Source organism: Drosophila serrata, unplaced genomic scaffold, assembly GCF_035046125.1.
Source record: "Drosophila serrata isolate PLE 108 unplaced genomic scaffold, ASM3504612v1 contig_293, whole genome shotgun sequence".
Taxonomy (NCBI): domain Eukaryota; kingdom Metazoa; phylum Arthropoda; class Insecta; order Diptera; family Drosophilidae; genus Drosophila; species Drosophila serrata.
Genome location: NW_028257191.1, coordinates 1,602,893 through 1,866,675, shown reverse-complemented (window position 1 = coordinate 1,866,675; position 263,783 = coordinate 1,602,893). Strand labels below are relative to the sequence as shown.

General features: G+C 38.0%; 34 protein-coding genes and 3 long non-coding RNA genes across 56 annotated transcripts; 17 read left to right on the top strand and 20 right to left on the bottom strand.

Moving 5' to 3' along the window:
* The first annotated feature begins 8,494 nt into the window (after positions 1–8,494).
* LOC110176099 (uncharacterized) lies at positions 8,495–8,921 on the top strand. The gene has a single exon (XM_020942338.2). The coding sequence runs from the start codon at positions 8,529–8,531 to the stop codon at positions 8,802–8,804; it is 276 nt and encodes a 91-aa protein (XP_020797997.1). The 5' UTR covers positions 8,495–8,528; the 3' UTR covers positions 8,805–8,921.
* A 1,323-nt stretch (positions 8,922–10,244) lies between these two features.
* On the bottom strand, positions 10,245–19,003 carry Dsp1 (Dorsal switch protein 1). Of its 3 annotated transcripts, none has more exons than XM_020942146.2 (6): positions 17,077–19,003; positions 13,808–14,260; positions 13,558–13,716; positions 13,338–13,501; positions 13,057–13,231; positions 10,245–12,989 (listed from the first exon to the last, which is right to left on the bottom strand). In XM_020942146.2, the coding sequence occupies exons 1-6, from the start codon at positions 17,098–17,100 to the stop codon at positions 12,807–12,809; spliced, it is 1,158 nt and encodes a 385-aa protein (XP_020797805.1). In that variant the 5' UTR covers positions 17,101–19,003; the 3' UTR covers positions 10,245–12,806. The 3 variants fall into 3 exon arrangements, with proteins under 3 accessions (XP_020797805.1, XP_020797804.1, XP_020797806.1); XM_020942145.2 differs by having other exon boundaries at positions 13,808–14,281; positions 17,077–17,879; XM_020942147.2 differs by having other exon boundaries at positions 13,808–14,257; positions 17,077–17,873.
* A 429-nt stretch (positions 19,004–19,432) lies between these two features.
* Positions 19,433–20,080, top strand: LOC110176042 (HIG1 domain family member 2A, mitochondrial). The gene is made up of 2 exons (XM_020942253.2): positions 19,433–19,589; positions 19,693–20,080. Exons 1-2 carry the CDS (start codon positions 19,445–19,447, stop codon positions 19,854–19,856), a joined length of 309 nt encoding a protein of 102 aa, XP_020797912.1. The 5' UTR covers positions 19,433–19,444; the 3' UTR covers positions 19,857–20,080.
* A 986-nt stretch (positions 20,081–21,066) lies between these two features.
* Positions 21,067–23,912, top strand: LOC110191983 (uncharacterized). The gene is made up of 4 exons (XM_020963010.2): positions 21,067–21,180; positions 21,690–22,035; positions 22,088–22,400; positions 22,894–23,912. Exons 2-4 carry the CDS (start codon positions 21,698–21,700, stop codon positions 23,212–23,214), a joined length of 972 nt encoding a protein of 323 aa, XP_020818669.2. The 5' UTR covers positions 21,067–21,180; positions 21,690–21,697; the 3' UTR covers positions 23,215–23,912.
* CalpC (calpain C) lies at positions 23,823–26,629 on the bottom strand. The gene is made up of 2 exons (XM_020963009.2): positions 25,615–26,629; positions 23,823–25,547 (listed from the first exon to the last, which is right to left on the bottom strand). Exons 1-2 carry the CDS (start codon positions 26,346–26,348, stop codon positions 24,239–24,241), a joined length of 2,043 nt encoding a protein of 680 aa, XP_020818668.1. The 5' UTR covers positions 26,349–26,629; the 3' UTR covers positions 23,823–24,238.
* A 758-nt stretch (positions 26,630–27,387) lies between these two features.
* On the bottom strand, positions 27,388–29,047 carry LOC110176009 (XK-related protein 6). The gene is made up of 5 exons (XM_020942214.2): positions 28,655–29,047; positions 28,441–28,596; positions 28,213–28,343; positions 27,997–28,149; positions 27,388–27,940 (listed from the first exon to the last, which is right to left on the bottom strand). Exons 1-5 carry the CDS (start codon positions 28,942–28,944, stop codon positions 27,552–27,554), a joined length of 1,119 nt encoding a protein of 372 aa, XP_020797873.1. The 5' UTR covers positions 28,945–29,047; the 3' UTR covers positions 27,388–27,551.
* Positions 29,048–29,513: 466 nt separating this feature from the next.
* Positions 29,514–30,855, bottom strand: LOC110175939 (27 kDa hemolymph protein). The gene has a single exon (XM_020942120.2). It carries the CDS (start codon positions 30,853–30,855, stop codon positions 29,944–29,946), a length of 912 nt encoding a protein of 303 aa, XP_020797779.2. The 3' UTR covers positions 29,514–29,943.
* A 922-nt stretch (positions 30,856–31,777) lies between these two features.
* On the top strand, positions 31,778–34,951 carry LOC110191960 (uncharacterized). The gene is made up of 6 exons (XM_020962978.2): positions 31,778–32,301; positions 32,360–33,514; positions 33,583–33,721; positions 33,779–34,145; positions 34,227–34,634; positions 34,714–34,951. Exons 1-6 carry the CDS (start codon positions 32,280–32,282, stop codon positions 34,834–34,836), a joined length of 2,214 nt encoding a protein of 737 aa, XP_020818637.2. The 5' UTR covers positions 31,778–32,279; the 3' UTR covers positions 34,837–34,951.
* Positions 34,952–35,154: 203 nt separating this feature from the next.
* Had1 (beta Hydroxy acid dehydrogenase 1) lies at positions 35,155–39,106 on the top strand. The gene is made up of 3 exons (XM_020962977.2): positions 35,155–37,023; positions 37,094–37,472; positions 38,335–39,106. The coding sequence occupies exons 1-3, from the start codon at positions 36,980–36,982 to the stop codon at positions 38,866–38,868; spliced, it is 957 nt and encodes a 318-aa protein (XP_020818636.1). The 5' UTR covers positions 35,155–36,979; the 3' UTR covers positions 38,869–39,106.
* Positions 39,074–41,535, bottom strand: LOC110191958 (uncharacterized). Its single transcript, XM_020962976.2, has 3 exons — positions 41,260–41,535; positions 40,501–41,178; positions 39,074–40,441 (listed from the first exon to the last, which is right to left on the bottom strand). The coding sequence occupies exons 1-3, from the start codon at positions 41,416–41,418 to the stop codon at positions 39,422–39,424; spliced, it is 1,857 nt and encodes a 618-aa protein (XP_020818635.2). The 5' UTR covers positions 41,419–41,535; the 3' UTR covers positions 39,074–39,421.
* A 604-nt stretch (positions 41,536–42,139) lies between these two features.
* mxc (multi sex combs) lies at positions 42,140–50,320 on the top strand. Of its 2 annotated transcripts, XM_020942152.2 has the most exons (7): positions 42,140–42,517; positions 42,577–42,744; positions 42,809–43,004; positions 43,070–43,367; positions 43,430–44,491; positions 44,567–48,090; positions 49,612–50,320. In XM_020942152.2, the coding sequence occupies exons 1-7, from the start codon at positions 42,472–42,474 to the stop codon at positions 49,751–49,753; spliced, it is 5,436 nt and encodes a 1,811-aa protein (XP_020797811.2). In that variant the 5' UTR covers positions 42,140–42,471; the 3' UTR covers positions 49,754–50,320. The 2 variants fall into 2 exon arrangements, with proteins under 2 accessions (XP_020797811.2, XP_020797809.2); XM_020942150.2 differs by having other exon boundaries at positions 43,430–48,090.
* A 125-nt stretch (positions 50,321–50,445) lies between these two features.
* Positions 50,446–54,060, top strand: Ir8a (Ionotropic receptor 8a). The gene is made up of 5 exons (XM_020942337.2): positions 50,446–50,607; positions 50,667–50,816; positions 51,016–51,401; positions 51,462–51,641; positions 51,704–54,060. The coding sequence occupies exons 1-5, from the start codon at positions 50,526–50,528 to the stop codon at positions 53,750–53,752; spliced, it is 2,847 nt and encodes a 948-aa protein (XP_020797996.2). The 5' UTR covers positions 50,446–50,525; the 3' UTR covers positions 53,753–54,060.
* A 973-nt stretch (positions 54,061–55,033) lies between these two features.
* Positions 55,034–58,103, top strand: LOC110175915 (late secretory pathway protein AVL9 homolog). Its single transcript, XM_020942091.2, has 4 exons — positions 55,034–56,435; positions 56,655–57,056; positions 57,151–57,331; positions 57,398–58,103. The coding sequence occupies exons 1-4, from the start codon at positions 55,370–55,372 to the stop codon at positions 57,933–57,935; spliced, it is 2,187 nt and encodes a 728-aa protein (XP_020797750.2). The 5' UTR covers positions 55,034–55,369; the 3' UTR covers positions 57,936–58,103.
* Positions 58,104–59,702: 1,599 nt separating this feature from the next.
* Positions 59,703–95,982, bottom strand: LOC110191984 (solute carrier family 41 member 2). Of its 12 annotated transcripts, none has more exons than XM_086836692.1 (10): positions 95,770–95,951; positions 93,626–93,693; positions 67,575–68,921; positions 65,590–65,945; positions 62,901–63,225; positions 62,687–62,833; positions 62,480–62,627; positions 61,622–61,827; positions 61,405–61,553; positions 59,703–61,165 (listed from the first exon to the last, which is right to left on the bottom strand). In XM_086836692.1, the coding sequence occupies exons 3-10, from the start codon at positions 68,080–68,082 to the stop codon at positions 60,962–60,964; spliced, it is 2,043 nt and encodes a 680-aa protein (XP_086692818.1). In that variant the 5' UTR covers positions 68,083–68,921; positions 93,626–93,693; positions 95,770–95,951; the 3' UTR covers positions 59,703–60,961. The 12 variants fall into 12 exon arrangements, with proteins under 12 accessions (XP_086692818.1, XP_086692820.1, XP_086692816.1 ...); XM_086836694.1 differs by lacking the exon at positions 95,770–95,951 and adding an exon at positions 94,257–94,286; XM_086836690.1 differs by lacking the exon at positions 93,626–93,693 and having other exon boundaries at positions 95,770–95,982.
* On the bottom strand, positions 82,462–83,436 carry LOC147643108 (uncharacterized). The gene is made up of 2 exons (XR_015272558.1): positions 83,120–83,436; positions 82,462–83,062 (listed from the first exon to the last, which is right to left on the bottom strand). It is a non-coding gene; the product is annotated as an uncharacterized LOC147643108 (long non-coding RNA).
* Positions 95,983–98,204: 2,222 nt separating the features above from the next.
* Positions 98,205–103,882, top strand: otu (ovarian tumor). 3 transcript variants are annotated; one of them, XR_015272557.1, is made up of 10 exons: positions 98,205–98,585; positions 99,425–99,662; positions 99,871–99,968; positions 100,092–100,246; positions 100,310–100,714; positions 100,776–100,912; positions 101,076–101,201; positions 101,353–102,654; positions 102,768–102,909; positions 103,192–103,326. XR_015272557.1 is itself a non-coding variant. In XM_020942153.2 (9 exons), exons 2-9 carry the CDS (start codon positions 99,435–99,437, stop codon positions 103,369–103,371), a joined length of 2,631 nt encoding a protein of 876 aa, XP_020797812.2. In that variant the 5' UTR covers positions 98,450–98,585; positions 99,425–99,434; the 3' UTR covers positions 103,372–103,882. The 3 variants fall into 3 exon arrangements, 2 of the variants coding, with proteins under 2 accessions (XP_020797812.2, XP_020797813.2); XM_020942153.2 differs by lacking the exon at positions 102,768–102,909 and having other exon boundaries at positions 98,450–98,585; positions 103,192–103,882; XM_020942154.2 differs by lacking the exons at positions 101,076–101,201; positions 102,768–102,909 and having other exon boundaries at positions 98,450–98,585; positions 103,192–103,882.
* A 3,943-nt stretch (positions 103,883–107,825) lies between these two features.
* On the bottom strand, positions 107,826–109,450 carry Cp38 (Chorion protein 38). Its single transcript, XM_020942105.2, has 2 exons — positions 109,314–109,450; positions 107,826–109,029 (listed from the first exon to the last, which is right to left on the bottom strand). The coding sequence occupies exons 1-2, from the start codon at positions 109,356–109,358 to the stop codon at positions 108,127–108,129; spliced, it is 948 nt and encodes a 315-aa protein (XP_020797764.2). The 5' UTR covers positions 109,359–109,450; the 3' UTR covers positions 107,826–108,126.
* Positions 109,451–111,490: 2,040 nt separating this feature from the next.
* Cp36 (Chorion protein 36) lies at positions 111,491–112,648 on the bottom strand. Its single transcript, XM_020942156.2, has 2 exons — positions 112,548–112,648; positions 111,491–112,421 (listed from the first exon to the last, which is right to left on the bottom strand). The coding sequence occupies exons 1-2, from the start codon at positions 112,593–112,595 to the stop codon at positions 111,624–111,626; spliced, it is 846 nt and encodes a 281-aa protein (XP_020797815.1). The 5' UTR covers positions 112,596–112,648; the 3' UTR covers positions 111,491–111,623.
* Positions 112,649–114,117: 1,469 nt separating this feature from the next.
* On the bottom strand, positions 114,118–115,563 carry Cp7Fc (Chorion protein c at 7F). Its single transcript, XM_020942245.2, has 2 exons — positions 115,494–115,563; positions 114,118–115,426 (listed from the first exon to the last, which is right to left on the bottom strand). Exons 1-2 carry the CDS (start codon positions 115,560–115,562, stop codon positions 114,407–114,409), a joined length of 1,089 nt encoding a protein of 362 aa, XP_020797904.2. The 5' UTR covers position 115,563; the 3' UTR covers positions 114,118–114,406.
* A 2,662-nt stretch (positions 115,564–118,225) lies between these two features.
* Cp7Fb (Chorion protein b at 7F) lies at positions 118,226–120,007 on the bottom strand. Its single transcript, XM_020942192.2, has 2 exons — positions 119,602–120,007; positions 118,226–119,534 (listed from the first exon to the last, which is right to left on the bottom strand). The coding sequence occupies exons 1-2, from the start codon at positions 119,951–119,953 to the stop codon at positions 118,303–118,305; spliced, it is 1,584 nt and encodes a 527-aa protein (XP_020797851.2). The 5' UTR covers positions 119,954–120,007; the 3' UTR covers positions 118,226–118,302.
* Positions 120,008–121,553: 1,546 nt separating this feature from the next.
* Positions 121,554–124,701, bottom strand: Cp7Fa (Chorion protein a at 7F). Its single transcript, XM_020942190.2, has 4 exons — positions 123,793–124,701; positions 123,469–123,657; positions 122,266–122,360; positions 121,554–122,205 (listed from the first exon to the last, which is right to left on the bottom strand). Exons 1-4 carry the CDS (start codon positions 123,847–123,849, stop codon positions 121,668–121,670), a joined length of 879 nt encoding a protein of 292 aa, XP_020797849.1. The 5' UTR covers positions 123,850–124,701; the 3' UTR covers positions 121,554–121,667.
* A 998-nt stretch (positions 124,702–125,699) lies between these two features.
* On the top strand, positions 125,700–126,966 carry LOC110175996 (sepiapterin reductase). Its single transcript, XM_020942191.2, has one exon. The coding sequence runs from the start codon at positions 125,973–125,975 to the stop codon at positions 126,774–126,776; it is 804 nt and encodes a 267-aa protein (XP_020797850.2). The 5' UTR covers positions 125,700–125,972; the 3' UTR covers positions 126,777–126,966.
* A 2,575-nt stretch (positions 126,967–129,541) lies between these two features.
* Positions 129,542–130,121, top strand: LOC147643107 (uncharacterized). The gene is made up of 2 exons (XR_015272586.1): positions 129,542–129,642; positions 129,754–130,121. It is a non-coding gene; the product is annotated as an uncharacterized LOC147643107 (long non-coding RNA).
* Positions 130,122–130,291: 170 nt separating this feature from the next.
* Positions 130,292–131,300, top strand: Sptr (Sepiapterin reductase). The gene has a single exon (XM_020942094.2). It carries the CDS (start codon positions 130,440–130,442, stop codon positions 131,226–131,228), a length of 789 nt encoding a protein of 262 aa, XP_020797753.1. The 5' UTR covers positions 130,292–130,439; the 3' UTR covers positions 131,229–131,300.
* A 366-nt stretch (positions 131,301–131,666) lies between these two features.
* On the bottom strand, positions 131,667–133,472 carry Es2 (ess-2 splicing factor homolog). Its single transcript, XM_020942092.2, has 2 exons — positions 132,989–133,472; positions 131,667–132,919 (listed from the first exon to the last, which is right to left on the bottom strand). The coding sequence occupies exons 1-2, from the start codon at positions 133,347–133,349 to the stop codon at positions 131,775–131,777; spliced, it is 1,506 nt and encodes a 501-aa protein (XP_020797751.2). The 5' UTR covers positions 133,350–133,472; the 3' UTR covers positions 131,667–131,774.
* Positions 133,473–134,292: 820 nt separating this feature from the next.
* Positions 134,293–136,991, top strand: LOC110176007 (uncharacterized). Of its 2 annotated transcripts, none has more exons than XM_020942212.2 (3): positions 134,293–134,551; positions 136,155–136,268; positions 136,329–136,991. In XM_020942212.2, exons 1-3 carry the CDS (start codon positions 134,494–134,496, stop codon positions 136,799–136,801), a joined length of 645 nt encoding a protein of 214 aa, XP_020797871.1. In that variant the 5' UTR covers positions 134,293–134,493; the 3' UTR covers positions 136,802–136,991. The 2 variants fall into 2 exon arrangements, with proteins under 2 accessions (XP_020797871.1, XP_086692815.1); XM_086836689.1 differs by having other exon boundaries at positions 134,367–134,551; positions 136,110–136,268.
* Positions 136,992–139,058: 2,067 nt separating this feature from the next.
* LOC110176040 (uncharacterized) lies at positions 139,059–140,249 on the bottom strand. The gene has a single exon (XM_020942250.2). The coding sequence runs from the start codon at positions 140,057–140,059 to the stop codon at positions 139,211–139,213; it is 849 nt and encodes a 282-aa protein (XP_020797909.2). The 5' UTR covers positions 140,060–140,249; the 3' UTR covers positions 139,059–139,210.
* Positions 140,250–145,296: 5,047 nt separating this feature from the next.
* Positions 145,297–157,684, top strand: org-1 (T-box transcription factor 1). The gene is made up of 7 exons (XM_020942231.2): positions 145,297–146,217; positions 150,892–151,283; positions 151,413–151,645; positions 152,425–152,581; positions 152,707–152,868; positions 154,339–154,406; positions 156,144–157,684. Exons 1-7 carry the CDS (start codon positions 146,046–146,048, stop codon positions 157,033–157,035), a joined length of 2,076 nt encoding a protein of 691 aa, XP_020797890.2. The 5' UTR covers positions 145,297–146,045; the 3' UTR covers positions 157,036–157,684.
* A 10,820-nt stretch (positions 157,685–168,504) lies between these two features.
* LOC110175946 (uncharacterized protein F58A4.6) lies at positions 168,505–170,362 on the top strand. Its single transcript, XM_020942133.2, has 3 exons — positions 168,505–169,074; positions 169,138–169,524; positions 169,592–170,362. Exons 2-3 carry the CDS (start codon positions 169,138–169,140, stop codon positions 169,862–169,864), a joined length of 660 nt encoding a protein of 219 aa, XP_020797792.2. The 5' UTR covers positions 168,505–169,074; the 3' UTR covers positions 169,865–170,362.
* On the bottom strand, positions 170,026–176,436 carry LOC110175945 (bleomycin hydrolase). Of its 2 annotated transcripts, none has more exons than XM_020942131.2 (5): positions 176,152–176,436; positions 172,957–173,585; positions 172,404–172,879; positions 170,611–170,731; positions 170,026–170,547 (listed from the first exon to the last, which is right to left on the bottom strand). In XM_020942131.2, the coding sequence occupies exons 1-5, from the start codon at positions 176,153–176,155 to the stop codon at positions 170,332–170,334; spliced, it is 1,446 nt and encodes a 481-aa protein (XP_020797790.2). In that variant the 5' UTR covers positions 176,156–176,436; the 3' UTR covers positions 170,026–170,331. The 2 variants fall into 2 exon arrangements, with proteins under 2 accessions (XP_020797790.2, XP_086692814.1); XM_086836688.1 differs by having other exon boundaries at positions 172,957–173,798; positions 176,152–176,422.
* Positions 176,437–177,265: 829 nt separating this feature from the next.
* Lint-1 (l(3)mbt interacting protein 1) lies at positions 177,266–181,644 on the top strand. The gene is made up of 4 exons (XM_020942121.2): positions 177,266–177,752; positions 177,883–177,918; positions 179,331–180,816; positions 181,132–181,644. The coding sequence occupies exons 1-4, from the start codon at positions 177,624–177,626 to the stop codon at positions 181,284–181,286; spliced, it is 1,806 nt and encodes a 601-aa protein (XP_020797780.2). The 5' UTR covers positions 177,266–177,623; the 3' UTR covers positions 181,287–181,644.
* A 285-nt stretch (positions 181,645–181,929) lies between these two features.
* rtv (QVR superfamily protein rtv) lies at positions 181,930–184,426 on the bottom strand. Its single transcript, XM_020942294.2, has 2 exons — positions 183,392–184,426; positions 181,930–182,717 (listed from the first exon to the last, which is right to left on the bottom strand). Exons 1-2 carry the CDS (start codon positions 183,450–183,452, stop codon positions 182,332–182,334), a joined length of 447 nt encoding a protein of 148 aa, XP_020797953.1. The 5' UTR covers positions 183,453–184,426; the 3' UTR covers positions 181,930–182,331.
* Positions 184,147–196,866, top strand: Dlic (dynein light intermediate chain). 2 transcript variants are annotated; one of them, XM_020942248.2, is made up of 8 exons: positions 184,147–184,397; positions 184,746–184,922; positions 193,115–193,305; positions 193,366–193,766; positions 193,835–194,064; positions 194,128–194,239; positions 194,299–194,493; positions 194,558–196,866. In XM_020942248.2, exons 2-8 carry the CDS (start codon positions 184,831–184,833, stop codon positions 194,825–194,827), a joined length of 1,491 nt encoding a protein of 496 aa, XP_020797907.2. In that variant the 5' UTR covers positions 184,147–184,397; positions 184,746–184,830; the 3' UTR covers positions 194,828–196,866. The 2 variants fall into 2 exon arrangements, with proteins under 2 accessions (XP_020797907.2, XP_086692813.1); XM_086836687.1 differs by having other exon boundaries at positions 184,169–184,397; positions 184,743–184,922.
* LOC110176035 (armadillo repeat-containing protein 2) lies at positions 186,883–192,319 on the bottom strand. The gene is made up of 7 exons (XM_020942247.2): positions 189,570–192,319; positions 189,304–189,502; positions 189,111–189,248; positions 188,422–189,047; positions 188,188–188,368; positions 187,899–188,129; positions 186,883–187,826 (listed from the first exon to the last, which is right to left on the bottom strand). The coding sequence occupies exons 1-7, from the start codon at positions 189,965–189,967 to the stop codon at positions 186,993–186,995; spliced, it is 2,607 nt and encodes an 868-aa protein (XP_020797906.2). The 5' UTR covers positions 189,968–192,319; the 3' UTR covers positions 186,883–186,992.
* Positions 196,867–204,365: 7,499 nt separating the features above from the next.
* Antdh (Antennal dehydrogenase) lies at positions 204,366–205,442 on the bottom strand. Its single transcript, XM_020942252.2, has 2 exons — positions 204,834–205,442; positions 204,366–204,755 (listed from the first exon to the last, which is right to left on the bottom strand). The coding sequence occupies exons 1-2, from the start codon at positions 205,407–205,409 to the stop codon at positions 204,579–204,581; spliced, it is 753 nt and encodes a 250-aa protein (XP_020797911.1). The 5' UTR covers positions 205,410–205,442; the 3' UTR covers positions 204,366–204,578.
* A 1,170-nt stretch (positions 205,443–206,612) lies between these two features.
* LOC110176088 (uncharacterized) lies at positions 206,613–208,258 on the bottom strand. The gene is made up of 2 exons (XM_020942330.2): positions 208,130–208,258; positions 206,613–208,005 (listed from the first exon to the last, which is right to left on the bottom strand). The coding sequence occupies exon 2, from the start codon at positions 208,001–208,003 to the stop codon at positions 207,494–207,496; it is 510 nt and encodes a 169-aa protein (XP_020797989.1). The 5' UTR covers positions 208,004–208,005; positions 208,130–208,258; the 3' UTR covers positions 206,613–207,493.
* An 18,821-nt stretch (positions 208,259–227,079) lies between these two features.
* Positions 227,080–227,570, bottom strand: LOC110176087 (uncharacterized). Its single transcript, XR_002319249.2, has 2 exons — positions 227,489–227,570; positions 227,080–227,427 (listed from the first exon to the last, which is right to left on the bottom strand). It is a non-coding gene; the product is annotated as an uncharacterized LOC110176087 (long non-coding RNA).
* Positions 227,571–263,783: the final 36,213 nt, after the last annotated feature.

Here is a 263,783-nt window from a genome sequence, read left to right as displayed (position 1 = left end):
CAGCGGCACGCCTTGCCAACGATATCGCTCCCTCGTCACTCCGAACCCACTCCAAAAGCCAACCCATCTTCAGGCCCCAAAAAACCCAACCGCACTCCTCATCGTATTCGGGGATTCCCCCCCATCGAGCGCAGGCAGCACTTGCTTCCATTCCATTTTGACACTTGCCACACGACTTTCAATCAAATCAACCGCGCCAACAATTACCCACACACGAGCCACGCCCACCACCTACACCTCCATCGACTGCCCCCAAAATGCCGCCCCAATGAACGCATTTAGCCAAAGCAAATGAAGGTTAAACCGGAAAAGGGACCAGGGCTGATGGATCTCTTAAACATTGGTGTTAAGGTGAAGGAAAATCCTTAAAAAACAGTGGCCAAAACAATGTTACAAAAAAAGATCAAGGTTACACTGTATTTGGTTCTAAAAACATTTTATTGAGATTTTAAAACTCCTAACTATTTTCAAGTGTTTAAGATTTCGTATACTGCACATAAATAGTTTAAAAATTTAGAAAATAGCTGCTTTATACAATCGTTAATATTATTACTGCTTAAGACTTGGCTTGATTGTTTTCAATAGTAAAGAAAGGGGAAAATATGTTAAAGTTGTTAAACTGCTTGTCTAAAAGCAATATAAAGGCAGAAATAAATTAATTAGTTACCTTATTTTTAAAAAAGGAGCTGCCAACTTGCTTGACGATTCAATTCCAGTGGTCTCAAATAATTCATTTATTCTTATTTATCTTTTTTTTCATTTATAAAATTGTATTAAATAGCATTATTAATTAAAACAGAATTGAACCGGCCTTTTACAATATGAGTGTCTTTATTTTGCATTATAAAAGTATTTAAAGCCGAATATGTCTTAGTGATTCGTTTCGCCAAAATTCTGGCAACCTTAGCCGTCGAGACGGCCAAATCTAAGTTTTTTAAATATAAGATATAACAAATTATTCATAAAAAAATGACTGTTCAGATGGGTTGGGATAAAAAACAATAGACCAATGATTAACTTTTTTCCCCCTTTTGCTAAAATGATCTGATTTGATGTAGCAAAAAGACAATTTACTTTTCATTTCGGCAAGACACTGTGGCACGTTTTTCAAATCGAAAGAATTATGGGAAAATAAAAACGGGGCCACCAATTTTAATTTACAATAATAAAAGAGGTAGATTTTTGTGAAAGTGAAAACAGGTGCTGGACTGAATATAAGGAGTAAGATGCGTAACGCCATAGAAGTTATTTCTACTTGAATTTATTGCTTTTCTCATTATTTGAAACATAGGTGCTTCTTTTTTTGATCACGACACTCCATCCCTGAGTAAGAAAATTCCTCAATTTGTGTCAAAATTTTTTTGGTGTTTTTCCTTTTGTGTTTTTAGCACTCGCCGGGTAAAGCGAGAGTGGTGATAACAGTCAGGGAATCCCCCATGGGGCGACCGACCATCGTGGTGGGTGTGAACATTTTAAATGAATTTTACGCTTGATTTTGGTTTCAATTTCGATGCCGTGAGCTGTCGCCGTCGCACCACTCAGGTGCTGCATTTTCATTTTCATTTTGAGAGAAAGGGGGGGGGGGGTGATTTCAATGGGCAGCAACGAAAAGTTGCAGCAAATAAAAGTTGCAAGTGTTTGCCAGCAGGAACAGGAAGGCAGTTTCCATGGAAGCTGGATGGCAAAGTCAAGTAAGTCAGGCATTCAGGTAGCCAGCTATCCAGGATATAAATGTGTGACAGGAGCGAGGACTCCGAGGGGGGACAGGACAGGACGGAACAGGACAGGACTCGGTTAGTGGCAAGTTTAAATTGAGTGACATTTTGCCGCAATTGACTGTGCCGAAAGTTTTGTGACTCCCCCGCGCGTTTTCCCATTTCCCATCTCAGCTCGATTGTTGGAGGAACTCAGGGAACCGGGGACTGGGACCACCATCCATCATGGCCGCAATTTGTAAGGAGGATTGGACGGCGCAGATAAGGACGAGAGCGATGGGAAGCCCTGTTGCATGCCCCTCCTTAGGAACTGTCACACGACCGAATGTTGCACATTATGTCTAAGGGGGAGGGAAGGATGTGTTGCCTCTTCTCAGCCACTGGATATCAATTACCTGCTCCTGCTCCTGCTTCTGCTCCTGCTTCTGTTTCTGCTTTTGCTTTTACTCCTGCAAACATGCACCAAAGTTCTATTGAAACAAGGACCAAAACCTCACATGGAACCAAAAGAAGGGTAATTTAGACGACGAGGACGATTAAAGCAAATATATCAAATTAAATGACTGCAAAAGCAAGAAGTTTTGATGAACTTGTACGAAAACTAAACCAATTTGGAATGAGGAATATTATCTTAACAATGATACCTTAATTTGAGATTCAGTGGGGTTTAATTTAAGGTTATTAGGAGTATAAGTTGATCAAATTTGTAACTATGCGAAATTGATTAAAGTATTTTATCATACTAGTATTATTTATTAAAGTAATCGAAATGTTTTAAAAATACTCCAACAAAATACACACAGATTGTTATAGAGCTTAAACGCCTTATAACGCACATCTTTTATTTTCTCCAGTTCAATGCAGAGAAGCATACAACTTTAGGAAGATTTCCCTGTCCTGGAATCCAGGAATCATAAGCACATGGGATCCATCCAAGATAATGACCATATCCTTGGCCGTCAGAGATCTCCAGAGTAACTTTTGATTTCACCAACAAATCACCAAATATGACTAACATAAAAATCGCTATTTGGAGCCAGAAGATGTTCTTACTAATCGGACGAACAACGTTTGGGCAGCTGTTGGCAAGAAGGACTTACTACTTGGAATTTAAAATTATTTTCTATCTTACTTTATACAAATTGTTAAGAATAGATATAGCTTAAAATATAAAGAGTCATTACCTATACATGAATTCTAGAAAGAAAATAAAACTAATATATATTTTTATTGGTGAAATTCCTAAAAGTACTACGTATTTTGTGATAAGTCCTTTTTTATCCTTCTAATATTGCATACTTTTAGATGCTATTTCAATACATATATATTAAATCATATGTAATATTAGTAAAAACACACATTACAATAAGCTTTAACCTTGATTTATCAAGTTACAAAAATAATATTAATTTTGGTTGTAGTAAATTTCTAGTTTTTATGTTACATATTGTTTGATAAATCCTTGTTTTATATGTCGAATATTGCATACTTTTAGTTGCTATATTAAATATATAAAATTCTCAGCAATATATGTGAAAACAACCATTACAACATGGTTTAACCATGGATTTTCAGGTTTTAACTTTAAGATATGACTTCTTTTAGCATGATCGTGACCTTGTATCATATCCTTTATCATATCCTTGGGATTTGAGGCCAGATTCCTTATAAGATTTTTCAGCTTTCTCATGTGTACGCACATTCTGGGTCTCTATCTCTATCTCTCTCTCTCTCTTTCCGGATCCTTGTGTCCGTATGTTGTGGTGTCCTAAGGTCTGCAAACCGTATTCGCGTCCTTGTCCGTGGCGCGGCCTGCACTTTTGCTGCTCCATTTCCTTTTCGGGGTTTTTTTTGTTGGTGTTGTTGTTGTTGGTTTTTTTGAGTCACCAACAATTATTGATTGGTTTTTTTCTGGTTTTTCTTGGGTCCAGTTTGGTTTAGTTTTAGGTTTTTTTGGGTTGGTCTGGTCTGCTTGGGTTCGCTTTGGTTTCAACTCGATTTCCTTGGCTGCCCTTGACTTTTGCCTGGCTCGCACTTTGCGAACACTTTTTGGCAGCCTCATTGCCATCGACCCCCAGCTGCCCTGTTATTGTTGGCTGACCAAGTTGTGTGAGAGTTTGAAAATAGTTTCTTTCTTTTGCCTTCTTTATGTGTGTGTGTTTTTTTTTTGTATTTTTGGTAGCACGTTTTGGCCGAGTGACTTCTCTTTGTGTGTTTCACTCGGAAGGTGGGGCATTTCCAGCTTTAAGGCAATTTTTGGCTTTGTTTCGCCAGCAGTAAACATTTCTCCTACTTATTTTTTTGTTGATTGTTTGAGGGGGGGGGTCGTTGTCTATTTTGGAAACATTCGCCGAAACTGTAAACTGTAAAGGAAAATTTCAGGGCAAGTTCAGCGGCAAAGTAAAATGCCAAACTGCTCCGCACCGCACAGTCTGAGGCAAAAGTCAGCGCTCTCTGGGTGGTAAACTGGGGGGAAATAAACAAGAACATCTTCTTACTATAATTGCCAATACAATAAACATTGATTTCTAATTCTTAGCCCTGCCTTTTTTATGGCTACCAAAAATTACTTTGATCATATTCTTTATTGCCACAAAGACCTCTTTATTACCCCTTTTTTTCTCTGTTTGCCATTTTAAAGCTATTGTAATTCGTTTAATTTATTATTTAATGAGAAAAAGGGAGAATGAGAACATGTTAGGGACTTTTAAATATTGTAGGTTAAATTTAAATTTAATTAAATCAATTAAATAACCGAAATTAGTTACAAAATTAAAAGGAAATTTAAGTTTAAACCAGATATTTCCTTTAAAAAACAAAAGAAAGAAAATAAATAGAGATCGCCGCAATAAATACTTAACATTTGGCTCAAAAAAACAAATAATATTTAACTGTACTACACTAAGCATGCATATTTACTTTAAAATTTGTTGTTTTTATAATTATTCACTGTACACTTACTTTTCGGTATAGGTGTACCATAAACAATGTGCATACTTTTAGCCAATACTGTTCTCTTACACTTTGTGAGCTCCTCTGACTTGCAACTTTGTTCGCCATTTTTTTCGCTCCCCTCGGTTTTTTTTTTGTCCGTCTGTTTTGATATTTTATATTCTCAAAGACATATGCCGCTGCTGCAGAACTTGCAGATAATTTTTTTCATTGGTTTTCGGTTGCGTTCTTTCTATTTTTTATTTGCTTCTCTCTTTTTTCTGCTAAAAGAAAATGTTTCCCTAACGGGAATACGTTCAACAGCGTGTGTGTGTGTGTGTGCTGTAACCTTATGAATACACATACATACATATATACTAAGCCGCATTTATGCATGCTTCTGCCCTTTCGCATTTTGTATTAAAAATTTAGCAAAAAAAAAAATAAGCGAAAAGTTTTGCAAAAGTTGCCCAGGACACACACGTGTGTGTCGTCTCTCTTTGCCCCAGGCCCCTTTCTTGGTGGCTGCTGACCTGCTGGTCCTTTTATTATTATTTATTTCATTATATATTTGCTCATTTTGTGTGCGAGATTACTATTTGGTCTCTCCTTCTCTCACTCTCACTTTGCTAATTATTTAGCTCATTTCGCAGCCTTTCTATATGCACACGCGTGTGCGTGCAGTGCTGTGTGTGTGTGTGTGTGTGTGTGTGTGTGAGTATAGAGTTCGTAAAAGTATGCAACGTTTGGAGAATGGGAGAGTGTGGGAGAGGGATGGCTGTCTCATAAATCTGCCTGCGCATGTGGACAAACAAATTTATTTGCCACCCAAATAAGCACATGTGGGCGTGCCAGAGATGTGAGGTGATGCTGGGGGCGTGGCCTTCCCGCAGGCATCATTTGTATTGCATAATTACTTATTTACATAGGGAATGAATAAGCTTTAACGCGGACCCTAGAAAAAAAGGAAAGAGAAAGAAATAGAAAGAAAGTCCGGGATAGTAGGATTCTTGAGGGCAACAGTTACAGGAGCAGCACAAAGTTGGGGGGGGCGGGGGTGAAAGAGCTATATTGCTTAATTGCTTAATAGTCGAGACATCAATAAATCAAAGAAAAATGCGCGTAAGCATAAAGCAAAAAGCGGCGACGACAACAAAGCAATGCGCAAGAGAAATGGTGGGTGGTGAGGGGGTGAAGTGTTGCGGCTGCCTGCGCAAATGCAAACAGACTGATTGATGGCGGCAAGTGATTTATTTATGTTAATGCGAAGCCAGCGAGCGTGCGAGCGGGAGAGTGGGAGAGTGGGAGCGACGCGGCATCAAGACAAATGAGTGCTGCCAGAATTTCCAAATAAAAAGTAAGACAGAAAACAAAGCCAAAGTTAACATGTAAGATCATAGTAATTTTATAGCACGCTTGGTTTATTACGATAAACAAAGGTCAACTAACTTAAACTAATAGGATTACGAGGCGGTAACCAGATAAACTTCTAAAGCAAATTGATTGTCTGCTGTCTTATAATTTATCCAAACAGAAATAACTAAAACAGTGTTGTTAAAGACTAGCACAAATTTTACTGTTTAGCGACAATCTTGTCCTTCAATAAAGTGAAGTAGCGGATAAAATGCCAAGTTCGCAGCACTGTGATGAGGCGGCAGGACCAAAGCGAGGCTTATTGTAGCCCCCCCCCCCACTCCGCGGGCACTTTGGTATTTTCACCTGCGACTTTTGTCGTTGTACGTGATTCGAGCGACGATTAATCAACTGTGCTGCGTAGGCGCCATGAAAGGAGGAGTGGCGCAAGAGGTGGAGGGAGAGATGAACTCGGGCACTCTGGGCGATAACAAAGGCGATTCCGATTGCGATGCCGATGACAATGGCGCCGGATAAGCGATCGGATCCCTGAGCGGCAGCTTCGATTCGATTCGTTTATTTATTTATGCTGCAGCCAAAACTTGTCCGAATGTCTGAAATATGCGATGTCAACAGTCGTCGTCGTCGTCGTCGTCCCCATCCCCCGCTCTCGCGACCTCACGTAGCTGGCCAGGCGACAAGAAACACATCAAATGAATTTTAATACGCACCAGGGGAGCTGTCAATAATTAATCAGGCAAATGGGCAGCGGGTCGACTGCTCGGGCTTGGGCGCCGTCTTGTTCTTTTATTGGCGGCGCTTCAATAATTGATTATTGCGAAATGGACTGCGGAAATGGCACAAGTTCATTCAATAATAATTCCAGCCCAATGGATGCGAATCCGACAACTTTGTCGCCGGTGAGAGAGAGAGTAATCGCTCTCAGTGACTCGTTTATTTCTTTCTTTCTGTTTGTGTGTGTGTGTGTGTTTGCTGGTGGCGCCTCTTTGACTGCCTCGAAAATCGTTGCCAAAAGTATGGGAGGCGGGGAAAACGCAAAGCAGAGGTGGAGATAGTACAGAAGCAGCATGAATAAACATCAATAGGAATTTTATTGTAAAAATATTTGTCGCTAACGGTGCGGTAGGTTGACAACAAAAAAAATACAGCTACATATTCCGTCCGCAGACGTTCGCAACGACCGCAAATAGAAGGAGATAGAGATAGTGGCAGAGAGGGAGAAGGATAATTGGCGAAAGTAAACGAAAGTCATGATAAGTTATTGCTGTGTGCAAAAAAAGGGAGCTATGTATAAATGTATGTACATGTACGATCAGAGGTGAACACAAAATATATCAACCATTCCATTTAAGCCTACATTCGCTTACGAAAAGGGAATTAATTACTTGCTTTTACTTTTTAGTCAATACAGAACCAGTCGCAAGTCCCGTTACTCCCTTGCATTTTGCTTTCACGACGATCTTCCTCACACACTTTATTTTTGAATACTTTCGAGGGCTGACAGATGGAATTGCTGTACCCAAATTATAAATAGATAATAAAAAATGAAGTTTGAGTTTCATTTTTTGAATCACATTTAACAAGTCCTTTGATTATTTTGTCAGCGACGCCGGAAAGTATGCAAGGGTCAGGTATTCGGCTGTCGAAACACTCGAGTTACATACAGCTTTATCCCTTGTCCATTTTGCCTTTTGCGTGACCTTCTGCGGCGCGACGCGTGAACGATGACGTCGCCGCTGGCTCATCTTTCTGGCTTTTCTCGCCGGCAATAAAATTGATGTCACGTTTTTATGACGCCGTTGATGAGTCGTTATCTTTGATTTCAACACGCAGGCTCGGTCTCCATTTCCGTCTCATTTTTTTTTTTTGCTCTCCTCGCCGCGTCTCCTTTTTTGTTCTTTCTTTTTCCTACGAATGCTTTGTGTCCTGGACACAAGTTTACAAGCACCGCATCATACCACCATACAAGCCCAGGCGACCCTCCTCCACCCACAACAACACCCACAAACGCGTACACACACATGCACACACACAATTGCGTCAGGTGGTCGCGGTCTTGCGGTCATTATTCTTCTCCTTCGTCTCTTCTTCTTCTTCTCTCTTGATCTGGCCTGGCTTCGCTTTTGTTTTTTATTATTTTGCGCCCAGTTCAATTTGCGCTTTTTGTTTTATCTTTCGCTTATAATTGATTGTTTCTTTATTTTTTTTTTTTTGTTTTTGTCTTTTCCCTTCCCCTTGGGTTTCGCTGGCATTTGCAAATTGAAATCACACACAACAACGACAACAATAAAACAGAACAGATGCGCGGCCCTTTGTTGCAGAGCCACAGCAACAACTGCTACCGCCTTTTGGTAATGTAACTGTTGTTGCCCACCATTATTGAATCCAAGCTTCTGTTGTCGCTGTTGTTGTTATTGCTGCTGTTGCCCGTGTACACAACTATAAAACGCATCCCCAGCAGCATCAGCAACAGAGCCAGAGAGAAACCGCGAAAGAGCGTACAAAAAGATGGTCGTCGTTTACCGTTACCCCCTGCTCCTCGCTACAGTTATTCTGCTGGTATCGCTGCCAGCTTACACACAGATCCTGGGCGGCGGCCATTGCAGGATGACCCTTACTCATGTCACGGTGGGCGGGTCGGTGTGCGAGCGCCTCTGCTACCAGCGGGGCTATCGCGGCCCCCCGTTCCTCTGTCGTCGCACCATCCGCTCGGGAGCTGTGCCCGTGTGTGGGAACGGCTGTTGCCGTAGCGGTCCGAATTGCTTGCAACTGCTGCGCACCTAACGGTACTGCGAAACTGCTTCACTGCACGATGTTAGTAAAATATTAGTTTAAAATTGTCGAAAATAAACAAAAATAAATAGAATAAATGTAAATAAATATAATACAATTAAAAAATAATACATTTGAAAAACCTTACTGGAGGTGTTTATGCGAACGTTTGCTGAGATATTCCCTTTTTTTAATGTATAAAATGTAGTTTTTGTTATTTGATTAGTGTTTTGCTACCTTATTGTGGTAACTTTAAACTAATAGGTGCATAACATTTTAGTTTACAATAGGTTCAAAATAGTGTTAGGGAGCATTATTTTGATTTGGCGGGTAAAATTCTTCAAACAAAAAATCATAAATAAATAAATCAATCTGAACATTTAAAGAGCAGAACTTATAATTTATTCTTTATATTTCGATTTTATATTTATGAAGAAAATTGAAAGCAATAGATTGATTTGCGTTGCTTTTTGTTTTATTTATTTTTTCAGAAACATCTCTTACTTCAGTAGTTAGTGGTGCTAGTTGAGAACGATAAGACATCGATAGGTAGAACCGAAATAAATCGAATACAAAACAATCGAGAAACATGAATATTTTTAAAAACCCTTCGATCCCACTGCGCTTATATACCATTTCCACTGGATATTTGCACATTTTGTTCAATTTGCACAATTTGGCGATAAAACATATTGTTAAACAACTGGTCTGAAAAGTAAAAGAGATAGACTTTATTATAAATAGAAGAAATTAAGAACTTCCCTAATTAAATTAGGGAGACTTGGGAAGCGCAGGTGCCACTGTACCCCAAGGAGGTACTGGAACCCCAAATATTTTTCAAGACTGGAGCCGCAGATCTTTTTTTCAATACCAAAACAAAAATTTGTTTATTTACTTACCTTTTCCTTTTTATTTGAATTTAAAAATAAGAAAAAGAATTTCCGATCGAAAAACGGACAAATTTCTGGTTTCTTTTAGAACTTGTTGTTCTTGGTGTCAATTTTGGTTACAGGGCTTCGACCTTTACATTCGCTGCCCAACCATGCTCTAAATCTCGAAACGGAATCAAACAAATTTCTGGTAATTGTTGGTATTGTATTTGGAAAGTGTCGTCTACTACAAGTCTACAAAATAAACAGGCCAAGTGCAGGTGGTTATTTTTTAATAACCTTCTACTAATTTGACCCTTTAGCAATATATAGTGATGAATGAATGAATGAATGAGGACTTCTACGGAAGGGAAACTACTTGATCCGAGGGGGGGAAACACCATTTTAGGTGCACAATTTGCACGGACGGAAAATCTAGCCAAGTGTCTTCTTGAATTGTGTCGAGTGTCAACAACATCACACGATTGTCTAAAATGTTTTAGGTTTCCCGTGGAGCCAGTTTTCTTTTTTGTTTTTTTGGCACAATTTGTATTACAAAGACGCAAAACAACTCGGTAACGAATTTTCTCAGATTTTGCCTTTATAAGCGTACATCTAGCTAAATTAAATTTATTTCCAACTATTTTTACAGTATTGTGTAAATTCTTAGGAAAAAAAAACAAATTCTTAATGGCTACTATAGTATTGCTAACGTAATTCACACATTTAAGTTCAGGAACTCGGCTGGGATACTTCCTCCTTTCTTATCATTTCATTACTTTTTCCGAGTGTTTCTTTTTTCTATCAAATATATATATTTATATAGAATAGATAAAGCGGTTTTGGAGAGAATAGAATGTAACATAAAAGCTCGTCGTAATCGTATACCGTATATACCGGGTATTACATTAAAAAATAATAAAGACAAATGGATTTGGAGAACACATCATCATAGTTCCATCTACAAAGAATCTCATTTCTAAAAGTTTATTTCGTATGGTTTACTTTAGTTTAGTTTTACTTATAAGAAGCGCACATGGGGGAATATGGATTTATTTTTCTCTTTAATTGGTTGAAAAAAGAAATGAAAAGGGGGATGGACGCTTTAATAAAATATATAATCTCGGTGGCGAGTTATTCTCTCTAGCAAAAATCATGCTAACAATATATATACATACATTCATCGAGTGTGGAGGGCCGAAACTAAACGAAATACCAACTCTATATAGACACCAACAATGCGTTGGAGCAGACCCCCCTCTGAGCCTACTATTACTTAGATTTTAAACTTGCAGAAGATGGTCTGGCAATCGCTGATCAGCAATTGTCAAAGCTCCTTCTCCAGTACATTTCAGTATTCAGTATTTTGTATCTGTGAAACTAAGTGTTATCACCTATATGTTATTATGTTGAGAATACGTTCCTCTACTCTCTACGTCATTCATGCGCTGCTATCTTCAAGTCCCAGCATAAGGTATTTATTAGGCATTCCTATAAATTAAGCTTACGCTTCTGCTTCTTATTAATTTCTACATAGTCTCGTCTAAATAATACTTCAGATTGTATGTATGTACATGGCCAAGTCAATGTCCTATATATCGTTATGCGTTGACCAACAACCTTATCCATTTTTATTCCTTTATCCATTTTCCATTATGCTTTTATCCATTATACACCCCCGAGGTTATCTTAACTGATTTTGATCTCTCGCGGCTATTTTAGAATTGATGTCTATATATATGTACAAATAAACAATAAACCAAATTCTAATAGCTAAATGAACTCCGGAAAATCAAGGATTTTATAGTTATTCAATTTAATTTTAGTCTTTCTTACTTTGAAGATGCAAAAAAAAAATGTTCAAAAATGGTTAGAGAAGATATCACCCCGCCACTGAGTGAAGTATTTAAAATTATCACGTCTCATTGAGAGTTTTTCGTTTCTTTTTCTGCTTTTTTTTTTTTTGGGTTAGGTACAAAGAAAATATAAAGAATAAGATGCGCAACGCTAGGCTCTTTCTAGAGGGGAAAAAGAGACAATGCACATTAGCACTCTAGATCTGGCTGCCTGTTTACGTTAGGCATCTTTCTCTTTAAATGTTCTTAGCCACACTGGTGATCGAAAACTCAAAAAGAGTGAGAACAACGCATTATTTGTAGGTTTCAAATATGGAGAATCTAACTTTAATAAATGGGAAATATGTACCAATATTTATAAATGTGGGTAGTGGTAACCTTTCATACTTTTTTTTTTTTTGTTGCTGAGACAATGAATGACATCGATGATGATGCATTTTAAAATAATTCTCATAGTATTTTTTTCATGTTTGTTTTTGTTTGTTAGGAGAAACTCAGCACTGAAGCACAGAAATAAGGTTTTGCAGAAAGATTAATGTACGTTTTCTTGTTGTTTTTTTTTTAATCTAACCATACTTAATCGTATTTATTCTTAACATAGAACTTATAAAAGTTTTTCTTTGTGATTTCTCTTTCTTTCTTTCATAATTCATGGAAATTTGATTACTTATTGTTAAAAAAAAAAAACTATATATTATTTATATATATGCATACATATATATACATAAAGGGTACCTTTTTTGTTATCGAGCTTCCACATTCCGATAACGATTTCAATGCTCACAAAAGAGAAACAAAAAAATATATATACTCAAAAGTCAAGGTTCATTTTTGGGAATGTTTGTCCAGTTTACGATCGTGCGGTAGTTGGGTTTAAGAGATTCCACAAGATTACACCGAGGCACCAAGTTGCATCTTCATCAAAATAAAAAAATATAAAAAAAAATTTCATGCGCATATAAAAACTAACCAAAGAGAGCACTGTTTTTCCACTTATGCAAAACTAAAATTATAAAAATCTTACATGTGACCATCGAATCGTTATTAAAACGTGGAAACTTGAAAGAACAACATAAAAAAAAGAGAGAACACCCTTAATACATATATATATTCAAAACACACATTGGCCAACCTGATAATAGATCAACCAACGATATCATCATGTTCACTTTCGCCTCGTTTGTGATGACCAACAACGACACATTGTTTTGTGTCTTTCTCTGTGTGTGGGTGTGGGTGTGTGTGTGTGGTGTGTATAAATAGTTGAAGAGTATTATTTACTGCTAAACCTATTGGTTCTCGTCATCATCGCCATCACCATCATCGTCGTCATGCTGCTCATCCAGCTGCTGATGCTGCTGCTGGGCAGCGGCGGCAAGTAACGCGGCTTTCTGTGCCTGCGCCTGCATCGACGCCTGCATTGACGGTGCGGACATGGCTATTTTCCCGCTTGTCTTGTACTCAGTCATCTCCTGCAATCACATTGAGCACCTTTGTTGAGCAAAAAAGAAAAGCAGTATAAGCTTAAGCCCAACTTACCCGTTCATATCGAGCCTTGTCCCGCTCGGCCATCGACTCGTACTTTTGCTTGACCTCCGGATCCACGTCGGACCACTTTCGTCCCAGCTCCTTGGCAATATCGCCGACTCCGAACTCGGGATTGAGGGCCTTCACCTTATTTCTCTCGTCATTGCAGAACCAGAAGAACGCAGACCTATAAAACGGAAGCGTCTCATTTAGCATTGTTTGCATATTTCATTAGTTGAATGTGATATTAATTTGTTTGTTTAATTTGTTAATTGACTTTTCTACGAACTCACAATGAACGTTTCGGAGCATTGGGGTCCTTGATCTGTTTCCTCTTCTTGCCACGCCCCACAACCGCTCCCTTGGGCGGCACATAGTTCTGCATTTCCGCCTCATAACGCTGCTTATCCTTCTCGGCCATCTCATGGAATCGCTTCTTCTCCTTGTCCACCATTGTCTGCAAAGGATTGTCATCAATATGGGCTTATGGAGAGAGCTAAGACCAAGACTTACCTTCCACCGCTCGGCGCACTTTCGTGAGAACTCTGCGAATATCACAGTCTCATCGGGATGCTTCTTTTTGTGCTCCTCTCTGCAAGTTTGTACAAAGTATGCGTAGGCGGTCATTCGGCCTCTGGGTTTGGCATCTGCCTTGCCTCTGATCATTGGACTCTGCGGGCGCGAATGGAAGAGTAGAATAATCCGTGTGTTAGGAGACATTATTTCAATTATAAAAAATACAATGCAATTTTTAGACACTTACACCGGCCGAGTTGATGACATTCTGTTGCTGCTGCTGCTGTTGGATCTGTTGTTGCTGCTGGTGCTGTTGCTGCTGCTGTTGCTGTTGCTGCTGCTGCTGTTGCTGCTGCAGTTGCGCCGCTGTGTTGGCATCAACCTGACCCTGATTGGCAGCCGAATACCACCATTGGGAGCCGGGAACGGCGGCAGCTGCGGCCGCTTGGGCCATATTGAGACGGTAATCGTAGCCCGTGGTGCCGGCAGCGTTCGATGTGGCCACCACTTGGGCCATCGTTGTGGCCGGATTAGGAAAACTGCTGGCCATTTTGTATGTGAACAGCTGTTGGGTGCCCACGCCGGCTGTGGTATTGGAGCTGTTTTGATGCGCCTGCTGCTGATTCTGCTGCACCACCACCTGGTGCTGTTGCAACTGTTGCTGTTGTACTTGTTGCTGTTGCTGCGCAGCCAGTTGCTGCTGATAGTGTTGAATGGTTTGCTGATCAATAGTTTGTTGGTAATGTTTCCGATTATATGTGGTTACGAGTGCAATGTCAATCGTCTCTGATCGATTCACATTGCACTCACTAACCACAATATGGTTTGGTTTGGTTTATTAGCATGATGATGGATGAATCTGACAATACGCCCCAAAGAAGCCACACAGAGCAGATCATAGAATAGAGAGTGCGCACCTTTTCATTGTAAAACTTTATTCCGAAATTATAAGCTTAATAGAAGTCAGGGAATCCAAAAATACTAAAACCTTCTGATCAACTCTATAAAGATTTATGCAAATAATTTATGGAATTTAAAGTGGGTTTTTCTCTGGATTATTATATGATATCACATATATTTCTAAAGAATACATGAATTGCAAGAAACTAAAACCTAAAGAAAGCCTGATTTAAAGCGAGCAGGATCTACTGCTGCACTGCTCTTTCCCAGTTTTACCACCCTTTTTCAAAAGTCAAAGGTCATTTCATTAAGTCTTAGTTGCATGTTCCTTAATACCCATACAAATTAGAAGCTATTATATTTTAAGAGAAAAAAAAAACAAAAAATTATACAAAACCTTTTAAAAAATATAATGTATAATATAAAAAAACCTACATTTTCTTTCATTAAAGCTGTTTCCCTTGTTTTATTCTCACAAAATGCATAACATAAATATTTTCATAAAAAAAAAACAAATAGAAAAACTAAGTAGTTTTTATTGTTTAGATTAAATGGCTTTAATTCAGATTTCAATTTATTTGTTTATAAAATCCAAGAGCCCCAATTAAAGTAGAATTTAAGCACTAAATCAAAATCTATTTAAAATCTAATATATATAAAACTTTTTTGCTTCCAAAATAAAGCTACTATAAGTTCCTTTGACTTAAAAAAATAATAATAACGAACTGCAAGTTAAATTAATTTATGTATTTTATGGATTTATTGATTTTAAAAATCAAAAACCTAATCGTTGCATTTCCAAATACCTCTGTAAAATGAAAATAAAAATCATGCCCGATACTTCATGCCTTGCCGATGTACATATGTATGTACATATTCCAGAGATGGAAAGCATCTACGCCTTGCCAATGAACTTGTGTTTGGTGAGAGGGAACTGCCGCCCGCCCACAACAAAAACAAGCCATAAACATCACAAATCAAAACAAAAGCGCGTTTTTTTCTCTCTTTTTTTTTGTTTACAATCTAAGCATCGGAGCGCCAGCTGTTAGCGCCGAGATAAAAGCCAACTACGCAGAGACTCTGGAATAGGTCATGGGAATGGAGGTGGAATATGTATGAATGGAAATGGAACTGGCACTGGCACTGGCACTGGTTCCGCGTGTCTTGGAAATCGGATTATCAACCGTTTTTATTTTGATTCCGTTCCAGGGACTGGAGCGCGGAACCAAAACCGAAACCAGGGCAGCAACGTTGTATCGTGAGTGTGCCCGTGAGAGTGGGCACGCTAGAGATTGAATCTTTCGATTTCTCTTTGGTTTTGCCTCCTTACTTTACATTATTCGAAAATAATAATTGAAATTTCCGTCCGATTATTTTGTATTTTGCAAATACTCGAAAGTTTTTGAAATTTCATTCTGATTGGGACGAAAACAGCTCTGCTACAAAAATGTACTACCAATATGAAGAAGGTATTTTTACAGGGTGTGCCATGTGTTTTTCTTTTAGCAAATGGTTAAAAAATGAACATGTTTTGAAACTAGTTCAATCCAATAAATCCGTTCACAAATATATAAAATATTTTATGTTTTGATATGCACATAAAAGTTGAAACACCCTGTAAATACAAACATATGCACGTACATCTGGATGTTCGTATTGCGCACACACTGCCGTCTTGCAAAAGCATACATACATAAGTATTTTCAGAGCCAAGTATTCGCACGTATTTATGTACATACATTTATGTATGTATGTATACATATTTATATATGTATTTACACATGGGGAAATATAGCCAATTTCAGATTACGCAAGCTGTGATTTTGTGTGCATATTCAAGTTTGCAAACATCTGCACAACGTGCGTTCATCGCGTATTTTTGTGGCGTGTGTATTTTAGGCATTTTAGCCAAATGCAATTAGGATTATGCTCAAAGGAATACATACATATGTAGGCTTCTGGCATAAATATATGTTTGTACATATGTATTTATACAAACTAATAAAAAAAATGGCGGCCTTAGATGCGCACGCAAAATAAAATTTCGCTGGTACAGCGTCGTTTTGTTTGTATGCATACGCACACACTCTCAGACACACACACGCGCGCACACAAACACGCATACACAGGCGTTCTTTCTCTTATTGCATTGCTTACTTTTTACATAAAACAAAGCAAAACGAAGAAAATACGTTAAAACATATGTACATACATACATATGTATGTATGGCTGCCTGTATATATGTATGTATTTGTGTATACATCATGTTAACGGCTATGCGAACAGGCAAACTCAAAAACTTTCCATCGAAACAAAGGAGCGAACATCAGGTGTCGGCGACGGAGAGCATCCCGTAGAAAGGCTTAAGGCTACATTTGCCCCCCAGTGCCACTGCCTCTGAGCATTGTTAATTATATTTTGGCTTTGGCGGGAAAATGATTAACTGGGAAGAAACGCTGGTGGCGCGGCAACCGTGGGCAACGCATACAAATGCAAATACAACAGAAATGAATATATGCGAATATGATCTGTGAGCGCGCGAGTGTGGGTGCGATTGGGAGTGTGTGAGTGTGTTGGGGCGCAAAGCAGCAACGTATACCTGCACACAAGCTTACCTGTATTTGATGAAAGTGCTCCATAACTGTGAGCGATCGGATCGGATCTGCTCCGACTGTTCGATTGCGGATTGGTGTATTACTTGATTATTTTTCGGTGTACTACACGGTGTCTCTTTCGAAGAATAGTTACTATACTAGCGGCTACTCCTCGTCTTCTCTTCTCCACGTCTTTCCACTTCTTGCACTACACGCACACACACAAACGCAAGCACTATGTCAATGGCTATGGAAGCGGAGTCTCAAGCCAGTAAAAACTGTTCTGCGCCGTTTGTTATACGATGTACGATGTAGGATGTACGCTGTACGCTGTACGTTGCTAGTTGATGGTTTTGTTGGTTGTATTGATTATTGCACGTATGTACGTATGTATATTTACACACGGACCAGAGCACACGTCAATTCAAAAATTAAAAAAAAAAACTTTCAAATTGAAAATTCATCGATTCTAACGACGACACAACGACGCACGGAACTCTACGAAACAACGCCAATGTAACGCGTGTGTGTGTAGTTTTGCAGCGAAATCAACGCGAAACGCGGCGACTTATTTGGTTTGTTTTGCCGTTTGCTTTTAGTTAGTAAAAAATAAACAAACAGCGCTGCATACGCTGCTTTATTGTAGTAGCGTATCGCTGTGTTTTGTTGGTATCAATGCGGAAAAGATGAGGTTCGTACGCGCGCCGCTCGCCTGATTGAAAACACACACAGAGAGTACCAACAACGAATGCAAAGGCTATTGAATTGAATTGCCGTCTCTGCCTTACTGTGCTTCATAACCCCAGCTAGCCAAACTTCTGTATGCGTTGAATGCGCAACTGTGTGCGTGTGTGTGTGCGAGAGAGAGCGAGCGCGAGAGCGGGCGGTTGTTTATGGACGCCTTTCGTGAGTAACTGCGAGAGGCGAGCGTGAGAGCGACCAATAGTGATAGGTCTGCCGGGGGTTGGGGCGGGATGGTTGCCGAGCCCTGAGTACAGTTTACTGGGCAGACCGCTCTCGCTGGCTCTCTCAGCGTATACCAAACATATGTACATACACGTGGTGGAGGGAAACAGGCCTTATACAATTTTTGGCTTGTTACTTTCGTGCAGATGTATGTACATACATACATATGTACATAAAAGTATGTACATAAGCGCTTCACACCCGCCCTATTATGGCACAGCGTCAAACGTACATTCTTGGTGGTGTATAGAAATATCGAATTTTGTGTTTATGACAATCAAACAGATGTAAAACCCATGAAATATGCGTCGTAAAATATGTATTCTTGTCTTTATTTCGGCAGTAAGCTGAAAGGGAAGCGGAAATGTATGTACGCTTAAAGCATGTGTTTTAACGATTTTATGTACATATGTTTGCGCCCTGCCTACATCCATATGTACATACCTTTTGTATGTACGCATGCTATACGAATTCTAAAAATCATTTACAGGCATACGACGTGCATTAATACAACCACATTGATACATACCCGACTTATGTACGTATGGCGACACACACATAGAAGCAACTGCTACATACACATGTTTCATTTTGTGTTCCCGTCTGACTGTACTTCCCAGCACGCTCTCTTTTTCTCTCTCGCTCTCTCTCATTTTGGAAAGAGAGGAATAGCGTTAAAATAATGCAGCAATGTATGGGTGTGTTAGTGAGGTCAGAAAAAATCCAACAACAACACTGGCGTTGCCTGACTGCGCTAGGAGAGGCGGGATTTTTAATAATTTTACGCTCTATCCCTAACTTTTTTGTGTATAAAAGATATTAAGCAGGGTGGACAGTATTCAGGCCGAACAGAAAAATGTATTTTTTTGCAGGAAAAACATTGAATAATGTTAAAGAAAGCTTAGAGAGACGATGGTGAGCCAGTGCTGCCACATTTTTATCCGAATTTTCAACCAATTTATAACAGATTATAGCTGAGACTGCTTTGTTTTTCACAAATTCATCACAATTTGTATTACAGCTTATAACAGTATAACTATGAATATGTTTTCGAGGAAGGAAAACGCAAATAAAAACGTTAATCCTTTTGTTTTTCTATAGAAATTCATAATTTTTAGTGGGATAGACAAAAAATATAACGATTTACAGTCTCTTATACAAAATTATCGATATATTGGGGTCGATCATTATAACAGCTTTCTTTATATTTTTTATGGACAAGACAATAAAACGGAAAGATGATTGATATTGAAACACACATTGTAAACATATACAAAATCGTTTATGTTTTGATTTCACCATGACAGATGAATATTAAAATAAGCTTTTTTTATAGCTATAGCTTTTCCATTTTCAAATATGATAGATATAGCCAATAAACTAAACTGGCCACACTGTTGCGAAACATCACAAAACGAAAATAATGTCGAACAAAATCCCAATAAACCTTCCCGAGGAGGAGCTGGATTGGATCCAGTTGCGCCAGGACCTGGGACCCGTTGTGGAGGTGGAAACCACCAAGGAGAAGCTGCAGCGCAAGATTAAGGAGAACCCTCTCGTTCCGTTGGGTGAGTTTGGTCGCCCGGCGATCCGGCACAGCCGCCGCCAGCCCGGGTTACGTAAAATGAAAACAAAACTAATGGATGAACTTAATGAATGAATCCCATTCAGGATGCTTGGCCACCACCGCCGCCCTGTCCATGGGTCTGTATAACTTCCGGACCGGGAATCGCAAGATGTCACAGCTGATGATGCGCACCAGGATCGCGGCCCAGGGCTTCACCGTCATGGCACTGATAGTCGGCGTCGTGATGACCTACACCGACAAGAAGTAACTCCTAACTAACTTGTTGTCGCCAGTCGCCCGGCACTTGAAATTGACCCGAAATGTGATATTGCTTGGGGTTAACTTTAAATTATTTACCCAAGAACGGTAGTGTACAAAAATAAACTAATATTAATATGGATGTCTCAAAGCTAAGGCTAATGACTTTTACATGTTAGATAAATGAATAAAAAAACGTGAACGTTTCCTAATAAATTATATATACATATAAAACACTTGACACTACATTCGGTCCGATATTTGTAATATTTGTTTATATTTAATAGTTGTTATTTTATTGAATGCCTTAACAATAATCTGACTTGGAGTATTTAAAAATCTTACTGATTTTGAAAAATTGTAAATACAAAAAATGTATTTTAAAACCCTTTTCAAAGTTATAATTAGCGGTTAATAATGTTATTTTCTGATAAGTTTTGTTGTTTGTCAATATTTTTGGATCTGTGGTATGACCACTTTTAATGATTTTAGAACTACGGTTTAGTTTTTATTAAAATCCAATAACTATATCATATATATCTACCATAAAAACAAATCAAAAGTAGTAGGAATATGATATAAAAATGTATAATTTTTTTTAAAACTTTAAAACTTCACACTTATACGGATGCTATAGAAAGCACTATAGTTTTGAAATCCTTAAAAAAAGCATGAAATAAAATTTTCAAGATGCCAAATTCTTCGATTATTATTTTCAAAGGTATTCAAACATCGGTTTTTGCAAAATTTGTTTCCTTTTTTGCTTGTATTACGATATAATACCATGTAGCATTTTTTGTAATTCATTTTTAAAGGGTTTTGAATTTAGTTGTTGCATTGGGATTTTTAGAATGTTTTGGTTTATTGAATAACTTTGAATAAAAGATATAATTGTGAATGAGATAATCTTGAGAATATACCAATAAAACCCAAGAGTATGTTCCTATATTCTTCGCCTCCAACAATTCAAATTTTTTAGCACACCTTTGGCCTTAATTAAAATTGATTTCGAATCACCAAACGATTCCTGTGGCACCCCTGAACATTATTTTTTTGGGAACTGTTTTGTAAACACGCACATACAGATGACCCACCCACACCTGGGTGTGGCCAAAGAGACTCGGAGGGGTGTACTGCATCCGTGTACTGGTTACCGATAGCTGGTTACTTTCAATGTTACCATGTATCCGCCTCTGGGGGAGATGCGCGCGCACCTCGTCATGTTTTTGTCGGCGGGGGGAAGTCCATGGATTTCGGGATAATAGTTTCTGTCACTCAGTTCGAGGCATAGGACATATTCTTAAACACATAGGAGTCAGGCATTGTGTTGAAAGGTTTGAAATTGTTGTTAATTTGTTATTTAATGTACGGTTTAAGTTAGTATTCTTAACTAATCTACTTTTTGGGGATATATATTCGAAAATCAGACCTTTTCTAGCAGCAGTTAAGTCCAGAATGTAGGGGAATTTTCAGAGAGACATTGTGTATTGTTTGCCTTTGTATATTCTTGGTTCCCTTGAGCATGGGAATTTCCCATATCCTTGTAAGGGATTCAATTATTAATTATTTAAAAATAAGTCTAGTATAAATTAAAGGAATTAATACGCAAAGAAATAAAAACAAATAATAGAATAAAGGAGTAGCAATTGTGGCTAGGAGTAGTGCAAAATCCACCCCCAAAAGGCAATGTTGTGAATCGCGGAGTAACACACAGATACACATGAATCCAGAGTCCGCGTACGAGTCTATTGATTAGTAGCACCTCAGGTGGCACATACACCTCATCCCAATGGTCAGCAGGAATACCTGGATTCCATATTTCATCTAATTTATTTTTTTTCAGCTTTTAGAATGAACATACTGCTCGGAAACTGTGTGGGCAGCTGCGATCAATTGGCCGGCCCGCCACCGGACTTTATCCTGTCGATGCCGCCGCCGCCGCTGCCATCGTTCCTTATCTCCAAGCCGGCAACAGTGGAGGCCCTGGTGCCCTCCAATGAGTCGCAGCCATGCTTCGCCGCCTTCATGTGTGGCCAGGGGCAGCAGCACAATGAGAGCGGCAACGCCCTTATGGAGCTGGTGCGTAGCGACTCCAAGAGCCTGGAGAATGTCTGGCTGTTTATCTCCTCGTGCATCGGGATCTTTGTGCTCGGCTGCTTCCTGGCCCTCATCGTCATCCGATGCAGGGAGTAAGTATGTGAGGTGTCTCCTTGTTCCCTCACTAATCGGTTTCGCCTGCAGCTCCTTCTTCTCGTACCAGGACGCCAACATAAAACAGACAGCCATCAGCGCCTTGGGTGAGGCCACCAAGTCCAATGCCTTTACCTCCGGCGGCATCCTTTATCCCTGCGCCACGGCCAATAGCCGGGATTTGCTGCAGAGCCAGCTGGTCAACGACAGCCGTTTGCTCTGGGCCACCCTGACGCCCCATGGCACCCGACACTTTATCATCGAGAACTCGCAGGATGGGCACTACGAGTCGGTGGACTATCGCGGCAAGTCCCACAGCCAGGTGTTCCGTGGCTATACAAAGCATTCGCAGTCTTTTGTCAAGGTAAGCAGGATTGAAAGCAGAAACTCCCTTTTTTTTGCTAGTACGCTGCAGGCAAAGCGAGAAATCAAGCAGCTTCAAGAAGGCAACAACTCACACGAAGCTAAATAAACTCTCTTTTGTTCACTACTGATTGTACACTACAGGTAAAGCATGGTAGTGGGAGCGGGAAAAAGATAAAAGGTCTTCACATTTAGTCAAGTAATCCTTCCTAAAAGTTCACATCCTCAAAAGAGCTAAAAATGCTCTCTCACTCTTAAGCTTAAAAACTTTTTCCTCCGCTTCTGCTTGTACATTGTAGGTAAAGCCTGGAAATAAGATTGAGAAAATATTTTTTATCGATTCTGCAAGCACTTTAAGTTCTAGTTTCGAAGTGACTAATAAGACCTAAAATAATGTTCATTAAGAGTTCTAATTTTAAGAATTATGAAACCTTTTTTTCAGTTGTATAGCGAGAGTCAGACATTATTTAATTTTCTTTATATTTCATTTGCAGTCTTTCGACAATAATGGTTTTGTCGACTATGACTATGAGGACCCTACACCGTTGATGGACTCGTACCACGATGATATGGACTCCGGCTATCAAGAGCCCCACGAGGTCACTGGCTCCCTGAAGCGATCACCGATGCGAACCTTGGACTCGGCGAATGGGACCCCGACCGGTGCTGGCTCAACCTACAACTCCAATGGTGGTGCTGGCGGCGGCTCTGGTCTCTCCTCGAACCAGAATGGCAACTCCATGTCCATTAGCCGCAAGACGACGCTCTCCCGCCGCATCAGCGACGCCTCCTCGCACAATGGCACCTCGATGTAATGTGGGAACCGAGGGACCGCTCAGAGTGGCGTCTTGTAAATTACACTTGGAGGCAGGGTCCGGGCCTAGTCGTCGTCCATAACTAACTACAGATTGCAGTATTTATACAATTATATATAATTATCATTTGGTTTTGTTTTTTGTTTTTTTTTTATACTTTAGACTCTATTTTAAGTCGGTGTGGGGGGCCCACGCACAGGCCACAACTATGTATGTTGATTAAGAATAGTGCACTATATATAGTGCACACATAATACTCGCATCGCCATTGACTTGCTTGTACACTCCTACGTTCGTACCGTACGTTAACTAAAAACAATACGTCAGATAATCTCAACTAGCCGCGCAATTCGATTCCGCTGTATTTGATCTACTGGGAGTTACCAGACATACATACCTTCTAATATAAAGAATAAGATAGGTAACGCCATACTGAATTAACCGATTAACTTGATGGAGAGCGAGAGAAAGCCGAGAGAGACAGTGATCTTTGGCTTTCTCTCTTGGAAGCCAGAGAGAGCAGTACCAGAAGATAACTCTCTTTGTATCTTATGCTTTATATTGTCATTGGTAGCATGTTGTATAATTAAAACGAACATTTTGGTAAATACTCTGAACACGTCTCGCCTTTAGCGCTCGTTTAATAGTAGGCATAAGAACAAATAAAAAATAAAATTCTCAGTAGTACTACACTATAACTATACATCTCTGCTAAAGCCGCCAATTTTGGAATCAGATTTCGCTTAAATTTGATGGAAACAAAATCAAGAATCAATAATGAATTAAATCAAAGTCATATCCTAAAATCTCAAGTTGAAAAGTTTACTTTTAAGGCAAAGGTTGGCATCAATTTCGATTTCCAGAACCCTATACAGACAGTCAAAAGAGCTTCTGGGATTTTAAACTTAAAACAGATAAATTTTTTAAATAATTTAAATAGTTTTTTCAATGAATTTCAAATACCATTGAATAATATCAATCCAAAAACAATCCAAAAATTTAAGCGAAACCAGACAGAGTACCATTAGCAGCTGAGTATGCTTTTGATCCAGTCATGCAGATGCACCTCTATGACATTCACCTGGCTGTAGTTCTTCAAATGGAACTGATTAAAGGCAATGGTCAGATGAATGACGGCCGACACAAAGTCGCTGAGGCGCAGGGTGCCGTCCTTGCGGATATATCGCTGGATCAGGCAGTTCATGATGTCCGTGCTAAGCTGAAAGCCAATGTCACAGAGAGCGTCGCGCAGACGCTCCGCACGCAGAATTCCGGCCTTCTCCTTGGTATACATCTTGAAGACGCCCTGCCAGGACTTGAGGTTCACCATGAAGGTCTTGAACTGTTGGAAGGTGATGCGCCCGCTGCCGGTCTTGTCCTGCAGGGCAATTACCTGGCGGCAAATGTCGATGTTCGCACAGCCCTTGATGTAGTCATTGGGCAGGCAGGCCTCCAGCAGTTCGTGCAGCTCGAAGCAATTGATGGTCTTGTTCTCATCGGCCAGCTGCATGTACACGGGCTCATACTGGCAGACGCTCTTCACCTTGGTCCCACCGCTCCGGTCGTCCTCGCTCTTGAGCGCCGGGAATGGCTCCAGCAGGATCATCGTCTGTGTCTCCAGGCATGAGAGACGGAAGATGGCCGTGCCCAGAATGCGAACGGTGAAGTGTGCCTCCTCCGCCGGCTCGTACGTGGTCGGTATGAGTACATAATGGCCCGCCTCCAGTTGCGTGTGGTAGCTGACGTGACGCGTATTGCCATAGTCCGAGTTGAGAAAGCTAACGTGGTTCTTAAAGAAGTCCTTTTGCAGGCATTCGGTGAGTCCGTAGTCACGGTCCCACGTGTACATCGTGAACCCGATCACCTTGGGCTCCACGGCTGTGTGCTGATTGAGAGCCACCACCACTTCTTGCCGCTCCTGCACGGAGATCAGCAGCTGTGGATTGATATGGAAGGATTCATGGTTCCGACATCCGCCGGCCGTAACACCCCGCTTCCATTGGCCCTGATACATTTTCATCTTCCAGTGTTTCGGTCGATTTTTGAGCATTTCCTCGTCGTTGGCCGTATCCGTATCCAGGTATACCACCTCCAGTGTGGTAAAGACCTGCACGAAGTCACAGAACGACATCCAGAACTCTCCCGGCGCCAGCTGGCTGACCAGACGCGCACGCTCCGCGGAGGATACTCGCTCCCATGTCTTGGACAGCGGTGACCAGTCGCCGGTGAAGTGCGTCTTGTCGCCAAAGGGTTTGCTCGAGAATGTGTCCCTCACGCAGACCAATTGCACCGAATCTCCCATCAATGTCTCCACCTTGTCCAAGCCGGAAAGTCTAAAGAGAGAGTGAAAAGGTTTAGGAGGCAATGTCAAGGAAGCTTTAAATGTTTTTTAGGACTTACCTGTAGTTAACCGTAACCATTATTCCGTTGGACAAACGCTCGGCAATGTTCTTCTTTGCCACCGAGGCGGCACTCTTGACCGCCAGGCAGGTGACAATGCATGTGGTGGCCAGCTGATCCTTGAGCGTCTGCGGCCGTAGGGTGTCCGGGTCAATGGGCATGCAGCGAACGACGCCGCCGAGAAGATCGGTGAGGCCATCGGAACGTGTGCCGTACTTGAGGGCCTCGTAGGAGCCGTGCAGCTTGGCAATGGCCTTCTCCAGCAGTGCGGCCCAGAAACAGTTTGAGGCCTGCGGCTGCATAAACGCCAGTCGCCCGTTGATGGTGGGCAGGCGATCGTCCACAAGCACCTCCACCCATTCGCCGCACCACCACAGGCGGAAACGAAAGACGCCCTGGGCCTTGGCCAGGCTCTGATCGGCGGGCACCACGCGATAGAAGAGATTGCGCAGCGAACAGAGCACGCCCAGGCAGGAGACCAGCCAGCGATCACCCATCTTACCGGGCACCACATCGAACTCGGCGGTCTCGTTGAGGAATACAGCCGGACTGGACGCCGTTGTCTGTGCCTGGCTTTGGGCGGTGCTCAGCTCCGCGATCCGCTTCCATTGGAAGGTGAAAGGGGGCGTCTGGTAGTAGAAGACGGATGACTGAACTGCGGGGAAATCGGGGTCTTCCCAGAGTATACTCTTCGCCCTGCAGTCACTCAAAATGCGCTCGTACTTGGTTGCCATTATGGTCACGTCGCTGTTCACATAACTCCCGATCTTGTATCCCTATCCCGATCCCTATACCGAATCCAATTGGATCCTGCTGCTGATTGTTGTGGCCGAAGTGAAAGTTAACGAACTGTGCATTAATATTGAGCTGAGCTTGGCCAAAAGAAACTAGAGCTGGCTCCGCGAACCAGTTCGGCTCCGGCTGCGTGAGCCTCGTAATTGGGCCCGAAACTGGTTCCAGCGACGCTCTTGGCCATTTTTGCAGCTTGATCTGCGCAAGCGTACATCATTGGTAGCTAGCTGTATGTATGCATATGTACATATGTTTGGTATGTAGGTATGAAATAGAGCTATTATAAATTTATTTTTGACTTGGGGGAGCTTTTTTAAAGGAAAAATTATGTTTCATTCCCTAGAACATAATAGCAGAACAGGTAATAAATGCCTCAAAATAAAATTAAGTAATTATAAGACGAAACAAGTAGCATCGAACGACTTTAAAATTAAAAGATAACAAACTACATATGTATAATACGCGCATTTTCAAGTCAATTTTATTTATTTGAATTATCATATTATATTATTATATTATCATTATTTAAAATTTTATTTTGAAAAATAACATAACCTCTCAAAATGATCGCAATATAATTTTTTTTTCTGTGTAAACTGAACACTGTGCATCACAACAAAGTTTTTATCTACATATGTATGAATGTATGCACATATGTATGCTTAGAGAAACAAAAAATGATGAAGGGTTTCTTTGCTAACCATGAGTAAGAGCGAGAAGGCTATACCTAAAAGCTTGTGATCCTTTCGCTCTGTTTCGTGGAAGATAAGAAAAGAGAAACACTGATAAGGGGTTTCTTTGCTAACCATGAGTTAAAGCGAGAAGGCCATATGCACCTTAAAGTTTGTGATCCTTTCGCTCTGTTTCATGATATACGAAAAAAATCGAAATGGTGAAATGTTGCTGGCGTTGCCACCTGGTAAGCAAGTGAAAGTAAGAAAGTCGCATGCGATCTAAAAATCTTTTTACGAGATACCAATATTAGTCTACAAAAAAGTATTCTTTATTGGCTTTAAATTTATAATAAAAAATATCTGAGTACATCTGGAGGAATGATTAAACACATTCAAAGCACCTTAATTATTTAAATTGCCACTTTGGATTAAGTATAAAATTAATACATATCAACTACGCTAAAAAGAATGTTACAAATACGTTGGCACAATACTAGGATGGCAGCTTGAATAGTAGAATATTAAGAGAACAATTCCGACAATATACAAGGCAGTTATGGCTATTGCAACATAGAGGGGAATATACAGAACACAGGCAATGACGTTTTGCAAAAGACAAAACGTTAGGTAAATGGCATACTTGTACTTGGTGGGACCATCCTTAAGGGGTGTATAAATAAACAAATAGACTACGCCGAAGCACAGACAGTACAGGTAGTTTATAAAGCGGGACATGGCAATCGTTGGCGAGTCCACCACAAATACAACAGAGCCGCACAAGCAGGCGTGGACAGCGCAGAAAGCTACGGTTTCCAAGGGAAATACGCTGGCCATATAAGCGATGCAGATCGTTCGGGATACTACAAATACATATACATATATATACTATATATACCCAAGAGTGACTACGACGCACCTGTAAAGCACAACAGGAAAATGAACTGGATGAAGCGTCCCCGGGCCGCAATGTCGTGCTTGTCCAGCTGGACGAGGCGGTTGGAGCGATTGTAGGCCTGAATGCACCACGCAATGCTCCCAAAGTACACAATGAATGCAAACAGGCGATAATCTGTAATAAAGAGAACCACTAAATGTGCAATTAATTAAATTTCGATTAGTTTATAAAAATTACATGTCAATTCCTTGGCCGATCGCAGCACTATCACGAGCTGCAACACTTTCTGTGGTGCAGATTCCAAAAACGAATCAAAGAGCCGAACAAAGCCCACATTGCATTCCTCCGTCATGAGTTTTTGATAATATCTGAAAGCGAAAAACAAAAAAAACCGAGTGAAACTCAAAATGACAGATATGGAAATGCATGGCCAGCGGGATTCACTTCCATTGGCATTGCACTCACCTGATTTCGGAGGGTTTGTCATCACGCTCCTTGGCCCTGGTATACTCCAGAGCATAGTTGAGGGCGTAAGCATCCCGGAACAGGTACGAAATGGCCGCATTGGTATACACTCCCCGACCCGTGATGCGTTTTTGACCAGAGTGGCTGGCAATCAGACTGCAAAATCAATAAAATTTTAATCTATATTTGTGGTTTTTTGATTCTAGCTTTTTACATGTGAATGTAGATAGCGGATGTGACAACCATGGGCACCAGAATCGATCCCACTGTCCAGGCGCAATAGGCATATGTCTCGTCCATCCAATATTCGTAGGCCAGGCTCCAGTTGATAAAGATGGAAATGAATCGCCAAACGATCGAGGCTCCGGTTAGCACCAAAGTTGCTGTGGAGATCGGCTCCATCACCGTGCTGCCGTCCACTTCCACGTTCCCCCGCACTTCGGTGGCGATCATCATTGTGACGCCTGGCGAACTGAAATCCCGAAGATTAGGGAGTTCCCACATCTACATATTTGCAATATAATTGGTGATGATTTACACTGCTGTAGCGCAGCTCAAAATATTTACACTTATCGATAGGCATCGATCGTTCTTTGAGAGCACTATCGATAGAGTTGAAAAAGGTTCTAATGCATTATGGGCATTAGTTATAGATTAAATTGTTATATACAAATAGTTTAAGTATTAATTATGCGATTTAACGATCGTGTTCAGCAGAACTATATAACCGGTAATTAATAATCAATGCTTATTTATTTAATTAACTATTTAATAACGCAAAAAATGTAACAGAAATCTATTAATCTGAAATTGGAAGCTACATTTTTAAACAAAGCTATAAATAATTTCACAATTATCGTCAATTACTTCAAACTGTTTAATTTTTATTTATTGTATACAAACCTTTTTGTTTAACACTTTAATTTTTAGCAGTTAAATGAGTGCATTTTTATGGGAGAAGCTGTTTTTAGCTGATTGATTATAAAAACATAAGGTTTAAATGCTTATATTTTGTGGTTAATTTATTAATTCTCTATTTTGCCTGTAATAACTCTCCCATTAAAATATCCATGTTTTCATTTGTTCGTAATAGCAAATATTCCCTTTATTTTTACATCAGTGATACTTATGTATATCCCTATAGAAAACAGATTCTCATTTACAATTCTTGTATAATATATGTATATAGAGTATTTAGCGTGCATTCATTCTGCCTAGGTGTACTCAAACCAGAACAACAACCCTTTAAACCGAAGGAATCGAAAAGTATATCGCGTGTCGTATAATTTGCCAATTAAAACTAATCAAAGCCTGCACTGCAAGCCAGAAGAAGAGAGTTTATAAACTGTCGCGCCGGAAATAATTGAAAAATGCTAATTCTATTCATTGAAAAATAATGATTGCCATTCTGCACTTTTTTTGCTTAAGCTAAGCTTTTACATTTTCAGAGATTCGAGGTAATAATATTTGATTCGATCAAGCTTTCACTGTTCCATCTTAAAACTAAGGAGATTTTTGGAAAGAAAAAATCATTGCGATAAGCAAGTATACCACTAAATATAACACATTTACAGCGTTCGATTGCAGTCCATGGCCACCGCTGGGAGCAGCTGCGACCAGAGGCGATTTCTGGTAATTTCGGCACAGTGTTTGATTCCTGATAAAGTTGAACATGGACTCGACGAGATTAGCCGGCGTTATGTCAGTGCACTGCTCCAGTTTGCTGACCACGCACGCCTGCAGATCCAGCATGTCGTCGCACTCCTTCTGGCCGACTGTCAACATGGGTATCGATTTAATCTGATTGTCCTGCAATCCGCCGGAGAAGTTCAGGTACGACCCAAAGGTATTGTTCACGCACTGCTCGATATTCTCCTTTTGCGAGGCGAGACACTCGGGGCCCTTTTCTGCAATGAAGAGGGCTATTTGGTCGCCGTCCTTGTGGCAAACGAAGTTGAGTAAGCTCTGGATGATGCGCTTAATCACCTCCTGGCCCTCCTGCTCGTCCTTGACCAGGCAGGGCGAGAGCTTCGCCGTGAACTGATCAAAACACTCCACTGCCTCCGACCGCCTCGTGCAGTACTTGTTGAAGACCACATCGAGCTCGCCCTTAGGACTCGCCTCCTGGATCTCCTGCTGCATGGCCGTGTAGTTTACAAGGTTATTCGCACAATCGGTGAGGAGCCCGAAGCCAGTCTCGATCTCGGTAAAGGCTTGACTGCCCGCCTCCTCGCCAGCCACTTGAATGCATTTATTGCGGATCGAATCTTTGACATCGGCATAGCTGAGGTTCGACTTGACAAGCTGCTCTGGAAGTTGGGTCTGGATTTGATCCAGGTCTAGCTGGGCGTGCACCCTAATACTGCTAAGGACAAGCAGGACGCCAGTTGCTTGTGATAAAAGTGTCCAGTTCATTTTGAGGTGAGTATTATTTCTCCCTTTCGATCCTTTAATATCACGACTGTAATCTGGGTTTACTCAAGAACTTTACTTAATCCGCTCTTCTGATTAAATATCCATCATTATTAGACGGTTAAATTTTATACAGCAAACATAATCAACAAGTGAAAAAATTAATTAAATTAGTTACTAATCACTTGTAGGTACCGCAGTTGTGATTGCCAATTTTTTTTTTTTTTTATCATACAATATCCATTTAGTCATGTTTATCATCGATGCATTCGATAGTTCGCGAAAATGGAACACGCCCCGTTCCTACTGGGGATGCATTTAGCAATTTGGCAATTTCGCAATTTTTTAATCTGTAAACCATATTTAAATATTCATACAGATACATATACAGATGAATGCAGATGAATTTTTAATAATAGGAGCCTTGCATGAAAAGAGAAGATATTTTCATTTCAAGATGTAAGCGAAGGCTTTAATGGAAACGCCGCATTAACGCCTTTCAACAAGTTATGATAATTCTCTTAAATACGGAATTGTGTAAATTTACTATATTTGATAATTATTCAAAATAGAATTTACTTAACTTAAAGTATTAAACGTATATTAATTAAACAAATATCAAGTTTAAAGTAATGTAGGAATTGGTTTAATTTCCACAGTTTCAAACCTTAAGGTACTAGGATACTCTTACATAAATTTAAAATTTGTATACTAATTATAATTACCAGCAATTTGAGTTTCACGCAGTTCACTTTTAAGATCAATTCTTTTTGGTCCCAGAAATCAGAATCAGATTATCATAATTTTTAAGAACAATTTGCTAAAATAAAAAAAGAGACATTTGATCACAATAAACTCATTCAATATTTTCGCTCAATCCATTTTCTTTATATATAAATTTAGCCTCTTAAAAATTCAATCTTTTTGCGATAAATGGAGTGTCGGAAAATGGCTTATGATTACTAAAAATGTATAAATAGTTAATTGATTATTTACAGGTCTTACAGTTTCCGGACCCCTCTTAAAATATTTAAACAGAAAATCATATGCAATCACAAATTAAATGTAAATATTTCATGCAACGTAAATTACTTATTTTTATAATAATATTTTAGATAAATCATTGTAATGACTAGTTCCCAAAAAGCATTTCGCGAACTAATCGATTATAACAATTTTGTAACATCCCTAACGTGTGTAACGGCCTTAAGCAACGTGCAGGCAAGTGTATGTGTGTACAATTAAATGTTGCCGTTCCACTTTCAATTCGTTCCGTCGGTCATCATAAATGCCGAGGCGTCGTACTTTTTTTGTTTCATATTTTTCGTACAAATAGTTTGACAAATCATTGCAAAATAACGGCCAAAGCCAAGTTGAGATATTAGCGGTGTTTCTTTTTTGTTATATTCTTATCCTACGCGGACGGCATGGAAGCATGCATGGATCAAGGTTGGTTGCAAAATGTATTTCCCGTTCGGTGCCGCCATAACACTATTTTATTTTCCAGAAATAAGTAGCAGCGATGACGCCGGTAACTCTCGCGATGCAACCGAAATAGCTCTCGAAATGGTCATACCCCCGGCACCCAGGTCAACTGACCCGGATGCCAGGTCATCGGATGCTCCCGAACCAGATTCGACATGTTCAGAGTCAGTATTGAATGCGCGTAGCCAGAGCCAATCACCACCCACCAACGAGCCACAAGAAGATGGAGATGGTGGTGCAGGTGGTGATGCTCGTGCCTCACGTTCCAGAAGTCGTAGTCACAGTAGGAATGGAAGCGAGCCGGCGCGCTCACGAAGCGGCTCCCGTCACAGTCGCTCTCGCTCCAGGTCCCGCAGCCGATCGGCCAGTGGATCCAGGCGCTCTCGCAGTGGCTCTGCGCGTTCTCGAAGTGGCTCTCGAAACTCCAATGCATCTCGACGTTCGCGCAGCGGTTCTAGACGTTCCCGTAGTGGGTCCCGACGCTCTCGCAGTGGGTCTAATCGTTCCCGCAGCGGATCTGGATCTAGGCGGTCTCGCAGCGGCTCCAGACGCTCCCGTAGCGGTTCCAGACGTTCTCGCAGTGGCTCCAGGCGCTCCCGTAGCGGTTCCAGACGTTCTCGCAGTGGCTCCAGGCGCTCCCGTAGTGGATCTAATCGTTCTCGCAGCGGATCCGGATCTAGGCGTTCTCGCAGCGGCTCCAGACGTTCACGCAGTGGTTCCAGGCGCTCTCGTAGCGGCTCTAGGCGTTCCCGCAGTGGGTCCAATCGTTCCCGCAGCGGATCTGGGTCTGGGCGTTCCCGCAGTGGCTCCAGGCGCTCACGCAGCGGTTCTAGACGATCTCGTAGCGGGTCAGCGCGTTCCCGCAGTGGCTCCAGACGCTCACGCAGTGGATCTGGGTCCAGGCGCTCTCGTAGTGGTTCGAGGCGCTCCCGCAGTGGCTCCCGTCGTTCTCGAAGTGGCTCCCGTCGTTCTCGAAGTGGCTCCCGTCGCTCTCGAAGCGGCTCCAGGCGCTCACGTAGCGGATCAGCGCGTTCACGTAGCGGTTCCAGGCGCTCTAGAAGTCGATCCAACAGTGCTGGCTCGCGCCATCGCGATGACCGCTCACGCTCGGGCAGTGCTGGATCCAAGGAGGGTGGGGCCGCCAGACGCAAACGTTTGGCCATCAGTGACTCTGAAGGTGGGTATTACTATGAACTACATGTAGAACTTTTACTTTATTTACTTTACTGATATACCTTTCTGCAGACGAAGCGCCAAAGGTGCAGAAGAAGCGAGTGAAAATCACGGACACAGATAACGAAGAGGAGGAGGAACGGAACAAGTCCCCAGAGAAGGCAGCAGAGAGTTCTGATGATGAGAACACACCGATTTCAAACGAGCCTGAGTAAGTTCTTCCACTATCCCACAATAGTTCTATTAACTAATATTTTCCTTTGCGTAGCAATAGCAACTTTATTTCGGACTTTGACAAAATGATGCTGCTGAAGAAGGAGGAGAAGCGCGTACGGCGCCGCCGCAAGGGAGATATTGATATAATCAACGATATGGACGATCTGATTGATCAGCTTATCGTGAATATGAAGAACGCCTCGGACGACGACCGGCAGTTGAACGTGATGGGAAAGCCGGCCACCAAGAAGATTGCCATGCTAAAGCAAGTGATGTCGCAGCTGATCAAGAAGGATCTGCAGAATGCTTTCTTGGAGCACAATATACTCAATGTCCTAACCGACTGGCTTGCGCCGCTGCCAAATAAAAGTCTGCCCTGTCTTCAGATACGCGAAAGTATTCTCAAGCTCTTGTCAGATGTGAGTATGTCCCCATGGGAATAAGCTGCGACTTAATTGATTGTTGTAATGATTGTATTATTCTCTCGCTCTGTCTTACAGTTTCCAACCATTGAAAAGGATTCATTGAAACAGTCTGGCATTGGCAAGGCTGTTATGTACTTGTATAAACATCCACAGGAGACCAAGCAGAATCGGGATCGTGCCGGCCGCTTGATTTCCGAATGGGCACGCCCCATATTCAACCTCAGCTGCAACTTCTCGGCGATGAGCAAGGAGGAGCGGCAGGAACGTGATTTGGCGCAGATGTCGCGCCATCGCCATAAGAGCCCAGATCCACAGCCAGCCTCTAGCAGCAATGCCCAGTCCCTGAATCAGACCTTATCCGGCGAAGAGAAGCCGCTTAGACCTGGTGATCCTGGTTGGGTGGCTCGCGCCCGTGTTCCTATGCCATCCAACAAGGACTACGTCATCCGCCCCAAGTCAACTGTCGAGGGTGAAATCTCCAAGGTGAGTGCTCCATCCTCCCCCTGCCTGCGCCGCGCCCCACCATTGCATATTTATGCGTTACTTTCTTTTCAAATTCCAGACAACTAAGCGTAAGCCAAACCGCTATGAGAAGCACATGAAGCGTTTCCTTGACTCGAAGCGTCTGAAGGAGAGCCGCCGCGCCGTGGAGATATCGATTGAGGGCCGCAAGATGGCACTGTAAGCAGCAAACATCTTAGCTAACTTTAATTAAGACATTATCCATTATCCCAAACAAATAAAAAACCAACAACACCATAGAACAAAATTAATAAATTATATTTTTGAATATAATTCCACTTGACCGATTTTTCATTCAAGTGCATAGTCATTGAGGGCCGGTCCCCAATGTGGAGCCATTTGTTTATATAAATATGTACATAGTAAACTAGACTAGATTGCATCGATAAAAGTGAAAAGTGTTTATTTTATTTCAAGTGTTCAATAAGAAAATTGTAAGGTTTTTTCTCATTTGCTATATTTTAAGAGATTTCATCAAGCATTTGTTTCCCTTCCATAAATTCCAACTGGGAACAATGGAAATCATTTATGTAAATATTAAAAAATAGTTCAATATATGTACATATGTATGTATGTATGCATTCACATGGGGTCTTTACTCTCAATAGCTTTTATCTGCGTCGGTGTACTCTCTAAATTCTAATCTGCAACCTTATCAACAAGCGGAAAACTTTTGTAAATAAGAATGCAGGTGAATTACTATAAAAATATATAGATTAATTTAGAGTAAACTTAATAAACGTCACCAACTCGATGTTACATTCTTACAAATGTACATATGCATTTGCATACATAATTGCATTTGAATGTATGTAAGTTTATGTACTTATGCATTTGCAGGAATAAGTAAGAAAATGAACAATTTACTTACTTATGTACATATAATCATACATATAGCATTTACCGTTATTTAAACCCATGCTGAAATTAAATTCTTACATATGATAATGCAAACAAATGATGTATGCATGAATGTATGTATGAATATGAGTCATTGGAAATTTATTAAGTATTCAAATTATGTATTTTAAAATATATAATCAAAATTTCGAAAAATTTGTTTACATGCAGAAGTGGTAAATGTGGTTTTCTGCTTTTAAATACAAGTCTTTTAAATTCATCTATTGAGTGTACTGTAATTTAATTTTATATTTTAAACTATGAATGTTTGTATGTATGTTATAAGCTATGTATGTGTATGTATGTATTTAATACTCGCCAAAACTATTTGTTTTTTAATATTTTAAAAATAAGATTATCTTATTGAGATATGTTTATAAATATGTAGGTACATATGTACATATGTATATTTATGTATATATGTATGTATCTTATTCAAATGCATTGTTCAACCAATTGTTTACACAATGTATAAATTTGCATAGTTAGATATGTAAATAGTGATGTAATCCTTGTTTTATATTTATGTTACATTTATGTGTATGTTATATGTACAAGTATGGTACATACATATATGTACATAATTCTTAAGTATTTCATTCATGTATGTACATTTTATGCACTGCACATCATTTAAATAATGTACCCATGCACGTATGTACATACAAACGTACATATTTAGGTACGCTTTCTATGTCAACGAAGAACGATAGAAAAAATTCCATTGGCCATCGGCTAAGGAAAATTCACGGTAGCATTTTTGATGCCAGTCCGGCCAACAGCAGACAAGAAAAATAAAGTGTGTGTTCAACAAATCACAAAGATACTGGTGGTCGGTCGGGTTGGCACACATTATAAAACGGCATTAATAATAAATGTCAAATTAAGGGCATTCCGTTTCGACACCGTTTGTTCCGCAGCCCCCCGGTAGGGAATTCGTTGTCTTATTATTATTTTTCTGTTTGAGCCACTAACGGATTTTGATGTGCGTCCCGTCTGCGTGGTAACTTTCCGCGCCAAACAACCGTCTCAAGGTGGATATAAATAGATCTTATCTCGGGACGTGAACGGGGGCGTGGCAGCTGGACCAGGCTCACCGGCTAACCGGCGGCGACCGATTGCCTAGCGGGCGTGTTCACGGGGTGCGCTCCGTGGAGAGCAGCCGCCGCAGCCACATTATCGCAGCGCCGCAGTGTGCTCCTATCTGCTCGGAAATCTCCAACACCATCGGCGGCACTTGGGTCGGGTTCACCTCTGGCGGAGCGGGCGTTATCGCGCCCAATATTAAACCAGTTGCGCTACCGTCAAATCGCTCAAACGCATGTAAGCCGTCCCAACTGGTGGTCGACAGCTCCGCAGATCCCCCAGCAGCAGGTAAACAGGTGAACGAACGCGAACACACAGACATGTCGCAGCTGAAGAAGACCGAGAAGGTGGGCATCGTTGGCAGGTAAGAATGGGACCATGAATCCTTCAACAACGGAGACTCTAAACCGATTTCGTGTGTTTCTGTATTCCAGTGGACTCATTGGCCGCTCCTGGTCGATGCTGTTCGCCTCGGTGGGCTACCAGGTGGTGTTGTACGACATCCTGCCCGAGCAGGTGTCCACCGCTCTGACCGCCACCCAGAAGGAGCTGCAGGATCTCGAATCCCAGGGCCTGCTCCGCGGCAAGCTGAATGCTGCCCAGCAGTTTAGCTGCATTTCGGGAACCAATGACCTTAAGGAGCTCGTCAAGGGCGCCATATTTGTCCAGGAGTGCATTCCAGAGCGTCTGGACATGAAGAAGGCGCTGTACAAGCAACTGGACGCCGTCGTGGGTCCCAACACCATTCTGTCCAGCTCCACCAGCACCTTCCTACCCTCCCTGTTCAGCGCGGACCTGAAGAACAAGGCCAATGTGAGTATAACAACCACTTGGAGGCACCCCCCATAAATCTGTCCAGAGATAACTCGAGGTTCTTATTTGTTTTTGAGAAAGACAGCTTTTTTATTTAATTTTGTTTCGAGTAAATAATTTTATTTAGAAGCACAAGGTTTAAATTGTTAGGTTTACAAACAAAGATATAGTGCGTTTATAACTTCATAAATATATGTACATATATAATTTTGATCTCGGCAAGTGCTTCAAATTCACCTGGTTTACTATTCCGACCTCGCTTGATGCTGTCTGTTTCGCGTCATCCGTCCTCGTCCTCAATTTCCACTTGCACTTAGTCATATCTGCAATCTAAGAGATCGGAGGTATACTAGATTCTAGAAAGGTAACCCCTTTTATAACTAATTAGCAATTGTGGAACCTTAAGATATAATCAAGGATATATGTATGCATTTAGTATATATAAACGTTCTTGTCAAATCGGTTTACTGTTCGAAAACCCATCATTTGAGAGCCTTTGATAATATATTTGGAAAGGAAATTTTAATATAATTCAAATATAATTATATATTAACGTAAATCGTTAAAACCTAGAGTATAAGGGTAAAATATATATCACTTTTCAATCGGTTTTTTCTGAGACAGTTTGCGATACTTCCAGAAAACATTTGACTGATTTATATAGTTTTGAAATGATCACACTCAGTTACATAGTTTTTAAAGTATAACATAATATAGATTAATTAGATTTGCATTAGAGGGGTATCACATGGTCGAGACTTGTTCCATTATAACCTGCATTCTGGTTTGTTTGTTTTCGATTTCGTTATTTTTTTTGAAGCTAACAATTAAAGCAAATTGCGTTTGATTTTGTGAACAACAGGTTTTGGTCTCGCATCCCGTCAACCCACCGTACTACGTGCCCCTGGTCGAGATCGTGCCAGCACCGTGGACCAAACCGGAGTGGGTGAAGAAGACGCGCGCCATAATGGAGGAGATTGGCCAGAAACCAGTTACGCTGTCCCGCGAGATTGAGGGCTTCGCTCTCAACCGCATCCAGTATGCCATTCTCAACGAGACCTGGCGCCTGGTCGAGGCCGGCATCCTCAATGTGAAGGACATCGACAGTGTGATGAGCAACGGCCTGGGACCGCGCTACGCCTTCCTGGGCCCCCTGGAGACGGCCCATCTCAATGCCGAGGGTATGGCCAATTATTTTGAGCGCTACTCCAACACCATTTTTGAGGTCAGTAAGACATTCGGACCAATCCCCAAGATGGAGGGCCCTGTGGCCGTCGACGTGGCCAAACAGCTGGGCGAGATGGTGCCCCTGGATCAGCTCGCCGCCCGCCGCAACTATCGTGACAATTGTCTCACCCAGCTGAGCATTCTCAAGAGCAAGCTCAACAAGCAATAGATTTCATAGTTGTTTTGTTTTTTTTTTGTTTTGAATTTAATTTCGATATAAACGACAGTGAGGAATGCTCTTGGAGCTAAAGGAGTGAGCATTAACAAGAAAAATGTAGGTGAGGAGTGGGGAATCTAATTTAACCGCGCAAATCACAAATTTAAAGATTATGTATCCTGTCGTAAAGGCGCTTGATAAATAATATATAATGCTATTAACTAAGAAATAAACAATTTCGATATTTTGATATGTCTTGTTTACATTTAAATGCCTATCACAATTAACTTAGTTAGTTTCAGATGAAACATATTTAGAAGAAGTAAAGAAGGAACTAACTTAAATGACTTAATCCGACTGACTTAACTGAGCGTGATAGTCTTATCTTACTTATTTTGAACAACTGGAAATATCGGCGGAGATAACCGCCAACCAACCTATTTTCAAACTGATGCCGCTTTGCGTTTATCTTCAAGGTTAAAAACTTGACCTCAGACATCATTGGTAGGTTGTTTGGGTTCACTTTCAGGCGACATTGCTTCACGGGACCAACTAGTGACGCACTCTAGCCGTTGCCCGGCTTCTTGGAGAAGCTCGGACGCCGGAAATTAGGCGTCGTGTATGAGGCATTGGCCAAGGTGTTTGATGATGGCTGGCCCACAGTTGGCTTTAATGATCGGCGTTGCTGCGACCGCATCTGCGGCAATGGCGTGCTTGTGGCGAAGACTTTTGGAGCGGGCTTGGAGCGCAAGGAGACGGGCGTCTCGGGCACCGTGACATTACGTGGCGCCGCCAATTGTCGTGGATTGAGGTAGGTGGTCTCGTTGGACGCAGCTGCGGGCTGCTTCACAAACGGAGCCACCCGCTTAGTGGGTATCATCGCTTTTGTGTTTCCACTAGACTTGGTCACCACCGCCGATTCGTTTATGGGTGGCGTCTTCATGCGGTCTAGGACAATGCGCCTGCTCTCTCCGATTTTGATGGGCGGATTGCTGGTCGTCGAAAAGGAGTTGCGTCTCTGGCGGAAAGATGCCAAATCGGCTGCTTTCTTTACATCCCTGGGCGGCACATTCTGTTGGTTTTCGTCGTGGCTATCGGCTTTCGTGATCTCCTTGCGCATCTTGGGCTTATCGTGGATGGATAGGGACGAAGATCGTCGTCGCATTGAGTCCGCATCATTGGAAACACCCAGCGGCACTGGGTTGGGCTGCACAATACAACTGGGCTGGGTTTTAGCCTGTCTGCTATAGTTGCTGGGATTCACCAGCAGGATGACTGTACGCGGATCGACGCCGTTTTGTTCGTGATCGCCGACCATCGATTGCCCGAGCTTATGCCTTTCCAGCAGCTCATTTATCTGCAGTGCTAGGGTATCATCAACTAGCTCGGTCATGAACTCCTTTCTATTCAGGGATGGCAGGGCTCCAGCGGGATCCAGGAGCCGAGGCTCCCCGTCAAATGTGGCCGCGGAGCAGGTCATGGCATCGGGAAAGTCCTGGACTTTGCTGCCCGGCACCAGTCCTTCTGCCTCTGTCGCGTCCTCCTGCCCCACTGCAGTACTGCCAGATCCCTTTGTCAAATTTTCCTTTTAAGAAATAAGTAATTAAAGCATTGATCCTTGGGGAGCCGAAAGTACACACTTACTTGAAGATCTAGATCGAATGTGGCTTGTCGGGTGTAGGGCAAAACAGGTACTTTGTCAGGTTCTCTGGCCTCCGGAGAATTGGCACTGGGACTGACATTTATTTCGGGGACCTGAGCAAAACCGGTACCAGGACCAATAAGGGCAGCAATAGGTTCTATTATGGCATCGAATAGATGCCAATTGGTCTTGTCAACCACTTGATGAACTAACGCTCTTAGGCGTTGCAAGAGTTGTGACACCTCGCCATCCTTTGTTGGCGGATCATCGGTCGTTGAAAGATTTGCCTCCGTTTCTGCGGTTATTTTGTGATCGTCCAGACTGGAAATTCGCAGCATTCGGAGATCCTGCTCGAATTTCAAACTGGAAGCCAGATCGTCGTCTTCGACGAGTTTCAGCGGCGACTCAGCCGACAGCATCTGTTGGTTTTCGTTGAGGATCGTCCGCTCAAACGGAGTGCTGCCATCGCAGATCTTGGATTTGGGCAGATTGGCCGCCGATCGAGAGGCATTCAGTTTCAGAAGCTGCTTTTGAAACGAGCTGCTGGTGCAGCGCTGGCGCGGTGTTTCGCCAAGCGACTCTTTGCGCATGCCCACAGGCGGGCTCTCGTTGCTCAAATCAGGATAGTGAGCTTCGGCGACCGACAGATCCTCCGTGATTTGCGCCTTCAGAGCAATGCCCTATATTGGGGAACACAGACAAGCACACATTTGTATAAATAGCGGTTACCGCAGCGCATACACATGCATTAGGTTGCTAACCTTGGCGCAAGCTTCCTTCTCGATCGAGTCGAAGGGATCGTAGGGGCCCTTGAAGCTGTTCGAGGCCACAATCGACTCTTCGGGCTCCTCGAACCATGTCTCCTCATTGCTAGCCTCCTCTCCCGGCGTTAAGTCAATCAGATTACCAACTTCACACATCTTCTCTTCGTGCGGATTAGCTTTAATATTGTATATGAACTAAGAAATTTTTACAACTCAACTTGAACAAATGCCGCTGAAATGCCCGATCCCTAGAGCCGGGAACCTATCGATAGGTATTGCATTTTTTCGCGCCCTGCTCTGGAAATACTAAAAGTGTGCCGTCGCGCCATCTGGCAGCGCCACTTAGCTTTCTAGTATTTTGTTCCCTCGTGCCCACACAACGTAATAAGACAGCAATAAAATAAATGCCGGTGACGTGACCGATTCCTAGAAGCATATACTTTTTTTCGCGCCTAACTCGGGAAATACTAAAAGTGCGCTTACGACCCATCTGGTAGCACAATTCAACTTATGTTCTCCTTTTCGTACAACTCCTGAAAACAGAAATTACGAAGAGTTATTATGAACTAATGCCAATGTCATGGCCGATTCTAAGAGCCGGAACACTTATAAATGTATCCAATATCTTCTTTTCAGCGCCCCTTTTGGCGCCATGCTTTGAAAATACTAAAAGACAGCCTTCTGGCAACGCCATTAAAATTCGTTATAAATTTTATGTTTTTTTTTTCGACAGTCGTTCTATACTATTTGCCTCTCGCTTATTCACTTATGATTTAAAACGCCGGTTGTCGTTTTCCATACCATACTTTACCGTTTTTAACGCACTATTCTTCAAGCCCAACATACCGATATTCGAACGAAACGGCAACCCTCTATCGTTGTTTTGGCGGGCGGCAAACAGATGCTAAAGGTGTGTGTGTTGCCCTGTACTGTACAGTGCTCTGCTTCATTCGGCAACAACAAACGAAAATAATAGGCAAATAGGCGAAAAAGTGTGTCTTTGCGTCCGAGTAGAAAGGCACAAAAAAAAGTATTAGTAACTAGTTAGAGATTACCACTGGTATCTTAAGCGCGGCGAACAGAACCAAGGAGTGGGGCTATAGGCAGCGGAATTAAAAATTAAATCAACGAGGAAGAGAGACAAGCGGCGTTCGCTTGCTGTTTGGATTTTCGGATGTTTGTGTGACGCTTATCCCTGGAAACGCAACCATGGACTCGATCGTTCTGCATTCTGATGTGGCCCGACTCGTTTTGGGTAAGAATCGTCCTTGGCAACCTTGTTTTTTGCTTGCTAATGCCTGTAATCGCTTACAGGCTACTTAGTTAATCAGAATCTACGGCGAGCGGCCCATACCCTTTGTCGCACTTCGCCGCACCTGCAGCATGAGTTTCTGGCCCTGAAGCAGGGCCTGCAGACGCACAACTTCCTCAATGGCGGCCTGGAGGAAATTATCTGCGAGCACGTCAAAATCACGGGCTTGGGTAAGGTTCCACATACACACACAGTCGATTTTCTCTAACCACTTCAAAATTCTTTATGCTACAGTTGCCAAAGCCGTGCAGAAACTGCCCCTGGAGACGCGCCAGCAGCTGCAGCAACTGAAGCTGTCCGAGCGGGTCAACGAACTGATGACCATGTCACCAGCGGTGGATAGTAGCGTCAGCTGCACCAACGAAAGTACCATTGCCGGAGGAGGCGGCGATGCCAGCACATCGCAGGCGCATCGCAAGCGGAGGCGTTTGTAATTATAGATTTTTTCCAATCAGTGTGAAAGCATGAAGCTAATATTTTCCTTATTGCTTTTAGATGCACTCCGGAAAACTACTTGTCGTCGCCTTCCTTCAGCAAACGTCCGCGCCTGCTTCCGCCTCATTTATATTGCAGCCTGAGTAGCCGCGGCAAGGCCAAAACGAGCTTTCTGGTTAGCCATGATGACGATGAGGACGCGGCGCAGGAGGAGACCAGCTCTACGGCCACAGAGGAATTTGAGGATTTGGTGGAGGAGCTGCCGCCAGTTAATGGTCCTGGTCCGCGAAATAATTCCACTCCGCGTCAGAGCCACTCCGAGGCGAAGCCACTGGCGCTAACACCGCAATCTATGCCGGTAAGTTGCGGATTTCACTGCTATTTCCATGAAAAGAGTTGTACTGAAATTGCTTTTTCTAGGAACTGGCCAGTGCGATAATTAATAACCAAGACTTCCAGAACACGCTGGTAAACAACATCAACATGGCGCTGAAAACAGTAAAGGTGAACAATCCAACGTTCAGCTGCGACGATGTGTTAGACGGCCTGGTGAAGAACATACTGGAGGCCACCGAGAAGGATCCCTCGTTCGATCGCGTCATCCAGGAGGTGGTGGCCGGCGACCCACCGCTGACGTCGACGGATGGCGCATCCCCACCTGCGTCGACAGAGGTGGCTGTATTGCAAGCGCAGACGGAGGCAAAGCCTCCGCCAACAACATTGGGAGCAGTCGTGGCCGCCAGCGTCACGGAAGCCCCAGTGCCTCCTCCTTCAGATCTGCAAGGTGCAGTGAACGCAGCGGAACCAGTAGATCCCGTCGATTCAGTAGATCCAGTGCCGCCCCAAACGCCGCTTATCATTCGCACCGCCAACAACATCGATCCCAACTTCTCCATCTCCAAGCTGATTGTGCTGAACTCGAACGAGAGCGTCCAGAAAATGTTGGCCGGCGGGGACTTGGCGAACGTGAGCTTCGCTAGCGATGGCCTGAATCTCAACTTTGGTGATCCGGCGGGCATGATAACGGAGGCGGAAGCGGCGGCAGCCGGCCAAGTGTGTGTGGACGCCGCCACCGGACAATTGACGTTCCCGATGTACCTCTCGAACGGCGGCCTGGTCTCGCATTTTCCGTTCCTGGTCAACAACGAGTGGGTGGCCCAGCAACTGGGCCCGGACGCCTTTGCCAACATGGACGACTCACATATTGAGATCTCTCTGCCAGAGCAAATAACGTTGTCCGCCAATCAGTTGCCGCCCAATTCCATAATCATCAACAGTGCCCTGAAGCAGCCGCCACCCCCTCCAACGGTGGAGCCGCCGGTTCAGCTGATAGCCGACCTTAAGAAGACGGTGGAAAAGGCGGCGCCATCGGCGCCGGCGGAGGAGGATGAAGAGGAACAGCGAAAGTTACCGCCCGCTTCACTGGACTCCTCGCGGCAGGTTCTGGAACGGGTGACGCCCTCCACGTCGGGTATAATCAATGTAAAGGCCTTTCGTAGCTTATCCACTCCTCGAAAGAGAACCTCGCATGTACGAACTTTAACCTTCTCCCCAAAGGTTCCTCCTGGTCGGGTCCTGCATCCCACGACGCCGCTCTCCACCCGGCGACATGGTTTGGTGGCCAAAGCCAAGGAGAAACCCATAATTAACCACGTGGAGATAATCCAGCCAGCCTGCGATCTCAGCTCGAATGACGGCCACGGCGGTGTACCGCCCTTGTTCGCCATGGAGGAGAGTAGCAATCAGACGGTGATCAAGGCCCATCCTCCAGCTGCAGCGGCAGCCGAGCCATTGGTTACGACACCCAAGCGAAAGCAGAAGCGCCAGGCGGCAGTGAAGGCCTGCAAGCGCATTGTCTCCCAGGCGGAAACCGAAAGGAAGCTGGAGAAGGAGAAGCAGGGACCCAAGAACACGTCGGCAAGTAGCGCCAACTCATCGGCGCACGATGACAGCGCCGAGGCCAGCAAAGAGAATCTCCAGGGGAAGCAGCAGCAGCAGCAGCAGCAGCAGCAGCATCTGGCGGAGGGTAATCCTGAGGGATCCTGCCCGGGATCCGCCGCGGAAGCAGCCGGTGAGGAGGACTTGATGGCCGCCTGGCAGCGCCAGTTACATGGCTCCAGTGTAGATTTAGAGTACCGACTCCGCGAGATCAATTCGAAGCGCGAAGAGACATTGAAGGTCAGCGGCCGCAATAGGCGGCCCAAGAAGAAGGATACCCCGACTACGGCCGCCTCCAAGGCTCGCAGAAGCGCGCTGGCCAAGAAGCCGTTCAAGAAGACAGTGCAGCGTGGCAGCGGCGATTCCCCGGAGAAAATCAGCATTAAGATCACAACGCCACAGAAGCCAAAGTCCCTGAAAAAGAAGTTGGTGCCGGTCGCAGAGGAAACCAAAGACGAGAACAAAGAAACGCCTCAAGTGGAGGAGAACGAGAATAAGAAAGAGAAGGCGAGTGGAGAGAAAGAGCCAGAGGAGAAGCAGAAGCAGAAGGAGAAGCAGGAAGAGCCCGTAGATCTGGCACCGCCCAACATGGCTCTGCTATTGGATACGCCGTTCAAGGCATCTCCCTTGGGATGTGGAACAGCCGGCGATGCTCCTGCCACGGGCAGTGGCGAACCAGAAGGAACCACAACGAGCGGATTTGTTGCCAATGTTCCGCCAACGCCAGGCATGGCCATTGCGCCGCTGGACACACCCTACGGCAAGATGCCGAGCAGCTCGTTTCTGTTCGGTTCGGATACCAAGAGTATTATGAATACGCCGCAGCTGAGCGCCATTACGCCGGGCTTCCGTTGCACACCCTTTGGCCATATCCCGGGCACCCCTGTGGGCAGTGCCGCCAAGACGGAATACTCCTCTGGCAGCTCCTACTACCGCCCCGATGAGGCGGAGCACACGGATGCGAATGCGCAGTGCGCGATCCAGCAGTGGGAGGAAATTCAGGAGAAGAAGCTGGACGAGCCGCACGAGCCAACTCCGGTTAAGATGAAGAAGGACAAGGACAGTCCCAAAGAGCAGAGTTTCAAACTGAAGAAGAGCGTTGAGAGAGAAGTGCCGTTGACGAGTCATCTCAGTGAGGAGCGCAAGGAGCAGGGACCCGTCGTTCTCGCCGTGGAGCCCACGGTCCTCCGGCGCGTTCGATCTTTTGGCAGCGAAGCCGTTGACAGTGCAGAGTCCGCTGCCGCTGGGAGCTGTCCCTCTGATCAGCACCATCCGCACTACAAGCTCCTGCCTGGTCTGCCCGAGGCTATCATCGAGGTATCTAACAGTTCCAGCTCCTCGACCACCAGCTCCTCGTCGTCCAGCTCCTCCAGTTCCTCCAGCAGCTCATCGTCCAGCTCCTCGTCGTCGCAATCCTCCCAGAGCGAGAAAGAACCGGAGGAAGGCGAGAACGATGTGGAGCCGAAACACCTAATCAACATAGACAATCTCTCGAATATCAGCAGCACCGAGGACGAAGAGTGGCTGAAGGCAGCCACTGGATCGCAAGATGCAGTGCTGCCCATGCTGGCCGTCGATAGCCAGCCGGGTCAGTTGCTTAGCCAGGATGGTGAGGTGCGCTATCCCATACGCAATTGGCTGACGCCGAGTAAGGAGCAAGTATGCGTCCCAGAGGCAAATACCAGCGGAGAATCAACTCAAGGAGCACCACCTCAACATCCTGCCCCATTGAACGCCCGAGTAACTCCGGCTTCACTTCCACCACCACCACCTCCTCTTCCTCTTCCTCCTCCTCTGCCGCCACAGGAATGTACTGCTGCTCCTCCGCCACCGCCGCCCACCTTACCTCTTGAAGAGACACCACCACCACCACCTCCAACGCCCGCGTCATCCGTGGTTCTGCAGGAGCAACGGCAGCGACAGCAGCTAGACGAGAAGCGTCAAAGGGTCATGGCTAAGGTCAAGTTGGCCCAGCCAGTTGTCAGGATACAAAGCAAGAAGACAGCCGTTAAGAAGCTCACCGCCATGCGGGAAACCGCCAAGTTGGCCAATCCCAGCAGCCAGAAGTCCCCCAAGAAGCGGGAGCACCTTGAGCCAAACAAGATCCAGGCAGCTTCAGCTCCACCACCACCACCACCACCACCAACAGCAGCGCAGAAGCCGCCAACAGAAGCTGTGGAGAAGGAGACAGGGGATCCAGATCGCTCAGTCATTCCCAATAAGGATCCACCGGCCAGCGAACGGGATCCAGCTCTGCTCATAGCGCTCAATCTATCGGCCAAAAAGCAGGAACCCGCAACGAATGCTGCCAAGTCCAAGGTCGGTCGTGCTGCGGTGCAAATTGAGGCGCAACCGGCGCCGGGTAAACGTGGACGCCCCAAGAAGACGGTCACAACGCCAAAAATATCCATGCGCCGCTCCTCGCGTCTGATTGACAATAAACCAGCTCAGGAGGAGCTGACCCTGACCAAAGCCGTCTCCGACAGCGAACTGACAAAGGCCACCGCGAAGGCGAGCACAAAGAAGCCTGCCAAGAAACGTGCCGAGGCCCGAGTGCCTGCCTCCAACTCCTCTTCCTCGGCTGTGACTCAGCCTCTGCCCATGGTGGCGGAAGCCGAATCTACACAATCCTCGTCCCCGGAGCAGCATCAGCAGATTCCCCAGCCCCAGGTGCAGCAGCCGAGCCCAGTTAAAGACCAGTCGAATCCTGCCCCTCCGGCGGGGGACAGCGACTACGAGCTGGACATGTGCCTGAGCAGCAGCCTGGAGTCCTGTACCTTCTCCTTTTCCTATGCGGACCACGGACCCAAGGCCAGCAATTCGATGATACGTCCATCGGCGTCCTACTTCAAGAACTACCAGATGCGACTGATGACAGAGGAGGACCAGCTGCACACGTTGCGCATGGCCAGTGCCCAGGTGCTGCAACTGGGGCAACCGCTGTCCAGTGTCATTCGCAACATACCCAAAAAGCGCATACGCCGTCTGACCAGCAATAGTGGAGCAGCGGCGACCGGGTCAAGTGCAAGTGGAGCGGGTGATCAGCCCTCGGCTACATCCACGCCGCTGGCGGATAAGCCGTTGCCAGCATTGAGCAAGGAACCATTGCCGCAGGATGACAATGATTTGGAAGTGGCTGCCATGTAAGTGAAAGTGATTACCCCATGAACTATTAATCCTTCTTTTCATCTTGAGTGGGGAATTATAATTATATATATTTTGAAAACCAAACGATATAAACTAAGAACGTGGAAGGAGTTAGCTTCGGGAATTCCATTTTGCAATTCCCAATTGTTTCAACAAAGGTCGATCCATTTCGGTCAAATTTAAATAACTTTTCTGAAGAAATGTTAAACATTTATATATTAAGAGCGCACTTTTCCTGACTTTGTTAGGATCTTGTAGTTATTAATTGATCTATCTAAATTTAGCAATTGTTTTAAACTAAAAGGTAACATATACGTTATGAGCATTAGTTTCTGAGCGACTGAGAAAGTCTTTATGATCTTTAGGTGTGATAGTGTAGAAAATTTATTGGCTTTGTGAAGAAACAAAGAAATTTTATTTGAGTTTCCAGTTGTTGCGTTAGATAGGAGTTGGTTAGGGTTTTTCGCAGGAAAGGAATATAGTTCTGGGTTGGAATGGTGCAGTACAGTTTATTGATATATTATGAATCTCTATTTCACCAGTATTGAAAAAAGAGCAGACTTTGGAGTGATATATATATTGTGAATTTTTATCCTATTAGACCATTATTATTAATTATTATTTTGTCTGTTAGGGATTATGTTTATTACAATTATTTACAATTATTTCTGTTTGAAGATGTAGTAAATCTTTAGGAGTTGTGCAATGTCTTTGGTTTTATAGTTCTCTGAGAAGATTGATGTGTTTTTGTGTGGTTTTCTAGCTGCTCTGGCCGTTGTCTTATTGCCTTTTATTCCGATGTGGCTCGGATTCAAATAAGTTTAACATTTGCAAAGAGTTTGCTTTCCAAGTTTCTTATTGTTGTTGCATTTGGTTTTGGATTTAATGGAGGAAGGGAATATAGCAAATTTGCTTGGGTTTTTTGACCACTTCATAAATAGCTGATGCGATGGATATATTTTACAATGCCATTAATTTATTTTTTACTAAATATTTTGCTTTATGCTATCCTATCTCGAATTGCCGTATCAATAGAAAACCAGCTTTCTTCATATTGGGAAAGAACCTTCATTTGTTATTCCTCTCCACATAGAGTTTATTTATTTTTATGTTTAATTAACATGCTCGTGACTGATACTCTTAAGAAATAATTCGAATTTAGAAATAATTAATCAAGTTTATGATTTGGGTATTCGTCTGCGTTTTAAATTACCAATATAATATAATAATATATTATAGTAAAAGCTTCGAATCAGTTCAAAGATCCTTTTACTTCTTGCTCTGCGCGAATCAAACTGAGATGGAAACAAAAGGTTAACGTTTTATTCTTGTAGATTTCAATTAATTTACATTTCTTAGCCAACCATAGAACTATGCCATGAATTGAATTCACCTATAACCCAATCCGTGGTTATTGAAATTAAGCTTAAAAGATAACACTAATTAAAAAATATCTGACAAAAAAGCTTATTATTATTGCCAAAGTATCTTAATATCGATTTCCTTTGTTCCCACAGCAACACAACTCCCAAAAAGGCGGACGGAGTCGATAATCGGCAGGAGGGTCAGCCAGACCTGTTAAGGGAGCCGCTGGGCGAGAACCACACGGTGGAGATTGAGGACATTGAGTCGATATTGTCGCACCTTCATGGCACCTGATTGGAGCAGCACATTGATCTTGGCAACCCGCTCCGCATGTCAGTCACAGAAATATTTCTTTCTTAGCTCTATAAGTTCCCCCTTAGATATAAGGCCTAGGCAATCAGTCCAAATTTCAAGTGAATTAACCATCGTTTATTGTTAAGCCATCATGTTACTCATGCAACCTGATACCTGGCAACCTTGGGGCCCAGTGTCTGGTCCCAGGGATCGCTGGAGAATCGATTACATTAATTTTGTATTTATTTATTTTCGTCGTAAGTCGAGACCGAGACGGAGGGAGCAGTACATCCTGTTCACACAACATTCTCAGAAGAATTTACCAGATGAAAGGTTAAGTTATGTTTCCATTATTCATACATTGCATTCATATATATTTCGAAATATATAAAGCTGTATATTGATTTAAATGTATATTGATTTATCCGTTAAGCGATGTTTTTTTTCCCCCCGTCCCCTGTTAACCTTAAGGCCTTCAGAACAAAAAACCGATGCACAAATGTTTCCCTTTTTATTTTATTTGCACTGTATTGGATGAACTGAATACAAGGAAATAACAGAAGCCAATATTTCAACGTGACTTTAACTTGGGTGGGGAATGGAGCTCCTCCAAGACGGCTGTCATTTCAAGTTGCTTAAAAATTCATAATGCCCAGTGATGGGCATAGCACGCGAATTATAATTGACATAATTGGCCAGCAAATTGAGCAACTCCTGTCTGGACGCCAAGACGCCAAATCCCGGAGAGAACTCGACGCAATCGGTTGCAGGCATGGAGCTGCTGGAACTACTGGTGCTGGTGCTTCTGCTCCTCTTTGGACAATCGACGGCCAATTTGGAGACTCTGAAAATAAGTGGGTGTTCTTGGAAATTCGCCTCGATTGAGAGTTAAATTTCTGATTACTCCTAACAGCATTTTGGATAGAGCCAGTGCAGCGAGCGGAGTTCGATGCAGATATGGCAGTGGTCCTCAAGGAGCTGGGATCCATGCCACTTGATTTGAAGGTGGAGGATATGTCCATGTCCTTGACACGCACCGAAGATGGCCAAGACATGCAGCGATGTAAGTTTATGATTAAAATCCGATTGAAACCCTGAACTCACAGTGCCCAGGGGTTCTTCCTTTTAAGATAAAATATTGGGGAACTAATCCCTTGAAATGATCATAAAATGTTTTAAGGACTTCCTGAGGATATTTGTGTCTTGGGATATCTCAACAAAGTTTCATATTTGAATTTAATTCATGTTATTCTTTGTTCTAGTCTGTGAGATTCTGTCCACAGTCGGGACCAACATTGTCATCGATCTCACTTACAAGCACTGGTCCGAAGGATACGACTTTGTACGCTCCTTGGGCATTCCCTATGTGCGCCTGGAACGCATCCTGCGACCATTTCTGGACATGTTTGGTGATTTCATGCGACAGAAGCGTGCCAACAATGTGGCCATGGTCTTCATGAATGCTCGGGATATGAGCGAAGCTATGCAGCAGATGCTCATTGGTTATCCCTTTCGTACGATCATCATGGATGCCAGTGTACCCGATCCTGGCCAGAATTTCGTAGATCGCATTCATGCTCTGCGTCCATCGCCCACCTACGTGGCGTTGTTTGCCCGCGGCGCCGCCATGAATGGTATCTTTGAAAAGGTGAGTCTTTGACTTTGGGGAGTAACTGCATCCATAATTTCAGTTTTTCTTTTATATTAGGTACAAAAAGCTGGACTTTTCCAGCGATCCCTAGAATGGCACTTTGTTTTCCTGGACACCCGGGATCGGGTGTTCAAGTACAAGCGTCAGGCGGAGCTGTGCACTAGATTCACCCTGAGTCCCCGTGCAATTTGCCGATCGATGCGCATGCCAGATCTATATTGTGGGAGTGGGTTCACTGTGAGTATGCCTTACACTCCCCTTCCTGGTCTTACTTGTCTTTTCTCGTAAATCCCCTCCAGATGCAGCGCGGGATGCTGTTGAATGTAATGCGCAGTCTGATTGAAACGGCCCAGGGAATACGTCCGGAGGTCGTGTACCACGACTGCAATGCCACAGACTCACAGGACTTTTCAGCGGAAAAGCGAGATCCCACAGCGGAAGCTGACTCCACCTGGCTGGACTATGTCCACTGGAGCAACTTTCTGACCTACGCCACGCCCGTTCAGCACTTGTCGGACAAGACGCAGAGCCCCGTTGCAGGTTTAAGCTATGCGGTTAACATCTCCGCTGGCTATTACAGTTCCGAGCACGAGGCTAAGACCGATCTGGCCGCCTGGTCATCTTCGGGTAGCCGGCTGCGGTTGCTCAACGAGACCATTAGTCCGGCGCGTCGCTTCTTCAGGATCGGAACGGCGGAGAGCGTGCCGTGGAGCTACCTGCGCCGCAACCCAAAGACTGGCGAATTGGTAAGGGATCGCAGTGGTTCACCCATTTGGGATGGTTACTGCATCGATTTTATCATGCGCCTGGCCCAGAAGCTCAACTTTGAGTACGTCATAGTGGCACCCGAGGTGGGTCACATGGGCGAGGTGAACGAGTCCGGCGAGTGGGATGGAGTGGTCGGAGATCTGGTACGCGGCGAAACGGACTTTGCCATCGCCGCCCTAAAGATGTACTCGGAGCGCGAGGAGGTGGTGGACTTCCTGCCGCCGTACTTCGAGCAGACGGGCATCTCGATAGCGATTAGGAAGCCAGTGCGTCGGACGTCGCTCTTCAAGTTCATGACCGTGCTGCGCGTGGAGGTCTGGCTGAGCATCGTGGCCGCCTTGGTGGGCACGGCCATCATGATTTGGTTCATGGACAAGTACTCGCCGTACAGCTCCAAGAACAATAGGACGGCCTATCCGTACGCCTGCCGGGACTTTACGCTGCGCGAGAGCTTCTGGTTTGCTCTGACCTCGTTCACGCCACAGGGAGGCGGCGAGGCACCGAAGGCCATCTCCGGCAGGATGCTGGTTGCCGCCTATTGGCTGTTTGTCGTCCTCATGCTGGCCACCTTCACCGCCAATTTGGCGGCCTTTCTTACCGTTGAGCGAATGCAGACGCCGGTTCAGTCACTGGAGCAGCTAGCCCGGCAATCAAGGATCAACTACACCGTGGTGAAGGACTCGGACACGCATCAGTATTTCGTGAACATGAAGTTCGCCGAAGACACGCTCTATAGAATGTGGAAGGAGCTGGCGCTGAATGCGTCCAAGGACTTTAAGAAGTTTCGCATTTGGGACTATCCCATCAAGGAGCAGTATGGCCACATATTGCTGGCCATCAATAGCTCACAGCCGGTGGCCGATGCCCGCGAGGGATTCGCCAATGTGGACGCCCATGAGAATGCCGACTATGCCTTTATCCATGACTCGGCGGAGATCAAGTACGAGATCACACGCAACTGCAATCTCACCGAGGTGGGCGAGGTCTTTGCGGAGCAACCATATGCGGTGGCCGTCCAGCAGGGCAGTCACCTGGGCGACGAACTGAGCTACGCCATCCTGGAGCTGCAGAAGGATCGCTTCTTCGAGGAGCTAAAGGCCAAGTACTGGAATCAATCGAATCTGCGCAATTGCCCGCTCTCCGAGGACCAGGAGGGCATCACCCTAGAGAGTCTTGGCGGCGTATTTATCGCCACACTCTTTGGCCTCATTCTGGCCATGATGACGCTTGGCATGGAGGTGCTCTACTACAAGAGGAAGACCAGCAAACTGGAACCTCCCATCACACTGGTTAAGCCAGTCGACGGGAAGGATGGAAAAGATGGCGGCGAGGACAACTCCTCGACGGGTCCTCCCAGTGCAGTGGCCACCATGAAGCAGGCCTGGCACATTCCTACGGTGGAGGAGGTGAAACATGTAAAGGTATCACCGCCGCCATCCTTCGAGTCTGCCACTTTTCGGGGCAAGAAGTTGCCAGCCAAGGTAACGCTGGGCGATGGTAAGTTCAAGCCGCGTCAGGGACTCTACTCTCGTCGGAATCTCGGTGGCACCACAGATTCGCAAATGGGATACATGGAATGATGACCCTCTCTTTGTTTGACATTCTTTTTGGCTCTCCTGCACCTAAAGTAGATCCGGTTTTCATAGGAAATCGTTGAACAACAAATACTGAAAACATCTTTTTATCTAAAAATTATACATATATAAGGCAAGATTTAGCCGTGCCACGCTGACGAAGGAGATAACAGAGTTGGGATTGATATTAAAATAAAGTTCTCACAAAATAAAGAAACCCCTTTTAACCGTACAATTCAAGATTACTAGGAAGTAATAAATTATTGTTAGAATCAAAGGCTTTACTGAAATCGTTAAATAGTCAGATTGTACTTTTAGTTGGGAATATAATTTAAATAAGTTTCAGAAGTTTTTATTGTTTTCGACTGAGTCATCATTAAAACGACCTGACAATGTCAAATGCTGTTCAGATAATTTTAAATTTAATTTATGTATAACAAAACTTTTTCAATATTGGAAATTGATAAGCTTGGGTTAAGTTAAGAAGAAAATTAATTTTTAAAAATGTGTACAATTTTTAGATTATGCTTTTAAACCGGTTCAGAGATTTACAAAAAAAAAAAAAAAAACAAAACAAGGTTAAAGGTTCAAGTTCTACATAAATATGCTCTGGTGTGTCGTTATAATAATGCGTGAATACTTTAAATAAATTAAAGTCGGATTAGCAAACCCCTTAGTTTTTTTGAAGTATTTCACAAAATTCAAAGATCAATAAATTGCTTTTAAAATAATAGTTTTTCTTTAAGCCGACCTTGAATTTTGCAAAAATATTGTAAAATTAAAATGTGAGCTATAAAATTTTTAATGAATTTAAATTTATTATATGGTTTACGTACGTAATTTTTAAATGTAGTAAAAAAAATGGTTCAGATTGCCATAATTAAAACTAATGACAAATTTGTATACGTCCTTAATGGCAAATAAGCCATTTTTGTCACTTTGTTGTATTAAAATAAGCAATTAAAACAACATACAAAGATTTTTAAACAGTAAAAACTATTTTATATTTCATAAACCAAAAGTTTCGAAAAATATAGCACCTAATTTACATTTTGTTTTAAAATACTAATCATGGTTACAGTGGATCCCAAGATCTCAAACAGATGAAAATGTTATTTTCGTAAAAACCGCTGGCCAAAAGCTGTTGGGATCAGGAAAGCATTTTAACGGTTCTGCTAAACCGTTATACAAATTTAATTTTATCATAAGCAAAAGTGTCATCGTCTCCTTTTTTAAATCGAATCGAGCCTATCGATAGACTTTGAAGCGCGAGTCAAGCAATCGAATAAGCCAACTATCGAGTGCACGGCTATGCTTATCGATAGTCCATTTACCATTACAAATACGATAAATTCCAATTCTAGTTCGCAAAACCAATTGGATTTATTTGTAGTTTCGGTAGATTAAATATTTCTGCAAACAATTTAACGAAAACTACGAGTAGAAACAACCGACCGAATTGAGTGCTGCTGCCGCCGGTGCAAGAGTACGAGAACCAACGCTGACGCAGGCAGGCGGAGGAGTCAGGGGAGAATTTGCGGAAAAAAGTGTGACAAAGGGAGGGGTATAAACAATAACAATTGCGTTGCGTCAACGACAGTGGAGGAGGACTTAGGAGCCAGGATGGAGCGTGCCAGCGAGCCGGAAAACAAGCCGCCCATCCTGCACATCCTGGTGGTGGGCTTCCACCACAAGCTGGGTTGCCAGGTGGAGTTTTCGCATCCGCCTCTAATTTCCGGCTCTACGGGCCGCCACGAGTGTCCCTCCGGCTGGAAGTACCTTCCCACGCTGGCTCTGCCCGACGGTTCGCACAACTTTGCCGAGGACACGGTCTTCTTCAATCTGCCCAGCCTATTCGAGCCTGCTGAAAGCATTTACGGTGTGTCCTGCTACCGCCAGATACCCGTGGAGCGGCTCAAGATCCGCACAGCCGACGTCACACGAAGCACGGTGCAGAAGTCCGTCTGCATATTGGCCCGCCTGCCCATCTATGGCTACATAGAGGTGAAGCTGTCGCTGATCGCCGACGCCTTCTTCGATCAGGGCGACTTCTCGGGCACGGATTTGCTGGTGAAGGCCTACCAGCAGCTGAACGCCTGCTTGCTGGACGACGAGTCGCGTCGTCCGCTACGCCATTTCCATGTCGGCCTGTCGCTGCGCGAGATAGTGCTCCACTGGCGCCATAAGACCCTAATGCTGTTTAAACTCCTCCTGCTGCAACGACGTGTGGTGTGCTTCGGTTCGCCAGTGCGCGGCATGTGCGTGCTTATCCTGGGCATGGCCTCGCTGGTGCCGCGCCTGCTTGAGAAGGGCTTTCAGGAGGTGGCCTGCGTGCGCACCTCCCGCCCCCTGTCGCCGATGCCAGACTTCACAGACTCACTGCAGCGGGAAGCTCAGGCGGAGGCTGAACTGGGCACCGTCATCGCAACGTCGTCGGCAGGCGTACCCCCTGCCACACTGGAGGAGCAGAAATTAACGCCGGACAGCGCGACAGCCGCTGAGGGTGAAGCGGACGAGCTTGCCCTCGTCTCATCCGCCGCCTCTGTGGGCGAGGAGCAGGGCAGCGGCGATGACACTTCGCCGCATTCCACGCCCAACTCACAGTCGCAGGACTCGTCTAACTTTACAGGCTCATCCAACGAGCGGAGCATATCGCTGACACGAGAGGCAAGCGTGGACACTCTGGCGTGTGAGTAACCAAGAATTGAACAAGGTTTAATATCTGTCAAGATATTGCGCCATATTAGTTGCGAATTATCCCAGAACTCCGTCTTTTGGACGGGTTTTCTTTGGGAAACCCCATATTATATTATTTTTTGTTTTCAGTAAAATAAAAATAAGCGTAGCATTACTTTAAGTATACATTTTTTTAAGTATAAAAGCTTGTAAACAATGTATTTCCATGCAGCTAACCTCGCCGCCTTGTGCTCGGTCAACCCGGATGAGTACCGCGCCCCGGTCAGCATCTTTGCCAGCGGCAATCTCTGCTTGCCGTATCTGTCGCTGCCGTACATGGACTTGTTGAGCGATCCAATGGTGCTATCCTATATCATCGGAACCTCCAACGTCCTCTTCCAGCAAAAGCGTCAGCTGGCTGACGTCCTGGTAGACATTGAGGCGGCCAATCTGGATGCCCACGACCCAGAGCTTCGACGTCAATTGGTGCTAAGTACCGAGGATCTGCGCTACATGGACTACATAATGAAGCACGTGCAAGCTCCCAAGGAGGATGCGGAGGGCAGCGAGTACTGGATACGGGAGCAGTTCCAAGGATACATTCTCGCCCTGCTACGAACTGCAGTGGCGCCGGGTAAGCTATCTATCTGTTCCTTTATCGATTGAACTGTATTCTTTTACGATCTTTCCAAGCAAACTAACTGAAAATGATATATATTCCTTTGTAGATGTTACACCAAAAGACAACGATCACTTTAACTGCCATTTCATGGGCGCCTTCAAGCGAACCCAATGCTTCCAGGAGTGGTATGATGTGCGGCCCGACCCGGACTTCTTCGACGCTCTGCCCGCAGGTCATCCCTTTGCCGGAACTTTGTCGGTCGCGGATATGAAACTAAAACTAGCACAGTGAGTAGCCGTCAGCGTAAAAATTATTAAGAACCAAACTCAATCTGTGTGCCACGTTTTCCATAGAACCATGCAGAACAGCGAGAGCGGCCGAAAGATAAACCAGGCGGTAAACAACACAAGTCGGGCGGTCGGTGGTGCCATCTCGCAGGCCAAGGGTGCCATTTCCAGCTGGTGGTCGTCGATAACGACGCAGCCGGCGAATGCTAATGCCACCACACCCACAGCAAACAATTTTAATGATCCAGAGGGAGGTGCTGGTGGCGATGCCAATGAGGGAGCAGCGGCAGCCCATGAAATCTCAGTGACATTCCAGAATCACAAGGATGGCGAGGACTTGGACGTGGCCGGGGTCAGCATACACCTGTCGGGTCAGGATGATGCTCCTGAATCGCATGAATCTCGTCATCTCGCCTGGAGGCAGCAGCCGCAGGGCATCGTTGAGATCGGGCACGAGGCGGAGCAGTTGGACAAGAACAAACCTCAGGTGGAATCCAAGATCTCGGTCCCATCGCAGCAGCCAGCAGCCGGTCGCCCCGGCTGTAGCGGCGATATGGCCACCTCCGCTGTGGAGCACAACAGTGGCGATGTCTTCATTGTCTGAGAACGCGACGATAGCGAAAGCGAAGGCAACAGCATTGTATAAAATCGATCTATAAGCTATTTCATAATTATTTATTACGCATCAAATTGTATCGGTCTCAGTGGCAATGTTGAATTTATATCTACCACTACACCTCTCTTTCTCTATTTCTCTCTCCTTACCCAAAAACAATCGGCCAAAAGTTAATATTATTTACAATTAATATATGTATCTATTTATGTATGTGAATGCCTCCTTGCCCCCACCACCACTCAGTGTATATGTATACCCATATCCATGTGAAACTAAACCGTTCCAAGTGCAATTTGTAATCCAAAAATTATAGCAAAGATGAGGCGTCATTCGAGTGGCAATAAGCAAACCTACAAAATTTGATATTTTGGGAGTTGTCATTGCCCAGCTTGTCGCCAACAAACTCCTTGAAAGATATTAAATACTGCTCCTGGCAGAGTCCCTTGGTCACCCGCTCTGTTTACCTTATCCAAATGTATAATCCAAACTAAATACATTTTAAATTGCAAATGAAAAAAACAGATAATTCGTTTTATTAGTAAATATATTTACACACTCATAGTATAGTAGATAATACTATGAATGGGGTGGTTTTTCAAAAGTTTGCAACGCAGTGAAGGAGTCACCTCCGACCATATAAAGTATATATATTCTTGATCAGCATCAACGACCGAGTCGATCTAGCCATGTCCGTCTGTCCGTTTCTACGCAAACTAGTCTCTCAGTTTTGAAGCTATCTGAATAAAACTTTGTAGTTAGCCTTCTATATACTCTCACTCGTATATATGTCGGAACGGGCCGGATCGGATCATATAGCTGCCATAGGAATGATCGGAAAATGTTTACAAAAAAATTTTAACTTTTTCAGTTTTCAATAGAATTGGATCAAATTTGAGATATAGCCATTTTACTATACTCTTCAATTTTGTACAAAATTTTATGAAAATCGGACTACTATATCATATAGCTCCCATAGGAACGATCGAGAAATTTGCGAGGAATGAGAATGGCGGTGGCTGTTGTCGGAAGACTGACAATCGCGGTGGCGGTAACATTTTTAGTTTTTAACAGAATTTAATCAAATTTGAAATATAGCCGTTTCATATTATTCTAAAATTTTGTGTAACATTTTATGAAAATCGGATTACTATATCATATAGCTCCCATAGGAACGACCGAGAAATTAATACAATTAAATTTATAACTTTTTTAGTTTTCAGCTGATTTTCATTTGAGGTATTCAAATTTGAGGTATAGCCATTTTATATAAATCTTAAATTTTGTGGCAAATTTCATGAAAATCGGACGACTATATCATATAGGTGCCATACAAACGATCGTTTGATGTGGAGGAAAAATTCAAATCAGTGAATGTAAAACTGCAAATAATATATATATATATATATATATATATATATATATGGTGAATGAAATGAAAGCAGGTATTACTTCATTGTTTTTTAACACAAATATATATAATTTATATTGTATGGATTCCTATTCATAGAAGTTCTATCTGCAAGGGTATATAAACTTCGGCGTCCCGAAGTTAGCTTCCTCTCTTGTTTTAAATATTAATTTATATATTGTATTAATTAATAATGACTGAATTGCAATCTGCAAGGGAATAGCTTTCCGTTCCCGTTTTTAAATTAAATAAATAAAATTTTTAAGAAATATGAATAAATATAAATTTTAAATAGATTCATACGCACCTTTTTCCTTGACGTGACACAAATAGAAAATGCTTTTGGCTTATGAACTGATTCGTTTTTCTTTTGTTTATTCCAACATATTTATTTAATTGGTATTATTGTTTCAAGTATTACACAATATTAATTCTATATTGTTTACTCGTTTTCTGTTCTTTAATTTATAATTAATATTAATAATTTTATTATTATGTCTAAATATCGATCACATTTCCTTTCAGAACGTCTCTCATTCTCATCGTTTTTATTCCCTGTTCACTTTTGTTACAGAACGTACAAACTCCTTTTGTCCTGCGGGCCCTACAATATTCCTCGCTTTAAGGAAAACTAAACACGGTGTTGAACTTAAAAAATATCTATACAACATACAAATAAAAGAGGAATACACATTTAATCATCATTTCCCATAATTATCATCAAGTGATTGCAATAATAAATAGAGTTCCTTTTTATTTTTTATTTGCATGTAATTATTGCTTCTCTTTACATTCGCGAGGAGGCCAAGTGGGATTCGGGGAAATGGAAATGGTAATGGAAAAGGACAACGAGACACCAAACAAATAATAATATTTATAAAAATACATTCACGAAATGGAAGCGAGACTTGCAAAAATCAAATCTTCGCTAATACTACATAATTGGTTTGTGTAAAGTGTAAATTAAGGAATTAAGTAGGTTCTATTTATGTTAATTAGTATTTTTGGCTGCTTATGGATTAAATAAAGCGAAAGAATATCAAGCAAGAACCGAGAGGGGGCGCCTACATTTTATAATAGGTTTTCTTCGTCTTCACTTCTCCCTATACAAGTACATATATATTGTATACATATATATATATATTTGTTTCAAATGTGTATAATATTGTCCTAAAAGCCTTAAAAAATATGACGCAGCAAGCCTGCAAATCGACATTTGTATGATATACATATATATTTATATATATTATATATATCATACATACGTTATCGGTAGAGCAAAAGGAACACAAGCAAAAGCCATGTGAAGAAGGACACAATGTAAAAGGATCTCCATCTCTCAATCAATATCGTTTGCCTTTAGAACATGCTTCATTAGAAATTAGTTGGTTTCCGGTTCCGGTTCGTTTGTGTGTGTGGGACAGGAAACTGGGAACCTAGGAGACTATATACGTTCTGTTTCTATGTTTCTATATATTTCTTTAAGGTACATAACAGTTCTTTATATTGTGTTTGTGGTTTGTGGCTGCCTTATTAGTTTATCGTTTTACGGGTGTTACGTATGCCCCATCAACTATTTCTGAGTGTTTTTCGCTAGCCAGGACTTTTAGTTGGGTGCATTGAGGGTCTCCATACCGGCGCCGTACTCCATGCCCACGGACATGGTAAAGAGCCACGCCACCGCCAATAAACTGCTGCCCAGCAGGTCACCCAAGGCCGTCAGATAGGGAATGGCCGAGTTATCCGGATCGATCTTCCACTTCCACATCGCGTGTACAATAATGTGGGCAATGTACAGCAGCAGCATTACCTGAAATGATGTGTGAACCATTAGAAGATGCTTATGCACTTCAATTCTCCTAATTATCCTTAATTAAATGCGAGAGTTTTGAGAAGTTATATCACAAGCATGAGCAGCGCTCAATGGGAGACAAGTGTCATTAAGACCTGAGAACCTACAGCGGAATTAGCAAATAACAAAGCTTTATCTTAATGATGATTAATAAAGCTACAACTTAATGACGCGCTATAATATTCTAGAAGACTCACCTGGACCAAGCTGGCGGTCAGATAGGACAACACAAAGACCCAGCTGACCGTCGAGGTGCTCATGTTGATATAATCAGCGGCAAAGATGAACAATATATTGCCCGGAATTGACATGGCGATAAGTATTCTCGCCGTCTTTGCATAGGGAACTATGGAATATAAGATAAACAACTTATTAGTCTGGTTTCCAGATCGATTGATTTAAGGTGTGCCTTACCGCCTTTGAAGAGCGCCCTCCAGGGCCACTCCCAAATCTTTGTGTGCGGTGGTATAATGCCAATAATTGAGCTCTGGTGCAGCATCGTCGATATCTTGCTGGCCTGCACCGACACCAGATTTCCGCCAATTCCATTGATGATGGGTTGGAATACCACAAAGCCCTTAAATACCTCAACGGCGGCGTCCAGAACCAGACCACCCAGCCTGCAAGGAAATAGGACATAAAACATTTATTAAAGATTATCATATTAACAACATTTTGTTAATCATGTTTTAAGAAAGATTAGATCCAAAGAAACTATCATTGTTTTAGATTTTCAAGGACTTAATTAAGTTAGATTATCTAAACACTAGACTCTTAAAAAGAAACCATATGCACTTCCACAGATTTAATCATGTTTTGAGATTGCTTACTCAAATAATAATAATATTTATTGCCAGTTTCCAAACTTCTTAAACAGATTTAAACCTTTTGATTTGATTGAAGTGAGCTCTTATCTTTTGTCTTTTTTGAGAGCAAATCCCCAAGTCATGGCAAATAATTGCGCTACAGAGTTCTAGTCCTACTTAAAATTCTAATTATACAACACTCTTGACCGACACGAGTCAGGGACAATTTGTGCGAATTTTTTCCCAGGCTACTTATACCACCAGATACACATGTTCATTTTGTATAAATAGCAGTTGGACATGATTTGGCACTAATAAAAATGGTCAGATATCTAAATATAGCAATCAATTGACTGATTGATTTCTGCCTCATCATTGCCCCGATTCTCGAGACTCCATCATCCGACCTGATCGCATGGATTGGTATTGGGATTGGGATTGGGAATGCGTAGTGCGCAGTACTTACCCACTTATGCAGAGGGCCGAGAGCACTGGCACCCATCCACTCTTTAGCACCGGACGTGTGTACTCGTTCCTTAGCACAATCATTACCCACATGGGCAGGAGGACCAGGTAGCAGCACACCACAATGAAGGTGATCCACAGGTGCGTTTCTATGAGAAAAACATTCATAAGTAAGATAATTTTTAGGAGTTTCTTTCATACAACTTACTGATATGCTCATACAGCAACGAAGCGATGAAGGAGAGCAGACTGATGGACACCACATCGCCAATGGAGGCGGCCAGCGGTGTGGCCAGGTTATCGGGATTAAGGCGATACTTTTGCGAGAACAGGATCACGGCCACCAAAACAAAGTCTGCAAATGAACACATATTATATTAAGTAATCAATGGAGATGGGAAAGGAATGTAATGGAATCTTACCCAGAACAAAGCATGACGATGTCGCCGTGAACATGGCCGAGGCTGTCAGGAGCATCATGTTCTCAAAGTAGAACTCTCCAGTCATGGCCGCACCCACGCTCACCGCGAACATGGCCACCAGGAAGGAGGCCACCGTCGCCTGGACCTGGACCAGTGCTATGTTGCCCACAATCATCCGGACTACGCCCTGTCTACTGGTCATGTTGCCCAAATTCACTTGCGTGGAAAGCCGGGAAGCCAGGCACATGTCCAGGTTACCCTTCAGTCCCAAAAGTGCCGGCACCAGGATAAACAATTCGCTGACATTCTTAAAGACATACCATTTCTAAAAGAAAAAAGGATATAAGAAATATTAATATTTGGCTTTTAATGAAAAAGGATCATACTAATAATATAATAAGTGCTGATAAAAACATTGATCTTAATCAATGTCTGAGATGATCAATAAAAACATCTTAAACCCTCCAGTTAGCTTCGGGTTTCTCATTTTTTTTGAGGCTTTGTTAATTCTTTACTTGATTAATTTTGGAGTACAACAAACCGAATATTTACAACCTTTGAAATGCCTTAAATTCATCAAGTGCAATTGCCTTTTATTGAGATTTCCTTAAAAACAACCACACCCACAGCTGAGTTGGTTTAAAGATTGCCAAAATAATATCGGTTAACTGCGGTCACTGGCCGCCTTTAACTGGCTTCATCTCCAGTTTGGCCCAGAACTTTTACCATCAATTAGCGGGAAAATTAGACATTTACTATCTGGCATTATCACTTCACGGCCATAAATAACATTCTGAAAGGAATTGTGCCAATTCACCGAGTAAACCCACAGTGAAGGGGTAGAAGTGTAAAAGTTTAAAAATAGCCAAGTCTCTGGCTCCGTCTGACTTTAAGTGAATGTTTGAGTGCTCTTCGAGTCCACCTAATGTTTTATTCACACGATTCGAATATTTGCTGGAATCTCAATCGAACCGATTATAGAAAGGCGAAATGCCTCTGACTCTTATCGTATTAGAAATAAATAATCATTTCTGAATAAATCATTTTGGGTTCGCACTAGAATATTTATAAGCATAATCGTTGGATTGTAAAGATTCGTTATCTGCTTAATTGCACTAATTTATTAAACTAAACGTGGTAATAGAGAGCTATTAATCAATGCAAAACATCTGCTAATATATTCAGCAATCATTGATAACAATCTGATAAGACATATAAGCATATGTTCTGCAATTATGTACATATATCATAGTTCCGAAAATTACCTGTAGAATATATCTTAATTATCAGTTCATTGGCTGGCAAGCTTAGTGCAAAAGTATTCAGTAATAATACTATATATTTCATATTCTTTTATAGCTTTCTGAGCGGAAAAGTTAAACACTAGATAAACTTGTTGTAAAGTTTAGTAAATAAGTTACTTGGGCAATTCTGAATTGAGTTTTCTATGATCTGCTCTTAAATCTTTCATTTTAAATAACAAAATATAAATAATAATATTTACAAAATATAAGAAAATTGACAATAAACACCTTTTGGTTTGTACCATAAGAGTCTGCTTAAGAAGAAACAAAAATTTAAGCACTCTTACTTAGCTAATTAAGGTTAAGATTACTTTAACTTCTTTATTACATTTATGGATTGTAAAATTTCCCATAAAAGCTAAGATTAATTACAAAACATTTACTGTGATTTTAATGATTTGCCTTTGACTTGGTGCCAATCTTTTTAAATAGACAATCCCACACTAAGGGCACTTGCAATTATAAAACTTAACAACTTAATTTGATGCAATTTACGCTGAATTTGTTGTTTCGTTATTTGTTAAGCTCATTGCAAAGACACCTTACAAAGTATGCAGATGAGCGAGGAAAATTACAGCACAGGGAAAACTTTACAAATCACTTTATAAAATAACCCCAATTGGTGGAGAGTAAAATTCATCATTTAAAATTACCTAATTGATTACAGAATTATTTTCTTTTAAGATCTACAATCCTAGTTGTCAACTCAACTGATTTAATTAACATAAATCGAGACTAAACCATACTTTAAATATTAGAATGTACATTGTTTCTGTCTTGATGAAGATTTTCATTCTTAGAGGTTCCTAAAGGTCCTTATACTTTTCTTATAAAATAGTTTAAAAATGTTATTATTAGAGATTAAGAGATTGTTATTTATTGGGGGTTCCTTAAGGTTCTTCTCAGTATTATTTTTCTTTATACTATTCTTGTTAAATAAGTTAAAAATGTTATTATAAAACTTAAGAGATTGTTATTTATAGGGATTCCCTAAGGTTCTTCTAAGTATTATATCTTTTTACCTTTGTTATTAAATTGTATAAAAATGTAATTGTTAAACTTAAGAGATTGTTATTTATTAGGGGTTCCTTAAGAATCTTCTCAGTATTATTTTTCTTTATACTATTCTTGTTAAATAAGTTAAAAATGTGATTATAAAACTTAAGAAATTGTTATTTATTGGGGTTTCCTTAAGGGTCTTCTCAGTATTATTTGTCTTTATACTTTTCTTATTAAATAGTTTAAAAATGTTATTATTAGAGATTGTTAGTAAGAGATTGTTATTTATTGGGATTCCTTAAGGGTCTTCCCAGTATTATATATTTTTACCTTTGTTATTATTATTAAATTGTATAAATATGTTATTGTTCAACTTGAAAACTCACCTCAACGCGTCCGAGCACAATGCCAGCTCCGATTGTTCCAATGCCGGCCAGGAAGAATGGTATGGAAACCTGCAGCAGTATCGTTGTCCACTTTTCCTGCTTGATTCCTGGCCTATTGAGGGCCAGCTTCTCCTCGGAACTGCCATTGATACCGGCGATACTGGAGGCATCTGCTGCCACAAGGGCACCCGATCCGGTGCCAGGACCTCCTCCACCGCCTCCGCCTCCTCCACTGCCGCCGCCGCCACTCGCCGCTCCAGGATCCGGTTCGGAGGATGCTATGGACGTCGTGATGATTGAGCTTAGTGAACCAGTTGTCGAATGTGGTAGGCCCGACAATTTCTCATTGTCGGGATCTGGGATTTTGCGATGGGATTTGTGGGTACAAATTGGAAGAAACGAAACGAGAAAAGGGGTTGCAAGATGCGGGTTAGTTTGGTATTTTTTGGGGATCGGGCACAAGATTAAGAGTCGTGGGGGGATCCTCCAGATTGGATTAGGTGCTCGGATCTCTCTCTCTTACATACTAAATAGTCTCCAAGTGCTGGAGTGTGTGCTTGTGTGTGTGGCATGCATCTAAATTTAGCAGCATTATGCAATTAGCAGAGCCATTAATCAACATCACTATAAATTAACCATACATACATATGCATAAAAACGTGTATATATGTCTTTAATTTTGTTGTATTTCATTTATTTCAATTCGCACTGTTTTTACGTAGTGTTTTTTGTTAATTTTTTACAGTCTCCAGGCAAAGTCGTCTTCGGGTTAAAACAAAAAACGAACAAAAACTCGTTTCAATAGAATTCTCGTATATTTTGTTTGCCTTTTCGGTTTCTGTGTCGACCAAGTTAATAAACCACGAATCGTTCGTCCATAAACAAATTCGCCAAACGTCGAGACATCGACAGCAACAATTAAACATTGCAAAAATAACAATTAAGAAATAAATAAAGGTTGTGAGAATAAGAACATTTGGTTACTCTTTCAGCGGTTTATAAGGTTTTTGAAAATGACTTGTAATTTTTGTAAATTATTTTTTTAAATAATATAATCTGTAGAGAATCTAGATTCGGATTAAGTCGATGTATTTATTTAACCTTTTTAGTTTGTTCTTTGTTTTCAAAGGGTTTTTATAAATAGGTAGTTTTTGTTTAATTTAAAAAGTTAAAAATATGCTTATAACAGTGCTCTTCCCCTTAGAAGAGCACTCCAATTATTAATTATTAATTATAAAGAGAAGCAGAAGCCTTAAACCGAGACTTGGTTAGTTAAAGGAGCATGCAAGATAATAATTAACTACGATTTTTTATACGTTTAAGTCGCAAATCGTTCAGACAAATACAAGCCAGGGTGAATATAGCATGGGATTAATGTAATATAAAAAGGTATATAACGAATATGCATATATGGATGGGTACGAAATTAAATAAAGTTAAAAAAAATAAATCAAGATACTCAGAAAGAGAGAGAGAATAAAAGGAAGGACATAGAGAGCAAACGAAATGGATCAACATCTCACTTAAATGTGTTTCAGTGTGACCAAAACTGTATAAAAGTCACCGAAAAAGACCTATGTACACGAGAGTATCTTCTCTGATTGCTGCTCATTCTTTTTTTTTTTCATTTGAATTCTGGCACCATCCCCGTTGAATTGCTATAAACAATGTGTATCTATGGGTAAGAAAGCGAGCAAGTTACAAAATAAAAAGGGGAAAAAGAGCCTAAGCTCTCAAATCTATATATATAATTTATATACGCATATCAAGATTAAAGACAAAAGATTAAGAAAGATAAAAAGATAGAGAGAGAGAGAGAGCACAGAGCGGTAAATGGTGTTTTTGGTTCGTGTTTTAATGTGACCAAATCCTCAAATAAAATACTCGGAATAATCCCTATCTACACGGGTAGTTCTGTCGTTTGCTGCTCGTTGTATGAAAAGGAACAACATCCTTTACCCGCTGATGGGAATTCTTGGACTCACCGTTTCCATTGAAAATGGTAAACAATCTGTATTTATCATCCGGTGCCACATCTAGCGGTGTTGTTGCTGTCAGTGTGGACAACTGTTGTTGGTATATTGGTGGTGTGGCATATGCAGATGGTGGCGTTGTTGATGCGGTGTTATTATTATTATTTGTATTATTGTTGTTGTTGTTGTTGTTGTTGTTATTATTATTATTGTTGTTGTTGTGGTTAAAGAGGCCAATATTAATTGTTGTGGGCGGGGGATCATCATCAGCATGATCGCTGATCATTTGCGGATTTACGTAGCCCGATAAACGACGCACATTCAATGGCGTCAGGCGTTGTTTCAGCTCATTTGGTGTTGTTGTTGTGGTTGTTGTTGTAGTTGTTGTGGAAGGTGTTGGAGTGGGAGGAGATTGTGTTGGTGTTGGTGTTGGTGTTGGTGTGGGTGGGGATGGTGTGTCTGTGGATGCTGGCTGGTTGGGATTGTGCGGCAAGTTTGTCTGTTCGTTGGGCTGCGACATTTTAGCATTGGTTTGGGCGTGTCGTGTCGTGTCGTGCGTCTAGGTCCTTGGGTGGTGCAGAGCAGCCCCAAAAATAGGCGTGCATGTGTTGCCTCGTGTGTGTGGGGCCCTGGCCTTTGCAACTAAAACTCATTGACTAAAAATTAATTGAAACTAATCCTTTGCTGGCCCTCAACAGTGGGTGTGTGTCTGTGTCTGAGCCTTGAAATTTTTTACAATTTAAAACAATGAAAAAATAAACTCGAAACACAATTAACACAAATCATAAACTGTGTACTAATTTGTATACTATTTTGGTTTTGTTTTGTTTTTTTTTTTTATATTAATAATAGTTGTCTATGGACTTTGCATACTTTTTGTTTTGGTTTTTGCCTGTTTTTTGCTTTTTTTAGTTTCGTTTTCTTCTTTTCAAACTATGACTAAACACAAAAAAAAAAACACAATAATAAATATCACACAATTATGTTGTTTTTAAATTAAATAATTAAATAAGTTAAGAATTATGGAAAGTGCATTGGTTGGCTTTTAGTATTTTGTTTTCTTGGTTCTTTTCTTTCAAGGAATGTATATGAAGAATGTAAATCGGAACAAGAATTGAAATTGAATCCGGAGAATCGTTTGGTTTACATTGTTGTGAAAATGTGGGGAATGTTCTGGCGCCGTGTGTGTGTGGTGTATATCGTCCTGGTTGTGCGTGGTGTGACGTCCTTGGTCTCTGGTTTCTGGACAGGGATGGGGTCAAGAAGAGTGGGTGCCTTTTTTTTGGGAGTGAGTGGTGAGAGGTAGTAGGTAGAGGGCTGAGGTTGAGGTTGAGCTTAGTCACCGGACCGTTGATATGGCTGCAAGGCAACAACAACATTGTGTTTTTTGCAATTTAATTAAATAGATTTATTTTTGTTTGGGTTAAACATAATCGGTCTGGAAGAAGGTGGTATCAATGGAAATCAACAAAATCAACAAAAGTTTTTAAAGGTTTCAGGTCACAAGATCTACGAAGCGGCAACACTTCTTATTTTTGGAGGGGGTTTTCCTAATTCAAAGATCTCTAGGGGTTTTCTTGTAACAAAAAATGATGTATTAATAAACATATTTGTCTCTATTTGAGACAAGTTTGATATAGGAGCCTGACCTGACCCAACAATTTATATTGTGGAACTTCCGCGTGTCTGAGGAACCAAGAAACCCTGACCAATAAAGCCAACAAACCGTGATGGCCAAAATTGTTTGCTATTCTGTCTTTTTCTCTTGTATTTTCTGTTTTCAGACCTGTTTTTATGTTTGGCCAAATGAAATGAGTTGGCAGCGAAGTAGGAATAAAGATATTTATAATCATAAAACATAATCTATTTAAAGATTAAAAGAAAACTAATATTGCCCCAGGATCTTTGTGGACTTCCTCTACTATAGTTATTTGTTATTTCCTACGATCAGACTTGTGCGCTGTTTTTGGCGATAAGATTTTAATTTCGCCTATTTGCGATTCGAGTTGACAACAACACAGTTGGACATAATAAATTGCTGCCACTTGGCTTTGACAACTGGAAGTGCGAATACAGTTGACAGCGTTGATTGAGGGTCGGATTCTAGTCAATCATAAGTCACTTGAGACTGCCAAGGGGTTATTCCGCGACTCCTTATCGCCAAATATATGTGTTTGTAGTGAAAGCCTTGTGGAGACCAATCAATATCAAGCCCACGCGTCGTATACGTATTTAAAGTCAATAGTACGAGAGAGTACTGTAAATATACACCTGCAAATGGCTATCTACAATCAGTACGCACTTGAAAAAAAAAATGCCACAATAAACAGGCACAGGGTGAAGGAGGTAAATTGGGATAAAAGTGATCGTACTTCTTAGTCTACTAAGTGAAGTTTAAGTTCAAAATAAATTTAAATATAATTATTTAAATATTGATTGATATATCCTTGATGCTTGTAGTACATATAGTATTATTACTAATATATCGCACCCCATTATAATACATGGGAAAAACATACTCCAAGAGCTATCTCACCCCTTTGTAGATAATAACTAATCTAAGATTGGTTAGTAACTCTATCGCATACTCTTCCATTGAAAAAAAAAAAATTCCCTGGTTTTTCCTTACAACAAATTTCGAAATGAAAGCTATCACGTGTCATAAATGTTTTTAGCTTCCACTAAACTCATCGATGACTAACTCAATTCTGATTAAAAAGAAAGAAAAAACCTACAGGAATAAATAACAGTAAGCAGTTTGTTAATTATAGTTTTTCAATTCTCAAATCTTATCGCAATTTTGTTGATCCCGATTAAAGCTGATTAAGGTCGTTGGAAAACAGTGAGAAAGTCAAGACTTGTTAACCAAATATCAACTTAAGACATCATCAAAGAAAGAAAAGATTTCCCCACTGACGTAAAGGAAAGACTCTTGTCAACAAACACGTTGAAGATAATGGAAAATCATACAAAAGCTGTGTATAAATGTTCCATTAAATATTTAAATTGTCAATTTGTGTTGTCACCTTCTTGTACACAAATTGAGACACTCTTTGTGCTGATCATTAAATCCTTCTGATTCATTTCTGTGCATACTTTGACAGGGAAAGATATATGCTTTAGATTGTAGAATAAAAACTGAAGATTAAGGGATATACACCGGATAACAAAGGGATTAATAAATATTTGTTTGAATCCATAATTACCAGAAATGTCATTCTAAAGCAGTTACAAATTCTCATTGTCACTGATTTAAGTGCGAATTATATATTATCACAAATCCATGTATGCTTTTTTAAGCACTTCAGATCAAAGAATATAAAGTGACATAAAATTTAACTCTTGATCTTGGATCGAAATGATAGTTTCCTTAATTACAAAATAACAATAAGAGACTCTCCTACAAACACTCGCATTACGTATACGCAATGTTTGCCCAAAGCAACCTCAACTCATTTATTTTCTTTGTGTGTTTGTCGCACAGCCTTTTTTGCGATTTTGAAGTTCAAAGTCAAAACCAAACACGTGGGGCTAAAGCAAAAAAACAAAAAAATAAATAAAAGAAAATACAGTAAAGGGAAATGTGGAAGGTGCACTTGTGGCTAAATTGAATTCCATTTTGTATATTTTTCTTTATTTCCAAACCGGAACTGAATCTTCCGATAGAGGAATTGCAATAATTGCCAGCCATGCGAATTAATTAGTGATGATTTTATGCCGCCAAATGGCACAAGTCAAGTGCCTTTTTAGCCTGGTTAATTTCTTTATAGCCAATTTTCTTATTTATGCATCTCTCTCAACTTCATCACTGGAAATGCCAAAAGTTGCATTTTCCTTTCATTCCTTTCACACTTTTCGCCGATTTAAATTGTTCTTTTTAGTTTTTGTTTCGGTTTCTGTTTTTGTTTTTGTTTTCGTTTCTTTAAAATCTGTTGTATTTTTGTTTGTGTCACTGGGCAGACGATTTGTCTGCGAAATTCCAGTTGTTTATGGAAATTTACGAAATGACCATATCAGGTTTTATTCGGAACCAGTTGAGTGCTGTGACTACAAACTGAACTGAACTAGTTCAGGCTTTATAGGTCCCAAAAATGATCAGGAAATTCTTATGATCACGAATCTCTTTTAGAAAATGTATAGGTCAAATAAGTTAAACTCTGCATTTAACCCCGGTAAGTTTTCAAATTCAATTAAATTTGAAAACTAGAACACTTAATATTATATAATTTTGGTAATGATTACATATATCCATATCTAAGCATACAGAAATCTCCAATATTCCAGTAAAAACTAGTTACGTTTGAAATGCAAATGAGTTTGAATCACCCATTATTATCTGGTTCTAATAATACAAGAAAAGATCATAGACAAGATAAAATTAAGAGATATAGAATCTATGCCGACTTGGATCAAACTAGTTCAAACTGAATTTCTAGATACCTTAAATCTTTAAATATAAACCTCATCTAAAGAAACATAATTATAGTTAATCTCTTTATTACATTAAATAAACATAACAAGTCTAGTTGTTTTATGTTTTAGGATTGTACTTTTTTTTTAATGATGGCATAATTTACAAGGTTCATAAAAGACTCTCGTAGTATCTAGATCTAAATCTAGATAGTAATCCCCAGACACACGAGTCAGTTTACGATGAGGCGCCCCTTTCGTAAATGTTTATAGGTAAATAAAATTATCTAAGATCTTATATGAGTTATGTACATACATATGAAGATACTAGAGATCTTTGATCTACCAATCTCTCGATCATGCTTCAAAGGCTGAAGTACGATTGGCCAAAATAAATAAGCCACAAACAATATACTATAGTTTAATCAAGCTGACCATGGTGGACACTCTATGGGAACCGATAATAAATCAGTTTTGCTAATTATTTTCTGTTGAAATCCTGCACAGTGAAGTGATTAGATTGCCTGAAATTGATTGATGATGGATGATAACAAACAGGCGACGAAGGTATAAATCTCTTGCCGAGATTCGGTCAGATTTCTATGGTTTGGATGGATAAGTGGAGGCACACAGTATTTAGTTGGGCATTTAACCCAAGAATGCCCAAGTGGCCAGATGCCTAGTCATTGTGCTCTTCATTTGTTTAATTTGCAAAACGTGCACTAGATGATGGGATGCCCAGTCGCTAATTTCTATTTAGTGAGCTTAAAAAAACGTCTCTCTATATAGTCTGTTCTGGTTTCTCTACTCGCTGTATTCCCAGACACAGACAATATAAAGATATATGATATGATATGAGCTACTATCTGCAGGCGGTGTTTGATTAAATTGTTCCCAGGCTTCATTAAAAGCGACTTTGCCTCACTTGGAATTCCGCCAGAACAAGGAAATGCATATGCATATAGGTACCTTTTGCCAGTCTAAGTTCAAGGGCTTATTGGGTTTTCTTTTAAGTCAATGAAATGCAATTATTGAACCACATCGGTGTGATACATTTCTCACGCTCCAAAGACCCACTGGACGGGGCTACGTAATATATACATAATATTATTATTAATAATACACTATAAAATGCCTACACAAATATGCAAATTATTCACGTGAACGAAATGGTCTCAGCTTCCATGCTTCATTTGCATGCGATGTAAACGAACTTTTGGGCCAAAAACGAACGGAAAACAAATCATTCGGCCGCTTTTCATTTCACTTCCCTGCTTTTCGGGGAGAATCATTTCGTGGATTGTGGATTTATAACACAAAAACCAAATAAAATCAACAACAAACCAGAAATAAAACCAAGCAAGTCTTTCTATGGCATTCGTTTGGCTGGGCTTTATTGCAATTTTGTTTTTGTTGTTTGACTTTTATTTTGTGACGCAGGTGAAATCGAATTCGATTCGATTCTCGATCGAAACATCTCCCCCGCCCACTCACCATTTATTTATTTAGTAATTTTTTTTGGAAATGAATTGACTTGGCAGTCACTTAGTCCCTAGGGATCCATACAAAAAAGTCACGAAAACATTGCCAAACAAATTGTTTGCCCATCAAATTTTGAAAAACAAAATTAATCACCTTTTAACCGGCTTATATCAGATGTAAAGTGTAACAAAGTGAACAAAAAACTGGAACCGAAACTCAAAACTGTATCAAATGTCATTCAACTTGGGCATCAATATGCCGTGAACGAAATGCGACATATTTAGCTCAAAATTCGAATATAAGTGCATGAATATTCGAATCTAATTCGTGGCTAATCACTCAAAGGAGTCAGCTGGTTAATGACTCAGATTATGATCTCATTTAAGGCTTTCCTATTGCACAAGACCACTGAAAGATTTGAGTATTTGTATTATATTGTATGCCCTGCACTGAATATTCATAATTTTGTTGACAAATCTGGAAGTCATGAGCTCGAAAATTTCAATATTATTCTAATTTACCAAGTGTGAATCTTCTTTTCACCCCTTTGAGTTTGCACAGTTGGTTTGAGCACATTAATTTAAATTAATTCATTGGTATTAAAAGCTATTGCCTTGCCCGTTTATAGCCTCATCAATTATTTAACCAGTTGAGTTAAACATTTTCTAAAATGCAACCAAAATTATGTGATTGCAAGCCTTTTGTTAACTGAGTTTGGAGAATAATAGAAGTCTTGACCTCCTTATCATACTCTTATTTAGAATATTGTCACTAGTTATGTTCTCAATTTTAAAGGATTTCTATGATCACTATATAGGATCATAAACCTTTTTTATTTTATAAATTATAAAAACAAACATCTATAAAGAATTCACTTTAAAAAGATTCATGTCTTGTAATGATAACTTTAAAGTTAGCTATTTATATAGGGTCCAAGAAAGAGGTCCTTAAACCAAGTCAATAAATGTATTTAAGAAGATAATCTTTACATAAGTCAGTTTAAGACGTTAACTAATTTCCCCACTTGTAAAGTTTAATTTGTCTTTAAAGGTTCATAAATCATTATAGTCTTGATTTTGAATAAACATTTTCGTATTTAAAATACAAATGTTTATAGCGTAGAGCTACTTGTTAGATACTCTAACGTTTCACTGACTTTTTATTATTTTGACTTCCTAAGTGAGTTTAGGAAATAAAATATATTTAATTCGTTTTAAAGTATATGTATTTCTAGGGGGGTTTCCCTGCCCAACAGTGACCTTGTCTAACTCAGTTACCCAGCGTAAAAAATATCTGCAGTGGTCTTGGTTTGAGTAAACAAAAGTCGAGTGAATGGTACTGAAAATCAGATTGAAGTCCGAGTAAAACTCATTAACTACACGCAGCAGCAACTGTTGGTCAACGTCATAAATATATAACTATTACTATAACTATAACATTTCTATGCCTCAAAAATTGCAAAGCCAAAAAGAGGAAAAGATCTTAATAATAAAACATTTTCCTAAGGATAGATAGATTTACCACAAAACCCACTTTAATAGCTTAAAAATAACCCCTCCCTCGAGAAATACCAATCGAAAGCCAACTTAAAATGCAATTTGGCCGTGAAAACGAAATACCAGCAAACATAAATTAATTAATATTATTGTTAATAACATTTTTTTTTTGTCTTTTGTTTTGGTTTTTGGATTCAGTTTCAGTTTCGGTTTCGGTTTCGTTTGTTTTGTTGTAAAATGTTGTATTAAGTACGCATAATTTAAAAGCTTTTCAGCCTTTCGATTCAATTTGTTTCGCATTTTTTTTCTTCCCCTGCAGCTTTTGTAAAGCTTTGTTATTCATATTTCTTCTGTTTTCCATTATTATTATTATGTTTCTGTTTCTGTTTCTTTTCGTTAAGTTAAGGTTGTCTTAAAAACGTGTCTAAACTATTTATAGTAGATTAATTATAAACGGTTTTATATATATGAAGTTCTCTTTTGTTTTGGTTAATGAAGTTTGCAAGATTGGCGAATTTGTTGTTTGAAAATTAATAATCAAAACAAAATTTCCCCCATTTTTGATGTGTAATGATCTAATCCACATACTGTGTTTTGGGAAGATCATCTTGGAGAATCCATCGATTGGTTTTAATCGAAAAGAAATCCATGGCAACTGCAAACCATCGATCAATGACAGCGAAACGATTGGCAGTGCCAATAAAAAAACACTATATATATATATACATTTGTACATATTTCTATTGCCAAAAAAAACTTGTTAACCCATTCGCTTTTGAGTGGGAGAAAAGACACGAAACTAGAAATATGTGAGAGATTTAAGACTTAAGACAATTACAAAATAAGATTCGCAATGCTTCGAGTCTATAAAAAAATGTCATTCTTCCATTGATTTCCTCCTTTCTACCGTTAATCGATTAAACATATCGATCGCTTGGATCGGATTCTGTTTTATGGTTCTTACTTTATCAGCTTCTTCTTCTTCAGCTTGTTGTAAATTCACTTATTTCTCTTTCAACTTTTTTCTTTTTCTTTCTTTTCTTTTGATTTGTGGTCACTTTTAGCACATGTACTAACTACTGTCGATTTTCCGGTATATGTTTTGTACTTTTAATGACTTTTTGTACTTTTCGTTTTGTCACCAGTTTCAACAAAAACATTAAAAAAATAATAATTACAATTGGAATTAAATCAAAGATTTGCCACAAAGTCTTCTGCGTGTGAAGATCGCGGTGGTTTAAAAAGGGTTCTTTTTTTTGTGTAACTTTTCAACTTTTTGTTAATTTTTTTTTCGATTATTTTGGATTTCGATATAATAGTTTTGTCCAGATCGTGTGAGGCGAGCGTTGTCTGCACCGTCCGCCGGGATATCGCACACTGAATGTCCAAAGACGGCAAACACTTGTTATTATAACGCGTCAAAGCGCGGCGCCAGCAGCGACGCAGGCCGAGGCAGCGGCAGAGACTGCGACGGCGGCAGCAGCAGCGGGCTCATCGCTTGCTTATACAAAAAAAAAAAAAAAAAAAAAAAAAAAATACAAAACACCCGAATCTGGCCCGAATCAATGAGCCACTTGGGCCTTTTGGTCTTGATAAGCTCGGGGAATCGAATCACAAATTGTGACCCGCTCTCACAGATAGCGTCTCTAGAGGCTCAACGCCAGCTGCGACGCCAACTGCGACGCTGACTGCGGCAGCGACAGGTGAGCGTTTATGCGCTCTCGACTTTTTCTCTTATCAAAGAAATCCCCATATCAATAGGTTTCATATATGAGATCGCAGCTGAAAGCGAAGCTTGCACTTGCATGACGTCATATGCCACAGGAAGTGATCAGAATTTTAGAACATTGAATTTACCGAAAAAAGGGGAAGCACACAATGGGGGAAAATAAGGGACTCTTATAACCTGAACCTTTAAGAGACAGCATGAGCATCCTTAATTGTGGATTGTAATCCTTTTAAGAATATATTTTAACCCAACTATGGAGTAATATATCTTATAATATACAACAGAATTAGTTAATGCTCATAAAGACCATTTATGATTTATTTGAATAAGGCAGAAGGCATCATTAAATGTGGCTCTTATTATCTTTAGGATATATTTAAACCCAACTATGGACCTATATCATATATCCTTTAGAAAATGGGATATGGAACGTTCAGATCCTCTTTTACCAAGTACGTTTATGATTTATTTAAAGAGCGTATTATTGAGACTCCATAAATATCGTTAATTGTGGTTATAATAATTTTAAGAATATATGCTAACCTTAATATTAACTCCTATATCCTTTACAACATAGGATGTCCAGACCCTTTCTTCATAAATACGTTAATAATGAATTAAGAACGTTATATTAAGACTCTTTTCAAGGTCTTGAAAGATCCTGATAGTTGGGAGATTGGCAAGGAAAATTTATAAGGAAGACTTTTGAAAAGATTTAAAAGGAAGATTTTTAAAAGATTTATACTGAAGACTTTTAAAACTGATTTATAAGGAAGATTTATGAAAAAAAAAAAGATTTACAAATCAGATTTCAACGGCAAACTTGTGGTTACCTGCGCCGGCGTCGCAGTCGCTGCTGTGCGCCTTCAGTCGCGTTGACCGTTAGAATGAGCGGCAATCTGACGGAGATCAACACCCGAAGAGAGAGAGCGGACCCGAAGCACCCGAAGCACAAAACCCGAAGTTCATTTCCGACAAAACTTCGGCCTGAACTTCGTGACAATTTGCTGTAATTGACGAAGGTTTTTTGACATCCATTTGGCTTATTTACTGTTCACGAAATGCGACGGGCAACGCGACGTATGAGCAATGTGAATGCGAGAAAAGAATTATCCATGATTTACAATCTTGGCTTTATTTTTTGCTAAAGACTTTTTATTGTTTTCTGTTTTTTTTTTAGCCAGCCTTTAGGCAAATTTACAAACATAAATTCCTACGGTATAATTGGTTCCTTACGATTGATGACCAATTATTACCCTATTTTATGGATTTAAAAGTTCCGCCTCACATTTTTTGTTTGTGTTTGCGAATTTAAATGAGACTGTTTTACTGTCTGCTTTAATTTAGTTTTTAAGTGTTAGCTATTACTAGTAGAAAGTACTTAAAAGCTAGACATCGAACTGTCAACCAGGTCTAAAAACAGAAACGTTCTTATTCATCATATTGTTTAATACATATTGGGTAAAGTGTGTATTTAAAATATAAAATTTAAACCCTAAACCAATATTTGTTTTATAAAGCGGTTCTATAGCATAGATCTGTTGTTCTCATATACATAATATTGTTGAATGGAATAATGAATTTCACGTTTAGCTACGTTAAGAATTATTTTTATAATTAATATTTACATCTTCTTCAAAATTACCTTTGTTTTGAGTAGTTTTTAATATTAAATATATCGCTAATTATAGTTTAAAAAGGACAATAAGGCTTATGAAAAATAGTAAGCTAATCCACACCAAAAAAAATAGTAACCTATTAAATATTTTTTGATTGTTTGATTGATTGATTGTTGACCCTAAACATTTGACATCTCATTTCAACAATTTTAAAATAATCCTGAGGGACATAAAGATCTGACAAGAAATTATATAAAGATCCTCAAGTTGCATTATGATTACAGCAGGGAAAGTACTTGGGAAACTGCCAGTCAGAAATGATTTACGCCTACTTGACAATTTAATATTTGTATATTTGCTATAATTTATATTTTATTTACATGTTGTCTGGGGTCACGTTTTCGCTGTTAGAAATGCCCACTAAAACTTGATTTATAGCCAAATGAGCAGCACTTGTTTCCATTAAGACTACTTTGGCTGCCATTAAAGAGATTCAAAGAGTTTAGACTAGTATTGGAAGGGAATGTGTTTGGGGGAGAAAATCTTTCGTATTTTTGGTTGCACGTACGCCATTCGATAAGATTTACGAACTTGTCACATCACGTTTTTTATGATTCAATATTGAGATTAATCGCTGTTGGTAATACAAAAAAATAAATAATTATTTTTAAAGTTAAATCTTATCAAAGATCGCAAACGGCTTTAATTGACAATTATTTTTGGAGGAACGGGGGGCTCGTGACAAGCGATTTTGACTTGTTTTTCGCCAAAGAAAGTAGCGATTAAGTATTTGATTTTAGAGAACATGGAACGAAGAAGTCCTAAAAAGGCAGAAATAGAGCTCAAAGTTCAAAATTATACTATTTTTTATATGTTTATTTAAATGTTTACTAATTCTTGATCAAATTTGATTTAATTTAACCCCAAATCTCTAATAAATTGTGTATCGAGTTAAGGAATTACCACGTTTGAAATTAAGGCTGGCAGAGCTTAACATAGATTACTTAACCAATTTAAAAAAAATGGGCAATTAGACTGATGATGATTGTGACACTGGCAGACGTTGACCTGGCAGTAAACCAAAAGACAAAAAAAAGGGGCCAACAAACATGGAAAGTGTTTTAAACTTTGGCACTCCATCGTGACGCACAGCACACTCTCCATCTATTTGGACACTCTTTTTTGTAGTTTTTCGTTTTTATACCCGATACCCAAGACACCAATTTGGGCATTTTAACTTTGCTGGAATCCAAAAGATAATGTAATAAGCAAGGGATTCATATTCAAACTTGGTCAGATTCACCAATGAAGTCGGTTTACTCGTCTTCGTTTTGATTATTGCATTTTATTTAAAATTTTATGAAAATATAAAGGACGAATAACAGAACTATACCTTAGAAATTCAGTGGTAAGTATATATATTAAAGAAATTATTAGCTTGGTATATACGTTTTCTTTAGAATTCAATAACAATTGATTTATAATGGTTTCTATCTCACTTAAGATGTTAGTGGCATTTTAAACCCCGGTTTATGTCCATGATCAGCATCGACAGCCGAGTCGATCTAGCCATCTCTCCCTGTTTCTAAGAAAATTAGTGTCTCAGTTTTAAAACCATCTAAATGAAACTTTGCCAAATCGAAGGACTATATATATGCAAATGCCATATAAGTTATTTCATAGCTTTAGGGTTAAAACACATATACTAAAAGGTATACAAAGTTCGTTCCCCTAAAGTTTGCTTTCCTTTCCGTTTTAATTTAATGCAAACAGTTTCAAGTACTGGGTATCACACAGTCGAGCAGGCTAAATTGTTGCTTTCTAGCTTGTTTTCGGTGTGCTCTCTTGTATCTGTATGCAATCCACAAAAAACTATCCAGCATCTGTACTTGATTTTATTTGGATTCCGTTTCGTTTTATTTCATTTATGTATTTTTCATTTTGGTGTTATCTTTAGTTTTTTATTATTATATTATTATTTTTTTTTATTTTGTAGACAAAAACTGGTTTTCCGCACCCGGATGAAATGTGCGAGAGAGTCCGAGTCCAAGTCAAAGAGCCGAAAAAATAAAAAAAATAAAATCAAACGAGCGCCATCCAAACATCTGGCGTGGAATCTCGATTGGAAGCCCCGGGGCTTTAATTAAGATTTGAATTCGGTTGAGAATTGAATTTGCTTTTTTTGCTTGGCTTTCAGGATGTTGTGAAGAGCCACAGACAGTCGAATCTGAATGGATGGATGACCGCATGAATGAACGGCATTTACAAATAGTTTTGATTATAAGCCCTAACGTCAACAAATTGCCGTAGAAATAAGGTAAAATAAGAAAAATAAAACTCACACAAAACACAATAGAAGAAGCTAGTCCGCATGTGTATTTGGTTGGATTGATTTTTGGGATCGAACACCATTTACGTATTTGGGACATCATAACTTGGTAATTGAATTTTTCTCAATTCATTTACCATTTTGTACAATTATTAAGTCTATTTCTAACATTAAAGAAATTCACTTACAAATTTAAGTTTCCTTAAAAAACCAGTGTGGCCAAAGAAATTGAAGAAAAGGGTCATATTTACTTATACTTCACTTTACTTTACAATTATTAAGTCTAGTTCTAACATAAATGAAATTCCCTTACAAATTGATAAAAATTTCCTTCAGGAACCAGTGTGGCCAAAGAAACTTAAGAAAAGGGTCATATTTACTTAAATTGCTTGCATTGTTTGTAAACAAACTTTGTAAAGAGTAAAAAATTCAAACGCCTACTGGTATCATATTGATATTTTACGCCCCAATAGAAGTTAAGGCGGAGTCGAAGTCGCAAAAGTCATCAACAATAACATATTAATTAAGTAATTAAAATGTATCTAAAGATGACTTTTATTGCATAAAATGAGCCTCGGCACTAAGGCTTAAAATAGCTCTTCTCTTTTTTTTTCATTCTGTTCTGTGCAAAATAAATACAATTGATTTAGTTCGCTTACAAAATCTTACACTTTTTGTTCACCAAACATTTCTCTCTAATATTAGTGATAGGAAATACCTGAATGTAATGTTTACAAAAAAAGATTATTAAATACAATCAAAGCTTTCACAAAACTCACATCTTCACTAATTAGCTATTTCGTTATCAAAAGTTGTTAAAAAAAATTCTTAAATAAAATATTGGTTCAAACTAGATTTGTGTAATCTGCTTTTGGTCTAAAACTAATTTAAAAACAAGAAAGGAAGCTAACTTCGGCACGCCGAAGTTTATATACCCTTGCAGATAGAACTTCTATGAATAGGAATCCATACAATATAAATTATATATATTTGTGTTAAAAAACAATGAAGTAATACCTGCTTTCATTTCATTCACCTATACATATTATATTTGCAGTTTTACATTCACAGATTTGCAGTTTTCCTCTACATCAAACGATCCTTTGTATGGCACCTATATGATATAGGCGTCCGATTTTCATGATAAAATAAATAATATAAAATGGCTATACCTTAAATTTGATAAAAATCTGTTGAAAACCGAAAAAGTTATAATTTTTAATTATATTAATTTCTCGTTCGTTCCTATGGGAGCTATATGATATAGTAGTCCGATTTTCATAAAATTTTTTGCAAAATTGTAGAGTATAGTTAAATGGCTATATGTCAAATTTGATTCAATTCTATGGAAAACTGAAAAAGTACAAATTTTTTTTGTAAAAATTTTCCGATCATTCCTATGGCAGCTATATGATATAGTCGTCCGATCCGGCCCGTTCCGACATATATACGAGTGAGAGTATATAGAAGGCTAACTACAAAGTTTCATTCAGATAGCTTCAAAACTGAGAGACTAGTTTGCGTAGAAACGGACAGACGGACAGAAGGACAGACGGACAGACGGACAGACGGACATGGCTAGATCGACTCGGCTGTTGATCCTGATCAAGAATATATATACTTTATATAGTCGGAGGTGCCTCCTTCACTGCGTTGCAAACTTCTGACAGAAATTATAATACCCTGCAAGGGTATAACAAAGCAAACGTGACTATTTAATATTGGTTTGAACTAGATTTATTGTTTGCTGATTTATTTGTATTGCTTTAATGTAGTAAACCAATAAAAACTCCTCATAACAAGGTAATATGACAGTGACGATAGCATTTGTTAACTTCTAAAATGTTTTATATTAAATATAAATCATTTATAATATATATTTGGTAAATTTACATTATTGGGACATTCATTAGCTGATTTTTAATTTAATGAATTTAATTTTATATGATAGTACACTCTTTGTGCCCATCGTTACTACGAAGACGACCGTTCTAAAACTGTTCCATCTAAAAATATGTAAATGTTAATCAGTTAAAAAATCTTCAAAGCTACAAAAATATTTCACCCCAAAACACATTGAAGAAATTAAAACAAAAATAAAAATGAAACTGTTACATAATACTATCTCCACTTTAATCATCAAATAACCCATAGTGCATTAAAATTTTAAGATTCTCAAACTTCATACTATATCCTTGCCTTAGTTATTGGAAACAAGTTTCATTTCTATTATTGAATTACTTTCTTTTTAATACTATAAATATTTAATTTCCTATTAAGTTTTCCCAAAAATATATATATGTAATTCGTATATCCCCATTTAGAAAACATTAAAAACTTCCCTTATGCGGGGAATTCCTGCAAAAAAGACATCCATTGATTGTACTGAGACGACAGGCAATATAATGGAAATGGGGAAGTACAATATCGATCGCCTGAGAATAAATAACAATAAAAATAAATGCAAACAACGTGACAAAAGATACATTTACCGCTTATCAGGTCATTTACATAGTTGAACATCGTTGAGTTTCTTTTTGGTTTATTTTCTTTTGTTTCGCAATTTTCGTTGTTTTAGTTTTAGTCGAGTAATTACTTAAATGATAACTGCTTTGCGGTGTATCGATTGACAATTGATGAACTACACTACCGTTCGCGGTAGGGTAAGTAGTTTTATGTTTGCATTTGTTATTGTTGTTGTTATTGTTTTTGGATCGGCGGGGGATTTATTCGTTCAATCAAATTGCCTGCCTGCCGGATAATTGCGATCAACTGTCGCTGCTTTTGCTGCTGTTGCTGCCTGCTGACTGATCGCCGATTGTTTCGTCAGTAAATTGTTTATATCTTCCCTTCCCCCCCCCCCTTTCCTTTTTCCCCCCTAAAAAAACCCACCCAATTTCAACTGCAATTTCCAGAACCAACCCCTCAGGTCCCCGTACCCCAAACTAAGTCTATGCTTAAATGCACTTGAAAAAAAAAATTAGTTAAAAATTAAGTGGAATATATAATGCGTATCAGTTATAATCGAGAGTATTATGTTAAACTTTTTCCAAGTTCCATTATTTCTATTAAAATGTAAAAAATTATAAATTATCTCTAAATAAATAAAATATATAAACATATATATAAATAAATATAAATAATATGTAATTAAAATACAAAAAATCCTAAAGGTACTGTTATATAAAATGTAAAATATTAAAATATAAATAAGACTAAAATATGTCTTGCAAATAGTTATGTTTCCTTAAATTTTACAACTGGAATGTATGAAAACTTTCCAAAAGGAACCTTTAGGATCTTTTTTCGATATATGTTTGCATATTTTTAAGCCGGTTTGAATCAACATTTCATTAAAAATAGTACAAAAACAGAAACACAATCTATCGATTACGGTCAAATGAAAAATGAAATAAATAAATAAATAACAGAAATTATTCTAACTAAATGTTAAATGTATAAACACTAACATGTTTCTGATTTTACGAATTTGGGATTATATTTAAATAAATAAATATTTAAAATATTATATTATAATATGAAGAAATAAGAAATAATTACATCTCAACGAGTTAATTTTACATTTTTATTTTATTAATATATTCAATTTATATTTCTATTTTTACACTTTCCTATTTAACATTTAAGATCAAAAGGTAAAGAGAAATAGATTCCGATTATAAGCAAATTGAAAAAATTACTTTATAATCGTAAATAATATTAATATGCCAATTAATTTTCTAATATGTTCCGAAATAAAAGTCAGGATAATATAAAAATTCTTAATTTTAGAATCGTAAATAAATTGCATAATTTTTTATCGCCCCAAAGACTTCAATATGATTTATTGGTTCCATATACCCTTTAGAAAAATAGAAACAAGCCATATCTGCAAAGTTTCATTCAAAATTGAAGAGAGAGACTAGATTGAATCGGCTGTTGATGCTGATCAAGAATGTATGCATATTCTTCATATGCTCAGAAGTGACTCCTTTCGTGCTTAGAAAACGTTTGACTTAAAGGTACATATAAGGTATAGGAAAAGGTATAAAATAAAATGTGTTTCTTATCATCATTTTTTTTTCAGTGTGACTAAACCTTCAACTTGAACTAGGTACACACTGAGAGAGAGAGACTCGTTGCTTTGGGTTTTTGCACGCGATTGAAACGAAATTAGCAGCTGCAAATTGCAACATGAATTATTACGCCGACGGCCCTTGGCCTTGGATCCCTGGCTGGCTTTGCACCAGCGTCACCTAAATAATAACCAATTACACAGATGCAATGGCTTTTAATTGTGTTAAGGGAAAATCGCAGATTGCTGAATTGCCGAGCATATTGACAGCTGGCAGCAGAATCAGAAGAATATACAATTAAAATGTTGGGGTGTACATACAGCACAATCTTATCGCACAAGATGTGCATACTAATTGCATACGAGTATTTCGTCTGACGAAACGATTACGTTATTCTGAACAGCAATAAAAAACCGAAATTATCTACAGAAATAAAAAAACGTGCAATCTCAGTATCAGATACACAGATACAGAGATATATAGACACGTAATTTCGCTAGCATCTCCATAAAGGTACCTTTCAATACATGATGAATGAATCATTATGGTGAAGACCTATTCTGCTTAGAGGTACGGGGTAAAAAATACCCGGGAATTTCCCTGGATGTGATGGAAAGACGGGAATTTTGGTGGCTGATAACACAAAGCAGCTGATGGATATCAATCAATGGGAAATTTACCAAGAACCAGAGAAGGGGAACAACTCAACCTCACCTCGTTACAAAAGGTAAATTACTCAGAAATTGAAATATAATCACCATAGTTAGGACTTTTAATATTTGAACAGAATTGAATCTTATTTGGTGATAAAATTCCATTCGATTTAAGTTCAAAAAACAATACTTGAATGACAAAGACAATCGAAGATACTCTTACTTCAACAAGTTCTTTGACTTCACCTGGCCATGAGTGAATCATATATGTATATGTACATATTCAGTTGCGATTGCTTTGTATCTGATCAGTCAAGAATTGGGCGTCATTTAAGAGGCAAGATAATGTGTTATCAATCGATCGGACCTGGAATCGTGTCCGCACATAAGTGCCACCAATGACGTTAAGCTAAAACTCAAAATCAGAAGACACGGGCCCCTTCCCGTTTCTCACAACTTTTCCACTCGAGAGATAGAATCGTTGGGGATTTTTTGGGAATCTTATGGCGACGGTGCAGATGCTCTGCTCTTGTTTTGGGAATTCATATAGAATGGTTGCAATCTAAGTTCTGGAATATAGTTACCATTCAAAAGGTTCTTCCTGGTATCACTCCTAGATTACCCTGAACTGGTGTCACTTGAGCAACTATATTCTTAGCACTTCCTCATTATTTCAAGTTCCACTTTTCTTTATTCGTCACGTGATCACTGGGTACATCACGATCTCGGTACATACCCGCAGCAATAAAGGGTATTCCCAGATAGAGGTGCGTAGATTGCAATTGCGTCAGGTGCTTATGCCCACGCGATCAAGGGGTATTGACTACTGCCCTTGTACCACCCCCGATCTCTCTCCACTCCGGCGGCTCCTCCGATCATCACCAGGTCCGATTCCGTTTCTCGATCCCCATTCCTTTAGCATTATCAGTTGTCACGTAGTCCGCTAAAATTATCTCTATCATACAATTCACACAAACTTGATCTTGATGTGAAGTACCACAAGTGAAAACCAGAAACCTCCAAGAGCCAAAGGGAATGGGCCGATGGAACGGACATGGTCAAGACCTCGAGTGGAGCCTGTATTTACACAGAACTATGCGAATCTAATCAATGGGGGGGGGGAACTTTTGCCGAAATCTCTATATTTTTTTAATTAATGTTTTTAGCTGCGTAGAATCTTGAAAAACGAAACCCGAATTAGAATGGTCGATAGATACGAGTAACTAAAAAAGATACGATACTTAATATATAATATTTAAAATGAACAAAAACGCATTTAGGTTTATAAAACCTTAAGGATTTGTTCTTTAATATAAATATAGTTAAAATAATTATGTGAATGAATAAGAACATCTTCAGAAACCCCTCATTTATCCCTCTGCGAATCGATTCTTATCACGTCGATTGCATTTCCAGTGTTTCTCAGGCATTTTTTATTTATATTTTTTATTATTGGTTTGTGCAATTTTTCAACTGTTTTAATCATTCCGACGTCGACGCTTTCCTGATTTCGATTTTGGTCTTTTGAAGAGTCGAGACAAAAGCCAACGACACGCGTCATTTGCCTTGATTAGTATGTACGGTCGATTCCCAACCACAGATACAGATACGGATACAGATACACGGGGAGAAATAGTAGATACAAATGTATACCTCATCGATTAAGTTGAATAATTTGTAATACAAATTTAAGACAAGCCAGTTTAGAAATCTTCTTGGCACTTGTTCAATTATTTTCTTCTGGAACTTAAAATGATTACTTTGGTTTAAATTCTTTTACGATCATAATAATCGTTACAAATATATTATACGAGTTCAATAAGCTTTCCTAAGCAATTAAACCTACTTTTCTGAACCGATTTTGATCAGTGTAAAGATACGTCCCATCAACAGATACGGATACGTGTGTGCTCGACGCATTTATGTAATGTTTTAGTTTGGCGTTTCAAATGTTTTCATTCTAACTTTTTATTTTCGGGTGGACTGGCATTTTTTGGCCTTGCCCCTGACCTTGGTGTGAACCCAACAATAGTAAAAACGATCATAATACGTGGCCGTTGAAAAGTTAGCGCCACTGTCTGCCACTGACAGTATTTATTGGATCACCTTATTATCGCCCGCCCCCAAACACAACACCAGACATCGCACACTTCCTACCCACGAGCATTACAACTTTGGATTTGGAGTACCTCATCGATTGCCGATCGAAAGTTTCTCAATAAAATTACACAAAATTGTCAGTAATTTCATTCACATGATAGGCACACATTATCTACTAGAATTTCCCATTGATAGCAGTCTCTTTTATTTCCGGGATGATGTAAATGGGAGCTTCCCAAAGAGAACTGTAAAATTTTCCCGAAAGATATATGTAAAATTAAACCCAATTATCCAATATGAAAAACCTTAGTTCTGTTTGATTTTCCATTTCCAACTTATCTACTTGCTTAACTAATCTTGACAGTAGCACTATGCCAATTTATTGCCCATCGTTAGTAGTAATAAAACGTGTAAGACTTCAACACTATTTCTGGGTAAATGCTTGTTGTTAGGTTGAGAAGCGTCCATATTTATTGATACTGATACACACGCAGGAAAAATTCATAAAAATTAGTTATATATTTTAGTTTTCTACTAACAAAAGAAGCATTTCTGCTTTAAAAATCAAATCCTATTTCATAGCAGAGCTCGAAAGGGGGTTTCCTGTTTCATTAAAGTTAAGACAAGAATCGAAAAACTGCTAAATGTTCCTTTCTTTTATTTTTTATAGCTTTAATTGTGAAACATACTTCCAGTTCTGAGACCGCTTTCCTTTGACTACCATCTCTTTCTTTTTCCTTCTTCCAGGCATTGCCTGCAACGCACAAGCAAAGCATTAAGAATAAAATAAGTATCTTTTATAAGCGAAATATTGCTTCTTAGAGAAAACTTTCCATTTCCAAAAGAATATTTTGATATGTATGTATGTAGAATACATATATGCCTAGCAACACAGCAACAATATTTTATTTTAGGGCCGTAATACCCATATCCGCTTCTGTATGTTAGTAGCCATAAATTCAATTCAGTTCCCCCATGATATGATCTATCTTAAATATTGTCAAAATAGGTTTCAAATCATTTTATGGTCTGCGATAGAGCAATGAACATAGCCATTTGATAATACGCAGTAGAACACTATAGAATTGAGGCAGGGAAGGGTTACTTTACGATGTTTACCCCAACCAACATATGAGTCGCGTTGCCTCCCGGTTGACCCAATAGCAGGGAAAAGGCCTTCGAAGAAGTCTTACTCATTCGGCTAAAAACTCTGGCAATCGACATCGGTGTTCTTGGCTATAAATGACGATATTATCTGGAAACGCGTGAGTCTAGACTTATCCTTATCGCTGGCATTATGGGGAAACCATCCATTTCCATCCACGGCGAAAACAACAAACAATTCAAACGAATTGCGACGAAGCTTAATTATTTTACAATGCTCGCCTCGACTAAAGATGATCACATTTTGTTGATCTCGTATCTGATAACTCAATTCTCGGAGGGCAACCGACCGTAAAATTTGTTCGGCAACCCGAAAACAAAGGCGAGCAATAAAAGTCAATTGTAAATTTGATAAAATAACCAAATGACAGTGTCAACAATTTGCGGATTGCTCAAGGAGCATTCTGTCACCCAGAGAGGGGTAAGGCATTAAATAATACCAAAAATAGTGAAGTGAATTATTAAACCAATAAAAAGGTTTGCCTGGCGTAACGAACTATTATCTTTTTCTTTGAGGGGATATATTACAAAAGATTACACCATTTATGTAAATTTGCAGTAAGATTACTATTAAGGCAACAAGAATGAATTTGTTTAAATGTTTCTCCAACAAAAAGACATTTATAAGTGGATTTTCAAAAACGTAATAACAGGTTTTTCTTGATATTTTCAAATAAATAAAGCGAGAAAGCGAGAGTTTAACAACAAATTTTTGTATGGTAGAACAAATGTAGTGGTAAAGATGGTAAATATATCCTTTAAAAAACGAATACTGAAATCCAACACTGTTGTCCAGCTAACACTTACTATATACTAGAATTTCATTAAAACGAAGTATACAGAAAATTAACTACTATTTAAGATTTTACATTATAAAAGGATTTAATTTTACTAAACTTGTATAGCATTGTATTATTATAATACTAATCTAATAGTGGCAACCTTGTGCCACATCTTTGTGAACCCCCTTAATTCAGTGTGAATACAATACACAGAGAAACCAAACTTGAAATCAATTGCAATACAATCGTTTTGAGTCATACGAAACACCAAGCAGGCGTCAGAAATGGGTATTATCATAATAAATGTCAACAATTATTTGGGCAAACATTTCGTAGAAGAGCAAACAAACAATTCTCTGTTTATTTTCTCACCTCTCTCTCTCTTTCTCTCTCTACTATTGGCATCCCACTCACTAATTCTTTAATGCATTCGAGTTCTCAAAATTTCCGATCCGCAATACAGACATACCTGGCTCGTCAGAGCTTTCGTCATCACAGGTGTGCACGAGTCGAGCGTACCCACAGTAGGGGCTACGCCCACTGTTCCGCCCCAAAAACATATCTCGAAATCGGGAGTTCTTCTCGCTTAATGGATGTCAAAGGGAATAGCTCTTCCTGAATGGAAAACTTTATATATGTTATATTTTTCGTAATTATTACCCCAACCGATTCTCAAAGTCGACTAAGTTCTGGCTGACTGAGCCGCAGTTTCTTATTTAGTTGCTCCAGAAACGCCTCGGATCGAGATCTCTATATAAACACATGTGTTATGGCCGCCCCTTAAATACGTTAGTTTTGGATTTTTAAAGAGAGCAAAAACGTGAACTTGAGCGGTTAATTCCTAAACTTCAACTAAATGTGGAGTTTCTTATGTATCAGTATAGAAAATATTAAAAAATCTCCGCAATGGACTCAAATAAAGGGGAAAAGCTGTCTTGCCAACCCTTCTAAAAGATCTTTATGTGCCTTTATGTGATTATAACAAACAATTTAATTTGTTAACTCTTTTTAATATTAATTTAAAGTCAAACTGTAATTAAATATTTCTTAAAAATTCATCTTTTCGCTAAAAACAATGTTTTTTGTAAAGATACCGAAAGAAAGAGTCTGGACGAGATGCTTGCTGAAAGGTATATGACCATAAAATGGATTTGTTTTTAAGTATCTCATAGTCGAGCACATTCGACTGTAGTTTTCATAACTACAAGTATTATATATGTATAAATATCTAACAAATGCATATTATTATGCTCAGATACATGTATTGGTATTATCTTAGCCGTAAGAAAACTTTACATTTATTTAATTTAATTCTTGTAGGTTAGAATTTAAAATGGAGTTGTTGAAAGTTATTATTAATAGTTCGATCTCTATTAGTTCGACTGTAGGAGAATCAATAGATCTTTAATGACTTCGAGGGGTGGTAAACCGGACCCAATTAATTTATTTATTCCATATTGTCAATTTGCAGGAGGATCCTAATTTCTAAATAGTCGCCAAAGACAACAAATGACGTTGTCTGTTAACTAGAAGCCAAAGATGAGGTGTTAATGCCAATATTGACTCGAGTGTTTACCACGCAGCATGCATGCCACCACTGACGTCATAATGAGCGATTTAAAGTATCCAGAAAGCTCTCGACACCTACACACACACACGCAGCCTACGATTGTCGCTGAACGAACTCAATTTCAGCAGCCCCGGATATACAGACAAGGTCAGAATAATAGGACTAAGAATGCTTAATTTTCTTCCCAATCTTTATAGCCACTAGACAATATTTTGGTGTCGAATTAAAAAATTTCAACTGAATATTGATATCCGGACCCAGACTAGATGTTTTTAATATAATCCAAACAACTAAATTGGTTAATCAAAAGCCAAAAATTATTAATTAAATTAATTTTAAAACCATTACAAGGGATTTTGTTAGCCATCTAATCTAGTTATTTTTATGGACGCTACTGTCCCGTTTGAGAGTGGGCGCGTGTGGGCCCTTGAGCGCCAGAGAGAGAGAGAGACGATATGCTTTGGCGCCCTGCGGCTAAAAAGCACTCAAAGGGTAAACAACAAAACCAACGATAAATGCAAAATGATTGAATGCTCATGCGCGCGACACTCGAATAACCGTTATGTGCTGCTGCCGCAAAATGTGAGAGAGGAGATGTGATGCGAAAGGGAAAGGAGGCAATAACAACCGCCAACGGCAATGAAAATGCAATTGCAACTCGACATAAAAAAATGTTTGTAAACAATGCAGCGAACGATAACAATAAACGAAATGTTACTAGGTTAAGTTATTCCATTCACGATTCGTTGAGCAAGTCATAACCGATAGAAGCTATCGGTTATGTTGCTCAATGCTCGAATGCCATTTTGTTTGCATGGTTGTCCATTTCACAGTCGCGGTCATCTCAACAGCTAACAGATTTAAATAGTTTACAGCCTAGTTGGAGTATAAGTTGATTGCAACATAATCTAGAAATCTAATCTATAAAATATGACCCAAACATTAAGATTAAGGGAATAATTTATTGATTTATAGTGATTATGCCTTTAAAACTATTACAACTTTAGAAACAAATTTATTTATTTTATGATAAAAACCCATACATATGTATCATGTTGATCTCAAGCGTTCTGCAAAAGAAAGTCAGATGTTGGTTTATCTGTATAAAAAAATGTCCTTAAAATGACCCCTTCGAGAACTGACTATTAAAAAAACACCTTCAAATATATCATTTTTTTAATTCTAGAAGCCATCCTTGAAAATATCATTAAGAAAAATGCAAAAAGATCTACCAATTAATTATTATATTATGTGTTCAAAAAATTGATTAGGTGAAGTGTGTCAGTTTTGTTTTCTAAAAAAATTGACCAATTTTATTAGGTTTTAAAAAACAATATTTTAAAAAATAAAACCATTAGAATGCTTAACAATCTAATTAATAATAGTTAACATTTGCCGCTGTGTCATCACTTTACTTCTAAAGACATGTTAAAATTGTATAAGCCCTATACGTAATTTGTTCTTGCTCAAAATATTAAATAATGCTTTAATACTGAACGCGACTGTCCAATATATGCAATCGATTAAACTTCTCCATAAACAGCTGACAGCGCTGAACCGTTAAGCTTCGTCATCTGGCAATGGCAATGAAAAGGCAACTGCAATTTCAAGTTGCAATTGCACAAAAAAATGCAGCTGGCGTGTTTACACAAAATAAACAAATGGAATTAAGACAACAAAAGGTAGCAAAGTCAGTAAAGTCGCGAGCCAACTCAAGCAAGAAGTTCCAACTATTTAGGTTAAGCAGTGCACCGGTGTTGGTGTGCACTGCTTGCCACTTTGGCCTTAAACTCCGCACATTCAGGGTCACACAAACAAGTTAAACATAATTAATTAGTGTACGGGCAAAGCAAATAAAATTAATAATTGAAATTAAATGAATTGCTGCGAAATGCATTTTACTGCGGTCTTAAAATAGCGTGCAGCAAACTATGGGAACAACAATAAAAGATGTCAAAGCGAAATACAAATAAACTAAAATAAAACAAAAGAATCACAAAGAGGGAGATATATAGATAGATAGGCATATAGGAATGTATTAAAATAAACAGCGATTAAAAACCAATTTTACAGTGGTGCCTTATGCGAATTTCATGCATTATACAATATATCAAAAGTTAAAAAAAAGAGGCTAACTTAAAGAAGCCGAATTTTTATACCCTTTGCAGGGATTCGACTTAATATCGGTGGAGATTAAGAAAATGATGATTATAAAAAGTTTATACATAATAATCTTGCATATTTCCTGATCTTCAAAGCATATAAAAAATATTTATTCCCCGATTGTTCCTACTACAGTAGGGTAGGACTTAACTTCTTCGCTGAGTTAAATTACTAAGGGTATAAATATGTCGGTTAACTACTATTTAGCTTGAAATGTTGTTGTTTTTGGACATTAAGAAGTAGTCTTATTCTTTTCGTTTCTATATTTCGAACCGGCTTTACATAATGCATCTAGGTTAAAGTAAATGTAAATGAAAATGTCACATTGAAATAAAAGAAGCAACCATGCAAAATGAAATTATTTTCAAAGAGACCGGAAAGAAAGTGGAACTTAAACAATAATGTGCAAGCGTTAGCGTGGTGTAGGAGGTTAAAGTAAATCGGGGATAATATGAAAACAAGGCAGATAAATATCACAAAAATAGCTTACGTATGGGCCTGCGGCGCATGCGGGTCTCATTTTTCTCGCCGCCACTGTTAATCGGCTGCATCTTGCGACTGACAACAAGTTGTATTTATTCGATTCGTGTGGCAAAGCAGATACATATGTGAAAAGAAACAGAAAAGAACCAAAAGAAAAGCAAGAATTTAAGTAACAAAAAATTTAAAAAGCAAAGCAACCTATTATTACAACAATTTGATGTTTCTGGGAAAACCCGTTTGACATTATACAGGTAAAATATTTTTGTCTGTATTTAAAGTATACTTAAAAAAAAAAAAACAAATAAAATAAATATTGTTCGTCAGGGTTAATTGATTGCAGGATTTATAATACTTAATTCTATGCAGTGTAAAATTGCCTTAATCAAGAATCTAAATTGGAAACTGTAGCGGTAACACCAACTGTCCTTTCGGTAAGGCGTGCCTAATTGTTGGTGACAACACTGTTACTTCACTTGTGTACAGATAACAGCAACGTCAAAATTAATCGGCTCGGCGTCACTGCCAGTGGCAAACAAAAACTAATTTTGGCAAATACATTTCTGGTTCCCTGCTTTCGGCTTGCTTCTTGCTGCTTTGTTTTGGGCTGCTGGTTCATTCTAGTTTCTTCTTTTCGTTACCTTTCCCCTTTTTTTTCTGCACAGACGCGACAACCTCAATGTTCGAAGGCAACTGAAAGCAGCAAACGGAAATTCTCTGGCGTCGACCGGCAAACAAAATACAATCGCAGCCGCAGTAGCAACAAAAGGCACTTTTAGGCTGTTCTCATAAACGAAAACGTTTCGCTTAAATGTTTTTCTTGACACTTTAATTTAATAAGTTCCCCGTTTACAGCATTAAAATTTTGTTTGTCTTTAATCGTAAATATTCTTACCATATCGCACAACAAGAAAATATAAAATAAAATTTTTTTGAATGGAGTAACCCAATTTCTCAAAGTGTATATAAAATTAGACACAGTTATAACGAATTTAACAGTAAAAGCATAGCCTTAACCGGGAATTCAGGCTTTTTATTTTCAAGATGCACTAACACCTTAGCTGGAGCGTTAGTATTAGTAGAAATAGGTAATGAGAATTGCTCCTCACTCTTTTATCACATAAAGCCGCGTTTGAGCGACACATGTCGAAACCGAGGACTGAGCGAGACAGGGAAAACGGCGAACTTATCTTAAGACTCACTATGTAACTTGCTCTCTCCCTCCGACAATAGATAAGATAGGCGGGAGAACAGGATAGTTGTATAAGTGATGTTGATAAGGTCTTCAATATATTGGTCGGATTTCATCAATTAAATGTTTGCAAAAACAAATGTTGCGACTGCAGGCACTTAGCAACTCTGAAAGTTCGAAGGTCGCAGACGTCGAGACGACTTTGCAAAAATGCTCGAATAACCCATGACATTGACCTCAACACCTGGCAGACGGCGATAAAGCATGACTGAGCCGACAAAAATTCCAAACCGAACCTATTTATGTCAGTAAAAACTTGACCCAGTTAATAAAAAAGAGACGTAGAATTCGAGAAAGGAGACGAAAATTTCATTCAAGATTGTGGGAAAGAGATGCGGTGTAAACAAATCAAACGGCGGAATGGGACAGGGCGACACGCGTTCAACAAACTTGATTAACCGTTTATCGATTCGCACACACACGCGAGCGGACGAGCGAGCGGAATAGGGGAGGGGGGGAAACACGTGCTTTGTCTCTCCTATTGATTTTTACCCGCAGCGCGAGGGAGACAGCATGGAAATAACTGCACTTTGTCGCACGGGTCCTTCTCGCTCTTTCCAATTTCATAACGGGACGAAAGACCAGAACAGGAATTTTTGTTGTTCTTGTTTCAGCCACGTGTTTTTGTTGTTGTTAATGAGCGAATCGATTCGATATTAGTTAGTTATTATTTTAGTGACTGTTTGGTTATGTTTTGACTTGATTTGACAAAAAGGAACCATCAAAAAACATAAAAAAATACGGATAGTATTGCCGCTGAGAGATGGAGATAATGTAGAGTAGGATGGATGAAACACCGAGAAATTAAACACTCACAATACAACTAATAACGACAATTAACGATTGAAATTGGAAACGAAAAACGGGAAAAACAATAGACACACTCACACACAGCCACTCACATCTCTTCCAGACAACTTTAGTCGCGGTAACAGCGCGAACTTGAAGTTTACTCCTGGCTTCATTGACTTGCAATTTCAAACTGAGCCCGAACTGAACCAAAGCCCAGTGGACGGACAACAACAAGGCGTGGAAAGCGCGGCGTCGACATTTTCCACCCCCTAAGAAGACCCAGCAACAACACTGAAACAAGAACGCCGAAAAAAACACTGTCTGGCGCTTTCAGGGATGACATTAAACAGATGTTATGCCTATCGGCGAAACCGATTGCACCGATACGCCATTTCCTTGGGCGTTAAGAAAGTTTCGCATTTAAATTTGAAGTCTCCTTGCTTTGCATTTCTAAGCCAATGGTAAACAAAATAATTTTAATGTTTTTAAGATGAATTTATAATATTTAACAAGACATTGAACAAGTAAAACCAAATGCAAGCAGAATTGATCGGTGTTAACTCTTCGTTTATACGTTTTGCGAAATTGCACGATTCCATTTTTAATGTTTTTTGATTTCTTATCAAAATGTTTAAAAGTTTTTACAACTTAAATGTTTTTTCAACCGTAATATTAGTTTTAAAATCTCTTACTTGATAAAATGTCTCCATTATTAGAGATTGCAGATTATATTTCCATAAATTATAATTTAAAACATTATTAGTGATGTTAAAAAACATTAAAGTAATTCCTACTATCATTTCATTCATCTATACATACTATATTGTATGTAAGGGTTACAGTAAGGGTTTTGCATTTACTTCTACATTTAACGATCGTTTTTATATATCATTTTTAAATTTTAAATTTTTAATTTAAATTTTAAATTTTTTAAATTAAAATCCAAATAATACAAAATGGCTATATGTCAGATTAATTAATTAATCTGATAACAACTGGAATAGTTATAATATTTTTCTTTAAATTTTAACTATCGTTCCTATATCAGCAATATATTACAAGGAAGAATATATAGAAGACTGACTGCAAATTTCATTCAAAACTAAGGTGCTAGTTTGAGTAAAAACGGGCAGAAGGACAGACGGACATGGCTAGACCGACTCAGCTGTTGATGCTGATTATAATATTATTACTTTATAGCAAAATTTATACTAAAATTATAATACTCTATAAAGGGTAAAAATAAGGCAGAAATTGTTTATTATATAAGTGGTTGATTTTTTCTTTTAAAAATTTGGCCGATAATATTCATTTACAGTCACTGGTTTATTTACAATGATTTACCTACAAACCGGGCTACCATCGTGTATGCAGTTTCTATTCCGATGGTATCAATTTAATTTTAATGCAGCATAAACAGTATGTTTCATTCCTCTTATCAATATGGTACAAATAATACAATAAATAAGTATTTAAATCTGTGTTTTTAGTAGTATCAACTATTTTGAAATTTACGTATTTGGCAATACAAAATTAGTTGTTGTCCACTGCAACTATTATTTTTACCGAATCCAAAATGTGCTTAGAAAAAAAAATATTCATAAAATAAATACCTGCAAAATTGATCAATTGATGGTGTTGAATAAACACAGTTTGATCAATGAGGAAACTATTTGAATGAATGCTCTCTTTCCACACAGTCCATCCGTATAAAACAGTCGCGTATTTTGGCAGATGCGGATCTCCGATTCCCACAAAGCTCCACCATCATCCGACAACAGCTGACATAATTATTGTGGCTTCTCTAAAGTGTAAACAATTTTAAAATGCTTGGACGGGACAAAAATTAATAGATTACCAATTATTTCGGCTGTTGTACAAATGCAAATGCAATTTAAATCAAATTTAATTGATGCGGATGCGGATATATTACTTATACTAGCCGTATATGGCTAAATTACGGAGAATATTGGAAATATATTTAGCCGTATAGGGAACGTAAAAGTCATCTAATAAATGTTCAACCAAAACCGAGTCGCAAAACATGTGTATTTCTTAGGAGTTCTCCTAAATAATGTTTAAATATTTTAAAGTACAGAATCTTAAATTTAATAGTTCAATCTCTGAAGCCACACTGGCCTCACATTAATATCAACAATATTTTAAGCGTCCTTGGAGAGGCTGAAAATACTAAATAAGCATTTTAATGGGAACTGCTGTTGTTGGCTGCCAATATTTCCCGTCATTCAGTCGTTTACGGAATCTCCTGTATAAAATATATATATATATATATGTATATATATATCTTCGGATGAACTTTTTTTTTTTTTTTAATTTAAGGGTTATTCCCTATACTGCTAAAATATTGGCGATATACTAAGAGACTTTGTCATCCTAAATTATATATGTATATGTTTATGACTTTTGTGTTAAAATATTACATTATCGTATTAAACAACATTTAAATATATTTTTTTAGCTGTAATGCAAATGTGCAATTATTAAATTGAATTATTGGATAAAAATTATATTTCACACTTTTCAGTTAGTGAAAGAGAAGTACCGTCCCATTGGCGCTCTTCGCATTCTTCCCGCCAATTTTGTTCCTTCTTACCATTCCCTGTTCCAGCTTCCACAATATCGATAATTTTCAAGCGATCGCCGGTGGAACTTCATTCTTCGTCTAGCGGTGCTGAGCGCGGTTGCAACCTAAAGTTAACTCTGGTAGTGCGAATGCTAGTGAAAAAGCGCGGAGAAGGACAAGTAACTCTGTCAGCCCATATTAATCGTTTCGTTTTTTATTATTTTTAATATTTTCGTTGTGATTTTTTTTTACGCGATCACTGTGTGCCGGTCAACGCTTAAGTCCTCTAATATATTAAAGTGATCCCTGTGTTTTTTCTCTTCGCTTCTGAAAGTTTTTACGGTAAGTGCAATAAGCGCTAATGTACATAAACATGTATACATATACACATGTACGTATGTATTTATATATTGCCCGAGTTTCGTTTTTGGCTCCGTTTTGCGTTAGCTTTTGGCGCCATATTGAAATTGCCTGCAGCTATTGCTATCCCATTCTATTTCATGGCTTAACATGAATGTAGTTCTGCTTAATTTTATGGGTTTTTGGGAAATAGTCTTGCTGGATACAAATAAATATATAATTAGTCTTTTAGCCTAATTTTGAAAGTGTCTTGCTATAAATATTGCTCCATTAGATAAAAAGCTTCCGCGTACAATTTATTTTTCACGAACCTGATCGAGCCTGTGTGTATATGCATACATACATACATACATACACATGTACATATAAGCAAATGGTTAAGACCCGTTACTTGATGAAAAAATACAATTTTGAGGTTACAGTTATGATTTTATATGCATTAATCTTATTGTCCGTCGCAAGATTTTGTGTGGTGAAATATAATTTTAGTTTATAGTTTACTTTATTTTAAATATAATATCATCTAAATGTATTTATGTATGCATCATTAATATTATAACTAAGTATGAGATAATTAAGCTGTTGGGATACCAAATCGGTTTTTTTTTTTGTTTTGAGTTCATGGAACTAGATATGTATGTATGTATGTATGTAATACATATGTATAAGATAACTGCGGTCGGTATACCGAATCGGTTTTTTTGTTTTGGGTTCATGGAACTGGATATGTACATAAGTATGTATGTATGTATTTTCCTACGAAAATATGAAAGATGCTTGATGCAATTATATTACCTTTATTGAAATTATATTTAATTTAGAGGACTCGCCATGGCTATGATGATGCGGCGACCTATAACATCCGGCAGCCGTCAAGCACCGGATCCGTACGACCAGTATTTGGAGAGCCGTTGTCTTTACCGGAAGCACACGGCACGGGATGCCTCCAGTTTGTTCCGTGCAATCGCTGAGCAGATGTACGACACTCAAATGCTGCACTACGAAGTTCGACTTGAGTGTGTCCGCTTTATGACCCAAAAACGACGCATCTTTGAAAAGGTTAGTGAATCTTCATTTTCAACTTTAGCGGAACATAGTAAAAAATGCATGTGTGCTTATTAAATTAATTAATATCAGTATGTATGATGAAAAAGAGTCGTTCGTCATCTTACTTTGTAGGTGGATTAAGCCAAATATATTAATTTAATATACATATGTATGTATAGTAATTTCATAATTTTTCCTGATCTTGTACATTTGTATATAGGACATCCGTGGCGACTTTGATAGCTACATGATTGACATGTCCAAGCCCAAGACATATGGAACCATGACCGAACTGCGAGCTATGTGCTGCTTGTATCGGTAAGTTTTGAAGAATTGTTTGCATGTGTAAGCTTATTTATTTTGAAATGTTATTTTTGAACACTTGTGCATGATCACACATGATTAAAATTGTTAATTTTCTTGTTTATTGACTTCTTTTAGACGCAATGTGATCTTGTTCGAGCCTTACAACATGGGAACTAGCGTCATCTTTAATCGTCGCTATACTGACAATTTCCGGGTCTTTTACAACAACGAAAATCATTACGATTCTGTCTACAAAGTGGAATACATTGAGAAGGCAGCAATTTGCCAGTGTAAGTATTGAGAGAATGTATACATGTACATATCGGTGCAAATGTCTTACTGTCCATCTTTAGCCATCACCTTTAAGCTACTCTACAAGATGTTGTTTAAGCTTCCCGATGTAAACTTTGCTGTTGAAAGCATGTTGCATCCACTTACTTTCGAGTGGAATACGTGCGATGAGGAGTTCGACAACAAGGGCTATATGATCCGCCTGCAGTGCTCTGATGGTCGCAAGTTCCAGCTGGATTTGCCGGAATACACAAACTGCATTCTGGAGAACTACAAGCTGTGCAATTTTCACAGCATTGCTGGAAACCAGAACAACATTAATAGCCGTAAGGCAGGAGGAGGCAAGCGAGAGTTGAAGTCACAGCCGGATCACGATTCTACCGGGAATAGTGGCAGTGGATCAAGCGATATAATGCACATGTGTCCCAACCGATTGGTGTCCTGTGTGCGTCAGCTGCTAGATGATGGTCAGTATATCTTTGTTACTGCTTTTATATGGTTTACCTCTACATATATTCTCGTTTGCAGGCATCACACCATTTCCATACAAGGTAGCCAAGTCCTTGGATCCGTTCATGTATCGTAATATTGAGTTTGACTGCTGGAACGACATCCGCAAGGAAGCCAAGCGCTATAACGCATATGCCAATGACTATAACTTCAAGGTAAAGCCGATAGACACTAGAGAACTTCTCTCATTCAAATTCCAGTGCACATACATACGTTCCATGTTTTCTAAACTCATTCTCTTTCATCACTGATCCAAGTCCTTGCGTTCAACTTTTATCCTTGGCCAACTCTTTCGACTTTGTGCTGTTTGTTTTGCAGGTGGGAGCCAAGTGCCGGGTGGAAATGGAGCACGCGTTCGAGCTTAGCACGTGCCATATTCAAATGATCTTCAGAGACAAGACCCATTGCTTGGTCTTCGTGGAGAAGATTGGCAAAAAGCTATTGGTACAGCTTTACTTATCTACCTTTTTCTTTGTGCTCTGTTAATCTTTTAATAATATATAATAATATGTCGTGGTATTTAGGGAATCTGATTAGTTTATTCGCCACTAATTAAGTTTTATTTTTTTTTTTGTATCTTTCGCGTGGTTTTTAGGTACCCTACGAGTCCCTGCATCCCTTGCCGCCCGATGAGTTCCGCCCGTGGTCGCTTCCCTATCGCTATCAGCGCCACATGCATAACCACCGCATGCAGTTGCCCAAGTTTATGGGCAAGCCCAACAAGATGCCCAAATGGAAGAAGACCAAGCTGTTCCAAGTGGGCCAGTATTTTGAGCCCACTAAGTGTGACTTGCCGCCGATGCCGGGCTATTTGCCGCTGGAAAACTGCTATCGCGAGGTGGCTCAGAATGACGAGCAACGTGGCCTAGACCAGCAGGATCATGGCCTTACTCAGGATCAGAGGGAGCAGAGCCATCGAGAGGGCACCCAAAAGCCAAGGCAGCAGCGCCCTAAGGAGTTAGGGGCACCGCGCCAGATCGCCAATACTTCAAGCCATGGCCATGAGTCGGCCGCTTCTGCAGCTTTGCCGCCATCCACTCACTTTATGAACTACTTGCCTATGATGTCGTCTGGACATTCTGGGGATCAGGCTCCTGCACCATGGCCAGCATCTCCGTTGACCATCACTGAGGATTTCCAGTATCCGATGGGCGGGCCACCACCGCCACCACCAGCTGACGGGTGCATGTATATGCCTTTCAACGGGTATGGCCCGCCGGCAACGGGTTCAATGAATCTACCAGGACCGCATTCGTTCTTGCCGCCATCTCATGGTGGATTGAATACCCAAACAGCTGGAGGGGAACCCCGTCGCTCCCTTCACATGAACGGTGAAGATTTGCCCGCAGATATGGGCACTTTGCGCTATTTCTACAACATTGGCGTTGATATGCATTTGCGGATGTCGTCCCATCCATCGTCACCTGAAGAGATTGCCATGATGCCGGGTTATCATCAACAGAACAGCACTGAACCACCGGCATTGAAGAACGCTGGAGCTGATCATCAGTCTGGTGTGGCGGCAACACCACCGCCATCTCCAGATGCAGGCACCGCCGCGGACCAGCCGCCTCTTATGGATAAGGCCTACGTGAAGCGTCACTTGAATGCCGGCAAAGTCCGTGCTAAGCGCCCGGAGCAGCTACATGACCTGAAGGATCCAGTGGGGCATGCTGCTCTCATGCTGACACCCACACCGACACCCTCGCCCAGCACGAACGGCAATCAGTTCAGTTTCTACAGCTCGCCGCCGCAGGCTGTGCCGCCTCCGCCGCCGCATCATCATCTGATGTCACCACCCAGGATGATGCAACAGCCTCCGCCACCACCGATCTTCTTTCACAAGGCACCGGCACCGGGATTGCCACCGCAACTAACAGGAGCAGCTGCCGGACAGGTGAGGGTTTAGTATTCCAATTGAAAATATTTAAAGTCCCGTCAACTGGTTACTTGTTGCACTAAGTTTAAAATTTCTCATTTACTTTACTTTTAAATTGGAATTTAAAGCAGGACTACAAGTTACAGCTCGCCAGACTCTTACAATTACTGTCTGGAAATGGAAAGAAAAACTGAATCAAGAAAAGACGACAGAAAGGTTTTCGTATTTAAAAAAAAATCCCTCATTCATTCCATCATACTTGAAGCTAAATAGGCATGTTAAGAATAAATAATAGTTATTTACCAATCATCTGAAGCAATTAAATAACACCATATAGCTGCTAACGCTTTTTAACGCTTAACTAACTTGAATACACACGGCTTTGAATAGTTTTTAGCTTTTAATTAATATTTATTTACTAGTTTAGTGCATTTTGCTGCTTATTTACAAGTTAGGCTTAGGCTTTGGTATTTTAAAAGGCATGTTTATTTTAAGTTTAGAAGGAAATTTAAATTTAGAAACTTGTTTAATTCAAATGATTTCTGTTATCCGTAGAACCCTTATGCCTGGGGCATGCCACCGCCAACGTTGGTGGCCCCTTACGAGATGATTACCAATTTACCCATCGAACAACCACCGCAACAGCCACCACAACATCAGCCGACGACCATGCCACTAACACCCCCATCCCAATCCCAGCCAGCAGCCATCTATGCTGCCGCACGTCATCACTAAAAATGGGGGCACAAATACGGAAAATCGGATCAGAGAGGCGTGTATATATATGGCAATACATATACACTATAAAATATAATTCAACCTAACCTTTTTAAAATTTAATTCCACTTTTAAAAATCTGTTTTCATATTTTAAAAGACACTTCACTACACAAAAAACCAAACTGTAAAACCAATAATTGATTGCATAAGGCCAACTCACTTAACTCCATTTTAAATTTGTAACCCAAAACCATTTTTATGCGATTTTATTAACACACTTATTGAACGCATCTCGTAATCGATCAAAATCGTAACTTAAAGGCAACTAAACCCTAAAAAAGAGTAAGAAAACAATTATTTATATGATTTATTTAAAAACTATTATCTAACAAGTACTCTATAAATATATATTCTCCCATATACGATATCTACTGCTACCCCAACGCTGTTCAGCTAAAAACTTAAATATGTACCCGAAAATTAACTATAAATAAAACAAGAAAGACAAAGAAGACACTAATTTTAAACATTTTATGTTTGTTAGCAGCAATGAATCAAGTACGATTAATAATGAAGGGCAAGTTTAACCACATGTTATACGTTTCGTTTGCTATTTCGTTATATATCATAGTTCCTAGTTCTGTGTCCAATTAATAAGATATTCAATATTTTCATTTGATTTTTAAAACATTTTATTTATTATATATGTTCCTAGTTTGGTTATAAAGTATGGAAACTATGCAACTATGGAGTGGGAAGATACATTTTAAGATTTAATTGCTGTTGAAATAATTTGTTCAGATGTCCTATTGTAGTGCAGGCTGAAGATTTTGAAGACATTTTTCTTTTCTAAGCATTTTATAAATAGTAAGACAACGAAATAATATATGAATATTAAGTAGGGAAAACAAGATTAAAGTAAAGAAAAAGAAAGAAAGAAAAGAAAAAGAAAGAAAGAAAAGAAAAAGAAAGAAAGAAAAGATAAAGAAAGAAAGAAAAGAAAAAGAAAGAAAGAAAAGAAAAATAGTATAAGATACAAAAAAAATATTGGCTTCAACTTCAACTTCTTTCAAAAATTCAAAATCGATTAAAGCTAAACTTTTCAGCCGATAAAACTAGAAAGAGATGAACACGATCAATGTTATCCATCGAGAATTGAAAGGATTAGCTGGGTTAAGGACTGGAATGCCTGCGTGCTGATATCCGCCGATCGTTTATAGGAGGGCTATTTAAATAAATAGAAAATATAAAACTATTACCATGTTTCCCACAAATAAGTACAGTAATATCTAAAGATTTTAGATCACATCAGAAATTTTGAAATTCTTTGAAAAGTAAGGAGGGGATATGTGCATGTAAACGGTCAACATTTTATTTTAAAGAAGAAATCAAGCAATCATTTCGAAAATTAGAAGAAATTTATGATGATGATTTTTAAATTTATTTTTGTATAAACAAAATTCTGCAAAATGGCCAACCTTTGGAGTATATGTCGCAGTGTCTTAAACTTTATGTTTCACAGTTATGAACACGATAGAACTTGTAAATTGTGTTAGAAATTCAAAAACAAAAATTATTTGTATTATTGTATTTTACGTTTTATTTTCGATTTGCATAAAAAAAAAAACAAAATAAAAAGATGGAAAAAGAAAGTAAATAAGGTTTTGAACTACAAAAGTTGGTTTTTAGGTAATTCGGTTTTAGTTCTGATCCCCTTAGCCCACAGATTTAAGTTTAAATGGAACATAATTTTATCCTGATGCTGATATTTTTTATTTATTCCGCTATATTGTCACGATTTTTGTGAATTCTGTTACGGACACGCTAAAAACGCAAAATTGAAGTGGAGATTTTTTCCTCCATTTTGACCAGTTCACTTTTACACTTGTATACTTCGAGTACATTACTGATTTAAGGTACTTTGAGTTCGAATTTTAATAATAAAACTTACTCAGTATATTCTACAAAAATAGTTATGCGAAAAGTTTCGGTTTACATGTATATCCTCCTTTAAATAATATTACTATATCAGTCCAATATTCCATTGTAGAAAATGATCAAAAGAAAAATGTGTTTTAGGAAATCCTATGACAATTCAGAACATGCAATTATAATATGAAATTTATAATTCTTACACTGCAATTTTAAAACTGTAACAACGAAATTGTTTTATAATGACTTTTCTTAATACTTTTAGATATACATTGTTGTTGGCGGTTTCAAATTTCTTCAAATGCAAACACAAGGCGTTTTTGTGACATATCGGCTGGGGTTCGACTAGAAGATGTTTCTATGACACCCTGCAAAATATTTGTTCAAAAACCAATCAGATGAATGAAATCTTCAATCTTGTTCGAAAAGTTTAATATTTATATTATAAATTTCCTAGATGGATTAGTGGATCGTTCTCTGTGCTTTCCTATTGACTACGGAATTTAATACTTGTATGTACTTACATGTCCAAGACAAACGGCAAGGAGTGCCAGGAACAGGAGCAACGTAAGGAAACATTCTTGACCCATATTGACTCCAAGTTTATTTGTATTGTTGTTGAACGTCTTAATGATGTGCCCAAAAACTTTGAACTTGGAAGCGATTCTCTCGTTTTTTTTTGTAGCTTGGCTTATTAATTCTGTTTACTTGGGTATTATTTTTTAATGCTCCCAATTTATTTCTGCTTACAGACTGAAAACGCATCGCAAAAGTGTCGCATTTTTATGCTGAATTTTCAAACTGGCAAATGGGCGCGGCACCGGCGACCTACATTCGCATTCCGATTTTGCGGCAGTTCCACCTGTCATCATCCGATCGCTGCCGCTCCCCCCAATTATTATCGGCATTGTTCTTCGTTAGCTACTCAGCCACTCACTATTGGCAGTTGCGTGAGTGGTAATTGGCCAGGGGATCTGAACAATGGGAAGGACATCAGAGATGGGTGTAATGACAGCTCGCACTCTGATTACACAGACACCGGTGATTCATATGCGACACTTTTCGGGAATTGACCTTTATTCTAAAACAATCAAACTTTTTTATGAATCAGAGCTTTTATTTATAAAAAAAAATTAAGTATATATATATAAATATAATATTTACAAGAATGTAAACTTACCCTAAAGTTTGTATACCCTTGCAGTTTGCAATTGAATCATTAAGTATCTAGATTCAGTTAGGTCAAAAATGATAACAGGAGATATCAAAAATATTTATACATAGCTATACCTAAGATTTAAAATATCTATTATAATATAAATGAAGAGTATATTATATACATGTACATGTTCATAAACGATGAAATAATGTCAGCTTACAGTAGATTTAGTTTATTTAAAGTTATACATTTACAGTTTTATATTTTTGAATATATTTATTATAATTAATATAATTAAAGTACAAATTCTTAAATAATATAAAAGCTCATTTCTCAGAGCAGATGAAAATAGATTGGAAAACAGCAAGTAATAATTTGTTAAACATTTTCCGAAAGTTCCAATTTAAGCTATATGATATAGTCGTCCGATCTGGCTTGTTTCGATATATGTATTTTTAAAACCTGTATAAGAAAGAAGATTCATTTATATAGATATATTACTGAGAGACTGTTGATGTAGGAGTTCGGTCTCGACCTTTAATACTGAGCAAGAAGCTGACTCACTTGATTCCTTTGCAAACTTCTGACATAAATTGTAATAGGATAGGATAGGATAGGATAACAAAAAGTGTCTACTGTCTACTGTGTCTACCTATTAAACGGTGGCAAAAATGTATAATTAAAGCAAAAAATGGCTTATAAAATCGTTGTGGACTTTAAATCGAACGAAAAGCTATTGAAAAGTATTAAATTGAATAATTTGGGAACTTAAACTAATGGGGTTATAATAGAAGTCAATCCATAATAGGTTTTAAATATTCCAAATCGATTTATAAATGCATGTTCAAAAAATATTTGAGGAACCAAATAATATATTTATTATAATATATATTATAATTAAATTAACATTGCAAATACTCAGGTCCTCCAAGACTGCGATTTTACATAATAAATCTGAATTAAGAGAAATAATATAATAAACAATACTGCTACCTACCACAGATTTTAGAAATATTTGTATGAGTCATAAGACCAAATGTAAACTAAAATATATTACACAGGTTAGATTAATAGCTTAATAATAGCTTAGCTCAGCTTTGGAGTTTGTTTAAGAAATTTTAAAACCCTGAAGATTTCTATAGTGAAAAAGTTTCAAATAAATTATTTTCAACATTATTTCGAATCGACCTCAGGTTTTGTCTTCCCTCTTTGAATTGGTATCAAAACCAGATCGAGTTTTATGGTGTTCTCATAATAGCTGTCCTATTATATCTTTAATAATACTATGATCAATAATTATAGTTTTTTATATACTGTAGGATTTCCCAAACCCAATAAATCGAATAGATTGTGTGTTTTTTTTTCAAATTTTTTATTTGTTTGCAAAGAAACCTGACTGGCTGCCAAGACCTCCTCGGCCGTCGTCATCGAATGGATTGGGTGGATTGGGTGGTGTGCGTGAGTGGGCGTGGTTTTTGGTCGCGGGCAGTGGGCGATGGACGATGGTCGATGGTGGCATAGAGATCAGGCTGTATTTTAAAACATACATAACACTAATCAGCCAGAGACCGGACACCGGATAACATCGGCGGCGACTGGACAACGGCTTCGGGGGATTCCGGAGCCGCAGCAGTCACAGCAGTCCGGCGGCCACCACTCTTACTGGACTCTCGTCTCGGCTTAGTAAGAGGGAGCCGCATAGCTGCCGGATCCGGAGGGAGCGGCGCCATAGTGCTGGTGGCCATGGCCGGAGCCATAGGGACCCTCGCGCTCACCGGCAATGTTGGCGAGAGCGGACAGGCCCTGGTTGCCACTCTGGAGCAGCTGGTATCCAGCGCTGGCAGCGGCGGAATCAGCTCCCGATGCATAAGCGGGCAGGGCACGACCACCATCATGCTGGCCATGTCCAGAGCCATGGGGTCCGGCACCGTGACCGTGTCCGCCATGTCCACCGTGTCCACCATGTCCGCCGTGTCCGCCGTGTCCGTGTCCAGAGCCGGAGTGACCCTGGCCGTAGCCCTGCTTGTTCTCATTGACGAAGTACTTCTCTGCTGGGGGCTTCACCACATTGACGAAGACGGGCTCCACCTTGACGCGACGTGGGTGGTGCTTGACGTAGACCTTGCGCAGCACAATTGCTGGGGGCTTGTGGAGCACCACGGGAGCGGGCTTCACCACCAATGGGGGATGGTTCACCAGGACCTTGGTGGGCGGGCGCTTGACAATGATGGGGGCGGGACGGTGGATGAGGATCTCACCCTTGTTCTGGGGATATGTGATGGAGGAGGTGAGGGTGTTGCCCTTGGTGTTCACCGGCTTGTAGGGGATGTTCTGGTCCGAGCCATAGCTGCTCTGGCCAGAGCCGTAGCCTCCCTGGCCACCGGCCTGGGCGACGCCAGCAGCATCGGCGCCAGACTCCAGACCCTGGGATCCGGCACCAGCGCTGCCATACTCGCCACCAGCTCCGCCGGCGGAACCGGCGGCAGCTGCAGCCGCCGAGGCGGCATCAGCACCATCGGAGCCACCGCCGGACACGGGTCCGCCATAGCCCTGGGAACCGCCATAATTGGCGCTCGCACAGGCCTGGAAAGGAATGGAGGGGAAAAAGGGGTTTAATAGAATTCGAGAACTGAGTAATATAAAATCTCTATCTGCTGAATGAGATTATATAGAAAAGATGCGAGTTGAACAATCCCTATCGATAATTTATATCTTAAGAACTTGGGAAGAGAACTGTTTTCTTTTTCTTAAATATTTAGAGTGATGTTCAATGCTTGACTTGAGTTTTCTCAAGTGAAAAGTGACTGAGATGACTTTTCTGGGTTCTGAGATCACCATGGATTAGATCCTACGGATTAAACACTTACGATCAGGCAGGCGGCTAGCGCCCAAATGTAGGTCGATCTTGTCATCTTGTCCTCCGGTGCAGTTCCAGTTGCTCTTCGGCCGCTGGCTATGCTCCCACTTGGATTGTCGACTGTCTTCTGCTGCCCTCCATTGGTGGCCTGCTACTTTAAATATGCTCCGGCTGGGTCTCTGCCATTGGGTACGTGACATTTTTGGCCAGTGGCGGTTCCGTTCCGCTTTGTTGCTGCGCCCCCGACTTGGCCATTGCGAGAACATGGCCAAATGCAGATAGATCGCACGCATCTCATCGCATCGCGGCCAGCGCATATCACGGCGTCTTCGGCTTCAGCTTCATCTTACGGAGAAACCCAAGCCCCAGTCGAAGCCAAAAACCAGCAAAGAGCCCAAAGCTAAATCGGAATCAGCTGCCCGGCCATTGGATCTTGGTCTTGGCATATCGAGGTCCGAACGTCTGCGCAGATTGTGAAAACAGTTCCGCATTGGCAGACATTCATAGTACCATGTATATTGTCATTATTTGGAGTCAGAGTCAGAATGAGAGAGAGAGTTTAAAATAATGAAAATATCTACTCGATATATAGATCTTCGATTGTTGTTACACCTCTAACAAATGTCCTTGGGGAATTTTCTAAGAACTGTGCTCTACAATGTGTAGTTAAGATTTCAGATATAGGGTTCGGTTGCAATCTTGTAAGTTAGTATTATCTTTCTTAGTGATAAGGTCTTTAAATTCATTTGATGATTTTCTCATGGGAAACAAAGAGAACTAGGCATTGGTCGAGAGAAAAAACTAATTTAGTTTGAGGATAAAGAAATCAATTTCTAAACTTTTTCCTCAAATGTAGTATAGTTTTCTTTCACTCTGTGTATTTAAAGGGTATGTTTTATATAGATATAGATAGGCATATAAGAAGACTTTAATTATACAGAAAACTAGCCTAAGGAAGCAGCTAAACACTGTATAAAACCATTTATCCTTTGTAGGTAAAGGAACATAATATATTACATAATTATATTTATTATAAAGTGTATTAATTATCTGAGTAACCCTCGGATTTGTTATTCTTATTTATAGAAGAGTACGACTATGCTATATATTTTATACTTAATGTATGCCTTTACATTTTGTCTATTTGTTAATTTTATTAGTTGTATTCTTGTACTTAATGATATCTGAGTTTTGATTTGGGGAAGAAACTTTGTTAAGGTGATGCAATGCAAACAATGTACAAAAATTCAGATAAGTTGATTAATTAAATATCATAATATTTTATTTTTCTGTAGTAATATTATCTTATTTTGCTGTAGAATAGAAACTATTACAATTGTTTTAACAAATTTAAGTGTTTCTATATCATTGTATACATATATATTATCAAAAACTTTTGTTTTTTAGGCATTAAACATGATTTGTAAAAATTTTGAGAACATTCTAAATGCAAAATTAGCTATCTATCTTCAGCTTTTCTATACATAAATCAGTTTTAAAACCTTAAACATCAATGCATTTTCAGTTCCAATGAACTTCAGTTTATTGATAAGTAAGTTTATAGATAAGTAATTATAAGCAAAGAGCTCAGGGAACAAATGTGTGAATAACTTGATTAAAGTTATCCACACCTACAGAGTTATCAATCATAAATTATCAATTGTAATTTATGGCCAATATCTGGCAAGATAATAAATACATTTCCCTCTTAATGCACATTATTTTCATTCATATAAACTTTCAAGTCTGAAACTGTTTCAATTTAACAAACAATTAATGTAGAATGTGGAATACAACAATGTTTTTCATTGGCTTTAAAAGAAGTGAAAAGATTTCTGTCAATTAATGGAATTTAAGTATTAATTTGATAAATAATATAATATTTGGTTTAATTATGTGGTAATTTTCTTGATTAAAACTTTATCAAAAGTATAGTATAATATGACTCCATAATATGATATCATCATTTAAAATAATTTTCACTTCCGCTCATCATGATAGCTTCCATTTCTTTTTAGATTTTAGTATAATTACGTTACTTCCCTCATCTTCCCTCCATAGTTTGGACCTTCAAAGCGTCTGTTTAACTAGCCAAGCTAAATAATATTCATATATATGAATTTATAATTGCAATGTAATCACTTTCCATTTCCCGTCTGCAACAGAAAAATAATTTCCACGAATCGCTTTACATTTTTAAGAATTTCTTTCTTTTCGTCTTTTATTTGCACACAGCCGCACTCGGCTGAGAAATAAAATTAAAAAAAAAGGAGGAGAACATTTAAATTAAATTAAGCCACGGAGGCGCTGCCATCTCCCCTTAGTAGCTGCTCTGGCCATAGGGAGCGGGGCTGGCGTACAGTGGAGCCTCGTTGCCGGCGGAGTAGCCATCGGCGGAGGAGGCGGCGGCACCGGCAGCGGAGGCGGCACCGGAGCTACCATAGCTGGGACCATAGCCCTGCGGCTGGTGGTTGTACTGGGGGGCAACCACGGGGGCCAGCGGGGCCTCGATCTTCTTGCCCGGCTTGTAGACCTTCACGTAGACGGGGTTGAGGCTGAGGGGAGTGGGCACCTTGTTGATCACCTCCTGCTGGTAGATGACCGAGGGCTTGATCTTGTAGATCACCGGATTGCCACGGACCACGGTCGGGGGACCGCTGTTCACATGTGCAGGCGGTGCTCCTGGCTGGTGGACAATGATGGGGGGCAGGGGCTGGGTGGCGATCACCTGGTGATTGTTGTGACCCGAGGGCACCAGCAGGGAGCGGAACAGATGCTGATCGACGAACTGGGGGGACACCACCTTGATCTTGCCCTGACGGATGTTGCTGGCCAAATTGGTCTCGGCCAGGGACTCGGCAATGTCCTCGGAGTTCTTCAGCTTCTGGTAGTTGGGATCGGCGTTCAGAGCCTGGAGCTGAGCCTGGACGCGGCCCAGACGGCGGGCCTCCTCCGGCGTGGGCTGGATCTCAGCCTGCGAGGCGATCTGGTTAGCCGCCGGCTGGTTGCCACCGGTGGCCACATTCACGTACTCATCGAGTCCGGCATTGGGACCGCCGGACAGATACTGTCCACCGGCACCGCCATGGTGACCATGGCCATAGTTAGCGCTCACCAGCTGAGGGAGACAAAATGGGGCAAAATGGTAACGAAATTAGTGGGGGAATCACAGGAGATGAAGGATGCAGCTTGAGTTGGGGAATCTTTTTTTTTTTAGGGATGCCAAACTAAACTAAATACTAACCGGCGCAGCGGCGATGGCGAAGATGCCAAACCAGAGACCGAGTTTCATGTTGCCGTTTACGTGTGGATTGGATCGTCTACTGCTCGGTGTCTGGCGTCGGCTCCGGCTCTTTATAGCGCCTATAATCGCTGGCCACCATGGCCAGCTACGTGATCCATCTCCATTTCCGATTTGGCCGCATTGTTGACTCGCCATCGTGCCCAGATCGGAGACAACCTGCTTGCCCCCAAGAGTCGTCTGCCGTCTGCTTTCCGCCCAGTCGCAATCATCTCTTTGTCACTGGTCAGTGGTGGGTTCGCCACCTTGGCCTGAATCATAATATGGTAACTCTGTCGGAGGTGGCCCAAAACCCTCCCAAAAGTATCTCTAGCACATCGTTGAAATTCTACAGATAGCTGTTAGAGATCGAGTTCTGAGATATATTTCTCTTCGGAGATATATATCTTGAGGCTGATAAGTATTTTGGGGATGCTGTCTGATCTTCTCTTTGAGAGTTCGGATCAAGAGATAAGTTCTTACTCTTTGTATTGCTTTCTTATTTTCTCTTGCAAAGTTTGGACTTACTGGTAGTACATAGGGTAGAGCTCTCTTTGATATATCTTCAATTGCATCTGATATTTTCGATTTTCAGAGTTACTGATCAAAAATCAAAACAATCTCTTCAATCTATATAATTGCCAACCGATAACACGAAGAAGGTGATAAAAGATTTCCCGAATAGATTGGCTTTATTTTACAAGATACATTTTATAATAAATTGGGTTACAAAGTTCAAGACTGTCTCAACTGTTTGTGAACTGTTTGGATAGTCTATATAGAATATAACTATAAGTCTTATAAATACATTTTCAGGTAATATATTGGCTATCCCAACTAATAGTACAATTTATTTTGAAAAACATGAGATTTGAATAATATAATAATAATTTGAATAGATTTTTTGGGAAACCTACTGTCCATAGTTCAATAAAATAGTTAGTGAATACTGGTTCTACATATAGTTTACTTAAATGATGATAAAATTTTTAGGAGTATTTTATTAGAGTATAATTTATGTATAAATTTATATTTGTATATTTATTTATGTATTTAAAAACACCCATATTCTAGACTAAAAGCACGACTTGTCGTATTTTATTTTTATTTTGACTGAAATAAAAAGACGTGTAGCAAAAAAAATGTAAAATACAGTAATATTTTTGAACATTTTTAAATCTTAAATTTTAATTTTTAAAATAAATTAAGCTGCTTGTTAACCTTTGATCGTTAAGCAATTGCAAGAACGTAGTCTGATTTGTATATTTGTTAAAATAAAAATCCAGACAACCAAAAATTTGTACTTCAGTTAAAATTCCATTCATATTTGTGTATTTTTCTTTTGTTTTTTTTTTAACAATTTTCTTATTTTAATAATATAATTTGAAAATATAAGAACAATACTCAGTACTACTGAGTATACCTCAGGGCACACATTGATCGTTCAGTAATCTTTTTATTAGATCAAGCGGTCTTAGCTCTGTAAAAGGATAAAATCACTCAAAACTTGTTCTTTTTCCAATGAGATGTTTGTTAATTATATATTTTAAATATATAATTCGATTTATGCGATAAATACCACGAGTTACAACAAATTACTGAAAATATTTCCCCAATTTTTGTGGTAAATTAGTTAATCCAAAAGACCATCTTGTTATGTTTTTCCAGCCTTTATTTTATTTTTGTCTATCCTTAATCTTTGTGTGTTTTTATGTCTTTCTTTTTGGTGTGGTTTGTGGTGTGTGTGTATATGTGTGTTTTCTTGGGTGTGTGTTTGTGTTTGTGTGTGTTTCAGCCTCATTTATGGAGCTCTAAGGACCTCCTTATAGACCCCGTCTGTAGAGAAGGTAGGCGAGATCGCGAGTGGGTCGACTGCCATAGTCATTGAAGGGCGACTTAAAGTTCAACTGACTGTTGAAGGTGTCACCCTCCTCCTCATAGCCGACGGATCCTGCTCCTTCATGACCAGATCGCACTGGTGCTGAATTCGATTGGGAAGCATGTAGCTGATCCTCGCTAGAGTTGATGATGTAGCCATGTTTTTGTGGCTTCTGATATCTGATGTGCGAATGTTGGAGTGTTTCTGGGTACTGGTGTTGTTGTTGTGGGTGTTGGTGTTGGTGTTGGTGTTGTTGGTGTGGTTGGTGTTGGTGTTGTAGTGGTTGAAATTGTTGGTGTTGGTGTCTGTGTTGTTGTTGTTGTGACTGTGTCTGTGGAGTGTAGAGTTGTCTGTGCTGCTGGGCATAGTTGTGGTGTTGCTGCTGCTGTTGCACCTGCTGGTGAATGAGATACTGCTGCTTCATGGCTAAGGAGCGGGTATCAAAGGTCTGCTGCTGGTTACCCCTAAAGTAGCCACCACCTGGAATCCTCTGAGTTGGTGGGGAAGGAACAACCTCTGCATCTGGCCTTTCGGCACCTGGCAGGTACTCATGATGCACCTCCTCGTGGACACCATTCTGGGTCTGGTTGATCAGGCGGTTGTACTCCTCGTTGGTGCCACCCACCTGCAGATGAATGGCATGCTTGAAGTCTTCGCCCAGATGCTTCAGCCAGAAGCTCTCATCCACCTCGCCGGTGGTATAGATTCTAGTGGTTTGTCCACTTTTGGGCCTACCCCCAGTACCCGTTCCCGTGGATGCCATAACATCAACCACATCGTACTGCTCATCATCGCCACGCTTTTGTTCCGAACCACCAGACATGGGTTCCACACGAGCTGCCTTCCGGAGATTTCCATTGATCAACCGATCGGTGGTCTCCTCCAGCTTGGGATTTGGAGTCGTACTGGGACTTGTACTGCCATCGAAGACGGCCTCATCGCTAGGTGTGGTATCACCAGAGCTCTAAAGAGTGGAAATTAGGAGTTGAATTAGGAATTGAGATAAGAAAAACTCCCAAAATAGAACTCACCTCGCCGGGAATCCCTGGAGGCTTTGCTACCAAAAACAGCAATAATATTATGGGCCATTTTGGCCACATTTTGGCGCAGATTAAGTTCAACTGAAGCCCCACCGGCCCATGAATTTCATTTAAATACTCCCAGAAAATGTGGCCACATGAGCATGCCCCCCATGTTATAAATTTTAACTAAAAAAAAGACGTGCCGGGACGTGATCTATAACCAGATATAACCATATAGATGTCTCATCCACACGAATCTCCAGCGATCTTGATGCGTCAGTCGATGGCGAGAGAGTGCTCCCAGGGTCATTTGAATTCTTTTGCTCTGCTCAATGGGCTCGGACTCGGAATGGGGTTCGGTCTTTGGGCTTTCTGTCTGTCTGTCTGCTGCCGGGTGAAGATCTTATTTTCTGGATCTTTTGGCTATGGGTACTAAGTATGTGCCATCAATGGCATGATGTAATACATGGTTGACATGCCAAGAGGCAAGAGCTCGAACACATAATTACACTGCAACACATTCAAGAGACTTACAGAATTCCAATTTAAAGGTGAACAAATTGCAAGAAAGTCCGAATACAAATAGCTTTAAGGTTAGTATTATCAATTTTCATAATCTCAAAATTATAAATAAATACAGTTTAAAGTCACATGCGATTTTTATTCATTCTTTCTTTCCCAACCTCTTCTCAACCCAACATGCATTTCCTAAAAATATTATTTGTTTTATTTATATTAAATTCGTACCTTTATCTGATAAATACTTTGCTTATTTATTTAAAAATATCACTCATTAATTGATTTAAATTCGCTTTTACATAAGATTATTACGTATATTTTATAACATTATGGATTATTTGGTTAGCTTGAGGATGGGTTAACTCGTAAAATTGTTATTGTTAAATATTGAAAATATTAATTTCTTAAAGACTCCCTGTACCTGCCACTGGTTTTTTTAATTAATCAAAGAATAAAGTTAACGTTTAGAGATCAGAGAAAGAAAAGTATTTGCTTTGAATTATTTTAAATTTATTTTTACCTCTTTTGACGTCTTTTAGGGATAATTTTAATTACCTTTTTTAGGGAATTTCGTTTGGGAATTTGATTTTTATTTATACAGCTATAACCTACCTAGTATATATTGTTGGCAAAGCAAAAACCCGTTTTGTAATGGAAAAAAGACAATTATATTATTGTAATTTGACTTCAGATAAACCAATTTTGTCTGATCTATACTTACTAATTGCTTAGTCAGCGCGAAGAGTTGGCTGTTTTTTCTGCTTTTGGTAATTAATACTATTTTCTTTTATATATGCGATAGCAAGAATTCGGTTGCTGAATGATCTGGTTGTTTGCTTTCCATTTAGATTAACGATGCCATTGACAGATCGTGATATTTGTGTATGATTGTACACGTTTTAATTGGTTTAGTCTACATGTAGTATACTATACAATACGCTTTACTGTAGCGTATTTTGCAAACATATTCTCTCCATAAATAATACAATAATAATTAAAAATTACCTTGATTTCATCCCACAAAATATTATTACTTATTTACTTGCTGTGGTTATTTCAATTTAATATATTAAAATTTACAAATTTATAGTATTCTTGATCAGTTAAGTTCATAAGTTGATTGACATAAGTTCGTCTGTCTCTTCATCCATTTGTCTTTCAAATGAGTAAAAGCAATTAAAAAGGTAACATACTTTGGCTTACATATCTTTACTTATTAATGTACATACTCATAGTACACTGTCTCCTTAATTATAAATTAAGGTTGAGGATATATAACTTAATTACCATTATTATTATTCCCCTATATTACAAAAATAATTAAAATGTAGACATTATTGCTTGAGTTTATTAAGTCTTCAATAGTTATTATTGATCTACTTGTTAGCTGATTAATAATTTGCATCAAGAATATAAATAAAGAAAAAGGTAAACAAATACAATTTTAGCAGTATGTTAAAAATATAAGGTTTCTGGTCATAACTTTAAGACCATTAAGTAACGTAATCCTATTTGGACGATTTTTATTTTATACTCAAGTTTTTTTTTTGTATTTGGAAAATACCTATAGCCACTTATTTCTAGAATTTTGGGTTTTATATTAAGACTTTTGCTCTTATATAAGGATTTTACTTAAGAACCCATAATCCTTAAAATGTTTAAGTTTTCTGTACTCAAATATAAGTAGTTACCCTAACCAATATCAAAAATATAAAACATATGTATATGCATTATGATACTGGCATTACAATAAAATGTTGCCTAAATAAACACAAATTTTGACTAAGAATATAAAACATTGTGAGGCATACTTTTGGGAGATCGTGATTCGTAATTGCAAACCCCAACCCAAATCCAAAATTATAGAATCCGATCTGATATTTTTGATCAAACAAACAAACACTTTATTAAACTTACAAATTGGGGCCAGCAAAAGGCGGAAGAAATAGTAAACTGAAATTGAGGTTGGGACTTGACTTGGACTTGGACTTGGATTGGGCAGAAATTGGCGGAGTCGGAGACCAGAAGCACACGCTCCACTGGCCCACTTTTGGGTCACCACTTAGAGCCGAGCTCAGCAGATTGGTTTTGGATCGCCGGAGACCTCTCTCAGTAGGTGTCGCAGCTGCAAAGAGAAGAAAGACGAAGCGATTGGTGAACAAAAAAATAATAAAAGAAACGCCACAATCTTTTTCAATTTATTTCTTTATATTATGTTTTGTTTTTTTTTTTTGTTCTTTGGGCTTTTTGTTTTTTTTGGTTTTTCTAACTTAAGTTTACAACATCTAGGGGTCATGGTTTAGAACCAGGCCCTCAGGTAATCCGTAATGGGCGGTGCATTGTAAGTATCTATACTGTAACCATTCTGGGTGTGACTATTATAGCCATAAGTCTTGGCCGGCCTTGTGGAGTACTCCGCACGGAGGGCATGATCCGGCTCTGTGGCCGAGTCAAAACCCCATCCGCCCAGGCGACCATCGATGAGTTTCTTGAGAAAGTCTGTTGTCTGCTGTTTCTGCACTGGCTCCGGATCCACCAGGCTGCCTCCCCTCTCCGAGGTGCTGTAGCTATAACCCGGATGGCTATACACAATGCCGGAGATTATGCTGTCCAGCTGTGCATCCGATACATGCTCCACGGGATACCCATTGCCGCTGCCATGTCCTAGCCCTAGGAGTGGAGATCCTCCGTATGAGCGGCGGGTCACCGCTTCCAGATCTCCGGCAAACTGCAGAGGCGTAGAGCTGTGCTCCAACGGATCCGGCACTGAGGTGGTGGACAGCAGCGTTCTTAGATGTGAGTCGTCAACAAACTTGTAGTCCGTCTCTCGTCCATTGGGATGAAGCAAGGGGGATGGAATCTGGAGCAGGGGATAGTAGCCAAAGGAGGCCGCCCTCTTGGCCGGAATAGAGTTGGGCTGCTGTTCCTCAAGCGGTGCCTCGGTGGGTGTGGTCTCCTCCACTGGCACTTCGGTTGGGATCGATGGCTCTGGCAGTGGCTGTGGATCTGGAGGCGGTGCCAGTGCAGTCATTGCTCCGCAACCCATCTGGCACTGTCCTGGCTTGAAATCCGGATTCAAAGTTTCCGGCATGAACTGGATTATCTCGGGGGCAGTGAGATCAATACGCGCCCGATCCTGTTCTATGAGATCAAACTCTCCCTTGATGTCACGCTTCCGCAGGCGATGACCCAGTCCCATCCAGGTGGACGTCGTCTTCTTAGTCTTCCGTTTGGACTTTATAGCCTCTGTTGGCGACTCCACGGGCAGGAGGCCAAAAAAGCTGAGCTTCTTCTGCTGCTGCTGCTGCTGTTGGGCAGCCAGATCCTTGTGATACAACTTGACATAGCGCGCCGGACGCTCCTGGAGCTGCTGCTGACGCATGAGCCGCCGGCGGAGGAGGGAACCAGGTGGCCGGATATCCCTACGCCGACGTATCGCATTCGGGGATCGGACCGGAGGAGCTACGTACCTGGACTTTTGGCTGGAACAGCTCGAGCAGCTGCACGATGACTTGTTCTTGGCCTGGCAATCTGCAGGAGAAGAAGAAGGAGAGTGGTTAGAAAGATTAATGGGATACTTAGGTTTGGATGCACCTACCGCCCTTGTTGATGGTGACCCTGTCCACCTTGGCGTACAGCTTGGCAGGATTGGTCTTAGGTGGAGCAGGTGTCCGGGGTTGCTCCACGGTAAAGTCAAAGCTGTAACTGATCTTGGCCTTGGTCTGAACGGGTTTCTCCACACGATACCCGTAGTCACTGTTTGCGTACTTCTTGGCCTTGGGGGGATTGGGAACGTTCAGTTGGTAACCCAACTGGGTGGGGCACTCACAACCCTCATCGCCCGTGTACACATACTCCACGGGAGCTGCTCGCAGTGGTGAGGTGTGCATGACGAGAACGAGGAGGAGGCCCAGGCCCAGGCCCAGTGTGCTGGTGGGGGAAAGTCGCATCTCTCGGGGGGAATCGGTTTGATCTGCTCGGTTGTCCGCCTTGGTGGCTACTAGCCGCAGAATGCCCCATTGCATTCTTTATATTGCACCAACGAGAGTGGCATCCATGGCACGGGCATGGGCATGGGCATGGGTACGGGTCATCGGCAATCTCTCACGCAGCTCCGGACCCCAATGAACTTGACTTTGAGCAAGGTTCTTCTTCGTCGCCAGAGATTCTGGACAGCGAGGGAGATAGGGGGAGATGGGGGACAGAGTTGCCGGCACACTTTGTTATTGTTTTCGCTGACCGCTGACCTTTTCAAATAGTTCGCCGCGGGTCGTGTTTTCTGTCAAAAGTCATGTTCCCGGCGTTCGCAGCTTTCTTCAGTGTCGCTCCGGGCAAAGACTCGAGATTCAAACATCGAAAGCTACAGTAAAGCTTCGTAAACAGCAACTGCTTGACACTAGAAATTTGCTGGGAAAAATATACTCAGTCCTGTGATAAGAAAGTATGGTCAACTTGATAAAATGACTTGAAAAAACTAAAAAGAAAATAGTTTTTATTATAAATAAAATAAATTTTTAGACATCATAAAATTTAAATTAAAAAAATTAAGTCCATAGAAGTATGGCGCATTCTTTTATCAAAGTAATTAATAATAAGACTTATATGCAGTCTGTGTTTCAAAAACTTTTTTGTTAACTATTCATAATATCGCGCTTTTCATAATATAACATTGTGTAATATATTTTAAAGATTTTTTAAAAACTTTTAAATAAAGTATAAAATTAAAATTGGGTATACAATAAAACAAAAACAAACAAGGTTGGCATTTTGTGGTATTTTTTAATTCCAATTTTAAATAGGTTAAAAATTATTAGGAAAAGTTTTAAAAATATTTGTATTGAGTATATTCTGGCGATATTACCCCGATCATTTTAAAAGCCATATTTTAATTCCAATTTCCTAATATTTTTTTTTTTAATTTTTAAAATATATATAATTCTATATTTTATATTGAAACATTAAAGAAAAGCTTTAAAAAGAGTTAAGTGTACTGTGCCGATAATATCGCAATAGTTTTTAAATCATCGATACTATCGAATGAACAACTTGTGGCTTAACAGCTCTCGGCTTCCCATAAATATTTCGGTAGTCTTAGGCATATTTCCCTGTATTTAAATATATAATTAATACAAAACTGTACATTGTGGGAATAAATCGAAAAGACTGATGTCTTTAAGAAATCATATTCTATGCAATTTAATATTTAATATACTTACATAACGTGTTAAGCTTGCCAAAGCAACTCTAAGAAGAACAATTATTAAATTATTAAATGCTTTTTTGTGACACTTACCTTGCGCAAGACATGAGAGAGTAAGCAGTTGAAGATATAATAATATAGTGTCAGCGTTTTCTCTTGGCGATATAAAAACGTGTTCAGATCATGGAAAATAATCATTTGTGATCTTTCCGGATTGAATTATTTGCATACCTACAGGATAATATAATCTTTGGTGATCGAGAAACTGCCAAATAATCTTGACTTCTTGTAAAAGTATTCTTATTTAAACCATACCTTCCTTGAGAGTAAAAAAATTTCACAGGGTAATCTTTGGTATTATCTTTAAATATATTCTTTAGTAACTAACTTAGACAGACATCATCATCCATTCACTCCTTGGAGTATATACATATTTACAAGCAAAGGGATCGGGATTATATAGTTTAATAGTAACCTTCCTCGGTGTCCTCGCGCTTGGCCTTGCGATACGAGGTGATCCTGCCGGGCTTGAAGCCGCAGTCCACGGACACCTTGCCGGCCACCTTGCCATAGCTATCGCTGGAGTCCTTATAGTCCTTGTAGGCCTTGTACCCGGAGCTGGTAATCCTCTTGAACTTGGGATTCTTGAACTGCTCGGTGATGTAACCCAGCTGCTTGTAGGTGAGCTGTGGGGCCTCCTCATCGTCTTCGGATGTCTGCTCCTGCTCCTCCTCCTCGGCATACTCCTCCTCCTCCTCCTGCTTGGCGTTGTAGGTGCGCTTCTTCAGCGTGATCACTTCGCTCTTAAGCTTGAACAGATTCTCCTCGGGCACATTGGAGAATGTCACCTTTTTCTCACCATCCACTGGCTTCTGGGCAAATCCGTAGGCCAACTTGGCCTCCGGGACATTGATGGCCTTGCCAGCCTGGGCGGCCAAGCTCACACTAATGGGATCTGCGGCAGGACTATTGTCCTGCTTCTTCTCCGCTGCATAGTTGATTCTGAAAGGAAGGAGAATTTTAAGTTCCTTCGGAATTTTAAACTCTGTGGTGTCAACTCACTTGCCGTAAACAGATCCGTAGCTGGAACTAGAGTCGGAGGTGTAGGTGCTATCGGTCACCTTCTGGCACGAGCAGGTGGGCTTGCACGGTGTGGTCTGTGCAGAGAGGAGTGGAGTGGAGTTCGGGTGAGTTGGGTTTCGGGTATCGCAAAAAAAAGGTATCGAAATTGGTTTCTATCGCTCCGCATAGCTCCGAGGCATAGGAAGCACGTACGCGACGATATATGCAATGATGCTGTGGCTTTATAACCAAAGCCAATACAATGTGGTAATGGTGATGGTGATGGAGGTGGCGATGCAGTGACGCAGAGTTGGATGCAGATAATGCCCGATGAGCCCGATGCGGAAATTGTTACTGCAGCTGGAGGGGGATGACGATGGATGGATGGATGGATGCCATGGCTATGGTTTATGCTGATTACGGTCGAAACTAATGTTACTGCTTATTATGATAACATTAAATGTGATCTGACAGTGTGACTTAACTAATAATTAATTGCAATGTAGATGTTTTAGATGTTTGATTTGAAATATTTCGAACTTAATCTACATCTAAAACTTGGTAATTAATGTGCGGAATATTTGAGCTAATACAAGATATAGAATTAAGGGTTTAAAATGGGGGTAGACCCTTTTGTAAATGTGAAATCTTTCTCTTAATAGGTTAGGTATTTAATAGTCTAAAGCATGTATATCTTCAGACACAAAAAAGTAATAGAACTGATCATATAAGAGTTCATGGATTAGGTACTGGGACAATATTGTCTAGTTAGGGTACAAGGTACAAGGTAACAATAATACCTTTCTTTTCTATTAAAGGAAAAGTATCTTGGAATAGGATATTGTAACAATTCCTTTCTTTTGTATTAAAGGTAAAGTATCCTGAAATAGGATATTGCAAATTTACAATTATGATAATCACGGGAAATAAGGATTACTTTCTCTTCTAGAAACATATGTATGATAAGTTTTAGATAACTGGGTTATTGGGTGTTTTGTAAATGGTTTAGTCACTGGATGCATTTGGTTAGAGATGATATTGACGTCCCGTCGGTGATCTCTTGTAGCAATCGATCTGCTCAAGCCTCTGAAGACGCTCGGATAGACGCTGTGCCGCCAGTGTCTTGGCCTCAATGGCACCCTCGAGCATCCGGCGGCCCAGGAGGTTATTGAAGGCGTGCATGTATTGGAAGAGCTCACGTACTTTGCCGCATGTCTTTGGAAGCTGGGCGGGCTCGATCAGCTGTTTGCTGCACCAGCAGTTGTCACCGATCGGCGACAAGTTTACATCACTGGGTTCATAGTAACGGGGCTTGGGTCGGACCACCGATGAACCCTGACAGCTTTGGCAGTAATCCGTTCCCTTCTCGGAGCACACACAGGCGGCCATTAGCTGTAAGGATTAAGGGGAATTATAGTTAGTTACTTATACAAAATATTTATTTTACTTGGTAGAGTGTTGGGTTTGGGATAACCCTCCTTATATGTCCTTTTCTAATGATCACAATCATCACTTTGCCTTACTTACCACTTGGATGCAGTGCATGCCCATGACCAGGCAGAGTAGAAGCTTGCAGGCTTGCATTTTTTTGGTTTAATTTTGTTATTATTGGAATATATCAAATTGGTCGTGCTGCTCGTCGTTAAAAGTTTGAACTGACTGTGGGAGCGGTCCACACGGCTTATATAACCGTGACGTTACCCAGAAGATCGTTGAAAGCTTGACGTCTTCTCAGTGCATTAGGCGCTCTCTTCGAGGTAAATGAAATCTTTTTGCTCTGGTTTCGCTGTAAGTGGCAGGTCAGTCTTTGATCACAGCACATTTAGGGTCACTTTCGCCAATCCCCCCCCCCATTAATTGACCTTGGCTGATGGCGAGGGTCAGGTTCAGGTACAGCCTGTCCCAAGAGCACTTTCCCCGGCTAATGATGATGATGCTCTTTTACGTGCCTGGGATGCACAGAGATGCACTTGGTGGCGATAAGCTCAACCCAAATCAAACTGAGCAGACAGAATAGCTGAATTCCACGAATTTTGGTAGATATGAATAAAGAAACTTAACAATGAAATGTTATAGTTGCAACTAAGTTATAATATTTTCACAGTAATAGAGTCAGACTTACTAAGCACATACTTATAGATCACTTCATAAAGTTGGAATATACATATATGTACATATATTATTTACGCAGTTGCCAGAAAAATCATCAAAGAAAGAACTTGGAATACATATATGTAGAACACTGCGATTAGCATTTGCGGATCCGTTCCCAATTCCTAAATAGGTCAGCGTCATCTCGAACAAATCTCAAAGTGACCCGGGAATCGGGAGCAGACTCCAAATGGAACGAAATTGGGGCATTAACCTAATTCGGGTTTGTTTTTCGCAAATTTCTTAATCACAACAACAGAGTGTTGGGGAAAAACACGGCCTATCGATAGCACTTCCTTTTTGATCGATAAAGCTAAGGGGCTAAATAGTCGGCATAATCGGATGTACATTTTCCAAAAATAAGCATTTAACACTTTGAAATCACGTTTTTGGCGTGATGTAACTCAGGTTGTTTTTGTTCATTGTTGTAATCTAAACATTTCACCACACATGTGTTTCTGTAATCGAAAATCGTAAAAATTAACGATTAAATGTTGTTTTCAACAATCACTACATGCGCTAGCAGGTATTATGTAATGGAAAATTCATTTAAATTTCATATTTCTATACAAGTTCAATGACTGAAAAAGATAAGGAGATGTTACTGTTTTTAATCTAAAAAAGCACTATGATAGTTTCAATCATTAAATGTGATTTCTTTTTAAATTTATTAAAATTTCCATAATATTACTTGGACTCTTAAACTTAAAAATTAATTTTTTTGTATATTATGTTATTGTTGTCAACCAGACTGTTTACAAACATACAACGACCTTGATTAGCCGCCATATCAAACGAACTTATTTAACCCTAAAGATCACGATCGATCAGCATTCAGACTCATGTGAAGCAGGGCCAAACTTAAGAGGGGCTTGCAGAGGTTTAAGACCCTCATTTCTTGAAAATGTTTGCTAAAGTTTGAGTTTGTATTTAAATTATTTACAAGAGAAATTACAGAACATAATAAAATTAATAGTAATTGGTGTTAAATATGAGTAGTTATTCCTTCTTTTCTTAAAATCTGTTTAAAGTAAATGCTGATATTTACTACCATATTTGTCATATATCTACAATTTTGAATTTATTTGCTACTAATATAAATAAAACTTATTTCCAGAACTGTAAATGTTGTATTCATTAATTAAGTATTCTTATTACCTGATGAAAATCCCTCTGAAGTGTCATCCAAATGCTCGCCCCTGATCCATGATGTTGGTTTGACGTTGTCGAAATCCCAAATTCCCAATTCCAAATGGGTAATGGCCCGGCAACAGGCCCAGACAGATGATGATCCCAACCTTATCAGGTTCTGAGTTGTATAAAAGGCCCGTAGTGACATCCCCAGAAACTCATAACGTCGAACATCGCTCAGCCTATATACGGAACGAGATTATATGTACATATATACCAAATATATATATTTACTTGAAGATTACCAATCGCAAGCATAGTCCAGCTGGTGAAGCCCGCAAAAATCTGTGAATTAGTACAGTCGTTCAGCTCCAAGTGATCGCAAGCAAAACCCAAAACAAATTAAAAAGAAATCAAATCTTAAGATGGCAGCAAAAAGAATGGATTTAAATAGACGCACATTTTTGGTGTTGAGCGGGAGCTCGAATCCTTTGGGTCAGTCCCTGGCCCTGGAGTTCTGCAAGCGCCTGGCCACCGGCTCCTTGGCCCTGATCCTGGACGAGAATGAGCAGCAGTTGAAGCAACTGGAGGAGTATCTTCAGCGCGAACTGAAGCCGGAAACGATTAAAGTGCGGATGGGAAAATTGGATGCCAACCACTCGAACGGTGCAGATATCATGGAGCAGGCTTTGAAGGCGTCCCAAGTCCAGTTCGAGCGGACCATTATGATCCACAACGAGGGTGAGGCGGCCACCAAGGTGCTCATGGAGCCACAAACCACCCAGGAGTGGAAGAGCTACGTCCAACAGCAACTCTATGCTCCCGTGGCCCTCAATCAACGGTGGCTGCACTCGAAGGACTTGGTGCAAGTCCAGAAACTGGCTGTAAATGTGACCTCGTCACTGATGATTCGTCCGATGATCCATGTGGGACTGCTCTGCTCCTGCAAGCGGGCCAGGGATATGTACTTCCGGGCCATGGCCGCGGAGGAGTCACGGAACGGAGTTCATGTGCTCAGCTTCAAGCCCGGATTGCTCTCCACCCACCAGACGCAGTGCGATGTCAACGGCAACGAGATCAATCCCGAGGACTTGGTCGCCTCCAAGGAAGTGCTCCAGTTGCCCAGGATCCAGCCACTGCAGGCCACCCTCAAGCTGATCAATATCCTGGAAGAGATCTCCTTCGTGTCCGGTCACGATGTCGACTACTACGACACCTTCGTTTTATGAGTAGCATCGTGGCGGTGGGCTACGATCCTGCCGGACTTAATCCTTAACTTGGCCAACGAATTGGATGCTGTTCTTGATATGATTGCTCGCGGAACCCTACAAAATAAACTCTGGCTGCTGACCCTGGTCCTGATTCTGAAAGTGCTTCTCCTCGAAAAGGATGCTCACGAAAAGGAAAATGAAATCAAAATTGGCATTTTTATTTATTTTACAAGGGGGGAAACTGGGGATTTTTTCAGTATTGGGAATAATATTTGTTAAGAGCTTGAAAAGGCAATCCTTGCATTTACTCTTGTTCAAAGCAAAGTTGTTTATATTTTTCTTTGAAAATGGGAAACAGTTCCTAAGAGTATTATGAAATATTATCACATTTCAATTTATCGTTTTTAAATTTAATAAGTTGTTTACGGATCTCGTTAAACTAGATGGAAAAATATGAATGAAATTAGTTTTTCTTTATAGGGTATTGTTCATAACACATAAAAGAATAAAATGAACAAATTTAAATGAATTTCGCAGGAGGAAAATTATAAGAACCAAATCATTTACAGAGAAAACTTTAATTTCAATATTATTTGGAAAATATTAGTGCATTTTAAGGTATATACATTTGTTAACTGAACCTGAAGCTGCCCAAAATCATGGAATATTTGTAAATTTATGTATAATAATTATTATTCACAAACTGAGATCTCTCGTTTATTAACCTCTGATATTCTTCCTGATCTTATGAATCAGCTTATGTGCTTATATATTATATATATGTTTAATATATTTAATAGATTATATATTCCCGCTAAACCCAAATAAGTTGAAAACAGAATGAGCTTCTAGACAGCAATGGCGATAAGGAAACTCGTAGATCGCAGGTTCTATGGAAGACACGTGTCCATTTACTTTTGTGTGGGGGGTGTTTTTGGTATATGTACTTATTTAAAAAATACACCTATACTTTTTAATGACACTGTTGCCGAGCTGGCATCGCAAAAGGAAATCGGAAATGCGCAGTAATCTCCTGTTCCGGGATTCGGCAATCCATTGCAAGGCAACTTAGTAGTTCTCTTGAAAGATTTCGAAATTAATCTTCAATCAAATGGCAATTTTTGTATTTTAATTTGTACAGTTTTTATAAGTTTATAAATAGATTCTAGAACTTATGCATCTAGAATAGAAGAAAGACTAAATCAATCAAATTTATTTGATTCATGAATTATTCGTTCTCGATTTTACGAACCTAAACCTTTAATTTCATTAAAAACATATCGAACCACAGTTTTAAAAAATAAAAACATTTGGTATCATATGTATATATTCGAGGTTACGTCAGTCTTATTTGGTTTGCCCCCGTAAACCAAAGTCTGCTCTTTCTGTATAGAATTAATATTACAATTAAATTACTTATTAACCTATAGAAGCAATGCCAATATAAAAAAGTAATTTATATAAAGGATATAACAAAATTCGATGTTAACATTTACCTACTACACTCCCTCCCAAAATGGTAATTTACATTTTGAGGATTTCGACACTCGCAAACTTATTGATATTGGGCACGATGGCCAATCCAAAACACATATAGGGTTTCTGCTTTTTTGAATAAAAACATCGATCTCTTTTCATATTTTGCTTCAAAAGACGATCCTAACGATCGAGCAGTAATTATGAGAATATATTTTAGAACACTGCAAATTAGATAGTTTAGAAAGTGGGAGAATTTGTGAGAAACGGACAAAATGGCTAAATCGACTCGGCTGTTGATGCTGACAAAGAATATATAAACTATGTATATAGTTTTCAAAATGGCTGAACCAACTGATTTTTAAAAAGTCCAAAAGTCACAATTTTAAAGCGATACCGTTTGATTGGTATGTATATCTCTTTTTACCATCGAACATTCGTAATCTAATACTAAATTCTGGGTAGTAGCACACTCTTGTTGATCGTCGTCACTACGTGGACGGCCTTTCACTGTGATTTTATTTGAGATTAAATTACACTTTCAAGCTTCACTTGAAATACATTGTTGCAAAGCTTCCATATTCAGGGGAATATAATTATTTAGTAATATAAATTATATTTACGATCTTAAGAGCTTTCAATGAGGGGAACCGAGACAGCAATTCATAGACATAGATTCTACAACTCTTAACCTTCCAACAATGTTGTGCTGTTGATATTCCATAATCATTTAAAATTTATTTTATTTTTTTTTTACAGTTTTCCACATACTCTATAAATTTAGTTAAAAAACCCATTTAGTATTCTTGATGTGATACCCATAGGCTATATAAATATATCTTGATCAGCATCAGCCGAATCGATTTATCCGATTTTTTGTTTATCCGTGTGAAAAATCCAATTTTAGACTATAAGAGCTATAGGTGTTTAAAAAGTTTGATTTTTATTTTGTGAAATTATGAAAATGTATTGATAAATTTAATGGTTAAGTTAGAACATTACTTGCTTTTACTTGATTTTAAAATCAAATCAAAATTAAAATTTGATACTATATGCCGATTAATCAATTGCATTTCTACTAGAGGTTAGGAACCTCTAAAAAATTCTATGTTTTTATGGTTTGACATCTCCCGTGAAGTTTTGATTTATCAATTTTCAATAATCGAATTATGAACTGCAAGGGTATCCAACATTTGGCGTCCCAAAGATAGCTTTGTTTTTTTTATTGTATAATTAAATTACATCAATATATATATAAATATAAATACATAATTTACTGCTACAAAGTTGCGGAGCTTTCGTGGGCCGATTACGCGAATCTCGAATTGAACTCAACTCTTCTTCGCTGGCCGGTCCGACCTTGACATTGACTTCACCGCTCGCTGATTTCATGCATTCCATTATTTAGGTAAAGGTATTACGATAAAGACCATAACATTTGAGATACTCTGCCGGCAGTTCAACCGCCGAGATTAACGATTAATAAAACATAAGCAATTAATTAAATAAAATCGTTAAGCAAGAGCCGGCGATAACCTCTTCCCATTTGGACGGAGCTTTAAGCGCGAGAATGAGGCAGGGACTTTGGGAAGAGAGAAGATTTAAAGGGGGCGAGAGAGAGGCTGTGATTGAGAGAGAGAATGGCATGCACGTAGTCTTGAGGGGCCCAATTCCCCCACCAAAAATATGTATTTATGGCTTTCCTAAACCAAATCCGAATTTAAAATGAATATTATTGGAGGTGTCTTAATATACATAGTCATATACTTATTATTTCAATATTAAACTATTATACACAACAAGCTTTGTATAAATATGTATTATAACAAAATGTAGAAGGACCAATCCTAATATAAAAAATAAACAAAAATATATTCTAGAAAAATATCTATAGAGTTTAATTATTTTTCTCAATTTCCCAAGTAAAAAGATATATGAAAGCTAATCAATGGAAAGATCCCTAAGTTGTCAGAACTTTAATAGTCCTAGTCCAGACCCAAAATATTAGGAGTTTAAAACCCCTGTGAACTTTTTCGAATACGCTCCTGCCCAAGTAAATTAAGCTTTGGTCAGCTGTGAAAAAGCTGTCCGCATCAGGTAAAAGCGAGTTAAAAAAAAGCAATAAACGAAGGCAGCCAACTGTTGCTGCTGGAACGACGTGTGTGTGGCAAATAGAAAGTAATTCAGTCAGATTGCAGTACAAATATGAACCTGAAGCAGCGCACTTTCCTACTGGTGACCGGAGCCTCTCGAGGCATTGGCCGTGAGTTTGCCCAACAACTCTCCGGACGGATCGAAGCCCGGGGATCCGTGGTCGCTCTCTTGGGACGAAACCAGCCATTGCTGGAAGAGGTCAAGACGCAGATCTTGAACTCGGAGCCCAATCTTGCTGTGCACACATACTCCTTGGAGTTGGGCACAGCTAGAACGGAGGATTTTACCGAGATCCTGGAAAACGCTCGTGGCGAAAAGGAGGCTTTTGAGCGCGCCATCGTGATTCATAATGCCGGAACAGTGGGAGACACCTCTAAGCGGGCCAAGGAGATCGGGGATACAGTCTTCCTGCAGCAGTATTATCACACCAACGTCTTCTCCGCCATTGCCCTGAACTGCGAGTTCATGCGGATGTTCCAGGGCATCCCCAAGTTGGTGGTTAACCTAAGCACTCTGGCGGCCATCGCACCCATATCTTCAATGGCCCACTATTGCACCGTGAAGGCGGCCCGCGAGATGTATTTCCGCGTGTTGGCCACGGAAGAACCAGCTGCGGACACCCTGGTGCTCAACTATGCCCCAGGCGTTATTGACACCCAGATGACCGTGCAGGTACAGCGCGAGGCCCACGATCCAGCCATTGTTGCCATGTTCCGAGAGCAACGGGAGGGTAAAACCATGCTAACCCCGGCTCAAACCACGGAGCGTTTCATCCAGGTCCTGGAGGCCCAGAAGTTCAAGTCCGGGGATCATGTCGACTACAGGGACGCAGCGTTTTAAATATTAGAAATGGCTTTGGTAATGGGAGTTTTGTTTAATCTATAATAAATATAAAACTGTGGTAAATTCGAACTCGATTTTGTACAATTTCAAGAGGAATTAAGTCTGAATTAAACCTTATGTTATTGTACATTTATTTCAGACATTCCCGCTCCTTTTATATATCTCTTGTCTCTACTAATATATTATTATAATTTGGCGACTTGAATACGTAAATCAGACCAAATTGTGAATGAAGATTCAACGTTTCTAGCCGATAACAGATCTACTAAGCCCACGGTTATGCTCTTCTTATCAGTCTCTATTGAAATCAAGAGTGTAAAAAGAGGAACCACATAAAAAAAATATTTTAACTTGAACAGTTGTGTGGGAATCACAAAATTAAACAGGTATTGAACATTTCCTCTGCTATAATTTTAATTAATTAACGCAAATAAAAATTGTTCAACTAAGGTTTTAATGATGCTTCAGTAAGTAATGAAAATCACTTTTTGTGAGGTCTCTAGTATAGAATCCAAGGATTCGAGGGGCAAATACGAATATTTGCTAAAAGAAATCGGCCGCACTGCGTCGCTTGGTGGGTATCTTGAGCAGATCGTCGGTTAGGGTGGAGCCCGTATCGATGGGCGTGCTTCTGGCTGGAGTGCTAATCTTTCCAGGCATCTGTTTGGGTGGACCCAACGGAGTTGTTCCCTTCACAACTCCTGGTGTAACCTTTCGCCTTCGGACGTTCATGGGCGAAGGGGTGTGTGATATGACTGGTGTGCCGCGAAGACCCAATTTCCCGGTGGCCAAGCGCTGGGCTGCCGGCGACATACTCGCCAGGCGATCCATATTGGAGCGAATCAGCGGCGAACCAATATTCCGGCGCGCGGTATCCAGAGCCGTCTGTTTTTGGTTGCGCATTTTTTCGCTGACCTTTTCGGCCAAGGCAATGGCTATGTTCTCACGCCGGGAGTTCTCATTGATCCGAAAGGAGGGTCCCTGGGTGGGACGCAGTGGTGTGTCGCCGCCATCTAAGCGAAAGGGAGTGCCATCAATCTCTCCCCAGGTCATGATGGGTGAGAAAGCCTCGCCTGGTCGCGGGGATGGTGAGCGCAAAAGATCAAAGCCCCGTATCCGCGGCGTGGCTAGAGGTTCATTAGTCCCAGGAGCTGGAGCCTCATCCGCCTTCTTCACATCCATGTCTCTGTGCTGAGCATCGTACGGAAGCCTAGTGGCCCCATGATGAATGCTTTGCTTCCGCTCCGCAGCTTGAACACGCTCCTCTTCGGTGAACTCTACGCCGTCGGGCACATACATGATTGAGTTCATGTTGGTGTACTTCCAGGTCTCGATTTTTCTGAGGGGATCGGGCTCCTCAAACTGTTTCTCTATACTGGGCAACATCAGGGCCCGTTGCAGCTGCTCTGCGGACAGTTTCTCGTGGTTGTACAGCACGGCGTACTTCTGGCGCAGCTTCGCCTCTGCGGTTTCGATTATCTCCTGGAAACTGTGGTTATCCTCGCTTGTGTAGTTCTGCAGGAAGGCATCAAGGGAGAGTTTTGAGGTGTTGCCTGCCCCGCCTTCGGCGACGCTTTTTTCGGAAGCGGCAGTAGAGCGGGGAGTGTCTGTTCGTCGCGAGGGTGGCAATGGAGTGGCGTTGCCGTTGGCCTGGCTCACTGGCGTCTCAAAAGTGGCTGGAGACATGGCTAAAGGAAAGGAAGTTCGTAAGTTGAATATATAACTAATCACTATGGAGTTGTTGCTTAAATACTCACCATTATTGCGCTGATTTTGGCGCCTGCTGCTCCTCCCCGTTCCGGGAATCCTGCCCAGACTGTAGCGCTCACGGATCTCGGCCATCTGAACGAAATCCCGGCGTGCCTCTGCGTCCAGGTAATCGTTTTGCGCACGCAGTTTTTCTAGATCCGGAAAGAAATCGCGCTGGATGATCTTTGACATCTCCTCGATATACTTCTCCTCCGTAAGGATCTGAGGCTTGTTTCTCGGAACCACCATATCCGTGGGTTTCTTGAACTCTGCCAGTGCTGTGTTTTGGACGCGAGCCACCTCCATAGCCAGGCTTCCGGGCGTCGCCGGCGTTCCGGGTGTCGCTGGTGTTCGTGGCGTCTGCATCATGGCTCAGACCAAACTTTTACGCCAAAAAATTTCACAACTGTTTCTCTTGTTTTTATGAAATTGTTGTTTGGCGTTAGCGGTGGCAGAAAAATAAACATAACATCGATATACCGATGGCCAAACTTTAGTTTTAGTTATCGATAGGTTTTTTAATTTTTTTAAAATATTTTTAAAATGGAGCAGAGTGAATTTTAATAATAATGCAAAGAATCAACTATTTATATTTAAAGTGAAACAAGAAATAAAAAAAAATCATTATATACAGTTAGTACGTCGATGGTTTTCCTCTAGTATGACAGAACAACCCAAATTTCAACGATCTGGCAAGGAGCACACCTAACAAACACATATTCGTTAGGCGCGCATTTTTAAATTTAGAAAAATGTACATTACTAGTATATACACACTCTTGTTTTTAAAGAAAAATGAATATAAAAAAAATAATTGAAATATATAAAATATAGTTCATTTTCTTGCTGAAGTCGGTAATTTTTTGTTTTCTCGGACTTTTTAAATTTCCATGCTCTATTTAATACAGATTTTAAACATTTCAAAATACAAAATGTTGATCTATTACTTATACCTAAATAAATATTAAATAAAAAATTATTATGGTAAATTTGTAACTTGCTTGCCAACCAATATGATAATAATTAAATAAAGTTACTACATATTGAAGCTTAGTTATTTTAAAATGAGATATATAGACTGTCTTAAAATATAATATAAAACCTTTGGTTAATAATGTATTATTATTTAAATGTGTATGTGTTTCCAATTGAGTTACCTACCAATAAGAACCGGAAATAAATCGTACAAATAGCTCAAGTGACTTCAAATGGTTAAAAACTCTACAACAAAAATACTTATATATAGTTACGACTTACCACTGAATCACTGGTCGTAGGTTCCAGCAAGCTATATCTTATCAGCTGCGTTACCCATGTCGCGGACACTATCAGCAAGCTCGCAGCAAGCTCCGAGTCCGTACTCCGCCCCGAAACACACCTGGCTAGAGCTGGAGCACACAGTCCGCTGGATTTTCCACCAGTCTAGAGCCAGCCTTCGTCGTTAGCCGATCGCCGTGAATTTAATAAATTACCTAGTTTAACTCCGTCTCCGAGATCGACATAGAAATTTAGTCATGAAGTACTACCTGTTGGTGATTGCAGCCGTGTCTTTTCTGACCTACATCAGTTGCGGTAAATCTTGCCCTTTTCCCTATTTTTTTTTCAAACCATGTGTTATATTTTTTTTAATATTAAATTTGTTCTAACGGTGTAGTGCATTATGTAATAAGGTGTGGTGGTCTCATGGACGTAAAAATAAATTCGAACAACGGCATATCTTATCGATAGCCGATAGCCTATACATATATGTATATATATATTGGGCCTTCAACCGTTTTAACTTGGCCTAAAATTCTTTTTTTTTTTGTGTGTGTGTTTGTACAGCCCCTAAATGAAAATTTGTAAATGGTAAAGTGGTGGAAAGCTAAATCCCGAGTGACCTCGAGTCAGCAAGTTGGTTTGCAAAGTGCATATTTATTGGAGTATCTCGTTATTTATACTCTTTTTATACTCTTGCTGGGTATTAAAATTTAAGTCAAAAGTTTGAAACGCAGAGGAGTCATTTTCGACTCTAGCAATACAATTTTGATCAGCATCAACCGCCGAGTCGATCTAGCCATGTCCGTCTGTCCGTCTGTCCGCTTCTACGCAAATTAGACTCTCAGATTTTAAGCCTTTTTGGTTTTGATATTATTTAATTTTTTTTTTTGTCGATGAAAAATAATAAAGTGCTGCAGCGATTTAGGAATTTCTCCAAAACCGGGAAGTTAGGTCAATTTCTGTTTTTTAATGTTTGTTTATTTAACAAAACAAAGCCCAGAAATTCGTTAGCAATCTGTTTAAAAATATTTTTACTTTGTTAAAAGGAATTGAATAGTATTTGGGAATTGCCAAAAGGAAATATAAAATCATACAACCATAATATAAATCAAATACCAGCATAGTGTGTAATTTATCTAATTTTTAAAGCATAAAAAAGCTAAATAATAATTGAAGTTTTTGATGTTTCAAATTAAACCTCATTAAAACCTTTAAATTAAAGCTAATTTGAACACTTTAGAACTGTGTGATGATTAAGTAAAGTAAGCTAATTTACTTCACCTTACTTATAGTTTCCTAATACTTAAATTGTAAATTTACTTAACTTATCTCATGTGTGAGACATAAATATATGTATACGATGTTGACTCATTTTGGTGCCTATATACATTGCCGATAAGAATCGATTGCGGTAATGTGAAAAAAAGGAGAAAATAGATAACAAATGGAGGGCAGTACAGTGGGTGCCATGAACAGCTGGTAGAAAAGCATTTGAGAGCATTTTTGAAAATTAAACTTAATTAATAAAGTCATTTTGAATATTTTTATGGTTAAGTAAATGGTTTTACTTTACTTTCGTCTTAAAAGCTTGTTTTTAGCTTGTAGTTTCCAGAAAAATACATGAAGAAATAGTTTAAAGTCAATATCAAATTTAATTCAATAAGTCGTTTTTGGAAACAATTAGACTAGAATTTATCTAAAGCAATTATATACCCTTTATAAGGGTATAAATACATACGCTTGGCAGCCACATTTATAGGAATGTGAACCTTGGACACCTTGGATGAGAGAGAGTAGTTACTACCTTGATTTTTTTTGTAATGTGTTTGTGGGAAAGCTGAGTACAATCATTACTCTGTAATCTAATCAGGCTCCGGTTCCGGCTCCGGCTCCGTTCCCCTTGCTCCATTCGCAGATGGTTGCATTCAGTGCAACTCGAAGACCAACGAACGCTGCGCCACCGATCCGGTGACCCTGCTCAATCGCAACTGCTCCGATGGCTCCTCCAACTGCTATTCCCGCATCGTGGGTGAGTTGTCTCCCAAATGTTTAACTAATTTCGAATTTAATAAATTTAAATGCTTCTCAGATGGCTACACGATCCGTGGATGTGCCGCCGATCTGGACAATGCCACGCGAGCGACCTGCAACAACGAGCTGGTGTGCCAGATTTGCACCTTCAGTGAGGGCTGCAACCGGAACACTTTCCCGCTGAGCCGCGCCCAGTGCCTGCAGTGCTCCGGCAACTCGACGTGGTCGGTGTGCGCCAAGGAGACCTACAGCCTGGCCTCCATCTGCCCCATTTACAAGTTCGGCGATCAGTGCTACATCCGCAACAGCAACCGCACCGTGGACGGATCCTTCCAGCGCGGCTGCCTCAGCTCGGCCCGTGCCCAGAAGCAGTGCGTCAAGGATGGTAACTGCTTCACCTGTGAGGGACGTGGCTGCAACTTCCTCGCCGCCAATGACACCCAAATCCCATTGGCCCGCGACTCTGCCGTTCAGGTGGCACTCACCTTCTCCCTGATGATCGCCGGTCTCCTGGTCGCCGGACGAGCCTAAGGACTGTCGCTTGGGAACGATCACAGCTTCCTCCTGCCCTCTACTAATCCGCCAGCTCCTCCTCCTGCTCTTCTGTCGGCGGCGTCATATTTTCCCCAACAGCATTATACAATTATTTGATACACTATTTTTTTTTTTACTTACTTTTGAACAAAAAGAAATAAAGATGGAAGTTGAATGAGGAAGAGAATGAGTGGAAAATAATCATTTATTTTGGGGAATATTTCGGGGAAAACATGACAATAGTTTTGATATCCTACTGGAGTGGAGACCTTGCACATAGAACTTCGATCAGTATGAATTAATACAATATAAATTATACATATTTAAAAGAAATAATGTAATGCCTGCCTTCATTTTATTCACTACATATAATATTTACAGTTTTACATTCACAGTTTTTCATTTCCCCTATATCTAACGATCGTTTGTATGGAAGCTATATGATATAGTAGTCCGATTTCCTTAAAATCAAAAAGAAAAATCTAGAATAGTATAAAATGGATATATCTTAGATTTGTTAAAATCTGTTGAAAAATAAAAAAGTTATAATTTTTTTTGTAACAATTTTCCGATCATTCCTATGGCAGCTATATGATATAGCCATCTGATCCGGCCAGTTCTAAAACTAACTACAAAGTTTCATTCAAAAAGCTTTAAAACTGAGAGACTAGTTTGCGTAGAAACGGACAGACGGACAGAAGGACAGACGGACAGACGGACAGACGGACAGACTGACAGACGGACAGACGGACATGGCTAGATCGACTCGGCTGTTTATGCTGATTAAGAATGTATAGACTTTATATGGTCGGAGGTGACTCAATCACTGCGTTGCAAATTTCTGACTGAAATTATAATATCCTGCAAGGGTATAACTATTTAATTCTTATTTTTTACAAGCTTCTCCCTTGTTGGCTTTAAAAACTCGTACTAAATTTTAATGAGAGAGTGGCAATAAAATTGATCAAACGGTTCGGTTTTTTACGAGGTGTCAATGGGCGACACTTGACGGCATACCGAGCTGCAGTTGACACTCTTCTCTCCTCTATGGATCCCGCCGATCCCTACCAGAATCGGAATTGGAGTCAACAGGAGTGGGAATGAGAATGAGAAGCAGAAGCAGGACCAGAACCACATCCAGAACCGGAAGTTCTCTCCGCCAATGAGGGTTCATAAATGTGTCGACGCCTTTCGAATGTTTGTCAATTAATTTTCATGGCTCTCTTTTCCGGGGCCATTTCCAATCGAAATGGATGTGCGGAAATAGATCAGTGGCTTGGGGCTGTATTATTTTGGAGGGGAAAGAAACGGGCAACCAAAGAATATTCATTATTGAATATTTGTATTTTCTTTAAAATTAAAATCTACTTTAATGGTTTGCATTAAACTAAAAGAGTTTTTTGTATAAACATGTGAGAAACCATTCATCAACTTACATATCGGTGATGTTGATGAATCATCAATGAATTTTATACAAACTTACGGATAAAAGTAATATTGGCGTGTCCAAGGATGTAATCGGTGACAATTTCGCTATTTATTCATGATTTATCAACATTTTAGACAAAAAATTAATAAATGATTCATTAACATTTTAGGACTACAATTTTTTGGTTTAGTTATTTTGTTTTTTTTTTTATTATTCACTTGATAAACATAATTTAATGTTATCTTAAAAATTGTGTTTGTAGTTTTTAGTTATAGCTTCTATTTTCATACATATTAACAATATAATTATTAACTTTCACAGTATTTTATATGAATATGCTGCTCTAAAACAAATACTCTTGTTATAATCAAAGAACCAAGATTTTTAAAAACGTAAAAAATCGATTTCTAAACTCAGATAATCATTTTAGTGTATTATTAGTGTTACACTACCAAATTATCGAATAAAAAGCGTAAGAAGGGCGTCACAATTTAAAAATTAGATTATAAAATATTTAACATTATAGGTTTAAACCTACCAGTACTTCCTAGATAGTACCACCTCTTACGATAAATCAAGCTCTAAGCAACCCCAAGCCTTATTGAATATTTACAATATTTTATTAACTTCAAATATCACATTGGATTGGTATATAGTATAGTATAGTAGTGTTATGTATATATAGTATCTGTTTTTACTCACACAAAATGAAAATAAAAACCAGGTGTTTTCAGAAATGATTTCATCTGGTTTCTTTAAATTGCTAACATTAACCGTAAATAAAAAAGGAGCTTGTGAATTAAATAAAACGTATAAACGAAGAAATGCCAACCAACATCGATGAATCGCAGGTATATTTTCACTATGATAATATGGCAAATTTAGATTTCAATTCGGTAAAATGGTTCGTGTGGAGTTGGCCAAAATTTGAAATTGAAACGCAGTAATAAAGACAACCCACAATGGAAACAATTCTTCTACTTATTTTTCCGGTTTTTCTTGACATATTTCTTGGAAGTCTTCTTGCGACTGCTTGACTTTGAGTTCTGCGTATCGCTGGACTCTTGAACTGAATCCTGTTCCAACCCCGACGAACCCTTTGATGGCGAAGCAATCGGTTCGTTGTCCAGGACAACCGTTTTCGTCTCAGGCGCGATGATCTCTTCGGACATCTGGATGTCCTTGGCGAGTCTGAAGAGATCATCATTTGGTGGAACAAAAACCGGTTCTTGGGGTCCTTGGGGTTCCTGGGGGTTTAGGGGTTCTTGGGGTTCTAGGGGTTCCTCCTCAGTCTCAATCAGATCTTCGGATTTATTTCCGTTCTTTGGACGCCTATAGACAGCTAGAAAGTCCAATTCACTAGAGGAGATCGATGTGACATCCTCCACGTCCTCCACCTCGATGTCTGGCAGTTTGCTGCACGTCAGACTGGCGAGCGACAGATGGAGCTTGTGGCTCCTCCCGGAGCCCGGATCAAGGGCACCGCCCTCATGCTCTTGATCGGCCTCCTGCATCAGGAGCTCGCCAGCCCGCTGCAGTTCCTCCAGCTTGTCCAGCTCATCCTCCCGCTCGCGCAACTGCTTGGGCGTGAAAACCAGCGGCTGCCAGTAGAGGAGCAGCGTGGACATCCGCTTCACGCCCACCTCCTCGAGCACACTGTGGTTCTCCAGCAGGGTACCCTTGTAGGTCAGCCGGCTGAACCCCATGGGCACGGCCATGTGCATCCCGATGCGGGCCTTCAGCTGGGCCACCGTCCCAAAGTGGTCCAGCTCGTACAGGGTCTTTCCTCCGTCGCGGGTCACCACGTGGACAAGCATCTTTCGCATCTTTCGAGTGGCTTAATTTTGCGCTGAATACGTATGGGTCCGATCAGGTCAAGGAAAATTTTAATCTGAACTTGCTCGCCCAAAAATGCCGTCGTCGAAATGATATTGTAAAGCCAAGGCACTCTGCGGCGGCATTTTCCACCCCCACCCTTCTGAATTGCAGGTCTCAATGGGACATTTTTGGAAATACTATATGTGAAATAAAAAGGAAAAGCGTCTACGATCTTAAGATTCATGGAACGAATCCTCAGGGGGGTGTAGGAAGGATATATCACACTTTAAGCCTCTCCAAATCTAAGTTCAGGTGTATGATATTAGATACCAAATCAATTTTTAGCTAACATTTATTTTCTATAATATTATACATTATAATATTAAAATTCCATACGTTTTCTGTAATTTTCAAACTCATCTCGAGGTCAAATCAATTAGAATTTCTGAATCTACGCACTTATCAAAGGCTAAATAAGTTCGCCTCCAAAAGTAATAATTTAATTCTCAACTGTTTGTACTTAAACAAATAATTAAAAAAGTAATGGCATTGGCAATACAATAACGATTTATCAAATTTATAAGCTATTTATGGACTTCACTTTGGGTTTTGGATCAAATCGCATCTGAGAAACGAACGATGGCGGCGGTACTGAGTACGGACAATGCCAAAAAACAAACGAAATTCGTTCGGAAAAGCAGCCACTTAACTCAAATTAATTGTAAACAGAGGCGGCAGAACCCAAAAAAAATCTGAACGAAAATGGAATGAAAATCAAGGAAAAACATAAGCAGATACAAAAGCAGAAGCAGCAGCAGAAATGGCAGTTCCGTAAATGGATAATGGATAAATCCTGGGAGCAACTGGATGCGGAGATTTATATGGAGGAGGAAGGTAAACAAATGCGCTCAGGTGGAAGCCCAAGTCCAGGTACCTACCGTTAATTGAATGCCCGTGGCTGATGGAAAGCAGACCCCTTTTTCTTCAATTTCCATTTCGATTCCAGTGATGCCAAAGGGGGGCCAAGGAGGGTTCCATTCTGCCGCAGGGCAGAGTCCCCGTGGATCTAACGGCAAACAGACGCCATTTTAATGGAGCCCCATCGCCGCCTCTCCTTCACTCACTCGATCTCGCTCTCTCTCTCTCTCTCTCTCTTCGTTTCACTCACTCACTTTACACACGAAAAAAAAAAACAAAGTATTTCTTTAATTTTGAAAAAATAAAAACATATCCAGCGAAAACAACCTTTATAAGAGATAAATAAATAGAGCATAAATTAACCTTAAATATATTTTTGTCTATCAAAAACTTTGAAATATTACCACAGTCCACAGTAAAATCAATTAAACTATTCGATAAAGTGCACAAAGATTCACTTTTTATGTAAACTTTTATTTATTAAACCATATAGTAATATAATGCTTAAAACATTATTTTGTTAATTGATTTTGTAAATTTATTTAATTAATCCTTATTCTGCAAATCAAAATAGTTAGTAATTAGTCCATTAGTCACGAAGGAATACATTAACTTATATTATAATAAAATGTATTTTATTATTCTTCTTAATATTATGCATAAATATTATACATTATATTATATACAAAGAATAGAACTTAAGCCAAACGTATTTTATTTTTATTACTTAAACATATTATTTATAAATTTTGAAGGCCAAAGTCGTTCTGGCTCACTTCATTGCAAAAGGGAATTGTGTTCTTTATTTTTAATAAATATAAATAAATAATATTATTTAGATATTGTATTAATATTTTAATAATTTTGATTTTATGGATTTAATTAATATATATCTATTTATTTATTTATTTATTTTCTTTTTTATAAATCGAAATCTATTTATTATTATCCTAGTGCCTTTGGTTATTTTGTTTTGCTTTAAATATTCTATTGTCTTATAATTAATTAATTTATTAATTAATCTAGGATATATCAAGTTATTTGTCCCATTCAAAAGCATGTTTATCATACATATAGTTTGTATTTAAGTCAGGCTTAAGTAAACAATTGCAACTGAGAATTGGGATACATGATCCAGACGTCTAACATTAAACACATACCTGTTAATTAATTAAAAATTAGAATACAAATTACAGAGATTGTTTTATTATGATTAATTATTCTTAATTCAAATAGTTGGATAAATAATATGTACAAGAGTGTTTATGAGTTCTAGGGAATTTTTACAGGGACCCCTGAAAAACATCAGATATTTCCTATTTTTCTGATTAAAAAATAAAAGTAAGAAGCCAAATACTTTATTATACTTGAAAGATAGGCTTTATTCAAATGAACTAGTATATTCGGAACAAAACAATCATTTGTAATATCGTGTTTTTTGTATAATGGGTTGGTAAAAAACGCGACTTGCGTACCTGAGGAATTATTAAAAGAAGTTTTGTGCAAAAACAAATGGATTTTTAGTTATCGGGTATCTATTTTTCAAAATTACACTTTCCGGAGGTAGTTTTAAGCTTTTTGATGGACATACAAATGATCAAATTCTTCATAAGCTTTTCTATGATAGCTGTAAAACTCTTTAAAATTCTTAAAATCGTAAACATTTATTAATATACATTTTTTTCATAATCGATGATTTAACATTTGACATTTGACAATTTAACATTGAAAAATCCTACCTTGAAGAGGTAAACGTTTTGTTACAATGTACAAATTAAATGAAGTTAAAAATTTGTTTATAACTAGTGAAATATATAAAATTCATAAACATATTTATCCCCAATTTATGAATATATCTATCGGACTAAGTCACAATTTCTTGTCGATTTTTCTCACAGTGCCTTCTTTTTCACTGCCTTAAGATTCCGTTTTTCTCTTTACGGTTTATTTAGTGTCGAGGTTATGGCGCAATTTGTATTTATGACCACTGGTAGTATCACTACCACCGCGGTTCTGGGATCAGATCCACTGCAGCATCGCATTGGCCGCAGTTAACTTTGAAGCACTTTTCAAATGAGGCGCATGACTCAGGTCAGCCACCCCCTTTGCCCTCGGGTTACGCCCATGACTCCCCATTCCCTTTCACGAAATGTAAACAAAAACAAAAATACTAAACGAGAAGATTCACCACCCCTTCGACCCACTTCTGCTGCTTGATACATAGGCCACGCCTCCTCGAGAAGAAAGAGAATCGGATTCTTCAAAGATTCAAAGTAGAAAATCATGAAAACGCAGCGGAAGAGAGCCTGGGGAGAGTCTACAGTGAAGAGTGGTCTTCGTGGGAAATCATAAAAATATTGACATCTTACATAAACAAAAACTCCTCAAACGTATCCTTATTTACTTTAAAAGATAAGAAAAACAATCTATATTTAATCTCAGTGAAGGAGACATATTCAAGATTTATTCTTGACCAGCTATAACTGCCAACAATCTAGGTTCGGAAAAATGTTTGCAAACATGAGGTGGATAATTCTAAACATAAATGGTACAAGAAATCATACTTCACCAGCATTTTTGAAAAATAATTGGAAGAATGTCGGAAATCTTTTTAATTTGATTTAGGTATAATGTTATAATACAAAATGGTTTAAGATATTTTTTAACTTCTTATTATTCATAAAAAATAATGTTTCTAGATTATGTTAGTTGTATTACTAGTTCTTGTAATCTTTAGTTTGTGTTCTTATCGATACAAATAAAAATATTACAGCCGTTTGTTAATTACCAGGTAACGACTGCATATTCCTGACTAGCAACAACAGTCGAGCCGATTTAGCCATGTCCGTTTATCCGTTTATACGATCGTCGAACTCTCGGTTTATAGTTGTGTCTACGGACGGAACTTTCCAAATAGCCTTATTTTTATATGTACATTAAATGACCCGAAACCGAAAAAACCACCATATTATAGTTGTCATAGAAATTATGCGAAAAGAATTAACTAAATAATATGAATTATAAAGTAGAAAAGATAGAGCCGAGTGTAACTGAATAAAGATACTCGATATTTACAAACTTTTACTCGAAACATGTTGCGCAACATCCAAATAGAAATAAATGTTGCTCGAAACTTGGTCAGCAACATCCATTTTACTATATATCGGACCGAATCTACCTACCATATCTTATAGTTGTCATATAACTGATTGAAAAATACAAATATATAAACTAAAAAAATAGAATAAATAAATAAAAAATAAATAAACAAGTGGAAAAGCTGATTTCGAGTGTAAAGGACTGCAAATACGTGGTATTCACAAAAAGTAGAAACATGTTGCGCAATATCCATATAAAGACACATGTTGCTAGGAACATGCTCAGCAACATCTATTTATGATACCAACCAAATATAGGTGTTGCAAAAGTTCAAAACTCACAATTAATATAATTTTCTTATAAGTTTGTATATTTGTGATAAATTTGACTTAAATTTATAGAAAACTACATTCTTTACTCTTATACCTGGTACTTGGTATAATAAAAAATAGTTTATTGTTTTTTTTTAACGAATTAACATATACTCCTACGTATTTTATATCTTCAGAATCGGCCAAAACTGGAAAAAGTATTTAAAGTAATATGAAAATGTTTATGTTTGGGTAGGTACAAGTGGTTAGGCTCAATTCATGAGCCTCTAATTCGAGCTGCGATCCTCTTTAATTCGCTTCCTCTGTTTTTGTGTAATATATACAAGATTATATATATATTGTATATAAAATGTATATATTTTGGGTATTTTTTAACAAGGACTATAAGTTATAGTAACGTCTTAGTTAATTTGCAAGCAGTAAGAGCATATTTTATTTATTTCACTCATTTGCATTTTCCCCAAGAATCCTACAATTTATTTATAGATTTGGCAACCTTATCCTTTAACATACCTCTTATTTTAATAGTTTATTGTTTAGAATTTTAAAAACTTTATCTTTAACTTATCCCTTAACATACTTCATATTTTAAAGGACTCATAACTATAATCTCTGCAATCTTCACTGTATGCAAACATCTGTTGATGGCGCTACTTTAAGTCCGTGCGGCATTTCGCTCAAAGTGTCCAAATTTCTCGATGCACTCATCGAAGGGGACAACACATGTCGACGTAGACCCCGGCGGAGATCTCGATATAATGAGAGATCTTGGTTTCTCGGCCATTGGTGGATCGCCTGGGACTGGGATCGAGTCTAAATTTGGATGCTGCTCGCAGACGATTGGCTGGGCGACTCTTGAGGGACTCTTGTGGGTGGGAAATGGAAAGACTCGAGAGGATGGGATCGGTATCGATCCCCGATGGGTACTCTCATTCGGCGGACAAACGCTTAACGGAACGGATGTGTGTGATGTGTGATCGCTGCGATCAGATCAGTGCCAGTATCAGTGTGCGATTGTGAACGGATCGGCGGAATATATAATAATATATGCGGATAGTGCAGCGGCGGAAATCAGTTCGCACTTGGCCGGAAGAAGGTGGCAATTGAGACAACTCAACGCCTTCGACCAGGCGAAATTCAAAAACAAAAACAAATAAAACAAGTTGAAGTCTATCAATCGATCGATCGCGGCAATTTGGCGATCAATCACGGACAAAAGAAAAAAAAATAAATAAAAAACCGCCAGTCAACGCAATCGGGCCATAAAATCGAGGCGTAAAATTTAAAATAAAACAAAATAAAGCTAAGAAAACAGCGCAAGAATATTTTTTTGTTTGGTATTTCGAACTCGATCTCGATTCTGATTGACAACTGCGAAAGGTTGTGGTGATTTTTCAACAGTTTTCGAATAAAACTCTTATTTTTTTGCAGTGCCGCGAGTGAGTGAGTGATGCTGTGTGTGCAATAATCAAATTTGACAACTGCGCGAAAAACGTTTGAGATCAAAACAGGCAGCCAAGAAAGAAACAAAACCAATCCATATAAATGGGCCAAGAATAAAGAATTTTGTGCAATTTCCTTCTAATTTTTTTCCTGTGACCGCCACGAGAGATATCCAAGATATTCATATAGTATATCGAATAGAATGACTCACCTGATGGGTCCCACGGAGTGCGCCAGTGCCATGATGACGCCCTCGATGCAATTCCTGGACAATGGCCTTGGTGCAAATCTCACGGATTACAGTTGCTATGCGAATGATTTCTGGGTCACGCCCTATATGCCCGGCGATCTGAGTCCCATGAAGCAAATCGAAGGTGAGTTCCCAACAGTCCTACTTTGGGCAGATATCCTGACGACCATCCTTCCCTAAATGACATACATATCGAACTTTTACTGTGATAATCTCGAATCTTTTAATAAAAATAAGGACTTCTCCCAGAGCAGATAATATCAATTTAACTAGATGTAATTCCCAACTGAATAACACTATGGCAGGGCACTGGGTTCCTTCATTTATCTTTATAATATTATTTGTCTAAAGAACCCCTCTTAATTAATACAGATGTATGTTTCAGTAAATCCTTTGGATTTTTCTCAGAAGAATAATAGAATATATATAGAGTATATAACCTTATTTTTAGCAAAGTTTTAGTGATCGTCTTACGGTATTAAATGAGTCAAATAAATAAAGTGTATTTTGTATATATTTTCTTAGTACAATAAAAATTATTGCAAAATGTTATATGCCGGAGTTATGGGTCCTTCATAAGACCATTTTTTTCAAAAGTAAACTTCCGGTAAAAGGTTATGATTCCAAAATAAAAGCCAAGAAAATTAAATATGTTTCCATATGTTTCAAAATGAATTAAGCTTCTTAAGCCTTATTTCTAAACTCACAGTCAAAGTTTCTGCTAGTTATTTGACAGGAAAATATAACTACCAGATAAAATTCACATAAATATATCAACTTTAAATTGCACTTCCTATAATGTCTAAATTTGTTCTTTAGCAGTGGAATCCTGATCATTTTCGGATCGGAAAAGATTTGTCAGGGAGTTAGACATTTTTAAACTGAGCATAGAAACTGCTTATCAATCATATATAAATCTATAATGCACCATAGAGTATACAACACATTCACAAAGAAAACAGAATTACAGGATTATTACTGTAGGTTCTGAGATACTTTTATTTCCTAGAAAGGAAACGAATTTTCAGAGACAAATATCGATTCTCTCCTTACGCAATAAGAAAAATAAGGCAGTTTTATCCAAGAATTCTTAGAATTAAAATATGATATAAAGGATATACATAGATATCATATTCCTATCCATGTTCCTATCCATGATATATGTACACATATATATAATAATCAGCAATAATCGAGCAATAACCTTAGAGTAGAGTCTCCTCTGGGTATTTTACGGAACTGGAAAGTCAAATATTAATATAATATTATAGAAGTAAAAGCCAAAAATTAAATTTTAAAAAACTTAGGGTATCATATACATATGTACATGTCTTTAGTGCAGAATTGGCAATATTGAAAGCAATACAATAAACACTTTAAGAACTGTTAGTTATTTTTCAGATCAAGAAAAATTCGAGCTTAAAAAGTGATCAACTCAAAAGATATTATATATTGTATATGTATGTATATACTTGTCGTATACTGTCAAATTCTCCATCATCAAGGCATAGTTTGTTTAAACCCCCCTGGTACTTGTTTAAAAAGCAAATAGTTGATAAAATATAAACAAATATATTACAGTTCTAACTAAAGAATAAAAATGTTTTAAATAATAATATAAATAGTATTGATAATATTGCATATATTATCAGTAAATAATTGATAAAATATGAACAATTTTATACAGTTTTAACTGAACAATAGAAAATTCCTGTAAATAATAATATAAAAAGTATTGATATTATTTAATTTAGTATCAATAAATAAGTAATGCGAAACAAAGAAGTACAAACAAGAGCTTGTGAAGAGTGTCTCAGAGTCCATCCTTTGTTCCTACGTATTAAGTATAAATAAATTTATAAACAGTTTTTAAATATTTAATAAAAATATAGTTTGATAGTAAACATAGTTTATTTTTCAAGTTAAATGCCACGTGGCATTATTCGATACGGATCCAATCATTTGTTAAGGAACCCAGTCTTTTCTTCTACGGATTTTGTTTCCGATACAGTAATTACCAAAATACACGAACCATGGCAGTTCGATGGAACAAACAATGGGAAAAACGAGAAGCCACAAGACCAAAAAACCAAAAAACCCAGAAAACCAGAGCAATTAGCTCCGAATTCCGGGATCCGAGATTCTCAAGTGGCATTTTTCCGCCGGCCGGCTGGCCGTTGTTGTTGTTTGATGTGACAGGAAAACGATTTGTTGTGCCAAACGGTAATTGATTTTAGAATTCATTCGTGAAGCGGTACACTACAGGAGATGTAAGGAATAAAATTTAAAAAAATAGCTTCTCATTAAGCGATAAAACAGCGACCTGTCATGGGTCATTGGCAGCGATGCCACAACGCCACAACTCTCTGTGAAGACGGCGACAATTAATTGCAAAATTTACACAACACACGACCGCCAGGCGTACTTATTCCCTCACAAATGAAATAAAAACCAAGCAAACAAAAAACCAAATAAATAAAAGAAATTACAAAATAAAGGAGAGGGGAGCCTAAATTTAGAGCGTGCAACTCAATCAGCAGCCCGCTGCCTGACGCCTTTTTTATAATTGGATATGTTGTCCCATTTGTTCCGAAAGCCGCCTCATTATATGGGACGATGGCATCGCCCAGGTCCTGGTCCTGGTCCAGATCCACGGCCGGAGTCCGGAATCCCAGGGATTTCCTTCTGTATCTGCGCCGGCGTGGCGTCTCACTTCCACTTTAAATCGCATAAATCATCGCATAAATGTGAAATTAGCCAATCTCGGCGACTATATATAAATCCATTCACGTTTCTTCTCCACTGTGTATACAATGTGCGACATATCTGATTTATTGGGATATATATTCCATCCATTTGTCAGGCATAAGTTTTTCACGTTTTCTATTGGAAATAAGGCTGTGCATTTACTTTTCATTTCTGTTTTTTAAGATGACTCCATTTAAACCAATTCGGAACTAAGAACTAATACGATTTTAGATTATTTTAGAGTATTTTATTCTTTAGCGTAAAATAAAACATAAGTATGTAGAGCGAAAAATAATTATAGCTAAATATTTCGAAATTTGGGAATTTTTGTATCGAAATTAATAATATTTGGACTTATTATTGAATAAGCCAGTACTTTATACATAAGGAATTTAATAGCAAAGAATGCCAAAGTATGCAATTTAAAATTAGGATCAATCGTTGCTATCTATATGATCTATAAAAGATTTATATATAAAAGGAAAAGAATTCTGTACATTTTTGTCGGTATTGTCTTATAAAATTTCCAATATTTTTCTTAGCAGCAATATAATAGGTCACTCAACTTTGAAAACACTAAACTAAATAAGAAAACTAGTCTTATTTTATTAATCTAAACTATTTTAATTTATAAATCGGAAACAATAACATTATAAGTGCTCAAGTATTTAAATTCACAAATTTCTTCTCTAATCGTTTTACAAAACAAAAATCTGTGTTTCCGTTTACACTTTAAAACAATTTTGTTTAAATTAAAAAAACAGTCACTTTCTTTTTGCGAAATATAAAGTAAATGCTATTTTCTACATTCAATTTAATCGTATATGCACAAAAAAGTTTTCTTAACTATGTTAATTAAAACTATTTAAATGTTTTCCCGTCCATTTTTTATGCGATTTTATGAGAGCCATATGTATGATGGTGAGGTTTAATTTTTCTACCATTACAATCGCAATTCTTAATTTATTAAAAAGGGCTATAGCCCTATAGTGTAAATCCTATTTCCTATCCTATTAAGGTTATATGATTTAGTACATAATGTACATAACAATGAATTTCTAACAATAATAAATGGCATTAAAAATGTTTGTACAGAATGTATTTATTTAATACTTAATCATTTATATTTCAATACATTTTAAGCAATCATTATAAATTAAACCATTTAATATTAAAGAAAACTTACATTTATTAAGCCTGAAAATTATTATTCTTTTCTGTAAATTTTGACCAATTTGGTTTATAAAACTTAAAGATTTTGTTATGGATATTAACGACTTTATAAATATGTTTGGCTTATCAAATATTATTATAATATGTTATTATAAATATGTTTGGCTTATTAAATATTATTTTTATGCCTCAACATATTTATATTAATCATACATATAAAAAAAAGTTCTCCATTAAGCCTTAAAAAAATATGAAAATTAAAGGAACAATTATATTTGCGCTGTCTATCCACAAATTTGCATGTAAATTGATCCTTTTTATTGTTTTTAGAACTGGTAACAATTGAATTATAGATATATTATATATATATGAATTAGAATTAATAGATAAATTATACAGGTGGAAAAAAATCGCATGACCAAGAACCAGAATATATTTTTCCGGAAGTTTTTCATTCTCTGAACTGGAATCCCCAGGAGCAGAAAAACGCCTCCTTCTAGATATTTCAACATTGTTGAAGTTGCAGTTTCCAAAAAGTATCTAATTCTTACTTGTTGCACTTTAAGTTTAAAATATTTGGACATATCTTTCTTGTAACTTAACATATTTTAATGTAACCTGATACATGGCTATTTTTTTCAATTTTTAAATACAGTTTTTAATCTAATATAAATCGGACATTTATCATAACTCATTCAATTATTTACTACATAAATCTGTAGTTAACTACATAAATCTGTAGTAGACTTTAAGCCCAAGGATCGATTTTAAATGACATAATGACAAACTAAAAGGGTACCATTTCTTCTTAATAATATTTAATAAACTAGTATTAATGAGAATTTTTATAAATAATAATACTAAACGACACTTGCAGCCTGCATCCAAACGGCGGGCAAGGATCGCAGCTCGTACAAGCCGCTGGAGCAGATCGATGCCAAGTTGGCGGACATCGAGACCCATAGCACGGGAAGCACTGGCACTGCCAATAGCAATCACTCCAGCAGCAGCCACTCCAGCGGCAATCCCCAATCCCATACCAGTTGCCAGGAGCAGTCCCTTCTCCCCGATTATCCTGGCGCCTCCACCAGTGAGGCGACATCAGGAGCACCGTCAGCCACCTCGGCGTCAGGATCGGCGGGGGCGACGACGGCGACGGGAGGATCTGCCTCCAAGAAATACAAAAGCCAACACAAAAAAGACAGTAACAACAGCACGGAAAATAACACGGGAAAAGCCAACAACAATAGCAACAATATAGGAAAAGGGGTAAGTTAAAGTCAGTTCAATTTAAATGTTGAGATCTATTCTAAGCTGGGATATTACACATCTGAAATAGCTATATACTTACTTATACTATTCCTAAATTATTCCCAAATCTTCTTTTTTGTCCTTAAGGAAGCGGAGCCAGTGCATCCTTCCCTCGCTCAGGCCATCGTTGTGCTGGAAACGAAGACTTTGTGGGACCAATTCCATGCCCAGGGCACCGAGATGATCATCACAAAGACGGGTCGCCGGATGTTTCCCACTTTCCAGGTGCGAATCGGAGGCCTTGATCCCCATGCCACCTACATTTGCATGATGGACTTTGTGCCCATGGATGACAAGAGATATCGCTATGCCTTCCACAAGTAAGTAATGCCCTTCGATATTAATTAAAAAACAAGAAAGGAAGCTAACTTCGGCACGCCGAAGTTTTATACCCTTGCACATAGAACTTCGATGACTAGGAATCCATACAATATAAAATATATATATTTGTGTTAAAAAACAATGAAGTAATACCTGCTTTCATTTCATTCACATATACAAATTATATTTGCAGTTTTACATTCAAAGATTTTCATTTTTCCTCTATATCGAACGATCGTTCATATGGGAGCTATATGATATAGTAGTCCGATATTAATAAATTTGTGCACAAAATTGTAGAGTATAATAAAATGGCTATATCACAAATTTGATCAAATTCTGTTGAAAACTGAAAATGTTATAATTTTTTTTTTCTAAAAACTTTCCGATCATTCCTATGGCAGCTATATGATATAGTAGTCCGATCTGGCCCGTTCCTAGACATATACAAGTGAGAGTTAATAGAAGACTAACTACAAAGTTTCATTTAGATAGCTTTAAAACTGAGAGACTAGTTTGCGTAGAAACGGACAGACGGACAGACGGACAGACGGACAGACGGACATGGCTAGATCGACTCGGCTGTTTATGCTGATTAAGAATATATATATCTTAAATGGTCGGATTCTGATTCTGATTCTGACTGAAATTATAATACCCTGCAAGGGTATAAATATAACTAAAAACGAGATAAATTCTAGTTTATTCAGAAGTACTCAAAGGATTTAGTTAGTTTAGTTTTTTGGGAGGTATAAATAATATAATACTTTTTAAATAGCTCCTGTTGGGTGGTGGCTGGCAAAGCGGATCCCATTTCCCCGCCCAGGATTCATGTGCATCCCGATTCACCTGCTGCCGGTTCCAATTGGATGAAACAAATCGTGTCCTTTGACAAACTGAAGCTCACCAACAATCAGCTGGATGAAAATGGACATGTGAGTTACAGAGACAATCTAAAACTAACTTGGAATCTAGGATAGATTACTCAAAAGCTTATAACTCATGTAACTTTTTAGATCTATTTCTGATTTTCTACTATATTTCTTTACTTATCCCTAAGATCATATTGAACTCAATGCATCGCTATCAGCCCCGATTCCATTTGGTGTATTTGCCCCCAAAAAATGCGTCCTTGGATGAAAACGAGCACTCCAGTCATTTCCGCACTTTCATTTTTCCGGAGACAAGCTTTACGGCCGTAACTGCCTATCAGAATCAGCGGGTAAGTTTATTTAATTATTTTTATATAATTATTATTCTTATTTTAAGCATATAAGATTCTAGTTGAGATGGTTCAAAGATTATTTCTTTTGGATTCCTTGTAAATCCCCTCCTCACACTAATTGCCTCATGCCCGTTCCCCGTGCTTTTCCTCTTAAAATTTTCCAGCCTCTGATTTTCCCTTGGCATACCAAATACCAAAACAAGAGGCCGCGACCATTTTGTGCCATTTTGGCCTCATTGTTTATGTTTTTCCCATAATTTATAACGAGCAGAGCATGCGGGCAAAGCTTTGGGGCCCCGAACAACAGACCCACAAATATATTTCATTATATATAACAAAATTGTATATACCAGGCCAGAAAAAAACGGACATAGACCCTGGAGATACCCTAATCAATAGAAAATTAGTGGGAAATTTAAATCTGCAAATGGTATTTGCTTTTTTAAGGATACTTTTAAGTATTCAAACTAAATTTTGACCAGCCTCTTTGAATTACAATGGAAATTAATGGAAGTAAGCTCTTTATGTTTTAGTTTTTAATTTTTATAGAAAATTTAGGGATAATATTTTCTTAGAAAACCCAAAACTACATAATTTACTTGAAAAACAATTGGGGGATTCAATGTTTGTATTTAAACACATGTGGAAATAGAAAGATAAATTGAATAAAAGGCTTCGATTCATGTGTCCAGAAATATTTATTTTCTCAAGATACAAATTAAAATTTGATTAGCCCCTGTGAAGTTAAAAAATATAAGCTTGAATTGCTTTAAAATCATTATTAAATAATATAAAATCAGAAAACTAAGTGTAATAATTATTTTTCCAAGAATAACTACACTTGTTACTGCAAAACCTGGAACACTCATTCCCAGAAAGTGTGACTAAAGTTGTGATAAGTATTTGAAAGAATTTAGGGGGAAAAGTTTCCGAGTAAATACACAAAACTCTGTCATTATTTGCAATTAGATATGGATAGACAGACACCTTAGTGTTCGATATCTGGGAATAACTCAACCTGATCAGGATGGGTCATACCTTATCGTTGGTTTTAAGTTCAATGACGAAAGATAGCGACTCGAAATCGTTGAATTTCCCATATTTGTCTTGCGGATAATTCATAATTCTAGCAGGTGGATGGGGTATATTTTTCTTTGGGGGGGAAAACGGGGTTTCGGTACATTTGCTATAAATACCGCCAGACATGCTAGGAAAGTATTTAAATTATTTATGTGCTCCATGTGGGTGTTAACACTCAGCTCACCCCCTTCAAATTTATTGCAAATCATTTTCCATGTCTTCTGGTGTGCCATGGCAGGCATATTTTCCAGTTGTAAACATTTTTCTCTAATTTGTTGGGGGGATCTAATTTATTTGTTTTTGTTTCCAGCATTGCTGGCATAGTTCCCATACTCCCAGTCCGCCTGTCAAATAAAAATACTCTTTCTACATTCCTGCCGTCCACAGGTGACACAGTTGAAGATTTCCAGCAATCCATTCGCCAAAGGCTTTCGAGATGATGGCACCAATGATGTGTAAGTAAACTTTGACTTCTCTATATGATTTTAATTAGTTAATATAAACAATGAATTAATATAAATATTAAATATAATGGGTCACAACAACAAGACCTTATTTTCTTATTGGAATCAAAAGTATTGCCTATTTGGGTTTTCAGAACTAGAGACAAATTATGTGTGATGATATTTTTGGGTCCTTATTTTCCTATATATTTTATTTTCTTTTCATATAAGATTAATAAAAAAGTGCTTTATTACAACATATTGGAACCATATTTAAACTTTATTTGTTTATGTAAACACTGAACTTGCTTATTAAAAAAAAAAACTCACAGTTTTACTATGTATTCATATAAGCTTTATAAAGATAACAACAATTTTTATTTTTTCTTGAACTTAAATACATATTAACTAAATTATGGCAATTTTCATATCATTTTCCAATTTATTTCCGATAGTTCCAATTGATCGTATCGTTCGAAATATCGTATACAGCACGATATTATAAAAAATAAAACAGTTATTTTAAAAGCATAGCTAAATAGCTGGAAAATAATTAAAAAATATTAAAGTTACTATTTTTTTCTATTAAATTTCCGATCTTTCCAATGTCAGGTATATAATATAATATTATCATCCAAACTGATTCGTTTCGACGTATTATAATTATTTTAATTTATTAAGAATTTAACAATTTATTCAAATTGATCCTAAATTGACTGGCCAAATCGTTTCGGCTGTAGATGATACAATTTTATAATGTCAACTATGGGAATATAACATATATATATAACATATAATTGAAATATCGAATAACCTAACAAACTGAATAATACTATTGGAACATCAAGTGACTTGAAAAACTACTTGGATTCAGAACGCTTAGAATAGGCAACATGTTTAGTAACTCCCAATTATCCTTAGTGGCTAAATCGATTCGCCCTGTGATGCTGATCAGAATATGATGAAAATGTAGACCTACAGAGATGTCTGGTAAATGCATTATTTTCTGGATTACTTTCACAACTTACAAGAATGGAGTATGAAAATCATCCCAAAACTGAATCGGTTGATTGACCTATTTATCAGATAGCAACTTTTGGGTCCCAGCTGCCGGGCCAAACTTTTTAGCGATCCCCATCTATATCTCAAAGTGTTTTTTCCCAAATGCTTCAAACTTGAGATAAAAAAGAGGAACTAGACATTCGGTCGACGGGCAAAGAGTTTCCCGGAATTGCCGACGCGTCGCAAACAAAAATATATATCAAAAATACCAAACAGAAAAGAATGAAAAATGAAAAACGAAGAAAGAAGAAACAATAACTCAAAAACAAAAGAACTTCAGAATGTAGAACAGAAGCCCGAATGATGATGATGATGCTGACGCGAAGGCTGACAGATGCGCCGGCGGCATAAACAATTAATTTCGTTTCATATTTGTCGAATTGAAAGCCCCAGCTTCGTAGCATAGTGTAAACAAATCAGCGGCCCGAAATGCTCAATTGTTTACGACAATGCTTAGAGTTGTTTATTACAGAAAAAATACTTCAAATCATTTGGAGTTTTTGATTTCAAACTCTTCTTCGCATTTGATTTGATGCTTTTCGGTTTGAGTTTTACAATTATAATACAACCAGATGGTTTTTATAAGCAGCAACAGTCGAGTCGATCTAGCCATGTCCATGTTTGTTTTTCAATTCAAAATTTATACCTAATATTAATTGAATTTTCACTTAATTGTGTCACTTACAGAACCGGCAACAGTGGCAGCAGCATGTCCAGCATGAGCCACGAAAGCCAGGCTCGCATGAAGCAGCAACAGCAGCAGCAGCAGCAACAGCAACTGCAGCAGCAGCAGCAACTCAAGGAGCGAACGGCAGCGGGCAGCCACTTCACCTTGGGCTGCACCGACTTGGTTGCGGATCAGCAGCAGGCACAGCTGCAGCAGCAGCTCCCGGCCACGCCCTCCAGCAGCTCTACCTCCGGCAACTCACCGGATCTCCTTGGCTATCAGATGGAGCAACAGCTACAGCAGCAGCAGCAGCAACATCAGCAACTCCAGCAGCAGCAGCAGCAGCACCATCCATTGCAGCAGCAACATCTCCACCAGCAGCATCAGCAGGTTCAGAACGGTGGCCAATATGGTGGCTATCATCATCCCTATCAGCCTCATCATCCCCTAACGCCGCACTCCACCAGCTCCGCATCTCCGCCAGCAACGGCCACCGCTGCATCCACGGCAACAGCAGGAGCAACCTCAATTGCAGCCGTTGCAGCAGCAACAGCAGCATCGCCAGCCGCCGGCACAGGAGCCACCCAGGTGATGGCGGCGGCTAACATTTACTCGAGCATTGGGCAACCCTATGCCCAGGAGCAGAGCAATTTCGGAGCCATCTATCACCACAATGCAACGGCTGCTGCAGCCGCTCACTATCATCATGGACATGGACATGGACATGGACACGGACATGGACACGGACACGGGCATGGTCCATATGCCAGTGCCTATGATAAGCTGAAAGTTTCACGTCATGCTGCAGCTGCCGCTTATGGAATGGGAGCCAGTTATCCCAGCTTCTATGGATCGGCAGCCCATCACCAGATGATGAGACCCAATAGCTATATAGACCTGGTGCCCCGCTAAAGAATCCCAGCAAGAGTCAAGAATATATATCTGGACAGGATAAACGTTGAAGAGCTAGCTAATAGTTAAATCCAAGGGGATGTCAGTAGTTTCAACAAATTAGGTATTAAATCAGCAGTTAAAATACGAGATATTTCTTATAAATCATCTTTAAAAAGACTTTAGTAACAATAAACCATTTAAATGTAATGGAAAGTAACTAAAGTTTTGAGTTTAAAGAAGTCAATTTGAAATCGATATTTCTCCAGCTCTCAATTCAATTTTAATCAAGTGAATAAATAGTATAATATCCCCAACATTTAGTCATATCTTTCAAGGAAATTAAAATCAAGGTAGGCCTTCAACTATCAGTTCCTCGGATTATATTCTTGATTTAAGCAGTACGGGGGATTCAAGTATTAGCAGCAAAAAAAGAAAACCAAATATAAATGCAACAAGTATTACAAGTATTTTACAACTAAAATTACTATTATTATTATTATTATTATTATGTTTTTTTTTTTTAGTCTAGTTCTTACCTTTATGAATTTGTGTGCCAAAAAATTATGAAAAACCCCCAAATATATATCTTGATGTAATATGTAGCTCTTAATGTGTAATTTTACTATATTGTCCTCTTTTTTTCCTAACATTTTAGTCACTTGTTTTATTCAATGTAAATACAAGCAATAATAATCATACATATCTTAAAAAAAAAAAACTGAAACAGTTTCTAATAATAAAAGCAAAGAATAAAAATTAAATTAAAAACACAGCAACATGGCATAAATTAACAAGAATTCAACATGTTTTCTTTTAGTTTTTTTTTTGTTTAAACAAAATGGCCGAAGTCAATGCTGCAATTGGGAAATGGGGAAAATGGCTGGGGGAAAAAGAACGATTTTCCATTAACCATTTTGTTTATGCTACATCACTTTATACCAATCTCACTTGAGCAGTCGGTTCTTTTTTTGGGATTCCGCATCTCTTTCTAAACAAAAAGTGCCGTGGTTTTAATTGAGATAAACCAACGAAAGAGCATCGTAGAAAAGAGAATGGAAAAGAGAGGGAAAGCGTGGGGGAAAATGGAAAACTTGAGATAACAAATAGATTAAACATAGGAGGAGCCTATCAGGAAATGGAAAATCATGAAACACCACAAACAATTGCATACGATCTGAAAGTTTCTTTATTTTCAAAGCATCAGGATTAATGTTTAAAGATCTGAAAGATATTAGTTAAATACAATGATCCAATCTGATTAAAATAATAACATTTAGTGTTAATTAAACATAATCTAGTTTCTCATAAAGTATATTTCCCAAGAAAACTTTTTAGATCAACTCTTTTCTTTGTTATTAAAAATAGTCAGTGCAGATTATAGAAACCTAAAAGGTTACAAGAAAAATTACAGGAAAAAAAGGACGTAGTCCAAGGGGCAGGAATCCGGGGGAAAACTCTGAAAATAAAGATCTTAAAATTGGAATGAATTTGGTGGAAAGCCATTGGAAAAAGGCGGGATTAAAGGGTGTCAGAAGATTTGGGTGAAACTAGAGAGGGACGAAAAATAGACAAAGGAAGCCATAAAACCGTATCTTCCATTTTCCTCTTCTTTGATTTCCCATCGACTTTCCATTTGTTATCATTCCGCGTCCATCGACCCTTGAAATGAGTTTTCCACTATGATAAGTTCTCGCTGCGACGATTGACGCGGCTGTGATCTCTGGCCAATGGAAAATCGATTGGTTTTCACATAAAAATATATATATAAACCGATCGATCTATTTAAAATGGATTTATTTGCCAAATGAACGCCATCAATTGGGAAATTGAGGTGGCAATAAGCCGTCAGTCATGTGAATAAAAGCCACAAACCCACAAATGATTATCGGCCTTTTCATTGGTGTCAAAGATTTGTTGGTTGTAAATATTCCTCATTCCTTTTATTCTTTAATTAATAATTTATTATTAGTAATTTACCTTTTTTCTTTGTTGATTTCTTTTTGCTAATGAGAAATACAATTGATTTGATATTAATTGTATTTGTTTCTAATTTATTTTAATTACAAATTGTTTTGTGGGGTATTACCTAAGCTTATGTTTGTTTAATAAATTTAAAGAAGTGTAATTCAGGTAACTAAGGTAACAAAAGAAAAGGGGAAAAACTAACAATTACAGCAAAGTTTTTATAACCATACAGTTTGCTATGGAATCATTACAAATCTATCAATTTTCTTCAAACAGAACGAAAAAATTAAAAGAGATACATATAACATATAAAACATTTATACATATAATGCAAGCATTCGATTTTGATTAAATGAAAAACATTTTAAAATAGGATAAAATAACTTTATCAAAATATCGAAATATAAATAAATTCTAAACATATGTATATTTTAAACAAGAAAGGGAGAACCCTTTTCGCCAATTTTTGACAATTATGGACAATTATTATGGTTCGGTTTGAGATGATTATTATTATATATGTATATTACTTATATTACTATTATTAAGTATATGATTTAGAGTTTTACATTACATTTTTACTTTAAAAGTATTGTATTTCCATCTACCTTGGCAACTATATCGGATGATTATATTATCCGATTTGCATAATGTTATAAATAACATTTTTAAATAATACAAATAACTGCGTAGATGCAAAAATGTTGAAGAACAGCAAAGTTCAAATATTTTTTTATAAATTTTCCGATAGTTGATAACATATGGCAGCCAACTTAATTATAAATGAGAATAGTTAAAAGACTAACCGCAAGGTTTCATTATACCCTTGCAGGGTATTATAATTTCAGTCAGAAGTTTGCAACGCAGTGAAGGAGGCACCTCCGACTATATAAAGTATATATATATTCTTGATCAGGATCAACAGCCGAGTCGATCTAGCCATGTCCGTCTGTCCGTCTGTCCGTCTGTCCGTCTGTCCGTCTGTCCTTCTGTCCGTCTGTCCGTCTGTCCGTTTCTACGCAAACTAGTCTCTCAGTTTTGAAGCTATGTGAATGAAACTTTGTAGTTAGCCTTCTTTATACTCTCACTCGTATATATGTCGGAACGGGCCAGATCGGACGACTATATCATATAGCTGCCATAGGAATGATCGGAAAATTTTTACAAAAAATTTTTAACTTTTTCAGTTTTTAATAGAATTGGATCAAATTTGAGATATAGCCATTCTACTATACTCTACAATTTTGCATAAAATTTTATGAAAATCGGACTACTATATCATATAGCTCCCATAGGAACGATCGAAAAATTATACAATTAAATGTATAACTTTTTTAGTTTTCAGCTGATTTTCATCAAATTTGAGGTATAGCCATTTTGTATTAGTCTTAAATTTTGTGTCAAATTTCATGAAAATCGGACGACTATGTTATATAGGTGCCATACAAACGATTGTTTGATGTAGAGGAAAAATGCAAATCTGCGAATGTAAAACTGCAAATATAATACATATGTATAGGTGAATGAAATGAAAGCAGGTACTACTTCATTTTTTTTTAACACAAATAAATATAATTTATATTGTTGAGATTCCAAGTCATAGAAGTTCCATCTGCAAGGGTATATAAACTTCGGCGTGCCGAAGTTAGCTTCCTTTCTTGTTTTATTTAAAACTGAGACTAGTTTGCGTAGAAACGGGAAAAGGATCATGGCTAGATCGACTCGGCTGTGTTGTTGAACCCTCAATGTTTTGCTAGATAAATCTTTATATTATTACATATATTAATATATATTATATTATTACTTATGTAACATGTCTTAAGTTGTTAAATTAAGCGAGAACATCGTCATCGCCATCCTAGAGGATCTGGAACTCGTGGTAACACATTTTCCTCGTGTTGTAAGGAAAGATTTTCACAGCTAGATATAGATATGGAAAAGGAACTGAACTGAAACAGAGCAACTAATTAAAGTTCCTAGTTACATGAGTTAACTTTAAATGCAATGTGTGCTTTATTAATCAAAAAGGAACTTTACACAGAAAGTTTTATATTTTGACTTGGTTGTGATTAAATTTTGATTCGATCTTATGAATTAATTGCAAACTGGAAGGGTATTCAGACTCCTGCTTCCTCAAGTATTTTTTTTTTTTTAGGTTAGCTTTTTTAGGGGTTTGTACGTTCCAGATTGTGATGTTTTAATTACACTTGGTTTTATAGGAGTTTACTGCTTGCATACAAAAAATATTGTAAATTTGGTTAACTTCTAGAGTCCCACTCAACTGTCCTTTATAAAAGAGAGCAAGGTGGTTCGTATCCTGGATTTGGTATATCCTCGCAAAAGGTATTTTTTTAGTTCAAGTCAAAAGGATGTAACACAGTGAAGGAGACATATGCGACGCTATAAAGCTTATGCGCAATGTTCTTCATGCACATTCAAATTAAGAAATAACATGTGTCAAGACGTATTTTTATTAAAAAATATATATATACATATATTGAAACATAGCTCTGAGTTAGCATAATATTTGATTATAATACTTTGAGCAATATTTCGCTTTCAAGATAATCCCAGAAAGTATTAGTATGCCCCACAAATTTCGAAAAATAAAAGTGGTTTAAAGATTGCATTCAATAAAACTTGAACTAAGGTGGATGCTGGTAATTTAAAAGGTTTTACATGCATGCATTTATTTAAACAATGTATTTTTTTACTTTAAAATATTAAGTAGTTTTCAATTCATTTAGTTAGAGTCACTGTCGTAAAATATATTTGTTCCCCTTCACACTTTTGTATTGCTCTTTGAACTTGAACTTTTTTTTATAACTAGTTACTCATAAGATGTAGGTCGGCTAGACAAATTCAAGTGGCTAAATCGACTCGGCTTAAATTGTTTATCTAAACGGTGTCGAATATGCTCCCTCTTGCCTAATTAATAATGATTAATAATACAGAATTTTGCAAAAGCGCCCGTATTATAACAAAAACAAATGGTAGTACTAATCGGACGGAACGATCGGAACGCTCCATCATTAGAAACGTCATTCGTTTGACGTTTAACCTGTACCCAAAAATCAGAACTCGATTTCACACGCCCGAAAAAAACGAACTCAAAGAAGTCAAAAACCGTGACAAGCCATCAAAATACGACATTCATTAGTCACACGGAAATAGTGACACGACGCATGTTTAGGGGGGCATCTTTTAGAATGTATCTAGATTGATTATATGGCATATTGAACTTCGGCCAGGAACTGAAGTATCCCTAAATAAAAAAAAAGAACCTCACAAATGTCTAAGTATAATTAAGCTTTTAAGAAAAGTAAGAAATAAGTAGAAACAGGAAGGAGGAAAATTTCTTTAGGGCCACATCTTCAAAGAGCTACGTATGCGCGTATGTCTAAAATTTAATAACGCCATATATTCTATATATCTTGTGGCATAGCCCCTCAGTTGTTGTCCACTCATAAATAAGAACAAATTGGCATGCAATTCGCCTTTAGAGCGGCGACCAAGTAAAGTAAAGCACATAAATTTCTCATCACTTGCATAAAATTTTCACAAAAACAACGGCCAAGAACAAACAGATGTGTCGCCGACTGATTGAGGCGGGGCGGGGCAAAGATATTTACGAAGGGGGGTTGCACTGTGGCTCTGGTTCAAATTTTAGAATATTTATATGTTGGAATAAGAGGAGAGAGACTTGTTGATACTGAAGCATATAACATACATACTTACTCGTTTTTAAGGGGACAACTAATTTAACCGGAAACGGAAACGGATCTGACTAACTTTATCTAGGGAGAAATGATTCACAAGCAGTAAAAATGATTCATTTGGTGAAATTCACTCAAAGATAATCCAAATGTGTCAGAATACCTGCCTATAAGGTCACCACAAAGCAACCTATTTAAGAATTTCTTGGCTCTTTTGGGAAGTTTTTCACTAGCCATTATCGCACTTCGACACTTTACTTTTCGTAGGCGATAAGTAATCGTAATCGGTGGTTATGGTGACGTACTATATCTCGCAATCCAACTTATATGTGTATATATGTACAGTGCTATCATTATGCGGTGATAAGGGAGGGGCGGCCTAGGAACCACGGACACTGGCCACTTGAAATGGGCATGAAATATGGTCCAGAGGGATCATTTCGATGCCACTGTAAAATGAATATTTTCAATATTTATTGTCACCCCTCGCTGTGGTGGGTCCACTCTCCCGTTTGTTGGTGTAGGTGTATGTGCGGTGTGTGTCGCCTGTCGTTTCAATCACTCGCACGGTGTCAAATTGCCCACTCTCCCTCTCGCTCTCTCCCCCTCCCTAAACCGTTGCTCAAGTGCTACACTTGAAAAAATGTAGAATAATAATCATAGTATATATTGAACTGTAAGTAAGAGAGTATTTTTTATATGTTGTGAAATTCTTATCTTCATTATTCGCGTTCACATTTAAAAATTCACCTGAAGCCCAGAAGTATGCCATAGTAGTTATCGGGTTTTTTTTTATTTCAAAAAAAGATAACTTTTGAAGCCCGATATTTGTTAATTAAACGTTATACCCTTAAATCATTCCATTCCACAAGTAATAAAATAAACTTAAAGGCAGGGATATAAAAGATTTATGTTTAAAATACCAATTATTCCTATGAAAGTCGTATAATATAGTCGTAAAATTTATTAATATATCACAAATATCTAAAACTTGTAAATTAAAACTACGTATATCTGAGGTATTAAATAAATATTTTCACGAATAGCATATTTATTATGTATATGATATAATAGGTTGATTTTCACATAAAAGAATACCGAAATTCTAGAGTTTTATGGTTTTAGAATTACGAAATTAATAAATGGCTTTTGATTCTGATCAAGATTATGTATGTATATACAAATATAGGCTTTGTAGAGTCGGAAATGACCACTTTACTGCGTTGCAAGCTCCTGTTTTAAAATTATAAAACCCGGCAAGGCTTCAAAAAGATTTAAAGCAAAAATTATTACCAAAAATAATGTATGAGTAGAAAATTTGTTTGAAGAGAATTATGTATTAACCAAAATATTATATTTTTCAATGACCAATTCCTGCTTTAACTAACCATTAGAAAAAAAGAATTATTATTATTATTAAAGACTCTTTTTTCTCTAAGTGCAGTGCTGATCAAACTAAAACTGTTATTCTTATCAACTGTGTGTGTATGTGTTTGTTGTTGTTGTTGCTGGATATTGGGCACCAGTTGAGGGCGCATCCGTGGCTAATCGCTTTGAAAGTGAAACCGTGTTTACGTGTTCCCCTCGTTTTCCGCTCTCTGAACTTTCCTCAAGATTTCCTGATCTTTTTCCTTTTTGCTGTTATTGTTGTCACTGACACTTGAGGCTTTGTTTATGCATTTGAAGAAATAGAAGAAGAAGAGCAGCACCGTTACCCTCAATGCAACGGCAGATGAAGCGGAATAATCACTCTGAAGATTTAAGAATAAAATTAACCAATAAATGGAGGCCTAGATTGTAAAGAATATTTGACTTAATCCTACTCAGATTTGGAAAATGTTAGGCAACATGTAAAGTACACCATAACGCTTGGAAAATAATTGAAAAAATATAAAAGGACAGTCTTAAATCATTCTAATTTGCTAAGATAAATTGCACCAACATTGTTGGGAAATAAAAACGACAAGTCTTAAAACTTTCTTATTAATTTTCGTGTTTAATTTCAAGACCATTTGTGCAACAAAAGTAATATAATTTCAAGCATAATCATTTGAAAAATAAATACAAATTTTTTAGTTAGTTTTTTAGGTATGTTCTTGGATAATGACATTAAAATTTTATTTTATAAAAAAGATACGATATTTTTCGAATCCTTATTATTCTGATAATCTTATGTTTCTAGATTATATTAGTTGTTCTGTGTTTCTGTTTGTCTGTTTATCGATACAAATGCAAATATTATAACTATATCTATTTATTTAGCCGTCAACGAATGTGTTTTCTTGATCAGAACTAACAGCCGATTCGATCTAGTTAAGTCCGTCTGTCTGCTTCTACGCCATAAATTCCTTACTTTTATACATATGTACATATGTAGCTATCAGGATAAATCTTTTTAAAGTAAGCTTCCCTTGTATTGTTTAACTGCAGTTGGAAATTGCAGCAAATCAACAAATGTCGTAGTATAGCCGATAAATAATCGAAGTTTGCGATGTCTTTTTTTGCAAAACATCAACTTTAAATCGATAATATCAATGTTTTTCCAATGCATAATGATAAAATTAAAACAGAAAAATTAAGATAACATTCAATTTAGTTAGGATATAAAATAGTCGACATAAAATAAGGCTTATATGATATTTTTCCTAAACCACTGATCCGATGTCGACACGCGTCTCAAGTGGATATCGGGATACGACCAAATACAATACAAAATAGGGAAAAAAGATCGCACGAAAAAGGAAAAAACGGAGAATGACGAGGAGATGGATTGGAGAAGGAATGAGTATGTAGGTCGCAGGAAGCGGTTATCCTTTTGGTGGACGCATGTGCATACGAGACTCTCGAGTGCATATTTGACATATTGCTGACACGCCCCCAAACAAATCACTCTGTGTGGATCTGTCATTGCCCCCGGCACTCATGTAACCCCAACCCCTTTCGCGACCATCCCCCTTTTTGTACATATTTTTTCAAAATTTTCGTTTTTTCATCTGGCGCACGTGCTTGAAAATGGAACAACAATGTTGCTGTTGTTTTACGAAGCGTGAAAGTAATGAAAAATATAAATTCCATAATAACAGAACTAAAGAAATACCCATCATATGAAGAAACAGAAAGCTGGATGCATAGGGCTTTCTAAAAAAAACAAATTGAGTATAATATAAAAAAACCCACAGTAATTAATTTTATTACAAAGCAAGCCAACGGAATTATAATTAATAATTTTAGGGTGACGCAAATTAAAGTCTAGAATGGGTTGTGGACCAATTAATATCACACAAGGCATATCCAGAAAAATGGGGATATATCGCTAGAATAAGGGCCTTTTTTGGGGGAAAATTTTCGCCTCGTCGATTCAGCGGAAATTGAGCGCATAATTCAGAAAAATGTTTTTGCCCTCCGAAAATGTCGTGCTATAAAAATCGTGTTGAAATGTGTTGAGGCAAGCAGAAGAATATATAGAGGATTTATAGTCGGGCAGATCGGGACAGATCGGGCGGCAGCGCCCTCTGTTGGGGCGCACTTACCAAAATTAATGCTATCGATGACAACACACAACCAACAACAATAAAAGGCGAGGCTCCAAAAATAGCAGCAAAAAGGGAGTGCAAGGGAAATGTCTAAGGGACGACAAAGCAGCCAATGAAATTATGAATGAGATGCACAGAGAAAAATAAACTTTATTTCTTAAAAATTTACAAATAGTTTCATTCTCAAATTTGTAATTCGATTTGGCCCTGAAAGGCATTAAGGATTTCAATATTTTTGTGGGCATAGATAGATTTTAAGATTTTATCTCGATTTAAATTAATACTTTTACTATTAAATAGTTTTATTCACAAAACTACAACTCTTTATTTTAAAATATAAAAGTTTTCATGATTTGCTAGTTTATTTTTATAATTAAAGGTATTAGGAAGTCCCCATCTAGGGTGATTCCCCGAAAGTAAGTTCAATAGGAAAATTCGAATTTTTTTCTCGGTGCACAAGGGAAAGCGAAGTGAAGGGAGAAAAGGTGTGGGGACAATGTTGCCGCTGCTGCACAATTATTGCCAACTGTTAAAAGATTTGTTGGCACTGAGAGATCGTGGGCAAAACATTTGTTTGATAATGATAATGGCCATGTTGAATGCAATTGCAGCACACACTGAATATGCAGTTGTTCTGCGGAAATTGAGTCGTTTGCACTTGGAATAATTATTGACACATGGAAGGCCGATTGGGTTTACTCTGGAATACAAACGTCCTTTAAATTAATCAGCTACCAACTGTCGATGTTTGCAGTAAATTAAAAGTGCGCTGCCATAAACAATCTGGAATTTAAACATAACGTTTTTGTGGTAATTAAATACGTTTCACAGTATGGATTTTAATAATTGTTATTATTATTTTGAACTTAAGTTCTCGTTTTTTTTTTTATAGTACCGATTTTTTTAGATTTATAGATTATTACTATAAATTTTTAAGGGTTCATTTCCTTTGGTATATTATTTGATATTTACTAATAATTTAATTTGCTTATTTTTATGTAAACAAAAATAAGTTTCTGGACTCTGAACACCCCAAAACATTTTTGTATGGTAATTAATATTTCATATCCATCTCTGGCTATCTTTACGATTAAATTCTAACTTAATGTGTTCAAGGATGTCCTTAATGTCTTGTTAATGAGCGATCAGTATTTACTAGCGTCTGCTGGAAAAAAAACGGAAATGCAGATGTGTCAATACTGCATAATATAAAGTATTTTTAATTAATATATATATTTTTTTATTTTAATTATGTTTTATTTGGCAGCCAAAATTCTCATTAAATTCAAAAATACTGGCGTTGCCAGACTATTGGTGGATAATTTCACTTGTATTGGCAATGCATTGGCTGCGAAAATCGATAGATTTACAAAAAAAAAATACCAGACAAGAATAAAGAGCTAGTACAAAAATACTGCTTTAAGAAAAATTAAAAGTATGGAACTCAAAGCTTGATTTGAGATTTTTGAGTTGTAAAATAGACAATTATTTGTATGGGTGTTAATAAATTAAAGTAAAATAAGTTATATACATAAATGCGTAAGTCTACAAAGACTATAGAAATAAATAATTAATTGTTGCAAATTGCAACCTGTTTTAAAGGGATGTACGAAAACGAGAGAACAAAATTCTAGAATTTTGAATGTCGTGGCCAGATGACTGCTAAGCTATTATGTCCACAGAATTCGAACAGAGTAACGTTTTAAATTGTTAATTTATAGGCATAATAATTTTAAATACCTACGGAATACAAAGGGTGGAAGCATCTCTTGTAAATGAGTTTTGCTTGAACATTTTGCGGTCAAATGTTTTGGGGAGTTCTCTACCCGTTATACTAAGAAATTGACTCATTCCGTTGTATATGGAATAAAATTAATAATACTAATATTCAGATCAGTGGGCGAAAAACAATAAAAAAATATATCAAGAAGTTTATTTGTATCTCGTTCTCTTGAAAGTTCCAATACTGTGCGGAAAATGTGAATCCAAGAGTTCAATGAAGATTATGAGCTAAATAAATTCAAGGATTTTCCAACTTCTTTTCGTGGATCCTTTTGCCAGCTTTAACCGTATCTGGTTCGATAGTCTTGCGCAGGGAGTTCTTGGGTTCTTGGGTTGGCCACTGGTGCAACCTTTTACCTTTTCTGAACAGGACACCGATCGGCCCTTTCTTATTGTGCCCAAATAAATATTCTTATGTTTTTTGTACCTGTAGTAACTTTTAGGTTACTATCATATTTCGGCTGCTGTGAACTGTTTAAAGAAGCCCCCGCAAAATATAAAATCAACTCCCACGCAAACATGCTATTGTATATCGATACTATCGCGAGAGGTCGACATGGCTTTACAGCTGATATTGTGAACCTAAGTGTATGTTTTATTTTATACATTTATTTATACATTTTAATAAGATTACGGCACAAAGTTCGTGAAGAAACACCGGCTTTTAACACCAAGATTTGTGCTGCGAAACTTCCTTTGATTTTCGCAGGCCTAAGCAAGGTTAGGAAGCCGGTGGAAAACTAGTGATAAAAGTGCAATAGAATAAGCCAAAACTAATTTTAAACTATATTGCGAATGGCGGAAAGCGAAAAACTCAAACAAATTTATAATAGCAAGTTGAAATAAAACTATAGAAATTGAGGCAATAAACAGGGAGCAGCTTGGGCCAAACCAAGTGACCTCGGGTTGCGCCAACAACAGCAACCACACAAGTTTCCTAATTCACGGCTACCAGCGTCCAATCCAAGCAACCTGTGGAGTCAACCAAAAAGCTACCTATTGCCACAATTCTTTTTTTATATTTTATTTAGTTTCTATATCTACGTAAAAATTCGTTCAAAGTGAGTATTTTACCAAAATATGAGGCATTCTTTCGGAGTCTGATATATTCACGTCCCTCTCAGATGACCACAACTCTAACAATCTGTGTGTGCGACTACTGGAAACGTTGCCACTTCCATAACCGTCCGAAACCGGAGGCTGGAGACTCCTGTTCGCTAACCAAAAAGCCGCTCCGGAGACTGACCATCAAAGTGGACGCTATCAATGGCAACTACTATTTGCGCGAGTTTCTCCAGCAACGGGTAATGAGCGACCTTCTCAAGAAGCTGCACGGAGTGCAGCTTATCTGGCTGGAGTTTTATCCGCCGGAGAGGGATACCGTCGACTACCACTGGGCGCATATTCTGGCCCACACACTTTGGGAGCACATCGAGGTGGAGCACCTAATGTCCTGGCTTTCAACACTGGGCGGTGGATTCTCTGCACTGGGAGAGCAGTTTGAAAGATGTGTAAGTATCACTAGGAAATATCCCGAGTAAAAGTCTAAAGTCTAAAGAATCCCAAATACACTGACAGGCAGAGACAGCCGGCAAGATATCACTGCAGCAGCTGAAGATTGGCCTCCGGCTCGGCGATCCTTTCCTGCAGGCGCGCTGCAAGCTTTACTACAGCATCTCGCTCATCCAACGAGGTCAGTTGCGGATGGCGAAGCATCTGATTCGAGAGCAGTACGCATTTGCGCGGGTCAACAAGGAGAAGGATGTGCGGCTGGTGCGGATGTGCCATGGGATTTGGCATCGGCTCGCATACGAGTATGAGCAGCGCAGGATGCGCAAAATGGGGGACTAAGAGGCCCTATGATATCGATGAAATTGTACATTATCTAGTTGAGAAAAAGAAATTGTGTTTAGTGTTCCTTTCCTTTAATTATTCCAGCTGTGAGCTTAGGTAAAAAAAATTGTTTTCAATATATTTATTTAATATGTAATTGTATATACGTAAAAAATGCATTTACATTATTAATTTGCTTTTATTTCTCGCTTGTAATGTATATATTTTCAATTGCCCGCTGTATATTCAAAGTTCTAAATAATTTGGGAGATTAAACCGAGAAAAACTTTTATACTTAGGCTAAACACAAAGTTATCGGCCTCGCTGCCAATAGGGGTAAAGCTCGTAAAGCTTTGTATATATTTTGTAATTTAAAATATATATACATATACGTATATATATATATATATAAATCTACATATTATATATATATACATACATACATGTCTATATATATATATACATATATATGCTGATCAGCTGGCTTACTGCGCCAGCGTTCCCATAGGATCCCAGGCGGGCAGCACTATCGGAACCATGTTAAAGACGCGGAGCACATCCTCTGGCACATACTTCTTGTCCACAACCACCTCGAATCCAAACTCCCTGAACCAGTCGGCGTTCATCACCAGGTAGCCCTTCTCGCCACGATCTTCGCCCCATGAGTTCTCCACGCGAAGCTTCTGGGCCACGCCACTTTTCTGCAAGTTTCAAATAAGATATATTAGGGAGCTCCAAGGGATAAGAGTTAAGAGGACACTCACATCGACGGAGACGGCTGTGAATACCATGGCATGGGTCATGGCCGATTCGCCGTAAATCAGACGATCCGCCTTGGAAAATGTCGTTTGAATGTCGATGTCAAAGACCAGTTTGAAATCGTGGCTAAAGAAAATCAAGAAAATATGAAAATATAGTTGTTAGTTAAAGGAGTTGTGGGGAGGTATACTTAATTTTTGTTCGTATTAAAGTTATTTAAAGTTATTGATAGTTCAACAAAAGTCGTTTTTAATAAGTTTAAAGCGCACTCCTGAAAAGTGTCATTTTGAAAGTGAGTGCACACAATAACTTAAAATCTACAGGACCAATCGTATCAAAATGCACAGCCCTTTTGCAAATTATACTACACTATATTCTATAGATTTTATAGTTTCTGATATAGATCTATTATTTGACACGAAAGGACAAACGGATATGTCTTCCTTTAAACGGCTATTTACAATGATAAAGAATATTCATATATACTTCGTAAAGAGACCCCCCTTCTGACTGTTTCATATGTGTACCAAACATGTCTGAATCATAAAATATATCCATATATCAGTTGAAAATATGTGGAAATCAGCGAAATTAGACCTTTTTCTTTTAGTTTTCTGGTCGTTTCTATGGCTTATGACATATTGGCTCGACTTTACTTCAGATCTGACTTTTGATTCGACATTTATACTATATACTAATAGGAATAGAAAAGACTTTGAAACGTTTCATTCAGATAGTTCTAAAACAGAGAGACTAATTTGCGTATGATTATACGAAATTTACTATTGATGATGACCAAGAATTTATATACTTTATAGGAAGAGTGACTCCTTTTGTGCGTTGCAAAAAGAAAGAAATTATTTATCAAGCAAGCAAGAATTAAATTCCTATTATCTACTCGAACTAAAGAAAAATATTAATTTCATTGTAGTTTTACAAGTTTACAAAAGCTGACATTCATTATTATGTTATTAAATCGAACCCTATTATTGTGAACAGTTTAAATTTAATAAATTATGGACTAAGAGTTGCTGTATGAATAGTAAATTGTTATTGCCTAAATTGGGAAACCCATCACAACCATTAAAGACATTACTAACTGGATATACGTAACTATAATTAAGATTATTCAAATGACAAATATAGTTGTTTATCTCAAAGATGTCTATAAATAAAATACATCAAATGAATTGAAAATTCTGTTTGAAAGTAACGTAGTGCGTGGGTTTGCTGGTAATGCATAATACATGTGGAATATTCAAATAAAAGTACTTGTATAAGCTACTAATAGCTATAAGATAATGCCAATCGTATTTAACATGTTTCATCTTGAGAGTCTTTTAATGAAAACCTTTCTATTTAGTGTCTTTCTGCCTAAAATACTAAGACATTATATCCTTGAACATTTCAATTTTCAAACATTTTGGTGTTGATTAAATATTTGAAAAATATGGCCTAACAGAAACTGTGTTATAAAAACACTGAATTATACAAAAATGTAATAAAATATAATTGGACTATAAGTGTATACATATGTATAATGTGAATTTAATAAATTTCTTTGGAAATTCCCAATAACTTGTATTATTTGTAAAACAAAAAGGACAAAAGTGTAAATATCTTTTCTCCCTTATTACCGAAACAAATATATTCTACTAATTATTATACCCTAAACGTATGATCAAACCCTAAATGTATTATCATTACCCCAAACATATGATACAAATCCTATGACTTGGCCTCATTCATAAGTAATAATACTCTGTTAAAGGATAGAAGAGATTCGAGGAAAACTCACACATCCACATCCTCGATGCCCTGCTTGGAGGCAAACCGCTTGCTGACCTCACAGCCAAACCATACGGGCTCGCCGGCCTTCAGCGACTTGGTGACAACGGCCAGGAGCAGGTCCACTGGCTGATTGTTATATAGGACGGGTCTGCCGCCGACCACATTGCCCAGACAGTCGACTGTGTAGGCCTGATCGTAGCTGCTCGTTGGCCGGGGATCGGTAACAAGGCACACCTTGTCCTCCACATTGAAGTGGGGCTTCACATAGCGCTCGTAGAATTCCAGCGAGCTAACCGGGCCGATGGACTGATAGTTCTTGCTCTTATCGTAGTACTCCCAGGTGAAGGTCTCGGAGGGAATGCCCAGGCAGATGCCAACCACCTTGTATATCTCCGCCATTTGCTCCTCAATCTTAGCGGTGATCTCCTCCCCCGTGGGATTCTGATCCATCAGCACGCGAAGGTGGCGGGCGTACTCCCGAAGCTGAATATAAATACAAAATAAATGACATTTTTAAGACTGATGGTTAGAATCACACGTGAAAGACCTTCTATCCTCACCTTGCTTTTTAGTATGGCATTCATTCGTATGCTGGACTCGCAGCTAAAGCTCTCAGGGAAGCATTTCTTTGGCATGAGGCCGTGTTTGGTTATCAGGTTGACCAGCATGTCCCACTGGCCGCCGTCAGAGGTGGGATCTAGGAGCAGGAAGGACACCAGTCGCCCGTCGACCTTCTCGCCTCGATGCGCCGTTTTCACGATATTGTTGAGGAAATAGTTGCACCGCTCGATCTTGTCCCAATAGAAGAGGAACGCCTGCGAGAACTCAAACTCATCCAGATTGTAGTTCTTCATGAAGGGCAGGCGAATGCAGTTGAGGGCCGCAAAGAGCCAGCATCTTCCGGAGCTCCTTTGGTTGGTGATCGGCTTGCCCTCGGTCTCCACCTTGTAGTTGAACACATGGTTGGTGGTCTCCAGCACCTTCCTCGACAGGCACACGTCAAAGGGGTCCACACGGGAGCAGACGTTCTGCGCCAGCAGGTTCTTTGGTTCACTGTAGAAGTTCTTGCGCCATTGTCCCAGCAGCTCGTCGGTGATGACACTGCTGCTGGCTAGCTCGTACCAGGGCGTGGACTTCTTTCCGCTAATGGCGCTGTTGTTATTACCGCCGGTCTCGGTGTTTGGTTCAGCTGCAAGTAAATTGGAGTGGCGGCGGTCGCCGGATTTTGAGTGACTTGTGCGAATGGACTCGGACGCGTGGCAGAGTGCTTGCCGCTGTTTCCCCTGCCACATCTTGCTTAGACTCGTATTAGAGTTTTTGAACTTGATCTCGAGCCGTCGTCCCTCTGGACTGGCTAACTGGTGCACCGCACGCTTCTCCACCGCCCGCTTCACCGCCAAAACTGGTGGATCAGTATCGGTAACAGTAACAATGACAGGAACGGGAACGGGAACCCAGAAAAGAAACCAAAAACGAGATTTTTGTTGTGACGGTGCAGTTAAAAAATAAATTTCGCTACTGCCAATTTGAAAAAGGTAACAAACTAATACCTAAAGTGAAATTAAAACTGAAGCAGTTTAGGCTTAAACCACCTTGTATACATTTTAAAGTCGATTTTGGTTGCACAGTCTTAGAGTTCTATAGTCTTCGACTTCTGTTGTTGAATTCCTTACATTCCTGGGGTGTTATAAAACACTTTTATCGGGTATTTAAAACACCTGTCATTGCATAACAATGGGTTGGGCACAATTAAAATACAAATCGTCCAATTCACAAAGCAACGTCTGTGTTTCTAGTTTTCTCAAGACAGAAAATTCCGACGCTCAAAAATTAAAAGATGCAAAAACAGCTGACCATTCAGCAATAATTGGCAATCAAAAGCGGACAAGTCATGTGTAAAAATGAGCAGTAAATATAATTAAATGGCCAGATATTTTCATTTTAATTAAAGAAAGCCAAGATTATGGCAACGAACTTTTAAACTTAAGAGTAAGTTGAAAATTATATACTTAGATATGAGAATAAATTGGCTTTTAAACTTTAAACAAAGAACTTAAACATAAAAGCAAGTAGGATAATTACAGTTGAATGTGAAATTAAAAGGAACATGGACATGATAGACTCATTCATCAAATTAATGAAAAAACTTACATTAAACAGGGCAGAAGGCAGAAGAAAATGTTGACAAATAAACACAAATGTTGCTAAGAACATAATAAGCAACATCTTAAGTGACATCTATTGGTGCTACCAAGTCAAATGCGATGAACATGCACGGAAACTTTGTTTCCTAATGAAATACTTTCCATATTTTTAACAAATTTAAAATCCAAATAAAATGGATCCATAGGAGTATAAGAAAAATGTATTTAATGGAAGAACGATCACCATTGATATGAAAGATTAAAAACAATCAAAAATTTTTTTTGCTGTTCTGGGAACCGATTTTGTGACGCAATCTGCAAAGAATCTGGGATAGTAAAATCGTCGAGGAGCACTATTTCCTACTTGGCCAACTTCCAGGGCTTCCCAGCTGCCTCCGCCTCATGGGCGTGGTTCGGGAGAGAAAGAAATATTAGGTAAAAATGCACAAAGGCAGAAATGGAAAGACCAACAACAAAAGAAAAAAGGAAAGATACAGACATTAACGTTAACTGCACATTGACGCATGTATGTATATAAATATGTTTGTACACTTCCTAGAAAAATTATGCACATAAACATGTTCGCAACTTTGGCTTAAAAATAAATTTAAATAATTATAAAAATTAAATTTTGTACAGAAAGTAGTAGAGTACATTTTTCTGCATATGTTTGCCATTTTTTTTGACATATTTTAGGTTGTAAATTAAATCGTAACATCAAAATAAAGATTATTAAAAATTAATAAAAGCTTCCAGAACAAACAAAAATCAATTGCTACATTTATTAAACACATTATTATTTAACGTCAAGGTTGCGGCGTATCTTTGTACATATTGTTTTTTTTTTTGGCAAGTGTATATCTCCATTCCGCTCCGTGCCATCGGCCGAGTGTGTGCGTGTGTGGTATGCACTTTGGATCTGTTCGCCATTTACTATGCTTTGTGTTTATTATTTATTTACTTTTCTTCGTACATATGTGAGTGGGTGTCATATTTTTTTTGCCATCAGATGTTGATAAGCATGGCTAACGGGTGAACACTTGCAAAGAAATCGCAGAGTACGTAAAAGCTGGAACCAAAACCTATTAGCACCGTTATTCATGGCGCGTCTGTGTTGGTGCGGGACAAAGAGGACGATGCAATTAAACCAGTTTAACGGGACTCGCACAAACACAAACACCAGTAAATAGCGGGTGTGGAGCGAAAGAACGCAGAAGAGGAAGAGACAAGCAAAGTGCCGTTTTAAAGACTTTCGCGGAGAGCCGGCGCAAAAAAAAACTAAACAAACCGCAAAAAAAAGGGTTTACAACAAAAACTTGTTTGTCCAGTTTGTTCAGAGGGAATGTGTGGTGAGCAAAGCGAAAACAAACAAAATTTGGGAGAAATTCTACTTTCGTCTGGCTTTGATTTGTTTTTGTTTCTGGGGCGTCAGCAAGACTTCCCTCTCTCTTTCACTGTCTCGCATACACACATGCATACGAGCACCCGCACAACACCAACAACAAAAGAACAATGTCCCACGGAATTCAATGCATTCAATCTGCTCAATTATGTAAATAATATATTTTTTAGCATTTCGTCCTTTAGCTTATTGTTGGGCGACCCACTTACACATTTTTTAAGTCTTTCTTATTCTTTCCTTGGACGATTTTCACTTGTTTTGATTTTGTTCACTGCAAATTTCGCCGGATATATTCCGTGTGCGTTGTTCTGATGTGTGTGCAACGCTAGCAACTGTTGTCGACTGTAATTATACGCAACTAAGCTAATTTTTTACTTAATGTGTAAATGGAAAAAAAAATTAAAAGTGTTTGGCTTTGGGATCCGAAACTAGAGATGGCCGATATGCGATGCCAGCGATTATTTGGCCACTGCCAGAAATCACAGCCTACTATTGTTGGAACTATCGATAGGTTAAAAAACATCTTTTTTGATGGAAAGATTTCTTACATTAAAAAAATAACTTCTTAATTTAAATTTTTTATTTAATTTGAATAAAAAAAATCAAGCAGCTTAAGTTATTTATATATTATATAGTCGGGAAGAATAAGAAGCGATATTTTAATATTTGTTCCCATGGGATCAGCTGTTTCATACAAATTGCACTTTCGATTATGTCGTCATTCTGCGAATTCGGCTACATATCAACGCTTTGGATTGTTAATTATGGGCACAAGAGTTTTCAATACTTGTTGATTATCGGGAAGAATTAAAATGGTAATGGCTAGCCAATTGGGCTTGTTTGAAAATGTATTGATAGACAATATTAAGCTCTACGGCTGAACTTCGGCGATATATAAAGAAATTTAGCCATTTAGACGTATAGGAAATATGTAGATATATACATGCGCACTTTTCTTTAAATAATTGAAATTTAATTAAATAAGGACTAATGTAATTCTCGTCTTAATTTAATTGCGCCTTATGGTGCTTGTTTAAAAATGAACTGATAAACAATTTTAAGCCATACGGCTTAATTCGCCGATATATTAAAAAATTTTACCCATTTAGACGTATAGGAAATTTGTAGATTTATATATGCGCACTTTTCTTTAAATAATTGGAATATAATTAAATACGGACTAATGAAAATCTCCGGTTAATTTAATTGCGCCTTGTTTCTTGTCTATAATAAAGTGTAGCCTTTGTAGTTCATAATTTAAAGTTTTCATAATTCAAATCGCGCGCTCCTTTTTAGGACAATGCAAAATCCAGACCTTGCAACAGAGCAACGCGTTAGCATCTTATGAAATGAGGAAATTTGGCTACACTGCCGCAAAGAAATCAAAAATCAACAATTAATTTTGCATTTCTCGCCTTGGTCGCCCCCTCTGTTACTGCATTCACGGCCACGGTGTTCGTCTCCCTTCGATATCCGGTTGCTTGGATTATAGAGGTGCCAAAGCGAATCAAACAAATTCGACTTTCTGTCCCTACAAAAGCAGAATTTCCCCATGCACATGAAATCCCACAAGTGAATCGGAATCGGATCGAAGCGAATCGAGTCAAGTCGAATCGGATAGAGTCGCGTGCGTGACTCGGTATTTGGACTGGATTATATAGCCGCCATATAATCGGACGACATGAGCGGAACTGCAGTGTGTGAGGAGTACAAGTACTACCTCGAGAAGTTCTACGTCCTGCCGCTGGAGCTCAAAAATGATATTATCTACTGTCAGCGTGCGATGCGCGATTTCCTCAAGGTTCACACGGTGAGTGGTGTCGCAATTTTGTCGTGGAATGCGGAACAGGGTGGCGGAGGATGGGGGAATGAATCCTCCACTGATTAGCGAATAATTATTTGATAAACTCCTTTGTCTTTCTCTCTGCTCTATCCCTTAGTTGGTCTCGGAGGTCTTCAAGGAGCAAGCAGATGCGGTGAGTTAGCAACACGAGGGTCACTATCCCTTTCTCTGTCTGTCTGCCTCTATTTGTCCGGGGTCTGCCCGAGTTCTAAGTATTCGCATACTTTCCAACTTTCTTTGGGATTCCCCAATAATTTATCATTTGTGTGAACACTTTTCGTCGGGTGTTCTTTCTTCTAGCCACAGCAACGAAACGTATAGAGTTGAACTTTTCGTTGTTCATACGCACACTTGTATGTACATACGTATGTGAGTTTCGTAGAATTCGTAGTTTTAAACAGAATTAAAAAGAGAACATGCGATTTCTGTCAAATTGCGTGGAGAACAAGCTTTTCTTAAACTTGAAATAAGGAAAATAAATTTGATGTAATACATTTGCATATGTATGTATGTACATATAAAAGATTGACGTTTTCGACCAATTAAGAAGTCAATTTACATACATAAGTAGATTAATGTACATGTATGTACATAGAAAAATTAATTTGATTTAATAAGTATGTACATACATATGTACGTACATATGTTTAAAAGTTTGAGTTTTCTTACTAAGTAAGAAGTAAATGTAAAATACTTTTAGGTATATGTATGTACATATAAACAAATGTACATACATATGTATGTATGCATGTACATATGTACATATTGGATTGGAATTCTAAAAGCAAAAACAAAACAAAAAGGCTGAAAAATATATGTACATAAGTACATACTTATGTATATAAATATGTTTATTTATATTTGTATATTTTCATAAATATGACAAAGCAATATCCTTTGCCTATGCAACTCTTTCGCATATTGTCAAATTAAATTTTCTTCTTTTGAGTAGCAGCTTAATTCAGATAATATCACATTTTAGTTGATATGTTGAATCAGCAAAAACGGTGGGTAGGGACCTATTAACCCTCAAGTGTGATGTTTTTATCAGATTAAACACATTTAACAAAGAATAAAATCATTTTGTTATATTATGACTATTGTGATGTACATACATTTGTACATATATAGGTATTTTATTGCATTTTCTTTTTATAATTGTTTGAATATATTGTTTTATATTCTTACTAACCTTTAAATTGAACTTGGAACTTAATACGAATTCTTCGTTCATTTTTTTTCGTACTTAATAAGCAGTAAATTACAAAATTTATACAATTAGCTAATTTATTGGGTTTAAATTTTTAATAATAATTTAATTTCAAAGAAATATTTATTTTACTGGGCATGCCCAACTCAAGTTTTCATAATTTATTTTCACAAAACTCAAAAAAATTCAACTTCCAAATTCCAAATGACCATGAACGGGTTAATGGTCAGCATTCAGCCATTTTTAGCACCTTCGATCTCCCCGTTAACCCCGCTAATTATTCAAAGTTTTAATGTGTAAATCACTCACTCTCGCCATCCGCCTCGCCCCCTTAGGATCCCGTGCAGATGCGACGCATTTTGGACGAGCTGGAGGACGAGGTGTACGAAATCAACGCCGAGAATCAGTTCCTGTTGCTGCGCCTCAACGACAGTCTGGATGAATTCCAACGGAAGCTGCAGGAGAATAACATTGCCAGTATTCCGGCAGTGCTCAATGATTTTGTTTCAGACCAAATAGTGCCTTTAGTCGCCGATGCGAGCTATCAGATCAAACCCCACTCGGTTATGAGTCGCGCCAACGAGGAGATGCTCATACGTAAGCACTTCCTGCTGAGTCAGGACGACGAGGCTGGTGTGCCGCCGCTGAAGCTCAGCGAACTGGATGAGAATATCCCTCTGATGTTGGCGCCCCCCGTCTTGGGCCTGGGACAGCAAATAGCCGCGGCTCATGTCCCAAAGACGCATTGGTCCAAAATAGACGACGTGGTTCCTCCTATCAAGTCTAAATCGCAGATTGAGTCTAATCAACATCCACTGCGTGTTGCCAAGAACGCTGCAGCCGACTCATTGGCATCTGCCAAGAAAAAGAACAACTCTTCTAGTTCACCGCCGCCTTTAGCTCCTATAACGCAAACTGTGATGGCGTCGCAAAATCAACCATTCGACGCAGCGGCCCAGAGGCCTCCGAATCTTCATTATGCCTTGAAGAGAGCCCGAAAAACCAAGCAGCAGCCACGCGTGTTCTGTGACGATGAGGTTATGGAGCTAAATAGTCTAGAAATAAGTCGTTTAAACAAGCTCTCCAAGGATGTCAGGAACTCTTCGTCTCCTCCTCTGCCTTCAGGTCCACCCAAGATTACAAAAAATAATGCTGCTGGAGCTCCACAGCAGACACATTCAAATGCCTTAACGAAGAAATCGACGGCACACATGACCGTCCAGATGCCGCCGAAGAACTATAAGAACAAACAGAACATGAGCAGAAAACTCTCGCCTAATCCTCAATCGAACTCCTCCCAGCTTCAGCCAGCGGGCTCAACATCTGGCAGCTCTGACGATTCTAGCGCCGAACTGCAGCAGGAGCAGAAAAGACTGTTCGCATCCGCTGCCCAGTGGCGCGATGAACCGAGGGAAACCCGCATCCTTCCGACAGAATACGGCCAGGAGTCGTTCCTTGGGATCTTTGGTCTCTATACGCCGGAGGTGGTCAAGAAATTCAATCAACGGCACTCAAAGCGTAAGCGTCGTACAGTTCAGAATGCTAGCGGTGTTGATTTCCATTATGGTCAGCAATTGAATGCCATGGAGACCCTTGTTTTGGGCGTTCGCGGTCACAAAAAGGCCAAGGACAAGCCGGAATTCCTGCTCTCCCCAAAGGAGAAGCGTTTGCAGGCCAAAAGGGCATACAATCGCAAGAGATCTGGATCCACTGGAGCTGCAGACGTTGCTCCCATCGCCGAGATTCCGTGCCATCATGGCGATGTCAGCGCCACCAAGTGCCGAAAGTGTCGTGAATGCAGAGAATGCAAGCGCCGAGTGGGTGAGTCATTATCATCTTTCTCTTATTTTTAGTCACATTTTAATGACACCCTAACTTTAACGATGACCTCAATCTTGGTAAGATCACAGCGAATAAACAGGCTTTGCTAGCTGGTGATGAAGCAACAGAATGTTGCTTAGTTAGTTATGCGTATATTTTTCAATGATATGTTACATGGAAGACATGGAATGTAGAAAGAAAATGAGAATCGACATACGATTGGGCGTTATGCACCTTCTTATTATATGCTCATTGCATTTAGAAAGATCATTGTAATGTAATTTAATCGAAATTATTTCATTTATATCTTTTCAGAGAGAGAGCCGGTGGTGTTCTGTCAGACTTGCCTGGGATTTTACCATATCGAATGCCATGAGCACCCCAAAAGTCGCAACCAGATCCAAACCCAAAGCATCCGTTGTCCGCCATGTTTGCGGGAGCAATCTGATAAATATCGTGACGGAAAGTGAGAAGGATCGGCTGTCCGCCGTGTTTGCAGGAGCAAAACTGTTAAATATCGTCAGGGAAAAGGCGAAGGATCGGATCCCTATAATTTTAGCATGTATTCCTGTCGTACATATTGTCTGATGGATTTGCTAGAGGAGTTCCTCAACAATTTAAAAATAGGCAAAAGGCGCAGAGGCATTTGTGAAAAGCCAGCCTTCGTTTCGTTTTTTTTTTTTTTTTTGTTCGTATTAAGAGCAGGAGAAAATTAATACCTTTATTTCTCTTTCTATACTTTATATTCTTTCATTAAAACCCCTGTTTAAGTATGTCAATGAATGTGCATACAAAGAAGTGATTTAATAAATATATAAATACAAAATATTTTCTTTGTAGAGAGCATTATTCTTTGTCTTATGGAAAAGTGGATAAACTTTCGCAGGGATTATAACGTTACTAAAACGTGATGAAACGAGTTCAAAAAGATTATTTTTGTGAGATTTATTAGAAGTAATCAATTAAGACTGCTTGTTTTTAATAACTAAATCTTGAATTAAAATTTTATTAGCTGGCCCGAAGGCTGGCAGCCCTGGTGCGTACTTTACAAAGTCTGGCAGCTCTCAAATATGGCGCCAAACATCATCAAAATAAATCAACGAGTTGGTATAATTAATTGATACAGTGAAATATAAATTTTTAAATATATTTTATACTAACAGAAAATGGAATGGATAACAATTTTACAAGTTAAAAGGAAGCTCAAAACGAGATAATAGGTTTTACAATTAAATGTTTATTTGCAATGCTTTCGCATATTATAATAGTTTTGAATAATCATTAAAAAAAATATATGTTGTTTTTCGAGATAAAGCAAAGCTTTGTTTCCTTAATTATATATTTTGATTTTAAGTGCTCATATTTACACATCGATCTTAAATTATGGGATAAATCATTTAAGAAATGCAGAAAATCAACACAAATCTTATTGAAAGGTAAATATTTTGCATTTCGTTATTGAGTATTAAAAAAAATGTATATATGTACATTACAGGCTTGGATCATTGCACTATTCTAATTGCGAATTCGCATCCGAATAAGCGGGAACACCACAGCTAGTAGGGGCAGGAGTGAGCTGGTGAAGAGTCTACTCGACCCGTTGCACAAGTCACCCTGGCAAAAGCACATATAGACCTTTTTGTAATTGTATATGGTGTCCGCACAGCGGTCCATGTTGTCATCCGGACCACGCTGAACGCACATCCGCTGGATGGCCAGATCGTAGTCGTCAATGGCGTAGGTGCCTCCGCCCTCGATCACCTTCCCGCACCAGCCGCTGGCGCAGGGAATCGCCGACAGTCCCGGTTCGTTCTCCACATCCGTTGCGTTGAAGGTGAAGGGATCCTTGCAGCTGCCCAATTCCCCGCGAGAACGGCATTGGTAACAACGGCGTAGAAGTCCTAAAATCAAATGTAACACATTGTTATAATATAATGGCATATTTCAGAGTCATTGAAAAACCTTTTGTGTAATTAAGTAACTTTTCAGGTAAAAGTCTGTAATTCTTATAAAAGAAATATCTGTTCGGAAATTAGTTAATTTTGTACATTGTTTAAGTATTAAAGCTAAGACTTATTCGTATAAAACTGGTATAATAATAACGTAAATTTAGACGATTTTCGTCAGATCTAAAATAGTATAAAATTAAGTCGAAATAATTAAGACTTAAGCAGAAAAGAAACCAAGTTCATTCGATTTCATGTAAGTTAGTTGTATTAAACTTTTCAATAACAAAATCAAATGTAAAATCATTTAGATTTAAACTACACGAGACGTGATACTGAACACATTAATTGAAAGTGGAAGAGTTTCTTTTCACTTTGTGACTGAAATGGGAAATATATAACGTATTTTTTCTATTAGAAATAGTGGTCACAATAATAGGAACCATATAATTCCTAGACTTTAATCACATTTTAGTTAACTTTTCCCGATTTTCCCTCAGGTGAAAATGAAATTAGAACGGACACACGCATTGCACACAAATGCAGGATGCACACACACATATGCAGGTGAAACAAAAGACATCAACGGGAAAACGAACTTGTTGGCACTTTCATTCAAAATAACTTACCATCGATTTGTACCACTCCAGTGAGAAATATCACAGCCAGGCAAAAACTAATGGACTGCATGTCCAAAAATATGAGTAACAAATGGGGGTTTTATGAGCAATATTACTTAAAATATATAAATGTTATAACCAAGGCCAGTGTGACCGCAGCTTCACCATTTAAATATACCAGCTGGCCCACAGAAATTTTTCAGTAAATACCATTTCCCTTTTATTTTACAGTCGTTTCACATATTTTAAAATAAAACCAATAACCTGTTTGTAATTAAATATTACATTTCAATTAGTAATAACAATAATATGAATAAAAGAATATTATTGCGGTTATCGAATATCGATATCTGAGTCCATCAATCTGTGAATTATAGGCAGCACTTGCTAAAAAACCCAGAATAAAGGAGGAAGAAACATCGATGTTCGCCGATATGTTTTAAGAAATAGTCATAAACTTCCATATGTCAATTGTTCCGCGCTGTCTTTAATTACGTTTTTGTAATGCTCAAATTTTGCTTGCTTCCACCGATTAGCAAATTATTTCATTTTGATGGAAAACAATTGTAAAATTTTCGGTACATACGACCATCCGTTCAACGAAAGATTAAAGTAGATGGATATTTTTTGGACGAGGTTACAGAATAACCAACATTTTTGCTAAAATTTAATAAAAAAATTAAAATAAACTTCAAAGTTTTTCTCCGTTGGGCAGCACTGTTATCGTGGCCATCTCTAGCTCGCATGCAGCCCTGCGCCCTGCTGTATTTTTTCGCCAGCCCCAACAGTGTTGCCCCACTGGCGGTGCGAATCGCGTGTGTACACACTGTGCCTGATTCGTCGTACAAATAACTCATTTCATAGCGAAAAACTCATTATTCGTGTGCCTCAACAACGTCTGTACATATTTTTTGTTATTTTTTTTTGCTGAGATCGAAAACATTAGCGAAGAGACGTGCGTGGAATACGTTGGGCCGCGAGTTTTCACCGGAGAGCGACGAGCGTGAAAAACTGCGTACGTACGAAATGAAAAAAGTGGGCACCAAGAAAGCAAAAAAAAAATATATGATGGAAGAATAGAGAAAGAGAGGGGGAAATTCGGCAGCTGTGCGTCGTAACTGAAACAACAAAAAGCGGGCCAAGGAGCAGTAGCGGGATTACAGTGCAGAGTGCATGCGCTATAAACAAATAAAATCATTTAAATAGACATATAATCATGCGAGACGCTGGCAGCGGAGCCGGCAGCGCAGTCGACACCTTGCAACCGTCACCGTCTGTCTCGCTCCCTCGCGTGTGCATTTGTTTTTGTTTGTTTGCCAACTGTTTCATTTCGCCATCTCCCCTTCTTCCTCTCTCCCAGCAGCCCCCCACATCCCCAATTGGAATTGGACCAGGAAGCGACCGTTCCAATAGGAGCAGCCCGACGCAGCAGTAGCAACAACAACGCCATGGCTCTGGACAGTGGGACGCAGACAAATGCGCTGACCTCATCGTTTACCAATAAGAAGAAGGATGCCGCCGCGGAAAAGGAAAACCTATGGTGAGTTTTCCCCGGCGTAAAAGGCAAAATGCGCTTGCAAAATAATACTAAACAAAAGGAATCATTGCTCTTTCTCTCTCGCTCTTTTGTGCAGAAAATAAGTTAAAACTTTCTTCTGCTGACCTTTGCACGCTACGATATATAATTTAAACTATACAAATTAATGTGAAAACTTTATACTTTTAAAAAGTTATGTTTCTTATGCTGAGAGGAGTGTGAAGAACTCTATTCCTGTAGTTTTTCTTAGGTTTGCCATGCAATTTGTTGCTTACATTATATCTGTGACTAAAATTAATATGACAACCGATATCTACTAGCAGAAAGTATATGTAAAACTATTTTTCTTCTATTGTAATTTATTCATTTTAAATTTATTAGTTTAAAATCCTTTTTCCTTTACATATAAATACCATTTTCGTACAAATGTTTTCCGTTTTTGACTTATATTCCTTATTCTTATTAATTAAATGTAAGGAATTTGGTGCTCTTATTTTCCCTTGTTTTGTTTACCAAATTATTTGCACTTATTTCCGAACATTTGTACGCTTTGTAATGGCGGTGTCTTTACAGCCGGCACCGCCCACTTGCACCTCTCAGGTTGTCCCACAGTACTCCTAAAATAACAGCTGATTTCATGGACAGGTTGTCCATATATTTTCCTGGTCTCTAACCTCAAATGTTTTGTAGAGTTTCCCTCTGTTTTTTTTTTATTTGTCACCAATATAATTAAACAAAATGCGTAAATAAATAACATTACAAGAAACCAGCGAAAGAGAGCCGAAATAACTGATAAAGATAGGGAAAGCAAGAGCGAGAAAGAGAGAGAGGGAGAGCCCGAAAAAAGCAACAATGTGAGAGAATGATTCACTATTTCGTTTAAAAAAAAAAACGAGGGCAGCGACAGCGCTGCCTACTCTCCGGTAAACTTTTTTTTCGCATATTATTTAGTTTTGTTGTTGCACACACACACACACTCGCACACACATGAACTCATCTATGAATAAAGCCCAGCTTAATGGGTTGCCCATCAATAATTATATATCCAATTGGAAGTATTTCGCCCAATCAGGCAAACTTGGCTCTAAGACGTGAGTGTGTGTTGGTTTCCAACTGGCCTCCAGTGCGTGTGTGTGTGCGAGCTGTGTGCGATGTTGTCATCACTCGAAAATGTCGTTCGGCTTAAATTACACTAGTTAACAGAATTCGGGCACCGCTGCCGGATAACAGCTGTTTTCTTTAGGAAAAACAATCGATAATGCAATTATGTCAGCTGTTCTTTATTTGCATTCTTTTTATTTCCAAAGTAAGCGTATTCCTTAAGAACTCAAGTTATGCGATAAAAATTTGGTAGATCTTGAACAAAATATGGGAATATATGTGCTATAAAAATGCAAAATCTCTTTAAAAATGCATATGCTTAATTTAAATTAAAATATAATTAAATCCCAGTGGTAGGAAACTTCGATAACTCGTAATCTTAACTTATTGTTATATTTATTATACACATATTGAATCAAAAAACATACAATGTATGTAGAATAATTTTTATTGATATATTATATATTGAATTTCCTTCGAGTTCATAGACAGGTCAGAATCACAGTTTCGATTGCAATTATTATTTATAAAAGGTGATTGTAAGGTTTAATATCGTTTATTTAAATATTCATCGAAAATATGTTAGCTTCTTCGGTTGATTGTTACAAACAAATTTTTAGCTTGTAGCTTAGTGCCTTGGAGCTTCAGAAATTTTTGACAACCACATTTTCTCTTTGAAAATGATCGTCAGAATTGTTTGTTTATTTTGGGCGACAGTGGCAAAGGACATGGTGTTGATTTCAATGAAGCCCTACTTGTTTTTGTTTATTTTCATTAATCTTGTCGCTAGAGTTTGTTGTACTTTAATGAATGAAGTTTTCCATTTAGTGAGGCATCAACAGATTCGATCGACGTCATTGAGTTGAATTTTAGAACCGTTTTTATTGGCTTTCATTTATTTTCTTTAAGATAATTATCAAATTATTTACGCAAAACACATAGAAACACTACAAACTATCGAACGTATTTTGACTACATTTCTTCGATAAATACATCGTTATCATCTTCGTTATCGGTGTGTGGTACCGAGGCTTGCGATTGCTGCTGCCTATCGAAGTTGTTTTGGATGCGTTCCAGCAGATCGGTGGCCACCAGTGCAAAATCCTCCCACAAGGCATCGTGGGCTTCTGTATCCGTTTCTGTGCGATTTTCCTCCTCTTCGTTGCGATTATCTTCGGAATCATCAGGATCATCGTTATCGTAATCGTTATCGTTATCGCCCGTTGGTAAACGTTCTTCATCGAGGTAATCGGCCAGAAGATCGCTCACTTCGTCGAGAATATTGCCATTCTGGCAGAGATTGGCGGCACACTGTCCATCGATGAGGAGATTCCATAGCGCCTGACAAACTATGTTGGCCAGGAACCAGTCCTCCTGCTCCAGAGATCCACGCAGTAGTAGGGATAAAAGTTCTGCTCCTCGCAGCTGAAGGAATGGACCTCGTTGCTCGCCATCACCTAGGAGATTCACCAGAACACCAATGGCACACGTTCGGAGCTCGTAATCCTGACCAGCTGCCTGCTTCGTCAACTGCTGCACCATTAGAGATAATCCGCCAGAGGCACAGAAGCATCGCCTGGCTCTTTCATTCCTCGTTAGGTTCCCCAGCACTCTGGCCAACTCCACTTTCGTCGCCGAGGTCTGACACGTGCCCAGAACACTTGCCAACGAAGCGGAAAGCTCATCAATCAAACTCTGGAGGGATCCCTTGGCCAAAGGTTGAACGGCCGCCTGCTTGTCCTGATAGAAGCACAGGTTGTGAAGGGCTCCCAAGGTGGCATGCAATAGCTCCTGTTGCTCCGATGACTAACCAAAAAAACAAAGTAGAAAATATTATTCAAAAATATCTTTCTTGGATTATTCGCTTTAAACGCTTACCTTCTTCTTTTCCAACTCGCTACTGGTTGTGTTCAAAAGCTGCAGAAGTACCGAGCCCAAGGATCGGACATTACCCAGGCCCGCTCCCACTTCTGGATTCACACTCATGTTGGCCACCACGCGTATTAGCTTGATTTGAGCATCCACGAGGGCCAGACTAGTCGGCGAACGATCGTTTAGCTGCTCCAAGACATTCAGAAGATACTCCATGGCCACATCGTTTTGGAAATACTGCAAGAAACATGGAAATCTTTACAAATCTGAAACGGAAATTGTATACAGAACTCACCTGGATGCGAGCAGACTCGTGCTTGGCCAGAATATTGCCCAACATATAACCCAACCGACTGAGAACAGCCAGGAGGCGTTCACTGCAATGGCCACCAGCACAGGAGGGACCCAGGAGCAAGCCAATCCTTGCAGCGTAATTGTGCAGCGTTTCACAGCACTCGGAGTCTTCGGAAAGCACACTAAAAAGGATTCAAGATTATAATAACGAAATTATATTGTAATCAAAACCCACCTAAGGGTGCGCACGACGTTTGCCTGGACCTCCAGCTCACCCATAGACACCTCAGCCGCCCGGATGAGATGTGGACATGCCAGCTGCAGTTGGAGCTGCAGACGCTGCTGCTGCTGGGATACATCTGCCAGAGCTCTCATCGCTGCCGAAAGCTGGTACAGAGTGTGCAGCGGCGGCCCCTGTAGACGCTTTGTGGCCCCTGCTTCGTTCAGCATCTGCAGATGCAGGATCATCAGCTCGACGGCTCCGTGACGAGCTAATCGGGAGACCAGCGTCTGCTGACCCGTCAACTTTCGCGGGCACAGTGGAGCAGATATGGCGGTAAGAGCTGGCGAGGTAACTGGATCAGAAACAGGATTAGTCGCCCCCGCCGAACCCTCCAGGCCAATCCAATTGCGGTTGAGGGCATCGTCCCGTTCCTGAGCACTGCTGGCGGTCAGAAATCGTATGCAGCCGTAGGCATAGATGCAGGCTTCCGGATCATCCAAGGGCGAAGCGTGTCCCAGGCCATCGATTAGCAGTTCCAGCACATCGTGTTCGTGAAACAAGGCGTCATGCTGTTCGTGTCTGGCCACCTTGAAGATCAGTTTGCAGGCTCCAGTCAGATTACTGCCAGTGACACGGAGCTGTAATTGGATTCATTCGAATTAATGATTTATCATCTGATATAAATATTGAGGAAAGCTCACCGCTAACACCACACGGGCCACGGCCAAGAGGACACGCGGCGAACTGCATTCCACTAATCCATAAAGTCCGCCAAGGATAAAGCCACGCTTAAAATTGCGTTCCTGTTTTCTCACACGAGTATAGAGTTCTTGGAGAATCTGCAATAGTTCAAGTTATTAACATTGTTAAACCCTAAAGTTCTTGTCTACTTACGGCATTCACATGCTGCACTGTCTCATCGCTGCATTCCTTAAGGCCCCTGTGTTGCTTCAAGAGCTCGATAAGGGTTTCTGTGCTGGACTGACACAACAGGGCGCCATTCCTAGGGGGCATGGGTGTGGCAGGGCCAGAGCCGGATAGGGCCGGCAGTTGTCGCGGTGTACTGGGTTTCTCGTTCTGCAGATATCGCATACTGAAAAGTGCACAGGAAAAGAGTCACAAGTAACTAACTGATTATCTCTACCGAATGTGGAACCTACGAAAAGGCGCTGGGTGGACGTCCTGCCAAGGCCACCTTGCCGTATAAAACTCTTCCGGACTCGCGTGGCGTTATGGGTCGCCGGGTGCTGACCAGGCGAGCACCGCCGGTGGCCATTAGAGGCATTGCTCCCGAGGCTTCTCCCAGAAACATTTTCGCCTCACTAACGAGCTCCGCCGATGTCTTGCGCCTTCCCATGGTGCCACCGCCAGAAACCAGGCCCAGTTTATTGAGGTTTTGTTCACTGGCATGCGGATGGGGATGACGGGCGTTATGCTGGGTTTTCTCCAGCTGTCTGTCCGCTTTCGTCTCCATCTCCGTCTCCTGCTGTTTGGCCTTCTCCGGGATCTCTTTGGGACGCGTTTCGCTGCGCGAGCGACGTTTCAGTAGCAAACTCATCCTGGGATTAGAGAGTTTGCTCTTGTAGATATTGAAACAATAGACAAGGAATCCGCCAGCTTTGCCAGAGTCGATTCTATTTGTAAATTGGGATTAAGCCGTGTGACCAGCTCAACCAACACGGACAACAGATCCAGAAGCACTCCACAAAAGTGCCAGAGTGTTAGCCTGGAAAATGTAGTTTTCGTTTGGCTTTTTCGCGTGCACCATGCCAACGGAGGGGGGTTAGCCACTCCGCCTCCATCCACGGCTGGCCACCACCTGTCAAGAGAGCCACAAGGAGAGGCACGCCAGGCGAACACCCACCACTAAATGGAGAACACTAAAATGTACCCCATTACCACCGAGTGGCGCACAGTGGGGCGAGGTTGATTTTCCCAGGAAGTGGGTCAGCGTGCGTTGCGTCTGTAAATTATAGAAGTTAATTGGATTTAAAGGAAATCGAAAGTATAGAAAATGGAAAGAAATTAAATTAGGTTTCACAACCCAAATTCGTTGCTGTTGATGGGTGCTTCATTTTGTCTGATTGAAAGCAGGAAAAGGAAGAAAGCAGTTACTAATATTTAATCCCAAAGAAATCAGGAAGTAAGCTAACTTAGGGAAGTCGTAAAATACATTTTGAATCAAGGATAATCAATAGCTTCTTTGGCAGCCATATTACATAAAGTCCTCTGATTTGTATCTCTTATTATATTTCTGATTATACCAACTATGTAATTATGTCGTATAATTTTGATAAAATCTTAAACTAGTTAAAAAAAAAACTATTTTACAAGTTATAAGCATCAAAGTGGAAAAATAACACATTAATGAATAGATCTCATGGTTCCAATGATAGCTATATAAAATAATTATCATATTATTAAGATATTAAAACCGTAGTTAGGCAAGTTTCATTCAGCTAACTCAAAACTGAAGGACTACTTAGCGTAAAAGTCCTGCAAGGACTACTTGTTTAAAGAGACCTCCAACTAAGGTACTTTAATGATGCAAATAGCAAGGAAAAAACTAATTTGCAAAGGTTCTAAGTATTCCCAAAGGACCACTCCCAACGCTGGGATGACAAACAATTTCCACACAACTCTGCACCAGTGTGTCCTTAGTCACAGGCAAATGAGAAGGCGCCGCTTTCAATAAAGGAACCGAGCAAAACAAAACAATCGAAGCGAACTGGAAAAGTGCTCGGCAATCGATATTCATTCCCGCAGTTGCGGGGAGCAATTTCAGGAGACAGGGCTTAAATGTTTTGGTGGAGAGATGGCCTGGGACACAGGACCTGCGGTCAATTTGCATGTCCTGCCAGTCCTACTGTCCGTCACGATGGTACTACCTGAAATATTTCACATCAATTGAAAATTATTTAATTGGTCTAATTGAATTGCAGACAGAGAGCTGCCACGTTCGAGAATCGCATGCAAAACCATATCTAATATTGACGTAGTTCCAAAACACTAAATTGAGCACGAAATGTTGGTGGGAGTGAAAATATGAGAGGCGTTCCGTCCATACACATCCATATCCATATAGTATTTGCAGCAAGGAAGTAGTAAAAGCGACTTTAGGGGTGCGCAAATTAACTTGATGGCAGTGGAATGTTGCGAAAAGGGAAATGTGGCTGAATGACGGAGACCTGACCTGAATCCATTTTACGTGTGTCAGCAGAATGGCGGAAAGTGGAATGCGTAATTCGTAATTGCACAGTTTTTCTTTCGTTCTAACCCAAATCCAGAGAGTCTAGGATCATGGAGTACGATTTATCTGCGAAACTAAACGATCTTGCACAGGATTGTACTTGTTCTTAATGATGAAATCTGAATTATTTCGAAATATAGTTTGTTTACTGCTTGGCTGGGTGCTACCAATATGTTTTGGTAAGTGGTAATTGAAATCGTTGAGGATGGTCCTAGTGCAATTTGTATCATTCTAATTGTTTATTGGCTGTAGGCTCTCTTAACATATATAGCACAAAATTCAGAGTGAGAGTACTCCTATTATATGGTGCGCATAAAAATCTTGTACGATAACCGATTTCTACATACCAGGTACCAGGTTTTGAAGTAAAAATATAAACTTGCCACATTTATGTCCAAATTTAACCTCTTTTATAATTCCTTAAAATAACTAGGTTTGAATTAATTAATTACCGCAAACAAAATTGTTTAAAATATATATTTCTTCCTATTTTGTTTAAAATCAAAATTTGGATAGTCACTCTTAACGTTATAATCTTGAGTTTGTTAAGATTTTGGCATAAAAAACAAATCCGAAAATTCTGTGTTATTATTCAAAATAAGAAGCAAAAAAGCATATAACATATTTAATTAACAACAGTTAACTTTTTATTTAATTTTCAACCCAATAAAGTATACATATATTATTTGTCAGCATCAACAGCCGAGTCAATCTATCCCTCTATTCGTTTCTATGCAAACTCTTTGCAAAGTTTTCGATATTTCGGATACATAATTCTATCTGAATGAAACCTTGCAGATAGACTTCTTTGCATGACAGCTTTATATAAATCAGAAAAACTTAGTTTCTACGACTATATCATATAGCTGCCATAAGAACAAATGGGAAATTTTTGAAAAAATTCGGAATTCGTAATTTTTTAACATATTTCCATGTACCTTGAGATATGTCAACTTTTATTATTCAGGAATTTTTACATTCTTTTCATGAATCGTGTAATGTTTAATGATCCAATTGCAAACTGCAAGAGTATACAAACTTCGCCTTCCAGAAGTTGACTTCCTTTTTTGTTGCATTTACTTGTTTGAAGTTTGAAGTTTGAAGTTTGAAGTTTGAAGTTTGAAGTTTGAAGTTTGAAGTTTGAAGTTTGAAGTAGTATTAAACATTATAATGGGACGTGAAAATGCTGGACAGTAGTAAAACTATTATTTTCGACAAAAACTAAAACCAACAATTAAGAGATTTTTTCTGGTCAAATAAAACCAATGCTAGGTTTTAGGTAGAAAGAAAATTCAATTGATTGGCAGATGAAATATAGACAGAATAAAAATTTTAGCACATCAAATGAACATTAAACGAGGCAGTGAAAAAGTAAAGATATAATTATTTAATTGGATTATTTAATTTTTGTATAAATAATACTTATAATTATACACCTTTCCTTTACCTTTGCAGGTCAGCGATACTGAATGAAGTACAAACACAGGGCAGCACAAAACTTCCATCAAACAAATCTGTACTAGTATTAGGCGACAATGCCACCGGAAAGACGACACTCATTGCCAAGCTCCAGGGCGTCGAGGATCCGAAGAAGGGCTCTGGCCTGGAGTATGCCTACATCGATGTCAAGGACGAGTACAGAGACGGTGAGTGAAGCTCGTATAGTAGACATATGGTGATTATTGACTGACTCCTTGCCATTGCAGACATGACGCGTTTGGGCGTTTGGGTCCTGGACGGCGATCCAGGACACACAAACCTGCTGCACTATGCGCTCAACGAAACGAACTATGCACACACACTCGTCATCCTCACCGTCTCGATGACGCAGCCGTGGGGCTGGCTGGAGCAGCTTAACCATTGGATCAAAGTCCTTGGGCAGCACATTGAGGGCCTGCAGCTGGACGCCAAAGAGAAGGAGGCGGCCCGCCAGCGCCTGACCACCACGTGGCAGAGCTACTGCGAGGTGGGTGATGATCTCGATCCGGGCTCGCCGGTTAAACGGACGATGCGTAACAATTCGATCGATGAGGACGACCTGCTGCCGCTGACGGAGGACGCACTAATTACAAATCTGGGCCTCGACATTGTCGTGGTGGTCACAAAGGTAACTGTCGCTTGGAGGGATCTATGATCTCGATTTATGGGTTAATTTCCTGTTTGTTTCCTCTGCAGACGGACTACATGACAACGCTGGAGAAGGAGTATGAGTATCGCGATGAGCACTTTGACTTTATCCAGCAATGGATACGTAACTTTTGCCTGCGGCACGGTACCTCGCTTTTCTACACGAGCGTCAAAGAAGACAAAAACTGTGATCTCCTCTACAAATATCTGACGCATCGAATTTACGGCCTGCCATTCCGTACGCCAGCGCTAGTCGTTGAAAAGGATGCGGTACTCATGTGGGTATCTCCTCCATTCATAGTTCTTTGCGTTATATTAATCCATAAATATTTATATTTTAGTCCGGCTGGCTGGGATAGCTTGAAGAAGATTAGTATTCTGTATGAAAATATGCATGGAGTCAAGGCCGAGAATCCCTACACAGACATAATCAAGGCACCGCCAACACGAAAGGTAAGTATCGGAGCAAATGTAAGAAATATAGTTAACAACTCTCTCATTTCCACATTCAGGCGGTATCCAATCGCGAGGCGGAAGTGCAGACGGAGGACGAACAGGCCTTCTTGGCCCGCCAGCAGGAGATCCTTAAGCAGGGCGATCAGGTGCGCGGAGAGTCACCGCTGCGATCGCAGGGCGGCGGCGTTGGCAGCAACAAGAGCGGACCAAGGACACCCGGCAGCACCACCGGACAGAGCTCGCCCAAAAAGGTGCGTACCGGGGTGGAGAACCTCTTGAAGTAAAAATTTTATGCATATTTATTGACTCCTGCAGATCGATCCCAAGCTGACGCCAGCCACTCCTGGCGGCGAGGGAGTTCTGGCCAACTTCTTCAACTCGCTGCTGCACAAAAAGTCTGGCGGCCCTGGCGGCGCCGGTCCGGGCGGACCCGGCAGTCCTGCCGGAGCTGGGCGTACAGCCAACGGCACCGACGCCATGATGACGCCCGAAAAGCTCGCCGTGCGCACTGATGCGGCCGCCGAGCTGGATCGTTTGTCGCGGAGCGTAAAGAAGGAGATCGATCTGTCGCAGAGCGAGTGTTGAGCAGCACAAGGCCTGCTGCAAACCACCACCACCACCATCAGCATCAGAACCAGAACAACATAAACAAAGAAAATAATAATTATGTAAGCATAGAGTGAAAGGCGGAGACTCGTTGAAGACAGTCTTAAAGGCAGCCGCTCTTAGATCATTCAATGGTCTGCTAGTTGTTGCAGGGTTTTGATCACAGTTTTCCGGGAAAAGTAGTATTCAAAAGTTAACCCATTAATAGAAAGAACACTCAAGTTGTTTAAGTAAATGTTTTATGAGTTTAAATAAAATTATAAATATTAATAAATGAGCTGACAAAGTATTCAAATTTCAAAATGAGCTGAAAGCCAACCAAAGCATGTATAATCCAGCCTTCTTTAGCTTACATTTTGTCATAAGCTAAAGAATGGCTTGCAAACAATTTGAGTGTCGTCGAAATCAAGTCGAAAAACGAAACATTTTAGAATATTGAATGCATTTCCCAGCAAACAAAGAGATACAAATCCCTTTTAGAAAACATTTAAATCTTTCTGGAACCCATTTGATGAGTTCCAAGAGTTCAAACATCGCGTTTTCCCTTTTTCGAGCCTCCTGCGGCATACTCAAAAGAACACACCCTAGATGGGAAATGTTGCTGAAACTAAAATAAAGCAAAGCAAAACAAAAAACTAGGAATGATAAATACTGAACGATGAAGAGAGACTAGTGGCGTTAGATATCGTTTAGCTTAGCGAAAAGGTTTGGAGAATTTGAAGAATGATGAATAATTAATGGCAAACGCATATTGTACCGCTCTGCATGTGTTTAAGGGCTGAAAAATGATGTGAAAATGCATGCAAATGATGACGAATTCTAGGGTCCACACACACATTTGTATCATAACAATTTAAAGCGCTGTAATCTGTAATATTAACAAAAGAAAGAAAACAAAAACGAGAGATTCTTAACAGTCCAAGATTCCTGCGACGAGGATAGTACTCACACACAGACACACGATACGATAGCTTGTATATGTACTTTTTAATTATATTAATTAAGTATACATTCACCCAAAACAAGGCGATACCAAGGAACTTGTAAAAACAAAATGTAATTACAAGTTCTTTGGCAATACTACACTGGCGTTATGTATGCATATTGTGTTGTGTTCAGTTGTAGGCGAAAAGTATATATTAATATTTATGCAATGCGAAATCGAGAAGATGCAACGATCCCTAATCGCGTGTAAATTTTTTTTTGTTTCTTAGTTAGCCAGCTTTCCGTTCATTTATTCCTCTTGTAATTAATTTTAAAGCCCAATTCCTTATTTTTTAATCTTACCCAATCCCAACTATTATCAGGGGCAAATACCAACTGTGGTTTTCCATTTTAAAGCAAGCTTTTATTTAAGACATTTTTTTTAACGTTTCAACGAGCGTGACAAGTTAGCGAGTTGGCCAAAGAAACGAATCCTACTCATTTTCTGTTTATGATTTTATTCGGAACGAGAATTAATAGTCTATCCTTTTTGCCATATAATGTATTCGCTCTTTCTCTGTTCCCCCATCTTCTTTCACTCACTCTCTCTCTTTCTTTTCCTTCTGCTTTGAGTCACCTCGTTGCCATTCGGCGTTTCGTAAAAATAAGCCTCAAAATGAAAGAGAAGGCAACACAAAAAATATATAACAAAATGCGAAAAGAAAGAAAACTGATTGATTTGTGCTACAGAAACTATTTTTATGTATAAATGCAAAATAATTATATTAAATATATTGTATAACATTATATAATTAAATACATATACATTTAAAAAACGTGAGCAAATTAAAAAACAAAAACATGTGCAAGCAAATTATTTAAATTTATTTAAATTGAACGCGGTATTCCACATGAGTCTTGGCCCTTCTATGTGAACAAAGAACAAAGCTTAACAAATCGTGCACACAAAATAACTTAATGTAAATTAAAAAATTAAAATAATAATAAAAAATAATAAATAATATATTGAAATCAGCGTAAAAAAGCAAGAAAAGTAAAATAATAAAATTTTCCAAAAACATATAAAAACACAATTAATGATTTTTGTATTTATTTCTTTTATGAACGTTGGGAGTATTTTGTAAAGCATTGCCCATTGGATGGAAAATCAAGACATTAAATTAAAATATAGATAATGATTCAAAAAATCAATAATAATAAACACACATTTTTCTTACGTTTGTTTATGTTTCCTTGTAATTTTATTTCGTTTGGCTCCTTTTGATTGATTTTATTTCATTTATTTATTGTAACATTTTGTGTATTTTTAAATGTATAGATACCCTACTTTGTTTTGTTCCTTGAAAATTTCGAAAATTAAAAAGAATCTTATTATTTCTTGGATTGTGACGCACCATCGAATGGAGTTGAAACATTTAATGAATCCGAATTTGAGTATGATCTATGCAGGTCATGAAGTAACAAGTGATTGGCAACAATGAGATTCAAACCCACTCCGTCATCAGTGAGATAGAGGAAGACGACAAATCTTATTACTGGGATCTTTAAGCTGGTTAACCATGTCCTGCCGATCTTTCACCGGAACAATTATTTACAACTATTTAACCGTTGAAGAACCGACAGGACATAGCTAACCAATTCAACGATCGCAACAATTATAACAAGTTAGTCATCTTACTCTCCCTCACTGCTGGCGGAGTGGGGTTAAATCTCATGGGTGCCAAACGCCTGTTACTTCTTGACTTGCGTTGATCATATTCAAATTCGCATTCATTAAATATTTCAACCCCATGCGATGGTGTATTACGATTCCGAAATTTTAAGATTCTTTAAAACTTTCGGAATTTTCGAGAAACAAAACAACATAGGTTATCTATACATTTATAAAGACACAAAATGTTACAACAAATAAATGAATTAAAAACATCCAGAACTTTAACTTAATCAGACCTCATTGTGTTTTTAACATTTTCGAAAAATAAAGTAACATAAATAAGATGAGATAAATAAATCAAGTAAATAAATAACATTTTTGTGAATAATAATAAATAATAAACGAAATCAAAAATAAGTTCCACAAAAATGACCTTTTCAGTACGAACGGAAATGTTCGACTGAGCTAAGCAGTAAAAGGTATGACTTCCATTATTTGACAATTCCCAAATGTTAATTTTCAACAAACCTCATGGCTTGCTTGATCCTACATTTTTTTAGACATCGATAAATTTAGCTATAGATAGATAGCTATTTAGCTAGCTATATAGCTAGAATGAATACGTTACAGAATGAGAGAGACCAGAAATTCCTGAATGATCCTTGACGGTTCAATTCACTGTAGGTGGTCATAATTAGGACACTATATATACAATCAAGCACCTAAGATTTTAATAATTGAAGTTGAACAGACAGGACTAGGGACTTAAACCTATGAAGTAGGCTTAGTAGCAGCTTTCTTAACTTCCGGGGAAATAGCAGAGATGGATTGGTTAACTTGAGGTGCTTTCTCTGGGGTCTCATGATAATCCCTAAAACCAAATTGGTAATTGTGCATTGCATTGTTTTTACTTCCATTATTTTATAAAGAAATATTCTCTCGAATACAGAAGTAGAAAGACTCTACTGTACCATTAAAATACATAGTTAAAATAGTTTGGTTTTATTTATTTTTATAACTCACACATTATGTAATTAGTAGTTTCGGAAATATCGAAATCATTTTAAAGTTAGCTTGGGGCTCAAATGATTTGTGGGTTCAACTGTAGATTGTACTTCTGATTGTGGGCTGATGAGTTTTGAATGCAGAAATGATTGAATTTACCATCAGAATTTGTTCAGTGTAGTGATAACATTGAGATCTTAAACCACTCTTAACCTAAATTAAGGTTCTAATTTCATGGAAATTGAACAACTCCGTAATAGGAAATTTAAACAGCAAAGTATTTGGAAAATAATATGAAAATGACTTATATAAACTTTCATTCCAAACAGATAAGTAAATTTATTACAAACTTCTACTTTTTTTCTTGTTGATGACCGTCAGGGATCTTTATTTTTATGAAAACAGCAGCTGTCTTGAGTTTTAATCCACATAAATAAATATTATGACTAAAATGATTAATGTCGAGTTCTTATCAATATGTTTAAGAGTGAAAAGAAAAGTCTGCTAAATATTGGGCGATATATATCGAAAAATTATTATAGATTTTAATGTAATTTCATGATGCATCATCAGCCTAATGAAATGAGCTAAGCAAATGTGATTTTCCTCATTCTGATGACTCCACATACAAGTTTTTTTTCTTCGAGTCTGCAAGAAAATCCTTCTACTTATATTACGTTCGGAGAAACTAGTTAACTCTGCAGAAATAATTGAACTCAATTGTTAAAAACTAATCCTAATCCCCACACATGCGAGTCTGGGGAAAACTTTATTAAACTCTTCCCTTCCATTAACAGTGGCGAAGGGGAAACGGAAAAAGTTTTCCACGATATGCGGGACAGAACTTTTATTAATGATGATGAGAGGCTGGTCTCCTTTGATGATTATCGCATTAAACGAGGCCAACTGGTAACAGAAATGCCCAATTGCAGTGGATGATGTTTTCATTTCGATAGTGATTTTCGCAAAACATTTTCGCTCTACACTTGCAAAATGGATTTGCTTAATTATTAAGTAAGAAAATTATAAACAAATTCCAAATCTTATCAAAGGACATTTGAATTGCGGCTCAGAGATGACCAGGACATTGGTTATTTTTGGATCTTCAGGGTTATTTCATACTTTTCTTCGAGTGCATAGCTCATTCCAAGAACTAAGAGGAACAGCTGGCAGGATGGTTTTCCCTACCCCCCGTCGCACAGTGCTTTGATGCCTCCAAGGATAACACTTTGCTTGACCTTTCTCGCTGTGTGCGTGTGTGTGTGCTGTGTGTGTGTAAGAGCGCGTGATAAATGATGACGCCAGTCTACCTCAGCATCTCGTCCTCCCTCGTCCTCACCCTCTCTCCCACCTCATGTCCTTCCTTCCTGCGACCCTTTTTGGTTACTTATTGTTTCAGCCCGCATCCTTTGTGCCCGGCGACAGTTTTTCCAAGTTTGTTTCTGTTACTTTGCCCCTGCGCCTGCCACACGGTGCCACCACATCCTCTCTCTCTCCGCAGGATTTTCCTCGCACGTGCTCATTTTCCTTATTGCCCAGCCTGACTTAGCGCCTTTCTGCCAGTCTCGATTTGGCTCACAAAAATATTGACATTGATTTTGATTTCCAATTTTTTGTTGTCTTTTTTTGCAATTTGATGGCTTGGCTCCTTGCACGTACTGAGTGAGATCCTGCAGCAGGAGCAGCAGTTGCCAGATGCCTCCGGCGCTGCAGCCTCAGATCCGAGGATACATTTTACATCGCAACTATATGAGTTTGGAAATTGCCAACATTCGATTGCCAAACAATAATGTTCAATATCTGCAATTTAATTATTTAAAGATAACTTACAAAATGGGTTGTAAAATGAATTTTAATATCACCCCAAGGTTATCAAGCATACAAATCGTATTTTGATTTACCTTTGCCATTAAATATATTAAACTCAATATAACAATGTTATTTATTATTAATTCATTTACATTTTAATGCATTCTAAGCGTTTATTTGATTTTTTATTAAATCCAACTTGTAACAATTGGCATTTTATGATGATAGACATTGGAAAATAAATTATGCAAACGGCGAACAACGGCGAAAAAATGCAAATCAAATTTTACACAATGTAATTAAGTTCAGTTTTTTATTCCTCTTTTTTGTCATTTGCCACAAATCTAATTTTAATTAAGCAGACCAGAGAGAGAGAGACATCGGACTCTTGTCGAGCTAGAATATAATCAAACTAATTGAATTCGCATTAAATTCCACTGCAATCGATTGTGAAAAAAGCGTGAATAAAGAATAAACAAATGTAAGCGTATTTTCCAGGCAACAAAAAAAAAAAACTTGCTGCAGTCATGAATTTAATATTATTATTCAAAACATTCATGAGTCTGGTTACCGCTTTGAGTTTGGACTTTGTATGGTTTTTACCTCGCATAATGACGCTATATTTCTCAGTTGACCCACTGCACTATGGGAAAGTTCACTTATTTTGTTGATAAAATGTATTTATTTTCAATTTAAATTTAATAATTTTAATATAAAAACGAACCAACTGATAAAGACAGCTGTTGCAAACGTATAGGATTTGTACTGAATTTTAAACCAAACTATAAAATTAATAACTCTTGGGCCACAAAATGTAAAGCCTTAAAATGTGAAATTAATATTTATTCCTTAAGTTCTTTGAGTACATATTAACATTTTAATTAATATTTCTAATATTATTTAATATTTATTTAATTTTAAGGTAATAAATTCTAAACATTTTTCTAACATTTTTATTTATTTCTATGCATTTTGAGAAGGACTTAAAAGATGTTTAAGTTTCTTTAGTTTATAATTATCTTATATTTTGTCCGATGAGCTTTTGAGAAATTTAGATTTTGAGATAAAAAGCAATTTTCAGTCTGATTTTTAATCCGATTTTGATAAAATATTGTATATCCTTTCAAAGAAGGTTGTATTTTAGGTTTTATAGAGTTATCTTTAATTGTATTTGATTTTTCTTACAACAGCTACATTTATTTTAAAATGGTTTGATGTGGATAATTTTTATTCTGAATCTGCGCATGAAGATGATGTTCTTAATTAATACTTAATTAATTCCAAAAAAACGACAATAATCCCCATAGTACTCTGGTAACGAATAAACACAAAACAAGCAACGCGAGAATCTGACAACTAATTATTATAATATCCTAGATTTATCCAGCACACGACACTACGAGTTTTTCTAGTTGAGTTTCTATAATGACAGCTTAATTGGAATCGGAATCAGAATTGGATGGGATGTTTGTAATAAAAAACTTTTGACAGCCTACGGCCTTGTGAGGCCGTCAAAACAACTTTGTGGAAAGCGGGATGATGATGATGTTGATGATGATGGGGCGGAATAGAAAAACAAAGAACAGAAAAAAAGACAAATGGATGTACATATTGTATGTTGCATAATTGGATGTTATCTATGTTTTATTTAATAAGTTAATAGGTAAAATATACGTATTGATTATAATAGAGATTTATCAAGGGTTTGGCGCCTCTTAAAAACAGATTTACAACATTTTCGCTGATTTGTTTACGAAGTTGATTATAAACTTGTAAGACTTGGTGTTAAAATACCCGGCACACAAAGCAATGTGTGTTTAATTAAAATATCTGCCAAAGAGTCGAGTTCTAATCTCACTGTAAAATCGCTGATAGGTAAGTGACCCCAACAAATCACCAGATAAACTTATTATTAAAAAGCAAATCGATTTTATGCCCTTGTATAGTTTTATGAACATGAACAAATACCAAAGAATTGTTAATTGTGATGAAAAGTGTTATAATGGTCTCTACTGGTATTTTTCATTTTTGTATTTGTAAAAAGTATTATTCTAATTTTAGCCAATTAATTTTAGCTCTTAGATAGATTAGATTCCATCTTTTCTCAGTTGGAACTTTATTAGTATAATTAAAGATTAATCTTTTTAGACAGCATTTACTATACCTTCAATCTATTAATGCGGAATGCACAAGAATATGTATGTTGCTAGGCAAATGTTATCAGAAACATGTTGAGCAACATTGATGCTGTCAACATCTCAATGCTTGACAGTCAAAGCAAAAGTTTTGTTAAATAACTCTCTTATTTATTAAATTTATTTGCTTATATTTTGGGGTCATGTCGTTAAAAGACTAAATATCATATAACTATTTTTTTGGCTTTAATATGGTTACTGGTTACATATAAATATATTTTGTAGTATATGAATTAGGAGGAAGTCCATTAAGTTATATATTTTGGTTATAAATCAGGTTGCTTAACTAAGTAACTAATTTTATGTAATATTATATTATATTATATTGTATTATATTGTATTATATTATATTTTGTTACATTATATTATATTATATTTTATTACATTATATTATATTATATTATATTAGATTACATTATATTTGATCAACAAAATAGTTCCTATTTCTCTGTGCTCAGACTGAAGAGGCGGTCACTTTTTTGATTGAAGTCAATTGAAATTGCAACGGCAGTTCATTGAGAAAAGTGTTTACTTAGCTTTAATAGACTTAGCCAAGGATATAGATGCCAAGAGGAGGACTCTGATGCTGCTGCTGGTGCGTCCTTGGAGCGACAACTGCTTCTGTTTTATGCTTTTCTGCTGCAGCTCCATCGCATTTGTCTGACAAATTGAGTTTCCGGACGGACACGGTCTCGGAAAAAGCTCAAATAAAATCAAATGTGCGGCTGGCAATAAGAAAATACAGAGAAAGAAAATGTTATGAAGAAATATACTGGGAAATAATAACTTAAGCTTAAGTAGGGCTATGAGAAACGTTTAAGCTTTAAAATAAATTTAAAAGAAAAAATAAAATAATAATAATAAAATAAATAAAAGAAAATTTATTATACTAATATTGTAAACTCTTTTCGAAATATTTAAAAGTATAAGAACCTTAAAGTTCAATTACTAAAAGTTTCTGCGACAAGATCAAAGAAGATACGGAAACATATTAAGACTAATAATGGCTGATTTTAATTTTAAACCATATATGAATCTACCTTAGATTTTCCCTAATACTTAACTAGTAATTTTTCTTTCCGTGCAATAAGGAATCTGGTGGAAGGAGCACGCTCTAATGATTCGGTTTCCTCATATATAAAGCCATCGCCTGGAGTTGCCCAATTGCACATGACACTCTTTGAGGACGGAGAATTTAATTTCAGTAGTAGAAGGGAAACCCCCTTCTTTATTTCCACATTTATTGCTCGCCTTTTCTGTGTAAAATTTCCGTTGTGCGACTCTTTGTTTCGAGAGGGCCATTTGCCGGGCGGCCAACAAAAATTGTCAATTAGAGCTATTAGGGCCAATGGCAATTAGTTGCCTGCCCATTATGCGGAAAGCCATTTTCTTCAGCTCTCTTATTTGTATTTATACATTTTCCAGCACTTTTTTCACTTGCCACACAACGATCTTTGTGCAGGAATTTTCAATTTGAAGCACACACACACATTTCCTGGTTGCCTGGGGCAAGATGTGCAAATAATGGTAAAGTAATGGTAAAAGCGTCACAATGTGTACAATAGAAGCATATATGCACATACATCCAGTTTAATTGTCATGTACAAGGACATCAGAGTGGGTCCTGCAGAGCATAGACTCGAATTGAAGCGGAGTTTTTACATAGCAATGAAATATAATAAAAATATATATAATAAATAAAGAATATGTGTTCCTTTTTCGATTTAAAAAAAGCTGAATAATATAAATATTAACAATAAAAACCTTTTGCAATGTTCAATGTTCAAGAGAAAATATATATTTATATACTCCCTCTTGCTCGAAATAATATCTGTTTATTTATTTTTAGGAAAGGTCAGCAAACAGTATTTTCATTTATTCCGTTATTAAGATATTAAACATTTTTAGCTTTGTATTTATTTATAGCTTTTATTGTTAAAAAAATAATTAAAGCATCCATTTTCCTTAAACTAATTGGTGGGTGTAGAAAACACAAATCAAAATCAATCAAAGCTGTGACAAAAGTAACACAAAGTGTGCGCATTTAACGGCTTAACAAAAAATATGATAAAGCTAGAAAAAAAAAAACATTAATTTAAAGAAAATATCCCTAAGGACATCTCTACAAGGTCTCTCCTATTGGTTTTATGGTCAACTCATGGACTTGGACATGAGGCGGAGTACCGATGGCATACAGCACACCTTGGGATATATCCTCCGAATGGAGCATGCGGTCCTTGATCGCCTCTCGGATGCTGTCGGGCAGGATCTCCGTGTCCACCACTCCCGGACTGACGCTCTGAAGGATGATATACCAGGAAATGTATCACTTTGCACAAAAAGGAATAAATCACAAAGAAAACCAAACACAACCCACCGTAATCTTGATGCGAGTGCCCAATCCAAGGAACTCCTGGCGATATCCTTCGGCCAGGGCAGTCACAGCATGCTTACTCGGCGGATAGACATTGACATCTGGTGCCACACCCTCCATCGCCGTCATGGTCTTATGTCCAAGGATGCTGTTGATGAGCACCACATGACCATCGAATTTGCGCTCCCGCATCGAGCGGACAGCTCGTTGGGTACAGAGAACGATGCCCATGATGTTGGTCTGAAGCACTAGCTGCATCTGGGCAGGATTCATGTCCACCAGGTGACCCGACTGCAGGGTTCCAGCATTGTTCACCAGAATATCGACGGCGCCCAATTTCTTGATGATCCAATCAAAGGCTTCGTTCACAGAGCTCTCGCTGCCCACGTCGCAGTAAAGGGCAAAGAGTTTGCCCCGCTTCTCCACCGGCAGATCCTTCTGCAGCTCCTTCACCCGGTCCACCCGACGGGCCAGACCCACCACAGTCATGCCTGCCTTGACCAGATCCTTGGCTATGGCCGATCCAATGCCGGAACTTGCTCCGGTAACAACTGCGACGCGATTTTGCCAGCGTTCCATGTTGACGGTTTGAATTTTGATTGATTTTTGCTCAGTTCTCGTAAAGATCTCCAGCTATATATATATGTATATGGATGGGATGGGATGGGTTGGAATGGGTTGCGATGGGTTGGATTGAGATGGTTGCGTGCGAGAATCAGCCGCTCTCGGAACAAGTTCTGATCAATTACACAGAGGAAAATCTAGTACTTTAAACTCCATATAAAGCTACCTAAGAAATTAAATAAAGGAGGCTGTTTAATAAATGTAAAAGAAATGGTAGTTTGATCTAAATTAAAATTAAAATAATTAAATGAAATGTAATACATTTATGTAGTTTTAAAAACATTGTATACCCAATTAAGAAACACTTCTTTCGGTGGATAGAGTCAAAGTTAGCGTGTCTTGTTTTGTGAAGAAACTGCAATATCATTTTGTGGCAATCAGTCACGCCCACGATCTGTCGGAAGGGGCAACGTGGAAAAGTCACATTTGCATAGATGAGAACGCGGCTCTTAGCATTTTCCATTGTTTTTGGCCATATTCCGGCAGTGATATATGGCTCAAAGATCTGGTTTTGGGAGTTCTAATGATGGTGTTCAGAACGCACGCTTACTCAAAGTCTGTCTCAGGCAATTAGAAGGGGCTGGTGATCCAATTAAAGTGGCAAGTTTGTAATGGAATTATAAAAATTAGCCTGGTCAGTGTGTTGTTTTATTAAATAAGGCACTTTGCTAAATATATACTTTAGCAAGTATATAATACTATAGCATTTGTCAAAGCCTAACTCTCAAGTATGATCTATGGAAGTGCCAGGCAATAATTTCATTCACGAGCTTTAAATATATACAGGTTGAGAGTTAATATCTAAACTGATACAAAATAACAGAAAATACCTCTTGAAAAAATAGCTTATATATGTACATTGCGTAACTAATGTAAATTAATCTCGGGTCTAATTACTTTTTAATTTTATTTTGATTTGAACTTCGGTTCTTCGAACACGCGATAGATATTGATGATTAAAACATAAGATACCCATTTCCAATGATAGAATATCTTTAGGTAAACCAGTCGTCAAAGAAGCTCTCATTATGATCAGATTGTTAAATACACTGTACTATAACCAAGCCTAAAAAAATATCTTTTAAAGCCGAATAAATTGCATTTTAAATATATAATTGGTCTTGCCTAAACATTTCTTAAATGAAATAACACAACGACTAAGAGAACGAAACAAGTGATAATTTATTTGGCCACTAATACCGAGTAATGATTGTGCAATTAGGTGTTTTGCAATTGTTCGTTTTGTTTGAAATGGCTTAAAGTGCTGATGTGAATGTCATTTAATTCCGGTTTTGGAGTGATCTGCTGCTACTGCTGCTACTACTGCTGCTGCTGATCCCTTCCCGAAGGCAGAGTAAGGTCTTCCAAGGTGTGAATTGGTATCACAAGGCGGTGGTGCGCCTAGAGTATAAACGTGATAAAGATGCTTGATTTGTTTGCTGATCTTGATGTTGTGGATTACTCTGGTTATTCTTCAATTCCATGTCTTGATTCGTTTGCTGATCTTGATGTTGTGGATTTCTCTGGTTATTCTTCAAATCCATGTCTTGATTCGTTTGCTGATCTTGATGTTGTGGATTTCTCTGGTTATTCTTGAATTCCATGTCTTGATTGGCGGTCGGTCTTGTGCAAGTGGAAAACGAAACAGGCAATGTTATATACGAGGCAGCGTAATATATAACATTGCGTATCCTCGGTAATAGTGGCCTTAAGGGTTGTAAAGTGGGATGGAAGCGAATTCGAGTCGAGTGGATAGTGTGGAGTGGAGTGGAGTGGAGTGGTTAAGACTGGAGTAGAGTGGAGTAGAGAACAGTAGTGTTGGAGTAAGAGAACAGTAGTGTTGGTGTAGTGTTGGAGTAGAGAACAGTAGTGTTGGAGTTGCGTTGGAGTAGACTAGGAGTAGACTAGGAGTAGAATAGGAGCTGTGTAGGAGTAGAATTGGAGTAGAGGAAGAGGAAGAGTAAGTGACTGGAGGAGCTTCGCCGGATATTCGTTGCGATCCAGTTCTCATCTTGTTGTAGCGTTCCATGCAACGTTCCCTACCAGAAGCCACCCTTGCCCTGGGTGCCGCCATAGTTCATGCTCATGTCCATGCCGTTGTAGGCACAGAACGCCTCGCCGTTGTCGATGCAGGGCTCATACTGGTTCTGTCCTTGGCTGAAGAAGTTGGTCGGAACGTTGCAGGTGAGCGGCGAACTCACATTCCCGTAGTCGCCCATGCCCATCTGGGCTCCAGGATTCATGCCCTGCATTGGCATGCCGGCCAGGCCCGTTCCGCTGGCCGTGGGGTATTGTCCAGGAGACGCGGCCGAGGGGTACGATCCTGGCAACGCGGCCGAGGAGTGGGCCCGCGTCGCCGCCCCCTGGCCGGTCCATCCGCCGGAACCGAATCCTCCAGGAGCTGCTGCTGCTGCACCTCTTCCCATCTGTGGATGTGGCTGATGCTGCTGCTGCGGCTGCTGCGGCTGCGGCTGCATGAGATCTCCCATCTGTGGATAAACAGGCGCGTTCACGGGCTGTCCGTTCCAGTAAGAGAAAGAGTTCGACATTGCTGTTCACGAATCAACAAAAAAAAAAAATCAAACAAAAACTCAATAGAAACTTTAGCAATTTTGCGGTGGAAAACGAGATTATAAGACTTGGAAAAATTAGTAAGCCAGAATTTGTTGATTTACCAAACAAATTTTTTAACCAAAAAACTTTTTGTACTCTACAAATTTTGTTCCGGTAAACGGTGTGAACTGTTTGAACTCACAAGAAAGACTGAATTATTTGGTGCTTGGCTTGGGGTCGTTAGTTTTCGGATATGACATTTCGATTCCAAGGACTACTAGATTTTTATTTTGTTCAAAATTTAATACAAAATTGTAATTCAAATTGAATACATTTTTTAGTCTAGTAGTCCCTGAAATTGGAATTTTTGTATTTTGTAAAATTATAACATTTTTCGGACCGTCTTTTTCGGACTTTAAGAATATATCTAGTGAAGGAGCCAAGGTCAGGAATTTAAATTTTTTGTTCTCAGATTTTTGTACATATGTATTTTATTATAAATGTTTTATGTCTTAAGAATATTGTGTAAAAGTTTTACATCTTTTATAGCAAAATATTTAAAGTTATGGGTATTTGAACGGTGGTCATTTGGTTTGGTTTTGGTCAATGTTTGATTATTTAATACGTTTTAGCGCTCCCTTTAATAGTTTCATTAAGTCTTTTAAAATCTACTAATTATACTAAATCTACTAATTTGGAACTTAACTGCTTCAAGTAATTATATAGGTACACACGCCAGTTTTTCTTTATTTTTTAGTTTATTATATTTTCAAACAAAACATAATTACACTTTTAAAAAATAGGGGATTTGTTTTTAAATGTTGATACAAATTCAGAAAAATTTTTCCTAAAAATAAGGGTCTTATGAGTGCCCCGGGTCACTTATCCTTCGACAAATACATTTTGTTGTTTAATATTAGATGATTCTGCAAATCATTTCTTTTAGAAAAGGAATCCGCAGATTCCCTATAACTCATATTCTGATATATATGAAGAATATATATACTTTATACTTCTAAACTGATTTGCAAACTTATGACTGAAATTATAATTTTTTATATTTGTTCAAATATGTTATTACATGGCATTTAATTTGTTAAGCTAACTTTAACCGATTCGTCACAATTAATTTTTAAATAGTGGACTGTTTTGCACCGAATTAACTATAACTTAAGCTCCCCCTAAGTCAATTGAAAGCAAAACTCTGAAATTTACTGAAAAGGAAAGCGGAATCCTTTTGAACTGTCTCCAAACAAATATTTTTTCAAAGTTGGTGATGAAAGATTAAAAAAAGGACTTTTATTTCTTGCTAATATTCTGACTTACTACAACTTCTAGAGTATCAATGAGTTTTACACGCCAAGATAATTTAATCTTCCAAATTATATATATCTGTGTGCTTTAATGAGTTGTTTTATTTTTGATTCTTATTGAGGAACATACTACTCTTCTAGCATTCCTTTGAGGACTTCACTAACTTGGTAACTAATTGGTTCAGCTTACACAGGACTTTTGCAAATAATCCCTACTACAACTGGCCCATGGCATTCTTAAATTCAGGTCATTCCATATTATTTAGCATACAGTTTTTTATATTGTGAGAAATGACATTCCTTTTCATTTCTCATTTCTCATCTCTTTGCTCTTACGTCTTATTTCTCTTATTTATATTCCCCGCCTTGGCTTAGCCTTGTGTTAATTTTTGCAAAAAGGACGAACTGCCGTGGTGCAGCGCAGATGATAATGATGAAGACGTGGCAACAAACGTTTTCCTCCGCAAAAGGGTATTATCGGGTATAATAGACCCAATATATAGTGCTTTAAATACCTATTATATCTGATTATTTATTCTGATTATTATTAGTAAATGTGTGGTTTATTTTGTTTTTATTATAAGAAATAGCTACAATGTCCTTTTGGCTAAGAGACTGAGAGATTGAATGTATTAGAATGTATTTTGGGTGCACTTTGAATCCTAATGAACATTAATTTCTATATATTTTTCTTTATTTTTTTTTTTTTTAACTTATTTGAAGTAAACACAGGTCTAACCTTAAAATAGGATACCATTATGGTTCCCACTCAGTTGGCAATGACCATTCTCACTTGATTCCTGTTCCAAGCATAAAATGCAAAACACTTGAACTGAGTGGAAACGAAGGCGAAAGCGAAATAAGCGCCAACAAAATATCTTATAAAACAACAGATGTACAGAGAGAAAATGTGTAAAATCAAATAATGACAAGGCTATAATATTTTACCAAATGTAATGAGCAATAAATAGATTTTCAACAACAGCTCCTTATTTCCTCCTTACCAAAATGGATACCAAAACCACTTTGGAGATTCCAGTGCAGCGGCAAGTAAATGTGACTTAAGAGGACCTCTTGTGTGCCTTGGACATGACGTATACGTACCGTTGGCTTTAAGGATTCTGCCACCTTTTTTCTCTCCGTGCACTACCAAGGAGATGGAGATGGGAGGAAGAATAAGCAGCGAGGCGAGAGAAAAAAAAGAACGTACACAACATGGCAGGGTGTTGATAATGATAGCAAAGACAAAGGCCCACACACCTAATGGGACACGGACACCACCGAGGAGAGAGGAGAGGGAGGATGTCCTGGGGGTGGCACTGGGCGGACTTTCCGGACCACCCATCCCACCATGCCAAGAGTCCTCGCGTCCTTGAGGCGCTGCAGCGGCGACATCGTAGTTAAATTGCCTGTCCTCGGCCGGCGTCAACATTGTGTCATTGCTCGTATTAAATCAGAGCCAAACAAATGATGATACACAAGTGTCACACAAGTGCGCATAAAAAAAAACACAAGAACAAACACACAAACACACAGAAATGATTAACCAAAGTGCCAGCAAAATGCAAAGCAACAAAAAAGAAACTGAAATACAAAATAGCAATCTAAACCGATAAAAAAAAGAAATCCATACTACAAAGATGTTTGTGATTCTTTAATGGAAGTTAAGAAATTGTTTGAAATTTATTTGAAGGAAGCTAACTTTGACAAAGATTATGCACCTTGAAGTTTCTGAAATAATAATTGGATTTGGAAGAGTTGAAATCATGTAATGTATCAAATCATGAGTATATAAATTTAATATCTTTTCCTAAGACCTTTTTCAGCTATAATTGAATATTTAATAAGATAAATTTGTGTTGAAAAAAAAAAACAAACACAAGCTTTTATAATGTTTCTACAAATGTTTCGATATTTTGTAAAATAGCTAATTATGAAAGATTATATATACATATATGTAGTTCCCGAAATAGAAAGAATACTACATATATACTACTGCAGCAAACAGTCATTAACAGTCAAAACTACTATACTGTACTACTTATTGGTATAAAAAAATGGTGACTTTAATTGCAGTCAAATAAACTGTCCTACAGTTATCGAGCCCAACAACGACTTACATTAACTGCAGCTTTACTGTTTTTCATATCAAAGAAATTGTTGATTCAAGCCATGCGGTTGATAATAGCTAAATATTTATATATACATATTATATATATTTATATATTTATATATTACTTTAAATATATACATAACAAGAAAGAAAGCTAACTTCGGCACGCCGAAGTTTATATACCCTTGCAGATAGAACTTCTATGAATAGGAATCCATACAATATAAATTATATATATTTGTGTTAAAAAACAATGAAGTAATAGCTGCTTTCATTTCATTCACCTATATATATTATATTTGCAGTTTTACATACACAGATTTGCATTTTTCCTCTACATCAAACGATCGTTTGTATGGCACCTATAAGATATAGTCGTCCGATTTTCATAAAATTTACCACAAAATTTAAGATTAATATAAAATAGCTATACCTTAAATTTGATGAAAATCAGTTGAAAACTGAAAAAGTTATAAATTTAATTGTATTAATTTCTCGATCGTTCCTATGGGAGATATATGATATATTAGTCCGACTTTCATAAAATTTTACACAAAATTGTAGAGTATAGTAAAATGGCTATATCTTAAAATTGATCCAATTCTATTGAAAACTGAAAAAGTTAAAAATTTTTTTGTAAAAATTTTACGATCACTCCTATGGCAGCTATATGATATAGTCGTCCGATCCGGCCCGTTCCGACATATATACGAGTGAGAGTATATAGAAGGCTAACTACAAAGTTTCATTCAGATAGCTTCAAAACTGAGAGACTAGTTTGCGTAGAAACGGACAGACGGACAGAAGGACAGACGGACAGACGGACTGACGGACAGATGGACATGGCTAGATCGACTCGGCTGTTGATCCTGATCAAGAATATATATACTTTATATAGTCGGAGGTGCCTCCTTCACTGCGTTGCAAACTTCTGACTGAAATTATAATACCCTACAAGGGTATAAAAATAATATATATTAATACATACATGAGTAGGAAAGTTGCAGTAAAGTGGGATGGACTGTGGAATACAGGTTACCTTAATACAAATGAACTTTAGTCTTTCTAAGATATATGAATTGATTATTTTAATGGAATAAACACATAAACAAAATACGTTTTCCTATTTGAAAACCATGGTTTTTGACTCGACTAAGCGTGCGAGAGGAATGGCGATAGAAAATCTTGGGAATTTGTAATAACTTTTATGTTTATCATTCGATTTAGCTTAAATATTCAGAGAAACTCAGGGGTATATAAGAGACATATTTGATATTTTGCATATCTGATCTGCTGAATTATCAAATGTTCAAGGTTTATTAAGGTAAAAGTGTGTAACGCTCAAATTTAAAACAAACTTCATCTGAGTGCAAGAAATTTGGTACTTATACCTTTTATAGTCCCTGCGATCTATTGTTTTACATGAGCAAACATGGGACATGGCTAAATTAACTCGGTTGGTGATGATGATCAAGGGTTTCGCATCCCAATGCCAGTTTCAAACATTTTTCCATTAGCACTAAACTAGAATAGCCATGTATTCGGTATCAGGTATTAAAAAATAGTTTTCAATATATTGCACATTTTCCACAAATATCTTAATCAAATTATAGAAGCTAAAACCAACCTGAAATTCACCCTAATATCCACTTTAAAATCAAAGCCTTTCTTTCACTCACTTTAATGTTTGATGTCGATAAATTAGTGCAACAAAAGTATGACTTTTCTCTTGGCTCAAACACACACACAAGGAACTTGCTGCAGTTTTCCTATTTTTTTTGTTTTTCTGGGAATGATCAACTGGGTTAATATTTCACGGCCCGACCTTGACCATCCCAAATTGTGAGCTGCCAAGTATATCGGCAACAGGGAAATGGGAAAGGATGCCGGAAAAGCAGCCGGGTGGAAAGCAGCACCGAAAGAGAAGGAACGCCGTTGGTGCATAGTTCATCAAGTTTGCAAACAAACGCATGCCACAGCTGGACCTTAACGAGGGAGGAGCAAGGGGAAAGAAGGATGTGAGGGATGTGGAATTGGAAGAGGAAAAAGGACGCCTCCACCGACTTGGGTCAAATATGTTAGGCAACTGCATTCTGCCTTGGCTCCAAACAGCAAACATTCAAGTGGCTGGCAAAGACAAAGGACTTGCACAGTGGTCCAAATTTTTGTGGCTCACTCATCCAAAGTTCTCCCGGGCGTCTTCTCAGCCTTTGTGTTATCTTATTTCCAAAGATAAGTTAAATAAAACCAAAATGTTTTAACCTAAAAATGTTAAAAGAACGCCACAAATTTGGAAATAATTCAAAGATTTCTACTAAGGTTGCATTTTTCCAACGGTTGTTTTCCAAATAGTGTTAGTTTTTTAAATGTTTCATTTTCCTTTTCTTTGTTTACTAAACCCTTTTTCTTGTTTTAAATTTATTCAATTTTCTAAGAGTGCCAAAGATTTGGAAGATTTTTATTTTTAATTCTGTTTATAAAGTAACTAATCAAGTACATATTTAGTTTACATTTCAAAATTATAGAATGTTACCTGAATTCAGCGTGATATTTAGGCATTTCCGAGAACTTTATTCAAATTAATTTGGACTCTTTTTCCTAATCACTCAGATTTGTAGTTTTGTCTTGAGTATTATTTGCTGTAAAAATAGTCTGATCATTTATAATATTTATACACTGACATGTTCTATTATGCTTATAAATATAAATCTGTTATTTTAAACATTCAAAGACACCCAGGTTAATTAATAAATAGATACAAAGATTTCGCTTTTTTCTGATAATGTTTTGTGCATTTTATTTGTATATTATACCCACATTTCCTTCCCATGTAATATAAATATTATAAATATAAATACTTAAGAAAAAAGCCAAGCCTAAGTTATAATCTATCTATTAGAAAAACATTCAAACTTGATGCTAGAGATATAATTAGTATTGAAAAGTAAAATAAATGTTGGGATATATACGAAGTGGTAGCAAATGTATATTTTCTGCGTAGTAATTCTGGTGCCGAAGGGTTCATCAGTAACATTGACTTAGCGAGGGACCTTAAAGGTCCTTTGATTGGAGATATTATCAATGCACAAGGCAAACACTAGATGAATATTCTCACTTCACACCCAAATATCCTTGCCAGGAGACTTGCATTTTGGCGAATACTCATAAGGATTCATCCCTTGGACCTTTCAAGCAGGAAGATTTATTAAACACTGTTTAAACTCCTTGCTACATGTTACACCCAATTACCCCACTTAAACCCTTACATTTTTATTAATCATTAACGATTTCTTCTCATTCCAGTATTTCCATAGAATGTAGTTAGATTTTCCGAGGAAACCACTGTACTGTTTAGTGTTGCTTTATCGCATTACTGCAGTTGTGTCTCTGGTGGACCACTTTCCTCCTCGACCATCCACCATCCGCCTCCATATTTATCTGTCTGTCCGCTGGACTCCTCCTGGGCCATTAGTAAAAATGGGTAAATAAGCTTAGAGTTCACTCTGCCACCGAGAGTGTGAGTGGAACTCGGGGTGCGATGACAAGGAGACTGGAGGCTGGAGAGGATAGTGGCAGACCAAGTACCCGAAAGTGGCGATAGCACTTGAAAAACTACCAAAATAATTACCGATAACACAAATGCCCGGGCACCGATTCCCAACCTAGTCCAAGTTTTTCCGTGTGCCTGTGTTTTTTTTTTCTCCTCGGAAAAACTTTTTCGTCCTGCCTTTTCACTTGCTTTTTGCCAGTAGATTTTGCTGTTCGAACTGAGGCTTACATAAATTCAATTGTGTGTGTTTGTTGTGCGGGTGTGTGCGAGTGAAGCTGTCAGTATAGTAAGGTTAAACCGATTTGTCTCAACCGGACATTTTTTCACGATTCTCTGCCATTGGTTTTATACACTTATTTGTAAGTGAACAGAATAAGTTGTACATCTTTTGTAGGGAACTCATAATAAATATAATATTTAATATAATTTTATATGATACATTATATTTGATCTTCATTGAGAGTAGAATATTTGATCTTTTAGGGTATTCCTGAGTTACTTTCCTTATTTAGTAGCCTAGTAGCCTGACTTTTGTGCTCTTTGTCTAAATTGATGACTGGACTTTGGGAAAAGGAAAAGAAAACTTATCCTGTAACTTTCCACAGTGTTAAATTGCAGTGGCAAATTACGAAAAACTGGGAAAATTGTGTTAGTACGCCCCGGCAAAGTCACCGATAACAAGTTGAAGTGATCAAATTGTGGTCGCCTTTAATGACTGCCTTCTAATCACTTCGCCTCGGATAAGTTTCCTGGTGGCGTCTTTCGGGGGATGCTGAAGGATGCCGGAATGGCGTGGAATTGGGTGCAAGGTCCTTACCGCATCACATAGCCATGCCAATTTATTTAATATGCCGTACGTGAGCTTCCGCTTTCTGTCCTGCCTCGTTTATGGCTCGGACTCCCCGTCCCCCAGTATTCCTTCCGTCCTTGCCTGGTGTGTGTTTTACTACTCCTCGACTCGCCTCGACTGGCCTCGCATTTCATTTCATTTCATATTACTGGACGTTTTCAAATTTTTCACTTGAGTGAGCTTTAGCAGGCGGTTTCACATCTTTAACGAGGGAAAACATACATACCATACAGCAGGCGGGCACAGGACACCGAGGACTTCTCTCTGAACTGTCCGACCATTTGTAATAACTAAAGCCTTTTTGCCAAGGAGCAAGGAGGGATGCCATATGAGGAGGTCCTCCAAAGTACTGACCACTGACCACTCTCTGTCCACCCCCCCGTTTCAACAGTTTAAGGAAAAAGCAAAAAAAAATAAGAAAGCTTCGGGAGGCCGAAGTTTGTATACCCTTTCGGTTTGCAAATATTTATTTGAAATTGTTTCATTTTGGTCATAAGAAAGAAAGAAACTTAACAGGAAAGATATAACATATAATAATATATAGATCTAAATAGTATATAGATATTACATATTCATAAAACATACATAATTTATGCGATTTTCATTACATTTACCTATACATTTTTCATTCTAAATATTTTTATACCTATCGTTCTACCGAAGATATTTGATATAGTCGTCCGTTAAAAAGAAAATTAAGAATATTATTAATTATTTTATATTATTATTAATTAAGAATATTATTAAAAACTCATAAAGATTAACAATACGATTATGTTAAGAAGAAACATAGTTTTGTCGATATTCCTCATTTATTTTTATTAATTTTACCATCGCTCCAAAGAAGGCAATATGATTTAGTCGTTCTATTTTTTCAAAAGTAAAACATAAATAAACATATAAATAAAAACATAAAGTGACAAACGAACAGACATGGCTAGATCGACTTGGCTGTTGATACTGATCAGAAATATATACACTACATAGGGTTGCCAACTTGTGTTTAAAATTATAGTAGCCTTCCAGGATACAATTGCGCTTACTTAAAGTGCAATGCTTCATTTATAAAACTGTATTACATCCCTTTTTGAGCTGAAATGTTAACTGATAAAAATTTATTCATTGATTGATTTTGGAATTTATAAATTTGTTTCGCGTTGCTTGGCTTTTTGCCAAGTGTGCTTAGCCCGTTTTGGGCTTGAGTCCTGCCAGCTTATAGTTAAAGAGGATTCCGTCAAGGACACCCCGGCAAATTATGTTCAAGTTTATGAGAGCTGGTCCCGGAGTCGCAGCTCATTCGTCCTCATCGCCATCAGTCCTGGCCTGGTCCTCGTCGAGACAGAGGAGAGCAGGGCACTCGTCTTGGCTAAAACCGAACCGAGATCCAAGCCCAGTCCGACCTCGCCTCATATGCGAGTCTTTGTGTTTGCGCATTCAAGTGACGTGGCGCGGCAGCTGCGCCATGTCCTCATCCTCATCCACATCCACATCCTCATATCCATTCTCTGTGTGTGTCCTCTTTATCCGGTGCACTCCCCGCGCCGGGCTTATTTTCACAGAGCAAGAAATCAGAATAAGTATGGTCACAGAAAGCAAAAGCAAACAATATATGTTATGATGAGATGTATTTTTATACAGAGATGAAGTATATATTTAATGTTCTAGGAATTAGATATTCTAAAAGATATTCAGGTTAATCTAAAAGGCTAAATAGATCATGATTGGTAACATAAACAACTTCTTTTGACCAACATTACAATGAGAAATCAATAGCAGACTTGCTCTTTAGCCTCTTAATAATTTTTAATTTATAATATTCATATTCTTGATTATAAATGATATTCTCTCAGTGCATTCCGTTTTGCCCAACGTATTTTTGCTGTCCACTCACTGGCTCTTTTGGCCTGGCATTGCGGCACCAAAGTGAGTATTTCCATATTTATAGTTTTTGAAATAGCTTCTAACTAGCTCTAGCAGGCTGACTGGCTTTGCCAAAAAGGAGCAAAAGGATTCCATGGGGAGACCGAGATGCTGGGGGTTCGGGCTTTTATCTGCAACTCCTCAGAAAATTGAATATCCCTACTCTGGTCACTTTTGCATAGAAATTACTCGGGTTTTTTCAGCGAAAATTAAATGAACTCGTCCCCTTTATTACCAGTTTCTTTGCCAAGTCATTTTCATTTCAAATTGCATATTGAAAAGTGCTCTTTAGAGAAAATTAAACCATAATAAAATATTTAAACTGTCCTAGTGGACTGAGTCTCAGAATCAGTAAATAAAAGCGACTTCCCGCTTGAAAACTATTTCCTAATTCCCCTTTTTTTGAGCGAAACTATAAAACAACGAGTTTTCGGCATTTCATCAATATTCAATTGTGCTAAATTATAAATACTGTGCTGCCTTTCGCTTCAATTAAATGGGGGAATAAATTCCCCAGAGATCATAGTGGCATAGTTTCACTTCTGGAGATGAACTTATTTATATGGTCAAGATGCGAATGGAGGCCCAAAGGCATTCCGGGATCCTGCTGCTGGGGCTTCCATCATCAGTCCATTGACTGAACAGCGGCGACCTCTTCATCTCCATTTTTGTGTGTAGTTTCCTCGGAAAAGAAGAAAAAAAAAAAAGGGAAAAGGACCCGGGCGCCGGGTCTTTAGGCCTGCTTGACGACCTTCAGCAGTTTACTGACATTTATAAATTTTTATAAGGTTCAAGGGTTCAATAACGCAGCATGACAAAATTTATCGCCACAACGTGTCCATAACACATACACACACACACACACCCACACACACATACTGGACGCACCCACACAATCAGTATGCCGGGTTCAAGGGTTCAAGGGTTCGCGGGGAGCGGAATATTGATGGCAAAACTTCATGAAGCATAGCCAACTTTTTTCGCATCGTCTCCCTTTTTCTCCAGTTTTTTTTTGTTTTCTTTTTTTTTTTTTTTGAAATGCGTAAATGTCAGATAAACCCCCGCTTCCAGGCTCACATACATGCAAGGTAACGACCAGCATATACCCTTTATTAATCAAAGGATATGCATCAAGAACCAACAGATCCTTTTCTTTAAGAAGCTCCTATTCTAAGGTTATTCGTAAAATAAGTCTGCTGTTCTAAAAGTTTTAAATTACAGTTTAAAATAGTAATTAAGTTCTTGTAATTTATTAACTAAATTGTTTAGATTTAAGATTTATAAACCATTTGTGATTACTAAGGAGGGTTTCACCAAAGACATTAGAGTCTAAAAAAATCGTATGAGGTTACGGATCTTCAACACTGTAATGTCTTTGGTTTTACTTAAGAACAAAAAAGAATGAGAAAGAATTAAAAATTAATCAATTACAAAATGTTGGTTTGGTCATTAAATCGTGAGATAGCGTAATCCTATTTAGGTTTTATTTTAAAACTCTTGTTTCTATATTAAATATTTTGTTGTATGTGAATAAGACGTAATAAATCTGATTTCTAGAATATTTGGTCTTATATTAAGATTTTCAATCTCTCTATAAGATTTTAAATTAAGAATGTACATTATTTAAAATCTAGAATTTCTTTTTATCGGAGTAAAATCAGAGTTAATTAATTCAACTCTAAATATTGTTCAGCCAAAGACTCCCTTAAGTGCAATATCCTTGCAGGGTATATCTTTCGGTGCGTGCAATTTTTAGCTTACAGCTGTCAGCTGACTAACCAACACACACGCCCGCACACCACACACACACACACACACACCCACGCAGACACACACATTTAGAGAGGGAAAACTAAACGAAGCGCACAATTTGGCGGACTGCAAACGAATCGAATAGAGGGGTAAATTCGAGAGAAAAACAAGAAAAACAAAAGACAAAACACAGATTGAGATGCACAGAAAAATGCTAAAATATTGTATTGTAGATTTTCTAAAGTATCTAAAAGATACAGATGCATACATACATCTTTAAGTTGCTTTAAAGTTTTTGTTACACTTCTGAATAGTTTAAGAAATATGAAATTCTGTTACTGAAAAAGTTAAATTCCAATTCTATAAACTGCTAGATATTGTTAGTTAGTGTTATTGGTATTAGTATTGTATGTATTTATAATAATTAAATATTCCCTATAAATCATATATAATTTATGCTTTTGATTTATGTTGTTTTTTCCCGTGTTGCAGCCGAAGGACAGGCTCCACTCGCTTGTTGACTATGCATGAGTCGCAGACACCGCAATTCAGTTCGAGAAATCCGGGAAACTCCCGGAAAACCCTATCCTATTCCCCCCAGTTTTCCACCCACACACACAAAAGAAAAAGAAAGCCGGACCAGTGCTACGCTGTCGATTGCCAAATGAATTTTGTCAGGCAGCGAAGGTTGAAATTGGCTTTTGCCTTTTTGGTGAACGTATTTTGAATTTTAATGCGGCCAAAAAACAAGCAGAAGCCAAGCGGCTAAGACGAAGAAAAGCGTCAGAAAGCACCGGAAATGGCTGGAAAGAAAGGAAGTCGTACCCTTTTTTTCAGCTGCCATCTTTGTCTGTGAGGCCTAAAAAACAAACACACGCACACACACACACACACAGGGAAAGAAGAGTGAGACTATTTCATTAGCAAAAGTCGAAGACGAAGCTGCCAAAGATGAGCTTAACCCTTTGGTGGGAAAAGTTTTATGATTATACTTCTACTACAAAATATTACAAAATAAAAAGACTTAAATTTAAAAAAAAAAAAACCATGTTTAATAATCAATAATTTAAGTTTTCTTTGGTACAAATATATTTAAATTTGATCTCTTTAGTTGGTCATTTGAATTCGATTTTATTTGTGACATTAAAACAGAGCCATGGCCACAGTTTAAGGGTTAAGGCCTGTGGCATAGTAAGGCGTGGCTGCGGGGGCTGGCTTTGGTTTTTTGTTTAGCCAAAAATCAACACATCCAGGCCCACACACACACGCACACTCACTCACACTCACAGAGCATAGAGAGACTACAAAGCAACCGCAATGGGATTGGATTAACATTCTGACAGAATCCATAGCATACTTATGTGGGCTGCGGAGCATCTCAGACGGGAGAGTCGACGAGTCGTCAGCCTCAGCCGGAGGGAGAAAGGATAAGGATCCGATGCCGAGAACTGAGTGCCATCTTAGTTGCGGTTGAACACTTGCCAGGTTGCGTTGGAAAAGCCAGAATGGGATGGAGTATGGACCCACCGGAGTCGAGGAAATGGCAGCATATTTGAATACTTGATTTCATTTATTATGTGTGCGTGTGCCACAGCCTGCTCTGGCCTTGTGTATTATTCCCAGCCTCAATAACAAATCACTCGATGTCGAATTTATCTCAACTCTAGCCATATCTTGATTGGGCCTAATTGAAAATTCCACCTGACTTTAGAGTCCTCACTCACAGAGCTCTGATTAGGTTATTAATTCAAATTATATTTCACAATTCACATTCCGGCTCGTCCATAAACATGTCTCGCTTAAATTAAATATTCTGACATACAATATTTTCTGTTTAATTTCGTATAAATTATATCAATTAATTTCCTCAGAATTCAGTTTCAGCTAAATATGCGAAATTTTCATTTGAACGGGATGGTGAGGGAGATACTGGCCTTGAATATATTTACACTCTTGCAGGGTATTATAATTTTAGTTAAAAGTTTGCAACGTAGTAAAGGATCTAGCCATATATTTACGTCTATTTGTCAGTCTGTCCGTTTTCACGCAATTTTGCAAATAGTTTTTTGGCTATTCAGATCGGATGACTATATCATATAAGAAAAAAAACTACAACTTTGTCGATTTTCGACATATTTTTATCTACATAGCTATTTTATATTAAGAAGTTCGAATTACTAACTATATTATAATTCCTTTTTTCATTTTCAGCGAATCGAATGATTTGATCTGTACATTTATTTATCTATTATATTATATAGGGAAGTTTACTAAACTAATGAAATTGATTGGTGGCCTGTGTGTCAGTTTATTTTACTTCTAGAACTTCCATAAAACTTTTATATTCTCCTTGGCATATGGTAGAACTACAGTTTTCTATAATGTTTTACAAATGAATCTGTCTCTTATTTCGCTAATACAATATTCAAAACCAACACCATGGTAAAAAGTTAAAACGCATACAATATTTGTACCAACACCATGTTCACAGTAGTTTCTGTGTACCTAGGATTGCAATCTCTGCCTTTTGGACAACAAACCTTCTTTTAAGCAGCATTATTACATATATTTTTATGAAATTCGTCAACTTAGAGTGTATTACAGGTATTATATTCCTCACCATATTTTACGATTTAGTAAAAAGGCTTTACTCATCTGTAAATTTGTAGATCTAAGCAAGGAAACTTTGCCATCAATCGTAACTGATATTTGCCATTACCAATTGTTCCTAAAGACTCCGTGATAACAAAATATTCCAAACTTCATTGGAAATTGCCATATGACTCTGAAATGGTCATGTTTAACCAACAAATCCATATTAAATAAAGATTTTTCAGGAGCTTTTTTACACTGACAGATGAAATTAAGATTTTTGATCATAAAATCTTGACCATCTGGTCACAAATGTATCGTAATCCAATTATATATATATACTTTTTTTTAGTTTTTATTGTATATTCAAGATTTTTGCGAATATTAAGATTTTAATAAAAATGTTTTATGAGTTGAACGCTTTTGTTACATCTTTTTGAGAACTTTTCACTACTTTGAAAATTGATTTATAGGATTTTCTGTCATTTAGGAGTCATCGAAGAGCATTCTGTCCTCCGCAATGCTACTTTTTTTACTTTCAGTTAGATATTATTTAGTTAAAATTTCCTTATACCCTTACCTTTACGTATGAAGTTTTGCTAGCTAAGTATAGGTAAATGTTTATTTCATGTACCTATTTTATTGGCTAGCCTAAAGTGGACTCTAAACACTAAAATAATATATAAATGTTGCATAAAAATATTATAATCTTATTAAAGAAGTTTAATTGCCTTATATAACTTGAGGTTAACATAGGTTTGTATCGATATTTAAAGAAACAACATTGCATTTCTACTTGCATTCTGTGCACGTAGAATTTTATACATTTTTTTTTGTTTTTGCTGAAAGTAAATTTAATGTTTAAGCTTCCTTTGGTGGTCACATTGTCCTCCACATTTCCAGTTGTCATCCAGTGTGCCAGTGTGTGTGTGTGTGTGTGTGTGTGTGTTGGCTTGTGCGTAAGGTCATGACACACATTTGACAAAGAGGACCGACCTGTCCGCCGGCCAACCTCCGACTCCCAATGCCTCGTGTCCATTCCATGGTCCTTGTTGTTTTGGTTTTGGGCTTGATTAGACGCCAAGTATGCCTAAGCTTGTGAGTGGTGTGTGTGTGTTGTGTGTGTGTGTGTGTCATGTGTGTGTGTGTGTGGGAGTGACCTTGCTGGAAGCAGGGCCAAGTCAAGTCAAGCAAAAGAGCGCGACCATAAAAGTGCCTCGGTAATGGAAACGGAAATGGAAGCGAGCAGATAAAACAATAATTGAGAGTGGCCCAGCAGGGCAATGATATTATTCAATGGCCCCTAAAAACATTATGGACCCACGAATTACCCTGTCAGGTGGTTAGACATATAAAGAACATAAGTCGTGACTATATATAATTTTGGATGTAATTAGTAATTATCCCAAGTATATCTATACACATACCATGCTTTAACTGAAAATAATATTGTAAGGTTTCAAAATATAGAGCAAGTGTAACTTCTTAGTTTATGAACCTTTAATACATTAAATTAAATGTACAAATATATGTAAGTACATATGTACATTCATATATCATTACAAGAAAATTAAGTACATCCTTACCTAATTTTTAAAGAACAATAAGAAGGGAAGCTAACTTTGGGATTCCAAAGTTTTTATGACTTAGAAGTTTAAAAAAGTAACAGGAATGTATATATATATATTATTTATATATACAAATTATAAATACCAATTATATATAATAGTAATTAATTCCCTTTTGATTAAAATAAATCACATTAAAATCAAATTAACCAACTATAGCTCTGGGTCTAAATATGTTATATAAAACCCAATACATTAAAAATAAATATGTTGAAAAAAAGCAACTAATTATTATCAGTTATTATTTAATTTACCTATACAATATATTGTTTCCACTTTTATATTTACTGATTTGCATTTTCTATACATTTAATGAGCATTCCAATAGCAGCTATATGATAAGGTCGTCGTTTTGCATAAATTTAGAACCAAAATTCTATAATTATTATCTCAGAAAAGATTTAAATATGTTAAAAAGGGAGATGTTATTATTTAATATAATGTATATATATTTTATATTATCATTAACATCAGATATCTCGGTGTTTATAGCCAATAAATGGTTAGAATCGCTGAATAAAGTTTAATCAAACATCTTAGATCTGCTAAAACATCCAGAAATGGGATGTAAATGCATCCATCTAACCCCAAAAATTAATATAATCAATTATAAAGCTTGGGAAATATTTATTTTATATGTTGGCATAACATAATATTATTACATTATTAAATATCTCAAATAATATATTACTTAAGGTCTTGCGTGTGTGTTAACGCAGAGGAAGGATGCCAGAAGGTAAAATGCCAGTTATAGGAAGAGATCGCTTTGCACCTGCCAAAGGAGTTCCACTTCCAAGTCCACCTGCATTTCCACTTCCAATTCCATTCACGATTGGAATATTGCCTCCTGGATCAGATAGTAATTTACAAATTGTTGAAAATGGAGGTGGGGCCAGTTTGCAAAACAAATCCCCGCTTAAAAACTAGGAAATTAAAGAGATTATTAACAGAAAATAATTGATTAAAATCACTTAAAAGCTTACAGCCGTGGAAAATTCCATAAAGCAAAAGAGAGTCGCCAAAAAGAAAAGTTTAAATACGGATAACTTCATCGTGACTTAGTATAATTCGAAGTGAGTTTTAAATGCCTGAATGAGCTATATTTATACGGAAAACTTTGGCGATAGGAAGAGATAATAAGAGTTCGTGTCCCAATACGAATCGTGTGTCTTCAGAGATAAAAAATATATATTTTAATAGACACAACCTCTGGTAGAATGGGCTAATTTTAAATAAGTATAAGTGTAGCTAAAAAAGCTAAAAAATATTATCAAGACATAAGGTTATTTACGGGTTACAGCACTGCATTTATTTGCATTAAAAATATTCTTTTATCTCTACTAATTTTTAATATTGTTGTAATTCTTGAACCATTTTACAATTCAGATTATAGTCAAAGTTATTAAGCGCTTTTTTCTTTCTTAATGTTTTTCCGAAAATTTGACATTTTTGAACATTTTTTAACTGAACTTGCAGCAGAAATCAAATCAGTTTCAATTTTTACTTAATATTTTGAACACAATTGTTCCAGTAAATGACTTTTACTAAATGAATTAAATAGACCATTTTTATTAAACGAATACGGAAATTTTTTGTTAAATTATTTTCTTCAAATAATCATTATTTCCACATAGTTCAAAAAGTTATTAACTAGGAATTTACAAATATCTATAATTTACTTTGAAATCATTGATTTATGTGAGAACAAAATCTGTCAGTAAATGTTAAAAAATAAAACTTCGTAAAGCCGTAGATGGATAAGTTTTATATACCTTAAATTCTAAGAATTACAGAATTAATTTTGTATTCATAAACTTGTATTCACAAACCCTTCCCCTATTTTTCAAGGTACTAAACTGCGTTAACTAACATTAAAACAAGAAAGGAAGCTAACTTCGGCACGCCGAAGTTTATATACCCTTGCAGATAGAACTTCTATGAATAGGAATCCATACAATTTAAATTATATATATTTGTGTTAAAAAACAATGAAGTAATACCTGCTTTCATTTCATTCACCTATACATATTATATTTGAAGTTTAACATTCACAGATTTGCATTTTTCCTTTACATCAAACGATCGTTTGTATGGCACCTATATGATATAGTCGTCCGATTTTCATAAAATTTGACACAAAATTTAAGACTTATATAAAATGGCTATATCTCAAATCTGAAAATCTGCTGAAAACTGAAAACGTTATAATGTTTAATTGTATTCATTTTTTGATCGTTCCTATGGCAGCTATGTGATATAGTAGTCCGGTTTTTTTTATAACTTTACACAAAATTGTAGATTAAAATAAAATGGCTATATCTCATATTTGATGAAAATCTGGTGAAAACTGAAGAAGTTATAATCTTTAATTTTATTAATTTCTTTTATTTCTTATAAAATGGCTATGTATCAAATTTCATGAAAATCTGTTGAAAACTGGAAATGTTATACTTTTTAATTAAATTAATTTCTCGATCGTTCCTATATGATATATTAGTCCGATTTTCATAAAATTTTACACAAAATTTTAAAATAATATGAAACGGCAATATCTCAAATTTAATCAAATTCTGTTGAAAACTCAAAATGTTATAATTTTTTTGTATATAAACATGTCCACGACTTTGGCTCTAATAAAAAGTAGAAAAGCGTAAAATACCCCGTACTTAAAGCATTTTGGAAGTCACTCACTTTGTGTAATTATATATTATAAAATTTAAACAAAAATGGCACAAAGCTGAAAAAATATTGAAAAATAAATCAAATTGCTTCTGCCAAAAAGAAATAAAATAACCTCTTTGAAATTCGAACTTGCTAAAATTTATAGAGTACTTCAGCGTATGTCTCATTATTGTATATCAATCAAATTTAAATTCATTCGTATATACTTTAGTTACTTATTTTTAGGATTTAAGTAAAACAATTTTTGTTTAAGTGAAATATATACATGTACCTTGTGAAACAATTGTGATAGTCTCTGTGATCCTTTAAATTATGCGAACGAAAAGTCGGACATTATTCAATTTCGGCTAGCGATACTATTAATAAAATATAACATTTTACAAGTTATGAAGTCTCTTCAATTCTATATATGTTGCAGGGGTATATTAACCATTACCTTTTCAAAAATGAGATTTAAAGTCAAACATTATAGGGATCCTATAAAAGGTTTTACGTAAGCTCTATCTATAATTATCTGACTGTAACAGCGGTATAATTGAATTTAGTATTCTATTATTTCTATATTTGATGATCATACGATGTCCAATCCAACGAGATCCAAATTCCGAAAATTCTTAAAATGGTTCCCCTTTTCCTTTTCCATTTCCACCCCTAAATAATAAAGCAAATTACTTAGAATGCTTGAGGGATATTTATATGTTTATTTAAGATACTGACATGCCAGAGCACAAGTGTAATAAGATTTAACGCATAATTAATATTATTAGGAATATTATATGTTATTTGAAGCGAGCAATATAAGTTGTTTTGCGTTTGTTAACGTATAGGAATTAAATTGCCAATTGGTAAAGTATTACCAACTATCGGTAGAGATCGCGTTGCAGCTGCAGCTTCCTCAGTGGCATTTCCAGCTGCAGTTTCACTTCCTGTGGTTGCATTATCTTTCTCTCCTGGGGGGAAAAAATGTCTACACAAAATTGAAATTTTTCCAACATTTTTGCAATAAATTTCGACTGGGCTCTATAAAATATAATTAAAAAATGAGTATATTAATACATTTATAAAACTATACAAAGCTTACATCCGCTGTGGTCGATTGCAAAGTGCAAAGGAAAGCTGCCAAAGAGACAAGACCAAAAACGGATAACTTCATTTTGGTTTAATAGAATTCCAAGTGGGTTTCAAAAGGCCTTAAAGCGTTGTATTTATATGGAAAACTGTTGAGGAAATGGATAACAAAAGTTCGTGTTCCAATACGAATCGTGCGTTTAGATAGATAAAAATATATTTTAATAAAAAGTCGACTTTTTCCAGATAAGTGTAAATACAAAACTGAAAGATAGTACCAAGCACAGCGCATTGTGAATCCAATAAAAAAGCAAATGATTGTTTAAAAAAAATTGCACCTTAACTTGTTTCAAAAATATATTCTTTGTTGAGGGGTGACAAAGAAAAAATGAGAGGCTAAGGAACTTGGTCTTTGATGGTGTGCAAAATTTCCTTATAAGATCGGATAATTCTTTATTATGAAATTAATATATATTATTATATAAAATTAATATATTCTGTCAAGAAACTAAATTATAATTGTGTTCAATTAATTTTCCGATCTATTAAAGTATTCTAACAAAAACAGTTCTTAACGTTTTTAGATAAATGTGAAATTAACATTCTAAACTTAATAATTGTGTTATATAATGTGGGGATTTTAAACATGCAATATTAAGAATACATCCCTTGTAAATCTAGAATAATTTTGTATTCAACATTTTGGAAACTTCAAAAAGCTTTGCAATACCTTTTAGTCAAGATATAAATGGTTCTAATCAGACTATAATGTCAGGTTTCCAATTTTAATTCTTCAGTTTTAACTTCTCATTTGGCCAGACCGACTCGGCTGTTGACGTTCAGCAAATATACATACTTATAATTAAACTTTAGGGTATCGGTATTGACTTCTTTAGTTATAATATTTATTTAAAATAATAACGGAGATATTTAAGATGTATATACATATATATTGCTCAATTTCCTATATTATGAATTAATAGCAAATGCTAAATAATGTAAGAGATCATTGCAAAAATGCTTAGAAATCTATGAATTGTTATGGAGGCTTGTAAATCTAAAGCACTCTTCATATACTATTTAAATGCCTTTTGGAATTTGTGTCCCGTGTTAGGAATTGTTCCTTGTTCCTTGGTGTACAGTCAAAGTAATTAGTTAATTTATTGAATAACGCTTAAGGATATTTATAGGCCATCGATCCGTATTTAGAGGATGTGGGTTAAATGTACATTATTCAATGCCTAGTTTGACTTCTTTAGGTCAGCATAAGCTCTTGACCTAATATTGGATTTAATTATTTATTAATCTAAGGCTAACAATTATTTCTCAACTAAAAGATAACTTAAGATTAGGAGCCATAGCAGCTTTGGGCTTTGGCTCTCTCCTAATATTGGATATGTTATTATATTTTCTGAAAAATAATAATCCAACGGAACAAAAATGAATATGGGAATGATAAAGATGAGAGCAGTTGTCACTTACATAAAAAGTTATGCAAAATAAATCAATAAATACAAAAACAAAGTAAAACAATTTTATTTTTGTTACTCAAAAGATGAAGGTGCTCTTGATTGTGTTCGTATTGTTTATTTTTGTGACATAAATTATAAAAAACGATGGTTACGTATTCGCCCCGTTGGCCCAAAGTTTTATCTAACAAAGAGTTCATAAAGGAAGAGGACTTAAAGCAGCGACAAAACCCAGTAAGTAAAAAATAAATAATAGAAACAAATAAGTAAACATATAAAAAACAATAGTTACCTATCTTTTCACCTTATTTTCTATGTTAACTGTTTGAGTTTTTCCTACTTTCACCAGTGACTGCTTCTTATGCACATCCCTAATTCTTTTACAGCTAAACAAATTATTATGCTGTCACGTGACCCATTATTTAAATTAAAATTTTTATTTATAAATAATATTTCCATATTATTTTTAATGTAAATATATTTTAATATTTGTAAATATTTTTAGCATATGCACAAACACAGTAATTGCTAGTCCTTAATATATACATAATCCACTCTGCAAGGATAATACTTAAAAATGCTATTTAAGCAGTTATTAAAAAGATCTAAAAATAGTATCTATAAATGTCAATTAATGCTACAGAAATATACACTATTTAAACTTTGACTTTATTGTGTGTTTCATAGGATTTAAATTAAAAACTAAATAGTATATGAACAATAAAAATTTAGTGGTGCGAACATTGGTGCTGTTTTACACGCACAACTGGCCATGTTGATGATGATTTTCTGAATATTTTTATGGAGACCTAATGGCCGTGTTAATTCAATTGGCCAAAGTCAGACGACATCCTTCCACGTTATTAGCCGCCTAGGGAATATGGTGGGGAATCAACCCAGATTTTCTTTCAGTGCTCTCTGCGCACAAGTAATTGGCAGCGCCTCTAATGACGCAGCAGCAAACACTCGAAAGGCGTCGCCGTTTGCCCCACTTGGCACAGCGGGTGGTGCACCACCCACCACCCACTCATACTCACACTCATACTCATACTCATACTCATACTCACACTCACACTCATACTCATACTCACACTCACACTCACACTCATACACACACTTATACTCACACTCACATTCGGATGCGTGAGCAGCTGTTAAATATTTGCCCAGTTCTTTTTTCGTTCTCACTGCCGCCATTTGGAATGTATTAATAATTGTCAAATGTTTAATTAGCCAAGCGAAAACGAGCACAACCCGTTAGCTCTCACTCGTTTCTTGGCCAAGAAAGACATTCCTCCCAGCGTTCCCGAAGAGGGAAACAAATCACACAAAAATACACAGAAAAAATGCACTGGAATAGACATTTAGAAGAGGTTTGTACATCTTGAAATATTATAAAAACAAAAACAATTACAAAAGATAATAATTTAAAACATTTTAAATACTAAAAAAATGTCATTTGGGGTGTTTAAAGTAATTAATTTCAATTCAAGTTAGCTTTAAATTGTATCAAATTCTATTCCAATTTAATACAATAATAATACTCATAATATATTCCGGTCCTAAGGTATCTCTATCCTTTTAAATTAGATTATTGCTCAGATGACAAAATTCTCTACTATAAGTATATATCCCAACTTAACCTTTTTAATCCCTTAAAATTTGTCTTATAATTAACTTTTAATTTTCATATAATTAATATTTAATTTTCGTTAGTAACTAACACAAGATTGGGGTTTGAAAAAAATGTTATTTAATTATTCCTAAGTTACGGGGTGCTACTAATGATTTATGGTATGATATGATTTTTCGTTATTTTATTTCTTATTCATATTCAAGAATGTACTTTCAAATGTCGAATCGCATAAGGTAAATATTTAAAATATAATATAACCATGGAATAAATAAAAATATTTTATTTGAATAACACTCATAATATTAACATATTTTGCTTTGCTATAAGGTGCAATAATATTGTATATCTTTTTTATAGTTCATGGATAATTATATATACATATGCATTGCATATATAGTGAAGTGTTTTAATATTGTGAGTCGAACTAATGTCCCGTCAGTTGACTAAGGACAACGCTAAGTTGAATTAAAACAAACGAATATTCCGCTTCACGTCTTTATTCAATTGATCTCAGCTTAAGACTAAATTAATGTGACAAAAATCTTACTTCTACTGCCCTTTGTTTACAAAAGTTGGGGAGCGAGATCGCCCGCTTGGGATATTGATTGAAGAATTATTTATGTTATTGAGAAGGAGCATTGCTTGCTCCGGATGTGGATTGTTTACATTGGTTCAGCGTGGGATCGCCTACGCTGCAGATTCATATTTCTTGGAACATAACAGAATTTGTGAATATGTCACTATATATGCATGCAACATTTCTTTAAAAAAAAATTATAAAGAATTTAGAAGTTTAATTTTTTGTTTCATTATTTAATTTATTGTTTTTGACATCAGATTAAAATAATAATCATATATTTATTTCCTTAAACTTTAAGGATAACTAATGCAAAGTAAACAAATTTTAACTTCGCAGGGATAAGGGATATTAAGAAAAAATGAAATTAATAAGGAGAAAAATTGCACATGTGCTCCTTTCCATGACAAAGTATGTAATTTTATTTGTAGATTTTTTTATAACAACAATTCTTAACCAATAAAGCCACTATTGTAAATGTTTATTCTTTGTTTTTGTGTTAGAAAGAAGTTAAAACATTAAATTAAATAATATACTTTTAAAAAACAAGAGAGGACATACACGTAACATTTTCTGAGATAGTTCAGATTTACAGGATAAAGTTTTTAAAATATAAATGTAGTTGTTGTGAATTTTTCAACAACAACTTTTAACCATAAAATGCATTATTGTAAATGTTTATTCGTTGCTTTTGTGTAAAAAGGGAAATTAAAGCATTAAATTAAATAATTTAATTTAAAATAACATGAGAGGACATTAAAAAGTATATACATGAAACTTTTCCTGAAGTGATTTAAATTGACAATATAAAGTTTCTTAATTATATATGTATATCTTTTGTTGTGAATTTTTCACCAACAACTCTAATCCAATAAAAGCATAAATGTAAATGCTATTTCCTGTTTTTGTGTATGGAAAGATATTTAAACATTTAATTAATTAATTTAATTTTAAAGAAAATAAGAGAAAATTCAAAAGTATTTACATGTAACATTCCCTGAGGTACTTTTAATTGACAATATAAAGTTTCTAAAATAGATATGCTTTTTTTTTGCATTTTTCAACAACAACTTTGAGTCAATAAACGCATTAATGTAAATGTTATTTCCTTGTTTTTGTGTAAGAAAAGATATTTAAATATATTTAATGGGCGCCAGAAATGTGCTTAAAGAGCTGAAACATCCTTAACCAAGGAATATTTTGCCGCCGCCGATCCTTTGTTGCGACGCCTATCCCCCCTTCCCTCTCCGCGGCTCCAGAATCTGCATTAGATAGGGAAGAGGGAAATATCCTGCGCCTGGGACTTTTCTCTACCTTCAACGGACGATGGAAAAGCACTGGGAGAGAATTTCCCGCACAGCGAGAAACGGGTTTTATCGCATGCGATATATTTTGTTCTCCTTTAGCTGGAAAAGTCTTTATCTTTGTGATTCTACAGGATTTTTTATGAAAAACTAAATATATTTGAATTGAAATATATAACACTTACGTTAAATACTATTACATTATTTTTTACATTTTTATTTATGCATTAAAACGGTGAATAAGCTTAATTAAATTCATATATGTACCTATAATGTATAAATTTATATTTTATTCAACGTATTAATTCCAAATTACAAATTTGGATCTTTGTATTTAAATTTGATAAGCACTTGATTTAATAACCAATTTAAATGCGTAAATTATGCTTTGTCTTAAATGTAATTAAATGTATTAAATTGAATGAGTTAAGCTTCTATTCAATTACCATGAGATAATTTGTTGGTTTTTCGCATATTTTTTTAAAGAGCAAATAATAAAGAATTTACGTGACAGTGTCAGATAATATTGATAAAACTTGAGCTTAATCTAATGAAGAAATTAATTGAAAATTTGTTATCTTTGTTTATTTTAATGTTATTACAGTTCTTCTTTTTATCAATTTAAATTCATAATTAAATTTGTGTTAGACCATTAGCTTTATTAACCCGATGAATAGATATATACATAAGCCGTTAAACTATAGACTTGCACTAATGTCCGTCAGTGTATGGCAGTCAGTTTCATGGCATTTAAGCCGCATTAAAATGAAATTAAATATTCATTCAGGAATTTAACTGGCAAACATGAAGCGGGGACAAGGGGAGGACGTTGAGCCGTTGAGAAAAGAGGAATGGAAATGGAAATGGAAAAGGGAAAGCGATAATAATAATAATAATAATATTGACAACAATGACAGCACAACTGACACGATTTCTGTTAAATGACAGATAAAAAAGGAGAATGACGGAAAATTACGGGGAAAGAGTACTGCAAAAGGAAATAAAAAACCAGCCTCACAAATTATTCATTAAATCGAAAGAAAACAAGGAAACAGGAAAACAAGAAAACAGATTTTCTATACCTATAAAGATGCTAAGAAAATAGAATTGTAAACTATCAGAAAGCCATTAATAATTTGACCAATTCATCCGCAAATTTAATCTGGTTTTAATGTCGTCCCATTCGCCATGTAAAGTGCATAATAAAAATGTATGAAATTTAATTATGCGCAATTAATGCGCATTAAATGTACGCAACGATTGATCCTTCCCTCCTCCTCCCCCCCCCCACTAGGACAGGACCCTAGCCATGGGCGTGTCTATTCATGTCGGCTAATTGACTGCCATCCAACGGGGGGGGAATCCCCGAATGAGAGGAAATGCTCGGTCAGCTGCTAATTAACATTCTCAGTTGGTGCCAGCTATTGATGGCGAGGGGACGCGATGCATGGTGGATTTGATGGGTTCTGCAAGGAGTCCTTCAGGCAACAGACTGACACGAACTGTCAATTAATAAGAGTCCTCTCTAAGACCATTTTGTGTTTCAACTAAAAGTGTCCTAAAATGGACGAGGAGAGGCACAGGACACCGCTAAAGGAATTTTAAGCAATAAAGAATTCGATTATGAAAAATATCTTTTCTAATAAAACTCATGTTACTTAGAGATAAATAAATAAGTATGTATATGAAAACACTATTATGATTTACCATATATTTCAAGACAATATTCAAACAGTAAGAAAACTTAAAAGATTACACATTATTGATCTCCCTGATAAGCTAACACAACCAACTGAAAATAAGTTTAAGGAGTCACTGGAAAACTGATATTCCTTTTATGTTAATATAAGTCATATTATTTACTTATTGTCAAAAGATGTATAGTAATTAAATAAAAAGAGAAAAAGAAGACTGCCAAACGATAATAAGTGTTTTTTTAACAATAAGCTATTTATGTTTAATAATGAATACAATTGAAAATAGTTAACAATGATTGCTTCTTAATGTAATATAACCTAACTAAACAAAACAACGAGAGAAGAGAAATAATAAAAAATAAAAATGAGTATTATCAAATACTATAAGAATCTAATAATAAGTCAATATTTTATGAAATAATTATAATTGAGCTTGAGCAATGTACCAAGTTAAATGTACAAATTTTGAATCTAGAAAGCACAGTGCAACTTATATAGCTAAAGATAATCCCCACTTATCCCCAAACCAGAAATAAGTTCATATAAACGAATGATTCCACTGCATATTCTGCAATGTTTTAAAAACAGAATACTTATGAAATTTAAGTGATGAGTTTATTTTGGAAATGCCTTTACTGGCCCCAGTTTAAATGTTAAAAAGCCCATAGTAAGAACCGCTTTTGGATTGATATAATTTTCATTTTTGTTTTTCAATATACTAAGGATTCCATATACTATAGCGATAGATATAGAATTAATAAAAAAGCTAATCAAAGTAATAAAATAAGGCTTATTTAATGTATAGGTCGTTAACCTTCTTTGCCCATCGTTTTATAGTCTTAAAATATAGCTCTTTAAACATAATTTTTTTATCAAAAACGACACCAAGATAATTTGCTATTCGGTTCAAGTGTACAGATTCCAACATGATAGTTATTTATATTATCTTTAAAACTAAACTAAACTCTTCAAATCCCTACTGTACTCAGTTCTTTTGAATTTTTAAGTATTGTTTTTGTATACAACTATTAATATTAATTATATTTAATATACTATTATTAATATATATTATTTATATTTATTATATATATTTATTATATATATTTTTCAGATATATCTTTCTAATGAAATTATCTAGCTATCCGGAACTGGGTCGTTCGTACAATTTTTAATTATTTAATTCCAATTTAATGTAATTCCACTGCACCAGATATTTTTAGTAGTTCGGGAAACAGAAAACAAACCATACAGAATATTTTGTACCACATTAATAAGAATAAATTACCGGGTATAAATGTTTAAATTTATAAAAATTCGTAAAACGATAAACAATACAAATTTAATAGTTTATCCGATGAAGAGTCACGAGATATCCAACAAGTTAACAAGTTATATCAAATGGAGGACATTCACCAAAAGAATCCCAATTTGCGGCATCAGGATATAGACGGGAACAGCTGCTATGCATCATCAGGACTTTTCTGGAGGAGTTAGAGCTAAAACTGCATCTGCACAACAATTGATGCAGAATGGAAATGGGTGAGTTCCGGCATATGGCTTGTTCTCCAATTCTGGCCAGCAGCTTCTTTGGCCAGGATAATGGGCAGTACGAGTCCTGCATAGAAGATGCCAAGGCCTTTTAAGCATACAACATGACATGAATACGAGTACTTGGGGTGGTGGGATCCAAGGAGAGTTTTGGTAATCGGGATATCTTGTACAAGGATGCCAGGATACCAGAAGCTTTTGATCTTAACTCTTTTGCTAAGTATTTTTCAATAAAAAGAAATCGTGGAGTACTTGTCCTATTGTCCTGCTTAATTATGTTTTCCCAATAAGTGCAGTTGCAACCTATCTTAATATCCAGCACATTTATGAAAAATACAATGTTGTAATTAAATGTTGTAATTAAATTAAATCCACATAAACTTTTACCCGCTTTCGGGGGTACCAAGACCAGGTTAAAATATTAAAGTTTTATTTTTTCTATTCCTTATTTAAAGATGTATCCACAGATATTTTAAAAACAAGAAAGGAAGCTAACTTCAGTACGGCGAAATTTGTATACCCTTGCCGTTGACAATTGTATCATTAAGAATCCGTCTATTTTAGTCAAATGAAAATAAAAACTAGCAATAGATTTATAAAACATTTATAAATCTAATATAATAAAAATAATTATTTAAACGCACGTAAAAAATTATTTTAAAAGCGTATAATATAACTAAATCATTCTATCATAATTCTCTATAATAATTCGGCACGCCGAAGTTTTGATACCCTAGCAGGTTGCTGTTTGGTCACAAGGAATCAATACAATACAAATTTTATAAATTTATGTAAAAAATCATAGTTACAGTTTTACAGGTTCAATTTTGCATTCACAGTTTTGCGTTTTCCTCTATATCTAACGATCGTTTGTATGACAGCTATATGATATAGTAGTCTGATTTTGATAAAATTAAAACCAAATTTCTAGAATAAAATAAAATGGCTATCTCTCAAATAATATGAAAATCTGTTGATAATTGCAATAGTAAGAATTTTTTTTCTAAAATCTTTCCGATTGTTTGTAAGGCAGCTATATGATATAGTCGTCCGATCCGGCCCATTCCGACATATATACGAGTGAGAGTATATAAAGAAGACTAACTACAAAGTTTCAAAACTGAGAGACTAGTTTGGGTAGAAACGGACAGACGGACAGACGGACATGGCTAGATCGACTCGGCTGTTGATCCTGATCAAGAATATATATACTTTATATGGTCGGAGGTGCCTCCTTCACTGCGTTGCAAACTTCTGACTGAAATTATAATACCCAGCAAGGGTATAAAAATAGCAAAATATTTGTACAAATGCTTAAAAATAATAAAATTGAATGTTTATTTTAAAGAAGAATTGTTAAAAAAGGCAACTAGTTTATAGGCTTTCTAATTTGAAATGAACCCATAAAAGTTTGCATATTTTTAATGACAGCAAAAGTTGAGAAAGGGTCGATGCGGTTTTGAGCGGTTGTGCAAGAACACTTTATGATTGAAAAATATATTTCAATTGCATTTAATAAAAGTATAAGTTGTCACTAAGGGAAGCGGATGCGGCATTAGGTAACACATAACATAGAAAATGGTATTACTATCCACCTATCGGTTACAGTAGTATTTATGCCACGGATGCATTATCCTTTGTGCCTTGCCCTATTCGTGGCTCACAATTTATGGCGAGCCAGGACTCGGTTTGATTGCGAATATTATTTTATTTTATGTCAACTCTGCCACTTCCCCCTACCCTTACTTCAGGGGTCATCAAATGCAAATGCTTATGGCAGGAAGCTGGCCCTCCTCTGCCTGCATTTTTGCATAACGATGTCCTTGGGTTTTATGGGTGTGCGGGGTATTTATGGTCCAACTATGACACCTGGCCCTGTCCCTGCAAGCTGGACATGCTGCAACAATTTCATTTCCCCATTTTCCCCTGTTTTCCTTTTGTAGCCCGCATAAATAAAAAATATTTAATAAAAAACCCTCTCTCGCTGGCAGTTGACTTTTTTACTTGTAAACCGATTTAATGTTCAAATAAAGGAGAACTGGATAAACAACTATTGAAATGTCATGTTAATAAACTATTATAAGTCCAATAAAATACTTTGTTTGATCGCACTTGACATTTATGGGGGGAATAACTACAGAATATTATAGAAACTTTCACAATACCTACTTGCATTTGAATAATAACCAACTTTTCCCCGACAATATTCACTTCCTTAAGCGAACTGATTGGCCACCACTTTTCCTTTCCCCTCGGAAGATGCAATTTGGGATAATCCACCCAAGGTCTATGCCGTATTCTAACAAATTGTGTATTCATTTTGCATTCTGGCAAATTTCGTTTTGAGCTGGGAAGTTTGGAAAACAAAACTTTGCCCATTGCACACACATGTCGGCGGCTTTTCGAGTAGAGTCACCAGGGGGAGGTCCAAAAAGGGGCATGACCCCCATAAAAGTTTTCGCGTCCTGAGCTCCAGAAGCCAAAACAATGGCATAAGTCATTTTTAATTGCCTTTTATCGAGCGCATGGAATGGAAATATTTCTTTGGTAATTGGAAAATATTTTCCAGCCATGCAGGGGCTTTCCATTCACTTTCAAAAAAACATACGCACCTCTTTGTAAATATAATATTGGGAAAGGGAAATGTTTCTTTAGATAAGGTGGAAGTAATAAGGAAATAGTAAGCATATTTTGATAAATAGATTTAATATATATGTATAATATATGTAATTAGGTTATTTAGAATCTATAAAATCTACTTAATCTATTTTTTTTCCCAAGTGTATGTACATCGTCCTGTCCGCGCTTTTAAGCCATCTCCTGCTGTTCGCTTGGCCACGCTCAACTTATTAGTGTCATTTGTTTTTTTCGCTTTGGCGGGCAAAGTCTGAAAAATGACAAGCAACGCCGCCAACTGACATGACAGACATCCTGTCCTCCCCCTCTCCCTCTCCCACCTTTTCCCTTGGAATTTTCCACCTCCCGTAGCAGCACTTTCCTCCTCTCATTAGCGTGCGGGGCCATATCAAGTAGCCGACCCGTTGACCATTGGCCGTGCGCCCAACTTATGCAAGTTACTTACCTGAGGGCCCCTCCCTCCATCACCTTCTTTACCCGCAAATTTATGAGCCGGGCTATTAATCAAAGCCAACAGCAGGTCCTGGTCCTGGTCCGGGTCCTGGTTCGGGTTTAGAGCCTGTTTTGATTGCCGCCCTCGGGCAAGGCCGCAAATTTATGCCGACTGCCCCGCTTGAACATTCAATTTTTGGAAATTGGCTGCGAAACTGTTGAGATTGCAGATGGCTGAAATATGAGTTTGGGTTTTGGGAGAACGAAGATGCTAGCCGATAATTATTGCTGCCTTGAGGTCGAGGGAAAAGGTGTCTGGAGAATGTATTCTCCGGAGAAGGAGGAAATTGAATCGGAGTTCCGGTGTGGGTGCACACACACTTTGACAAATAGTTTTTATTTTCCCAGCTGCATTCGGCTCTTGGCATATTGACAGGACACACAGGACCTTCGTCCGCCTTCCCTCCAACCAACCATTTGATGTAAGCACAGTGAGGCAAAATGGTTGGAAAGTCCTTGTAGGATATAAGTTTAGGAAAGAGTTAACTTCCCAGAATATGTAGCTCACATCCTTATACAAATACTAAAATTAATTTAAAAGTAACATTGTAATGTCTTAATCAATAGATATTGCAATTATAACTTTAAGGAGAAAGGCGAGTGGTCAAGCCTTTCCCCCACCATTAGCGAGATGTCTCAATTACTTTGGCACATTTTCCACTTCCCAGTAATTTTCTCCACCATGATGGCCTACATTTGCATATGTTCCTTCTGCGTACAGAGAGAGAGAGAGAGAGAGAGTGGGGAAAGCCGGAAAAGTGTGTGGAATGGAAATCTGGTGGCCGGGGGGAATGGAGACGCAGTTGTGCGAGAAGTGCAGCTTGTTTGTCTTGCACTTGCGACTGTCAGGACATTGTCGCATTGATGAAGCTTTCTTTATGAGGAGGGATTTTCCCAGGGACGAATCCATAGAACGGATTGCCGGGGGTCTGAGGGGTGCTGTGTGTGAGTCAGCCTGTCAAAGGATATCGCATCAATCACACAGAACCATGTGTTGCCTGCCAAAAGGAACAATAACAAGGAGAAGGGAAATAAAGCCAGGAGGACACACGATTTCGAAGGAGTTGCAATCTTAACACTTTCGTCCCTTCAAAGTTTTCATTAGCGCTTACTCGGCGAATCGGGAAAAATCAGGGGAATCGGTGAATTGGCAGAACGGTTCCGATCCAATTATCCGACGCCGGCCCTTTTTTATTTCCCTCCCCAACCCCCAGCGACTTTTCTTATTTTTTATCCCGGAACACGTGCTAACTGGGAGGGTTTTACCCCGCTTCTATGGGAACATAAATCTTCGCAGCTCTGACGACGTTTGACAGCGGCACTCATATGTCATACTGATGTTGTTGTTATCCTATATAGTATATATGTATATATGGGAGGGATATCCTATATTCTATATCCTTCCCCCCTGCCCTGTGACTGCTTGTTTTGTATTTCATGTTTAACATTTTGCAGCAACGGCAGCAGTTTGACAGTTTACGTTATTTATTATGGCTAGAAAGGAAAACAATTTTCAAGAATGTCAAAAAGAAATAAAAGTAAACATGAGAGTGCGGTGATCATCCGATGAAAATGCTCTAGCTCCAGCTAGAATTATTAATTAACATAAATCTGTTTAAATAGTTTAGATTTGTGGTTATATACGGGTTCGATATTGTATTAAGATCAGCATTATAATACACATGTCATAACTTAAATTAAACCAATAAAAGTATTAAAAGCACATCTCGAACTATATATTAAATAAAGTAGAATTATCTTCTATTCTTATTATAGGAAGAGTTATCAAAATGGACAGTATTATTTTACAAAAACCACGTCTTAACGAGGTAAGATAAAGGTGAGGTTGAAACAATTAACTTCCAAATGTTCTTGTATTAAATTTTGTAATAATTAATAATATTTCATTATTGCCTGGACATTTAAGTTTATTTATATGTAATTTATTTAAAAATATTGTACTATCATTCGTCATAAATTGTTATATCCGAAATTGTTTGAGTTAAAGGTGATATTGTCTCTTTAACTTCACCTTATTAAGAGGTAATTTTGCTTAATCTGGAACACGAAGAAATTTCCTTTCCTTCTAAAATCAAAATATTTAAATATATATAAAACATTATAAGGATTTTTACAATTATTGTTAGGCTCGTAGAAAGAAGATTCAATATATAAAAAGACTTTTATAAATCAAAGCACTATAATCAAAAATTAACAAGATGCAAAAATTAACAATTGATAAGTCGTTTAAAATCACTTTGGAATGATATTCCCTTAGAAATTATGTCGCTTAATTGATCAAAGTAACCGATTCCCTGTAATACCTAAAATAACAATACACTTTCCAAATTCAATTGTCTTAAGTATCTCCTAAATGCATCTTTACTTCATGTAAATTCGTATCTAATTCCCATCAAGTTTTCTGGGTGGTGGTAAGCAGCTTAAATTAATAACCTGGCCCAGTCACCAAGTCGTATTGTTTGGCAAGTGGGACACTTGCAACAGTTAAAACGCAGCAAAGGGGGGTGGGTGCAACGATGTGGCATACTATAATGCAGGAAACATGCCACATGCCGCATGGCAAATTGCAGTTCAAGTGCTTAACGCGGCTCATTTCGATGCAGGCTCAAACAGGGAGCACTTATTGCCGGCAAAGGACACTGCCAACGGCAATGGCAACGCAAATGGCAACAGCAATTGGGCTATGTAATTACAGCTGAAAAGTGGGCAAAAGTTCCAAGGAACACTCTACTGTGGCTGAAAAGCACACTAAAAATAATAAATAAAATAAATACCAAGGAAATAGGAAAAGAATGTCTGCGATTCAGAATCCTCTGTTACTATATTCTAATTTATTAATTCAGAATGATTCAGACTTGACCACAAAAATATAAAATTTTCTTTTTCGGTGTGAAAGTTTTATTTATAAAATATATAGTATATACTAAGTATTCTTTTAAGTCAAGCTTCTTAAAATTTAACCTTATTTTGTTTGCAAATTATAGTATTAGACTTACATTTTGTATTAATTTTCTCTTATCATTAAGGGGTAGACCACCCTGACATTTTTTAAAAATCTAATTTTTTTTTTTAATCAATCTTGATGCCGATATTCTTACGGTCATTTTAAGACATCGGGCTTAAAAATATCTTGTTACTTGTGGATTCTACAGCCATTAGAATTGAGCGCTGCCGGTATACCGTAGAGTACTTTCTTTATCTTCTTTTGCGTTTTTCTCAAAACGGTGTACATGATTTCTCAAAAACCGCCGGACCGATTCTCTTCAAATTTTTTACACAGCTTCTCTATAATACCCTCTATGGCATGACGTAGGATTTTTTCGATATGTTTTTTTGTTTTAAAGTTATACATTTTTAAATCAAAAATTTTGTTTAAAAAAAAATTTTTTTTTTTCAAAGTGCTCCCATTTGCTCAAAAAAAAATTATTTCCAAAAACGGCTACGTCATGCTATAGCCATACTTATAGAGCTTATAAAAAATTTTTGTTTTTGAATTTCGGATAACAAATGTGGTGTGCAGCATGTACACCATCCGACCATTCCCTAAAAAAAAATCGTTTTTTGACTGGCTATATCTCCGAGGTTCGTAAATATTTTTTTTCTTTCAATAAGTATTTTTTAGTTTAACATATGACTTTGATGTACTAATAAATAAAAAGTTGTATTCCCAATAACTTAGTCAAAATGAATTTTTGAAAAACCCTCCAATTTTCATGCGTTAAGGGTGGTCTACCCCCTTAACATAACCGTTAAGATGTTTTGCAAAATAAATAATGTGGTATAATTAGGTTCAAATTTTTTTTTTACATTTTTTTGGTTTCCTAAAAGAAAACCTACACACATTTTGTGTAAAATGAAATGAACATTCGCTACGAATACAAAAATAAAAAATAAAAAAACCCCTAGAGAGGCAAAGAGCAGACACACAGATGATAGAACAAAGGACCAGAAGCACTGCGAGATATCAAGAGACATGTCCCGTGTCCATTTGAATTTAAATGGTGGAAAGCAAGGCATGAGGAAAAGCTGAAAATCCCCCAAGGGGCGGGGGCGGGAAAAGTGGGCGGGGCTAACTACAGTGCGTGCGGTACAAACGATATGTGCATATGCCAACGAGAGGCAGCGAGAACACCAAAATGCAATACAATAAACATGGAATGCATTTTGGACCCCATCCTTCTGAGTGTGTGTGCGTGTGTGATGTGTGTGTGTGTGTGTGTGCGTGATTGCAGAACACACTCCACTCGTGCCACATCATCAGCTGCACCACCATCAGCCCCCCCAGAAACCACCCAACTATCCCCATTCCCATATTCTGCTACTCAAACCATCCACTGACCATCGAACAAAATGCCCAATTTGGTCAACGTCAACGTTTTGAGGCAGTTGCAACCTTCAATTCAGTCACACTGAAAACAATATTCGAGATCTTAGCTAAAACATTAAATGGTTTTATTTTAAAAGTATTAAAAAAACGCTTTTGAACCGGACATGAAAGAAGAAAGAAAGAAAAGAAAACTTGCAGCACTTTGCATTAGAATTTCCTATGCGGGTTTTCTGTAACACTGCGTTTTAAATCTTATCCGTTTTGGATATTGATAAGGAAAAGTTTACTCTTATTTGATACAGCTTAATATCCAAGAATACTTATTAAAATTGACGTAAAGAGGTACAGGAGTATTATGAAAGTATGCAACAGGCAAAGGGAGGCATCTGCAATCCATTGAAGTGTGTATATTCCTGATCAGCGTCACCAGTCGAGTCGATTTAGTCGTGTCAGTCTGTCCTTCTGCTCCTCTGCTCGTATGTCCATAAGAAATTGGAGATTTTAGAAATTATAAAAGATAAAGCTACTAATTTTGAAATCCTATCAAGTCATAAAAATATGAATATACATAATACCCCTCGATAAGTAAAATTAAACAATTAAGCATTACTTGCACAAAGGTTTGGGTTTTAAGTTCTTAACAGGTGAGCAAACTAAACTAAATCATTCTTACTTAGTTACATTTTAACGGTAAAGAAAGTTCACTTTTGGTACGCAAAAGTATCATTTAGATTTTTAAATTCGATTTCCTTAAAATACTGAAGCTACATTTGTTATATATATGATTTATGTGTGTATGGTAGGGTACATTTTTAGTTTTGAATTGTTAGATGCCTTTAATTAACTTCAGTTGACTCGGTAGATGGTTGCAAAGTTGAAGTAGATCACCTTAAATCGATTTATTTCGGTCAAATAAAAATTTAAAAATATTTAATAAATAAAAAACGTAACATGACCATTTACAATACATAGGTATTTAAATGTACAAATTCCGAACTTTTATTTATTTCCCGAGCCTTTCATACAAATTCTCCGATTGTTTGTATGGCAGCAAATTAATATTAAAACTATATAAGTATGATTCAGAAAAATAATATAACAGTAGTAAATAATTAAAATTGATATATTATATTACTACAAATTTTAAGTTGCTTTCTATAGTAGCATTACGATAGTTTTTTAATGTTTATAAAATTAAAATCAAACTGGTTAAATTATTAAAAGGATATATCTTACATATCTTTTTCTAAAAGGATATATCTTTAATAAATAACGAGATTGTTGAATTATTAAAAGGATATATGTTATATATCTTATCTTAAACGGTTATATCTTAATTATAAAACGAACTTGTTGAATTATTAAAAGGATGTATATCTTGGAGAATATACATGTGTATGTGTCCGAAGTACCAACTTAAATACTACCTCTAATTAAAGAATGTCTATATATTAGGTATCATTTAGTCCAAAAACTGAGGCAATAGTTTGGATAGTAATTAAATTCAATTTAGCTGTTTGTGCTGATCATGATCATGAGTATACATATATTTAAGTATGTGATCGGAAATAACTTCTCATTAAAATAACTCTACCCCTTGAATGGTACAAATAAAATATTTTAATAATTTTTTTATATACATTTTTTTTGCAAGTGTACAAATGATCCCCCCCCCCCGTACCTGACCCCTAGGAGTTGGCTGGTCCACGTAGCACGCATTTGCAATTTAAACTTGAATGCGCATAAATTAGTGGGTATTGCCAACTTAGCAACAACAACTGCCGGCGAGGAACAACAATGGCAGCCATGATGACAGGCCGAGGACCAGGACCAGGATCAGGACCAGGACATGGTGTCGGTGGGGGGTCGGAAGTGGAGCTGGAACTGGAAATGGAAATGGAAATGGTAGCGGTCCACAGTGGTCCGCAAATTGCCGCAACAGATATAGTCATAAACAGGAGTCCTTCGCTCCATGCATGTGTAACTAAAAAAGTCCTCAAATTATGGGCAGAATGCGATGGCAAAACTATTGTTGAGTTTGTGTAGTAAGTTCGTGCCACTTAAAACAGAAGAGCTCAAAGGTCACAGCACAGTGTTCTTTTTGAGAAATGTGTATGTAGACTGTATCTCTTTCAGTTCACAGTTCCCTCCGTTTTGTTCAATTCGTTATCCTTAGCCTTAAAGGACCTCTCTGGCATCCGATGGAAATCTCTATTTTGTACTCCTTTCGACGGTTTAAGTAACCCCTTATATAGGTTAGGTCTCATTTCAAATTAAGTAGCTCACGGATCCTCAACTTAAATGCTTTGAATGCGAAAGGGTTTATGACAAAAATTAATAGAAATAATAAAAGGAAAAACCCCACTGTGCCGGAACTTGGATGGGCCACAGCATTTGGAGTGCGCTTCATTAGGCATGTGTTTGTTTGTGGCCTGCGGCCTGGACCGAACCCGACACTAGAAAAGTTTGACCAGGCAGCGGATTGTTCCCCAGGGAGCCACCGATGGTCCGATGGTCGCCATGGTCCATGGTCGTCGTGGTTCCAAAAATGGGGATTGTCTGAGGGTTCCCGGAACTGGTATCCGGAACTGGGAACTGGGACTGGGACAGAGAGATGGTACTGGAATCTGGGGAAATGGAGAATTTTGGCACTTTGGTTTGGTTCATTTTAGGAAGTATTTGTATTACTATTAAGGTGTTTTTTTTAAATGTTAAAGAATATTCTTTTATTTAATGTTTAGTGATGATTTTCATTCTAATTTTTAAATACTTATAGGACTACTAGCTAATCCGACTCACTTATTTTCTTTTAATATATACCAGCAGCTAATGTTCGTATTCTACATAGATCTCAAAAGGCGTCTAAGTTTCATTCAGATACCTTTAAAACTGAGAGACTGGTTTGCGTTGAAATGGACAGACGGACAGACAGACGGAAATGGTTAGATCGACTCGGCTGTTGATGCTGATCAAGAATATATGTTACATACCTATAATAAGAAAAAAGAACATCATCAAACTGCTATTTAAAAGCTTTAAACTTGAGCATCTGATGATGCTGGTCAAGATTATAGGTTCGAAAAAGACCCCTTCACTGAATTGCAGACTTTTGACTAATATTAAAATAGTTTGCAAGTATATACATACAATTCTTCATGGTATTTACCAAAAATATAAATCTTGTTTGACCAAAAAGACCACAATTTGTTTCAGGCATTCCTAGATACCAAACAAAACATTAAAAGAAGAAACAATGATGAATCTTCACTCAAGACAGCCGAATTTATGAAACAAAAGATTAAATATCAGGAATTCAGCGTAGCCCAGAATAAAAGCCATACACCCGAATACGATACAACACAACATAGGAATAACATCAGAGCATTCAACTTCATTAACTTCATCCTAAAATATTTATCCTTCGTGTCAATTCACAGTACTGGTAAAATCAAAACGATCTTAGACGCTTACAGACCCATCAGCCTCAATCAATGTATTTCCAAAACGCTTGTTAAAATCACTTTCAAACGACTTTGCTGAATTTTTAACGTCTTACAAAATCCTCCTCGTCAAATATGTTTCAAAAATGAGAGTCTATGCCAGTCTATCTTCTATAAAAGATCAATATCGATCGATTATTATGTTTTAACCCTCGGCATATATTTATGCATATACATATGTATTAAAGAAGATGTATTTGTGAATGTTTATTGGATCTGATTAAAAGAAAAAGAAGTAAGAAATGGTTACTATAAACCTAAGCAAATGTACCATAAAATCTAGTCAAACCACTATAATTTTTTAGGGTTTATTTTTATACCCTTGCAGGGTATTCTAATTTTTGTCATATTTTTTGCAACGCAGTGAAGGAACCATGTCTGATCATATAAGGTATATACATATGTATTCTAGAACGGACCTGATTGAACTATAATATGTCATGGATGTTTGAGATAATATCGAGAGATGTTCAACTTATTTCCATCTAATTTGATAAATTACAAACTTAAATATATCTAAAATACAGAATATTCCCCCAAGGTTCATAAAAGGAGCAGAAAAATGATACATTAAAGTATTAATTAAAATACATCCAATGATTTTTAACTTGATGTTTGTTTGAACTTAAACAACAGTTGCCCAGTATATAATCATCCTTAGCTTCCTTTTTGGTGTTGATTTTATTATTATTATTATTATTATTCTTTTGTAAGACATAAGGGAAAGGCTTCACCCGATGATTACTCTTGATTCTTGAATCTTAAAATGTCTCACTTAAGTCGGTCATTAATGCAGAACTTGCACAGTTGTTTCGCCCCTTTCCTCAGAACCAATTGATTTCAATTCGATTCGATTGCTTTTCTTGACCATCTCATATTTCTGCAGTTTCCATTCACGGGTGGGCCAGAACCTGCGGCCTGTCATTGCTCAGCCTTAATTGATTTGCCTTCGCAAATATTTTGCTATAATTAAACAGCATCCCAGACTCCACCTTGATGGCAGATGCAGATACATATATGTATGAAGCGATACTGCAGCACTTAATGGCCTGGCCACAAACATTTGTCCAGACTGCCTTTCACCTGACTGTCCCGTGTCCTGCGTCCTGCGTCCTGCGTCCTACTGTGTCCTGAGTCTGGCTGCCTGAAGCAGATTCGTTGCAGACAGGAACTTGTTTCCTTTGTGGATCGAAAGGCATGTCCCCGGGCAGGCGGCCAGCCGTTTCAGCAATTTCAGGCCAAGTAAAAACTTGATTAATGCGCGCTATTTAATTTCGTCCTTGCCGTGCCTTGGATGAATCAGTATTGGGAAAAGGATCTCTCTCTCTGTCGGAATACCTCTCGATCTGGTAACCAATTACTAGTACATAAAATAATTATATTGGCTACAACTATGAAACGATTAAGTAATATTTTGTAAAGCTGTTCGAGGGTTTACATGAGGACTAGTCCTTTTTATTGTCAAATAATATCATAAAATTCAGTTGTAAGTCGAATTATTTTGGTTTTAGCATAGGTATTTCTTACCTTGAACATATTTCATTTCAATGGTTTTATCATATCTTATATATATTTATATCTTATATATATTTATATCTTATTTCAGAATTGGCCAACATATATGATATGATTTGGAAATAAAATATGGAGGCTTTCCAAAGGAGTATGTGTGAAGATACTTCAAAATGGAACTTCGATGGTTAGGTCATATTTCAAACAAAACAAAGCTAATTTCAGTGCAGTTATTGCGGATAATAAAATTGAATGTGAGTGAAATAAACTATAAAATAGAAAATATGTTCTTAGGATATGGGTGTCAACTTGGTGTCAATAAAGCTGTGAATTGTATAATTGAAGTCTGGATCGTATGGTTTATATTTTTGTGATATGGTTAGTTATTACAAATTGATGAAAAACGAAACAAGTATATTGAATGGAGAATTTGGAGTAGAAATGCATTACTACTACGAATCCGCACAATTTGTAAAGAGAACTAATTAAATTTAAACAATTTTAATTACCATTTCGATTTTCTTTTTCAATAACGATTATTAATACATACATATAGAAGATATAAGTATATATTTTAAAATGTTTTAGATTTAATTAAAGTCAAATTATTTTTAGATCATGTAGTTACCATTTGATCGGTTAACATCGAAAATACCCCTATTTTAAAACTATATTTTTTATAATAGTCCGGCTAATTGTTATTTCAAATATTGTGTTCTATATTTAGTATCTTGCATCTCTATGTCAAACCTTGTCTCATTGTGGTTAGGATTTTCTTTTGTTTTGTCTGACTAAATATATTTTAAATTCCAATAATAAGAGATAAATGTATCAATTACTTAATACAAGAGGGAGTAATTTCTTAACTGTGTCAAAATGAGCCGACTTCATTTCATAAATTAATGTATGTTGTTTAATTAAATTAAAATATAATGTTATCAAGGGGTATTAAAATGGTTTTAACCCAGCAACTTGACCGAAAATTGTTTAACAACAATTCCAGTTGCCGGAGTTGTCAGCCATTTGGCTGGAAAATGTTAATGAAAATGGAAAATGAAAATGAAAAGCGGCGGATGAGTGCGTCGAGTCGAAAGGAAATGGCCAAACGCAAAAGGCGTTCAGCTTGAAACACGCACAAACATATAGAAAACGCTTGCGGGAAAATTCAGACCCCTTTCCGTTCCCCTCCACCATCGTCCTGGATTTTCTCCTGTCCGTTCTGCTGAGTTTGTCAAAAATGTGTTGAAAAGTAACAACAAAACAGCAACTGACAGCCGTAAAAACCGTTAGACTTGCCATCTAGCAGCCATTTTGTAACTGACAAATATGGCGGCAACGGTATAACACAGAGCCGTGTCAGCCAGCGTGTCAGGGGGGGCTGATGAGGAGGGGGCGGGGACTATGGGTAGGGATTTTCGCATTTCGCAGCATAAATCCAGGGGCGGCCGGCGGAGAGGTGTTGCCAACGAGCAGAAACGATTTACGACCACACGAATGCAGATATCAGACAGAAGTTACAGCCATTCGCATCTGTACTTTGCACATATATAAAATATATATACATATATAAAAATATATATATATATATATATTGGATACAGTGAGTACTCTACTTATGGAATACATTAGCTTTATTTTTCATGTAATTTACTTGGAATTTATTCTTCATTTTAAATGAATCAGTGAAATCCTACGACTATCGCTTATGTTATAAGTAAGAGGAATAAGATTTGTTGTTTTTACATTCAGTTATATGTACAATAAGAATGTATATTTTATTAAATATATATAGGATTAATAATAAAAAACTATTTAATAGTTGTTAGTTAAATGATTCCTGGAGCAGGATAATCATCACAGGGTATACAAACATTTTCGAGCTTCACCTGTGACCACTTTCATTAGTGCAGATATATCCATATATATCTATATATATCCCTTTATATCCATATATATCAATACACATTTTGTGTAAATAAATACCGCCACAATAGCTACTTTTTTCACTATCGCTTCCAATTCAATTGCTTTCGGCTTTCGAAACTTGAAATTGGCAAAAGTGTTTTTGTTTACATATTTCTCTTCTGCATTTTAGTGATAAATGAATTTAGATGGGATTTGCTGAATAAATGTAAATAAAATAATTAACAATATACTGAAATATTTGTCTAATTCAACTTTGTTTCTGTATCGCGTAAATTCACTTTCCCCCGACAGCAAAAGCCAAAAGGGAAATGTACAGGGAAAAAGGAAAAATCTACACAGTGCCTGTGGTTTGACTTCTTAAAGCCATCTCAAGCTCTCCTGACTGGCGGCTGGCTCATTTCTTATTATATTCCGCCTGCAATTTCACTGATTAATTGCTGGGGTATCATTACCTCCTTTTTCCAACTGGCCCTTTCTACCGTTCATCGTCCTCTTTTTATTTTTGGTAATTTTATGTGCTTTCAGACAGGATCGGGCTCTGGCCAAGTCGAGGTAGATTGGGCTAGCAAATCAAGTAATATTATAAAGATTAATGAAATCAATATAATTTGAGAAATATAAAAAGAATAGAGCTAGGAAGTGGCTCCATAAAACAAAGTCTTTACCAATATCCTGTGTCCAAGGACCTGGGACTGTGACCTTTCGAGTGTGACTGGAGCAAGCCCCGGGGTCATTTCTGCTGCCTGATTTCTGCAGGGTAACTTTTAATCGACCCCTGGAGGCTGAATGTGCTGGCTTGTGCCGACGACCCCCTCGCCATCGCCCTTTTCAGAGTTTATTTTGGCCGTTTCCCTTTTGGCCAGCTTCTGCGGCTGCGACTGAGACGTCGACTCATCTGTTTTTATTTATGTATTTCATTTATTTAATTTAAGCGTCTGCCTGAGTTGTGTGCTCTGCTCTGCGCCCTGTGTCCCCCCACACACACACCGCCCAGTCCCTCGTTGTTTAGTTTGTGGGGAATTTGCATTTGGCTTGTCCTTTCCAGCTGCTCTCTCGCCATCTTCCCTGGCACTGAACAAAACAAACTATATAATTTAAAACATAAGATTGGTTCAATATATATTAAAAATATAAGAAAGGCAATTAAAAATGTGTGGCAAAGGGACCGATCAAAACAGAAACAAAGCAAGAAAAAACAAAACAGGAAGCTAACTTCAGCACGCCAAAGTTTATATACCCTTGCAGATAGAACTTCAATGACTAGGAATCCATAAAATATAATTTATATATATTTATATTAAAAACAATGAGGTAATACCTGGTTTCATTTCATTCACCTATACATATTATATTTGCAGTTTTACATTCACAGATTTGCATTTTTGCTCCACATCTAACGATCGTTTGTATGGGACCTATATTTCATAAAATTTGACACAAAATTGTGAAGTAATATAAAATCGCTATATCTCAAATTTGATGTAAATCTGTTGAAAACTGATAAAGTTATAATTTTTAATTGTATTAAGTTCTCGATCGTTCCCATGGGAGATATATGATATAGTCGTCCGATTTTCATAAAATTTTTCACAAAATTGTAGAATAATATGAAATGGATACATCTCGAATTTGATGTTAATCTGTTGAAAACTGAAAATGTTATAATATTTTTTTGTAAAAATTTTTCGATCATTCCTATGACAGCTATATGATATAGTCGTCCGATCTGGCCCGTTTCGACACATATACGAGTGAAAGTATATAAAAGACTAACTACAAAGTTTCATTCAGATAGCTTCAAAATTGACAGACTAGTTTGGGTAGCAACGGACAGACGGACATGGCTAGATTGACTCGGCTGTTGATCCTGATCAAGAATTATATACTTCATTTGGTCGGAGGTGCCTCATTCACTGCGTTGCAAACGGACTATAATTTCAGACTGAAATTATAATTACTAGATCATTACTAGATCGAACAAAAGTAGTATTCAATGATGTCCTTTATTAAATTTTAGTTAATGTAAAACTTTTTGTAAAATCATATTGCTAAAGCAGTTTTAAATATACTTTGGTTATTTTTTCCTGTGTCTTTATTTTACTCTCTCTCTCTGTTTGCTTTGGTGTTTTTCTTCATTAAATGCGTTTGAATTAATTTATAATTTGCTAACGTTTATTTATTACGCCTCCATCTTCTTCTTCTGGGCAGCGATTTCTATTCCTTCTATCTTTTTGGGGTTTTCCACCATTTTCACGCCTCGTGCGTAGCCGTAATTAATTGTCATCGAATTTTCAACGAGTCAGCAGCCTATGTTTTCGTCCTCTTCATTTTTATTCCTTCGCTGGAAATGGCGTATCCTTCGAAATCTCCGAGTCGCGTTTTGAGTTATGGATGATGATGCTGCGTTGTGGTTTGCTGTTTCATGCCTCTTAAATTTTGATATATGATCCAGTCCTTGATTTAATGGGCATTTATTTTGTCTGTCTTCTCCTATTAGAATTACTAGTTGTATCTTAAAGTTTGTCACTTTAAATTTGGTACTTGGAACTACAAAATTAGGTATTATTGATGAGATTTGATAAATACACTTTTATCAGCTATATAAATCGTTGTTTTATGTAAATAAATGGGAAAATAAATATTGAAATTTTAGTTCAAATCGATCAACAATCCCTGAACCTTTGGAAAGGGGAAGCACACTTCTCTCCCTGATCCTTTGACTTCTGTTTTCGGCTTGGGCCTAATGGCTTGCAATTGATTTTGACTTATTACGTTTGCCGGTAACAATCTGTCAATATATGATGAAGACATGTATTATGATTCAGGGAGGGAAAGAAAAGCTACGTCTTAATGCTCTAAACAATTTCACGTCTGATTGGAACCGAATCACTTTTGCATAGGATAAATCGGGTGAACTTTCGGCTCAGCCCAGTTTATCGCAGCTCAGTTGGCATAAGTTCGATTTTGTTCGATTATTGTTCGATTTTTCTCCATCTGGCAGTGACACACTGGCACATAATTGTAAGCAATTGAAAGTATTTTCTTTAAATATATAAAAAAGCAAAGCTAGAGTTCATTTTGACGGAGCCACATATTCTTTTCTTCAGCTAATTAAATTCTTGCTCTTATTTCTTGGGTGTCTAATTACTCAACCTCTGCTTAAATGCTTTACCTAGACCCAAAAATCTAGGTAGTTTTTTAGAGTATATTTTCATCTTTCTCTTTTCATAAATCGCTCGTCTTTTTTGGGAATTTTTGCGGGGGCGAATATGCCCCGGAAAGTGCGGAAATCTCAGACGATGCGAAAAGGGTTTTTGCGGTTCATTCTTATTGCCAATTCGCAAATTGACAGTTGACTGAAAGGACCGACCTCCACCTTCTTGGGCCTCGTCCTTTGTCTATTCGGCTCTGAAGTGGGCGCACGTGTTAAGTGGCAATCAATTGACAATTTCTGTCTTGTAATTGCCACACTTTGCCAGCCGATTGACAGCAGTTTTGGTTTCCCCCTGCCAATTGTCTCTCGAAATATCTGTTACCATTTCACTTGGCTCTGCTCTTGGCCATTTCAGCCTTTGTTCGTTCTCTTCGAGCCGGACTACAGTCATAAGCAAAAATCTTTGGTATTCATCAGACAAAGGACAAAAATGAAAAGCGAAAATTCGGACTAAATAGGCAGTCCAATTGCAAAAAGGACGAGTTTGAAATTGATAGACGGATTTTTTCCTTTGCATTCAATTTGTGCTTTTCAAGTTGTTCAAACAATTTGATAATAATGATAATAATAATATTTCTAATTTCGTCTTTTAAAGGTGCACTCCACTAAAGACATCAAAATTAGATGGGCATTTGAAATTTTATTAAGAGGACTTAAGAAAATGCTGTAAAAGGTATTTGAAAGTGTACACAGTCATGCATGGGATAAAAACATTAAATTTGAAGAATGTTTTACCTTTTTAAGAGCTTTTGTTCCCATAGTATTTGGACTTGGAGTTCCTGAAACAGAAATACATTGTATCGGTGGCTCACCTACCAAACAGAAACTATTTTCTTTTTCCTATTTTCCGTTTTCCCCAATGGATCATTATTGTTGGCTTTTTCACTTTTTTAAATAGAATAAATGTCAAAAAATCAAATAATCAAATAAAGTCATCAATATCCTATTTAAGAATAAATAAAAATGTGTGTGTATATTGAAAAGCAAATACAAAATGTATTTGCTGCTGTTTAAAACTTTTTTTTAACCATGTTTTGCCTAAGGACCTTTGTAGCACGCAGCTGAAACCAACCAAATATAAAATTGCTGTGAAAAAAATGAACGTTATAATATAGATTTGTGTGGAAAGAGCTAAAAATGTCGGATATTTCCAGAAAAATATTTCCTTTTCTAGTGAAATAATTAATACTTAATTAATTATACTTATCGAAAGATCTTTCTTTAGATATTGAAGGAACTACTTGTGTTTTGCTGCGTGCCTATTTGAAAATTAAGTTTAATGATGCATTTTTCAATAAAATATGGTACCATTAGACCATTGAAATATACAATTATATATTGTTTTGCAACTCACATTTAGTTAAAAAGGTAAAAAATATAAACTCTCAACATTTAAGTATATAAGTTAACTAAGTTAACCGGGCGACGGCAATGACCGATCGTCCGAAAGCTCGCTCCGGCCAAATTGCTGACCCAGCGTCTGGCCGGAAGCTCGTGCATAGCCGGCAAGCACTGCCCATTGGAGTGGCCGCTATGAATATCACTTTTGTTAGTTCTTAAGTTCAGTTCTGTTTTGACACTTATGAAATAAAGAGCCATCGCTCTCTTACTGTAACTCCGACGATCCGTCGTAAAGCATTTATTATTACAAATCTGACTGAGTCCCTAGGCCAGCAGATAAAGAGGGACAGTCATCCCTCCAACATAATCATCCTAACTAAATATTCTACGGCCAGCCGGCTAGAAGACATCAAAGGGCCTCTCGCCCCGACCTTACATCTCCAGGAACGATCCGTGGCGGAATTGGAATTGTCGACGACGACTCATTACCGCCCAACATTATATTAATTGGCGCCCAACATTTAGAAGTACCCACAATTACAAATTGGGGAAACATGTAAGTGAGCACCTCTTACTTTATACTTTCCTTTCTGCATTAGAGTAGCTTGAAACCTAATGAAATAAATCGCTGCCAGAATAACTTCTGCAGCTCCACCTTAATATATTTGTGTTAACTTTATTATAAATAAAGACTAATTAACCCATAATTTGTTTGACAATTTAATGGTGAATTATATTTGCTACAATAATATTTGTTCTGTGCTGTCTGTGTATTGTTTGCATTTTTTTTGCCAAAAATAGGTACGGATATTAGATATTTCAGCCTAAGCGCTAGGCCGCCGCTAACGAACAAATTAGTTGTGAATTTATTTAAAATTATTTTTCACTATATATCGGCGGTTAATTCTGCCGTTTGGATATTCATAAATTGTGAATTTATTTATTTTATTCATTGTGTCTTTTTGCTTAGACCCTAAATTCTTAGTATTTGCCTCGCAATACATTTTTTTTTATTGCCCCCACTCCACTGCTGGGAACCCGATACTGCTGCATATGCATTTGTGTGGCAAATTGTTGTTATTTGTTTCTTTGTTTCTCATAGCGGAGGCTCAGTCCCCGCATACCCCTGACCCTATCGCTGCTTGACAGGGCACCGGCTCGATTCGACGAGCTCAGAAACTTTGTTGCCAAAGCGGCGGCTCCGTCCCCGCACACCCCTGGCCATGACAATTGCCTTCATGGGCAGAATAGCTTGAGCAAGCATTCCCCTACCAGTGCGATTTAGCTTGGCCACATATGAGCTCCCCATTCCAACAGTACCGGGAAAATAAACCATACGCTAGTGACTCACAGTCTGATAGTGAAGGGCCCCCGCGTACTAACCCCGCAGTAGGAACTATGGACCCAGATCAGCTTAAAGCTATAATTCAGGCCGCGGTTAACCATGCCTTGGCGGAAAGGGTCAACAAAGAACAAGAATTACGCCAAGCCATAGAGCAGTTGGCCGCCCAAGTGGCAGCGGTGCAAGTCGCACCCGCACAAACAGAGGCTCTAAAAATCAAGGTTTATGAGCCCATTGATATCAAAGGCAATGTTCAATGCAACGAGCCTTTAGATGCCGTTAAATTCCTGCCTGAATTTACGGGGGCACAGGAGACATACGTCTCTTGGCGGCAAGCGGCAGTAGCCGCATATTATATTTTTAGAAATTATGTTAATAGCTCACGCCATTATCAGGCGGTAGTTATAATCAGGAGTAAAATTAGGGGCCCTGCCGATGCGGTGCTATCCTCGTTCGGCACTATATTGAATTTTGATGCGATTATTGACCGCCTCGATTTCACATATAGTGACAAACGACAGATTCACGTCATCGAGCAGGAGATGGGTACCCTCAGACAGGGAAGCCTCACGCTCCTGCAGTACTATGACGAGGTCGAGAAAAAACTCACCTTGCTCACTAATAAGGCAACTATGTCGTACGAAGCATCGGCGGCAAGAGTTTTATGCGAAAAATTCCGGGACGATGCGCTCCGCGTTTTTATTTCAGGCCTCAAGCGCAGCCTCTCCGATGTCCTCTTCTCGGCAAAGCCGAAGGACATGCCAACTGCCTTGGCGTTGGCTCAGGAAGTGGAATCAAACCACGAGAGGTACACCTTCGCGGCATCGTTCGCAAAGAGCCTGGAATATAGGGACAGGAAGCAAGTTCCAAAAGCCGCAAGATCGCCAACAAACGTCCTATCAAGGGCACTCCCAAGTGAGTGCGGGCAAAAGCCCGCATCCGATCGATCCGGCCCGCACAAAAGGCAGAGGGTGAACCACATTACTCAGGGCCCAAACAAAACCGAAGGTTACACCGCCGCAGCTTCAAGCGCGGCACAGGAAATAAGTGACGATGCTGTCCATGAATACGATTCGGACGCAATTAATTTTTTAGGGGAAAATCCCTGCTACCCGTCATCAGACGAAGAGTAGCGGGGGTGGAGATGAGACCTTTAATAGATACGGGCGCGGCAAAAAATTTCATCCGTCCATACAAAGGGTTGAAAGGCGTCCGCCCGGTAGAATCGCCATTCACGATACATTCGATCCATGGCGTCACCAATATCACCAAAAAGTGCCACGTTTCCCTATTTAACTTGAAGGCCACGTTCTTCATTTTACCAGATTTGTCCTCCTTTGATGCCATAATTGGTCTTGACCTGTTAAAACAGGCAGGGGCATCGCTTTGTCTAGCTTCCGGCCACCTCAAATGGGGCTCTGAAGTAGAGAAGTTGGAATTCCAATCGTGTCCCGACGTCAATTTTACTAACATTGATTGCTCGGACGCGCCGCCTCTAGTTAGAGAGGCCTTTACCAAAATGCTTGGCGAACGAAAGAAAGCCTTTGCAAACCCCAACGAGGCCCTGCCTTACAACACGTTGGTGGTAGCTACCATCAGGACAGTAAGCGAGGAGCCCATTTATGCCAAGCTTTACCCATACCCAATGGGAGCTGCAGATTTCGTCAACAGCGAAATCCAAGAGCTGCTGAAAAATGGCATTATACAAAAGTCAAAGTCCCCCTACAATAACCCAATATGGGTAGTAGACAAGAAGGGCACTGACGAAACGGGCAACCGCAAAATGCGACTCGTGTTGGACTTTCGCAAATTGAACGAGAGGACGATACCCGATCGCTACCCCATGCCAAATATCTCTATGATACTAGGGAATTTAGGCAAAGCCAAATACTTCACGACACTTGATCTGAAGTCAGGCTACCACCAGATCACTCTGGCGGAGCGCGACCCCGAAAAAACTTCCTTTTCCGTTAACGGAGGGAAATACGAATTTCGTCGGCTTCCATTTGGTTTGAAGAATGCTGCCAGCATCTTCCAAAGAACCATCGACGACATACTGCGAGAGCAGATTGGCAAATTTTGCTATGTCTTTGTCGATGATGTCATCGTTTTCTCAGAAGACGAAAACGCCCACATACGGCATGTGGATTGGGTTCTTAAGAGCCTGCACGACGCCAACATGAGGGTGTCAGCACAAAAATCGCGTTTCTTTAAAAAGAGCGTTAGTTTTTTGGGATTAATTGTCACTAATAAAGGTGCCACAACTGACCCAGAAAAAACCAAGGCCATACAGGAATTCCCCGAACCCAAAAATGTTTTCGAGGTGAGATCGTCCCTTGGCCTGGCCAGTTATTACCGATGCTTCATCAAAGATTTCGCATCAATAGCTAGGCCTATATCGGAAATTCTTAAAGGGGAGCATGGAAGTGTCAGTAGGCACAGATCCAAAAATATCCAGGTGCAATTTAGCGAGCAGCAACGGCTTGCTTTCCATAAGTTGCGTAACATTCTGGCTTCAGAGGATGTCATCCTCAGCTATCCCGACTACAAGAAGGCGTTCGATCTAACGACGGATGCCTCGGCATTTGGCATTGGCGCGGTACTATCCCAAGAGGGAAGGCCCATTACTATGATATCTAGGACCCTAAAGGACCGAGAGGTTAACTACGCTACTAACGAGCGTGAACTGTTAGCCATAGTTTGGGCACTGGCCAAATTACGCCATTATTTATATGCAGTAAGAGATATAAATATCTATACTGATCGCCAACCGTTGACATTCGCAGTATCGGAATCCAATCCGAATGCGAAAATCAAACGATGGAAAGCCCGCATCGACGAGTCCGGCGCCAAAATGTTTTACAAGCCCGGAAAAGAAAACCTCGTTGCAGATGCCCTCTCAAGACAGCAACTTAACGTTCTGGGAGAGGAAGAAGCTTTTTCCAGCGCAGCCACAATTCACAGTGAGCTGTCGCTCACCCACACAATCGAAACTACGGATAAGCCCCTGAATTGCTTTCAAAACCAGATAACTCTGGAGGAGGCACGCTTTCCGTCGAAACGCAGCTTCGTACTCTTTGGAAACAAGAGACGACATAGCATCGACTTTACTTGCAAAGAGTCATTGCTCGATGAGCTCGCAGATATTATCGTTCCTAAAGGCGTAAACGCCATTCATTGCGACTTGCATACGCTGGCAATGATACAGGACGAATTGGTTCGGCAATTCCCAGCCACCAAGTTTTGGCACTGCAAAAACCGCGTGACGGATATTTTTGCAGTCGCTGAGAGGCGAGAAGTCCTCACCGTTGAGCACAACAGGGCTCACAGATCGGCCCAAGAAAATGTGAAGCAGGTACTCTCAGAATACTACTTCCCAAAAATGGCTAAGCTAGCGACCGAAATCGTCGCTAATTGTAGGACATGCGCTAGGGCGAAATATGACAGGCACCCCAAAAAGCATGAGCTTGGCGAAACACCGCTCCCATCTCATGTAGGAGAAATGCTACACATAGACATTTTCTCCACGGACAAGAAATATTTCCTCACGTGCATTGACAAATTCTCGAAATTTGCCATAGTCCAACCAATTCCCTCTAGAACCATAGAGGACCTAAAACCGGCATTACTACTGCTGATGAATGTTTTCCCTAAAGCCAAGGTCATATATTGCGACAACGAACCATCGTTAAACTCGCACACCATTTTGACCATGCTGGAAAACCATTTCGGCGTTAGCGTTTCAAACGCACCGCCCCTCCACAGTGTCTCAAACGGACAGGTGGAGCGCTTCCACAGCACTCTGGTGGAACTCGCCAGATGCCTTAAAATTGATAAAGGCATCAGTGACACCGTCGAGCTAATTTTACTGGCCACAGCCAGGTACAATAAATCCATCCATTCGGTCATCGACAAGAGGCCAGCTGACGTGATTCAAACACAGTCAGAAGAACCACTGTATGAGGTTCGGGATAGGATTAGGATCGCCCAAGATAAGCTCAGGAATAGGGAAAATGCTTCCCGACAGAACAGGGTGTTCGAAGTTGGCGAAAAAGTCCTAGTAAAATCCAACAGGCGACTAGGCAACAAACTCTCTCCATTGTGTGAAGAGAAAGTTGTGGAAGCGGACATGGGGACCACGGTCCTCATTAAGGGGAGGGTGGTCCACAAGGACAACCTTAGGTAGACGAAGCGTGGTCATGTTGACTTGATTCGTCTGATAATTTTTTACCAACTTTTTTCATATTTTTCCTAGCCACTTGGCATAAGGTTTTTTATTTTTATTTTTTATTTGTCATTATCATTACTTTTGCTTAAGCTTTCCGTGCTTTATTTTTATATGTTGGTGGTGGGCTTCTTGAATTTTGCAAAACACTACAATAAATCCGAAAATTACAGGTTCACTCCCATTCCTCTGTTATTCCTTCTGACCCTAACATCGGCACACGTCACGGACTACTCGCAAGCCAAGTACATTCCCATCGTTGATGGTCGAATATTAATATGGGAAGAATTTGCATTTGTGAGACACACGGCAAATCTCTCAGAATACAGGCGCGTGGTGGAAGAGACTAATGACATGATTCACATGTTTCCCCAGTCGCACATGCAGAAACTTTTGAGCGTAGATGTCGCTCACCTGCGTGACCTGCTCGAGTCACTGAGCATCCACCACAGAGTAGCCAGGAGTTTAGACTTCTTGGGAGCGGCGTTAAAGGTAGTGGCGGGAACGCCAGACGCAGAGGATTTTGAAAAAATCAGACTAACAGAATTCCAACTCATTAATGCAAACAATAGACAGGTCAATATTAACAGTAGAGTACAGGAACAAATAAATAACATTACCATCACTGTCAATCAAATTCTGAGGTCGGCTAAAGAATCCCAAATTGATTCGGGACACCTATACGAGATGTTATTGTCTCGGAATAGGATGATTACAATGGAGCTGCAAAATTTATTGCTTGCAATAGCGCTCGCCAAAGTCAATGTAGTTAGCCCTAGCATATTAGATCATGCAGACCTGGAAAGTATGTGGATAGAGGAGCCCACAGATACCCCCATCAAAGATATATTGTCCGTTTCGTCCGTTAAAGTTTTACAATCCAATAACATTATTCATTTCATTATCAAGTTTCCTAAAATTAAGTCAGCCTGCGTTAAGATTACAATTTTTCCCGTGTCACATCACGACACAATGCTCAGACTGGAGGACAAGGTCATAGCGGATTGCGACGGAGAGATCCACACGGTAAAAAACTGCTCCGTGTCATCAGGGGCCACATTTTGCCAACTGGCGCTGAGAAGATCTTGCGCCCAGGAACTCCACGCGGGAGGCATTGCGCACTGCGATATTCAGCATAGTAATTTGCATCCCGTCACCTATGTCGACGAGGGAATCCTCATCATAAACGATCGCCCGGCTCGTGTGAGTGTGGACAATGGCACTTACGTCCACTTACAAGGAACACACCTTATCACCTTCATCGAGAGTGCCACGGTTAACGAAACCCGATATATCAGTCATGATATGGCCCAGAAGAGGGCACCAGGAGTAGTCAGCTCACCTTCCCTGAACATTTCTCTAGAGCACGATATACTAAGCCTCCCATACCTTCACCGCTTGAGTGAACGTAACCTGGAGCACATCAAGAGATTTGGGGAAGACATCAACAACTACCGCTCGCACCAGATTGTGCTAGTCGCGGGAGCAGTTTGCTGCGCGTTGATTTGCATCGGCCTCACTTATCGGCGAGTCACCCAGGCCAGGAGATCCACGGCCCAACTAAAGGAAGTGATTGCCCAAATAGGGTCGGCCGAGGGCGGCCTTAATCTTGAGGGGGGAGTAGTTAACTAAGTTAACCGGGCGACGGCAATGACCGATCGTCCGAAAGCTCGCTCCGGCCAAATTGCTGACCCAGCGTCTGGCCGGAAGCTCGTGCATAGCCGGCAAGCACTGCCCATTGGAGTGGCCGCTATGAATATCACTTTTGTTAGTTCTTAAGTTCAGTTCTGTTTTGACACTTATGAAATAAAGAGCCATCGCTCTCTTACTGTAACTCCGACGATCCGTCGTAAAGCATTTATTATTACAAATCTGACTGAGTCCCTAGGCCAGCAGATAAAGAGGGACAGTCATCCCTCCAACATAATCATCCTAACTAAATATTCTACGGCCAGCCGGCTAGAAGACATCAAAGGGCCTCTCGCCCCGACCTTACATCTCTAGGAACGATCCGTGGCGGAATTGGAATTGTCGACGACGACTCATTACCGCCCAACATTATATTAATTTATATTTCAGAAGTTTTCACTGAAGTACACTTGCATTTAACGCCGTCGACACCCAATAAAAGCTTTTGTCGGTATTAAAATGTTTCTATTGAGTTAAATCTCATAAAATTACCCTTGCCATTACGGCATTTATTAAATCAACATTTTCTTGTCGGCTAGAAAAGCGATCCTTTCGAACAATGATTTTATATTTTTAATTTCTCTTCATATTGGCTTTTGAAATATATATTTATTTATTTGTATAAAGCTAGCAGATTGTTCTAAACAAAAATCTAACTTATATTTATGAGCATTGGCTATTGAAATACATATATATAATTAATTTAATTTGTTTAAATCTGTTTAGTTATTTGACCCAGCAACGCTTTAAATTTATCTTAGAACCCGGGTAAATTTTAATTTAGAAAGTTTTTCTTCATTCTCTTTTCGCTATGACTTTATTGTTTTATGTGAAGTTCTGCGTTTTTTAAATTTTTAGCTATGTTACTACTCTGGATTTATATAAAAAAAAAAATAAATAAAAAAATTAAAATAAAAATAAAAACTGTGTAGTTTACATCGCTTAAAAAATATTATAATTCAATATTTTGCGTTGTTTAGTTTCAGCAAATAATTGCAAAACCAAAGAAAAGCAATTTGTATTGTTAGACAATTTTGCGACTTGATTTCTAATGAGTTCTACAGATAAAATTTGCTTTTATTAGAGCAGTATTTTATTAACATACATTTATTATATGTATTATACATTTTTTATATTTTTTATTTAAGATCTATCCAGTTTCTTACCTTATGGATCTGTCAAAGATTTAATAGGACCTCTTACTAATGCAGTGTAATCATATACACGAAATTCAAGGATTACAAAAAAGGATCCTACTTAATGATCCATACTCAATATATTTGACCGACTTTATTAAATAGCTGTCATTGGAGTAAAGGAAATATAAACCTTAAAATAATTTGTACGATATATAAGTTTATGATGTTAAAACCAAGTTTTAAATTCAATAAATGTCGTGCTGTTCTATCATATAGCTGGCATTGAAACTGCATTGGTTTGCTTTCACCAAAGTAAGCTTTCTTTCAGGTTTTCACTTAATTTCCAACCAACAACACACCATCACCATGGTACCATTTCCATCCATGGGTATTTATTTTTTCCTTTCCTTGTTTGTTTGTGCCCAGTTCAAAGAGACTCTGGTGGGTCCACTTACCCTTTGCCATCGTTTTTCGCTTTCTTTTTCCGGCTCCCCCTTTGGAGCGAGGAAAGGCTTAAGAGCAAAGTTATGTCAGGAGCGATGGCTCAAATGCATTGCATCAATTAGGTGCCCACATGTAGACAGTAAAAAGTCAACGACTAACGGCACATGGTCAACGAGGGCGTGGCAGGGGTTGGTTAAGGCTTAGGCCTAATCCCCGACAGGATTACAGGCACACGCCGACACACACACACACACACTAAGGACACTCG

Coding starts and splice junctions, on each gene's coding strand:
- LOC110176099 (XM_020942338.2), top strand. CDS start 8,529: ATGGTCGTCGTTTACCGTTACCCCCTGCTCCTCGCTACAGTTATTCTG.
- Dsp1 (XM_020942145.2), bottom strand. CDS start 17,100: ATGGAGCACTTTCATCAAATACAG. Junction 14,282..17,076: donor AGCACTTTCATCAAATACAG/GTAAGCTTGTGT, acceptor ACTATTGATCAG/CAAACCATTCAACACTATCA. Junction 13,717..13,807: donor ATGTCATCAACTCGGCCGGT/GTAAGTGTCTAA, acceptor TCGCGCCCGCAG/AGTCCAATGATCAGAGGCAA.
- LOC110176042 (XM_020942253.2), top strand. CDS start 19,445: ATGTCGAACAAAATCCCAATAAACCTTCCCGAGGAGGAGCTGGATTGG. Junction 19,590..19,692: donor GAACCCTCTCGTTCCGTTGG/GTGAGTTTGGTC, acceptor AATCCCATTCAG/GATGCTTGGCCACCACCGCC.
- LOC110191983 (XM_020963010.2), top strand. CDS start 21,698: ATGAACATACTGCTCGGAAACTGTGTGGGCAGCTGCGATCAATTGGCC. Junction 22,036..22,087: donor ATCGTCATCCGATGCAGGGA/GTAAGTATGTGA, acceptor TTTCGCCTGCAG/CTCCTTCTTCTCGTACCAGG. Junction 22,401..22,893: donor ATTCGCAGTCTTTTGTCAAG/GTAAGCAGGATT, acceptor TTTCATTTGCAG/TCTTTCGACAATAATGGTTT.
- CalpC (XM_020963009.2), bottom strand. CDS start 26,348: ATGGCAACCAAGTACGAGCGCATTTTGAGTGACTGCAGGGCGAAGAGT. Junction 25,548..25,614: donor ATGGTTACGGTTAACTACAG/GTAAGTCCTAAA, acceptor CTCTCTCTTTAG/ACTTTCCGGCTTGGACAAGG.
- LOC110176009 (XM_020942214.2), bottom strand. CDS start 28,944: ATGTGGGAACTCCCTAATCTTCGGGATTTCAGTTCGCCAGGCGTCACA. Junction 28,597..28,654: donor TCCGCTATCTACATTCACAT/GTAAAAAGCTAG, acceptor TTGATTTTGCAG/TCTGATTGCCAGCCACTCTG. Junction 28,344..28,440: donor GACAAACCCTCCGAAATCAG/GTGAGTGCAATG, acceptor TTTCGCTTTCAG/ATATTATCAAAAACTCATGA.
- LOC110175939 (XM_020942120.2), bottom strand. CDS start 30,855: ATGAACTGGACACTTTTATCACAAGCAACTGGCGTCCTGCTTGTCCTT.
- LOC110191960 (XM_020962978.2), top strand. CDS start 32,280: ATGGAAGCATGCATGGATCAAG. Junction 32,302..32,359: donor GGAAGCATGCATGGATCAAG/GTTGGTTGCAAA, acceptor TTTATTTTCCAG/AAATAAGTAGCAGCGATGAC. Junction 34,146..34,226: donor TTCTCAAGCTCTTGTCAGAT/GTGAGTATGTCC, acceptor TCTGTCTTACAG/TTTCCAACCATTGAAAAGGA.
- Had1 (XM_020962977.2), top strand. CDS start 36,980: ATGTCGCAGCTGAAGAAGACCGAGAAGGTGGGCATCGTTGGCAG. Junction 37,024..37,093: donor AAGGTGGGCATCGTTGGCAG/GTAAGAATGGGA, acceptor TCTGTATTCCAG/TGGACTCATTGGCCGCTCCT. Junction 37,473..38,334: donor ACCTGAAGAACAAGGCCAAT/GTGAGTATAACA, acceptor TGTGAACAACAG/GTTTTGGTCTCGCATCCCGT.
- LOC110191958 (XM_020962976.2), bottom strand. CDS start 41,418: ATGTGTGAAGTTGGTAATCTGATTGACTTAACGCCGGGAGAGGAGGCT. Junction 41,179..41,259: donor AGAAGGAAGCTTGCGCCAAG/GTTAGCAACCTA, acceptor TCCCCAATATAG/GGCATTGCTCTGAAGGCGCA. Junction 40,442..40,500: donor CATTCGATCTAGATCTTCAA/GTAAGTGTGTAC, acceptor ATTTCTTAAAAG/GAAAATTTGACAAAGGGATC.
- mxc (XM_020942150.2), top strand. CDS start 42,472: ATGGACTCGATCGTTCTGCATTCTGATGTGGCCCGACTCGTTTTGG. Junction 43,005..43,069: donor CATCGCAAGCGGAGGCGTTT/GTAATTATAGAT, acceptor TATTGCTTTTAG/ATGCACTCCGGAAAACTACT. Junction 48,091..49,611: donor GATTTGGAAGTGGCTGCCAT/GTAAGTGAAAGT, acceptor TTGTTCCCACAG/CAACACAACTCCCAAAAAGG.
- Ir8a (XM_020942337.2), top strand. CDS start 50,526: ATGGAGCTGCTGGAACTACTGGTGCTGGTGCTTCTGCTCCTCTTTGGA. Junction 50,817..51,015: donor TGGCCAAGACATGCAGCGAT/GTAAGTTTATGA, acceptor TCTTTGTTCTAG/TCTGTGAGATTCTGTCCACA. Junction 51,642..51,703: donor ATTGTGGGAGTGGGTTCACT/GTGAGTATGCCT, acceptor AATCCCCTCCAG/ATGCAGCGCGGGATGCTGTT.
- LOC110175915 (XM_020942091.2), top strand. CDS start 55,370: ATGGAGCGTGCCAGCGAGCCGGAAAACAAGCCGCCCATCCTGCACATC. Junction 56,436..56,654: donor AAGCGTGGACACTCTGGCGT/GTGAGTAACCAA, acceptor ATTTCCATGCAG/CTAACCTCGCCGCCTTGTGC. Junction 57,057..57,150: donor ACGAACTGCAGTGGCGCCGG/GTAAGCTATCTA, acceptor ATTCCTTTGTAG/ATGTTACACCAAAAGACAAC.
- LOC110191984 (XM_086836690.1), bottom strand. CDS start 68,082: ATGTCGCAGCCCAACGAACAGACAAACTTGCCGCACAATCCCAACCAG. Junction 62,834..62,900: donor ATCGTCATGCTTTGTTCTGG/GTAAGATTCCAT, acceptor GTTCATTTGCAG/ACTTTGTTTTGGTGGCCGTG. Junction 61,554..61,621: donor GAGGGCGCTCTTCAAAGGCG/GTAAGGCACACC, acceptor TATATTCCATAG/TTCCCTATGCAAAGACGGCG.
- otu (XM_020942153.2), top strand. CDS start 99,435: ATGGCTATGATGATGCGGCGACCTATAACATCCGGCAGCCGTCAAGCA. Junction 100,247..100,309: donor GAAGGCAGCAATTTGCCAGT/GTAAGTATTGAG, acceptor GTCCATCTTTAG/CCATCACCTTTAAGCTACTC. Junction 100,715..100,775: donor GCGTCAGCTGCTAGATGATG/GTCAGTATATCT, acceptor TCTCGTTTGCAG/GCATCACACCATTTCCATAC.
- Cp38 (XM_020942105.2), bottom strand. CDS start 109,358: ATGACAAGATCGACCTACATTTGGGCGCTAGCCGCCTGCCTGATC. Junction 109,030..109,313: donor CGCTAGCCGCCTGCCTGATC/GTAAGTGTTTAA, acceptor ATTCCTTTCCAG/GCCTGTGCGAGCGCCAATTA.
- Cp36 (XM_020942156.2), bottom strand. CDS start 112,595: ATGAAACTCGGTCTCTGGTTTGGCATCTTCGCCATCGCCGCTGCGCCG. Junction 112,422..112,547: donor TCGCCATCGCCGCTGCGCCG/GTTAGTATTTAG, acceptor TGTCTCCCTCAG/CTGGTGAGCGCTAACTATGG.
- Cp7Fc (XM_020942245.2), bottom strand. CDS start 115,562: ATGTGGCCAAAATGGCCCATAATATTATTGCTGTTTTTGGTAGCAAAG. Junction 115,427..115,493: donor CTCCAGGGATTCCCGGCGAG/GTGAGTTCTATT, acceptor TCCACTCTTTAG/AGCTCTGGTGATACCACACC.
- Cp7Fb (XM_020942192.2), bottom strand. CDS start 119,953: ATGCGACTTTCCCCCACCAGCACACTGGGCCTGGGCCTGGGCCTCCTC. Junction 119,535..119,601: donor GGTCACCATCAACAAGGGCG/GTAGGTGCATCC, acceptor CTTCTCCTGCAG/ATTGCCAGGCCAAGAACAAG.
- Cp7Fa (XM_020942190.2), bottom strand. CDS start 123,849: ATGCAAGCCTGCAAGCTTCTACTCTGCCTGGTCATGGGCATGCACTGC. Junction 123,658..123,792: donor GCATGCACTGCATCCAAGTG/GTAAGTAAGGCA, acceptor TAATCCTTACAG/CTAATGGCCGCCTGTGTGTG. Junction 122,361..123,468: donor TTCCAAAGACATGCGGCAAA/GTACGTGAGCTC, acceptor CTCTCTGCACAG/ACCACACCGTGCAAGCCCAC.
- LOC110175996 (XM_020942191.2), top strand. CDS start 125,973: ATGGCAGCAAAAAGAATGGATTTAAATAGACGCACATTTTTGGTGTTG.
- Sptr (XM_020942094.2), top strand. CDS start 130,440: ATGAACCTGAAGCAGCGCACTTTCCTACTGGTGACCGGAGCCTCTCGA.
- Es2 (XM_020942092.2), bottom strand. CDS start 133,349: ATGATGCAGACGCCACGAACACCAGCGACACCCGGAACGCCGGCGACG. Junction 132,920..132,988: donor CCAAAATCAGCGCAATAATG/GTGAGTATTTAA, acceptor CCTTTCCTTTAG/CCATGTCTCCAGCCACTTTT.
- LOC110176007 (XM_086836689.1), top strand. CDS start 134,494: ATGAAGTACTACCTGTTGGTGATTGCAGCCGTGTCTTTTCTGACCTAC. Junction 134,552..136,109: donor TCTGACCTACATCAGTTGCG/GTAAATCTTGCC, acceptor TAATCTAATCAG/GCTCCGGTTCCGGCTCCGGC. Junction 136,269..136,328: donor CTGCTATTCCCGCATCGTGG/GTGAGTTGTCTC, acceptor AATGCTTCTCAG/ATGGCTACACGATCCGTGGA.
- LOC110176040 (XM_020942250.2), bottom strand. CDS start 140,059: ATGCGAAAGATGCTTGTCCACGTGGTGACCCGCGACGGAGGAAAGACC.
- org-1 (XM_020942231.2), top strand. CDS start 146,046: ATGACTCACCTGATGGGTCCCACGGAGTGCGCCAGTGCCATGATGACG. Junction 146,218..150,891: donor TCCCATGAAGCAAATCGAAG/GTGAGTTCCCAA, acceptor CGACACTTGCAG/CCTGCATCCAAACGGCGGGC. Junction 152,869..154,338: donor CTGCCTATCAGAATCAGCGG/GTAAGTTTATTT, acceptor TGCCGTCCACAG/GTGACACAGTTGAAGATTTC.
- LOC110175946 (XM_020942133.2), top strand. CDS start 169,138: ATGACCACAACTCTAACAATCTGTGTGTGCGACTACTGGAAACGTTGC. Junction 169,525..169,591: donor GAGAGCAGTTTGAAAGATGT/GTAAGTATCACT, acceptor ATACACTGACAG/GCAGAGACAGCCGGCAAGAT.
- LOC110175945 (XM_086836688.1), bottom strand. Junction 172,880..172,956: donor ATGCCATACTAAAAAGCAAG/GTGAGGATAGAA, acceptor ATTTATATTCAG/CTTCGGGAGTACGCCCGCCA. Junction 170,548..170,610: donor TCACAGCCGTCTCCGTCGAT/GTGAGTGTCCTC, acceptor TGAAACTTGCAG/AAAAGTGGCGTGGCCCAGAA.
- Lint-1 (XM_020942121.2), top strand. CDS start 177,624: ATGAGCGGAACTGCAGTGTGTGAGGAGTACAAGTACTACCTCGAGAAG. Junction 177,919..179,330: donor TCAAGGAGCAAGCAGATGCG/GTGAGTTAGCAA, acceptor TCGCCCCCTTAG/GATCCCGTGCAGATGCGACG. Junction 180,817..181,131: donor AGAATGCAAGCGCCGAGTGG/GTGAGTCATTAT, acceptor ATATCTTTTCAG/AGAGAGAGCCGGTGGTGTTC.
- rtv (XM_020942294.2), bottom strand. CDS start 183,452: ATGCAGTCCATTAGTTTTTGCCTGGCTGTGATATTTCTCACTGGAGTG. Junction 182,718..183,391: donor TGGAGTGGTACAAATCGATG/GTAAGTTATTTT, acceptor ATTTGATTTTAG/GACTTCTACGCCGTTGTTAC.
- Dlic (XM_020942248.2), top strand. CDS start 184,831: ATGGCTCTGGACAGTGGGACGCAGACAAATGCGCTGACCTCATCGTTT. Junction 193,306..193,365: donor CAAGGACGAGTACAGAGACG/GTGAGTGAAGCT, acceptor TTGCCATTGCAG/ACATGACGCGTTTGGGCGTT. Junction 194,494..194,557: donor GACAGAGCTCGCCCAAAAAG/GTGCGTACCGGG, acceptor TGACTCCTGCAG/ATCGATCCCAAGCTGACGCC.
- LOC110176035 (XM_020942247.2), bottom strand. CDS start 189,967: ATGAGTTTGCTACTGAAACGTCGCTCGCGCAGCGAAACGCGTCCCAAA. Junction 189,048..189,110: donor TGGCCCGTGTGGTGTTAGCG/GTGAGCTTTCCT, acceptor ATCCAATTACAG/CTCCGTGTCACTGGCAGTAA. Junction 188,130..188,187: donor ACGAGTCTGCTCGCATCCAG/GTGAGTTCTGTA, acceptor TGTTTCTTGCAG/TATTTCCAAAACGATGTGGC.
- Antdh (XM_020942252.2), bottom strand. CDS start 205,409: ATGGAACGCTGGCAAAATCGCGTCGCAGTTGTTACCGGAGCAAGTTCC. Junction 204,756..204,833: donor GCACTCGCATCAAGATTACG/GTGGGTTGTGTT, acceptor ATCATCCTTCAG/AGCGTCAGTCCGGGAGTGGT.
- LOC110176088 (XM_020942330.2), bottom strand. CDS start 208,003: ATGTCGAACTCTTTCTCTTACTGGAACGGACAGCCCGTGAACGCGCCT.